The sequence below is a fragment of the Syngnathus floridae genome, chromosome 14 (genome assembly GCF_059516105.1).
Source record: "Syngnathus floridae isolate MCC-2025c chromosome 14, RoL_Sflo_1.0, whole genome shotgun sequence".
Lineage (NCBI taxonomy): Eukaryota > Metazoa > Chordata > Actinopteri > Syngnathiformes > Syngnathidae > Syngnathus > Syngnathus floridae.
Window position 1 is genome coordinate 11,280,329 of NC_142426.1, and position 208,523 is coordinate 11,488,851.

Below are 208,523 nucleotides of genomic sequence, written 5' to 3' on the forward strand. Positions count from 1 at the left end.
AGTGGCCAAAAATTGTATTCAAGTCAGAATACTGTTAGTCAATATAAAGGAAAAGTAGACCCCAACAAATTATTTCAGTAAGAGTTAATTGAGTTGGTCAACTAGCATAATATTAAAAAATACTCAAGTATCAGATAGATAGATAGATAGATAGATAGATAGATAGATAGATAGATAGATAGATAGATGGATAGATGGATAGATGGATAGATGGATAGATAGATAGATGGATAGATGGATAGATGGATAGATGGATAGATGGATAGATGGATAGATGGATAGATGGATAGATGGATAGATAGATAGATAGATAGATAGATAGATAGATAGATAGATAGATAGATAGATAGATAGATAGATAGATAGATAGATAGATAGATAGATAGATAGATAGATAGATAGATAGATAGATAGATAGATAGATAGATAGATAGATAGATAGATAGATAGATAGATAGATAGATAGATAGATAGACAAATTTATTCACACCCATATGACCTATAACTTAGAGCTCCAACTCTGAATTAAAAAAATAGAGAGTAAAAAAGTAGACAAAAGAAGTCTGTCTCCCCTTAGTGGCGATATTCGGTAAATACACCAGCCACAAGGACCTCAAATGTTCAACACTTTTCCCTTTAGAATTACTACACACACACACACACACACAAACGTGGCAATTTTGTAACAATACGATGAATACACAAAAACGAATTCCTAGCACAAATAGTTCTGAAAAGTAGTCTTGGGGTGAGTATTCATTTATGTTGACACTGTGTCCAATAACAACAACAAAGCTTTTCTTTTCACAATCATCTTTATTATCTTTCGTTTTAGTAACAAAAAACAAACAAACAAACAAAAACAGTGATTGGGCTACCCCCTCTTCCCCCCAAAAAAAATCTTTAGCACCCTGTCCACAAATACAGGTAATACCGTTCAATTGCATACATGGAAATGAAACAGAATTTCAAATAAAATATGAAAAATCACATGTCCAGTTTGTGTATGTCACATTTTGGTAACTGACCTTCATAGTATCATACTACAACGGAGGAAAAGACAAACTCTATTAGTGTTGTTGATGAACACATGAATGTTTAAAAAAAAAAAAAGGTTTTTTTTGTTTTTGTTAACTTTGCAACTGTTAACCCTAACACATGTCACCAGAGAGAAAATTCAAAATAATTCCAAGTAACAATGAAGGGCTTTGCTCGCCTCTGTAACAATACTGCAGTAAATGTTGAATAGTACTCACGGGAAATCATGCATAAATAAGTTTGGTTCCTTGCATTTCTGTTTTCAAGGGAAATGGGCAAAATCTATGAGGTGAAGAAAAGCTTGCTTTTTTTTTTCTTTTTTCTTTGCATGATGCCGTGCCTACTTTGTTTTTACCTATGGGAGAATATGGTCTGGTTAATTAAGGATAATCATTTTGAAGAACGGTTTTCACATCCCTAGAACGTCTTAAATTAATTTAAAGAAATTCCACAACTTTTTCAACATTCACAATGTATATAACACTTTCGAACAAGCGTATTGCTCAGACTCCAACATAAGTATGTAAACAACACAAATGATGACATCGTTCCAGCATTACTGAGAAAGACATGACTTCAATGAAAACAAAATCGGCTGAAAATGTGACTGAAAGTAATTGCCCTGCAGCATGAAGTATTAATGCGTAGCGTTAAAAAAAAGAAATCAGTCAAACACAATTGATGTCAATTGCACAACATTGGGAGGGGAGAAGTTGCAACAACTCGTACGCAGACAAAAAAAAAAACCGATATGCATATACAGTATTCTTGTTATACACACACACACACACAAACGGGGTATGAATCACAACTATAGAGAAGTCAATACTGTACAATATATTTGCTATAAGAGCAGTAGCGCAAAATACTTTTTTTTTTTTTAATATACATTTTTGTCTTCTTTTACAATGTACACAACTCAAATGTCCACACAATAAAATGCAAAGCACAAGCCTTAAAAAGGCCACAAAAGTGCATGTTATGGGCTCGGCTGGAAGCCAAAGGAAGGAAGAAGTGATGCGGCAGAGGACATGGCACCTGTGCATTTTGCACAGAGGCTCTTCCACACTGTCTTGCGAAATTAAAAGTTAGTGTCAGGGTGGGAAATCTTTTAGTCGTTATTTATTACACATGCAGATTCTACACTGCGGATGCCTGTGGTAAACACATGACATCGACACAATTGGGGTTCTGATGGGAGAAAGTATTTTCTCATTTGATTTTGGGTGACAGGTCATTTTGGTACTTCTTGAAAATCACTCAAAAAAGAATTCAACTTGGCCTTGAACTCAGATCTTAATGTCACGACAAAGCGCTGGATCCCAAAGCCAAACGAAAAGGAAAGTTTGAATCCCCCCCCCATCCTTTTCGAGGTGATTGGCCATTTCAAGTAGTATTTGTATTTCCGCGGGATCCAGTGCTTCAAGGGGAATATTTGAAGTCATCGTTTATGTGGAAAGATAAGGGAGTAGGGATAAATGCAATATACTCCTTCAAAAAGAAACCATTCCGCTGACATTGAACCTTGGACAAACATTCATCGACTCTTACGACTCTCTTAAACTGGACTACATGTGCATATAGTGCTAATTTTTTTTTGTTTTGTTTTTTTTCTTCTTCGAAATACAACAGTGAACCCTGCTATCGAAGGAAATGACACCCCATTAGGGGGATATATTGTGCTGTAATTGCCTGAAGACAACACGAGACGGGAGCAAATTCGCTACTTTTGTCTAAATTAAGCTCCTTAACTTGATGATGGTTTGGAGATTGCGGTGTCTTGAGTTTTTCGAGAGGGAGGCTATCGTTTGGTGGATTTTATTGCTGTGACAAAAATTTGAAGTTGAAGTCGTTCATTGTGTCATTTTAAATTGGTCCGCATTTGTTGTAGACTAAAAAAAGTTTTCAGTACGGAGGCTTTAAATCAATTTAAAAACAATGCAGTCTAATAATAATCGGGATATTTTTTATGCCCTCTTTCTCAAGACACCACTGTACATGGGAACAAAAAGAGCAAATGGGTTCCGAAAATTACGAAATAAAATTCAAAAACTCAAAAATCTTTGAATAAGAGAATTTGCGAATCCCAAACCGTGTATATGTTGTTGTCACCCTTCCTGCAAACTCCGAAATGTTCTCGACAGGAATGAAAAGCGGCAATTGGGCCATCATTCGTAGAATCAACACTTAAGGCCACTGAATTGTGCTCTGTTCTCCTTTTGTTCAGGCGACACATCTCTTATCCAAGGCAACATTCAGCAATCTCTCTCTTCAGACAACCTAAGGACAGGAACGAGCAGTCTAGAAGGTTGAAATGATACCAAGGGGTTGTTTCATAAATAACTTGGCTGTACGTTCTGCTCCATTTCAACTTCTTCGCCGCTTCTCCTTTGGTCTTCATTTACTTCTCAGCAAAAGGCTTGGGTTTTTTGAGTCTGTTTTTTGAGGAGCAGAGCCGCGGGAGCTAACGGCCAAGCAGGTAGACAACCACTTCATAGGTGCACATCATGATGGCCGTGTTGGGAATCTGTCTGACAAGGTGCGTGGTGAGGCCGCGGTATAGCGCCCGGTAACCTTCCTCTTTGGGTACGGTCAGCAGAGTTTGGAAGAAGGAACGGTACTTGGTGCCCTCTTCTCGTAGCCTTGTGCGGATGACCTCTGCGGTTGGGGAGTAGGATCAAGACGCTTTCGTGAGTATTCAAAGCGGTGTAAATGTATAAAGTGAGAAAGAGCCTTGATTCATTACCGTGGGGATATGCGATGGTGGTGGCACAGGTCTTGGAAGTGGCGGCAGCGAGCATCATGCCAACAAAGTCTGAGGCGTCTTTGACAGACTCCTCCTCGCCTTCCATGCTGGTTTGAGCCCTTGACTGTAGCAGCTTACGTTTGATGCTTTCATAGATGACAAAATGGATAACCGTCTCAGAGATGCCTGCGTATGACGCCGACATGCCCTTGTAAAAACCTCGCAAGCCGTCCATCTGGTATACCCTCCGAACGCAGTCGAACGCGTTCATGCGGCGTTCGCCTCGGTTCCTGCAGAACGGAGAGGAACTCGTTAGGACAAAACAATATCCACTGCTGCTTTTTATGCTGGTTAAAGCTCCTCACCTGGAGTCCAGTTGCATGCGGGTCTTTATCAGCCAAATGGGGTTGGTGGCTGTGATGGCTGTGAACCCTAAAAAAGAGCCATGAAGATTAGACAGACGTAGAGTCCGTTGGAAATACCGCATGATATTATCCCCCAACACAGTTTATATATACTACACTACCAGAAGCACTGGATTTGCTTTCGTAATACTAATTGTCTTAAAAATGGAGTTGCACAGATTGTATATCTTTGCTACACGTGCAGAAAATATACCCCCCCCCAAAAGAACTCAACACCACATCTTAGTGATGTCATTGGCTCGTCTTCTCTCGCTGGTACATTTAGTAGTTAGTTGGTTAAGATGTATGCCAAGTCACTTGTGACAAGTAACAAGTTCAGCCAACAGAACCTGCTACAGCAGAACACAGTACACAGAAAGAAAATTAGGTTTGGAGGAGATACCCCCATTGTTCAACAGGACTAAAGTTGAGAGTAGGGGCTGAACGACTTCAGATTTTTTTTTTTTTTAAGTCGATATGTGATAAAAGTCGAGTCAAATAAGTACAGCTGTCCTTACAGGTTTTTTTTCCCGCACCGCAGTTAAGACATATTTTGATGTAAAGTAATAAATAAATAAAAGTAAATTTGTAGAAATACAACTCAGCATTATGCTAATCATTGTGGTAATTAACGGTGGTGTTAGCCTAGCATGTTTTAATCTTCAACAAGCATGTTGCCCCCTCCAATAAACCACCCAATAATCTAGTATTTATTTTCGTTTTGATTTCATTTGTGCTTTCACTATGGGTCTAATTTTTGATCAAATATTTCCACATCTATCATCCATATTAAGACCATCCAGATGACGATTAAAGTTCTCAATCAGTTGTTGTCCATGCAATATTAGACTTGGCAATTAAGTACCAAGCATGAATATTCACTTGGTGGCAATGCCCTCATTCCTCACCGCCAGTGCCAAGATACCGCAGACGTGAATCATTTAAGATTAATGGCGATCGGAATAGCCCAAAGTGGCAAGGCAAACCCCGATGCTCTTTCACAACCATCTTATTTTTGTGTAGTCCGGTGACGTTAGCAGAGGGATGAGTTGAAACTCACCCTCTGTAATCATCCAAACATGTTATTAGCGCTAGTCGACTTCAAGCGTCGATTCTGACGTATTGCTTCAACCCCTAGTGGACTTTTATTTCCTAAATATAAAAGCATCATCTGCCTTTCTTTCCAGGTCTGCTATCATAAAAACCATGTCCATAATGAAGTTGAAAATGCATCATTGTGTGTACTATTTGGAAGTGCGGAACAGTTGATGCCAGTCATCGAAGAGCTAAGAGCAGAGCAAGCTCAGTAGCAGATAACATCTCGGTACAACAGCCCTAGGATGACGCAGGTTGGTTGAAGAGAAGAACATAAAGAAGAGGAGGAGGAGGAGGAGGAGGAAACAGAAGACAAAAAGAGGGAAGAAGTAGAAGGTAGCGTCTATGGCGTGTACTCACGGGGGAGGGGCAAAGCTCCTCCAGCTCCTCCCCGCTGCAGCTAGTAGCCTGCAGATATGGGGGGCTCAGATGGCGGGGATGTCCCACCCAATCACGCAGGGGTGAAAGCTTTACAGTAAAGCCCTAAAATAGACACAGGCTTTTCTGTACCACAGTCACACACAAGCAGCAGTCACATCCACCCACCCGACCCAAAACCCTTTTTGTTTTTTAGAAATGGACGGTTCCATCTTTCCCCAACTCCAAACCCCTTCCCATTTGATTTTACACTTACAGTATTATATTTCCACTTTGTGACCAATTCATCCCTCCCTTTTATTCTTTGTTATTAAATGGACAATGGATACGGAAAAGAGGAGAACCGGATCCAAACTCCAGTCTCGGGCTGAGAACAACAAATAAAAAAGTATTCTTAAGCTTTCTGCGTAATATACTGTGCTAAAAAACACAGGAAGCAAAGGCTACATCAAATTCCTGGGCTAAAAGTGGAAATGCTAACCTTGTCTGTTTGCCAAGTACAAAGAAAAGACAACTTTTGAGATACGAGATGGTGACGGTTAAATCCAACTCTGACTTACTCCACTGACTAGGCCACGCCCCTTAAAGCTCCACATGAACAAATAAATTAAAAAATTAATTAAAAAGGTTTTCAGGTTTGTAGTCCTGCTATTACACAGATTCTTATGTTAATTACTGTATTTTCTTTTGCCTCCCATTTATTTTGGGTGTAATGCCAATGTCGGCCGGTAGATGGCAGCACACTAGTGACTTTTGCGCTGTGTAAAATTGAATGACGACAATCAAAAACAAAAAGTATTTCAGCATAGACTAGTTTTTGTTGAAGATTACTAAATGCTAAAAGCTCAATGCTCATAACTGAACTGTGCAACATAGGTTTTAATAATGTATTAATTACTTTAGTAATACATTTCCAATTACACATGAAGCTGCAGCTTATGCAACATGGATCTTTCTAGAGGCGCATGACAGCCTTCACTGTGGTTTGACCTACTTTTCGAAAGAGCCAATGTGGTTATAATTGAAAACAGGAAGGGATATATATATATGTCTGTGTGTAAAACTTGGAAGTCTTCATGCATGCTTTGCGAAATTACTTTACAGAACTACTCATTTAAATGGAGCCTCCTAAATGTGATTTAAGTGAAACAGATAATTGTAATGTACATCTGTTGTAGCTTATGACTTCGAATCAAGTTGTGCGTCAGACTTTAAACATGGGCGCAAACATGCCAAGATTTTTTGGAGGAATTTGATAAGGGGAAGTTTGGGCAGATGAATGTTGCCAACTTCCTATAAACACACTCACATGATGCTTTCCAGTGTGCATTTGTGTATTCAAAATAAAACAATTGCAGTGTTGCAAATATTTAAAGCTCTGTATCAGTGACAAGGTTAGCATTTCTTTTGTGCGTAACAAAAAAAAAAAATATATATATATAGTATATTCAGAGTTGTCTTTACTTAATCATTACCGTAGCGGTAATAGAATGCTAAAGGGAAAGCAACAGAGGAAAATACAAACCAGAAGCTAACATTGCCAGAAGCAATGCTATAAAATCATGACATTAAAAAGCCACAGCTTACCAATACTAATTGAAATCACCGTCATACCAGTGTAATGAAATGAGGTGCTACCTGACGTGTCCGCCCGAGTGCCAGGGGCCCCTGTTGACCACTGGGGGCCGTGCTCTCTCCTCTATACAGACAGAGCAAAGAAGGGGGCCCAGACCACATTGTATAAGCAACAACTGGGATGTCAAAACCATTTAGAGCCCTCTCAAGAGGCCTCAAAGTAAAATAAATAAATGAACAATAAATAAACAATAATAATAGTAGTAATGAAATAAAAAAAACGGGGGTGATGGTTCAAAGAAGTAGGAAATGATGTGATTTTTTTTTAAAAGAATTTCTAAAAAGCACAACCTAAACTTCGAGGACCTTGTGGTGTTTTTTTTTTTTTTTTGTTTAGCAGCACCAAACACAGACTGCATATTAGTGTAGCTGTTAGTACTAGCGCAATGCAGCGTTGCACTAAATGTAATGAAGCCAGCAAAGCCATCACATACTGATTTACTGTTGTACCATCTGGGTGAAAAAATAAAGATATACAGATTCCAGTAACAATAACTAGTGTTGGCACAGTGGAACCTCAAATGTCAAACATTTGGACATTTTTGGGAGGAAAATAGGCCTTAGAAACTGACCATGTTGATGGTAAATATATCGGAAAATCCAGTGTGACATCATTTCAGTGCCAATATCGAAAGCAATTTGAATCACGATACTAGTACTGCTAGAACTCCCAGTAGTGGTTGGTGAAGAATCACAAACTGTGCATAATGTTACAGAGGCTTAATTTTGTTTTTAATCCAATTAAGTATAATTAGCAAGCACAGTTTGTTGTCTTTAACATTTTAGTACACTAACGTTACATTTAACCTTTTCAAAATAGACATTGCTAACTTAACTGTGGGTTGTTAAAACATAGTGTCGCATGGTCGGACATATTTCCAGAAATAACATGTGATTGGAAGTAATACTGCATGTCGAATGTATGGAGAAAAGCCAGGAGATGTCAGTGCAACCCACCAAGTGTGCTCATGTCATTAAATGACACATTGACACGTGAAGTGGACAAAGAGGATCAGAAACTTGGCCAACCTGCTCGCGTTGGCTAACTAACTATTGTATAAAAGTTTGATCTTTAAGGTTCCACTATACTTGATTTTTTTTTTACATGCTTTTTCAGATTTGCCTTTAGATACAAAATAGAGTAACGATATATAGATATTTTTTTATTTCAAAATACCAGACTTTTGAATGATCCTGAGAGTCTTAAATTGTGCTTTCTGGTACACCTCTTCTATATTTATATAAGTAAAAACCAATAAATATTAACTTTAGCATTCTTTAAATATTAATGAAGGTGTACATTTGTGATGAATGTATGTTTATGATTGAGGGGTGAAGGGGGGGGGGTGAATGATTTAGCATGAGGAGAAATAATTAATCTGGTGAATATTGAGGGAGTAATTCTATCATACTCTGTCTATTAACCGAGAGATACTTCTCAGGCAGGCTGACTGACAGGAAGCCAGCTATCCAGACAGACAGACGTAAGGAAGAGGGGGGGGGCCCTTGGTTACCTGCCATCCCAGCAGACACCATGTGCACCTGGGTGGAGTCTGCCTCCAGCACGCCATTCAGCTTCTCCTTGGCTGTTGAATAGGCAGCAAAGTAGATCGCCCTATGGTAAGTATATAAGAGTGTGCGGTTTAATGGAGGCAGGTTGTTGACACACATAGATTTACGTGTTTAGATATATATTTTTTTTTTTAATGAGTATACTTATATTGCAATACATAATCTGAAACACATAATCAGCTTTAGAAGCATTTTAACTCTAGATAGAAGCTGCACGTGGGGGGAAAAAAATTATCTCAACATTTCTGCTGGGTGGACTCAAACCCAGCGACCTCTCTTTTATTGTCCTTGTTTTGGAAACGTGAGGACAAATGCTGACATCCTTGATAACGCTGACCTGAATGCGTATGTCTCTAATGTTAATAAGTAATGTATAATGCGAGCTGTTTTCCGCTGTAGGCAAAAGAATTTGTAACCTGACTACTGCCTCAAACCCCACCAAAACTCCGTTCGTGTAGGCGTAATCGGCTTCTCTGTGTGCTGTGCAACAAATAAATGTGCAGCACAGTACAGTAATATCCGAGCAATCCATTAAAACTATAACTAACTAGTTTCCTTTTGACATTGTTAGATGAGTAGCTGACTATCTGGTGTTATTTTGGCCTTGACACAAATCTGCACAATCATCCCACTGTCAACAGTTTCAATGACTTTTCCGCAAAACTGCTATTTGGAGAAAATTACAATTCTTATAGGTAATGCCTTCTGACATTGTTCCTCTAAGTGAAAGAAAAATTGACAGTGTCCAATGTAGTTTCTTTTTATATTTAAAATATATCAAACAATGGGGAATGGCAACTTAAGACAGGAAGCAGTAACTGAATGGGTCAGGGGTCAGATGCAAAAACAACTGCCCCATTACAGGAACTGGCCAGTGTGATAAAACCACCGTCACATGACGGCCATGCTGCAGCTGGCCAGCACCTTCTGTTGCTGTTTTTCGACAGACTCTAATAGGCTACTGTCAAGACTGTTATGCAAGCACGATTAGCAAGGCTGAGAGAGAAGAAATATTTCCGTTTTTACAATTTCTAAGCAGGACATTTTAATCACAGAGTGAACTTTGCTGCATTCCAACCGATTAGCCAGCCTCTCATATTGGCTGCCAACATCGTGTTTAGGAGCCAGAAGCTTGGAAAAGGATATGCCAAAGGGTTCGAGTGACTTGCGCAAAAACATTGAGCAATAGCAGTGACTCAGAAATGCACTCTTGAGCCAAAATATCTGCACCTTTTGTCAGTTCACTCTTCACAAACGCACTTATTTTGCTTCAAGATGACGTCAGACTTATCATACAACAGAGCTAAATGGTGCTAACTCGTGATCATACCTTGAAGGTGCCACGCCCACAAGGTTAGGTCCCAGTCCTCTAAAGAGTGATCGCAGTCCCTCTCTCTCGAAAATCAACCTGCAGACAGATAAGAATTGACCTTATACACATGCCATGGTTTCCTTACATGGATATGAAGAGCATACCATAATACCAAACATTCAACCAGAGAAGATAACATGTGTTCATTTTTGTTTAAATATCAAATACATAATTAGTATTGATAAACAATTGAGCTAAAGCCCTATTGCATTTAGCGCCGCAGTTGATGACAGATCAACCACTAAATTATCACTCGTAGGGCAAACTGCCCGTGACCTTTCACATCGTGTAAAAGCGGATATTTACAAAGCCACGATCAACATGCTGAGACTCCCAAAATAAATAAAGTAGCAGGTGCCGTTGCCCTGATGATCTTTAGAGTTGAATAAAGAATGATGACTCCCTCGAGTCATTCGGTACCGTCACCAGAGTTCAAAGACTGAAGTAAAAAAAATTAGGACCAATTTGCCGATTTTTACATTGCACCTTAAACGTGATTTTCATTTTTACAGTACACGAGTCAGGTTAGAAAAAGTGTTTCGAGTCCCCCGTTTTGATATAAAACCATTTCCCGATGAGAGAGTTGGAGAATAAAATCGCTCCCCACGGTTACACAACCAAAATCATAAAATAACAAGGCTTCCTCTCACGGTGCTGCATGTTGACCTACTTCAACACAAGTTTTTTTTCCCCCTACCCCCGTCACTACACTCGTCTGTCCTCAGCTATGCAAGCTCTACAAGAGTGGTTGTGAGACTTGTGGTTGCTGCACAAGTGACAGATTTGTGGCTCTAATAAAACAAAGCTCAACTGCAAAGCAATTACCTTGCACTGCAAATTTCTGAAATTCCAAACATTTTTTTTATCACTTCTCAATGAGGGTCACAAGTGAGCTGACGTTGGGCAAGTGTTGTCATTTAGATTCTCCAGGTAACCTAAAATGGTCTGCCTGTTGCTACTAAAGAAAGGAAAAAGCGTTTTGTCAAGGAAGCCTTTGTTTCACATAGCCGGTTAAATTGTGGTGTTGAGAAGCAAACATCTATGACCAAAAAAAAAAGAAAGAAAGAAATTCATCAGTTAGGAAATAATTAATCTGGATGATGAAACCTTGTATACACATCATTACCTATTACATAATTTGTTAAACATGACCGCAGTGGAAAGTGGTGACCGGAGAATATAATTACAGTTAATGATTACTAAATAAGTTAATGAATGTCAAAGTTTTTGCACTCTCCATAATGGCCATGTGGTAACATAAGCCACTTAAAAGTCTTAATTAAACAGCAACATGTGATTTTTCATGTTTAACACTACGACTACTGAACTCACGAGTCATAACCTTAACTTGTATTTATATTTAAGCATTGTTTGTTTAGAGATTTTTTCCCCTCTAAATTCAATTGCGACGTAGAAGTCTGCAAAATATTATAGTGGCTTATAATATGAATAAATATGCTTTGTAGGAAACAATCTGCCCCGTCTTAGTCCATTTACTGTAATTGTCAATTTCATATTTGCAATCATGCTTTTCGGCACATTCCATTTATTTTGTGACATTTGCCATCATCCTCCTTACTTGAGACAGTGAAGAGGTCCCGGTGGAGCGACACGGGCGACGCTGGCTCCGTTTACGGTGCTGAGCTGGACTTCGGAGATATAAAGTGTAACTGAGGAGGACTGCAGTCTGGTCTTCACCACTTCCAGAGGACACGTCAAAATAGCCCCCACTGTACCTCCACATCTGGAAAGAAACCAGACAGAAAACTTTGTAAAGATAAAGCAGGACAATGGGGACGAAAAACATAAATATTGTGTACTCAACTACAACTGACAAATGAAAGATCCACAAGTTTTAATTGCTTAAGCATGTTAGTACGTAATAAGCAAGGCGCACTTCTAAAGTAAACTTCCATGTGCTGGATTTTATAATACAGTTTAATGTGAAGACACCACAGCTGAATAAAAACAAATTCTAATGGGACAAAATTAGCTCATATGATGATTTGGACTGTTATTTATGTGCATCGATGTCAGACACAAAATGAGTAACATAAACTAGTGATCGAGTTACTCTGACCTGAACTGAACCCATAAGTAAAGAAGCAAACATCATCCTGCATCAAAAACATGAAACAGATCTCAATGACTTATTTACATTCTAACTTCATATTAACCGGAGAAATTCTTACTCATTCACTCGGCTTTCACCAAATAACTTTAAATGTGTTTTCTTACACACGCAAAAACGACAGTAGGAACCGAATCGGAAACTGGTAGTGTTATTTAAATGAGGTCACATGAATAAAAAAAAACTGTTTCAAGTGCTAACTTAAATGCAGTTGGCAGAAAAAGTGCACGCTCTTCATAGTAGCACCAGCTATATTTACCTTTCACTGGGCCGACCCACATTCATGCAGAGGCAGCGGTGACCCTTAGCCTAGTTTTCAGAGCAACGTTAACTGCTGCATGTGCAGCGAGCGTGAGCTCACTGGGTACAAGGGGGGGGGAAAAAACATTTTGCTCTTACCTCAAGCTACATTTCCATGTGAGGAGTCTCCCCCAAGTTGCTTTGTCATAAAATTATCTTTAAATTCCAATGGATTTGCATGAGCCAAGGAAAACAATAGCCACTTTTGTCACTGATCAAGGCCTGAATGTTGAAATGTTTCGCCACGTTCATTCAAGGTCAGAAAAGGTCGCAAAGAAGATTTCCAGACATTTGCCAACAGTTTGTCAACAGTTTTTATAACAAATCTTTGCTACTTAGTGAGATACAGGTTTTAAATGGTTGTCAGACCTGTCTGTCTGCAAAACGGCTCATTGAAGGTAATAACATTGACTTTACATCACAATAAAATAGATAGATAGATAGATAGATAGATAGATAGATAGATAGATAGATAGATAGATAGATAGATAGATAGATAGATAGATAGACTAATTTACTCACCTCTAAATGACCTATAACGTAGAGCTACAACTCTGAATTTAGTAGTCCTGTTAGTATTTCACAAAAAATTAGCTTAACTCCCATTCAAGCTAATTGCAAGAGATTTTTCAGAGTAAAAGCTTTATACGTTTTATTTTGTTTACGCCGGAAGCGCGGCCATTTAAAGAAACAAAACTGTTATCTTACTGTAAATTTTCAATCAGAACGAGTGAACTAAGCGCATCACTGCAAAAGCAGTAGCGTGATAACTGTAAATAATCCAAAGTAGTCTTATTAATCAATGAATACTTGTGTTACGACATGACTTATCACGGATATGATGAAATGTTATGGAACTCACCCCCCGGCGAACAAATGAACCAATGTGTCCCTTTGGCTCATTATTTAGCATACTCTGCAGGGCAGCAAACCTCCGGGCTGCGGCAGAGGAGGAAAAAAACTGCCGATTGCCGTCCCGTGCTCGTTGATATTTGTTTGCCGTCGTGAGGATGCACACGTCGATTGGACACAACGACGATGGTTGTTGATGATGAGCCAGCGGTGAGGCGACTCGAACGCCGATCGGGCCCTCTCTGCTTCGTTGTGTCTTTTCTCGGCGCTAGCAGCTAGTTTTGTTTTCCGAATTGCAGCACAGAAGATGATGCAAGCCAACGCAGTGTCTTCGTTTGAGAGCAAGTGTCCGCTCCAGCACACGTTTATATGGGGCATCCACTGCTTCGTCCGGATTGTGTCCTTTGCCTCGGTTGCTGCGGCAAGAGGGCAGAGCTCATAGTATTAACTGTACTTCGATAGGCTGGGAAACACGGTCGGCGATTGGTCTATTGCTCACTGACGTCACTCATGCTACGCCCTGATCACGCACTGTTCACATGCTCAACAATTCAATTATTAAACCAATGGCTAATCTTTTGTTTACATCTTTGAAGAACAGATGCATTTATAATTGAGGCAAAAATAATATAAAATAATCTAGACACCATTTCATAAGAAAAACAATTCACTCTGAAGTGGCAACACTTTCATTGCATGGCTCTGCATTGTGAACTCGACCACTGATTTAGGAGATGCACAAGCTGTGGCTTGAGGGTCCACAAAATGATTCTTCGGAATGTCTCCTAAAATGTACGAGCTTATTGTATTGTTTGTTTTATCATGCACTTTCATTTACTCCCATCTTGCTTTTTATCCTGAAGCACATTGAGTTTATGCTTGCCGCGTGAAATGTGCTATACAGAGAAAATTGACATTGACCTTTCCTTAATTCATTGTAGATAAACTCAATGAGTTCGGCTCCACATTTCCTAAACATTGTCATCATGCGACAGGGAGGATGGATGGATGGATGGATGGATGGATGGATGGATGGATGGATGGATGGATGGATGGATGGATGGATGGATGGATGGATGGATGGATTGGATGGATGGATGGATGGATGGATGGATGGATGGATGGATGGATGGATGGATGGATGGATGGACGGACGGACGGACGGACGGACGGACGGACGGACGGACGGACGGACGGATGGATGGATGGATGGATGGATGGATGGATGGATGGATGGATGGATGGATGGACGAGCAGACGGATGTTGCATCGCTAGTAAAAAAGCGCATATTGACATCTAGACACTGGTGTGCTAATAAACAAACATAATATTAGTATATGCTACCATATGCTAATGTGTGCTAATAATAACATAACTTGTTACATGTGTTTTAACTGAACTGACCGTGAATAGCAACATAAATTCACGTGTTACGTTAACCTTTCACATCAGCTGATAGACTCACGCTCAGAATGGTTAGTTGCTGATTCAATAATGCCCATGAATGGATCCTCACAATTTTGTAATTGACAGCGGAGTATCGCAAGTTGGAGTCATGTGCACGTTTTCAGCATTCGCATTCTATCGTGTCATGTCTTTAATTACAAAGTTAATGTTAGTCTCATGATCAAAAACTCTTGATTGAATGACAAAGGAGCCATTGTATGTGCATAAGTGCAGATTCACTGTAGGAATTCTTGACATGCAAATGTATTGTAAATGCAAATCACTACCACTTCCTTTGGTTGATTGATTAATCACTTTTACAACGCTGACTGCAACTATCATTCATTCTAATCATTATTGTTGTAATGTAAGGTAAGACAGTGAATGAAATGATTATAGTCTGTTCTTATCATTCCAGTTATTTAAAGGTAAATTTAGCAATAACTATAATTCTTTATCATATATTTTGATAACACATAATAACAATGTTGTAATATAATCATGTTAATTATTATGGTCAAGCCTTGTTTCATTTACTGTACTGTATATATATATGAGCAGATCGCTTGTATTTAATTATAATGAGGTTGCCTTCATTTTTATTTTCATTTATTCCTGTTTTAATTTTTGTTTACAATTTAATAAAGAAAATATAAGGTCTGCACCAGTGTGTTTTTAATTGCTGTATGTTTTAATTTTCATTAAAACATGCCTTGATTCAGTGTTCATTGAAAAGTGAAGCAGAAGCAGCTGCAGAGAGAGATTGGCAGCAGCCATGTCAGAGCATCCAAAGGGTTTTTACTATCTTACTTTGCTTCTCATGGGAACTCTTTTAACGATCACAAGATTAAACTGCAGCAAGTCAATTACACAATTACTGAAAACACAACGTTGTGAATAACTTATTCAATCAGACCATCTGCCTTTTTTTTTTTTACAAATGTCCAAAGCCGTAACTGGCTCGTGATCTTCTTTCTTATGTTTCCAATAAATTAGTTATCAAATATAAGGTGCCTGACAAAATTGTGATATGAACGTGTAACAGAATCATCAGGTTTATATAATGGCACTTCAAAATTGTAAAAAATCAATCTGTTGTGTTTGCTCTTAAATGCCGTTTCAGCTGAATTTGTCGAAACTGTCAATAAATCAATCAAACACCGTTTTTTAAGACATGGAAAAATAAATACTACTTTATCTGTCATTTTTTTTTAATCTTTCCATAAGTCTTTGAATAACGAAAATACATCAACTTAGAGTCTCCGGTGGCTGAAATATGTTGACTTTTCCACATGACAACGAGGCGTTCTAAAGGGGCCACACCACCAGACTATCTGAAGGCAAGATGTATTTTTGTCAGCAGTACATAAAAATACTAAATGCTAAAAATAGGTAGATTTTTTTTCTCAAGCAATATGCTTTTGGTTGGATCATGTTTAATATAGCTGCTGCATCACAAAAACTGCACTAATTGGGGTGTACATTAAATAGCTGTTCTAAATACTTCACATGAAAATCCTCGCGTGTACATGTGCCCTTCGGTCCACGTTAAAGTCCACTAACAGAGGTCTCATGATATTCTCCAGAGAGAGGTGGTATCTCATGATTACTGTTGAACTTTGACCAAACAGAGGAGTGGGGCGGCAAACACGCATGCATGCTTGCATGTACGAGTGTGTGTCAATGTGCATGCAGCATGTACACTATTGTGCACCGTGAGAGTGTACTTTTATCAGTGTTTGGGTACAAAGGGAATAAGGGGTCAGGCAAGGCATACAATGAGGTCAAGGCAGATGTGACTAAAATAGATACTGTTCAACTGAGTTCATTTTTAGACGTTTTACAGTAAAAAATACTTGGCCCTCCATGTACCACTGTAATAATTCACGTGAAAATACAGTGGGATAAAAGGCCTCATCAAAACTGAGGCAGTGGTTGTATTCTTGACCTGTATATTTAATACAGTAATCCCTCGTTTATCGCGGATAATTGGTTCCAAAAACCAACCGCTATAAGTGAAATCCGCGAAGTATGGTCACCAACAAGAAGTACTGGGCAGTAGTGTTGGCTCGTGAGTGAACGATTCGTTCAAAAAGAACAAATCTTTTCACTGAACATTGTTATGCATCTTATTGCATACCACTAGAGGGAGCGTTTATACTAACAATGGTATCATTGAGAACTACTGCTTTAAATCATGCTTAGTTTCAGTAGTTTTGGCACGGGTGACCCGGTCCTAAAAAAAAAAAAAAAATAGCTGGTGGGTTCAATCCTCAAACCTGGTGATCATGTCCAAGAGTCCTTGAGCTGATGTTTGTTTTTCTTCCCGATATGGCCTGGCAGCACTGTTCTTATCAGCATCAATTTACTTTTTGTGTTTACTCGAGGTGTTTTTAGAAAACAATAAGTATCCCCTCCAATTTTGATTTCTAGCCATCGGTGTTTCCTAGCAACTTTTGACTTATAGAGTGATATATGTACTGAACAACAGATATTTGCAATGGCTTCTGATTTCCAATTATTTTTTTGTTAACAATATTACACGTGATCTGTGACAGAAGTGAGTTTGTAAAATATATACCCTTGTAACTTGACTTTATTCAAACGTCATAAAAAATGACAAAACAAGACCTAAACTATGACACATGTGGTCATTTTTTTCTTGCCTTGGCATTTACATAAACTTACATCATTAGTGATTTTTCTTCATCATTAAGACGTGCTCGATGACATAACCTTTTTATCGGTTTCTCTCATAGCGCGTGTTACTGATTTAAAAAGCAGAAAAAGGCAACCGCAAACACGGCCTTGAGCGCGACCAGTGACCTATGAAATGTCCCACCTTTGCGACGACTACAAAGGCAACACACGTCACGTGACGCGCTTCCACAGCTGAGGATGCTCAGGCTTGCCCGATGCTAGCCCGTTAGCTTGGCTAGCGTTGTCTGGTAATGCAGGGAGAGACCTCCGCTTTTATTGACACCTTTTAAACGATACCCTTCTTGGGGAAAACATTCAACAAACAATGGCGGTGTCACAGTGTGTGTGCTCGGCTTTCACATTCTCTATCGGTAACCGCTTTTGGTTCGATGTCAATGTCATATTTTGCAGCTAGAGCTGACCAGTTAGCTTTCCGTCGTCTGCTGTTTTGCTTCACCACAGAAGCCAAGGCCGAACGACAAAGGGGAAGGCTCGAAGGTGAGTAAATATCTCATCGCACTCGTTAATTGGTAATAATAAATGCTCGCTTTTTTTAAATTTTATTTTTTATTTCTCGATATAGTTTTTACGGAGTGAAATGGCGTTAGTCTTTGTCGCCACTTAATGATTGACACTGACGGTCGTGTTCTGTCAAATGTTTTGGTTGTAACCCAGCGTCCCTTGCGAAACTTGAGTTTGACAGTTCAATTCAATGTTATCCTCTGATGTAATTAAGAGTCATTTTCATGTGATTCCATTTATAACGTCAAAGGCACTTGCAAAAAGAGCTATAAAACATGTAAATGTTTAATTCTCAGTCCCTAAATGTATATATAGAATATGCAAAATATAAACGTTGCTGGTATCGCTAGGTGGACAAAGGAGTTTTTTTGTATGGCATAATTTTGACACAACTTTTGGGCCAATTAGGTGAAATTGGACCATTTCCTGCAGCCCATTTGATGTTCTCTCATGCGTGCTCATGTTTGGGAATCATTCATCTGTTGTATTTGAGTACTCTCCTCCATTATAATGTTTTTCATTGTAATTAAAAAAAAAATCATTTACTCAGTTTTAATGTTTGCTGGGTGGTTGATAAACTTGTAAAAAATGTGTGTTATCTAAATCAACTTCACCCAAAAACGTTTTCTTCTTTAGTTGTATTCTGGCGAGATATACTAAGTCCCGCCTGATTTGTGGAAGTCTCATGTGTAATTTTGATGTGAGTTTTTGGCCAAAATATACAGATTCAACTCTTGTACGTGCATATCTTGTCAATTAATTTGTTAATGTTCTCCATGTCGTTGATCTGTAGGTGGAGAACCGGGGTTTGGACCGTCTTGCTTGTGCTGTCTTGATACCGCCTGTCAATCCCAGTTCAGCCATGTCTTCATCAGGATGCTGCCACCTACCTGGCTCTCTATGTGATTACTCGGGGAATGCCGAATCCGACTCCTCCAAGGATTCTGAAGAATCGGATTCCACCGCACAGGCCCAGTACATTGCCAAGGTTACGGCTAAAGATGGCCGCCCACTCTCCACTATTGTTAAAGCTGTGAGCCTGCAAAGGTAAGAAAAGGAACATGACAGTTTAATGAATGTCATTATTTCTAACCACGGTTGCATTGGCAAATGGACCCACAGTGACGTAGGCATGTGCCGAATTTGCCATGAGGGTGGTGGAGGGGAGACCCTGCTCTCGCCGTGCGAATGCACCGGCACACTTGGGAAAGTGCACAAGAGCTGCTTGGAGAAGTGGCTGTCGTCCTCCAACACCAGCTACTGTGAATTGTGCCATACTGAGTTCACCATTGAGCGGAGGCCACAACCCCTCACACAGGTCAGAAAGATTTTAGCATAAGTACAATGCATTGTGCGTTCGAGTCATGTGTTGCACATCAAGGATCATCATTGCTATAAAAATCATCATCGTCTCACTGCATAACAGCTCATGAGATTTGCATGTTCTCCAGTGGCTGAAGGACCCAGGCCCCCGCAGTGAGAAGCGGACTCTCTTATGCGACATGGCCTGCTTTCTGCTCATAACACCGCTGGCAGCTATCTCGGGCTGGCTGTGTCTGAGGGGTGCCCAAGACCACCTGCAGCTCAAGAGCAGACTGGAGGCTATTGGCCTAATCGCACTCACCATCGCCCTCTTCACCATCTACATCCTCTGGACACTGGTAATATTCTTAGAGTCCATCCACACCGTTTTAAATGTATCCCAAAAGTTTATTATTTTTTTATTTCTTGTGCATGCTGTAACGTCACGCCACCAACACCAGAAATGGATCTCAGTCAAATGTTCATATGTATGTCCAGTCAAAAGTCAAATACTCGTGTAATGACAAAGTACATTAATGAAGTGTACTTGTTACACTGCTTTCCCTGATGATGTTCTTCCCTTCCATGACCTCATTTTCCCAGGTTTCATTTCGATACCATTGTCAGCTGTACTCGGAGTGGCGGAGGACCAATCAGAAAGTGCGTCTCCTTATGCCTGACATGAAAGGCGCACTCACCACCCAAAGTTCTATGACGACCAAGTCGACAAAGAAAATGACTGATGAGACCATCGTATGAGTGCGGCCCGGCGCCAAGGGGAATATTTAAAATGACGCCAGCCCAAGCACTCGGAAAAAAAAAAAATCCCACCCAAAATCAAGATAACGAACCTTTGCACTTCATCCGGACCATCCTGAAAGCGGGAGGGACTACTTTCTCCCACTTTTGTCTTTGTATCGAAGCACTTGATGTAAACTACAGTATTGGCGAGCCACAAATGTGGTTCGAGGATGGTGCCAGAGTCACCATGGACGTCTTGTCCGGACCGCCGGTGCTGAGATGTCGACGTCGGACATACAAAAATGAAGATGGACTTAACCAGCCTGGCCTTAAGTCTCGGACAAAGGTATCAAATACTAAGACACGAGCTCATGTAGCAGGATATAACAACAGCATGCTACGACAGTATATGAAACATAGTCACTACCTATAATTCCCCACATGCACCTTCACAATGTTGTATTTACCCGTTTTTGAAAGAGGGGCAACTTTTAGCTTGGCAATTCACGCTACCAACCTGACACTGCAGTTGGCATCATTCTTCACAGCGTGCTGAACTGTTACTCGATAGTATATGCCCTGTATTAGACGTTTGCGGAATGGGTGGGAGGGTCCGTCTCTCGAATTGTATTTTTACTCCCCAGTTGAACCCTAATGTGTTCCAGTATGTGTTGATTCTTGCTATGGGTTAAAAAAGAAAAAAAAAAACTTGGGACAGTTAAGCCTTTAGCACTTGGATGTCACCAATTCGTTGAAGAGGAAAAACATCCCGTTCTTGGAAGCAAGTTATACGAGGTGGAAAAGGGGCATATTCTCCCGAGCGCTTGAGTCCGAAAAAAGGTGCTCTTTTTGGGCTGCGCCGGGATTTCTCATACTTTTGTTGTAGAGTGCGGATTGCGAAGTAGGAATACATATAGAAATGCCGCAGGCAACGCTTTTTCAACCCATAAAACGGGAGCACAGTCCTCTCAATTAGTTTCCATTTGATTAAATACACAACGCAAATATCCACGTTCCTTCAAAGTAGCCCGGTAAATAAGCCGCGCTCACCTGAGGGACAATCCGTTTATCACTTACCCATCCATCCACAAGATGAGACAATCCCGAGCACCTAGAAAATGCGTCATTGCGGAATTAAGAGCGAGCGGAAGAATATGCCCCCGAGTGCGTCTTGAGACAAATAGCGCCACCTTTGGCATTGGGTGCAATCACCCTTTACTGCATTTTTTTTTTGCAAAGCCTCTCCAAACATGTACGTCAGGGGTCACCAACCTTTCTTAAACCGAAAGCTACTTCCTGGGTACTGAAGGTAAAGGGCTACCAGTTTGACACACACTTCTGAAATAGCCAATTTGCTCAATTTGGCTTTCACTGGGTTATTATTGTCATTTCCAGTTCACATGTAAGTGTGATTTTAACAAAAATAGCCAAAATACAGTCAAACCTTGGTTTTTGACCACAATCCGTTCCAGAAGGCGGTTGGAGAAGCGAATCTGTCGAATTCCGAATCTATTTTTCCCATTACAAATAATGGAATTTTTTTAAATCCGTTTCGTGACCCCTGATGTACGTGTTGTTTCGAAACATTTTGAGAATTGTCATTTGTGTGATAATCCCCACCCTTGCTGTTTTGTACCAAATTGTGATCACAATCACCTATCCCCCCCACCCCCATTTATGTTACTAATCTTATGACTTGTCATGAAGCTCCCATCACTACATTTATTTTGCACATTACAAATGTTAACTGCCAGACACAGTTGTCTGCAGAGCAAGCCAAGTTGAGATATAAAAGTGGTTGCGTTATATGGTTTCACATCTTGTGTCCCACTTCTTAGATTTGGGAGTCGAAATGAGTATTTGTGAATATTTCTGTCATCTCGGGCAACAGTCTTACCCCTACTAGTCAATCATAACATTAGATGATTGTCGAAGAATGCTTGTGGTTTTGCTTTGACTTGTAAAGCACTACCAATTGAGCTATTGACTAGTCGAAATGTCCCGTTTTTCAAAGATGATCCCGTTCTAAATAGAAGAAATACAAACTAATGTTTTGATGCTTGCAGGTCGTCTGTAAGGACGCCACGGTAATTGTCAAGTTTTTCAGCAGCAGTACTAAAATTTAGTATTTTGTGTCACCTTACTCTTTCTGCTGCATCCCAGGAAAGTTAAGTTCAATAAAACTTGAGGGACTCCAAAAAAACTGTCATTGTGAACCGAGTTCTTACCTCCAATGCTCTTTTGTTCTTATCAGTGTTGTCGCCACCTAGTGTTCGGGAATGCAGTGCACTTTTAATCACTTTCATTGCAGTACTCATTTTCGCCAACGTCTCCATCATCACTAGTTGAATGAGAAAAGCAACCCCCAGCCTCCTCAACCACGTAATATTGTAAAATTTATTTTCATGGCATTAATATGATGTATGTGAGCAAACACGCTATCAAAATGATAAACATAAAAACAATATATTTTACAGGAAGTAAGTAAGCATCAGCAGCATCACGACCACTTTTTGAGATGACCGGACCAAGAGAAGAGGAATGCAAAAATGGAGTGCTGCTACCACTCGAACATCTATGGTTAAGTCACAACTTGTGTGGTACCAGCAGTCCATTTTTTTGCATTAGAATGTACTGTAGCAGACTGAAACTGGGTCAAATTACACCTTAAAATCAATTCCTTCTGTGGGATCATGAACCGGTTCCCTGGATCTAAAAAATAGCAATTTCAGATTACATCACAGCCCAGGAAGGCGGTAGCATGCCAGCACTGGATCCCAATTCATAATCCACCCTTAAAGTGAGCAGGATATATTTTCCAGGGTTACAGATTCTGACAGCACTGAATCTTGCTCCCCCTCTGACCGTCCGTGGTCGGGGGCACGCTGATGTCGACCACGTTATTCCCTGGCGACTCGTCGTGGGCCGACCGCTCGGCGATCTGCTTCTGCGATACGATGCGGTAGATTTCTGTGCAAAAATGACAATGGGCTGGAAAGTGTCCACTTGAAATTGACGCAAAATACTCAGATTTAGGAGAGAAGACTCACTAAACAAATATAACTATTTTGTCCACAGCACGAGAGTGACAATTTTTTGAAAAGTTTGTCGTGACCGTTGGGATCTACAGTCATACCTGTAAGGATATTCTTGAAGGCCTCTTCAACATTTGTTGAGTCCAAGGCTGAAGTTTCGATGAATGACAAGTTGTTCTTCTCTGAGAAAACACAATGTACAGTAATAGTTAAGTTTTTGCAAAACTAAAAGTTCATTATCATTCATCCAGCTGTGTGTCAGCGACGTCTGATAGGCAGAGCAATTTAATGCCCTTGCACTAGATGGCAGAAGTGAGTCAATTGAGCCAAGATCATTATTTCAGTAAATATGGCGATGTATACTTTTTGTGACATTTTTGTGTGTTTATAATGTATATATGCCATAGCTCGATGAAGGTTAAAATAAATAGCCCTGGACAACTATGTTATCCCCTAAATTTCCAAAATGTGGCTTCTCTGCTGCTATTTGTGAATGACTTCTATTTCAGAGTTTGCTGCCAAATCCACAGCTCCATTTCTTGTCCACACAGCTAAAATGGATACTTGCTGAAATCGACAATGCCGAGCGGCTTAAATGTGCTGTCTCAGCGAGGTGCTGATCTCTCGCAGAGACGTGTGTTATCGTGTTACATCTTGACACAGATTAAGCTCCAGTTTCCAATAGAGGGTGAATCAAGTACTGATAATATTTGGTTGAGTTTGGTTGTACCTGCAAAGGCACGGGCCTCATCCGTTGGCACGGCCCTGAGGTGGCGTAAGTCGCTCTTGTTGCCCACCAGCATGATGACGATGTTGTTGTCGGCGTGGTCCCTCAGCTCCTTCAGCCAGCGCTCCACATTTTCGTAAGTCAGGTGCTTGGCTATGTCGTACACTAGGAGCGCCCCCACGGCCCCTCTGTAGTATCTGGGTCATGTCAAGGACAACGACAAAGGTGAGTATATGGAAGTATTTATTCTTTTTTTCTTTTTTATGCATGACAATGAAGAAACTATTGAGTTTTCTAGCTTGTCTTAACAGTAAATTTTCCTACTCAATACAGGTAGGGCTGTCATTATTGAATATTTTTAGAATGGATTATTCTGAAAAAAATTGATATAATTTTATTTGAATACAATTAATCAAATGTAATTTATGAAAGTGCAGATGTTTGCAAATGTCTTGATTAAACCCAAAAATAAATCAATCTGGTCATCTTTAGTAAAAAAAAAAAAAAACTTGATTATTAAAATATGAGGCAATTAATTTGATAATCATTTTGTTGCTGATGAATTGGTTAATTTTAACGGCTCTAAATATGACCGCTCATGACAAAGGTCTGCCAGACTGTAAAAGAACTCACGCTGAGGTGATGGCTCTGTAGCGCTCTTGTCCCGCCGTGTCCCATATCTGAGCCTTTATCGTCTTGCCATCCACCTGAATGCTGCGTGTTGCAAACTCCACACCGATGGTGCTTTTGCTCTCCAGGTTGAACTCATTTCGTGTAAATCGAGAGAGCAGGTTGCTCTTACCGACACCTGAGTCCCCAATTAACACAACTGGAGAAAAGAAAATACCAAACATTAGTATGGAATTGATCAGCTGATCTCTGTGTTGACAATGCACTAAATAGAATCTTGTCTATCTTGTGATGGTTGCTGCATGGCCTCCATATACACAGTCGAGCCTTAAGAGTTTTGTCTTAACAAAGTCCTGGGAGGATCAGAGCTGGAAGCTGAGTCAGGGGCCTGCGGGGTCGGGGAAGGGGGGGTTCCTACGTACAACAAAGCAGCAGAGGTGGAGCCAATGTGTTTTCTCCCCTCCGCAAAGGAAATAGAGCCGAACTTTGTCCCTGCAGACACCATTCTGGTCTGGGCTGCAGGAAACTGATAACAGGCTCCACCAAAACCTGAATCGACATTTTCGGGCTGCCTTACCCTTCCTGTTTCTACGGGGGCTTGGGACGATGGCTCGGCCAGACAGGGAGAGGGAGAGAGGGGAGGCTTGCCTCGCCTCCGGCAGATGCACTATTCATGCCACAGAGGAGACTTTGTTACATCTAAATAGCCTTTTGGCTCCTGCGCTCGCCAGGATGTTAATGTGCCACAGGAGCTGCTGATATGACCATCAAAGAGGCATTTTGGATCCAGCTGAGCTCGGTTAAGATAAACAGCGGATCCATCAGCATGCAGAATGCATTCAATCATGAAGCTATTTGTGTCACTAACATGGCTAAGGTACAGTATATTGGCTAGAACAGGATGCCAACACAAGGCATAAGCGAACTCTTTAAGGCCCCGTGCCCACTAGGGGGAGCAATTAACGGTCAACAGAGTTTACGGCTTAAGAAGTAACAAATAGCGAAAACCCTAAGAAAACTTTCATTTTATATCGGACAAAGATTTAGTGTGAGTACAAAACAATGAATCACAAACATGCGAAGGACGATATTTGTACTCTGTTTTCGTACATTTCTAGTTATGTTTACATACCTGAGTCAGGGGTCACCAATATTTCTTTAAGCATTGAGCAACAATTTGGCAATGAATGAGCAAAGGCAATCACTTTGATATACACTTCTAAAATAAACGTAAATATTATCTTTGTGTTAGAATTAATGATTGATCGTCATTAATGTGAAGACACAGATCATGTTAATGATTTTTCGCAATCAATATTCCAACCGGGTAGGAAACGGGTAACTATTGATATGCAACACTTCTCAACAAGTACTTACATTTTCAATATTCCTAGGAAATCACAGTGTCCCATCTCCAGTGAGCTATTTTTGGAACAGTCCCACCTTTACTCACGTGACACTTGTTGGCTACCTGATCTACAGTATTTGATTGTATTTACTTTACTTCTTTGGTTAGTTATTGCTCTTGCAGTTTTTTGGGATAGATGAAATTCTGTTTCCCACTTGTGACTGTAAATCAAGCCCAGTACACTCAAGTAGAGTACTTTTGTTTAATAGTTGGCAGAAATAGATGCCCCCCCAAATCAAATTTTCCTTAGGGCCCCGTGGAGGCTTGAGTCGAGTCTGGTCAATGGTTTTCGTGTAACACTCTTTATGGGAATAACACAATAGTTCAATAGGCCTACTAACAGATGGGGTCCTGCACCCTACCTATAAGCATAGCTGCAGGCGTTGGGACGTAATGACAGCGTTTTTAAGATCATCATTCTGTCCTTGCATAAACACAGGCCCAGACACTTCGGATTTAACGACGCAACAACAGGCGAAAACGCTTTTCAAGGCGATTCTGGATGAGCCGGTGTAAAAGAGAAACGCGATCATTTTTCTCCCCCCCCTTTCCTTTACCTTTGAACAAGAAATCGTATTCATCGTCTCGGTTCCCCATTCTAGACGAGGCCGCTACGACGCTTGTCCCCCGGAGGATGATATGTGAAGTATGGCAGGGAAAGATGGGTTAAAAAGAAGCTAAAAAAATATGGCAAAGGTTAGTGGTGGGACAAAAATGCGCCAATGCTTGCTGTCAGGGCTGCGGGGAGGCACAGCAGCTCCCGAGTCTGCAGAGGGAGGAGTCCCTGCACTTTGAATATTTTCCTCTAGGTGGCGCGCCTCTCGTTAAAGCGCCGATGCTGCTTCAGAGCATCAGAATCTGTCTGCAGACCGCAGACAATGCAGGACCGAGCGTACAACTTTGGTTAGGTTAAGTCTCTTTACTGGATATTGTTCATTGTTATTGTCTTCGGGACAATGATTAGTGTTGTTGTTTTTATTGTGATACTTGACATTTCATCAACAAAATGCATAATGTAGTAATACAAGTCTCGTTATACTAAAACACAATGTTGCTGTTTTAAAATAATGTTCTAGACGAGAGACTTAGTTCAAAAAAATCTCAATCATTATTTGGCAATGCCTTTTTGTTTTGAGTTTTTTCTTTTTGTTTGTTTAATAGTGTGTCTTGATAAATACAATGTAATGTTGATTTTAATAATAACAACAGGATAGTGGTAATTTTAATAATAACTGGGAGATATTATTATTATTATTATTATTATTATTATTATTATTATTATTATTATTATTATTATTATTATTATTGTTGAAACCGTTCCGCTTTAAAAATCATGTGACATCTGACTCCGCCCCTGAAACGTCATGTCTTTTTCCTATTGGCTGAGCCTACGGTCAGCTGCTACCCTAAGGTTGCACGTGCATTTTGACGCTCGCTGAAATCAAGATGGCAACCTCCTTGTTTCGGGGTTACCGGGTAGGCTCATATCTATCGCACGTCCTTTATTATTTCTTTTTACGTTCAGCGAATATTAAGTATGACAAACAAACACAAGCTTTAGTTTGTCTTTGTCGGTCCCCTTCGCGGCGGACTGCATCGCGACTGTAATTAACGTGACAGACGATGTCTGAATTGAAGTAGGCTGTCTGTGCCAATTGGCCAGGTTCTTATTTTATACTGCACAAGGAAATAAAATAACACTAAACAGTTGAAGTTTAATGTGTACCCAATCAATAGGTTGTGGCTCCAAGCAACCAGACAGTCATTCCATACCAGTAGTTCAAATTTGTCTTCTCTGGAGGACATTTTTAAACCTAAATAGCGCCCACCCACTGCTTACTATATGAACTAATTTTGTGTTCTGTAAAAGATGATGATAGACAGTCATGTTTGTTGTTGAACTCTCGGGTTGACCTCTTGAGTTAATTCAATTGAACGTTTGGAGTAAAGACGGTTCTCTTCATTGTAGCTGGTCGGTAAACATCGCTTTGCCTTCTGCTCCCGTCCGCTGGGTTCCATAAGTTGGAGAGATGCTGACCGGTTACACAAGAGTCAAACAGCAACGCTGCAGGTAAACTACAAGCGTCGATTCAAATTTCCAATGACTAACTCTAGTTTATAAATCAATGTAGTTCATCAAGAGCGAAAATGTCACCAAGGCTCTTATGTAGATACAGTGGTACCTTAAATTATACTGTAGTTTGTTTTTGAGCTTACATATGTATGAATGGAATGTTGAAGCATGACTTTACCATATACCTCTGCTTCATCAGGTGCGACATGCCTCGGGTCGCAAAGGTTTCCTGGGAGAATTCATAGATAACCTTCAGCAAGAGTTTGGGAAGAATCAGGAGATGAAGGAGAACATTAAAAAGTTCAGAGAGGAGGCCAAGAGGCTTGAGGAGTCTGATGCCCTCCAACAAGCGAGGAGAAAATATGTAAGAATGAAATACATATTCTTCACTGGATTTTTTTGAAATCTTATTGTCCTTGTGATTGTTTTCAATCATGTTTGTTTCTGCCTTTTTTTCTTCAGAACTCCATAGAGGCAGAGACGGTGAAGACATATGACATATTTAAAAAAACACTGGGCTCTTTATCGGAAACAGTGAAAGATGTAAGTAACAGAGCAAAGCCTGATTTTGATATTATTCTTATAGAGGTGTTAAACTGTGTTGAGCACAGAGTCTTGAAAAAGAGGTGAGTCGCACAGACATTGGGAAGAAAATCAAGGAAGGTGTGGAGGAAGCCGCCCGAAGCGCCATGCACTCTGCTGAAACCGTTTCCAAGGGAGGAGAACGATTGGGCAAGACCAGCGCCTTCCAGGCCATCTCACAGGTGAGGAGCGGGGGGTGGGTGGGGTGTAATGAATTTTGCAACCTTCCATCCATCTTGCTGGGTTATTGTTAGTACTCAGCTAACTGTGACAAGGGGAAAAGTAGGTCAATCATTTTCTGCTGCAATTAGGGCACGGACACAATTGACTGTCTCTTGCACCCAAATAGCACTTCATTCCAGAAGGTTGAGTGATACTTTCCTGTCGTCCATCCAGAGTGTCGAGTCCATGAAGAAGGAGATTGACGTTGGTGACGTTGGACCTTACAGAGCTCCCCCTCAGCTGAGGAAGAGGAGTGATTTTTCTTCAAAGGGAGCTGATAGTGACGCAAGATTATTTGAGGCCAATGAGTAAGTCATTATTGCTGCTACAGCTGTCAAACCTGAAATAATGATAGTTTTTTAAAATTTTGGGACACGGTCAATAAAATCTGTTGTTTTTCTAATGCAGGGAGGCTTTGGGAGTTGTTCTTCACAAGGACTCCAAATGGTACCAGCAGTGGAAGGACTTTAAAGACAATAACATGGTTTTCAACAGTACGTAGGTTATTTCTAGATGTTTTTCATCCATTTTCTGAACAGATTATCCTCACTAGGGTCTTCAGTAGACCCACTACTACACTCATCCCCAACCACTGGGCCATTTGTCTGAAGAGACACTGAACAAAAAATATTTTATTTGTCATCAGATTCTGAAACAAGTTTCTATTGTGCAGATGCAGACAATTCCATTTTTAAGCAGTAGATGGCAGTAGATACATTTGATTCATGGATGATCTGCCAAGTTCAAGTTTGATCATGTGTTCTTAGCCACGTTATTTCACTTTTTTGTTTTCTGCAGGATTTTTTGAGATGAAGATGAAATACGACGAAAGTGATAATGTCCTTGTTCGAGCATCCAGGGCTGTGACTGACCGAGTCACCACCGTCCTCGGTACTGACTTTCTCATTTTAACCGATTTGTCTTCATGGTGCAAAGATTTAGTTAAAGCTATGAGAAGAAAAAGTGTTGTGTTATTTCATAACATAATGCGAGTATTGTCGATATTGTTTGTTTTACCAGGTGGCCTTTTCTCTAAGACCGAGATGTCTGAGGTGCTGACTGAGATTGTGAAGGCAGACCCCAAATTTGACAAAGACTCTTTTCTCAAACAGTGTGAAAAAGACATCATCCCAAACATACTGGAGGTGACATAACTCGTCTGAAGTCAATTTGTCCGTCCGTGTCTTAAGTTTATTTATGAAATGCAGAAACGAGATCAAAACTTCACAGCGTTGGTGTTCTTTCCGTAGGCTATGATTCGTGGCGAGCTGGATGTTTTGAAAGACTGGTGCTATGAGGCGGTAAGTTCTACAGAAGCTTTTAATGCAATGTGACTCGGGTGATTTGAATAAATCTGTTGGTCATCTCAGCAAGGTAGATGCTCCACACAGGGTGCAAAGTATATTTTGGTTTCTTTCCCCAGACATACAGTCAGCTTGCCCATCCCATCCAACAAGCTCGAGCTTTGGGATTGCTGTTCCAGTCTAAAATCCTTGATATCGATAATATTGATGTAAGTCCCCACACGTCGAACTTTATACATGCATGCAGCTGCACTTTGCTTCTTTATGATGTCTCTGTCTTACTCTTGGTTCTAGTTGGCCATGGGAAAGATGATGGACCAGGGCCCGGTGCTTATCATCACCTTCCAGGCCCAAGTTGTCATGGTGCTAAGAAGCCCCAAAGGAGACATCGTGGAAGGAGATCCGGTCAGTCCATTTATAAGTACTGAACCATTGTAATGAGTCTAATGCAAGTTCATTGACAGTTGAAAGCTGAGCAGGTCAAAGAGCCGGCCGGGTGCCAGTTTTGTCAGTAGGTGGCGACAAAATCACATTTGTGACGAGCGTTTGTGCTCTCCTCCCCTTGACAGGAGAAGGTATTGAGGACAATGTATGTTTGGGCGCTGTGCCGCGACCAGGAGGAGCTGAACCCCAACGCAGCCTGGAGACTCCTCGATATCTCCGCCTCCAGCACTGAGCAGGTTCTCTAGGAGAAAAAGAAAGGGTGATATCAGTGAAAAGAAACAAACTGGAAGGAAGGGCAGAAGGAGTGAGGTGAAGGCTGGATTACCTGCATGGACTTTCTTAAAGAGGGACAAATCCAGGTGAAATTTTGTCCATCTCCTTTGACATCATTTCTCCTTTGCCATCACAATTAAGAAGCTTAATGTGCAGGTTCATGAAAACAGACGCACAACTTAGAAGAAGACTCCATGGAAACTTATTAAACAGCCTCTTAAACTAGCTACAGTTTAAGAAAGGATGGCAACAACTTGCATGGTCTCATCTCATGGCACAGTCCATCTACACCAGCCAGGTGGCCACAAATAAGGTATTTTTTTGAATCCCATGAGCAATACCTGTGGCAGTGCCTGAGAGCTCAGGTAACAACCAATCACGACTCGGCTGTTTTCTGGGTTTTGTCATGTGACGTTGGCAAGCTGAGCCCTCAGGCACTGTGATGTCATTTTCAGTTGCAAGCTACAAAGCAAAAACATGAATCATCCTGACCGCATTTTTTTATGTTCAGCTATTCATATTTGTTTTGTTTTGGCGCCACAAAAAATGGGTCACTTTGGCAAATCTAGTTTGCAAGGTGAGTTCTGATTTTGGCTGCACACATGAAACTCCTCATCCCCTCAATTGTTTTTTTTTTCTACCTTTTTTTTCCTATCTCTGACCACAACTGACTTGACAGCTCAATGCCAAGCAGCTACATTCAACTGTGATTTTTCATCTCAGAAAAAAAATTCTCATGAATATTATCTTGTTCAGGTTTGTCAAACCATGTTACATCGCTTCTCTGTATAATACAGTGGCAACAAGTCACCATGAATTCAAATCAGTACTAGGGGTCTTAGATTATACCTTTATAAATCGGTAAGTAAGTCCAAAGTATATTGTATGGTTTTAATAGGATGTGACAAAAGAGCTTGCAAAGGAAACAATTTGCATGCTTGTGTAGCTCTCATTCTATATTACATAATAGTTTGATGTAAATATGTGGGACCATATTCAAATATGATGATGGCATCGTCACTGACTAAGAATTATGTTGCACTTTCATGATTGGTGTTGATGCCATGTGTAAGTTGAATGACTGAGTTTAGTATTTGTTTTTAGTACTGAGTTTGTTAATTCAGCACATTTCACTGTGGACCAGATTATTTTGACCATTTCTGTATTTCTCGATCTGAAAATACGATGATGATAATCAAGTTCACAATAACAAGAATGCCAAAGTTGGCCTAAGTGAAGAGTTATCTTTTATAATTGATGTTGATTTAATCGGCAGTCTATCGGTGTTGTTTATTTACTGACTTATTTTTTTGCATCTAGCAGAGAACATTAAATTGCACGTCATGTGTCGATTTCTGGATTCTTCCATTAACCGAACCTTCACGAGGGTCACGGGCATGCAATCGGCGGGATACACCCTGACCTGGTCACCAGCCAATCAAAGTTCTACAGCCTTTATTTTTCCTCATTTCAGCACTGCCACGTTTTGATAGATGTCTATATAACCAGTCATTGACACATGCGCCGGTGAATTCACACATATATACGAGACCTCATTCCATAGCTGTCTCTTGTGATGAATGTCCGTGTACGTCCTTACAAAGTCTTATCGCTCGAACAAAGAAAGCTTTTCGAATCATGTAACGAGAGGGCTACAAGTACAATGAGAAAAATGTGCGCTTGAGGCTCAATTCTACAACCTTGAGATGGAAGTGCAACGAGTATTGTGACAGCCGAGTAAAAGCCGCGGGCAGTGCGTTCTTTACTTATTACAGCCTGTTCTTTGTGGTGCAGGACCATTTATACAGTATATAAAACCCAGCTTGTGCTACATACCACTTAAAGCAACTCTATAAAATAACGATATCACATGACGTAAGCAGATGTTGGAATCCCCTAAAGCCATCGTACTTGTCGTCTTTGCTCATTTTTACTTGCTGCTTTGCCTGAAAGAATTTGATCAAAACAAAGATACAGTAATGACGATTAAAACAGTATATTAATGGCTCTGGTTTTATGTGTTTCAGTTTGACCTCCTGACATAGTCCAATGAGAAGAACACAATTCAGACTTTCATAAGCACACCGTCGGGAGGTGTTGAAATATTTATACTCGCTGTGATTTGATCTGAATGTCCTTTATAATCACATGACAATTAATTAAACCTCGAGGGAGGCACCGGGTGGGCCGACATGTTGATGAGCACCCACGTACAATCTGTTGTATAGTTTTAATGTGCCAATTATTTCCATTTCACAGCGGAGGTCACATGTCTGGCTGTTCAATGTGTTTATGTTCCACATATCAACTATGTCATCTCTTGCAGCCAAGCTGGGTCAGAATCATATTATGCAACCTTGCCATAATGTACAGTATTGATAAACATTCATTGGAGTGTTTTTTGTAGGTCAGACAGCATAGTCTGGAAAAATATGTCACGAAACATTGGCTTTTGTTAAAAAATATGGACATTTCAACAGGGGTGTGTAGACTTTATAAACATTATACTAGTGCAGTAGGGCAGTTGTTAGTTCTCAGTTGTTTCTTCAAAATGCGTTTCTGTTTATTGTGTCCACAATTTTTTTGGGATTATTTCACTGTGCTGAACACTGATAAAGCCAAACTGGTCATATGAGTGATTTAGTCTTCATAACCCCTGAAGTTATCTTACATAAGGCAAAAGCTTCACTATATCACTGCATTTTACTCTTTGAGAGGAAAAAATAAGTAGCAAGCAATCCAAAGAGGGGAAACTCCTGAGGAGGAGGGGAATGGAAGAGACTGATGGAGGAGGTGGGGCGGATCCCTGAAAGTCAACGCACTTAAAGCCCCTGACACAGCCGAGGAGGTTCCTTGAGGAACATGAAAGGGAACGGTGAACCTGAGTTTCTTCATTGTGATTCTACTTCAGTTAATCCCCTCAATGGTGACACAAGTAAGTTTTTCTATCTTAATATTTTATTGTATATAATATGTATTGTCTATGACACATTATGTGAGATGTATGGTTTATCTTTATTTTTCTAGCAACAAAATATTCTTTATATCAGTTCAGGGAAAGTATGTAGTATATAATGTATATTATGTATATATATGTGTGTATATATATATATATATATACACATACATTATATTATGTATATTATGTATTATATTATGTTTATATATATATATATATATATATATAAACATATATATATACACATATACATTATATTATGTATATTATGTATACATATATATATACGATTATATTCTTACCAAGTAGCTATTGTGTTAAAGAATGCATTTTCTCATTCAAATTGTCAAGATATAACTTGTGATTTTATTCCTATTTATGATGAGTAAGTTTATCTTAAAATAAGAACTACCATTATACCATAGTATCGCTAAGTAAATAAAACGAGTCCTCAAAATAATGAAGCCAGGGTTTTTGCTCTCAGATTCTATTTGTGGAAAATGGATCTTTATTATGTCTACAATTATTAAAAAAAATATCAGCTTAAAGCCCGCTATAGCTTTTGATGACATGACAGTCCACATGGGCCTCTTGCGTAAACTTTTCACTACTTCTACATACTGACTCATGTGGCTGTCGTATTCATTTAGCTTTCTGTTGCTCTCACACATGCAGTGCACCTGCTCGAACTGATTTGATAATCAATCCTGAAGCAGGCCATTTATGTTCCCAAGACGTCTTCAATTTGTTTCACCAGGGCTGTTAGTCTCCCCATGTGGAGAGCTATCAATACGTCTTTGCCGGAATCACTGGGGTGTTGGCGATGGAGAGTGTGTGAGGCAGACAAGCCTCCTGGAATAGAATCTGCTGACTGTCAAGCATGCCCTGCATCCCAGGAAACGTCTTTTCACTCCATGGCCCATTAAAGAGGTTACGGGGAGTGTTTCTCCACTGCAACTCTCTGAGGGTCTCTGCGCATTTTTCTCCTCCGTCATCGCTGTGATTTATTTATCTTGAGCAGTTCAAGACAGGGACAGACTGTTTGAGTACATGTTCCAATGCAGTGTAGCGGAAGTGTGGAAGTTTGAGATTGAGCATCACTTGATTGACTTGACTCATTCATTATTCCTCAGAGTAATATATTTAGTCATATGTATAAATTAAGGATTAAAAAAAAAATCTCATGTGCTGGCCCAGACACAAAACCATCTCTTATTAAAATTTGCTATTAATCAGTTGTGAGACAAATTTTGAAGATTACTGTTTTTTATTAAATACAAAATACACATTTTGAGTAAGGGGAAAAAAACCTAATGCATGTTTGATATTTTGCTTTTTCTCAGATATTCGATGGAGGGACTACAAATGAAGACAGGCTGCCTGAGTTTAACATCGCAAAACACTTCGAAATAGCTGAAAACAGTGAGATTCATTATTATTGTCGATCGTGTATGAAAAAGGAAAGTTTTGCAAATTCTCTGAGCATGCCAGGACTTGCCGATAAGCACAGCGGAAGGCTCATGAGCTTGTGCTCCTAATTATTCCTCGTGGAACAGTTTGGAAACAGGCTGAGTTCAGTGGGCCGCTTTATTGGGTGACTTGGGAGACTTCTTAGCACTATTTCTGAATGCAAATCAAAGCGTAGTAGATACACCGAGCCACTTACCGTCCAAAATGAGCTTCACCAACTACTGGGTGGTGGACTACGACCTGTCCTCCCCGGCCCCGCCCAGCTTTGCCAGGGGTCCCGTGGTGCCGCAGCCGGCGGCGGGACACCCTGAGCAGGCCGCGGCCTTGTGTTTCGTGGGCCTCCTGGTGCTCCTGCTGCTCTTCTTGCTGATTCGCTGCGTGCGGATCCTGCTGGACCCCTACAGCAGCATGCCGGCGTCATCGTGGACGGACCACAAGGAGGGTCTGGACAGAGGACAGTTTGATTATGCGCTGGTGTGAAGACTAGTTTGTGCAGATTAGACGAGACCTGGGCCGATTACCAGTTTGACAGTTTACAGCAGTTTTAAAAAGTAAATCGGAAAAAAAGCCATGTTTTAACAAGTGAATTTTAAATTTTATTTTTGTTACATTATGTCTTTTATTCTGGGAAAAGAACACCTTTATTTTCTTCCAAAAAAGGACCACAGTAAAATATAGTTTAATTTTATGTGCAATACATTTAAATTTAATCATTATTCAGGTCAAGTTATTTTCCCAAGCACAGCTGAGCATGTTACAGTGATTTACAGTCATATGAAATATACTTTTTAGGGGTAAATGTTGAAAGATGATTTATATTAACATGAAAATGAAGTTTGTATTTGAAGTTTGTGCCGGAACTCAATGTATAATAAATAACCTGTAGCTGTGGTTTCAACGTGAACTTATCAGGTGGGTGCTCAGGTAGAATTCTTTTGACCAAAGACTGCACCATTAATGGGACGGAAGCTTTTCCATCCGTTGTTTCCCGAAGTGTTGATAATCGGTGACGGTTGTTTATGGTTTCGCTAGTCCCTTTAGGAGGCTTATGATGTCCAAAGTGAATGGAGAATCCTTTGAGATTCAATAATTCAGATTTTACAATGTATTGAATGGTATTAGATTGGGCAGATGTACGTAATGCAATGGCCATGTCAGATAGTGACAGCTTTAAATACATTTATTATGTCCTCCGATCCCTTTTGCCTTCTGTCCTCAGCCAAATATGTTCAACAGTGCCTGTGGAGAAAGATGTGTGACCAAATGTTGTCACTGTTATTTTGTACTACTTGTTTTGTAAAAACCCTCTGTGCCCTTTAGTTCTATGCAATGTCACCCTGACAAATGTTTTTAGGGATTTTTAGCAATGGAACATGTTTCCTTGATGATGAATAAAAAGTTTCGTTAAAAAAAAAAAGTGCTGCTGTTTTTGTTTTCTTTTATCCTGTTGACAAGCTTTACTCTGAAAAATTTAATTTAAATTTGCCGCGCAGACGAATTTGACTGCACCGAGCGGCCTCCTTCGAGACTGGGGAAGAAGCCGGAAGTGACGTATCAAGTTGTTCGCGTTTAGCTTCAGTGAATGGAAGCAAAAGTATGTCGAAGCGTGGAGGCAAAAGGTGTATCGCTATGGGATGCAGTAACACCAACGAAGCCGGCGTATCGCCATTTTTGTTTCCAAAAGACGAGGCTTTGAGGAAACAATGGACCTAACAGGTATAAAGGACGCGGAAAGACAGGGCGACAACGCCAGTCACAGACCAAGAGCGGACTCCATTTGGGAAGCCTTGAGGAAAAGGGTAAGTTTAATTTTAATTTAAGTCAGGCCATTGTACCAAGAATAATACTAGTAAATAAATAAATGTTTTGCAGACATCACTCATCAGGAAATAATTGATAAATGAATATTATGAATTTTTTAGACATCCTTCTCAGTTCCCAGAGTTGGGAATTTAGACTGGATATGGTCCTTGGAGACAGGATTTTAATAGACAGAAATTTCCAGAAATTGCTTCAAATTTTCTAATCCCCCCCCCCCTTTATAATAATGATAATTATAATAATAATACATCATTTGTAATGCACTTTTATCAGTGAAATCTTTCAAAGGCGCAGTGTTAAAGATATAATTTGAGAGCTTTGTCTTTGTTGAATTTGTTGCGATTTTGGTTTGTTTTAATTTATAATGGATAGCGGTAGCGGTTTGACATGCCTGCACAACCCACCTGCCTGCCTCCATCCCAATAGTCTACACACCCCTGGTGAAATGCCGTTTTTGTCATGAATAAACCAAAAATAAATAATTTCCATTCAAAACCTTTTTCACCAATAATGTGACCTATAATCTGTACTACTCGATTGAAAAAAAACCCATCTTGGAGAAAGTAAAAATAATGTGATTGCATAAGTGTTCACACCCTCTTATAACTGAGGGTATGGCTGGGTTAAAAATTAACATTCACATTCAAATCCACGTTAAATGGCCATCAGCAGACACCTGCATCTCCGTCCGTCCATCCATCCATCCATCCATCCATCCATCCATCCATCCATCCATCCATCCATCCATCCATCCATCCATCCATCCATCCATCCATCCATCCATCCATCCATCCATCCATCCATCCAAGGCATACAACTGTGCATATTCATACATATGTATATATAAATGTATTATTATTTTAATTTCATGTACATATGCAAAAGATACAAATAAGACAGTAGCTGTCACAAGAAAAAAAATACATTAGGTACACAAGCAAGAGTCGCCTTTTAATACATTTGGTCAGTGTAGCTCTTTGCGGCAGCAACACTTAGGTGTAATGTTTGAAATTGTGTACTCTGAAACAAAATAAAATATGTCACAATGTAGCTGCCATCAGATGAGGAATGGACCAACACAGCTGTCCTCAAAATGCACATAAAGACTAACCACAAGGGACATTTTCATTGTCCTTGAATTGTTTTGGGACTTTTAACATTGCATATCAAAGTGCATCTATGTGGAATGTGATTGAGACAGGCAGTAGTTACTTAAAAGTAATGTGAAAGTGAATTTACCAAACAAACAAGACAGTCACAGCCATTATCCTGCAAGAAAATCCTCTGCACATGCTTTTCTCAATAGGGAAATAAAGCCTGGATATATTTTCATCTGAGATTAAAAATCTTAGTTTACCTGAAGATTTATCAACTGTAATGCAAAGAAAACGGTTGAAAAAAGTCAAAATGAGTCCAAATACTAAATTGAGATTCCAGAGTGCAGTGAACCTCCTTTTATCAGGGGTTTTACTCTAAGTACTGATTCAAGTCCTTCAGAGTTGGCAAGACTTCTTAAACTCTGTATTTACGTAGGCTACTGATGCTTAATATCTACTGAGAGAATAAGTAAAAGTAGATGAAATTAGATGAGAAAAGAAATATAGGTCACATTAATGATGGAAAATGTTTTTACATAATTTGTCGTGATTTCATTTTTTATATCACAAGAATGGGATTTGAACAGGGGTGTGTAGACTTTATCAACTGTAGCTGAACAAGAATGGGTGCAGTCTGAGCACACACAAAAATGTTTTACCTACAAACATGTCTGTCTCGCCATAAATAATTATTGTCATTGCAGCATGTTCGTGCTTTGCCACCATATTACTACATAAAACACAAAGCAATACACAAAGCATGTCAGATTTACCATGACAATATCAAATAAGTAAGCACATATTGTACCATAGATAACAGTGTAACACAATGTACAAACAAAACAGCTCCAGAACTGACTTAAAAACGTAATAGTAAAACACACGACAAAACACAGTTAAAGCAACAAGTAGGAAATTAAAAAACAAGCCAGTCTTGCAATCACAAAATTATTACAATCGATAGAACTACAACTAATGCAAAAATACTGCTGATGAATTTTATGTGATATATCCGCAGGCCATTAGATATGCTTTTATTTTAATTTATTTATGAATTAATATAAAATGATCAGCTTCATTTACAATGCAGTCAAATTAATGTAAAAAATGCAGACACAAGAAAATATTGACGTCGCATCAAAATATCTTTCTGTGTATTTGAATTCACAATTATTTATTTTCTCTACAAGCCTGTTTTATCCAGGAGTCCAGTTTACGTAATGCTGTGGTGCCTTGAAATACGCAATCTGACGCAATTTAAGAACGATACGAATCGTTCTGACATTTCTGACTCACTTCACAACCAGCAGCAAATTGGCAGACAGTGAATAATTATTACATATAATGTATTTAAATAACTATATATTTAAATAACTATATATTTAATATAACTCTCTCTCTCTCTCTATATATATATATATATTTTTTATATATATATATATAGTGTATGCACATATTTACCGAGTCGCTTTTAATTTTGAAAGTCATATACTGTCACCCGATGGCCAAGTCGGGTACACCATAAGAGGCCACAATGAATAATCGTGATGCACAAACCGTTGGACGAGGAATGAATTAAACTCGCATTTGAAGAAATCACATGGATGTTTGGTATCAAAATTGCCTCTTAAAGTAGTCTTTTACATAAAAGCATAAAGTGCAATGCAACAACCATTGAAATACAAACCCAGACACCAAATGGACAATAAATGTGTCTAATTATTAGACAGGCATGATAAATACAGTATGATGAAGACATTGACTGTAATCGGTTTCACTGTAGTGTTTAGAAAACATAGATCTCTTTCTGCTCATGGAGAATCAAAATTATTAGTCCAAAAATTCAATTCTAAATACTCACGCATCCTTACCAGTGGAAAGCCATTTTGAGCATAGTTATATACATTTTCATTGCATCCACACAATGCTCTTTGACAACAGAGACTGTTTAAAATTAAAATTTCTACTACACTGAGGTCATCTTTGGGAGCAAGTGCAGTCTCTTGATTTTTTTTGTTTGTTTTTGGGCAAGTTTTAAAAATATTAACATATATACTGTATAAACATGGCAGCATCTTTGCGCGCTCTAAAAATTTAATATCAGTATCACTTTGCAGTCCAAAATCAATTCTGAGTTTTGCATAGGTCAACTTCCTTGGAGAATAAAAACGCCACGACAAACTCCAGATTTCAAATTTGCCTATTGCCAGCGTTTTTCTATCCTCTGATTGGTAAAAAAGTGTTCAGCCATCAAAAATAATTGTGTAGCAATCTGGCACAAAATACATTTAATGACCGTATTTTCCGCACTATAAGGCGCGCCTAAAAACTTCAAATTTTCTCAAAAATCGACAGTGCGCTTTATAATCCGGTGCGTTTTATATATTGACCAATATGGATTGGTGGATGAGGACTAATTTATTATAGTAAGCTTTACGTGTTTATTTTGTGTGTTGTGTGATATTAACGTTTGAGCAATGTTGATATATTGTTATTGTTTTCACTATTTCGAGTGTTACTATATTGTGATTCATTTATTCTATGCGCCTTATAATCCACTGCGCCTTATATATGGACAAAGTTTTAAAATGGGCCATTCATTGAAGGTGTGCCTTATAATCCGGTGCGCCTTATAGTGCGGAAAATACAGTAGTAGCTTTGTTAAGTATGGTGTTATTAAGAAGTCAGTTTGACCAGACTCCTACTCCTATAAAACAATTGATCACAATAAAGAGGCGTGTCATTGGCCGAACCACAAACAGAATTCATACCTTGAGTTTTAAGGATGTTGCCCTTTTTTCTAGTTCAGAAGAAGCGAAGCTGGCCTCTCACTTTCAAAAGCTTTCTTATAGAAGTCCATCGGGCAAGTAGTGATCCACTCAGAGGCGATCCAGTCGAAAGGCATCCTCCGTGGCCGGGTCAGTGAGCAACATGTCCGGGTCATTGAGCATGTGCAGGCCATCAAGTGTCAGTGGGTCGATTTTTAGGTCATCCAGTGGGAAATGGTCGTCGACGTCGAAGCTGACGTCGCTTGACAGGGAGTCACCCGGGTCATTAGGCAGGCTGGGAGGAGACTCGCCACTCACTGAACAGGAGCCAAACACACTGAATGAGGAAGGTGAACGGGCTCTTTAGTCTCTTTTTGCACAGAGATGCCACAAATAGACCAACCGGCATTCCTGACCCAAGTCAGTTTTACATGAAGTCAAAAAAATGGAGTGCTATTTTTCCAAATTTTGGCAAGAAGCTAAAACTGACTCTAAAATTGGGCCTACTGTATTTCTTAGTATGCAATATGACCAAGGAGCACCTGTGAGAATGATGTTGGGGATGTTGCCGTGACTACTGTAGCCAAGCTGCTGAGAGTCCGTGAGGTTACAGTGGCCACCAGACAAGCCCATCAAGGCCTGGGAGTGGTTGAGTGCGGAGGCCTGGTTGTTGAAACTCCCACAGCTGTTGGGTGTTTCCATCATGTTGAACTGCTCCAGCTGGCAAGCACAATGAAGAAGAAGCAATACAAAAGTGCAGAGGTTCTCTATAAATTCTTGAAAAATATTTTCAAGAACTCCCTATTATAATTGAGGTAGCATACCTGTTGAGAGAGAGCACTGGCCTGAATGGACAGAAGCTGCTGGTCATAAAAGTCTGCAAAGACACTGCCCAGGATGGAGTTATGCTGCTGCTGAAAAGAAAAAAAAAATCATAATGCAAATATAATAACCGTAATGCAATACTAACAAAAACAACTACAATAAGATTCCATCACAGAACAGCAAAGGCTGATTTGAAAGAAAAAAAAAAAAACTTTTTACTTTGCCTCTAAATATGTTCCTTTGTAAATTACCAGCTGTAGATTTAACGGTTCACACAAAGCGAGAATGGCCGTAAAATATTTAAAATGCATGTTCCTGAAATCTCTTCTACAAATAGAGAAGCAGATTATGATCAACAACCCTGAGCCGTGTTTACCTTGGGTGTGCTCCGTTTATCTAAATGCAACACCCAGCAAAGCTTGGCTCAATTTGTTAAAATCCATCCGTGAGAATGATTAACACAGCCCAAAAAAAAAAAAAAAAAACACTTCCATGGGGATTACCATTTCCTGTTGCAGTGCCGAAAATCCCCCCGAGCTTGTGTAAAATCATTTTCATTTTCTCGGGGGGTATTAGGGAGGGGATACAGAGGAGCGGCACAAAGCAACAGGAAGAGAAGCTTCGTCACGCACCATTGTATCAAAAAAGGACAGATCTGGGCAAAAAACAAACTCATTTAGCTTCCAAAATTAGTAAATCACATTGAAAACAAAAACAGATTTCTACATTTAGTTTAGGTTTCAAACTAAATGAATTAAATTCTGCCAGTTTAAGAAGCACTTCTTTCGCTAATATGCTGCATGGGCATATTTCTTTTGTCCAGATCTGCTGCAATCATCAACAAGGCAGCTGGGGGGCAGACACAGACTCCGACAAGACAACCACGACGCCAGGGATGGACGCTTGTCTCACAAAGAGCCCGCCTACACCTCGTTGATTCCCACGCCCTTACTTGAGGCGAAGTTCCAGGTGAGAAGCTATGGTTGGAGATGGGGGAGGTTGGAGATTGATTGGCAGAGGATCCCACCCTACTGCGGTATTGTTGAAGTGGGCAGGCCTGATACAAGAGGATATGATTTGAGTCATTCAAAAACTTCCCAGTCATCTATCGGTGAGGCCTGGATGGATTTTGGAGTTTTGCTAATCTTTTTCAGTGGTGCCTTCTTCGTCTAGCTAGCGCAAAGAAAAAAAACAACAACCACCAGGACCACAGAAATACTCAATGTTGAATTGCAAGTTACATTTCCAGCAGAGTTCCATTGGATGTTATCTGGAGAGTACCGTATTTATTCTAATTATCGCCCATATTCTAATAATCGCCCAGTGTGTGTTAGCCATTTCAGAGCCCCTTGGCGATCGGACAAAAAGTGTTCTCTGTTAATCGCCCACCCCACCATTGGACATAAACCATCTCTAATTATCGCCCTGGGCGATAAATAGAATAAATACAGTCATCAAAATGTTAGATTATACTCACAGGCTGGTTCTGGTGTGTTTGGGATGGCGGAGGCTGATTGAAGAAGGCATACTGGGATAACTGCTGCTCAAGGTTCATGGCATTGATTGCAACCTGTAAACAGCCAAATCAAATTTACTTCAAAGCTTAGTCACAAAACAAACTACCGTATTGGCCCGAATATAAGACGACTCCTACATTTTCAGTCTTATTTCAATGCAAAAAACACCGTCTTATATTCGGGCCAGTACGGTATTTGATGGAATTATCAAGAAACCAAGATTTACCTGAGAGAGTGGGAGCGGTACCGATGTTGGCGAGTGCTGCAAGTTCTGCTGCTGGTGAAGGTCTCTCGTGTTAAGAATAAGAGGATCCATGTTGTCCTGCCCAGACTGCGTCTCCATGGTTACTACGGGCTGAGAGGCGTTCAATCCTACCCAGCGTTTAAAAACAATGGCATGAAAATGTAGTTTTCAACAGCACTCACAGAATCAGACCCTCAAAAAGGTTTCTGTAGGTGTTCAATTATGAGCAGTGCTGGCTATTTTGCTACCTTGTATTTTATCCAGCATGTGCGCGCCGTTGCTGGAAGAACTCAATGAGACGGCCGACGCATCGTCTGAGTCCAGCGGGGTGGATAGCGGAGGAGGGAACTTCATGTTTGATAGGTCAGGCAGAGAACCGCCAGTGCTGTGAGCAACTGGTTTGAGATGCTGCTCCGGTGATGGAATGATGCTGCCGGAAAAAAAAAATGCAGATGCGCCATCAATTTAGAAATTGAAGGAATAACAATACGTTGATGCCTTGAAATTAGGGCTGAACCATTTAAAAAAAAATTATTACAATCAACACTGTAAAACTCACTGGATTCCAGGGACTTCATAAGATTTGGATCTAGAAACATCCTGAAAGGAGACAAGAGCATAAGCTTGACTAAATTCAGACTAATATAAACTACAAAATCTGTATGTGTCCACCTTTTTGCAGTCCCAGTTCTCTTTGGGCATTTCTTCTTCAACCTCCTGTTTGACAATTTGAAATCCTGGCAGTAAAGTAAAAAGGCACATACTAAGTCACACCGGTCGTCCAAAATGTTTGATAGTTGGAAGGATTCTCGGAAAATGTTCAATATTCTGTAGAGCGGGTGCCACCAATGTGGTTAGTTAGTCTGCCAGCCGTGTATTGTGACAGAGAGAACAATTACATTCTTTTCCACTAGATTGGCACTAAAATGACTCAAGTGTCAACTGAAAGCAACAAAATGGAAAAAATGACTAGCATTTATTATCGTCGTTCTTTTTTATCATTATTGTGTGTACCTTGCTTGGGCTGGAGCTCTTGGAACCCACCCATGAAGGAGGCTTGCTGACCGGGAGCTAATGTGCTCTGGTGAAGCGCCGAATCAGAGTTTGTCCTGCAACGCAAATCGACAAAACCAAATCAGAGACTGGATTAGTGTTCAATCCCAATTTGGTTAATATTTTAACATTTATTTAGGTATATTTCATAATTTCACTTTCACATACAATTTTTGGTATTTTCCTACGTTAAAGTGCAGTGTTAATGTTCAAACGGTGCATTTTTTTTTATAGTGTCTGTAATAAAAACGCTGAGGCGATATAAGGGATTTACTACGACGACTACAAAGGGTGCACAGGAGGATATAATCACGCAGAGAGCCATTTACCTCCTCCAGCTGATATCAGGTGGCGGCGACAAATATACCGAGCCGTACGGACAGCTGTCAATGTGATGCTGAAGCTTAAGAAAATACCATTGCATCAACTTTTTCAGACAGCAAATGAACTATCGTGAACCCACTATCATTGTGGGGGAGTTACGTTACAGGCCCATCTGGAAAATTTGTAATCTAAAAATAATGGAAGGAAAAAAAACACTTTAAAATAGTTTTCATCCTCACGTTCACACTAAACAGATTTAAACGTTACATTATAGGACACAAAAGGATATCTGGCGTCCATGTTTGTCGACAGTAAGAGGGTTCCGATGGGGTGATGTGATTCGGTTGCGGTAGACTCTGTCCACCAGCCCGTGGTGTCGCGATGAGCTGTTTGCATCCATCCCAGAATTCTGGTGACAGCAAATTTAGGGAAATATTCTTAAACCAAGTTGGTATTGTGAAGGTCTTCATTCACTTCGAGGCACAAATAATTTAAGGTGATTTAAAATGGACTTAAACCACAACATATTCTTTGGAGTCATATGTTCTGTGCACAACAAAATGTTCTGATTTATGTTTCATTTGCTGAATATGAATTTGACAGGCAAAACCTAATGAGCGGCCATTTTGCCACTTACTGTCGACTAAAAATGACATCACTCTTGTTCTTCAGGTCACAACCAATCACGGCTCATTGTTTTCTCAAGCTGAGCCATGATTGGTTTGTGACCTCAGACCTGGCAACCGTGATGTCATTTTCAGTCGACAGCAAGTGGCAAATTGGGCGCCTTGTGAGATGGATAAAAACTTTTTAATTTTGCAGTTTGAATCATAAACGCAATATGAATCAGATTGCTGTGTTCATACTAGTGGGATCACAAAAAGCATAAATAAAAGGAGCTGACCTGGAAAGAAAAATCAGCAGTGCTGCTTCCAATCTGGTTTACGTTCGGCAACGATCCACCATAGTACTGCCCATGGTTAGGTCCCAACTGCAAATACTGAGTCGTCTGCAACTTCAACTGGAAGCAGATAAAAAAAAATAGATATATATACCCACTTAACAATGAATACAGAAATTAAATTCATTACAACCACGAGTGACGACAGATGTGCTGAAACATGTAATACTAATTCTGAAGCTCAGTCCCAAAAGCCCTCAAAGGATACAGTATTTATTTCAAAATGGAATCCAATTCCTTTTCCCATCGGGGCGACCAAAACAGGTCAATTAAATTTTCTCATTCAAGCTCACTTTGGGAAGGGCAGAAAATCTAATAATAATGACTTTCCCTGCTCACGGTCCATTTAACTCCAGTTCCAATCTGAACATTTATGTCTCGGAATATGTTCACCCGCTGATCTGTTGATTACATATTAGAAGGTCTCTGGATTAGAGAGAGGCCAGTCCAAATCCTTTCAACCACAACACAACAACTGAGAGAAAGAAAATATAAATTATTTAAATGTTTAATATGATGTATTTGCCTTTGACAAGGGGACAAAATGAATCATAGGTCATATCAAAACAATATGAAATACTTTTGCAAAACCGTCCATTTTCTCTGCCACCACAGGTTCTAGCGTAAATAAGTATAAATAGAGCCCATAATGTGTAAACTCAACGACAGTCACGCCAACATTCAAGGGATTTATCTTGTAGGCCCATTTGCTTTGTGTGGTTTAAAATCCACATAATCTGCCAAGCTTCATCTTTGCTGTGTGGCTGTCAATCATGCACTGCATAACCACAGGATGGATCTGACAAGTTCACTCAAGTAGAGTAACATACGTTGCCATGCTCGACATTATAGATTCAAATAAGGCATCCAAATAAATTGCAATAAATTACGTTGAATTGTTCTAAAAAAATAAGTGCATACCTCAATATGGGAACTGTACGGTGCCAACTCTATAAATATTAAATAAAGCAGAGTTTTTCTTCATTTACCCCATAAATTGCTATTTGAAAATTTAATTCTACATTAGAACGTTAATTTGAAAGTGAGTAATTGTTAGGCCGTACTGTTCAGTGTTAATTTTATTCATTGGTGGTTTTGGGGCAGATGAAACGGATTAATGTCATCTCGGTTCATTTCAACATGTGAAATTGAGTCGATCAATCCGAGTCACGAGCCTGGACAAGGAACGAATTCACCTCGTAAGTCAAGTGTCGCACGCCCCTTTGCTCCCACTTGCGTGTTGCAAAAACCGAATCAACTTTAACTTCACCGTACTGTCATCTCTTTCCATCCACTTGATAATTGGAGATTTCAAAAATGGGGAAAACGCAAAATATCTCCTCCATGTGTTAGCTTTGAACGCTTGTTGTTGTTTACCTGCGTACTCCGCAAGTACGTTTCAGTGCTCGAGCAGAAGTGAGGAGGCGGGGAAAAGGCGTCCTTACCCTGGCAGCCCGATTAATGCTGAGGTCTTTCATCACTTCTTCGAACGCCGCCGTGTCTTGTGCCTGCTTCTGGTTATGCAAAGCAATCTTCTCGCTGAATTTCCGCGGATTGTTTTGAGTCGCCATGTTTTGATGCTCTTCTGCTCCGCTTTCTGTCAACGCTCAGTATCAATGGCAAGTCACACTGAGTCAGGGAAATCCACTTCCGGTTAGTGGACCATACCAAAATAAAATGTCCGTTTTACGGCATGTTTTAATTTAATTATTTGAACACAGAGTTCGGGTAAAAATGGTCCCATTCTGATAAATACCCCGAATGTATTCTTTTCACCCAGATATGTAATGATTTTTTTCAATTCTTTTTTGCTCTGGTTTATGTGAGTCGTGATCTACAGCAGCTCTTTGCAAGTGTTGTCGTATTTGTGAGTTCAACAGGCGGCTGAAAGTGCATCAATGCAAATCTCTTACATCACAGGACCTCTAAAAAATTTCCATTTTAAATTGAAAAACTTGGACCTTGGGGAACTCGAGTCAGCACATTCTTCCTTTTGCATTGAGTTATAATTTGTAAATAAATAATTCTCATTTTTTATGCCTTAGGAAGTCTTCCCTCTCTACATGCCTGTACTTGTCTTGTAAGTACACTAAGAGTTGCACTTTTGCATTGAAACAACTGCTCACATGACAACTTCTGAATTCAAACTCGAATTGTTTAAACAAAATTAACATAAAATCAATGACACGCAGGGGCATCAGTGTGTTTGCAATATTAGTACGATCTGATCATGTTTATATTATTTTCACAATAATGGTCCTTAGAGTAAAACCACAACTATGATATGGCCCGTGATGAAAATGAGTTTGAACGCTCTGCAAATACCTCAGTGACTCTTGTTCATACTAAAGTCAAATGACAAGCCATCAAAGAGAGTAAGATTTGATTTAAAGTAACCATGGCAACACTGAAAAGCTGTGATTCAAGGGCAAACCGTAGCAAAGAAAATCGTTGATGAGATTACTCTGGGAAGTTTACACTTGTATAATGGACATAAAGAAACACGCTGCTGATCCTGCTGGTCTGACAGTTTTCAAAAATGTTTTTGCCCCACTACTTGATGAGTATTTGTGGCCTTGCAGAGCTTGTCTTCAGGGTATCCCAGCTGATGGGCGCACCCAGGACAATTCCAACCCTTCAACATTCCAACCCATTCAAATTTATAACTCATTCACAGTAGCTACACGAATAACACTTTTGCAAGCATGAGGAGTCAAACAAAATAAAATAGAACAGTCTCAAAGTGTAGATGACTTACAACTTGTAGCGCGTTGGCTCCCTCTAGTGGTATGTTAAAGAATCACTTCATTGAACGTTTGCGTAGCATTAAGTACAATCATTAGCATGTTGACTTTTTGAAACGTTTGTTTTCAGACCGTTTATTAGGTACACTTTTTAAACGTACATTTGATTTGAATCATTATTGATGTACTTTTTTATTTTTCCCGTGTTTATTTTTTTTTTTTTTGATCGCTAAATCAGCTATATTGCCAGATATGAAACATGGTGCTACGTGCAAAAACAATGTCGACTGGTTTTTGGGCGCGTGAAAGTGTCAGCAGCGGAAGGTACATGATGAGTCCAAGGTTGCAGAATTCCCTTCTTGAGCAATCATCCCCTTCAATTTACTCACTTCATTTTTCTTTTTAAAAGGCTCACATCATATTTACACAATCATTTCCCCTTGAGGAGTTAGTATGAATATAATAATATCGAGTGACTCGTGTGAAACACACCAAACATGATGATACGCTTGAAGGGTAAGTCCGGACAAGTTGCATTAAATTGAATGATGGGGTATTTTGGTGAAAAGCTCTTACAGGAAATCTGATTATAGCTTCTTCATCATCCCCCACTTTCATGATAGAAGAAAAGAGGAAGTCTTCTGTTTCAAGTGTGAAAAAGGGTTGACAACAAACTGCTGCCGGACGTTTCTCTCAATTGTCGACTTTGGCGTCCTGAGCGGTAAGACGGCTGTTTATTTTGCTCTACTTGATGTCCTACTGAAATAGAAATTGCAGACTGTATTCATCTATTGTAAAATGAAATATAGATTCAAGACTTGATGACATGTATTTTTTAGTAACGTTGGCTTTTTTTGGGGGGGGGGGGAATTTTGAGATTTGTTGATTTTCACTATTATGTATACTCGGTCCATATTTGGCATGAATGTAATATTTGTACAAAAAGTAAAAACAAATATTTCTTTAAATTAGACCCCCATGGTTGCCTTCACCTCTCTTTTTTTTACGTCGTTGTCATCTGCAGTTAAAAAAAATACAAATATAAAAGCTTGGTACAGGCCCATCTATTTTAAAATGTACAGTGTAAAAACAACAAAAAAATCATCAGAAATTTTCAAGTAGTACAGCATTGGGCTGAAAAGAAACTTTTGGTGAATATGATTTATTTGATGTAGTGTTTGGACCAGAGGTCACAGAAAATTTGTGGTAAACTGAATTTGATTTTTAATTTTTTTTTTTTTTAATATATATTTTCAGGTCATGTTGCTCAATAAGACTTGCGTACCTGTAAATGGCACCGCATGTGCAGCGCCTACCTCCAATGTCGGTCTCGCCGTGGGCCTGACACTCTTCTTTCTGCTGCTGGTTGCAATTGCTGTTACGATCACGGTCAAATTCTGTAAGAACAAATGGAATCTGCCTCTATTGGGTCAAAAGAAGGAATGCATCGAGACGCCACAGCGGGACCATCAGTACGCCGGCATGATCAGAACACAATCGGCTGAGAATCCTCCCATCTATGAAAATGTGAAAGGCCAGAAAAGTGGCGCCAGGTCTCAGAGCAGGTGTGCCATTATCTTCTTACATAATAATGTTGATTTAGAAAGTGTGACATCGTATGAACGTATTGTCCGTAAAACTGAACAGAACGGAAACAGATGAAGAAACATTGCATGTGACGCGGTTTCCCCATTTCACTTAGTTTTGTTTGAGAGAAAATGCTCCGTTTCGACTTTGTGATCTTCTGAGTAGTGACAAAGCAGCTGATGACTCACCAATGATGCTTAAAATCCATTAAACTAACACCCCTAAGTACAAGTAGACATTGTACAAAAAGTAAAAAATATTTCTCTAAATTAGACCCCTCTTTTTTCATCATCTGCAGTTTAAAAAATAAAAAAGGCCTATCTATTTTGAAATGTGCAGTGTAAAAAAAAAATAATAATCATCAGAAATTTTTCAAGTAGTGCAGCACAAGTACAGATATCTAAAAGTAGTAGTACAGTAACAACGTTTTTGTACTTCCCACCACTCCAAGTAACATAATATTTGCACTAATGATTTTATTTATGCTTTTGAATTTGACATTGCTGGTGATTATTTCTCTACAGGTCATCTCATGTACCTGCTGAGAATTTTTACTTGCAGTGCGATTCCCCCGATGATGCAATCTACAGCAATGATCCTGCATGTAACCTCGCCTTTCTACCAGAATCTCGATACGACGACGTTTATATTGTCCCGGAATCATAAGAACTGACATCACAATCGCATTTTTTCTCAGCCCGGCTTCACACAACCTGTGGTGATTTTGTAACCACGAATGTCTCTTCAAAATTGATCTCATGTTTTTGGCTATTTAACACTTTGTCTACAGTATGGAATGTAGAACCAACCTTAATATTTTCATATTTAGCTCTAACAAATTCAACATGGACTGTATTTCCAGCATAAAAACGTGAACATCTCTATTTCCTTCATTATGTGGCTGGCACATGAGAGTCAGCATGCTAAATTGGCACAAACGTGACATCGCTACCCAGACGACAGGGCATAGATAAATCGTCATTCTATTTATTTCATTTATGTTCCATAATGCAGGTTGTTTGTTTTGTGCCTGTTGTTTGGATGAATGCCGTAGAACAAAATCTTGTTTGAATGTAACAGTGCTTAACATCTGGTGCCTTTTCCACTAAATTCAACCCGTGGAAAGTTTTCTTGGCAACATCTATGTCCCTCGCCTCGGTCAAGGCTACGTAGTGGTGTCAGGGTCATTGAAAGGAGATACTGTCCAAGTTATCAATAAGCTGATTTGCAGTGCAGTCTACACTGTGCAGACACACCTTGGCCTTCATAAACTAATTTGATGACAGCATGGCCATTGAGAGCTTTTTACTTCCTGTATGTTTATTATGAAATGTCCTTGTTGGTGATATAAATTCAAGTGCAACAGGTCTGTATAGATAAATAAAAACGGCAATGAAATAATCATGACAATACAAAATGTTTGTCATATAATACAGTACCTTCAACGTAAATGACAATTAAATTAAAAAGTATGTTATGGCAGTGATTCCCGAAACTACTGTGTCATGCAGTGCAAGGGATTCTTTTTATTACCAAAAAAAATTGGTAAATTATCTGTCTATGGCAATATAATGACAAAATGCTTTTTGACTAGATTGCAGATGGTACAATTAACCTGAGAATGTTACATGTGTATTGTAAACAACCACATTAGTTTACCTTAAAGTCAGCTAGCTTAATGCTAACACATAATAGGAAACACCATAGAAGCGTTACCAAATAGCATCCTTGTCGCACCTTTTAAGCCACAGATATTTGAACACAAACGGTGAAGGGATACATGTAGACAGACAATATAACAATAGTCATACTTTCTTTATCCTCTGCAAAGAATGAGCAATATTTCCGCTTAATCTTTATTGAGGAGCTAAGATGTTTCCATCTATATATGTCTGTACTATCCTATCTAAAGGTGGCCAAGGCAACACTATTTAATCAGCATTTTTGGTGAGTATGTTTTCGTGATTTTTCATAATTACGTAGTATGTTATTTGATAAATATTGCTCTCTCAACAGCTCTCTCTCTTCTAGACTCGCAGTTTGTGGTGGTATTGAAAAGTGGATAAAGTCAGGTAAGCCCCTACCAAAAGCCGAGGTATCAAATGTACCGTATTTTCCGCACTTAAAAACCTTAAATTTGCGCCTTATAATCAGGTGCGCCTTATATATGGACCAATATTGAGCCACTACAGCAGGTGTGTCCAAAGTCTGGCCCGTGGGCCAAATGTATTTATATCTTGTATATGGACAAAGTTTTAAAATGGGCCATTCATTGAAGGTGCGCCTTATAATCCGGTGCGCCTTATAGTGCGGAAAATGCGGTATGTCTTGCCACGTTTTTTTTTTTTTGTGAGTGTTTTTACACGTGCTAAATGCTAGGTTGTTTTCCTAAGCTGCTCATTGCTCTTTTACGCTTAAATTGAGGTTAACTACCTTGACCCGGTAGATGGGATTGAAGATTGTATTTGGGTGACTTATACTGATTTTATAACAAATCTCAGTGCTAGCTGGATAGCTCAGTGGCTAACACCACTACCGCAAGTCACTCAGTTTTGGGTTCAAGAAATCATTTGTTGTTAGATTTCACACATCTTTTTGGGTAGTTTTTATCCCTTGATGACTCAAAATATTTAGTGTAGTAGTGTGCCTTAGCTCAAACAATTGGGAATGGGGAAACACTGCTTTATAAAATGCTGTAACAATAGCAATTGATACATGAATGTAGTTAAGGAGTCGGACAATAAATAAAATTTTCAAATAAATAAAATATTTAAACATGAAAGTCCAGTCAGGAAAAAAAACATGACAATATGAGTTTGGGCTGCTTTAGGCACAATGACATTTAGTGACTATTAGGTCACTAAAAGGTGACAGTTTCAACTTCCCCCTACCGTCGTAGTACATGAGGACCATGGGCTCGTAGGAGGCCGGCACGCAGCATGGCCTAGGCGAGCCGCCCTTCATGATCTGGTTTAAGCGAGACTTCACCTGCGTGTGCATGCTGGCTGGCTTGTAGTTGTGTGGGCACGTGCCGTCGCACAAATGCATCGTGTACTCCGTTGGGGCCACGATCCAATCGGTCCAGCCGATGTCTCGGAATGACACGTTGACGGATTTGCGGCAGCACCATCCTTGTTCGTTGCACTCGTCCTCCTTGTTGGAGCGACGCAGCCTTCTTTTCCTTGCTGCTTTGGGGGGAATGAAGTCTAATTCCAAGGAGATGATTGGCTCGCTTTCACCCACAGCCATCCTTACATCCACAACCAATGCTGTATCATCATCATCTGCTTTGATCCACTTTGTCACCTCGGTGCCGATGTCCATTGTCACATTTAGCATCTTTGAGACATCAACACGAGGGGTCGTGTGTGTCCACCTGGTGGAGTTCACCATCTTCATGCGCTTGACTTTAATCTCCCTCCTAATGTTAGACTTTACTTGGGTTGGTTGAATCGGAGTCGCCATGGAAACCCGAAGTTGACATCGGGTTAAAATAGCCTCCGGATGGATGTTTGGGTTCTTATGGAAAACAGCTCTGTACATGTGTTGACCGGGTGGCAACTGCGACAGGTCTTTCCAATGAGGTGCTTTCACTGGGCCCACAATGGAGAGAAAGAGCAGAGAAAAGTGAGATAGAAAAAGTCTACACACCCCTGTTCAAATGCTGGCAAATAGCTGCAGGTTATGTCATAACAAGCACAGTGGAAAATTGCTGTTTATCTGATGTAGTTTCTTTGTTGAGCTTTGTACGGGTAAAGTCACATGAAAAGATTTCATGAATGAACTCTGCAAGCAACAAACATTCCGTTCTACTCCCACGTTCCTTTCACTCACGAGTGTTAGTCATGATGAAATTAAGCAAGCGTTTCATCACCCCGTTTACCTGGAGCTGGAAAAAGCACCGTCGACACAGTCGCTCCCGTCGACTGGCTAGAATTTCTCCTCATCTCCTTCAGTTTTTCCCAGTAGAGATGATACATCCTCCTCAATTCTCGCTCAGATGCTTTTTGGGTGATCTTGGGCTCTTTGTCCATCCCAAGTGAGCTCAGGATTCCCATCTTGACCGCCTCCACTAGCTGGACCCTCTGAATTTCCACATCAAGTGTTTGCTTCTGGGCCTGTTGAGGCTTACACTTCCCTGAGCTGGAGCCAAAGAGCAGGAGTAGCAAGGAGGAGAGGAGCGTGCATGATCTGAGCATGGCGGGTTTGTTCTAGGAGTGCTGCTCTTGTCTGGATGTGCTCTGTCTATGTTGTTAATGAAATTCTTGGCATGCTTTCATTTATAGGGTGTCTGTTGCCACGCCCCTTGCTCAGTCAGGTGAGCTTTGATGGTCTGAGTCAGGCTCACAAGGTATATTCAGGAACACTAATGTGTCTAATGAGCTCTTGTAAACTTTTAAAACAAACATTGTGGTGAAGTGCTTCAAAACCATTTCAGGCCAGTTACAAACTTTAAAAAAAAGTTACAAACAGATCCACCACTCATCTCCCAAGGTGTAAAGTTCACAAATACTGAACAAACATAAAAAAAAGGGTTTAATCACATTTAGTCAGTTGAATAAAAAAAGATAAGTGGAAAATTCCTCAGACCAGTATTGCCAAACACGTCATGGGAAAAATTTCCCTTCAATTAGTAACCAAGTTCAATGCATGATTAGAAAGTAATTTCTTACCAGTTACTATGTGACTTGTGGATTGTGTTCAAAACATTTTTTTTTTCCACTGAGGGTGAGATTATAGCATCTGCTGCTGGCTGTTTTTATGATAGAGAAATAAAAGATAATTGGGAATGCTGTTTGGTCTTGAATAACATCTAAAGCTCCGGATCACTTAGGCATCAAATACAATGACAGCCACTGTGTGCATGGAAACAAAAAATAAAATAAAGCACAAAAGTATGACTTGCCGAAATAGGTGATTTGTTTTGGAACCCATCCGCTGGTATTCTTAAAAAAAAATCCCCATTTTGCATTTTGCTGCATGCTCAAGTTCCATCTTGTGAATAAGTTGAATATAATTGGACATTCATTTAGACAAAAGTAGTGCCTTGCCACCCCATTGTGGCTTCAATAGGCAATTATAAACTTTGTTTGAAGGTGTTTATTGCAATTCAACAAAGAGATCTACATAAATCAGTTAGCTTAATGCTAACCAACAATGCAAAAAGTCATCGCCTAGCTAAATAAACTAGCATGAATGTTGAGGGAGTTGCAATCTTTCAAGCAACAGACATTTGAATGCAAACACAAATAGCAGCAGTTATCTCAGGGAATGTAAACAAAATGTAGCAACACATCCATTATGGATTTAAAGTGAGGCAACATGCTTGACGTTCTCAATGCTGGGAGCCAAGTTTCAGCATGTGCAGCAGATGTCTCAAACCAACCAAAACAGGACTCAAAGAAGCCTTGCAAATTGCAGTCGAAGTAAAGAAAGAATTAGCCATAGTTTCTTGACGTGTGTGTGTGTGTGTGTCTGTAGATTTTTGAGCTGTGAGTCATTGAGGTAATAAAGCAATCAGGTACCACAGCAGGCAATTCAACCTTGCAAGATAGAAGTGTGTGAAAGGCTTTGGTGAGTCACCAAGTATGCAATCGTGTCGTTTGTACTACAATAGTGAAATCTTATATATAAGCCATTTTTTTCCTGCAGGTTAGAGGAGAGAACGAGACATCATCCAAACATTCACTTTCTGTGGTGCTTGTACAGACAAGGTATGTTTTTTTTCTCCATTGTTAGTTGATTTAACTGTTTTGTTTAGTCAGTTCACAACATTAGCTAAGGAATGTCAATATTCTGATATTCTTAAACATATGTGTTTTTTTTTTCACTTCTACTTATTATGAGCAGTATGTAAAGTTTTGAAATAAGGAAACTATTTTGTGTGCTGACTTGTCACCTAGTTAGAAAAATGGCTGTTATATTTGATGTAATTGAAAGTAATCATTTGGCTTAACTTTTCATTTCAGAGTCTATACTTTTAATTATTACACAATTACAGGAGTCTAATCAAGACTAGTACTTTTTCCCGTCTATGTTTACACAAGCTAACGCTGGCATTCTGTGTGGTCTTGGTTTCACTCATGCTATCAGGCCCTTTGAGGACAACCTAGTAACTCATCCAGTCAGACAAATTACGCCATCTAGTGGCAGATATAGTGTACGTCCTGTGATCCAGCCATTTCTTTCAGTTGCGCATGCACAACTTCTCAAAATTTGGTCAAAGTTAGGTGGAAATTGTCTGTGCTGGACACGAACCGTGATAGTGACGTGACAAAACTGAAAAGACACACATGAATTGACAAAACTGAAAACCAATACAATTATTTAATGGGAGGCAATTAGACATTGTGTACTTAAAACAACGAAGCAATTAACTAATTCAATTAAAGTCTCAAGTTACCACAATATACTGGCAGGCAAAACAATGAAGTCCTCTTCCACTAGATGGCAGAAAGAACTAATTAACCTACGTTCCCATTTTGGTTTGGTAGTGTGCTTTTTAAATGCTCGTAAATATTTTAAATATCTTAAATAGTTTTTGAACTGTCAGAGACCCTAGTCAAGGAAAAAAACTGTGTAATAGTGTGTATTTACTTTTCTTACAGTAGCATTCCACTTATACACATGCTGCACAACCAAATTACGCTTTTGAGTGCTGCATTCCTTCAGTTTTTTTTACTCTTTAAATAGTTATTCTTTACAGCACAAAAAGCCTTAAATCAGGAAAATTAAAGTTTCATGTTTCCATCCCCAAGAATTAGTTATGAATAGGGAATTTCACAATGAAGAACAACAAGCGGCCCACTTGTATAGATACCACAGTAGAAGAAACAAGCCCATTGTTGTTATGAGGAAAAAACAAAACAATACAAAGTGACTCTCTGATACCGCTGGGTGACAAGAGAAGCAGATGCCTTCAAAGCACAATTGTTTTTCCCCACAATAATTATCAACAATAAAATAATAGGTTAATATAAGCACTTTGGCCATCTCTTGCAGTCCACACACCATCCACTTCCTCAGCGCATGATGAACCGGCAAGTGAGCACTTTTCAATGTGGGGGAAACCGGGGCGGAAGATGAACAGGCTGAATAGGAGGGGGGTGATGTGGTGGCGCAGCAGCGAGGAGGAGCAACTCTCTCCAGGGTACAGCAGATCGCCAAATGGCTTGACTGGGCAACCAAACGCGTTGTCCTGCCGATGTTTTTGATTTGCAATTCATAATGGATGAGCCGAATATCCTGAGACGACGCGGGCTACAGGTAAATAAATAATAAGACGCTGTCACGAAACGCCGCTTGTTTCCAGGCAAATTACAAAGAGCGTGAGCATGAGCCGAACGCTCAGAAGATACAGTAGACTATTTGATGCTTTGAATTGGGGTGGTGTCCATTTTACTTCCACCTCGATAGAAATAATCATACACACCATGTGTTGCATTTGTACGCGGGGTTGACAGGTTTATTTTGGAGCATCTCATTACAAAGCTTTGCTAAATGTGGTTGCCTTGGAGATAAGAGGAGCACACATGATCCAGACAGGAACACCTCCTTTATCTTCTCCTGAGTGCCATGTTTGTTTTTCTACGATGGGAATAATGAAGTGCACGCGTCACTGTATTCTTTGTGCCTCTGGTTTCTGTTGACAGGGTCAGAATTAAAATAAAGTCCTAATTTGGGGATTGAGGTGGTAAGAAGTCGTTTTCCAATCTAATTTTAAAATATACAGATCATTATTAATTGTTACTAGTGGCACAAGAGTGAAAAGGGAGAACATTATATGATCATGTAAAAAAAAATATTCATCCATCCTTGGTTCATTTTTTTGTTCAATTTAAATGCCTGATGCACCTTTAGGTGCTATTGATAAAAAAACAATGACATCAAGGTGGGGTCATGATTTTAACCTAACTGTTTTTTGTTGTCAAATGAGGACAGCACAAATGCCCAACAGATATTGCGCCAAAGCATATATTAAACATGAGAAAAATCTCACTCCGCACCCCCAAAGAAAAATGAAACACAAAAACAGCTCATTGAAATAATGCTGATCTTGTCTGCATTTACTCCCGAATGAAAAACTGGTTTCGTTAAACACCACGCTTGCATTCCGTTGTACGAATCACAAACACATTTCTTTGTTCTGCCTGTCACTATTATTACTGGTAAAAATACATGCAGACACAAATCTTTTTGTCCTAATATTTCTCGGACCAACATCAAAAATGTTGATTTATTTGGCTGCGTTCGAACAAAAGAAAAGACAGACTGGAGAATAGAAGAACCGAACCTTCTTATACCATCAGAACGAAAAAAAAAAAACAGCTGTCAGCAAATCTTGTTTCGCCTCAGTCCTGCCAATCACATGATCAGCATTGACCAGTTAAGACTTCCACTGTATTCTCTGTGACTCATAACCTATTAGTAATACATGAAAGTAGGCCACACTACAGCTAATGACATTTACATGCACCGAGAGGGTCATCAGGGGGGTTTCGATCGATAAAGCCAGCACAAGTACTTCTTATGCCGTAGCTTGTTCAACATATAATGATTGTTTAAGAGTATGTTCGCGAAAGACTCTCCAGTTAGGTCTTTTGGAATCAGAATAAGTATGGATAAAATGATGCAAATATTGTCACTGTCCAAGGAATACACAAAAGTGATGTTTCTGCTGCCATATTTGTAATGTGTTTCTTCATTTCTTTATTCCAGAAAGAGCTGAGTCTACCACGGAGAGGAAATGTGTAAGTGATACAAAGTCATTGTTTTTGCAACCGGCTCATCCAGGTGCTTGTCACCTGTCAGTTTATCACTTTATGTCAATACTCAGGTTATTTTATGGCTATATACATACATTCTCTTGGTAGCTGACAATTGAAGCTGTAAATCAGGACTGTCTGCTGTCAAAGTGGTCTCACCGCTCAGACTGGTTTTGTGTTAAGCGATAAAGCGATGTCAGTTGGGCACAATTTGAATATTTATGTTCTGTTTTTTTTTTTTTAACTTTAGACCATTTGAAAACCTAAGCTTTTAAAGCAGAAAGTGCCTGCCAGTAGTCTCTTGACAATCTTCAACCAGTTCTGCAGTATCTGCATTTTGTTTACATGAAAGATTAAGGTTTTAGTCACCTTGTGACTCAGTCGAAAATCAGATAACAGATAAGAGTCATTGAAATGTCGAACACATAACGTAATGCTTCACATTCAATTGCCCTGTGATTGATTGGCGATTGGTCCAGGATGAAGTTCAGTTCTTGTCAACAATAGCATAACCAATAGGAAACTAATCAAAGAAATTTGTGTACATATTGTCTTGTATGAATTGTATTGTACCCCATATATCTATATATCAGTGACAACTATTTGCCACCCCCTAGTTTTTAGTTTTAAATAAGAAATCCCTTTGCACTGGTAAAGGAATATACATTGTGTTGACTTCAGATAGCTCTTATATATGCACTGAGAAATGTATTATTAAAAATAAAAATATATTAAGAGCGCATATTCGTACAGAAGCATGTGCAGCATTTTGTCTATATTTGTTTTTGTTATACATCTTGTTAGGAACTGTATTGTGCCTTGGTAGCAATAATGCAAAATTGTGGCCCACCCCACAGGCCTTGGCGCCGTGACCTAATTTTTTTCTTCAGTTTGTCCGAGGGCACGTGAAGGCAACACCATTTCCTCCTCCCTCCAGCGCAGATCTTTGCGCGTGCGCTGTGCGTCGCTGCTGTGACTGGAAAGTTTTTTTTTCTATCACTCTTTATGTGTTTTTTGTCGCATTTATCAGTCGATAATGTCGCATTCTGGCGAGGACAGACTTTTCCTGAAGCGTATCGGATGACAAGAGGAGACCTAGAAGGACGGACATGGCCGTAGAAGCGGCTCGTTATTACCGAGCTGGCGATTTGCGGATCGGGGCTCAGTTTTTACCGAAGCTGGACGACCGTGTTGGTGCCTTCGGAGGTGGCCGACTAACCAGGTTAATCTAACTGGCTCCAGTGAACCTCCACTGGGGGAGACTCTTTGACATGAGGCTGTAGAGGACAGCTCCCCTCCCTGGATTACCTTTATCGGTCACCACCATCATCACCACCATGGCTGACCAAAACCATTACTGGACGGTGCTACCGAGCTACAAAACTAGTTTTGTTACCGGGGCCATGATGAAAAGAACCAAAGGGTAAAATAATAATCATCAAAATGCTATGCAATTAGCCGTCTGTATACCATCTCGTCGGGTCTTTGATGACAATTTTCTATATTATTCTTTCAATGTGTGGCCGTAGAATTTCTGAAAGTGAAGCGCGCGTGTGGACTGTCATTGTCTGCACCCATATGTAGCATAAATCCCCACAAAGTATCTGTCGATCGTTATTCCGATATAATTACGATGTTAGCTCTGGGAGATAGATTGGATTATCACATATGTACTGTACTGTACTGTACTGTACTGTACTGTACTGTACTGTACTGTACTGTACTGTATAAAACAAGCTTGTAACGTTCGTATCGAGCTTCTCACTTTATGACAGCCTTATCTCCCTTGACCAATATAAAGGCTCTCAGTAGATCATTGGTGGTACATGCATTTGTATTAAATCTGATAAGGATTATTCTAGAGGAGTGAGTTGTACCCCCACCGGGCATTTTATTGGGCACACCAGCAATAAATAATGGTATTTGAATTGTGAGAAACACTAATACAGTGTTACATTGTAAATGGATGGATGAATGTGCCGTGAGAGAAATGTTTAATTCATCTTTGGTTACCATCGTAATGCATTGGAATGAATGGCAGTGGGGTGTGCCCTGCCTATAACTCAAGTAGGATTAATTGCAGGGAATGAAGAATACAGCATTTGAGTATTGTTGTCTGTGTACAGGTGTTGCTGCACCGGTTATGGTCAAGTTTATTTATGTAGCCCTTTATCCATTTATTTGGAAAAACGTGTACGGCTTGTCACTTGTACCTCTTAGCACCATTGTGAACTCTCCATGTCATCTTATTCAAGCACCCCAAAAAAAAGATGTTGCATAATGTTAATAAGGATAAATAGCACCATAAAAGCAAAAATATCAAAAGAAATAGACCTATAAAATGTAATTACTGTATATAGTTAATTGTAATACAGTCGATTGAGACATACCATGTATAGTCAATTTCTGTGAATAATTGATGCTCCCCTGAAAGTGATTCTAATTGCCTATATAAATAGTTGTAACCATAAATATACCACCAATTATGCACTTAAACAGCACTTACAATGCTTACAACCGTCGTCCAATGTGTCCATACTTTTTAAAATACAGCACAAAAAACAAGGAATGTGTAACTGCATCGCCAAACGCAGGAGTTACTACATCGAAGGAGTTGATGGGAAGAAAGTTTGCTACTTTATCATCCGCTGGGCCAACATAGCGCCGAGTGTTTCAGTGTTTACTGACTGGTAACCGCTTGATCAGTGTAGTGTCAACACAACTGGCAGTTGGAGATAGCTTTAGTGATGTTCCACGGAGCTGTTGTTATGGATTCCATTTGTTTTCTAGTTTGGTGAAACTGTCATCCGTGTCTGCTTCTTGGGAGTGTTTGTATTTGAAAAATCATGACTTGGGGTCCAGTGAGGATTTTTCTACCATCTAATTTATTTTTTAAGTCGTCTCATAGATCAGTATTGCAAGCTATTTACCCATTATTGTGGTTTTCAACGGAGCTCAGGGATTGGACGCAACATAGGAGCAGACGTGGAACATTGAGCTGCCGTGCCACGACAAGCATCTGCTCACTGTTCACAGTGATGCTGTCATCTCTTTGTTCTGGTTTGATTTTTCTCAGAAGAATAAAATGGAACACATGCGAGAATGTTTGTGCGTTGAGCTGCAGATGTTTTTAAGTCAGTCCATTTTTAATCTTCTTCTTGTCTGTCATTGGACTGTCTTTGTCGATTTTTAGTTTTTCCTCATTTTGTGGTATAACATACAAGTGTGTTCAGGCACAGTGGAAGGATTTTTTTCATATGGGCCAATAAATGGGGGGGTAGCATTTTAGCGCTGCCCCCGAGTGTGTGAATGTGCCTCGTCGACAACCTAGAAATGTCAAGTTCTATCGGTTTTCACATCCACTTCATTATTTTAGGTCACAAGAAGGTGAGGAACGGCGATATCGATATTTTCGGAATGACCCTGAGTTAATGCGACAAGTGTTTTGGAAGGTGAAATAGCACATCTGTACAGCAACTGAAATATTTACGATCAAATAGGCATTAACGGTCCTTTTTTGTGTCATTTAGATGATTGAGATGCCAGAGGTGTGTCTGTAATAACACCCTCAATTAAGTATTTAACATGGTAATAATACTGTGATTAACCTTTCTTTACACTTTAATAGTCATTATGAAGTTTGATCTTAGTGACATTTTGTTTAAAAGTAAAGCTCAGAAGGCTTCGTAGACACTTTGACACAGGGAGCAACAGCCCAGTATAAGGTGAGTTTTTTTTTTAGGCATATTATAGAAGGACATAGATCTAAAATTGCAATAAATAATGAAATCACCCAGGAAGAATCCAAGCAACAAGATTAAGCCAAGACATTACAGATGAACTCAGGGTTGCACTGATATAATACAAATAAGAGAGTGTATACAGAGTTCAGTCAGCTTCTCCCTGATCATGGTAATATACAGAAATTAAATTCAACTTGGTGGTTCTGTTCAGCCGACACAATCCAGAGCTCATTCAGTACATTCATCTCGGAGTGGAGAAATGTTCTGCTCAGCTATGGTAATGGATCTGCAATGGTGCTATGGAAGAGAGTGGAGTTATGTCATGGCGGCCAATGGGTGCATCTGGCCTCCTTCTTTAACCGTTCAACAAGGCTTTATTTGTGTGATTAGTTGCTGTAGCTTCAACCCAGTCATGGGAACACTTCCAGCTGTGTTATCAAATCGAATCAGTGTTCCTTGGAGCTCATCTGCTCACCATGTTTGGAATATTTGGTTCCTATTTGTCAAAATGAATGCACTATGTGTTTGTAAGCTGTATAGATTGTTTTTGTGGAAGCTCATGGCACAAGTGACTTTTAATTTTTTTTTTTTTTTTATTGTGACAGTGCCCGTAACAACAAGAGGAGGAGTTTGGCGGTCGGGACCCCTTCGCCCACACTCTCACGGCCGCTTTCACCTCTCCCACTCACTACAGGTACTTGTGTGGTTTTTGTGTTTACACTTGTGTGCCATCTGAGATCTATTTGTAATTTGAGAGTCTCATTAGATGAACCGTGTGCATGATGAGCCAGGAGTGGTTCGCCCACAGAATTACCCCAAGAGCTCAGCGACGACTCGTACAGGAGTTCACAAAGGAACTCCCTTGCTGACTCAACAATGAGGAAGAAACTGGGCATGCATAAAGTTCTTTGGGAAAAAAACAGCTGCTTACCCCAAAAAACATAAAGGATTGTCTGAGAAAATCTGATTGTGGCTTAAAAGGCCTTTCATGATCATAAGTTGCCGTTGAGGGTGGCCCAACCACTTAATAGGTTTCGGGGGCAATCATTTTTTCACGCAGGGCTGTTTAGGGGTTTTCTTCTTTAATAACAAAAAGCTCCATTGAAAAGCTGCATTTGACTTGTTTACTTGTGTTGCCTTTGGCTGATAGTTAATTTTGTTTGACGATGGGAAACATTTAAGCGTGACAGACATGCAAAAAAATAAAGAAACCGAGAAGGATGCAAACACTTTGTCCACAAAACGGAATGTCACAAGATTGTCAGTATTAAGCCTCTAGTGTTGTTTTGTTTATTCCCTGCTAGTGGATATGATGGAACTGTTACATTAAGGAATCAAAGACGTCCTTGTGTCGAGCTCGGACAACATGACTTTTTTTGTCGTTCACGACCGCCGCAAAGTTAGATTAGCAGACAGTTTTTAAATTTGTTCCGTGTCTTGGACCACACTGCAAGTCTGACACTGACCTGACCCTGCCCCCCGTTACTGACTAATTTAATCAGCCGGTCAGTTTATCCCTCGGGTCCAGACACGATGAACTATTCTTAATTGTTAATAGTTTATGAATGGTAAGTTTGTAACAAACTGTGTTTCTTTAGCTGGCAGCAGTCCTTCAGAAAGCCCAAGAAATGTCTCCGCTAGCAACTCTGCCAACTTCCAGTTTGCCCGCAGGTAAGAGTTGCGTTTTGGAAAATCTTTACCCTGGCTGGAGTTTTCCAAAAGGGTCCCTAAAAACAGAACGTATGCAGTTAAGTGGATTGGGCTTTTTTAAAGATGCAGCGGCGGTCTCCTGGAATTCATTTCTGGGTTAATGTTGCACTGCAGTAGAGCATAATGCAGCACATGCTGGAAGATGGATTGTGCTACTTCACACGAAGCCGCATGACTCATCCACGTTAAGACTTCAGAGACTGCCAATGTGAAGACAATGTTTGGCTAGGTTCACTGGGTTCATTTGTTATTTACTTGAGTGTCCAATTATTTTGTCACTCAAACTTCTAACTGCAGTGACTTGTGATTTACAAGGCCTCAGGACAACTGCAAACCAAGCGACATGACCAAACACGACTGAACTGGACAGATCGTAAAAGTGGCAGCGACCTCGCTTATATGTGCCTCGTGGTCATAATAACCACAATAGAGTGACAATCCAGAAAAACGACATACGGCAACTCTCCCGCTTGTAAAACAGAAAATAATCCGCAGGTCACGGTCACTCGGGAAAATTCCGGTTGTCATTTCATATTTAGTAACATGTCCCTTAAAGCTTGTTTATGTCAGGAAGCCTTTGACCATTCTTGTCATCATGGATTGTCATCAGTGAATCAAACCATTCTGGACAGATTGGGGGGGGGGCATCATTGTCGTAGTGATTGCTTGTGCGAGTGTATGAAGTTGTGAATGTCATCGGTGCATTGCAACAGGAGTTCGGCTGCATACTAGAGCGTGATAGACAGACTGAAGCCGTGTTTATTTTGTTTCTTACTCTTGTCTTTCACTGTCTCCCTCGCTTCCTTCATCTCCTGCTCCATTTGCACCCGTGAAGCCATCTGGCCCGTACTGAGAGGTAAGAAACCATCACAAATGGAAATCTCCATGTCTTGCAGTTCTTTTTTTTTTAATACTGATTTTAACTGAATTGCAGAGGTTTTATCATTTATTTCCAGGATTTTACTGTTTTGTTTTGTTTTTCAGCAGAGGAGATGGCCGAAGATGGTCTGTGGCATCGGTTCCCTCCTCGGGATACTGCACCAATGCACCCAGTTCCTCAGTATCTGTAAGCCTCTACGTATCTTGGTATCTTGCTTCCAAGACCCCCGCAGTCACCTTTATGCCAATTCTTTAGCACAGCTGATACTTCACCCCCCCCTGCCCAAAATCAATTTTCAAAGTGTGAAACTCTCACCTGCTCGCTGGCTTGAAAACTGGCCTTGCAAACAGTGTGTATTTTGCTCCGCCGGGCAGTCTGGAACCAAAACGTTCATTCATCGCAAGTGTGTGTTCTTGGCAAGAGGACAAACGTCGCCGGCGTCTGCAGACCGTCGAGAGCGTCATTTCACGCTCGCGCGTCAGCAGTGTTGAATGTGACCTCAAAGTCCATCGACAAGTCGCAAGAGAGCCTTTAAAAGCTAACCAAATATTACAGTTTTTGTTGAATTATACACGGCCAAGTAAAGGGGGGGGGTTGTTTTCATGAGTTAGTCATGATAACAGGATGTGTCTGATGATAAATACTTGAATCACAGCTCTTTATCACGTTGCACAGAGGGAAGGAATGAATCACCCAAGAGTAATGTTGAGTGCTTTTTCCAATGCAATGCGATCTGTTTTTCTGACTTAATCCAAGAATTTTAATGGCAAAAAAGATCCGTAATGCCCAGGTGTTTATTGTCATGGAAAGCGAACTTAATCCCTCACAAGTGATTTTTTTTTTTTTTTTTTCTTCTGGCACAAACAATTAGCAAGGGCGGTACAGGATTTCCTCACTCAATTGATTCCGTTTGGGAAAAGTCACATTTTATTCAGCATTTGTGAGTTACACCCATTACGTTTTTGTGTCTGTTTTTTTTTTTTGTGGTGACTCTCTTCATACTTTATCTTAAAACTCGTCAGTTGGCCGGAAAACAATCGTTGGGTCTTGTGCCACGGCTGTAATTTTGCATGCTTGGCCACATGGCTCAGAGACAGTGAGGTCAGCTCTCCCCGCACAAAGCCCCTTTCAGGGATCCTCTCAGTCATTTCTTTATGTAGCTCCAGCCTGAAACATCTCTCGTTTCCTTCTCAGGCTTTCTCCTCCTCTTTCTATCACCTATTACGTTTCCCTTCTACAACTAAGACCTCTGCCCAAGAAAGTTTTCTTCAATTCCAAGGCACACATTTTGGTGTGGAGTGAGTCAAAGAACGCACACGTGGCCAAAATAACAGCCTGGAATTCTACTTTTGCAGGACAAATCACTTAAGCTCACGTAGTCCTGACTGAGATGACAAAATCATAATTTATGTTTGGTTTTAAGCACCCTCGCTGTTTATTATGTTGCCGTCATACACTTTTCCATATAAAGCAAAAGTAAATGCTCTGCAGCCACCGCCGCTGTCAGTTATTTCCATTTTCTTCAGGACAAATCCTGCTTATCTTCACTCCTCTTCTTTTCTTCCATAGTCATCCTCCTCCCAGGAGCTTTTGCACCAGCTGCCTCTCCAGCCGACACAAGATGATCTCCACTTCCTGTTTAAACATTTCCGGAGCACGGAAAGCGTGGCGGATGAGGAAGGACCACACACTTCACCCACTGTCAGGGTCCGCTCGCGCAGCCTCAGGTAGCATTAGTCTATATTTCTTATAGTGTGTGTACTTCAGATGACTCAAAGTCATATTTTAAATAAAAAATAATAACAAATAAATCCGTCACACCAGGTTCTTCACCGATCCGGAACTGAGAGATTGCAGTGAATAAATAGAAGTCAAAACTTAATTCATGGACTTTGAGTAACGTTTAGTCATAGTCCAAAAGTAAAGTGGGATAAAACATGACAACATCTCGGTGCTGGTAAGACACCTCAATTTAACTCCACGTCTTTCAAATTAAAATAGGTTACTGGCAAGTGTCATTGGTGGCTTTATAAATAGCTCCAGAGTGCCTGTAAAACATTTGTTGTCCCCAAGACGTTAACCAATGCGACCTTATTAAACCATTCAACCGAAATAGAAACGTTCTGTTACTTGCGTTACATGCTCTCGTTTCTGACTGCTCGGGTGTTTCTATTTTCAAGCAAGTGTGTTGATTTGTCTGGCGTGTTGCAAACATTCCTTCTTGGAATTGAACCTGTTCAAATACAACAGATGGATGCATTCGTGGCTTCTGGAGATGAGAAAGTTATCTGAAGCATTTTCAAATGAGCTGACCATGGGGTTTTTTTTCCCGTTCTGAAAAATACAATTTAATGATCGGATGTTTTTACCCTTTCAACGTTTGCCTGTTTCTCATCCAGCCCTGGACGAACCTGTGGAACGTTCGACAATGAGATCGTCATGATGAATCATGTCTATAAAGAACGATTTCCCAAGGTACCGTGGAACTTGGAACCCATCTTTATTTGTCCTCTATCCCTCTTAATCAATCTCCACTTTTGATTCTTTCAACACAATATTTATTCGTCTTCCATTGTTGTTCCTTTCCCAGGCAACAGCGCAGATGGAGGGTCAACTTCTGGACATTATTGAAGAATGCTCGCCTGGAACTGCTCTACCCCTGGGCGATGGTGTGCTTGGGTTCATCCAGCACCAGCTGGTGGAACTGGTCCGAGACTGCCTGGACAAGTCCCAGAAAGGCTTGGTCACCTCTTGCTACTTTGTGGAGCTGCAGGAGAAGCTGGAGAAGCTTTTGCATGAGGTAAATACTCCCGTGGTGTGAGCCACTTCTGGTTTCTTGCCATTGAAATGTTCCTTTCAGAAGAGCCAGTGAATTTCTGCCACAATCCCTTGAACAGACACTTGATTTGTTCTTTCTCCATCAGGCGTATGAACGTTCCGAGAGTGAGGAAGTGACCACCATTACAAAACTAGTGAAGAAAATTCTCATCATCATCTCCAGGCCTGCCAGGCTTCTGGAATGTCTGGTAAGGCCGGGTTGTAATAGTTTCCACCACTGCCTATTGTTAAAGGGATTTTGTTGTTTTTGCATGTTTGCTTGAAAAGAAAAGGCTCCTGGTCAAAATGGAATGAAACAACTTGAAGAAGAACACGTCTCTTGTCTTTTCCAGGAGTTTGATCCTGAGGAGTTCTACCAGCGTTTGGAGACTGCGGAAGGTCAAGCCAAGGTGAGCCAGGGGATCAAGACGGATATTCCCAGATATATCATCAGTCAGCTGGGACTCACCAGGGATCCTCTTGAAGGTGCTGAACTGTCAATTCCTACGATACATAAATGAGCTCGCAGGGAAAAAAGTGTGTTTTTAGCGACTGAGTTCTTTTATACATTCAAGTTCCTTAGGCGGAGTCTCACTTGCGACCTGCTGGTTTTATGGTTTTGACCATTACACATTCCATTACGTCACACATTTCATTACATTTCACCATTGTTAAACTTTGATTTAATATGCTGTTATTTTCTTATTCTAAGCTAAACATTTGCAATCATTTTTATTCATTTATCTTGTCTTTTTATTCATTTTTTTTTTTTTCCTAAAACAAATCTTCCAATATTTAAACATGATCTTAATGCTGTGAATTTTTGCATCTCCAGAGATGGTCCAACTGGAACAAACAAGCCCAGTTCACAGGTCTGCCAGCAGAGAATCCGATGAGTCTGGAGAGGCAACGCCAACCCAGGTAGAAAGTCATGCAGAACATCAATACAAAGATATAGAGCACAAACATGATCGCAATGCTTTTGTGATTTAGAGCCGGGCAGTTTGCACTCCCCCGCGTAGGAAACCGCTGGAGAGTGACTTTGAAACCATCAAGCTAATTAGCAATGGCGCCTATGGGTGAGAACATTTCTTTCTTTGCATTCATCAGACTGTCTTTTGTGATAATAAGCAGAAAAAAGACATCGGAAGATGTGTTCTCATTCAAAATGTTCTTACTTGTCATCTACTCTGGCCCACCATCTCTCCTATGCCCCGCCCCCCTTGGCCACTTGCAGAGCTGTATTTCTAGTCCGTCACAGGGAAATGCGACAGCGCTTTGCCATGAAGAAGATCAACCGGCAGAACCTGATTTTGAGAAATCAGATCCAGCAGGTCTTTGTGGAGCGAGACATCCTCACCTTTGCTGAAAACCCATTTGTGGTTTCCATGTTTTGTTCTTTTGAAACACGCCGGCATCTCTGCATGGTCATGGAATACGTAGAAGGTAAACAAGCAGTTTGATGGTTAGGCCACTCATCATTTATCTTTCTTATATTCATCACAATACATGTCCTACTGGCTTCCCATTATTCCAAGGTGGTGATTGTGCCAATCTTTTGAAGAACATCGGTCCTCTGCCTGTGGACATGGCACGCATGTATTTTGCAGAAACCGTCCTGGCTTTGGAGTACCTTCACAACTATGGCATCGTACATAGAGACCTCAAACCTGACAAGTGAGCCCCAACGTGTTCCTTCAGTCTCAATTTTGGGGGTCACATTTCATATAATTGTGTTTGTTTTCCTTCCTTTCTAGTTTGTTAATCACCTCCATGGGGCACATTAAGCTTACAGACTTTGGACTGTCAAAGATCGGCCTTATGAACATGACAACCAATTTGTACGAAGGTCACATTGAGAAGGACACGAGAGAGTTCATCGACAAGCAGGTATGTGGTCTTTTCTTACCGTTAAATAATATGGACTTCATGAAATCAGCTAAGATCCTTCCAGGTGTGTGGCACCCCCGAGTACATCGCTCCTGAGGTGATATTGCGGCAGGGCTATGGCAAGCCTGTCGATTGGTGGGCTATGGGCATAATCCTCTACGAGTTCCTTGTGGGATGCGTGCCTTTCTTTGGAGACACGCCAGAACAGCTTTTCGGTCAGGTGGTTAACGGTAAGGAAATTCTTGACTTGAATGTTTTTCTCGTGTCATCACGGGTAACATTTTCCATCACAAAAGTTTAATTCGTCACTAATTAGTAACTCACTGCAGTCGTCACTGTGTTAGAATGCTTTCAGTGAGTTTGTATGGTTGACGTTGTTTGCTCAGATGACATCATCTGGCCCGAGGGAGATGATGCTCTACCGGCTGATGCCCAAGACCTTATCACCAGACTACTTCGTCAGAGTCCGCTGGAGCGCCTGGGGACAGGTAGCGATTATTACCGGACTTGAAAATGAAGGATTTTGTTCAAAATGTGTATTTATGCTCCTTAGGTGGAACCACTGAGGTGAAGATGCACACGTTCTTCCTGGGACTTGACTGGAATGGCCTTCTGAGGCAAAAAGCGGAGTTCATACCACAGTTGGAGACTGACGAGGACACCAGTTATTTTGACAGTAGGTTGGATTTATAGAGGCATACTCTAGATGACGTAAGTAACATTTTATACCTGTTGTATGATCCCGTCATTTACAGCACGATCCGAGCGATACTCTCACCTCGGTTCCGACGATGATTATGAAACAAACGACGACGAGTCTTCTCTCGAACTGCGACAGTTCTCCTCCGTGGCCCATCGGTTCAGCAAGGTATGTTTTCTTTGACCGCTCGCAGTGTTTCTTTCAACTAAACATCTTTTTGTGATTCAAATATTGAAGGTGTACAGCAGCACGGAGCACCTGTCCACCTCCACACCGTCCAACCAGAGCTTGTCATCTTCAGAGCGGAGCCATAGCGAAGAAAAGGACGAGCGATGGGAAGGCAGAGGCGGCTTTTCCCCCGGTGACGGACACAAGCACCTGGCCGTCGGAGACAGAACAGATGGAGTCAGGGGGAGGTGAGATTTGTCACACAGATTTAAACATTTTAAAACATTTCCTGTTAAATAGATAGATAGAGAATCAACTTGCTCTGCGCATGACTCCGTAATGATTGGCAAGTCAATAGCAGAGTGGCAAGTCAGGAATTCACCCTCACGTCCAAATATGGCAACCTCCAGCTGCAAAAAAAAAAAACGAATGGCGACAAGCAAAATACCAAACTTTAGCCTTTAAAAAGGAGTCCACATACCAGCGGGTGATGTCTCGGCAGTTATGTCTTTTTTTTTCTAGATTTTAATGTGGTCAGTGAGAACAAACTGTTCAGAGTTCCGGAATAACTGACTCCACTTTCCCTAAAAGTTTAAGCCTTTCAGATCATTAAATGATGATTCACGACCACAGGGCCGGGTTTTGAAAACGAACGTTACCAAACGTAACCACGACCACGCACGAAAGCAGAGGCCATTCGCGTATGAAAATAAATTGCAAACTGCAAAAACTCTTTTGGGCTGCGTCCACCTGTTGTTGTTTTTGTGATCCTTAGTTACCACTATTCCTTCAATACATTCTTAACCCAGGTTAAAATAAATCCTGCGTGTGTTTCTCTCGCAGCTTGCGTCCTCGCGCTTCGTCCAGTTCGTCTCAGTCAGAGCGCAGTGCTAGCCCGCTCGTATTAAACAGCACTCAGAGCCTCGACTTGATGCCTCGCTTTGCCATCGCTGCCGAGGAGGAGGGTAAGCCTGGAGAAGCAATCGCGCCATTTTAGGTTCAACTCGTGAAAGACTCCGACGCCTTACTCTTCCGCTTTGCGTTTGTAGATGGTATGGTCTCCAATCTGCGGCGCATTCGTTTGCGCAGCAACAGCACAGGCACCAGGCCGTCATTCCGCAGAGGCGCGTCCAGACGCATCGCCCACCAACTGGACACCCCAGAAAAACCCAGACCTGCTGCTGGGAAAGTCCCCAAGTCTGCCTCGGTCTCTGGACTCTCCCTCATTATTACCCCAGGTGCAACCATAACAATGACCTTTTTACAATTTAAAGAATGCCTTATTTGTGAAACATGAAAAGAGGACCGTTTACACAATCTTACACAATATTGTTACAATGTACAGTACTGCAGTTGTGTAGCTGCTTTTATGGTTCATGTTTACAGTGCCCTCTACAGACTGTTGCCAGGCAATGTATACAACGCAAACGAAACGCATTTGTCCTATAGGGGGCGGTAATGTACACTTCCCTGATAAAGCCACAGCAATTCGTACCAGCATAATGACCACTATTAAGATGTTATGTAGCTGAGTTCACCCAAAACCAAGCAGAGGTTTTATCCCCTACAAAGTATTTAATATTGCTGTAAGTCACTCAGGAAGTGTTTGATCATGGCATAAATTTGGTAGTTTTGTAAGTCGTCCTGTGCAATAGTTACAAAACCTGCCTCAGAGTTTGTTTTGCTGTCTTCAAGGGTAATTAAATTGGATATGTATTAAGATTTAGGTCAGTTGTTTTGACCATTTGATATGCAACCACAATAGCCCCGTTGCATTTAACCACGTTGGGGACAGCAAGAATGACCTTTTCAAATATGCTCTCCGTCCAGATGACTCAGCGGGTCCCTCTTCCAGCCCCAAGTCATCTCTATCGCTCTCGTCCAACCCGTCGTCAAGAGACTCCTCCCCCAGCCGGGATCTTTCCATCAACATCAGCTGCCTCAGGCCTCCAGTGGTCATCCACAGCTCCGGGAAGAGGTTTGGCTTCGCTTTGCGAGCCATCAGAGTCTACATGGGGGACAGCGATGTCTACACAGTTCACCACATGGTCTGGGTATGTGTCTGCCTCACAGGCGCTGCGGTCGGAACGATAATTATACTGATGTCAAATTCGAGTTAACTATGTTTTTCTCTGTGTCCTTTTTGGGCATTTCTTGTTCAAATAAATGTCAACAACACTGTTGTATCATGGCAGCATAACTAAGATGGCTGATCTGTGTGTGTATGCGTGTTCAGTGTGTGGAGGACGGAAGCCCGGCGCACGAGGCTGGTTTGAGAGCTGGTGACCTCATCACTCATGTCAACGGCGAATCTGTACAAGGTCTTGTCCATACTGAGGTGGTCGAGCTTCTGCTTAAGGTTTGAGATGAAATGCAAATTGATTGTGGTTCCTCTATTAGCTTCATGTTAAAAGCTACGTTTTCAGCAGAGTGGCAACCGGGTGACCCTCCAGACCACCGCTTTGGAAAACACTTCCATCAAAGTGGGGCCTGCCAGAAAGACGAGCTACAAAGCCAAGATGGCTCGACGCAGTAAGAAAAGCAAAAGGAGAGATGGCCAAGACAGGTAGAGTGTCACTGCAAAGCATTTTGGAATTTGAGTTGATGTCTCCGGTTTGGCTAAATTATTATTGAATGTACATTGCTGTTGACCTTTACTTGTTTTGCTCCGCAGCCGACGGCGTAGCATCTTCAAGAAGCTGTCCAAACATACGCCCCCTGCACCGATGCAAAGCAGTCGTAGCTTCTCGTCCGGCTTCCACCAGTCATCTAGTGACAGCCTCTCTGGCTCCCCCACTCAGTCTCTCTCCCCCGGCCCGTCCACTCCCTGTCGCTCTCCCGCTCCTGACCACTCTGGAGGTGAGATGGAAAAGGTTTTCATGAGATGCACCTGCACAATACATCTATAGTATATGCTCATTTATATATTGAAAAGATGACCTGAGTTATCTCTTTCTCTCTTCACTCAGATTCAAGTTCCTCTCCCTGCTCCAGCTCCCCTAACTCACCGGTACCTCAGACTCGTCCCAGCTCCCTTCACGTGATGGGCCGCTACACCAAGGCTGGCCGCTGCAAGTCCACCAGCAGTATCCCACCATCCCCGCTAGCCTGCATCCCACCTCCCCAACCTGTGTCTCCGCAGTGCTCCCCCTCCTGCCTCCCTAGCCACCCAAAGTCATTACAGGGCTTTCACGGTAAAACGCTGTCCCCTCCCACGATCGCCCGTCATTCCGTGCGTCCCCGCAGCGCCGAGCCGCCGCGCTCGCCGCTTCTCAAAAGAGTCCAGTCAGCAGAGAAACTAACTGGTGACAAAGCAACAGGCGGCTATCATTGTGAGAGGAAAGCCTACAGCACGCGTCGCCATACCATGGAGGTGCCTCTGTCTGAGGGCGAGGACGCAGAGGAGGACTCCGCCACCAGCTTCGTCTGCGTGGGCGAACACGGCCGCCAAGGGCTGTACGTCGGGGGCCCGAGAGGCCACCAGGACGTCATCGGAGGAGGCAATGAGCACCACCGCTCTGCCGCCTCGCCGCAACACCGCGGCGGCAACCACCACTCGTCCGAGGTGGTGGTGATGAGAAAGCTGGCCCTGTCCGAGCGCCGGGACTCCTTCAAGAAGCAGGAGGCCGTGCAAGAAGTGAGTTTTGACGATTTGGACGAGAGGGAGCCCACGCTTCCTCACACTCAGCCCAAGACGTTCAAGGCTTCCTGGGTCAGCTCGGCCCAGTCAGACTCCAAGATGAAGGTGGGGGGGAAGGCAACACAGCAGAAAGCCAAGTCTAAAGATGAAGAACAGTTTTAGATGCAGTCACTTCACAAGAGATTGAAATTAACAACCAGTTTGTCCTGGGGGTGTCTATTAAAAAAAAAAAAAAGTTAGGTTTTTGGCCTTTTGGAGTCAATTTTCAGGATGGGCCTAAAAATACACTATTATCCATACAGTTGAACATAATTTGACCATTTCTGTGACAAGCTTAAATTAAATTTTTGTATGTTCATCTTGGGCCGATCGCATCGCCAGACAACTGTGCTCAAGTCCCATCACAAGCTTGAAAATGGATGTTTTGAAGTAAAATGCGCATCCTTCAATAGCGTTATCCTGAATATGTCTATATGTGTTCATTTCCCTGTCACTTGTTTTCTGTCTGTCACCGAATGACATTTTGTAAATATATTTGTATTTCAAATGAAGACTTGTATTTATATCTATGCTCATCTGTTCTTTGGGTTGCTAAAATGGCCTGGGATGCTTTCGTGATTGTTTGCTACTGTCAAATAGTGTAAATACACCGAGCGAGTGTTTTTTTTTTTTTTTCCTCTCAATTTCTTTAGGGGCTTTTTGTTGCACTTGGATGCAACCCAAAAAATCCATTTTGTGCTGCTTCTCAAGAGGAAGTCTCTGACATGATTGGGTCTCATCACTACTTGATATGAAGATCACACTTGAAAGACAAACATTGGTGCCAAAGCAAGGTTAGCCATAAAAACCACACACAAGTATAAAAAGAGATAGAACAACTCTATATCCTTAATATCCAGCTTGAGGTGTATGTACTCGTTCTCACTTGTTCGGTAATTTAGCATACTAGTAGAACAACTACGGCGCTTGATGTATAATAAGAATGAATTTTTGCTGCGATAATGTGGTATGGGTGTTTTTTTTTTTTTTTTTTTTTTTTAAAAAATGTAACCACATAGTTGAACAAGAAATCCTGAATGGAGGAAATAAAAAAAAGGGAGGTGTTTTTTCCCCACCCTATATACCCATAAGGAAGCATTGTTGTTGCAGTAGTACTAAACCACGCTGTTTGTGTTTTGTATAAACAACAGTGGACCTTAAAAACAGCTGTCGTGGTGTTTTTGAAAGTGACCTTGTAAGAATCGTTGGCCTGCAAAGTGAGTTGAGTGCAACTAAAGTGGCAGGTTCCTAATCGCCTCTTAAGATCAACCTCAAAGGATTGTGCATGCTTTACATTCCACCATATTATTCCCACCTTTACTTTTTATCGTGCCTGTTTGCAGGATTTTACTCAGCTCGTGGAAACTTCTCTGTTTAATACAGAAGCAAATGTGTCTAGGAGTTTCTCATGCAATTTGAAGCTCATTTGTTGGATACATTTTGGGATGCTTTCAGGATTTGTTTTTTTATTTCATACTTGTTGATATCTGTACCTTTAAGTATGTCTGTTTCAATTTCTTGTTTCAAATTGACATTTAGCAGGTTCGCCTTCACCCCCCCAAAAACTAGTCGTTGTATGTGCGTTGGTCTCCATGTGAGGTGTTGGACTCTTATTTGCTCTCAATTGCCATTTTTGTGTGTGTGTGTTTACTTCCCTTTGTCTCCATGTTAACTGGACCCTGTGAAGTTCCTACTATGTGGGGGATCTTGTTCAGACTGATGTGCCAATGTGTGCGTGTGTGTTTTTTTTTTTTAATTGTCTTAACAGTGCTTGAATAAAATATTCACCCAAAAGTCCAAACTTGGAATGTGTTGAATTTTCTCACCTGTAATGCAGGCGTGGAGTTGGGATGCTGCTGTACAGTATGATCATACACAGAGGTGGGTACAATAGCCAAAACTGCCCGACTGGGTCGGACTAACCTGAGACGACGAGGCACTCTAAAGCTCCTCCGTCTGCACTCACAACGATCGATCAGGCGCTCTAAAGCGGAAGAAGATTTTAAAACAATACAGTACATTGGGGTGGTTGTGTTTTGTGCTCACATTAGGCATAATAGTAGGAGAATAAAGTTGGAAATATGTGTGAAATTCACTTGTTAAATGTGATTTTAACAATGTGATTTTATTCCTTCAATAAACTTTGAATTCAACATACGTAGTATGAATATTATGATTTCTTTCTGGGAAAAATACATTACTCTCCTATGTTGAGATACGCTCCCAATTATATGGTTTCTATTATGTTTTGTCCAAATGTTGATTTATTGTATTTATTATTTTCTTGTTATAATGACAGAAAATGTTGTCAAACTCATTTCTTTCGGGATGGGTCTGACAAGTTCACAAGTAGAGTAACACGCGTTGCCATGGCTACTCTGCCAACATCCAGACATTACGTTTTTTCCCCTCTCTCATACAATATGACATTGCGACCTTTATTTTTTTTATTTTTTATTCTCTCGAAATGAATCAAAGATTTCAACCGAATATTTGCAACGTGAATGGTTTCAACTTTCACTTTTTTAGGCCGAGTCCACCCGGAGCCTGTGTTCGAACTTTTTCGTAACGCTTCGGCTCTTTCCGCCATCCTCCTGCCTCCTGGCTGTTCCCACGCGACGACCACCCCCCTCCCCTCCCCTCCCCTCCCTTGCCGTGCTGGAAAATGGCTGTGCAGGGGAGCAGGGAGTTCTGAACGGGAAAAGAAAAGAAGGCGAAGGGAAAAGAAAAGAGTAAGCTGCGTGCACCACTGGAAGCTGCCGTGAAACTTTCCCCACATTGACCAATTCCATCTGCCATTTTGCAGAATTTTGAACAAAGCGACTACATATTAAGAAGACTCAACAAACATCCACGGGTGAGTTTTCCTCTCCAACTTATTGCACATTTCCAGTACTGCGAGGCAGCCACTGTAACTTACTGGAAAATGGTGGAAGCCTCAAATCGCGCTTGGCGACACCAGCTTCGTTGCACCACTTTTTTTTTTTTTTCTGGACTTTTTAAAGCTAAAATTAAAGTTGTACATTCAAATATCACTTGTGCAGCAGATGTTGCTAGCCGCCTTAATTGCATTGTGAAGTGTTGCAAAGTTAGTTTGCTTTTTATTTCGCAAAAAGTTGCTTTCTTGGAGTCCTGTTATGTTGTTTTTGAACTGATTTAGTGGAGAATGGTTCACGAGACGTTGACTTTTTTTTTTAAAAAAAATACTTTTTAAAAGAAACTTGTCAAAACGCATGTGTGTTGACTATTATTGTCGCCACTGTAACGTTATGGACAGTTTGAAAATTAGCATTTGGTCTAAATATGGGGGGTCTTAATTCATAATTAACTTAAAATATCAAGATAGTACATATAAAGATTAAATAAAAATGTACCTCCATATATGTTTAGAAACAAATTGTTCTTAAAGATTAAATGCAAAAGTATTGAACTTAAATGTTAAATACAACTGAACTGTACTTTAGCGGGTGACTCTTGTACCACTAGTGCTATCTGCACCTCACTTTGAAAATAATTGCAATATGAAAGCCTAATATCTCAGACCGCTTGTGTGCACAGAGGTGGTAAAAGTATGCACACTGTGTACATAAATAGAAGTACAGGTATGTACTTTTGTTAAGAGACTCATAAAAACTGATTTAACTCCTGTATTTAAAGGGGAAGTCAAGTGAAATATTTTCTGTACAAAAAAAAAAAATCTATGTATCCCCCCTCTTGTGTAAACATTCCTACAAATATTGCTTTTGATAAATATGAATTAAGGACTTGGTTTTATCCATCTCAGGGGGTGGCCATTTTGCCTTCCACTGCCACTTGTCGGCACAGCTCACCTGTTTTCTCTGTTTGGTCATGTGATGTTGGCGCCCTCAGGCACTGTGACGTAATTGTCAGTCGACTCCTCCAATTCCGTTTACTCATCCCGATGGCGAGTATTTTTTATATTATTTTTTTTAAGGTAAATAAAATTCACTGTTAGAAATTTGATGGTAAAACAATCAATGTAAAATTAAAACTCGGATGGGACAAAATCAAAAGATATCACAATTATTTTTCAGCCAGCTAAAAATTAAGTTTAAAAATGATCTAAATGTAAAAAAACTAACCTGTTACTTCTCATTACATAATGATACCAGTGTTACTTGTGTACAACTGCTGTAAAAAGTTTAAAGGTTAAAACAATTGGCAAATATCAACCATTTGGATGTTTGAAGAGCCATAATTGGCTGATTTAATCAGCCTGGTCCTAATTATATTTTAAATACAGTGGCCAGGGGAATTTACTTCTTCTACAATCATGCCATGTTTGTGGTTCAGTGTGCCGCATCAAAACGTACTTTTTCTCGTTGCAGTAAGATAGTTTATATGTGCACAAGTCGTAATTTATTTTTTTTCTTTTAAATAAGATTCTCCCGTCGTGTTGCTCGGTGCACTTTGGGCCTATTTCCAAGAGTCTTCATTTTGAAAGTGGCTAAATCCTCTCTAAATGCTAAGCGTGACTTTCCAGAGGAGTTGGAATCAAACGTATGCTCCTTCACTTCACATTTCACCAGATGGAGTCCAGCTGGGGTTATTTTTGTTCGAAATCCTCCTGCAGGGGAGGCCCAGTTCAACTGAAATGGTGCAATTTGATCAAAAATAGTAACAGACAATATCTTTAGGCCCCACATTCTAAACACGTGAAGGCCTTTTGTTATGGCAAGGCTAAAAGGTTAAAGTGGAGAAACTAAACAATGAGCAGTGGATAATAAGTTGACAGAAAATGATGGCTGGAAGAACATTTGAAAAGGAAAGCATTTGATTGTAGCTAATTTTTGTTTGTTTGTGCTCCTAATAGAAACTGATTAAAAGTGAGTTTTGTGACCCACAACAGTCTCTCAATGCCAAAAATTATTAGCACCTCGCAAATGTTTGCATTAAACAACATCAGTGTCACGACTTGAACATTGCGCGATACCCAAGCCTCCATTTTAGGAGACGACGTCCTCCTGAAAGGTTGGCCTGTCTCTAGTCTCCACTGTGGCGCAGGAGACTTTTCACTTGCATGTGGCTCCATGGCCCGAGGCCAGGGCAGGCCAGGCCAGGCCAGGCCAGGCTGCATGCGTGCCGCCTCGGTCATCAGCTAGCCAGCAGCACAGCCAAAAAGTCTCAACGCAAACTTGACAGCATTAATTGTTTCCTTCCATTCAGTCATTCAACATTCTATGCAGATGTTTGTTCACCCAACTTGGTGTGTGTCGATGAACTCCTGCAAATGTTTGCAGTTGTCGACACTTGGTTCTTCTGAAAGCAAAATGTGTCAAATTTGGCTTCACTTAATTATACGGTGACACAATTAGACGCGACTCTCGATGGAATGGTGACGCTCTTACTTTTGAGTTTGTTTGCTAAATCAGACATCTGAGAAAAGATTGCGCAGGAACATGTTACGTAATCTCACCAGCAAGAGAGCAAACTGGATATTTGTCGGACCTTGTGGCTAAATATTGAACTCATTGTTTTTATATACAAATTTGCTTTCACTTCTAATTTTTATTCTTGGGATGCTAATTAGTGTAGTTCTAAAATACATGACTAAAATATAACTGTAAAGGAAGAGCCATAAAAGTAATTACAATTAAATACACCAATGTTAGACATGAATGACATGCTCTCGGGTTAAATTTTGCAATTATTTTATTTTTATTTGTACATATTTCATAACTCCGGTATAATGATACTAATATGCCGCTTCGTTGTCACTGATTATGAATATGCTGGAACGTTTGCCACAATTTCCACAAAATGATGATTTGTTTTTGTGTCTGTCATCAAATATGTGGCTTAAGTATCAGATAAAGGTCCTACGTGTGGTGGAACGGTGTATTTGTTTGGGTCAGATGTATGATGGCTGCCTAGAAACATTTTCTAATATTAGAACGTTTCCTTGATTTGCCCGGCTTCTCTGGTGACTGAGTAGCACATGGTGCGCGCGGCAGCCAATCGCATGGCGGGAAGAGCTTTCCCTCGCTCTAGCAACAGTGAGTTACTTGCTGCCTATTCATTAATTATTTTCCCGTGGTCTCCCTCAGCCGTTTGGAGTCCGCTGACAGCAAAGTGCTCCGTTTTTTCTCACCCGCTTTCTTTCTATGACCGAATAGAAAGTTGCAATAAAAAAAAAACAAAATGGATCTTGTGATGCCGAGCCGGCCAGCTGCTACCTCGCACGGGGGACTGCTTCTTCAACACTCTCTGAGCAGGACTTGGGCGACTCTTTTTTCACCACTCGTAGTCGAAAATGGATGAGCGTGCGAGGGCGCTCGCGATCACGTTTGCCTTTGACTTTTCTTCAACTTGTTCCCAGCCGGAGCCTTCGGACTGTAAACAAACCAGACAGCAACTGGATCAACCATTGGACTTTTTTGCTGAGTGAGGATGGGGAAGGGGGAAGGGGGGTGTCAGTCAGAGGCAGGACTGTTGGGGGGGGTAGAGCAGGTGGAGGGAGAAGGGAGGGGGTAGGACTAAGGGGGGGGGGTTATGGTGGTGTGAGGACTGCGGGCTGTGGTTGGGTATGCCAGTGCCACGTGTCTCGCCTGGCACCTCTCGCTTCTCGACTGGGAAGGATGTTGAACGGAGAGTCTGGCTGAGTCTGTCCGGCTTCTCTCTCAACCAAAAGTGGGGTGAGTGCTGTACTCGGCCGCATCGTCTCGACGCGATAACTCCTCGATCGCTTTTTTTTTTCCGTTTCCCAAAAAAAGGCAAAATGATATCGTACGTCTACACGTTTTAATAAGGAATTTATGTTCTCTCCAAATGCCGTGAGGGGACCACGGTGTCATGTGGTTCGAAAGCATTCCTTTTGGTATTCATAGCTAACCGGTACGATTATGCATTTGTTTTGTTTTTATTTCTTTTTTTGAAAGCGTGCGCTCACCTACTTTTATTTTCGTGCCTGCAATGCATCACTCTCAACAGTATCTATTCATCCAGCATTTTTGGTTGCACAACGTTGGGCCTTGCAAAGCAGGCGTAAGGTTATTTGGTTTTGAACGTTTTTTATTCGGTTCTATTTTGCCCAACGTCTCGAAATAGCTTGCGACTCTTGCCACTGAAAACCAAAACTTGCATCCAGGCCGTCCTGGCTCGTCTACCTTCACCCCCGATCACACAATCATCGTCCTTGGCCGGTCTAAAGACCGCAGATGTTGTCGGCACTTAATCGGCAAACCCTAATCTCTTCCCTTCTTCCTCGCTCGCCATCTCTTCCCTCGGTCCAGTTGCCATTTTCAAACGCAACTTTGTAACATTCGGGCCCGCTTATGTTTCAGATGGTGCGGGAAAAGGACGCTCGCATATATTTGGTCACATTTTCAAAAACATCTATAACAATTAATCGGATGAAATTTGTGGCCTTTGCACGCAGCCCTGACGTCGATTTGGTTTTATTTGGCGCTTTCACATTTTTTGCGTCGCCTGAACGCAGTGAGATTTCATGATGATATTTTATTACGTTTTTTACGTGATCGGCGTTGGCATGACTTGACGCTACGAATCTGTCATCGTGACACTGAATGATGTAGCTCTTTTGACAGAATGAAGCCAAAAACATTTTGCAGGCAACAGAGTTGCTTTCTTTTCTTTTCTGCAGAAAATAAATGACTACGAAGCCTTTTGCATGTTCCGCCCAATTCTAGTCGTCCCCCCCCCCCAAGCATAAACACAAGTCCTGTTTTCCTTTGCATGCTCCTTCAACGAAAATGTTTTTCTTGGGAATTGCACGGCACGATTTCACAGTCAAAGTTCATGTTCCTGAGCAAATTGTGTCGCATCGGTTCAAGCCGTGAGTGTGCGAATGCAGAGCGAAGGCAATGGAGGCTCCCGTCCAGGGACCAAGTCTGCTGTTGGTTATGACACAGCAGCATCATGCGCTCGGTGTCCTTTCCGAAGACTGCACAAATGCATGGCGCTGCCGTCGTTCGCCATTTTCATGCGGTTTGAAGCTTCGTTGCACATAAACACCGTAGGCATCGCTATATTTATGCTCGGCTCGATCGAATGACTTGCACTTGGTGTAAAGATGTTTTTCAAATTCACATTTTTCTCTCTTTTTCTGGGTTTGAATGTCCTGCAGGTTGCTCATAATCCCTGTCCAGAACATGTGGGAGCTTTACAGAACCGAAGAGGATTAAAAAGCGTCCCACTCCGCCACTGGTACACCAATTTAGCCCACTTCGTTCGACTGCAGGGAGCCAACGATACGCGGCCCTCCACTGGCCAATTTTTAACCCGACTGTTCCCGTAGCATCCAGCCGCCAGCAGGTGTTCGCCGCTATAAGGAGCATGTTGCCTACGCTCTCCCTGTGCTCCATCATCTGGCTCAACCGGGGTATCAAGTTGAGGAAAGTGCACCACTTCAACACCGGTCAGGTCTGAAATAAGCGTGCGGAGGTCAAGCGCTACCTTGCGGACTTGTAAAAATGCTTCTCAGCTTCGGGTGACTCCGTGGGTCCCGTCCACGCCCACTTAAAGCCACCCCGCAACATCCAACTTGTCGTTTGCTGCCTTCTCGTGGGGGATATCTGTCTAGCCGGACCCACTTTTTGCAGGGGGACTTGGCCCGCACCGTATCGTCCTCCACTGGGCAGCCATTTTGAATTGTGCTTCCCTGGCAAAATGGCAACCGAAGGTTTCCAGTACCGTGCCCTCTACGCGTTCATAAAGGACCAGGAAGAAGACTTAGATCTGCAACCAGGGGACCTCCTGATTGTTAGCAAGGCCTCGCTCCTGTCCGTAGAGAACTACCACGAGGGCTGCGCAGAGAAGCCCGAGTGCCTCGGCTGGCTCCTCGGTTACAACGAGCGCTCCAAGCAGAGGGGCGACTTCCCCGGAACGTATGTCGAATATGTGGGCCCTGTCAAGATGGCGCTCCCGTCCAGTCAACCCAGGTCTCAGCGACCCTTACCGGTTGCTCCAACACCAGACTCGTGCCAAGGTAAGGCCAATTGCATTGTTGATTGCAAATGAAGGTGATGTTTAGAATAAATAACTGAATAAATCCCATCTTCAATGATACAAAACAAAATGTATCATTAACAAATGCATTTGAATACAAATGTTAATTCCCTTAGTAAGCTGTTTTGTAATTTTGTACAATACCTTACGGAGATTGGCAATTTAGCACTGCTATTGTAATTGGTATTGTTCCATCCATAAATTTGATAGTAAGCCGTGAATCAGAAGTGAACTGCAATGTCAAATAACATCCCTTTTTCTTCAGTGGAGATGGTTTTTTTTTTTTCGCTTAACATTGTACGTTTTATTCGTATATTTGTCACTCTCAACATTCTACATTTTGTTCATACACAAACCATAAATTCCAAAAAAACACTCCACCCAATGTGTCAAATTCAAAGATAATACTTTGATAATACTTTCCCCCATTCATAATTACAAAATTGCTTTCAAAATCCTAAAACAAGCAGCAAGGAATGTTCAAAACAGAATCTGAAGAAAATATCAACCAAATTGGAACCAAATTGATGTTGTGTTGATAGTGTTAAATGTACCTTCATTCAAATGAGTAAGAATGCGCTTGCTGTAATTCTCATAAGTGTCTGTATTGCCCGATCAAACGTGATTAGCATTTCATTATAATACAAGCTAATGGATATTTCCTCTGGGACTATAAAGAGTTCATTTAATTGCAGAGAAGCTTTCCACCTTGGCAACACCCTCTGGATTTCAGCCGACAAAATCAAGTGTGGAGAGCCAGCATTGACTAAATCCCACATTGACAAGAAATCATTCAAATCTGAAATAGAGGTTGTCTTCAGACCATTAGCACAGTACTAAAGGTTCAGCAGAATTAAAGTCGCTGCATTAACCTGTACTCGGAAACCGTATTCGGTGTCATTCTCCCTGCTTTTTGGACAGATGGCAGAGGTTTGGCTCTGAGCACGTAGGCTGTGAACTCTGCATTACCTCAGCTCAAACCAATTGGGCATTCATTGCACACACAAGTACAGTGTCCCCCATTCGGCAGCTCAATTTTTCCAGGAAATTCCCTGTTCTTTTCAGAAAAGCGCTTATCACAAGAGACGCACTTGATGCAACGCAAATGTTTTCAGATCCCTTCTTGATTCCAGGAAAGTTAAGAGTGATAATTAGTGAGCAGCCACACCATTTTTATTTTATTTTTTTGATCAGTGAATAAATATCCTGGTGCGTTGACAGACACTGAGACAAACCAGTTGGGCAGTCGACATAAATTATTGGTGATTTTTGGTGAGACTTTAGCACCGTGTGATACCCTCGGCGTGAGGCCTGGCGAGAAAGGAGCGAGGAGGGGGGCCGAGCTTTGCGAATGAATGGCCGACACTGTGGTCAGACCCAAATTTGACAAATATCACTTTCATTTCTCTGTTGGAACTGACATTTTGGCCATTGTGTGAAAAGAGCTTTTGTCAGCGCAGCTACATTTGGCATGGAGGTCCAGCAATACAATGTAACCGTTTCATTTTCAGAGACCCCAGACAGCTTTTGCAGGGCACAGGGAACAAGCCCTACCACGAATAGTAAAAACACAATACTCACACTCCCAAAAAAAAAGCTTAACATTGCCTATATTCATTTTTTAAATCCATAACTACATTTGCCATACCTCAATTTGAATGATTAACAAAACATGAGCAAGCCATTAGCTAGCTAGCTCGTGAGCTAACGTGCTTTTGGTGCTCCCCCCGGTCGGCAGACGGGCAGTGGGCTTATGTGCGGCGTCGCCGTCTCACTTGGAAGTTTAAATAACAACATCTGTAAATTGTGGCATCCAAGGATGATGCATTTTTGGCATGTAAGCAAAGCTAGCTGCTGCCGAAAAAAAACGGACCTGAGTAGGTAAATTTGTTCAGAAGGAACTGCAAATATGTATTTAATATATTATCGCGTTTGCCCCACAAGCAAAAACTACAGCTATAGCCAGAATGATTCTTTTTTATTTTCCTTTGATATCACTCTTTCCTTGGCTTCACTGTAATTTCCTGCTGAGGTGAACCGTGATCTGGCATGTGTGCAAACTCCTCCCTTCTTCTTGTCCAGCTTCACTCTCTCGATTCACATACACGTCTGATACGGTCTCTGGGCACCCATAAACCATGTAAGCAGGGCCAGTTCTCAGAAAGGAGAGAACCCCCCCCCCCCCCCCCCCCCACACACACACACACACACACACACTACTTGGAAAAGCCTTTCAAAGAATCCATGAAGGAGGTGGGAGAGGATCCGAGACAGCAGAGAATAGGAAAAGATGTGGACGGCCTGAAAAGGGAGGGGGGGGGGGCAATGGTGAAAGCCAAGGCCCAACCATCCATCTGCAAGCATAGCAACCAGCTGGATTTGGTTCCTCAACTTGAGCAATTGCAACATGTTTCAGGTTGCAGTGCTTGAGTAAAGTAAACATTAAGAATGCACCGGTACTGCTTTATTAAACCAAGTTTGAGTATTCATTTTTGGTGTACTCACAGACACAAGTACCGATACTTGACGATGTCATTTTTTGTGGTGAAAATGTGTTTAAATGTATTTAAATTTTAAACACAAACTTTTCATAGACCAGTTTTGTTCTCCATTACCTACTCCACCTAAAGTGGTATCGGTGTCAAAGTATCGAAGCATTTTTTTTATTAGTCTTAGTAAGGGTACACATACAATAATGTACTATATCGGCACCACAACATTCTTAATTCAATTTTATAAAATTCTCTACATGATATATTAGAACCTTGTAGTTTTTTTCTTGTACAGGTTTTATTCAGTATCAGAAACCAGATTTAGAATTTTGTGCAAATCAGCTGCATTTGTCGTTTAGGCTTGAACTTGAACATGTGTGTCGTGAGAGAGGAATGGATGGTGATTGGCCGCTCTTGAAACATTGCGTGTCTGTTTAGTCGGGGTGCAGTGGAGACATGTCGCCATGTAACTTGAGCGGCAGCATTACATACTGCTACACGCCATTGGTGAGCCAGGCACCAACTGGTCTTGTCGCCACTCAACATAACAAACACATGTTTGGAATGACCAGCATTGTGTAATATTGGCCGCTCCTCTCTTTTTAAGGACTTGAGCTGTAAAGAAATAGAAACATCGAGATGGCTAAAATACAAATTAGAGATGTATGATACCACTTTTTGCCAGATTGATACCATTACGGGAATTCACTCTTTGATTACTCATAGGTACCGAGCACTGGTACCTCTAGTACAAAGTCATTTTGATATTTAGATTTCGTTGAACAAATGTGCAGAATAGTTCCATTTGCTGACAACTTACTTGATGTCAGATTTTGGTTTCAGTAGCCTTCACAAATGCATGTTGTTGATCCAATACCCCTATGGCTGGGATTGGTACTTGCCTGTCTCTAATAAAAAATTTTAAAAAATTGTTAGCGTAAATATAAAAAATGCAGCTCATACCATTTATGCAAATTTTTAGCAGCTTTGAAAAATATTTTTTACGAGCGTGGCATACCACAAAACGGGTATCCAGTGACCTAGTGTTCTTCCCCCCAACCACTAGTTGCATTCCATTTAGTGGTTAACTTTATTTTTGCACCGAGATGCGATTGATCAACCCTCAGTTCCGTAAGATTAGCTTGAATTGACGAGCTATAATAACATCGCCTTTAGTAAGAATTTGGAGACACATCCTCCCCTCAACCCTTCCATTTGCCCTCTTTATTGCGCACAGCCAGGCTCGACAAGTAATAATAAGCCCTGCAAGCCTGCATTTAGCCGAATCTGTATTTTAAACTCGAGTTTTCGACCCTTTTCGTTCCAGCCCAAGCGTCTGAGTTTTTACGCAAGACAAATGGCAGCATTGATCGGTTGTCCTCAAGTCAACCTTTGTTTGCTTGACATGGATCTTCAGCAGCTGTGCGAATTATAACACTCAGATGCCATGAGCAAAGTCAAAGGTTGACGTCAGACTCTTTAGGTTCTTTTCACAACCTTAACATTATAACAGTACTGCACAAACACGTGTTCCAATCTTAGTCTTGCCAAATACGCAGGTAGTAGGGATTCTAACAGGACCAGCACAACTTGGCTTGGGCCACCATCCTATAAGGGTTAATGTTGGACTCTGTCAGGAATGGTCCCTTGCAAGAACCAAACATCCAATCAGATGTCAGATCTGCTGCTCACGCGATGACCGGCGTTAGTCTTCAATTCATTTAGTTCCTTTTGGCTCAGTGACTCGATCTGTCAACATTCCCACACAATTTTAAGATCATCGCATTTTCTAATAGAGGCATCTTGTGGAGAATGCTAACGTGCAATGCTGCTTGGAACCAACTGTCAAGTCAGGACTGCACAAGTACATCCAAGTGAGTGCTACTGGGTTGAGAGAAGAGGGGGAAGGGGCCTGCCCGTCCAGATGGCCGACAGGGATAAAGAAGAAGTGGAGGTCTGTCTCTGTGTGCGCTGAAGACGCTGCCAGGCAAAGTTTTCATGTTTAACTGGCAGGCATGGAAACTGAGAGAGAAGGAAATGGAGGGGGGGGGGGGGTGGAGAGAAGTTGGATAAAAAGTTGAGAACAAAAGGCAGTGAAATGGAGAAAAAAAGTCCCGGTGAGAAGCGGGAGAAGGAATGTTGGAGCACAAGCTAGAAAGAGAGACATTCGGGGAAAGTGAGGACAAGAACCAGAGCAAGAATGGAATGTGCTGACACAGCGTTTCTTGTCTGAACTCCCCAAATTAATAATCAGCAGCAATTGAACAGGAACAGAAGCCTAGTGCCAAGCCCCGGTCAGGCCCGGCCCGGCTCAGTCCTGCTCGGGGTGTTACCCCCACCACTCTCAACCTCCCTCTCGTCCACCGCCCCAGCCAGCAAACGGCTCTGCTCCGGGACCGAATAGGAGGCGCTGCGTGCTTGTATGTCCTGGCCGAGCAGCGCCTGGCGAACTGCCATAGGGCTTTTGCTTGTTCAGGAGTTTTGATTAAATCCTTTATTGTGCTCCACTCACGCAAAGAGCTAAGGCGAAGCAGCGAGCGGCACAGAGTCGAGTGGAGGAAAGGAGAGAAAGCTCGACAGGAGAAAAGAAAAGGAGGGGGGAGGGAGGGAGGGAGGGAAATTTTTTTTCACCCTTTCACTCTCCTGTAATCTTTCACTTAAACCCAAGCCATGTTTGGTTTAGTATACAGACGGTTGCAAAGTACAAAAACAACTTGTGTTACTTGTAAGCTTTTTAAGTGCACTTTCTCATCAAATGGTAACTTTAAAATGGTAACTTCAAAATCATTCAGTGATTTCAAATTCTAAAGTGGATTCATAAATGATTTTTTCAGTCCCCCAATGAATTGGTCAAGCCTCCCATTCAGGAGCTGTGCCTGCTCACAATTGATGACAACACAACCTTACATTTTTTTCTATCCAGCAAACACAAATCATCACAAGTCCTGCGCTTGTTGATCTTTGTCCTTTTACACATTTTTGAGGTCACACATTTTGTAGAAACCAAATCTTTTCTGCCCCAACGACCATCAAAAAATGGTGAATTGCTATTATTACTATTAAAACTATAAAACTATTAACTTTTCTTGGAATAAAGATTTGTTTTTGATGAACCCCATGGCAATACTTGGAGAGCGAAGTATTTTTTTAGGTGGTGTCGAAAGTTCCAGAATCACAGGTTTCGGTGGACAGGTGTGCTTCTCGCCAAACAGGCTAAAATGACTTTTTATATGCTGACCTTTGCATAGTCATGTGTTCTTTAACATTGTATACTCTCGCCAAGTGATCCCCCGTTTACTGTGTAGCTGTCAATCCTTGCGGGGCTTTCTGGAGGCTCTGCGATTGACGTGTAACGGCGATTTGCGTTGTTGTTTCAGCTGCTTCGGTGCCCGACCTGAATGAGCAGTTCACACCACTAGAGACGGCTCCCGCCGCCCTCGTCAGCCTGATCCAAGCCATAGAGCAAAGAGGTAGATTCTATATTCGTGTCGGGCGGCCAAGTGAATCGCTGGTCCGCCTCGCTGTGTTTCCATCCATGTGCGACCGTGTCCCTCTCGCGCGCCATCTGCCTCTCGCCCTCACGCCAGCCTTAGCACAAGTGTCCATGTACAGACAAGTGGGTCCACTCGCGCGTTAAATCACTTGTGTCCAAGTGACATTACCTCCTTTGTTGTCTCGTTGCACGTATAAAGACTCAAACGCAGACCGTCGACATCTGTTTCATTTGACAACTGCAGCACGCTGAGCACATCGCGCCGTACTTCCTGCCGTACTTGTGCACAGTGTACTCTTTGTCGTAATTGGTCAATTTCAATTGAAGTACAGTACATGGTGCTTTGACTTGCGGATAGCTCACTTCATTTGTGTAACTAATCAATTTGCTCAGTTGAAATGACATGAATTCATTCCAGCCCACAAGAAAACATGTTGCGTGTTTTTAAATCAAGACAAACAGAACCTTAACGCATTGGTACATGATAAAATACAATGTAAGACGATTAAATCGGATTAAAGGATATACTGTATTTTCCGGACTATAAGGCGCACCTAAAAACCTAAAATTTTCTCAAAAGCCGACAGTGCTCCTTATAGTCCGGACCAAATTCCAATTCCATTCATTGAAGGTGCGCCTTATAGTCTGGAAAATACGGTAGTGTAATTGCTCAAGTCAACTCAATTTTATTTATTGAGCATTTTAGAAACGACATTATAGCGGACCCACACTGCAAGAAATGGTATAGCAAAACTGACGGCCATTTTAAATGGATGGGGGGGGCATTAATATTCAACAAATATTCAATTGCAACCAACAGTAATGGTTCAATTAAATTTAAGTGTTTCCTTAAAAGCTAGCTTGAATATCTATGCCATCGTTTATGCTAACAAATGTTAGCCTAATAGGATAATTGCTATTATGAGCGTTGTATAAAACATATAAAACTATAAAAGAAAACTATAAAACTACCCGAGAGACAGGGTTGTGTCGAGAAATGGCCCTCCTGACTCAAATGTTCGAGACCCAATGTTCCTGGAGGATTTTATGCATTGGAAATGAGTAATGTTGTTGCCCAGAGTTCACACCATGTTTCCAAAGTGGAAATAGCGGGGGGGGGGAAGTTGCTTGTATTGGCTTGTATTGTATGTGGAAAATCTTAAAATGTTTCTCTTGAGTTGGCCGTATGTGGAATTACCAGATGTTTTTTGTGGATGTAAAAAAGAACAAAAACATCCATGCATGACGTTGGATCTAGGTGTGTCCGCCCAAGTGTCATAAGTGTTGGTTACACTACTCTGCAGAGTCAAATTCATTTAAGAATTCATTCATCTCAGGAGGATGACATTTTATCCCGCATCGCCCCCTGCTGTCAACTAAAATTAACACCACAGTGCCCTCAGGCTTGTGAACGTCATGTGACCGAACCCAGACAACAAGTGAGCCGTGAAGTTCGAGTTCAGCTATAGTGTGTATAAAATCGAATGAGCAGTTGATTAAGATTTCACATGGCGCATTCCTTACCCTGATTTATTCTGTATGACTCTTATTCCATAAATAATATATTAATCAGAGTATCGTGGTTTCATTAGTGCTGGCACATATAATTCAGTTTTTTTTGTTTTGTTTTCCTTCTTTGTTTCCTAGGTCTGGACTCCCCAACTCTGTACAGGATGACTACTAGTTCCTCCATTTCAGAAAGTCCACTGCACAGTTTGATTCCAGGTAAGTTAGCCTTGCCAACTTGTAGTTGCCCAAATTATTAGCTCTAATTATTCCTTATACAGCGCTTGCTATGATATGTATCCAAGATTCGGATGTAGGAGAATAACACATTTTTTTGTGTGGCATGCATTTTTAACATACTGTACGATAGGTAACATTGTTGACTATCCTTTTATGCAGAGAGTGACATCACCCAGACAGATGTGGGCATTTTGTCCGAGTGTGTCTTGCACTACCTGAGAGACCTTCCCTCACCTGTCATCCCTGCCTGTACCTATGCTCAACTACAAACTGCCGTCACGCAGCAGCAGCAGGACCTACAGCAGTCAGCAGGTAGAAATCACTTTTGATTACCCCTATTCAAGAATGATCTTGCATGCTAATGACTGACATTGCTACGTGAATCGCTCCTCCAGGTGGTGCAGTAGCTGGCAGCCACGACAGAGAGGTAAGCCGGGTCCTCGAGAGCTCCGCCTCCGTCCCTCTCCATCACCGCCTCACCCTGCAGTACCTCCTGGCACACCTGGCAAAGGTGACCCAGGCGCAAGCCAGCAACGGTTTGGACACGCACACGTTGGGCAAAATCTTTGGACCGCTGATGATGAGGACAGGCCCCGCCACTCCATTGTAAGTTTGGCAACAGAACGTAGATATTCATTGTGGCTGCCTTGCAGAGCAATTATCAAATGGTTTGGCAGGTTGTCGTTGGATGAGGAGTTGCCTGCCCTTGTAGTGCAACGACTTCTGATTGAGAGAACTGCAGAACAAGACCTCACACCACCAGGTAGTCTATTCATTGTTCCCTATTTACCAACAGCAGGGGTGGAACCAGACATTTTTACTTGTCTGATTCCAGTTCTTCCAGCAAAGCCAACAAAGACAAAAGTCACACCCACAGCCATGACGGACACAAGCACACTTCTCAGTGATGCTGAATGGTACTGGGGAGAAATATCCAGGTAGGAATGACTGTTAAAACTCATTTATTTCATTGAATAATAAATGTGTTCATCTTAATACGCACATTAGTACCTTTTTTTTTTTTTTTTTTTTTTTTGCAAGGCCAGTGACTTTGGAATGTATTAGATTTTGGAGCTGATCAGTTGCAGTGGAAAATGTTGATTATTTTTTGCTCGTTCGCAGGGAGGAGGTAAATGAGAAATTACGAGACACTCCGGATGGTACTTTTCTTGTACGAGATGCCTCGAGCAAACTAGAGGGCGAGTACACCCTCACCCTCAGGTGAAGAGACACTATTGGAATTGTGCAAGATCTCAGAAAATTATAAATTGAATTAAAAATAAGTTCATCTTTTTTTTTTTCTGCCCATTATAGGAGAGGGGGAAACAACAAACTTATAAAGATCTACCACAGGGATGGCCTCTATGGCTTCTCAGAGCCTCTCACTTTCCTGTCCGTAGTTGAGCTGATCAACCATTACCGGCACGAGTCCTTGGCCCAGTACAACGCCAAGCTAGACACCAAACTTCTCTACCCTGTTTCCAAATACCAACAGGTTGGTGCAATTGGCCACAAAGTCAACAACCTTCATGAACGTTAACATTCACAAGGTTGACTTTCAAGTCCATTCTTGGATTTTGCGTCCGAGTTGAAAATAGCACCTTAAAAGCAAACCAATGAGATGTAGAACATTAAAATGCAATCCTCTTCAATCTCAGTTTGTAGTGTCTTTCTCAATACTTAAAACTTTTGTGTTTGCATGGTTCAGCTGGTGAAGGAGAACAGCATCGAGGAGGTTGGTGAGCAGCTGAAGATCTATCATGAGCAATACCAAGAGAAGAGTCGCGAGTACGACACCCTGTACGAGGAGTACACGCGCACTTCACAGGTACGACTTCGATTAAGAATGTTTTGTTGTAGGTTATATGTATGAAAAAAAATGCTTATTCAGTTCAGCTCATAATTGTACCTGAAATATGTGGCAAACTAGATTAGGATTTTAAAGAGATAAATAAAACCAAGGAGAAAAAAAAAACCTTCATGGTCATTGGCCAATCACAATCCTATGACAGGAACTGCAGATGAAGCGCACAGCCATCGAGGCCTTCAACGAGACCATCAAAATATTTGAGGAGCAATGTGAGACACAGGAACGCTACAGCAAAGAGTCCCTGGAGCGCTTCCAGCGCGAGGGCAATGAAAAGGAGATTCAGAAGTGAGCCGGAGTTTTGCTTCATGGGCTTATTCACAATGTGCCTGTTGTGCGACACGTTTTGACTCTGCCATTGTTTCCATTTTTCCGTCCAATCAGAATCCAGAGCAACTCGGAGCGTTTGAAGTCTCGCGTGAAAGAGATCCACGACAGCAAGCGAAAGCTGGAGCAGGACTTGCGAGAGCAGGTCTCCGATAACAGAGAAATCGATAAGAAGATGAACAGCCTCAAGCCGGATCTCATGCAGCTACGCAAAATTCGAGACCAATACTTGATGTAAGGCGACGCACGTACACGACACGAATTTGGTCAAATAAGACTTCCTGGCTGTGGGTTTGGACTGAATGCGTGTCGGTCTTGTTTCCAGATGGCTGACACAGAAGGGTACAAGGCAGAAAAAGATTAACGAATGGCTGGGTATAAAGAACGACGCTGACGAGTAAGTGTGTGCGTTGACACTCGGCTCGGGAATGAGTGACGAATACTGCAGCACGTGCGTTCATTTCGCCCAAAAAACAAATCAGCATCGTCTCGTAATTACGCCGCCCGCTTTTCCAGCTCGTACTCGCTGGAGGAAGACGAGGGCTCGCCCCATCATGACGAGTGCACCTGGTACGTGGGAGACATCAAGCGCACCCAGGCCGAGGAATTGCTGAGGGGCAAATGTGACGGAACCTTCCTCATCCGGGAGAGCCAATCACAGAAGGGCTCGTACGCCTGTTCTGTTGTGTAAGTCTACATTTCCATTTGGTCGCAGGTTCGTTCTTTGGATACGTGAGCTTATCGGGTATTGAGTAGCTTCTTCCCCCTCGTTGCAGTGTGGACGGAGACACGAAACACTGCGTCATCAACAAGACGGCCACAGGTTACGGATTCGCTGAGCCATACAATCTCTACTCCTCCCTCAAAGATCTGGTGCTTCATTACAAAAACGTCTCCTTGATCCAACACAATGACCAGCTGAATGTAAATCTAGCATACCCAGTCCTGGCCCGCTCTCAGAATCACAGCCAGCACCCCAGATGAATTCACCACCAGCAGACAAGGGGCACAACCAGGGAGGGGGGATTTTCACTCTCATACATTGGCGAGGGGAACGGGAGGGGGGCGGGGCTCTGTTGTGTTTAAGTGGCGAGTTAAATCATCTTAGCAAGCATGACTCTCTGGCGAGAGGCCGGGGTGCGTATTCCACCTGATCCCAGAGCGGCTACGAGCACGTCTTGCTAGCAGCATGGCTTCACAACCCGCATAGCGACTTGTCACTTCAGCACTGTTACACTTGGCCCGTCTTTAGCCAGCTACGGCTGTACAGCAGTGGTTCTTAACCTGGGTTCCATCGAACCTTAGGGGTTCGGCAGAGCCTCCACTGCGGAGGTCCGAACACACCTGATTTATCGTGTAAATTCGTGATAGCGTATATCTGAACTGGTTTCGCAAAGGCACACTGATTTGCAGGGATGTCATTTGTTGAGTTCATGCATTGTTGGTTTTGTTCTTTGAACAAGGTGATGTGCATGCACGGCTCATTTTGCGCACCAGTAAAAAAAAAATCTGTCTTGAATTTAGAAAAATTTATATATTTTTACTAAAGAGGGGTTCGGTGAAGGCGCATATGAAACTGGTGGGGTTCAGCACCTCCAACAAGGTTAAGAACCACTGCGATACAGTGTAAGTTGCACCAACTCAGTGTGAAAATGTACAATACATGCTAAGCACACAAAATTGCTTATTTAGAGGGGGGTGATTTTTTTGATTTTTTTAAATCTTAACAGGAGGCACTTTTTTTTTTTTTTTTTGCCTTAAACACATGATTGCTGTTTATAGACAAAGGCCCGAACTGTTATCCCCAGACTGCCTGCAAACTCTCCATAGACAAAAGCCTGAGCTGTCATCCTGTGAAAAGGACTGGTTTGGCTCAACCAGGCTGCTCGCTTCACACCTTAAGTCGGCTAAGAAAGCTTTGGACCGGTGTGGTGTTGTCACTGGAGCCTGGGGAAGGGAGAAAGGTTGGACATTTTGTGGAGTGGATAGTTTTAGAGGCTTGTACTAATTGAATTTGACGCTTGTGTAAGTACCATAGTGATAGCTTTGAATGACCACAAGCCTGTGTCACTAGTAGAGAGCGAGTCGGGAGAGAAAGGCTGTCAAAGTAAACAAAGCTGCAGCTTTAAAATATACCTTTTTTTTGTAAGGGGCGGGGGGGGCTTTATTTCCAAGCGCTTTGGCTTGTTGCTCTATCTCAGCAGGCCTCCTTTTAAATTGACGAGGGATAACGCAATTAAAAAGAAAAATGAATGCACGGTACATCTCGTGAAATGTTTGTCACAATACACTAGATGGGCAGGTACACTGATGAATGCAGTTCCTCAGGATGACTGAAAATAGTGGAAAATGCATCCAACTTATTTTTGTTTCCTTCCTTCTCTTTGGGTCCTTTTCAAGACTGTAGCAGCTGTAGCCATCGACTTAACTGTTAGTGCTTATCGTACGTGTCTGCTTCCTATATGCTAAAGAAGGCACTCGCAGAGCATCAATTGATGTGATTATTGTATCTTCGGTACTGTATTTGCTTTTGTTCCTAGTTGGACTGTTTCTCTGCGGTCCTTGCAGATGTTTTTTGAAATAATATTCATTCACGGTACTTCCCCTTCCTTGCGCTCGACTGTTGGTTTTATCACAAGCTTGACTCACAGAGCTGTAGATTTAATGTCTAGAAAAGAAAAAAAAAAGAAAAAGCAGTAATATAAACGTATATTTCAGCCATACATGCAGTCGCTGTATGCGAGCTCGTGTTTTCTTGTTTTCAGAGCGGCGCTTCGATTCCATTTCCAGCATCCAGCTAATGTGAGCCAAATGAAGGATGTCTTTTCCATGTAGCAAGAATGAGAAAGCATTTTTTTTTTTTTTTTTTTTTTGGCAGTCAGAGAGATTATCGGAGTCCTTCGTGTTTGCTTTTCTACTTGTCGTATATGAACAGTGCTTTACAAATTTACGAGAGCAGTGGTTCTCAAACATTTTATCTTTAAAAAAGTATAGTTAACATTACTGTGAGCTACTGTAACAGTAAGCACAGTTCGAACATGAACACTTTGCTTAAATTTAGGAAAATTAAAAACCAATATTTAATATTATAATATTTAACCTAATATAAAAGTAATAACTAATTTAAAAATATACTCCAAAAATGTATTCCATCAAAATGTATTGCACATCAAAGTTGCATTAAAATTCGACCTAAATAAATGTTTGATTTAAAAAATCTGTCCCCATGTAAATCTTGCTGCTCTTTTGAGTGAAGAGCACTTTGGTGTTTCCCGCTTCCGCCGTGAAATGGACGAAAACGTAACTGCTGCCCTATGTGACTTGGCTCGCCAGATGACTGAAAAGCGTCATGTTGAAAACGCAGGTACCGTCAGAGGGCAACAGTTACGTTTTCATAGTGCCCGTCCATTTCACACCATCGTGCTCTGGCCCGAATCTCCCTCCTCATCCCCACCACCTTCGCCGTCATCACTTTTCTGTCCATTCTGAAAGAGAAAGTGACAAACGATAAAGATTAGGAATTTTTGGATCTTTTTTTTTTTTTTTTTTTAATTTCCATGTCTTTCCAAGTCTGTGAAAAGAACCGCTAAAGTGGGGATTGGGGGCTTGGAATGATTTTAATCTGTAAAGCTCTTTGAGTTACAATTTTTTTTTATATGATAAGCGCTCTATTGATAAATTTATTGCTAGAGGAAATTCCACAATATGAAAATCATTGCTCGAATAAATTTGCTCAGCACTGTACATTGAAGCATGATGCGTGCTTATACGATGCACAACACGCTCGTACGCGGAGATTTGCTTTCCCATTTCCACACCTCCAGTATTTGTTTGAATTCAGGTCTCGTTTTCAAAGCACAGTACTCGCTTACACAATTTCCATTAGCAATCTCACCGCTTGCCAAATAAGAAAGAAACTGTATTTTTTCTAGAAGGGTTGTGCAGAAGAGACAGGTCAGTATTTTTGGATTTTAAAACAATGGCCAAACTCAGCTGTAGAACATAAGTGTGTGATGAAGGGCTATAAAATCTATATTTTCCTTTTATCACAAAGATACAATTAACAAAGTCCGCTTTCAGTTACAAGTCAATTGCTCACTTTTACTGACAACCTTCTTTCGCAACACATGCACGACCGTGATCTCGTTTGGGCTTTACCGCTGTTTACTAACATTTCAATTTTTTACTCGGAGAGGCCCAAATGTTTTTATTTAGTATATAAATGAGAGCGACTTTCCAAATATTCATTTCTGCCATCTTATCCAGGTCTCTTCAGTTGTACTGTACTTTGCACACACTTCTTTGGCAGAGTGGATCATAGAGGTGAGGTCAGGGCTTCTGCTCAGAGGGCTTAAAAAAAAAAAAAAAAAGCAAGTGAAAGATTAGAAGTGCCTTGCGTTAATAATGATGAGCGCATCATCTCTGTCTTGTTGTTGGAGCCGCATTCGACGCCCGCCATGATTTTTATCTTTCTCAGCAAGAAATATGTGTGTTTGTGTTTTACATGTCAGTTTGGCTTTAGTTGTGCCTTGTTGTTTAGATGTATTTTTGAATTATTACAATGCTCCAATGTGGTGTACTCTCACTTTGCACACAAGCTCTTTTTTTTTTTTTTTCCCCAGTTTGGATTTGTCTTGTTTATGTTTCAATAAGATTCAGATGACAGTATGAACATCCGTGGCCAAGTGTAGCCGCTTGGAGAGTTACTTGCATGCAGAATTGATGAAAAACTTGTTCCGTGTAAATTACTAGGTCAAATTATCTGCCGTTGCTAACATCCATCATCTTGTTTGTTGGACCAACACTTATTTTGAACAGCACTTTTTTTTTTCTTTTTGTCTGTTCCACACAGAAAGTCACTACTTGGGGATTTTAGGCTTGCGGGTGAAATTTTGGGAAGAATCTAAAATGCACTGGAGAGAGGAACCTCGTTTGACTTTTGAAGTGTTTGCCATTGTTTTGCAACAAGGAGATGAATGGCAATATTCACATTTCACTTTTCTTTCTTTCTGTGACTCTTCCAGTCCCAAGGCTTCAGTCAGCATATTTTGTCGTTACTCTCCTGGCTCGAGAACAGTAAATTGAAATGCATTTTAGGCACTTCTTCCAAATTTTGCCCGGAAGTTTAATATCTCCAACTTTTGACAATACTGGAAGTAGTCTATTAAACTGTACCCAAAATGTGTGTCGAAGCACAGTCGGTCGGCGCTGCTAAATTGCATCGAGACCACAATTTCTTACACGGGCCAGTTTAGCATTATAATAGAAACGTTATTGTCATTGTCACCGGTCTGTGTCGAGAGTTACGGATCGGAGTTGGAGTGCTTTGAGCCGTTCATGAATCTTAGCCAGTGAACATAAAGGCGTCGCGTTCATTGAAATCGTGCGATTGTCAGTTGTTTCAGGGATGTTCAGGTGACTTTGGATCTGCTTCCTTTTAGGCTCTCGGCTTTTTGTAGTCCACGTAGCTCAGTGAGGTGAACGCTTACAGCTGCCATATTTTGTGAGAGCTAAAGCAATTTTGGTAGCAGATAGACACGACGCAGGCATGCGTCCAGGACTCTGCACGCTTCGCTTTTCTTCCTGCTCGTGTATTAGATATGCATTTTGTGTCCGTGTATCTTGAAACACGTTTTTCTATACGGCAAATAATCATTTAAAGAATAAGATATTTTTTCATCAGCTTTGGTACACTGTATATGATCTTTCTTGAAAAGGCCTCACACGCCCCAAGCACATTTTTCACTGACGACGAGGAACATGCAAATTGGTGTCTGTACAAGTTTGAAATGTGAGAGACGTAATACAGAATAACTATTTTGAAGTATATACTTAGATATCTATATTTTTGGATGATGTAATTATCATTTGGATTGTGCTTGAAACAAATCGGAACGAGGCGTTGGGGGTTATCTTCGCGCTCTGCGGCTTGGAAATCAGGGCGCGAGCAGTTTGTAAAACGCACGCAATTTTACTAATCAGCTGCCGTAAGCTTCAGCGTACTTCTCGTCAACTACAGTATATTCAACTTGATAATCGGGTGCATTCAGATGATGAAGCAAGCTCATGTACATGTGTTGATATTTTACAGAGCCAAGGCTATACAGTATGTTCAGTGCATCTTGGCTGCTTTGCATTTTTTTTTTTTTTTTTTAAATATTCAATGTTTTATTTTTTATCTTGAACTCAGAATCTGTCATTGTGATTTGGAAGATTTGAGACTTGTTCTGTGACCACGGAAAAAAAAAAAAAACGCCAAATGTGGGCGAGTGGTTATTGTCAAAAATCCACCACAGACAAAAAGTGGAGTGACTCTGGAGGAGCCTGAATTTAAATATAAAAATCGGTCGACTTGACTGAGGGTGTCGGCTACAATTGGAAAAACACGTATGCTGTTTTCCAGCTCACGTTCACTCTTTCCTGCAGATCTTCACAAAATGAAACAATGATGACATTAGAAGTGTTCTTTTATGGTGCCTGACTATATTGTTTTTGTTTGTTTTTTTATTTAGCTTTTTTTTTGGGGGGGGGTCTGTTAGAATTGTTCGTCTGTGTATTGAATTTTGTTTCTTTGATTTATGATAACCTTACAGAGCCTATACAGAAAAAGATAAGCTAGCGTGAATTTTGTTTTTTGCTCAATACAGAAAGAAATACAAATGTTTACAATATGTAATTAACCAAATAGTAAATACCCATTTAAGAATCAATCTATCCCTCAAAGTGGCCATGGTTGATTTGCATTTCTTTTTTTTCCTGTTGTTATAAACTTGAATATATTGCTTGTTATTTTTTTCCAGTTAACGTTCCTTGATTTTGTTTGACTCGTCAGAACAGTGCTCCCTCTATTTACCACATTTGTTTTGAACCTAACCTGCTTCAGAAAACACTGAGCCTTGTGTGTTGCATCTTTTCATTGTTTGTATTATAGTACGTTCATGACCCTCAGATATTTCATGGGGTAGCAATTTCATTGTAAATAACGAAACATAACAGTAAAATATTAAATTACATCAACACTATACATGACAATTCAAGAAATCATGCTTTTTTTTTTTGCACTATTTGAAGAAAAGGGCATGGTGAGTAAATTTCTTCATTTGTCTAAAAGCTTGTTTGATTGCTTATTTCATTTCCTAAATTTGGCTCTATAGCGATAAAGTCCACACAAATGCCAGATTTTGCGGTATTAGAAATGAGACCAAGATAAATCGTAAAATTCTTTTTTTTTACCATTATTCTAACCCATATGCTCTACAATTCAGTTGAAACAAAAAACAGATACGTACTGTAGTTGCACAAGTGTACACACCCTCTTAAATGATGAATCTTAGTCCCAATTTTAATATCACAAAATCGTGTATACCCACTCAATATCCAGTTGTCTCACAATTGAATATTAACATTCAAGCGTTGAAGAAATGATTGGTTGTCATGCTACAAAAGGCTCAACTAAATACAAATGGCTAAATAATACCGTGATAATATATAATCTGCAAGTCTATGCTATTGAACAGTGGAATTGAATGAAGCAATCACACAAAGCCACACCAAAGTACAATTGAACTGAGAGGGAGCACTGTTGTTTCAGCCTCTTGGTTGCTTTGTGTGTAACCAATGTTTCCCAACCTTTGAGCCAAGGTACATATTTCATATTGGAAAAGTCTCACAGCACACCACTTAACACAAATTTCACAAAAAGGTGCTTCATTCTTCTGTCATCTTGTGGAAAGACCTTTAATTGGTCTGCCTCTTACGATACATTGTTGGCATAAATAAAATAATACAAATGTTTTTGAAGTAAATAAAATATTTGTCACTCAATTGCCACAGCACACTGGTTGGGAATCACTGCTATGTAACTCCTGTGCACAAAAAAAAAAACAATCCTTGTGTTCACCCTCAGTCTGTTGGTCTGACATACTTTACATACAACCTATTTCCATTCTCATGTACAGTCTGTAGTTTTATTCATTCACACAGGTACTCTTTCATCTATATGGTTCTCTCTAGCCTGATGCAATGATTTTAAGACAATAAAATATACAGTATATAAAATATGGTCTGGTGCTGTCTGGTGAAAATTGTAATGCAACATCAATCCTGTTATACAAGACGCTGCAAATGGTGCTCTTTGCATTTGATCAAGATGACGTGATCAAGACTTTATATGACGTTCAAAACGTCACCAGGCCGCCAGCCAATCAGAGATGACGCGGGACTATATCCAGGAAGCGCGGGACGAAAACTTCCGTACGTTTTCACGGCGTGCTAACAGATTGAGCTTCGAACATTATATAAAGTTTATTGTGGGATAATGAAGGTGGTTTTGCTGCTTATATTGACTTTTATCGTAAACTTTAAGTCTAAATGTAGTTCTCTGTCTTTGCCATGTCCTTACACTCCGTCACAGTGGTGTTCATCTCAAGAGTCAGCCGTCCAGTGCGGGGTGAGATTGCTAATGAGATATTTTTAACCGTATAAACCTTATATTGGGTCTGGTTATTCTTACGTAAAACATTGTATTAAACCTTTGCGTTGTGTGTAACGATAAAAACGTTATATTCTGTCTGGTTCTACACAGGTAAAACGTCGTTTGTGTTGTGTGTAAAAAAGACATGATTCCAAGACTTTTTTTCAACCAAGTTTCCACCCTAAAAGTCATTATATGAAATTAAATACTATTAATACTCGGTCTAGTAAAAAAAAAGAAAAAAGTAAAAGTAGAACTGCTGGTAGAACTCTTGTACTTAAAAACAAAAGTACAACTTTGTAGTTTGAAATGTACAGAGGTTCTAGTCAAAGTCAGCTTTATTGTCAATTTCTACCAGGTAGAATCTTCTAGAATCTACCATGTCTTCACCCATCATAGAAGCTAGCATACGTTAATGCACCCCAGAAGAGATTTCTGTGATCTTCTGCGATCCTCCGCATACATTTTTTAGAATCACTACACACACACGTCAATGTTCCCCAAAATATGATAGAAAACTGTTGCTCTTCTTCATGCAGGTTTTGAAACAGTGTCTCCACGCCAACTTGACCAAGGCACGCCAGGCAGGGGAACCTGTCCAGTTGGATGTCTACTATGAGAGTCTGTGTCCCGACTGCATACTGTATCTCACGCGGGTGCTGTACCCGACATGGGTGTTGCTACAGGACATCCTTTCTGTCCACCTGGTCCCCTTTGGCAATGCACGGGTACGTATATGTGGCTGTGATCTAGTTTTATTTCCACTATAGTGTTGTCATGGGAGGATTATCACAGCCCTGAAAGGGAACTTGTATAGGAAGCCTGTTGATTATGGAACAGCAGCTTCATTTCATATACAGCCAACCCACCTCAAAGGTTGAGCACAGTATGTTCCGCAACTTGATAACAGTCAAACCTTAAAATTTATAAAGCACTCTTTAAAGACGCTGCGTTCATAGACAGTTTGAATGCCAATTTTTTTGTGACAACAAATCTTTTGAAGATGTTTTCCATTAAAGTGACCGGTAATATTCAATTGAAACGAAACTGACATTTTTTTTGACAGGGGAAATAAAAATAAACCGAGATAATGTTTGTATATGTGTGCACATGGGAATGTGGATGTATTTTCGAATTAAAGAACTGTTTAAATAGTTAATGGGTTAATAATCAATAGACAAAGTTTGTGAAATTGTTGATTTTGTGTTCGACTTTGGATGTTTTTGGCCTATAGGAATCATCCAGTGGTAGCAAGTATGTATTTAAGTGCCAACATGGAGAACAGGAGTGCCTTGGCAATATGATTCAGGTAAAGTTTCACATCACTCAACTGACCAGATTTGTAACAGAAAATGTTTACATTTTCTAGGTCTCGTCTGTGCAGTTTTATAAAGTATATTGGGTTTTTTTCAGACATGTTTGTTGAACATGAGCGACAATGCCTTCCTCATTATCTTCTGCATGGAGGCCTCCACTGACGTCGTCGCATCTGCTAAGAGTGTAAGAAACGTTTGATTTCTTCCATCTTTTCACCTCTATTGTGTCATCTAAATATCATATTTGTGTCTAGTGCGTTAATCTTTACAGTCCTCAACTGAGCTGGGATCACCTCATGAGCTGTGTGGATGGAGACGTCGGAAACCAGCTGATGCATCAGAACGCCTTGAGGACCAATGCTTTGGATCCTCCGCATATGTTTGTACCCTGGGTGACTATTAATGGGGTGAGCTTTGCTGCTGCTTGTTACATCACTTTATTGAAATTCAGTATAGCTCGACTTTCAGTATACCTTTAATATCATATAATCTTAAAATAACTGCAATCAAAATAATAAAAGAAATACTGGCTGTTCTTTATGTGTCCTCCCTTAGCCTCTTGGGGGCAGTGTGGTGCCTTGTATGCGTGGAGTCAAAGCCTTAACATTGAAAGTAGTGAAAGTTGTGATTATGCTTTTTTTTTTAAATAATATAATTAATTCATACAGTGTTTGTGGGTGAACACTAATTATTTGATGGAATATTTCACCTTATCACTGGCAATGTTTCAAAATTGAAACTAGAATTAAATTTCAAAGAACAGCCCAACCTGTTTAGCCATGCTGTTTTTTTTTGCAAACCCTTTTTAATTTGGCAACAACAAACTTCCAGGTGCACACAGATGACCTGCAGAAGAAAGCCACAACTTCTCTCCTCACGTTTATCTGCAGCATGTACAAGGTAGACACTTTTTCCCTCTTTATATCCGCAGCACTGACAGTTCTTGACTCAAGGTTTTGCCCTTTGACCTCTTAACTATGTGTTTGCAGGGCATCAAGCCCGTGGTCTGTGGAGACACAGAAGCATCTACCCTCTAAGATGGGGCCCTTATTCATTCATACAGTTTTAGCGCCTGAAAGGAGCCAAGCGCTACAAACATTTACCCCTTCTAAATTTATAGTGTGAATATTAATGGCAGAGATGGCCCAAGTTGGTAGTGCCTTTGTATTTTCCCACATGTATATTGAATAAGCAACAGCAAAAACAAACCACACAGAAATATTGCATTGCTCAAATAGAAAAATATTAGTGAACTTTATTGCAATCATTTAGGTTATGCATCAGCGTGCTTGCATTCCATTATGGTAACATTCCTAGGACATAGTTGACCAGCATTGCCAGTCCCAGCATTGCTGCCCAGTATGCATTCAAATCTCTGAAACAGAGTTATAGAATATTTACCAAGGGCTGTCAGAATATACAATATTTGAAAAACATTAAAACACACAGTCCTGTAGAATTTTCACGTCATTTTAGGGAATATGTTCTGTTCAAGAAAAACATGTGGAAGAACTCAAATGCACTTTTAGATTAACTTTGAGATTGTACCAATCAAATCCAAGTATGTAAGTATTCTATTGGAATAAAAATGTTATATGAAGCTTTGTTGATCTACCATGGAAGATTTTAGGCAGCACATTGTGGCCCAACCAGAACTTCTGCATACATGACGTCCCCTGATTGTCCAACCAGATAAAGACACACGATTAGCACTATGCTGATACGCACGCTAATTTTTCACCAGATCTCAGCTCTGCTTTATGGATTACTTTTTTTTATGTTTTTGCCATTTTACTTTTTCCATACTGATTCATTCCCCCCCCTGTTTAGAAAAGAAAAGTAATTTATGTGACACTGGACTTTCTACAAGCGGAGGACTGTGAGAAGGTAAAGGAATAATTGCCTGAGGAGGTGACAGCCAATGATATTCTCATTATCTTAAATGTAATAACTCAAGTTTTCCATCACCTTTCCAGTTGTCTCGCTACCCTGATACAGTATGAAGAGAAATAACTCATCAAAATGTTTTAATGTCACTGAGGTAAGAAAAATAGATTAAACGTAATAAAAATATATTTTTAGAATTTGTGTCATTGTGAATATATGATGCTTTATACACTGTTTTTGTAAAGATAATTTTGAAAATGGCAAATATCATGACATGCTGTGTAGCTTGGGGGTGATTGTGTTGTCACGAGATGCTTGTGAAAAGAATCTCTTTTTGTGTTGGTTTTAAAATACTGTCGCAGCAGGTCCAATGAGCCTTCCAGCCAAATTCATCGTGAGAACCAACTTGTTAGATGTCTTTCCGTCTATCTCCTATCGCAGGAGTATTTGGGCGGCATGGGCAGTATACCCTGAATTGGTCGCCAGCCAATCATACACAATCATTCTTACAAGCATACCTACAGTTTGGAGTGGTCAGTTGACCTTCCAAAGGGTCTGTGCATAAAATGAATGACCTTATTAAAATGAACATTTGAGTCCTTTTACTTTCATCGCCTTCTGGTCTTAACACGATGGTCTGTGCCTTTTCAGAGAGAGTGGGGGTCTTCGCACCAGACCCCTTGTACCGAGCCCCTCCAAAGTTCTTACGTCAAATATGCAGTCAAGAGACTCTTCTCTGGCACCCTGCATCTACCCAGGCTGTCATGCAGACCCGCTGTGCTGGACAGACTTGAGGATGCCCTGTCGGATTCCGGTTCTGGATCTCCTGGGACCCTTTGGTTACTGACGAGTCGTATCTCCAAAGCCTTGTGAGTCTGCAATTCTCTTTTCACAATATATTGTTCCATGCAAATGACTTGCTGTGGTGACCGCTGACAGTGAAAAGTGAAAATATTGGTCATAAATTAAGATTACGTTTAACTACAGCTATACTGACAACCTGGTCATTTTTTTCTTCGTCGCTGTAACTCATCAGTATGGGTCGTGTTAAGGTCTTGTACCATCCAAATATTGACCCACCAATTTAAAGAGTTTGAGCAGGACAAACAAATATAAAATGGCCTGGAGACTCATGAGGCCACGCCCCTTCAAGGCATGCCTGCAACATTCAGTGTGTAAATTATAATTACTTTCCAAAATAACCCCATTTTAGTCAATGCTTGGACTGAGCCACTACTTGGGTCAATGTGACCCAATTTCTGAGTTGTTTTGTGCAAAACAAGTCCTGTCTAAGCCCACCAAGATATTTAGACATTGAGAAACTCAACATCAACATATTGCTGTGAGTCTTTGCCTCTATATTTGGTCACTTGCTTTGTTCTAAATATACAAATCCCACCATGGTCGTAACCCACTGTATCCTCCTTTGGGGAATTTTGGCAGCCTAGATAATGCCTTCAGGTCTTCCAGATGTTTTGCATCAAGTGACACGTAAACTAAGAACTGTGAATCTCAGTTTACTAAGCAACAGAAGAAATTTGTGCACTTGGCAAAAAAGTGACTAGCATAAAAAGTACAAAAGCAAGAACATAACTTCTTGTTTTATTTGATGACTCCTATCCCAAAACATTTGAAATCGTTTCATAGCAACTGTTATGATTGATGATAGCGCATGGGTCAGATGACATTTTACAAGTTTGTTGTGTAACAATGAGAAACCAAATCAAAACCTTTGCTCTGCCTGCTGCTCCTTGGTGTCGGTCTTGCTTCTGCTCACTGCTGAATTTTCCTGCTATGTTATGGTGGCTAAAAGCAAAGATCTGATGACCTTTTCTTTGCTTTGTGAATTTCTTAGATGCCAATCTTGATTGTGTTGCGGTAGGTAGTAAAAAGTGCGGTCGTGATCGGGAAAGGTGACGAATGACAAACGGCATGTTAACAAAGCCGCTAACGTTCCCTGATGTGTGCCATGGGATTTGTTGTTTTGTAAAATATGTAATAAATAAATTCTCAAATAGTGGGTGCTGAGGCATTTGAAATTGTGCTACTGGTGCAATGTGCTAATGGTGCAATGTGCTAATGGTGTAATGTGCTAATAGTGTAATGTGCTAATGGTGTAATGTGCTAATGGTTAGGGTTATGGTTAGAGCGAGGGTTTCCAAGGAGTCTTGCTATCGCTAATTAAGGTTTCAAACTAGGGTCAGGGTGTCCGACTAGGCTTTCAAACCAAGGTCAGGGTTCTGAACTAGGTTTTAAAGCTAGGGTTAGGCTTTCCAACGAGAGTTTCCAACTACTTTTAGGGTTTCTTAGATTAGAGTTTGTAACTAGGCTTTCAAAGCTAGAGTTAGGGTTAGGGTTAGGGTTTCCAAGGAGTCTTGCTATCGCTAATTAAGGTTTCAAACTAGGGTCAGGGTGTCCGACTAGGCTTTCAAACCAAGGTCAGGGTTCTGAACTAGGTTTTAAAGCTAGGGTTAGGCTTTCCAACGAGAGTTTTCAACTACTTTTAGGGTTTCTTAGATTAGAGTTTGTAACTAGGCTTTCAAAGCTAGAGTTAGGGTTAGGGTTAGGGTTTCCAAAGCTAGAGTTAGGGTTAGGGTTAGGGTTTCCAAGGAGTCTTGCTATCGCTAATTAAGGTTTCAAACTAGGGTCAGGGTGTCCGACTAGGCTTTCAAACCAAGGTCAGGGTTCTGAACTAGGTTTTAAAGCTAGGGTTAGGCCTTCCAACGAGAGTTTCCAACTACTTTTAGGGTTTCTTAGATTAGAGTTTGTAACTAGGCTTTCAAAGCTAGAGTTAGGGTTAGGGTTTCCAAGGAGTCTTGCTATCGCTAATTAAGGTTTCAAACTAGGGTCAGGGTGTCCGACTAGGCTTTCAAACCAAGGTCAGGGTTCTGAACTAGGTTTTAAAGCTAGGGTTAGGCTTTCCAACGAGAGTTTCCAACTACTTTTAGGGTTTCTTAGATTAGAGTTTGTAACTAGGCTTTCAAAGCTAGAGTTAGGGTTAGGGTTTCCAAAGCTAGAGTTAGGGTTAGGGTTAGGGTTTCCAAGGAGTCTTGCTATCGCTAATTAAGGTTTCAAACTAGGGTCAGGGTGTCCGACTAGGCTTTCAAACCAAGGTCAGGGTTCTGAACTAGGTTTTAAAGCTAGGGTTAGGCTTTCCAACGAGAGTTTCCAACTACTTTTAGGGTTTCTTAGATTAGAGTTTGTAACTAGGCTTTCAAAGCTAGAGTTAGGGTTAGGGTTAGGGTTTCCAAAGCTAGAGTTAGGGTTAGGGTTAGGGTTTCCAAGGAGTCTTGCTATCGCTAATTAAGGTTTCAAACTAGGGTCAGGGTGTCCGACTAGGCTTTCAAACCAAGGTCAGGGTTCTGAACTAGGTTTTAAAGCTAGGGTTAGGCTTTCCAACGAGAGTTTCCAACTACTTTTAGGGTTTCTTAGATTAGAGTTTGTAACTAGGCTTTCAAAGCTAGAGTTAGGGTTAGGGTTAGGGTTTCCAAAGCTAGAGTTAGGGTTAGGGTTAGGGTTTCCAAGGAGTCTTGCTATCGCTAATTAAGGTTTCAAACTAGGGTCAGGGTGTCCGACTAGGCTTTCAAACCAAGGTCAGGGTTCTGAACTAGGTTTTAAAGCTAGGGTTAGGCTTTCCAACGAGAGTTTCCAACTACTTTTAGGGTTTCTTAGATTAGAGTTTGTAACTAGGCTTTCAAAGCTAGAGTTAGGGTTAGGGTTAGGGTTTCCAAGGAGTCTTGCTATCGCTAATTAAGGTTTCAAACTAGGGTCAGGGTGTCCGACTAGGCTTTCAAACCAAGGTCAGGGTTCTGAACTAGGTTTTAAAGCTAGGGTTAGGCCTTCCAACGAGAGTTTCCAACTACTTTTAGGGTTTCTTAGATTAGAGTTTGTAACTAGGCTTTCAAAGCTAGAGTTAGGGTTAGGGTTAGGGTTTCCAAGGAGTCTTGCTATCGCTAATTAAGGTTTCAAACTAGGGTCAGGGTGTCCGACTAGGCTTTCAAACCAAGGTCAGGGTTCTGAACTAGGTTTTAAAGCTAGGGTTAGGCTTTCCAACGAGAGTTTCCAACTACTTTTAGGGTTTCTTAGATTAGAGTTTGTAACTAGGCTTTCAAAGCTAGAGTTAGGGTTAGGGTTAGGGTTTCCAAAGCTAGAGTTAGGGTTAGGGTTAGGGTTTCCAAGGAGTCTTGCTATCGCTAATTAAGGTTTCAAACTAGGGTCAGGGTGTCCGACTAGGCTTTCAAACCAAGGTCAGGGTTCTGAACTAGGTTTTAAAGCTAGGGTTAGGCTTTCCAACGAGAGTTTTCAACTACTTTTAGGGTTTCTTAGATTAGAGTTTGTAACTAGGCTTTCAAAGCTAGAGTTAGGGTTAGGGTTAGGGTTTCCAAGGAGTCTTGCTATCGCTAATTAAGGTTTCAAACTAGGGTCAGGGTGTCCGACTAGGCTTTCAAACCAAGGTCAGGGTTCTGAACTAGGTTTTAAAGCTAGGGTTAGGCTTTCCAACGAGAGTTTCCAACTACTTTTAGGGTTTCTTAGATTAGAGTTTGTAACTAGGCTTTCAAAGCTAGAGTTAGGGTTAGGGTTTCCAAGGAGTCTTGCTATCGCTAATTAAGGTTTCAAACTAGGGTCAGGGTGTCCGACTAGGCTTTCAAACCAAGGTCAGGGTTCTGAACTAGGTTTTAAAGCTAGGGTTAGGCCTTCCAACGAGAGTTTCCAACTACTTTTAGGGTTTCTTAGATTAGAGTTTGTAACTAGGCTTTCAAAGCTAGAGTTAGGGTTAGGGTTAGGGTTTCCAAGGAGTCTTGCTATCGCTAATTAAGGTTTCAAACTAGGGTCAGGGTGTCCGACTAGGCTTTCAAACCAAGGTCAGGGTTCTGAACTAGGTTTTAAAGCTAGGGTTAGGCTTTCCAACGAGAGTTTCCAACTACTTTTAGGGTTTCTTAGATTAGAGTTTGTAACTAGGCTTTCAAAGCTAGAGTTAGGGTTAGGGTTAGGGTTTCCAAAGCTAGAGTTAGGGTTAGGGTTAGGGTTTCCAAGGAGTCTTGCTATCGCTAATTAAGGTTTCAAACTAGGGTCAGGGTGTCCGACTAGGCTTTCAAACCAAGGTCAGGGTTCTGAACTAGGTTTTAAAGCTAGGGTTAGGCTTTCCAACGAGAGTTTCCAACTACTTTTAGGGTTTCTTAGATTAGAGTTTGTAACTAGGCTTTCAAAGCTAGAGTTAGGGTTAGGGTTAGGGTTTCCAAAGCTAGAGTTAGGGTTAGGGTTAGGGTTTCCAAGGAGTCTTGCTATCGCTAATTAAGGTTTCAAACTAGGGTCAGGGTGTCCGACTAGGCTTTCAAACCAAGGTCAGGGTTCTGAACTAGGTTTTAAAGCTAGGGTTAGGCTTTCCAACGAGAGTTTCCAACTACTTTTAGGGTTTCTTAGATTAGAGTTTGTAACTAGGCTTTCAAAGCTAGAGTTAGGGTTAGGGTTAGGGTTTCCAAAGCTAGAGTTAGGGTTAGGGTTAGGGTTTCCAAGGAGTCTTGCTATCGCTAATTAAGGTTTCAAACTAGGGTCAGGGTGTCCGACTAGGCTTTCAAACCAAGGTCAGGGTTCTGAACTAGGTTTTAAAGCTAGGGTTAGGCTTTCCAACGAGAGTTTCCAACTACTTTTAGGGTTTCTTAGATTAGAGTTTGTAACTAGGCTTTCAAAGCTAGAGTTAGGGTTAGGGTTAGGGTTTCCAAAGCTAGAGTTAGGGTTAGGGTTAGGGTTTCCAAGGAGTCTTGCTATCGCTAATTAAGGTTTCAAACTAGGGTCAGGGTGTCCGACTAGGCTTTCAAACCAAGGTCAGGGTTCTGAACTAGGTTTTAAAGCTAGGGTTAGGCTTTCCAACGAGAGTTTCCAACTACTTTTAGGGTTTCTTAGATTAGAGTTTGTAACTAGGCTTTCAAAGCTAGAGTTAGGGTTAGGGTTAGGGTTTCCAAGGAGTCTTGCTATCGCTAATTAAGGTTTCAAACTAGGGTCAGGGTGTCCGACTAGGCTTTCAAACCAAGGTCAGGGTTCTGAACTAGGTTTTAAAGCTAGGGTTAGGCTTTCCAACGAGAGTTTCCAACTACTTTTAGGGTTTCTTAGATTAGAGTTTGTAACTAGGCTTTCAAAGCTAGAGTTAGGGTTAGGGTTAGGGTTTCCAAAGCTAGAGTTAGGGTTAGGGTTAGGGTTTCCAAGGAGTCTTGCTATCGCTAATTAAGGTTTCAAACTAGGGTCAGGGTGTCCGACTAGGCTTTCAAACCAAGGTCAGGGTTCTGAACTAGGTTTTAAAGCTAGGGTTAGGCTTTCCAACGAGAGTTTCCAACTACTTTTAGGGTTTCTTAGATTAGAGTTTGTAACTAGGCTTTCAAAGCTAGAGTTAGGGTTAGGGTTAGGGTTTCCAAGGAGTCTTGCTATCGCTAATTAAGGTTTCAAACTAGGGTCAGGGTGTCCGACTAGGCTTTCAAACCAAGGTCAGGGTTCTGAACTAGGTTTTAAAGCTAGGGTTAGGCTTTCCAACGAGAGTTTTCAACTACTTTTAGGGTTTCTTAGATTAGAGTTTGTAACTAGGCTTTCAAAGCTAGAGTTAGGGTTAGGGTTAGGGTTTCCAAGGAGTCTTGCTATCGCTAATTAAGGTTTCAAACTAGGGTCAGGGTGTCCGACTAGGCTTTCAAACCAAGGTCAGGGTTCTGAACTAGGTTTTAAAGCTAGGGTTAGGCTTTCCAACGAGAGTTTCCAACTACTTTTAGGGTTTCTTAGATTAGAGTTTGTAACTAGGCTTTCAAAGCTAGAGTTAGGGTTAGGGTTAGGGTTTCCAAAGCTAGAGTTAGGGTTAGGGTTAGGGTTTCCAAGGAGTCTTGCTATCGCTAATTAAGGTTTCAAACTAGGGTCAGGGTGTCCGACTAGGCTTTCAAACCAAGGTCAGGGTTCTGAACTAGGTTTTAAAGCTAGGGTTAGGCTTTCCAACGAGAGTTTCCAACTACTTTTAGGGTTTCTTAGATTAGAGTTTGTAACTAGGCTTTCAAAGCTAGAGTTAGGGTTAGGGTTAGGGTTTCCAAAGCTAGAGTTAGGGTTAGGGTTAGGGTTTCCAAGGAGTCTTGCTATCGCTAATTAAGGTTTCAAACTAGGGTCAGGGTGTCCGACTAGGCTTTCAAACCAAGGTCAGGGTTCTGAACTAGGTTTTAAAGCTAGGGTTAGGCTTTCCAACGAGAGTTTCCAACTACTTTTAGGGTTTCTTAGATTAGAGTTTGTAACTAGGCTTTCAAAGCTAGAGTTAGGGTTAGGGTTTCCAAGGAGTCTTGCTATCGCTAATTAAGGTTTCAAACTGGGGTCAGGGTGTCCGACTAGGCTTTCAAACCAAGGTCAGGGTTCTGAACTAGGTTTTAAAGCTAGGGTTAGGCTTTCCAACGAGAGTTTTCAACTACTTTTAGGGTTTCTTAGATTAGAGTTTGTAACTAGGCTTTCAAAGCTAGAGTTAGGGTTAGGGTTAGGGTTTCCAAAGCTAGAGTTAGGGTTAGGGTTAGGGTTTCCAAGGAGTCTTGCTATCGCTAATTAAGGTTTCAAACTAGGGTCAGGGTGTCCGACTAGGCTTTCAAACCAAGGTCAGGGTTCTGAACTAGGTTTTAAAGCTAGGGTTAGGCCTTCCAACGAGAGTTTCCAACTACTTTTAGGGTTTCTTAGATTAGAGTTTGTAACTAGGCTTTCAAAGCTAGAGTTAGGGTTAGGGTTAGGGTTTCCAAGGAGTCTTGCTATCGCTAATTAAGGTTTCAAACTAGGGTCAGGGTGTCCGACTAGGCTTTCAAACCAAGGTCAGGGTTCTGAACTAGGTTTTAAAGCTAGGGTTAGGCTTTCCAACGAGAGTTTCCAACTACTTTTAGGGTTTCTTAGATTAGAGTTTGTAACTAGGCTTTCAAAGCTAGAGTTAGGGTTAGGGTTAGGGTTTCCAAGGAGTCTTGCTATCGCTAATTAAGGTTTCAAACTAGGGTCAGGGTGTCCGACTAGGCTTTCAAACCAAGGTCAGGGTTCTGAACTAGGTTTTAAAGCTAGGGTTAGGCTTTCCAACGAGAGTTTCCAACTACTTTTAGGGTTTCTTAGATTAGAGTTTGTAACTAGGCTTTCAAAGCTAGAGTTAGGGTTAGGGTTTCCAAGGAGTCTTGCTATCGCTAATTAAGGTTTCAAACTGGGGTCAGGGTGTCCGACTAGGCTTTCAAACCAAGGTCAGGGTTCTGAACTAGGTTTTAAAGCTAGGGTTAGGCTTTCCAACGAGAGTTTCCAACTACTTTTAGGGTTTCTTAGATAGAGTTTGTAACTAGGCTTTCAAAGCTAGAGTTAGGGTTAGGGTTAGGGTTTCCAAGGAGTCTTGCTATCGCTAATTAAGGTTTCAAACTAGGGTCAGGGTTTCCGACTAGGCTTTCAAACCAAGGTCAGGGTTCTGAACTAGGTTTTAAAGCTAGGGTTAGGCTTTCCAACGAGAGTTTCCAACTACTTTTAGGGTTTCTTAGATTAGAGTTTGTAACTAGGCTTTCAAAGCTAGAGTTAGGGTTAGGGTTAGGGTTAGAGCTAGAGTTAGGGTTAGAGCTAGAGCTAGGGTTAGGGTTTCCAAGGAGTTTTGCTATCGCTAATTAAGGTTTCAAACTAGGGTCAGGGTTTTCGACTAGGCTTTTAAACCAAGGTCAGGGCTCTGAACTAGGTTTTAAAGCTAGGGATAGGGTTTTCAACGAGAGTTTCCAACTGCTTTTAGGGTTTCTTAGATTAGGGTTTCTAACTAGGCTTTCAAAGCTAGAGTTAGGGTTAGGATTAGAGCCAGGGTTAGAGTAGAGCTAGGGTTTCCAAGGAGTCTTGCCATCGCTAATTAAGGTTTCAAACTAGGGTTAGGGTTTCCGACTAGGGTTTTAAACCAAGGTTAGGGTCCTGGACTAGGTTTTAAAGCTAGGGTTCTGAACTAGGTTTTAAAGTTAGGGTTCTGAAGTAGGTTTTAAAGCTAGGGTTAGGGTTAGCTTCCACCTAATAGTTGCTTTTTTTGACCTAGGACTGCCTCTGTTTCAAACATTACTTAAGAATACAAAATGTACAGGAGCAAGAAAGTGTCAAAGCCTGAAACCTTTTTTTTTATTTTTGTTACCATTCTCCCAACTGTTGCCCATCAGTTGAGCCTCGTGTCAGATGCCTCAGCTCCTTAGGTTATTTCACTGTTTATACACAGAAACTGGATTTATCTGCGAGTCTTTAATCACGAGGTTCCCTTGCTTACTCCCCAGCAATAAACTACTGGGTTGGGTCGGGGATGGCGGCTGGAGAAGATGTTGCCTCTGGTCACAGATAGAGAGCGCCGTTATGACAGCACCCATGCTGTCTTGCTGATTTAGTCAGAGGAGCTTCATGTGACTTGTCTTGGTAATCTCGGAGCATGTGAAAGGCAAAGAGGCTGTCTGCATGGAAATAGGCAATTCCTCCAACAAATTGTACCACCAAGAAAATCCTGAGTATGCAAAATCACTTGACATGACTACGAAGCGAGCTGGAGAGTCAAGGCAAGCAACAGCTGAATGTTTGGACTTAAAGGGGTAGTCATTTTGTAGCGCAGTTATCAAGTTGAAGAGCTGGATTCTATTTTAGGGTTGAATGAAAGTCGGTTGAGGGACAAAACCTGGAGGGGATCTGTCATGATTCTGCTGCCCTGTAAATCAGACGTCCATATTTAGTTGGAGCAAGGGGACGGCTTAGCTGTAATGTAAACAAAGCCTCAGAGTAGGAGGGAGGGGAGTACATCAACTCTATGTTGATGTACCCGTGCTCCTTCTGCAAGGGACGAGAAAGAAACGTATCTCTTTTTGGATTCCATCTAAAAAGATTTTAAATGACCAGAGGCATTGGCTCTACCAGAATTTGGACTGGCAAAATTTTGCTATGTGGCTATGTCACCACACATTCTGTTGAAGTAAACCATAGAGGAATTTGAGAAGAGTGCCTCATACTATCACAGAGCAGGCAGTCTAATTAACCATGAGTGATTTTTGCTCAGAGAGTTCTGAAGAAGAGCAGGTTGAAGTTCAGGGACAAAGAAGAAGGCACAGGCTGCCGATTATTCAGCTCCTACCGAGGACAAAGACAGGATCACCTGGTGGATCTCCAAAGAACTCGCCTAGGGACTCCCCACGTGGGTCTCCTCGAAATTCCCCCATGTTCTTCAGAAAGATGATGATGGCCAGGAGCATCAACCTCCAGAGGCGCCGCTTCACTTTGGCACACACGCCCAGGTAGAGTCTGTTTCTCAAAGGCTCCTGTGTCAAGGTTTTTGTATGGATACAAAAGATACTTGGCGATGAGTACTTTACAACTTAGCCAGAAATATACCACTAGCCAGTTTTTGCTCTTCCAAGTCCATATTTACAAATGTCCTGAACTAACAGTTCCCCTCATAAATAATCGCACAATTGTGTTTTCACCTTCTGCTGATTGTTGCAAGGCTGGATTGTGTTGGTGTAACTAGTGGGAGTCCCTCTTCTCAGCTGCTCTTGTTCGTTTATTTTTGGCTCCCGGATTATCAAGTCCTGCGGTGTCATGGAATTTACACTTTGGTTTTGCTTTAACATTACGCACTGTCCAAGGATGGTGAAATTAGTCTGCGGCTTTGACATTTTTTTTGCGTATTTGAATCTGGATTTACTTCTTTGACATTTGACTTGATTGTACTGTATGTTTGCCGCAGCTGTCAGTTTTAGTGTTTAATTTCCTCAAGGTGTAAGTGTTTTTCCAAAGCTTTGTCCACTCGACCGGAGCCACCTTAGTCAACATACGACATCCCTGCTTGTCGCCGGATCAGATGAGTTTGTTGTTCCGCTTTGTTGGGCAAATACTTCAGACAGATAGCGTCCACGTGGCCGGTAAATAAAACCTCCATTACGGAGTCAGATATTGTCTTTGTTTTCATTACAGGTAGAAGTCTTTTCTCCAATAATAATCCCGCCACTGGTTTTTATATTATCTTATCTTGGGTGTTATTTGGTACGGACACCCCGAGAACACAGCTGGGTTGGCTGTCGGCAAACTCCCAAGCGTTTGTGCCTGTGAACTTAACTTCATATGAGCTCCTATTGAGGATTTGAATGCAGATCAAACATTTACTGGGTGAACCCAAGACTCGTGATCACTCGATGCCTAATCGAGAGTACTCAGTTGATGTTCAGTCACAAAGAAACACTGTTATGTATAGTATGGCGGGAAAACTGGTGTGCCCTCACACCAAAAGGCGCCGCCTTCCTCTTCGTCAATGATTACCCTTCTCCAATATGTACAGCAAAGCCAATCTGCTTAAAAAAACAAACGTCTTCCTAGATTTTAGTGTCTGCAGAAAATTGAGATTAGACTCGGGTAGGGTTTATTGGAACAAAATTTCAAGGTTCACTCAGGAAAAGCTATGTCAAACTGTGGCGTTTTAATGGACCTGTTCTGCAAAGTAGTCATCTGCAAGGATATGTGGAGTGTCTTCTAATGTCACGGCTGAATTGAGGAAGAAAATTTATTGCCGGATGGCTCGCAAGGAGGATAAATTAAACAAAGAGAGGATCCAGTGGAAAATGAATGTCGCAGGGAGCACAATGTTAAAGTGTAACATTATTTTCACTCAATGTCCAAGTTGATGAAGAACCCTTTTTCCACTGGCTCTTGAGTCAGGGTGAAGAAGTCTGCTCATACATGGGCACAGTTCCAATGAAAATAAAATGGCTCATGTCTGCTTAGCGCAATGACAAGTTGCATTATAAAACAAAACAAATGACTGATTTAGCAACAGACAACACTCCTGACTTTGACGATTATTGGAACCATCATCATCTTTTGTTTAATCTCTCATTTGGTTACCTCCTGGCTTTCCTTGATGTAAAATCATCTCGGATGTCCTTGTTTGGTATTTGCTCCTCCTCAACTTGACACTCATGGGGCTAAGGCCAGTAAAGTTTTACTGGCCCATTGGAGCGTTCAAGTGGGGTTTTATTAACTTGTAGCTCTCGTTACACAATGAAAAACCATTTCACACATATTTTGTTTATTCTTTAGTTGTTGTTCTGGGGGTCGCCCTTTGCGGCCACACATGGTGTACATGCCAGGACCGCCACTGCACTGGTCGAAGTACTGTGGGAATGTGCGTTCAGAGTTATGTAATATTCGTGATTAGATTACGTATTGGAAGTGCTGTAGCAACTCCCTCAGAAATCCAAATTCACACTGCGGTATGAGAAATTATTTATTTATTGCCAGACAAATACAAGATGATAGCAATTGGTTATTTTTATATAGTGCGACGATTGTGAAATTCTGCATGGTCCGGGTTGGACTCAGTTGAAAATAGTTTACTCGTGAAAGGCACAATGTTCCCTAGTTTGTGTATTTTAGCTCACATTATTTTATTTGACTCCAGCCAGCTTCACTTAAGTCCCGTGCTTCCCTCTCCTACACAAAACATGTATTGTATGTTCATTTATTTGTTTGACCGAAGGCGGTAATACGCTAACCGGTCCGAGTATATGATCGCATGAGAGCAGAGTTCAATATTAAAGAGGAAAACGGAATCAACTATGAAAAAAAAAAAAAAAAAGTCCACACAGATGCAATATTGAAGTATTGATTAACCAGTGAACTGTTATTACCGCTGGCTTGGAGGCAGGTTGCTCACACGAAAAGGGAAAGCGTAGTGGAACGCACGCTCGTGTTTTTTTGTATTTCCAGAACCGTTTTACCGTAATTTTGCAGTACCGCGCAAATTTCCAGCGATGCCTGTGCAAGTCTCTGCCTTCTCTGTCCCGTGTCTCTCATTGGGACTTTCTCGCACTGCCTCTCTGGGATGATGTGCTGCACCCCACCCCTCCTCATCCACTGCAGCGTCTCTCTCGGTCTCTCATACTCGGGGGAGATAGTGTTGTTTGTTTGTTACAAGCCCAAGTTCAATCCCACCACTCTCAAGAGAGAACAGAAGAGGGAGCAGACGTCCTTCTGACAAGGACTACGTGGGACGGTCCTCTCCAGGGAGCATCCGATGGGAGTATAAATCCAGCTCGGTTTTTTTCCCCCCCTCACTAAGGTTAATTCGAAGCAGCTTCTTGGTGAACACTTTTGATCACCTCTGGTTATTGGAGAGCAGAACATGCTCTGGGAGCTTTTATCCATTTTATTGCTTCTCTGTTGATTTGGATGATCTCAGTCTCGGAGTCTCAGAAGAACAGCAATCAGACCTAAATGAGATGAGTGATTTTCTAACCAAATCGTGTCAACTGAAGAATTAGTTGAGTCAACTCGAATACTGACGACTGACAGTTTCCTCGGTTACTCACTTGGCTTGTTTCGACCTCCTGAACTTTTCTCCGAGATGAGACGCTAAAGCTCTGTGATGCGAGGGCTCTACCAGCCAACGCTCTTTGCCTTTTTAGGCATGTGCTGAGCATGTCTGCTTCCGTCCTTTCCATACAAACAAGCGGACTTAAACATAATGCCGGACTCAGGAGCTGGATCATAAATTGAATTTCCACCTTGTTGCACTGTTGAGCCGTTGATTCTGCATGGAGATGGAAGCGAAGCGCTTCCAGCGAACCTAGGAAATACCAAGAGGGACTCAACAAGGCCTGACTTGATGTAGCAATCAGCTCAGAAAATCCTGACGGACTTTACCAGTGGGCTTCGCGCTTTTGTTCTCCCTCCAAACTCGACAAATGGCAAAGTGAACCTTTTTTAACAACTTTTCCCCGCGTGGTATGGTTTCTCCCAGCACAGACTTGATTTCTCCTTCACATTTGACCATTTCTATTTCAAATCGCTGTTTTTCAACCTCGGAACAAGATGATGAACAAAGACTCTCGCTTCCAACGGAAGATGCATGGCGGCTTTTCAACCCGCAGACACTCGTGCATTGGGTATGTATCCATATCTTGGTTGTTACTTTTTCCGATACGGTGATGCTTGTTGCGATATACTTATGTTGACAAAGATATTTTGCGGCGTAGGTGTTATAGGTTCGGTATCCGGATCTTAGGGCGTTTGTAATTCTCAGGGACTTGAGTGACCTTGACGTTCCACCAATATCTTGAACTATTGCAGACCTCTCATGCCATGTCTGCCAACAATCGGTCGGTACTTTGGGTATGCTGTTTGCCGTGGTGGCAACGAGGGCCGGGAAGGGGGGGGCAATGTGGATCAATGTCTTTGTCCATTGATGTTCCTCCTTCGGGTAATTGGACAAGAGCCAAGCTGTTGTGTCTGTTGGGCACAGTATGATCATTGTGTGGTCAAGGACAGTTTGGATCTCATTAGAGGACTAACCAAATATTACGCTTGTTGAATCGATGATTCTGCGTTTTGGACATAGTTAATATTTTTAATGTAAATCTAAAACTTCTGTAAATTCAAAGTATAAAATGATCAGTCTATATGATTTCTACAAATTTCACCCTGTTGTTAGTCTAGGGAATGTTCAAAAATTTAAGTATAGTAACACCCGGCCGGGATCAGACATCATGAAAGATGAGCTGCATTGCAAGTGTTCAACAAACCTTTCTGCACTCTGGGCATAAGACATGTGCTCGAGAGTGTCATCAAATCTCCTGAAGCCTGTTTGAATCATATGAGAAGATCAAAGCATGAGATTGGAAGCCACAGTACAGAAGTGAGCAGAACAAACCGTTTATTCTCTTAGGTGATACAAAGTAAGAAGATTTGGTCTATTAGGAACATTTCCTGATTGCAACAAAAATATCCTTAACTGGAATTGCAGGACACGAGCCCACACAATGGGAGAACTAATTATGAATATCCGGGAAGAATATTTGTTTACAAAAAAAATTCATGGTTCATTAGTAGTTACAGAATTGTGGAAGAAATATAATAGTACGTTGGTGTGGGTTTTTTTTTTTTGTTTGTTTCCCTCCTCAGCCCTCTTAGAAACTGTTCTTTATCTCCCTTCACATATTTTCTACTGGCTTGAGGTCTGTAGACTAATTCATGATCAAGTCTTCAGTGGTTTTTAACAGGAAAGCAGATTCTTACCCAATGTAGGGAAGTCGCTCTGTGCGGACAGTTTTCCGTTTTCATGCTTGACTATCGGATTCTTTGGGGCACGTGCATATTTTTTTCATCTTCCAAACATGGCAGGTCAAGTTGGAGTCAAATAACTCCTCTTTGGTTTCATTCTACCATAGCACTTTCTCCCAAGTCTTCACTGAGTCATTTACGTGTTGGCAAAGTTTGGACATTAAGATTACCGATGATCGTTATTTTGTGTGACTTCCGATTTTGAATAACGATATCTGTAGTTTCCTTATGTTGACGGTTTTGTTAGCCATTCCAGTCTCGTGCGGGTCCGTTTCATACACCCGAGTTAAGATCAGGATTGCACAGCTGATCTAGTCTAGTCTGTGGGAGCTAGGATTTTTCAGGAATTTCATGGACAACTTGTATTTTGAATATTTGTATCCAGTCAACGATGTAGATTATTTAACTGGTGTCCCCTAAATTAGTTGTGAAAATTTATGTACTACATCACAAAGAAGTGTGTTGTGCGCCACATTACAACAGATGGCTTTATTCTGAAGTGTACCAAGAGTACCAGGACACTATTCAGTTCTGCTTTCTCTTTCTGTCTTTCTGTCTCTGTTGTGCCCCCGTCTCTCTCTCTCGACTCCCCCCCCACACACACACCAAACCTTCTTGCTGTGGTTTGAACGAGAGCTCCAAATCAGCGAGATCATTTCGACAAAGAGGTTAAATGCACAGACGAGGTTTTTATTTTTGCAGATGTTGGAATGTAAAATGAGGAGGGTGCCATAAGGGTCAAAGGGGAAAAAAAGTACATTTGTGAATTGAACAAAGAGAGGCCAGGGTCAGATATTATTTCAGATCCAAAGAATTTTGAGCAAAACAAACATGTCAAGTGAGGCCGTGCAACTAAAGGGCGATAGTGTCAATGTCAGAGGTCTGCTGACGCTACACCCCCTTACCCAAACGCACACACATATTTGTCAATATGGCCTGTGTGACTACTCTGTGCGTCACTGCTGTACTCTATAGTTTCAGCATGACTGATTTCCCCAATCGCCTCGAGAGCTTCATCGATCCCCGAGGGGAGCAGCAGCCCGTGACAACTCCAACATAGCCCCAAATCACCCACCAGCAACACCTCTCCTGCGGGCGGGACATCTTGTTCATACAACAGCTGCTACCTTTGTAGTATCTAATGATGGGAGGGGCAAGGGGGAGACAAACGTGTATTTCAGAAAAGAACATTTTATCTCAGTAGCCTCTGCTCTGATGCAACAGTGTCAGATGACTGTTGGATGTAGCCACTAGAGGGGGGAGCTGACTGTTATGCCTTGGGCTGATTTACAGCAACAATGGTTTCTCTTACCTTTTTCTTACCCCCCCTTTCCAGATTTTATCATCATTCTCAAATAGAACAGGTTTTAAATCTCTACTAGGTAACATATGGGCTTTTTTTGTTCTTGTTTAAATTTGTAACTGTTGTAGTATGACTTTTTCTACATTGTAATACTCCAGTCATATATATTCGGAACTCTCTTATTGAGCGAATATAAAAAATGACTATAGATGTGGCTTTATGCTGTGTCTTATGCTTTTTAAAATATAAATACTAAAAGTAATGTGAGCCCAATGCTGACACCTGCTGTGGCTGCTTTTGTTTGCTTTGAGGAAGATGCACCCTTGCAAAGTTTGCTGCATTTTAATTATAAATTGGCGGAGTCTAACAAGGCAGTTTGAGTTAGTGCTTCTGAGCATCACTAGTATTACTTTGTGCCGTTTGTCTGAGTGGTTTTTGAACAGCTCAATTTGTTCGGATGCCTCAACAGTTCTCAATTGTGACCACTAGATGTCGTTATTCTGCAACATTGTAATTTCTACAGTTCAGTATTCCAACTATATGTGACAGGTGTTAACATACATAGCTGGAACAGTTAAATGTCTTTTCAACTCATTTGAATGGGGGGGGGTGCTAAATTGATTTACAATCTTGACTTGGAATGAATTAAACTCGTAAGTTAAGGTAGCAATGTATTGGGTTATTTTCTTTTTGCAGGAAAAGGCTTAGACAATTGAGGATAATTAGTTGTTGGTGGAGGCCTTTGCTGTGAAAAGTGCCAACATTCTGTTTGCGTCCTTTCCATTTAGCAATTGTGGTTTTGTTGCACAATTTAACAGAGCTTAGCAAACAGACATGATGACGTTTGACAGGCAGCAGCTTCGGCAGTGCTTTTTACACACTTGAAAAGAGCTCGCTTGTTATCCAGGAATGCCAGCCATGCCTATGTGTAGCCAACATATGATGTCATGAGGCCCCTTTTGTAATTAATAATGGACACCATGGCTTTGATAACCTCGCATTAGGGGCAACGGATGGTGCACCCTTCAGTGGTTGCCTCCCCTCATCTCAGCCTCCATTTCAAGTGTTTGACGAGATGATACTATGCAGAAGCAAACGCTTGGCGTCTGTCTTGCTTCAAATGTCCATTTTCTTCCACCCTGGTGACGCACGCAGCACATGAAAAACTGGGAAATCATCTGGTTAGTTGCTGGCTCGTATATGTGCCAACAGTTGTCAAAGGCTTGTAAGACTGTTGACTATTTATTTTTTTTGGTAGTCATTTTACATAAAAAATCTTGTACATTTAAAATAGTGCTGAAATCACAGGACACAACCTAACAACATAAATGTCATAAAAAAATATATATATTTATTTACTGTACCTGTACAGTGGTGCCTTGATATACAAACTCAATTTGTTCAAAACACTTAAGTTGTCAAATTGTGTTCTTGAAATATTAAAAGTAAAACTCTATAATATTGTACATTATAAAAATAAATAGTACCGTTATTTCCAGACCGCAAGACACACCTGATTAAAAATGGCAACAGCTAAATTTAGCCCTAATTTTTTTTTTTTTTAACTCATGTTGGCAACTTTGCTTTTCCCGGCCTCCATGTCCATTTGTGTGAAAAGAAAGCTACAGTAGAGGAGGCAGCAGGGACTATCCATTCTTTAAATCTTCCCCCTTTCAATCCCTAAAATAGCAAATATTTCTCTCCTGGCAGCCCGATTCATTAAAACAGATGATTCTTTAAAACCTAATCCTAATAAAACTAATAACTGTGGGAACATAGCCCGTCGGTTCTCGGCTCCTCATCTTCCTGGTCTTATGTCCAAATATTTCCTGTTTAAGTTTTCAGCAGGAGCGCACGGAAGGTCGACCAGCTACAGTTTCATATTTACTTTACGTGTTTCTGGTCTTCAAAAATACATTGCCCCTGGCCATGGTTGACCTTATGTGCTCATGGACGTGAACATATTGTTTTTAATGTGTGTGTGTATGCCTGTCTGCTTTACCTAACATAGTCAAAGCATAATAGTGTCCAAAGGGAGATCCCCGTCCTGTGATTGTATCAGGATTCAATGTGTAGGCGAAAGAAAAGCAAGGAGTTAAAATGGCTCAAACATTTGGGGAAGGCTGAACCCATGCTGGCGAAGATCCCGCCCCCTTTCTTAACTCTGACCTCACTCTCAAACGTGTTCCTCTTGTGTGTGATACACATACACACTTGCTGGGTCACATGCCCACACACACATTACTCACATGGACATTCTGCAGGGGCACTTGGACCAACAGACCCAAAAAAGACAAAGACATGAGCAGAAGGCTGGTGTGAGTGGCTGAAGTTGGTGGAGGGAAGAGGAAGGACTTGTTTTTGTTTGCTGTACGATTAAAAGGTGCAGTAGCCCAAATGGGAGCGGAGGAAGCGCAGAGTGAAACAGAAGAAGAGCAGGCGAGAGAGTAGTCACATCCGAAGGCAACAGAGGGGGGTTAGGGGGGGGCGCCGCATTTAGACCTGAAGCTAAGATCCACGTTGGGGATCCATTAAATGCAGCTCTACTGAGAGGGGGAGACGTCCTTTTGTCCTTAGGACAAAAACAAGAGGACCAATTGAGGTGCTCGGGAAGACAGTCATTCCAATCTCCTCACCTCATCCAAAGAGGGAATCCAACTCATTCACAAGAATACACTTAAGGATGGATTGCATCACCTCATCCAGTCTGCCAGCTGACCACTGCTCCTAGAGCCGGCATCCACCACTCACGCCGTGGGGCATGACAACTCCCGGGAGAGCCGGACGGTCCGACAGAGAGAGGCAAACCAGAAAGCGGGTCGCAGTGTCCAGGGATGAGAGTCGACCCGAGTTGAGGAGAAGCAAGCTGTCCGGAAGAGGCGGCCGACGACGGGTCAGCAAGAGGGATCATGAGTGTGCCGAGCAGCTGCGGGTTCTGTTTTTCCATGGAGCGGACGGTCACGGTGCGCGGTGGGAACAAATGGGGATCGCCCTGTGCTGTCAACAGGCCCATTGACATCATTCAGAAACGCAGGCGGTAATTAAGAGCCTTCTCATTTCTCTTAAATTCTCTTTTCATGTGTCTGAAACACGTCTCATGTTCCTTGTGTCAAATTTGAAATCCAGCACATCTAAAAGTGATCATTCTCCCCACTTAGCCCTCACCACTAATAATTATTTTAATATAATTTGTAAGCAAATGTTACTTACACTGAACCTGCACATATTTCACACATTCACCTAGTCAGAGATTTTTGGCCACTTGACCTTTGTTCTTCTCTGAAAGACTGTCTTGCTTTGGTGCCATTTGGTGTGATCCACAAAAAATACATTTTAGGTAAGTTGAGGGAGCTTTGTTATGTAAAAGTAGTCTTTTGGCCGTATCTTGTGACATCTGTAGGCAATTAAAAGCCTCTTTAGATGGGCGTGGATGGATATTCACTTTTTTTTTTGAATGAGTTTGTACGGTATATTTCCTAACTTGAATGCCCTTGCATGTGAGAAAGGAGAGCCGCAGTCACTGATGCTTTTTCTGATGGTTATCGAACCGCAAAACGCAACTTAGGCAAGACCTGCTGTTGGCCACAGCTCACATTCACACGTTGTCTTATTGACCTCACACGTCACCCGATCAAGCCCCGCCACATCCCAACACACAGGCACCTGTACATTTTATGCTTATTTAATTACGCGTTTAAAAATTCAGCTTTTAATCATTTCAAACGTGTGTTTAGAGAGTTATAAAAATATAATTAAAAAAAACAACTTAATATTAGTGTCAGCTTTTCGTTGCGGTTACCTAGCTCTGTGATATTTTCAAAAACACTCCTCAGGTCTTATTGGCTCTATTCGGTTGCTATTTGTTTTTAACTCACATAAAGGAAGCAGTGTTTTTAGTCATAAGATTCCAAAATGATCATAAAGATCCCAGAGTAGCACCACCAAGTAATTATCTTTTACTACATCTTGCTGTGAGCATTACTTTGCCTGTAAGTTAGCAGGAGAGCATCATGGAACTACATTTACTACATTTAAGTGGTTTGAGAGCATGTTAGGGAAAAAAACCCATACAAAGACGCTGAGAGAAAATCCTGTTTACATTATGATATTCTGTGGTGTGTCATGTGCGAGGTGCACATGGAATACACGTGTAACATTTGGGAGTATTTTACATTTATCATGTCTGAGTCAGTATCACAAAGCTTTCCCAAAATTGTTTCGATTTTCCAATGAACTTCATATTTATTCCATCACACAGATGTTGTTATGAATCCAATTTGGTCAAGCACGCACCTTTTTTTTTAAAAAATAGATTAATTGCATGCAGACAATGTAGCCTACATGCAAACAGCAAAATAAGAACGTCACTTAGCAACATTGGCTTGATAGCATTTATCATTGATTCACTTACCAACCTGTCTGTGTACTGGTTAATGTATATTTCAAATTTCTTAAAAGCTTATTGTTTTGTTGGCGTGTGGACACATTTTAAGACACTCTTTTGGACACTAACTAGAAATTTTACACATGAGCTTGAGAACAGCAGAGCCCAAACAGTCTCCTTGCTTCATATGTCAAATGGTCTGGAGCTTGTATTGTTGAGCCATGATTTTGACCTTTGCAAGTGCATCCACTGATGGGGGGGGAACGAGCGAATGCTGATGAGCAAAGGTCTCCATTATTCTCCCGAGGAATTGCATGGAGAAGTGACATGTGAGATAAACAGCCATGTCAAACCCCATGTTTAATTCACTCATTACACAACCAATAGTGATTGATGTCTAAACTGACCTTTTACACACTGCATCTTTTTCACATAATAAATATGTCTTCTTTTAAAATGTAATACCCACCATTAGGGCCAAATATTCTTTACCTAAAAATGCTAAAATTCAGCTGTACAAACTCTGACCTGAAATTAAGAAAACTAAATATTGCGAGTCACATGTAGCAATACCTGTTTTGATAAGTTGACACAGCAAACAAAAGAAAATTATGCACACGAAATAGTTTCCCACATTAACTTGAATAATCCTTTCACTAAACTGCAATTTACAACTCATGGTAAAATCTGTATCACATAATCACCTTTTAGGTCAAATTTAAAAAGAAAACGTGAAAATATCTGTAAAAGCTGATGTGCTGGAAAAAAGAAAAAAAAAGTAGACGGATTAGATTTTTGAAATCACCATCAGTACATTTAGGGACGCACGATTCCAAATCCGATTAGAATGCTGTTCACCAGTGTCATTTTTTTCATGATGGATTCTCATCCAGAAGCATACAGTGCCATTTTGAATGAATTGATCGATCCAGTTCCCATCAACAGTATCTGATATGAGCCAAGTTTCAAACAAAGTAGCGATGAAATAGCGCATCAACACAGCCGGGAGCCGGATGGAAAAACCCCGGAGACTTTAGGAGGTATTCGGACTGAACCGCACTGACAACAAACAATGTTGGAGGGAGCCAGTGTGATTTATGCAAGCAGAAAGTGAATATGAACTAAGAGCTCTGAAAAGATGGCAGATCTGGCACATCGCATGTGAATGAGGTAACCGAGGTTACGAGCTCTGGGTGTATTTCACTGAAATTCAACCCTCCTCTGTCAGTTCATCAGAGAATCCGGACAAAGAGGAGAAAGATAAATCACCCTCTTGATTTATCAGACTCTCCCTAAAGTGCGAAAGTTGGATGTGATCTAATAACTCCGATGCCAAAGTGCTTAAAGGCGTCATTTACTTGCATGAACGCGTAGCTACGAGGAAGAAATTGGGAAAAATTGCTAGCTCCGCTTTCCAGGTCAACGTGGCCAGGATGGCTCCATCAGGCGTTCCGCACCACATGAATCTTTTTGTTTGTAGCAACGATGAAGTCATCGCATGCCTTCAGCTGACCATGGCATCAAAGCCAAAGTACATTTTGTCATCATAAATATGTCTTTGGATGTTAGTTTCTTGAATTATCGGTGCTTAATGGGAGATAGCCCAACAGGGAGCATGTCGGGTCGCCCATAGATCTGCCTCATAGATAGGGCGGGACGCATGACTCATCCCAATGTTCTTGTCTTGTCTTTGCACCGATCAAACAATTTGCTCTTGTAAATAAACATTGAGTAGACTTTAATGGTCATCCAATATGTTATGAACATTGCATACTGAATTTTCCTCACCACATTGTGATCTAGCAACTACGCAATATTAGAAAAGAGCTTTTTTTGAAAAAATATCAGTTGTATGAACATTTTAAGATTACTATACACTCAAACATGTAGATCAGGGGTGTCAAGCTAATTTTTTTCGCGGGCCGCATTGTAGTCATAGCTTCTTTCGGAGGGCCATTATGACTGTCAACCCAAATAAATGTATGAGCACCTCATATTTTATACAGTAAAAGCTACAAAACAAACTGACAAATAACTCGTTTTCAAATCAGATGAGTAAAAACTGGTCAAAAAAGATATTAAAAGTGAAGACAATTTACAATTCTAGTAATGACACACGAATTTGATGCACAATTTGTCTTCGCGGGCCACATAAAATGATGTGGTGGGCCGTATCTGGCCCCCGGGCCTTGAGTTTGACACCTGTAATGAAGATGATGATGATGATGATGTCATCTCAACACATTTCCGAATCTGTTTAGTTGACACAAAACCATTCTTTTTGTCTCTCGACGTTGCTGGCATTGATAAATGAGCAAAGATTATTAGTGTAATTTCTCACACCACAATATGTCAGCTTTACTGAGCAAATGTTGAACTTTTCTCAACCTCATCTCATTTGTCCTGGTCTCACTTCCTCTCCTTACGTCTCACCTCACCTCCAAACCTTCCAAGTCTTCTCCTCTCACTTGTCTCATTTTGTTCTCTGCGGTGCCAGACCATTCCACAGGACAGCAGTCTGCCTGTGCGTGTTGGACGTCGAGGGTGATGACTCAGAAAAGACGTTTTTGAGCCATGATGATGTCATTTGGAACCGATTCGCTCGCAGAAACCAACCACCTGCATTTGGCACATTTGTATCTTTTTTAACATCTTTGAATCTGCATCCCTACCATTTAATATATTCTGTGGACATTGCCCATCTACATATACATTTTGTGGAAACTAGTGGGTGATTTTACGTGTGATTCCGTCTGCTCTACAAGAAGCTAAACAGCAATGACCGGCCTTGGAAATACAATTTGAGTACTGGAATTTTACAGCGAGTTCAACATACTTTTTGCCAAGATAAAAAGCATGAACTTCTTTTGTCAAAAATAATCAGACCAAAGATCTAACCTGCATATGGACTGGATAATATTCCACCCTCTAAATCCTTCAGCATGCTTATATAGTAGAGTGTATCAGAGGTCACGGCGCGCTCCATGTGCAGGAGGGCAGGCGTCATAGCAGCATGGTGTTGTTTTCCCAAGGAAAGATCTGAGGCTGGCCTCTGACGTTGATTACAGCCGTCCGCATACAATAATAATTGTACATACACACACCCGAGTGACTTGACGTGGTTTGGGGCGCCACTTTAATCACAGTGCACCGATCACGCAAACACGCTTGCGGCATTTACAGATCAGCTGCTCATTTGATGTGTGTGCGTCACAATTTGATTACCTGTTGGCAAAACATTTTATACTGAAGCTATTTGTTGACTTTTCTTTTTCGATCATATGACTTACCTAAAATTGGTACATTTGTTGAACACAGATTAAAAAAGTTCAATGCATTCTTTTTACGGCGGGGTACGTTTCAGACCCGCTTAAAAATATGTCATATAGAAAGACTAAATAAAATATTTTAAATCATTTAATTTACCCCTGCTACATGTTTATAAAAAATTTAACAAAGCAAAACATGGCTAAACATATTAAAACACAATTTTCCGTTCTCACTCTTGCTTTTTTTTTCCTTTTAGAAGCCTGCCGGTTTCTTTTTTAACCTACTCTGACTGCGATTTCTAACTCTTCAAAATTCCCTGCTACACTAAAGGCACAAAACTTTATTTCAGAATTACCTGCGTATTGTAAAAATAGTTTTTTTTTTTTTATAAATGCCTAAACGGTGGAGTGAACAATGAATCACAGTACAGCGGAGGAACACAGTACTGGTCTTATTCACACACACATCAGCAGCGATCACAAGAAGGTCAGTGAGGTGGCCGTCTAACGCTAACACCGGTTGATATTTTTTTCAAACTAAAGTCGACACCCTCTTTCTGAACAATGAATATACAGTCGCAGTTGCATAAGGTGTGACTGTGCGCAGCGGTCATTTAAACCCTGCCTCTGGTTTTGTAGCAGGGTGAAACCTCCCTTTTGGTTTCTGTTCTGTTTTATTTAACAAGGCGGATTAGTCAGTAAGGGAGAAAAGGGCAGATGAACACAAAGTCCCTTTGCTAAATGTTCTTTTGCAATCTGGCTGAATAATTATTGTTAGAATAAGCAATGCGTTAGCCACGCCACAACTATAACAGACATGCAGTCAGAAAAAGACCAATGGGGCTTACCTGATTCAAAATCTTAATTGTCAATGCAAACGTGTGTTGTTTTATACTATTTAAAAAAAAAAAAAATCAAAATAATAATTTAAAACATTCAATTAGAGTACTTGAGCAAGCTCACACAGTCACAATGGGAAAACATACGAACTTTACACACGAAGGCCGGAGCCGAGATTCGAACACCGAACCTTAGACCTTGGCCAGACGTGCTAACCGCTTGAACTACATAAATCTGAATCAAAAAATACTTTTACATTCCAGTCAAGAAGCCGTTTGATGTATTCAAGTGTCAAGTTCTTCCACACAGTGAACAATTGTCAGAGCTGGGTGTCAGGAGCAAAAGGCCCCGGAATAATGAATGAAGGTTCAGGTGACAGCTCGCCCCGCTTAAGCGACCTATCCCCTCACCCCCTCGCTTGGTCTCTCTTGTACTTTTAGCTCCCCCCCAGATGGGACTGGCATTGACGTGACAGGCGGTGACGCAGGCGGGGTGTCCAATATCAGGGCCGCTGACAGGATGCCATCAATCTCATTTTTTACCAGTCAGCCTTTTATGTAACAAAATGGCCACAAAGTTGCTATTAGGTGCACACTAAAAAGTTAGTTTGTGAGGCTACTATTATGAGCATGAATAAATTAGAACACCTACGTACGCAAATGGAGCAGACCTTCTCTCGAAACAGCAGATGATGGTTCGTTAACTCTCCCCGAACTTTCATAGGTTTTCTTCAGCTAGTCTGGCTCCCTTCCATATTCCAAAAACATCCGTGGTCGCTTCACTGAAGCCTCTAAATTGTTCGTAGAAGCACGATATTTTTTTTTTAAATACGCTTTTTTCATAGATTGTATTCTTTCTGACCTTTCTCTGCCTAGTATTTACATCTCAGTCCGATGTGACCTCTCTTGCAGTGTCCCATATGCCCAGTAGAGGGACCCTATCCTCATTGACAATTTTCAAGGCTGCAGCAGCAGCTACTTAAACTGAGAATCACCTCACAGAAAATTCAACAAGCCTCACACCCAACAGGGTTATTTTTGAAGTAATTAAACATAGTTCTTTGCATTTTTAGCACCGTGCCTGAGAAAGTGAGGGAAAGGAGAGAAGAAGTGGGTGGGTGAGACCAGTGGGCGTTTGGAAAACACAAAAACAATGGAGTCAAATTTGGGACACATTGTATCTATGGGAACTGCTTGTTCAGACAATATAATGAATGTGCACTGATGTTTTCACCTTTTAGACACATGAAATCATCACCCAGCTATCTTGACAAAATGTGTAACTGTAAATTTATTAATGTGACTCCCTGTATTGGATCTCACTGTGGTACTATGCTATTTAACGCATTTTTCATCATTTTGCCATAATCAATGGCCTAAAAACAAAGTGAAACAACATTCAGTTTTCATCATTTTGAAATCATCCTCCCATACTGGGCCCTTATAGAAACGTTCTGAGTTTTGTGTTTAGTCCAATGTTGTGCCAAGCCTTGGTCCCCTCGCCTGTGCTCAACTCAAATAAGCACGAGCAAAATAACTGGAAGCGAGGCAGTGAGGAAAAGTCGTGGGCGATGTTTTCATCTGCGGGCTAATTTTATCTCAGCTTGGGTTTCAAATAGAAACCCCATCATAAATATGCATGAATGGGTGGGGGGGGGGGCACTCTGTGGTGCAGCAGGAGAGCAGAGCAGATAGAGGAAAGGAGGGGGGGGGTACTCTGTGTACTCTACCTGAAATCCTATTTTTAGCTCCAACGATTCCGCTCTCGGTCTATTCCCCCATGTGAGGAGATGCTAAATTTAGCTGCTTGGAGACAGAAGCGTGATGAGAGGACAAAAATAGAAGCAAGTTTATGGTCAGCACGCAGGAACAGCGAGGGGTGTCGCATCATTTGTAAGGACGGAATGCGACAGATGGAGAAAAATAGGAAAGATGGAGAGTCAGAGATAATGCCTACAGATCACAATGCACTGACTTTTGAGTTGAATTCCTACCGTGACCAAGCTAAACTCAATTTACTGTACTAAATGAATGCGATTTTTAAATGTAGGGGGGGGGGGGATTTGGGTCAAGCGGTTGACTTTATTTTTTGATATATACAATGTATACAAAACATAATGAACATTTAAAAGTCTGCAAGCCTAAGTAGTAAGTTAGCCAGTCTCACTGAAAATGATTAATAAACTGTTTATTAAAAAAATATACGAGAAGAGGACCTTAAAAAGAAATAATTGGGTACGAAATGGCAATATTGAGGAATAAAATTGTTAAGCACAGCATGGTATTGTCTCAAAACGAACTGTGCAATGCAGAAAAATAATCTGATTTTCTAAAATGTAATTACTCTATGTTCTGTAGTATCCGTGTTCTGGTTGTGTGTCCCATGGGCAATGGTCCTGACTATGTAATTAATCCTTCACAAACTTTTGGACATTTTGGTGTGAATGCACCTTGAAAACTCAGCAAAATCGACTTTACTTAGTCTCTCCTCTGCCCCCCCCTCCCCACACTGTCCTCCCTCTGACTCCTCTGCTACATATATTGCAGTCAGTGTAGCTGAAGCTGTCACATGAATGGAGCAGCAAAGGCTGTTGTTATGTAATATCCAGTAACACACCAGCGTCTTGTCCTCATGCAGCACCCTCATTGGGTAGCAGAGCCAGAAGAGGGAGGATGGGAAGAGAGGAAGATTTTTTTTTTTTGCATACTGCAGTTGCTATAGCTCTTCATTAAAATGCAATGATAGAAAATGTATCTTTATGGATACCGTAGGTTTCTAAACTACCTCAACACACATTTATGGTTGTAGATGACATGCATTTGAATTTTCATGTTTCATCAATGGCTTAGACAGTCAGAAATAAACATAGGCACTCATATATAAGTATAAACAAAATGTTCAACCAATCCATAATAACATAATCAAATCAAAGCCTGCTTGCAGTAATTATACGTATACCTTAAAAATGCAATTTTAACACACAGGGAACAACAAAATACAACTAAGATTTGTATATTTAACAACAAGATGTTCAAGAAAACTTAATTTTATTTTATGTTTACTAGCTAAATTTGAAGACGCTAAACACAATAGCGTAGCTGTTGGGGTAATTCCAAACGTAAAAAAACAATGGAGCAGCAACACAGCACATTTGTGATTGTTTGGTCAAGAATTGCGTTGCCCTTCAAAGTGGATCAATGTGGACCAATGCAAGCAACGTGGCCAGCCTGTGAAGAAAGGCCTCGTCGTGTGCGATCAGAAGGAAGTCCCCCTCGCCTGAACACCTACCTATTTTTAGACTCTCACTCTCGTATGAACTCAGTTTGTGCACGCAGACCTAATAATCTTCAGATATTTTTATACTTCCCCTTTTGCTTGATGTTTCACGAATTCGAGTATTCCCCCGTTATATTGCTGTTGACCTTTTGTGCCCCCGGTATCCAGAACCGAGCAAACGCTCTGCGGATGCGCTCGTATAATGAACTTGATGTGAAGTCACGCAACTCATATTTTTCTCACTCTCTGTCTGTCTACAGTTTTGATGTGGAAAATGGATTGTCAGTGGGGCGTAGTCCCCTGGACGCTCAGACCAGCCCGAGCTCCGGTGGTCTGGTCCTACAGGCCAACTTTCCTCACAGCCAGCGGCGGGAATCTTTTCTCTACCGCTCCGACTCCGACTTTGACCTGTCACCCAAAGGTCCTTTGAAAAATGCCTCCGCTGCCAGCGACTTGTAAGTTCATTTGTTCACTTCATCTGATTACAAGCTAAACATTTATTAAATTTGTTTCCCCAATTTGGATTGTCCAGCTAAAATTGCCGCCTTTCATTCTACTTGTACCTGAATATCAGAATAAACGTGCTGTGTATCCATTTCACATTCACAATCAGGGAAAAAAAAAAGGTGGATTGTGCCTCCCCCTAAAACAGTGACAGATCAAATCAAAACACTTGAAACAATGGCAAGCCCCCTCTCCACCTCATGGCTGTTTGTTTTTAAAGGGAAGAAAGCTTGAAGCACTGGGAGGTCAACTGGTTGTCATCTCGGTGAGACCAACATGATAATCATCCAATTAAATCGCTGATTTGCGTCCCTCAAACCCTCCTAGTGTCTTCCCTGTTAGCTTCACGGCCGTCCCACTCCCACTTTCCTCCCACCAAAAGTGACTGAAACATTAACTGAATAAAATTTAATTCACCTTCGATCCCTTTGGTTCCCTAAACACCATGTTTTTTTTTCTATGTGTGTGCATGGCATTTTTTTGTTTGTGAAAAAAGAACCACATTTTGTTTCTCTTATTAGTATTCCATCCTCGTGTTGCATCCACCCTGTTTTTTCCCCTCACTAAACTTTACCAGTGCATGTACATTGTTCTTGATACACAAAAAATATTCCCACCATTACTCAGTAATGTTTTTAATGAGATTGAATGAGTTTATTTTGCCTACTGTTATTTTTGGTTACTGTTTTTTTTTTTTAACATACTAATAATATGGAATAATTCTGAACAGATTTTTACCCTTACCAGACACTACATTAGATACATGTGTAAAAAAAAAAAAAAAAAAAAAGATTAAATATTGCGGTAACTGTTTACGACCGCATTCCATCCCACTTTCCAACCTTGCTTAGTTTTGTACATTGTGTGAGTTATATACTGTTCATCATCAAACAGTATATATAGAATAAATGTCGCTTCTTTTACAAAGCACTGTGTTATGTTTTGTAGTCATCCATTTCCTGTTTGTGTTTTCCTCTCATGCAGACACACAGAAGACATGATTGTCACACCGTTTGCACAGGTAAGTCCACTCCATCCTGACGATTCAAGACATTTAAGACGAGAGACAAAATGCATAATGGGCTCTGAGTACACAGCAAAATTATAGATGAGTGTTCCTTGAATAAAGTGAAAAACAAATGTTGAGATAGTTTAACGACTTTTTTTTCTTTCATTTTGCAGGTCCTCGCCAGCCTGAGGACAGTCCGGAGCAATTTTGCTGTTATAACTGGCCAGCAAGATCGGCCAGCCAGCAAGTAGGTGACGTCATTATACAATCTCATTGTCATGAAATAAATGGATGATCTGTGTCTGCAGAACTCGATCTTCTGGCAGCAACCCGCCATCCATGTGCAACACCAGTCTGGCAGGTCAGTGCTTGTATTCGATTGATTAGTGGCAGTATCGAGTTGCATCCTTGTTTGAAACGCAAGACAGAGATGGCCGCATTGAAGTTGATGCTCATGCATATATATATTTTTTTTTTCATAATGACTGCCTATGTGCACCATATGATAGCATGGTATTTCATTAATACAGTAATCCCACACTGTTGTGACAAACAGTATATAGAATATTTTGGGGATTTGAGTCTATCCCATAATAACCCTGCTATGTTGTCCTGAAACAGAGGAGCCTCACCAGCAGCTCGCCATCGAAACTCTGGATGAGCTGGACTGGTGTCTGGAACAACTGGAGACCCTGAAAACCCGACACTCTGTCAGCGAAATGGCCTCTAACAAGGTAATTGTACGAGCGACGCATCTCGTCATTTGGAGCGGAGTCATTTCCAGTATTGGAATGGCCATTCATTTGTTTTCGCCATTCACTTTTCAAGTGAGCAAAAGTATTGGAACACCTGCCTTTTAGATTGATGGCTTAAATATTAGATGCTGGTTGTTTTGGGCTTTGGGAAGCATTGTTGTGGCATCTGAAAGTGAGCACTCCCCTTAGGCAATAAATTGTTTTCAACGTTTGGCCTTTACATATTTCTATGTAACGGCAAAATTCCCGTGATTCAGACTCCAGGAAAGTCATGTGATGTTCACTGTTGCCTAAACACAACCATAAGAGCATCCATCCGTGTCCTATGAAAATAGACTCATTGAGAAGTGGTTTCCTCCATGAATGAGCGTGAGGGTTTTTCGTGCATGCCAACCAAGACAAGACACGCCCTTCCCCCCACTCGTGCAGAAAAATGTGAATGAGGATGAAACGGCATCCCCATCCATCCTTTCCCCAACCCCCTTGCATCCATCCCTCTCCTCCACTTCCCCCACCTCTCCATCCACATCTTCTTTTTTCCACGCCGAAGCCCAACGTTCGCGTGATTCCACGATTAGACCGCCCACTCAGCATACACGTGCTTCATAGTATCACGCACAGGGAAGCACGGAAACATAATACATTGTCGCATACTTCGATTGTCTGCCCGGATACATAAGGCAGCCTGGGTTTCTCTCTTGGTCAATGAACAGCATCAGTCAATGGAGGAGATGATAACATCAAGATCAAGGGTGCGAACATGGTCGGCTAAATGACAGTTGTTTCTGCATCACTGACAACTTTGTCAAACAATTTCTATATAGAAAATGAATGTGGATACATTGCAAGTGACCCCTGAAATTGCACTTTGGAGAACTCAATTCATGTGAGGATTGGTCCCCCCCGCCCTTGTGTGCTGTGAAATTTTTCAAATGTAAGTTTGAAAATGTAGTTTTAAAAAATAACAAATATTTAATTATTGTTTATATATATCCTCCCTTTCCTGTAGATGATGCTCATGATGGTCAGTGTCCTCACATTATTCTGGTACATGATGTACTATTTTTATTTTTGGCTTCATGAATGAACCAGCCCCCCCTGTCCCTTTCCCGTACTCCTCCCTTTCAACAATTTTCTTCATATCATCTTCAAACTTGGTGCACATGGCGCATCTCACAACCTCCAGCTCCGACACGCTCAGCCCCTCCCAGTTTGTGTCGCTTTCGACCAATGAGAGCCTGCGGCTCCCCCGACCTCCACTGCAGCACTCGCCGTATTGGCTGCTATTCTCAGATATTTTTTGGAGGGAGGCGTGGATTAGAGTAACTCGTTCTCCGACTGTTTACACACACAGCAAGCAGTAACAGAGTGAATGAGGGAGAGTCGGGAAGGAAGATCTAGTCTCATAGATCCCATCTCTTGGACCTCCGCTTGTATTGATCAAGGCATTCCCAGGGTTTACCAACCGGTGGATTTCCCGCTTGCAGTAGCTTCTGCTCAGAGAAGCAGTGAAGAAGGACAGGGCAGTGGCAGACGATGACCACAAAACTAGGATCGCTCACGTTTTAATTCTTGCTTCCATGCTTGATTTTGCGCTGAAATGCCAGAAGTGGATCCTTTCATCTCGGAGTCGTGGATGTTCATTCAGGTAAGAGAGCTTAACTGATGAAGATGCTTTGAGGATGGTAAGGGAGGGGGGGCTGATTGAGGCTCACATGTTGCTGGCTTTGTGAATAAAGAACTACTGAAGTTGAGGAATGTGAGGGATACTTTTGATTCCACATGTGATTGAATGAAAACAAGCTCGTTGTTTCAGTACGGATTTTTAGGGGATTTTTTGTTTTGTGGCAATGGCTTAAATTGGAAGACAACGCGTTACTGTTTGCCGTCTTCGAAACAAGCTGACGGTCTGCTTTGCTGTGTCCAGTTCAAGAGGATGTTGAACCGAGAACTCACCCAGCTGTCAGAGACCAGCCGCTCAGGGAACCAGGTCTCTGAGTTCATCTCAAGTACCTTCCTAGGTAATTTACTTGGCATTTTCATTGCATTGCATGTTTGCTTATTCATCATGATCCCTTTATTTTGCCTGTGGCCATCTGACAGAGAAGCAACATGACATGGACATCATGGCTCCGCCCACCAAGGAGGAGAAGAAGAAGCGACCCATGTCCCAGATCAGTGGCGTGAAGAAGCCCACTCACAGCCCCAGTCTGGCACCCTCCACCATCCCTCGCTTTGGGGTCAACGCCGCCCAGGAAGGACTTCTGGCCAAGGTACAAGGACAGCTTTAGGGATGCTTTGAGAAGTTTCTATGCATTGTTTTGACAATTGTGTATGCTTGTGTGCAGGAATTAGAGGATGTCAATAGATGGGGAATTGACATCTTTAAGGTCTCCGAGCATTCTGGGAATCGTCCACTCACGGTCACCATGTATACCATTTTCCAGGTAACGTGTGGCAAACATCTGAATAATGAATCCAATTAAAATCGCAACACCATTTTCATCTTAATTTTGATCTGGTGGTCAAACTGCCATGTTTTTATCAATTTCTTTTTCACTTTAATGTCTGGTCAAACATGATTTTTTTTTTATGGCTGTATATTTATTTTTTACATATTAATTCAGTTCTCAAGAAATTCAACTTGGCCCTTTTGTCTCAGGAACGCGACTTGCTCAAGTCTTTCAAGATTCCAGTAGACACTTTCATCACCTTCATGATGACTTTGGAGGATCACTACCACGCAGACGTAGCGTATCACAACAACATCCACGCCGCAGATGTCGTCCAATCCACCCACGTGCTACTTTCCACACCTGCGCTCGAGGTAGATGAGCATTGCCAAGCCCCAAAATGTATTATGGAGAAACGTCACTATTGATGGTTTTCAATCAATTATATTCTCTGTGTGTGTTGGTGAAGGCTGTGTTTACCGATCTGGAGATCCTCGCCGCTCTCTTTGCCAGCGCCATCCATGATGTGGACCATCCTGGTGTTTCCAATCAGTTTCTCATCAACACAAGTGAGTTTGCCACTGTACATTTGTGTATGAAGCACCACTTTAAATTCATGAAACTCTATCCCTCTCAGATTCGGAGCTCGCCTTGATGTACAACGACTCATCGGTGTTAGAGAATCACCACCTGGCTGTCGGCTTTAAGCTTCTGCAAGAGGACAACTGTGACATCTTTCAAAACCTCAGCACGAAACAGAGACACTCACTACGCAAATTAGTCATTGACATGGTGAGTTACCTTCACCCAGTGGCATCTAAATTGTCTTCTCGCGAGAATTCCTGATGCGATTGTTGTGATCACAGGTGCTAGCCACTGATATGTCCAAACACATGAACCTGCTGGCAGACCTAAAAACCATGGTGGAGACCAAGAAAGTTACAAGTTTAGGTGTTCTCCTTCTGGACAATTACTCAGACCGCATACAGGTGAGAACTTTTTGTGATTTTTATCTTATAAGATTTTTTTTTTTCCTGGGCAAAATACTTGTTAATAATACTAAGTATTATTATTATTAAGAAGCTTGTTCTTGACAAAGATTTTGTTTTTATTATTCTAATACAAAGTCTGAATTCATCCTGTTTCTTGAAATGAGCGTGTTTATTTTCTTGGTATGAAATTCAATCCCAATCCTAAAGTTTGATTGCTTTAAGGATTGTCTGAAGATCCATTTCTCTCCCCTTGGACTCAAAATATTTGCTAACCCCTGCTTATATTCAACACCTTAATAATGCCAATAAAATCACTGCAGGTTCTTCAGAACATGGTGCACTGTGCAGACCTGAGCAACCCCACCAAGCCACTCGAGTTATACCGGCAGTGGACTGATCGGATCATGGTGGAGTTTTTCACCCAAGGGGACAGGGAGCGAGACAAGGGCATGGAGATCAGCCCCATGTGTGACAAACACAACGCCTCCATTGAGAAGACGCAGGTAAAGTGTGTCCGCATCGTCAATAGTGACACGGCTGCAGTAGACCCATTCACCTGACTTGCCAGCCATCCAATGGCGAGGAATCCCTTTCATGTAGCGTTTTCATTTCAGGTGGGCTTCATCGATTACATCGTCCATCCTCTTTGGGAAACGTGGGCCGACCTCGTTCACCCCGATGCACAAGAGATCCTAGACACCTTGGAGGATAACAGAGAGTGGTACCAGAGCATGATCCCCCGAAGTCCTTCACCCAATCCCGAAGGCCCAGAAGAAAGGGGCATCACTGGAGAAGCTTCGGGGTTACGTGTGGGCATGGCGTCCACCGACAAGTTCCAGTTCGAGCTGACCTTGGAGGAGGAGGAAGGAGAATCTGATACGGGGAGCCTGCCTGATGAAGAGGAAGGTAATAGAGGCAATGAAGCATCCAGAACTGATTCTGGCAGAGGATTAGATGCCATATCTGCTCACCTACCCCCTAAAACCATCACTGCTGATGCAACAAGGACGTTGTCTGCACAGTCCGATAAAGACATGGGAGCAGAAAGTGGGACAGACACGGGATCAGACATCCGACTCGATACATAGCGCCCATCCCAACTTTATTTTTTTTGAAAGGGGGGTGGGGGTATTTTTCATCTTGATTTCAGTGCCTCATCACGCCGCTTCCCCGAGTCCACACAAGCTTCCCCTTGGTTTCCGTGGGCATGGTGACGGCGAGCCTCGGGATGAGGAGCACTTGGGTGCAGCTGTGAAGGAGGCCTGCAAGTTGAAGCAGGCCCTTGCACTAATGACTGAAGTGAAACTAAGTCCAGTCATGGACATGAATCCGGGTTTCTGTTGCGACAGTCAGACACACTGTGGATATTCTGCAGAGACTATGTGATAAGAAATAGTAGCCAGCTTCGGTTCCACCACTCGCAAATTGTCTTCCTCTTTTTCAAGTTGATATGTAAAGATGGAGAGAAAGTGCTGAATGGCATGAAAAACGTGATTAGTGATTCAACTTAAACTTGGCTGAGGATACTTGAAGAGGTTTTGCCTCTCATTTAAACGTGTTTCTTTTGGTTGTGACAACGACAGTCAAGTCTAGCTTGCGAGACATTTTGCCAAACTAGCAATTTAACTGTTGTTTGACCTGCCTTTGAAATCCTTGCTTTCTAATGTTGTCTTTTAATTGAGGTCACTGTCAAATCCGTGCAAGCCTGTCGGAGCCTGAAATGTTATCGAGATTTTAGTGATTTTAGTTTTAACGTTGCCCGCTGCCTACAGCTTCTTACCTCTATTTGTGTAGCCTTTTTTAGCAGGTTATGCATTTGGTACCTGGGCCTTCCGTGACCTAAACCACCTTTTAATACCACCACCATCACATCACAATTGCAGCCATCTTTTATATAGTGCAAAACCACAATAACTGTCACGTACATCATCTGAAGCAGTTTAGATTGGTTATTGATTGGTTTAAAAAAAACAATTGTATTGCTAATATAATTTAAGTGACGTAGGCCAGCACTTGATTCCAAAGGCGCTGGGCAGATTAGACTGTTATAGCAACGCAAAGAGGTGAAAATCTGATCAGACAAAAATTAAATAAATACATCGTACACACCCTAGAAGCAGTGCAGCAAAGAGAAATGGGCACAACAAACTTTAGGTTGTAAATGTTAGCCAGAACATTCACAGGTATCCTTGTAAGCCGTAATGTCAGAAATCAAGTGTGTCTAATAACAGCAAATATGCTCTGTGTACATGACGCCCTCTAGTGTTGAAAAGTAGTCTCTGGTATTTGCATGGCCTGCATGGGAAGTTCATTCAAAATACTTTCCACTGTTGCCCCCTCCCCTCCAAAAATATCAGACAAGTTTCTGCTTTGTTACTATTTAAACTGTCTTTTGTTTTTATTTGAAGTCACTTGTCTGCATCATTGATAGGACGCCACCCGTTTAATTAGCCTTCAAGTTGAGCACTTTGGATTTTTTTCTTTTTTTAATTCCTAACTAGTAGCCCTCATTGTGATTTGAAAGGGCTTCGATTCAAACCACAAGCACATGGAGGCTTTTGACTGAAATGCTACCTGCACATAGTAAAAGGCGACATTCCGTCAGCCACTGTTATTGCAACGGTGCATCTAAATTGTGTTTATTAAAGTAAGCACGATGCATCTTTGTAACTGTAAAATCCAAACAAGTGAGGCTCCCCCCCCCTACTGTTAATCAATATTTTGCTCTTCATCACGTAAGTCAATGACAAAACAAGTGCCAGGCAAGCGTGACACAACTCGTACTGTAGTTTCCATTTTGCCACAGGCTACTTTCCACCAGCGCCAAACTGATGAAGTTGGTTGATTGTAGCACCTCGTGTGCCAATCTGACCCGTGTGTCTCCTCCAATTTCTTTTCAAACTGTAACTGATGTTGTCTTAAAGCGGTGATGTATTTTTCTATGTGAGAGTGAATGACCGGGTGGACTTTTTAAAGGAGAAAAAAAAAAAAAAAAGACGTATTTGCCAATAAAAACCAAAGCACTTTGTATAGTACAATTTACAATTGTGTACCTCCATGATGTGTATAATGTGACTATTTGGTGGGTTGCTGATAGTTGAGTGGAATTCCCGGGCTACACCACTACAGCTGTCAAAGATTGGACTTTGGGACGGAAGACTTTCTTTTTTTTTTTTCTTTCTGTATTTGATGCACATTTTTGACAACAAGCTATGAACAGTACAAAGACCACTATAGAATTGTTTCAGCACAAATCACTCCCATCCAATGTGTCATGGTTCTTTTCTCTTGTTTCATAAGCCTTTTTTTTTTTCCTCATCTGGGATTTTCTTTTCATTTTTTCTGGCCGTAATACCGACATGCCGGAGGAAAACATGTGCAATGCTTTCTGTGTCACCCCTAACAGCACCGCAAAGACCAACACTACAGGATGCCTTGAAAACTAAGGTCTATCGAACAGCTTTGTAACCAGCACAACATGCACAAGGGGTCAGTGTGTTTTATCTTGTACATTTTTCTCACATTGCTCCATGTACAGTTTATTTATTATTTCAATATTGGGTATGAGACACAATGGAAAAATAAGACTTTGTTAGTCCAAGGTTGACTTCTCATTTGTAGTACGATGTGACTTACGGGACCGGTTTCAAATGTTACTCTGTTTTATCTCCTCCATTATTTTGTGTCTGCAAATAACATAAACATGCATCATTACTTATTTTCATGTTTTGTTGGTATGAAAATAGTCAAGTTTTCTGAAACCTTTCCTTTCTATTGTCTTCCTCTGTTGTCAGTGCACTCTAACAGTCACAAAGGACCGAAATTCTTCATCCACAGTGAAGATTATGGTTCAAAATGGTCATTTTAGATGAGAATCTCTTCTGCTTGATGATTTATGGATTAGGAATGATTACCACTGCTTTGACAATCTCTCTGTTGTTTAACTGCGGGTTTTTGTGCCCTCCCTCCAACTAGAACTGTATGCCTTGTCAATAAAAGAAAAACATTTCATTCAGTATGTATTCACTGCTTGTTCCTTTATCTAATGCAATGAATCAAAATTCACAGTACTAATATGAACAATAGGGAATTTAGTACTATAAATAGGGAAAATAATTTAGCCTGCTAATAAAGTTTACTTTCCATCTGCTGTTTTGCTTAGCCATGCTCAACTTTTTAATTCCTGATTTCTGATTGGTGCACGCCCTTGTCAGTCATTCTTATATGTGTTTGGCCACACCTACTTGGGCCCGGCCTGTCAATCAAGACGCGCACGCACTACTGCAGGTGCAAAGCTGGGCAGGCTCCGGGGCTAACTAACTACTGCAGCGAAGCCGATAATAAAACAAGCATTTCGAGGTAAATCACGTAACTATATGTTACCCCGTTTGTATTAAAAGTAGTACTGATAGTTTGTCGAATGCCGGTGTGTCTGTTTAGACGATTTTCGTAGCCGTAAATAAGGGACAGTAACCTTCATTTGACATAGCTAAGGATGCTTTGCTAGTGCCTCCTGTCACTGATAACTAGCAGCAATGAAGCTGTGTCACGTACATTATATATTACTAATATAGCAAAGTATTATATATAAATAGTCTCGTTCACATTTTTTTGCGTTGTGTGTGCCGTTAGAAAAGACACATCCATGGTAATTGGACACGGCGACGTTTTACTAGCCTGCTAACATTTTAAACTCCGATGTAAAAAGTCTCTAACAAGTATTCGAAATGTGTTAGGTCAGTTTTCTAGAGGTTTGTATTTTTTCCAACCCCCATTATTTGGGGCTGTGTCTAAGTGGGATAAGGGGGTCTTGTGAACCATATGGTTGTCCATGTTTGGCTAGCCCAGCCTCCCTAGGAGCTTGCTTGTATCCAGTCAGCCAGTTTATCTGATGCTTAGCCTGACTAAGCCCCGCTACTTCCGTTTTGTCGTCTTGCAATTTGGCCATGATGTACGAATGTTGGGATGCATTCAAGGGCACACACTTTACATCGTTTTTTTTAAGTTGCATAGTCGTGCAGTGCGGTACATCTGCATGTCTTTAGCTGTGTAACAGGAGTGTGTGATGGAGTGACAGTGTCCCCGCCCCCTCCTTCATTGTGGGAACCCATCTGTGACTATTCGCTGAAAAGCTAACCCAGTCTCAGCCTTTCTGCTTTTCCTGTAAAACCCAAAAGTAATTTCTCTTAACTTGCATCAGTGATTAATTTGAATGAGATTGTTTTCCCAAGCCAACTCCCTCCCGGCTCACTGATCAGTTTTGTTCTGTTTTCCCGCTGGCTAGATGGCGTCTGCAAATGCCACGTATGGACAAAAGGAGTCCTCGGACCAGAACTTTGACTACATGTTTAAAATCCTCATCATCGGTAACAGCAGCGTAGGCAAGACGTCCTTCCTCTTCCGCTATGCAGATGACTCGTTCACGCCAGCCTTTGTCAGCACGGTGGGCATCGACTTCAAGGTCAAGACCATCTACAGGAACGACAAGAGGATAAAGCTGCAGATCTGGGTGAGGGGCTTTTTTTTAGGGGAGTAATCAATGGTATAATGTGCCAAATATTATATTAAAAACATTTCAATAGCTGCAAATCTTAGCTTAAGGTTTCAGTTTTCCGAATGTCGGAGTTGCATGCCTCCATATTTGATGTTTGATCACGTATGTTGATGCAGGACACGGCCGGCCAGGAGCGCTACAGGACCATCACCACAGCCTATTACAGAGGTGCCATGGGCTTCATCCTCATGTATGACATCACCAATGAGGAGTCCTTTAATGCCGTGCAAGACTGGTGAGGGGACACATTTGTTATTTTTCACTGTTGTCGCAAAGCACCTCTTTCCAATGTTTACTTTGCTTATCTAATACTAGGCTGCTCGTGACAAGACCGGTAAAGCGCTATGCAAAAACTGTACAAAGCTAATCATGGAACCAGTGATTTGAATAGATTGGACTGCTTTTATATTAACAGTCAGCCAAATAAGTTTAAATATTTGTTTAAAACCTGTCTGCTTGCCTTGATGAAACGTCACTTACGCTGCATACTGAGGACGTTTTGAAACCAACCCCTCATTTATTTCAGTGTTAGGTGCAATATTGCGGCTATTTTTAAACACTTTGAGACTCATTTTCAAAAATGTGGGGGTTTTTTCCTCTCCAAGATGACACCATTTTATGCTGTAATATAAAAAAGGTAATTGTTGAATGTATACTTGCCTAAAACTGAAGCCATCCTGAGCCTTTAATGCATCTGTAATGATTTAGTGCATGCACAGTTTAGTAAATGTTTGTGCTTCCACAGGTCCACTCAGATCAAGACCTACTCGTGGGACAATGCTCAGGTGCTCCTGGTGGGGAACAAGGTTGATATGGAAGATGAACGGGTGGTGGCCACAGAGAGGGGCCGCCAACTGTCAGAACAGCTTGGTAAGTGGTTGCGGCTATTTTTACTTTTCACAAATGAATTAAGGTCGAATTGAATCATTCATTCTCTATGAAGTCCTGGTTGAAGGTACATTTGATTTTGACTTCTTCCTATTAGCCAGGGAATTGGTGACATATTTTAGCATCTTGTAGCATTACAGTCAGCACACACAAAAAAGTTATTGAATTCATAAATATGGAACTGCCTTAAGCAGATCTTTTGTTGTCAAATTGTGTCTGTGAAGATTTTCTTTTCTTAAATATATTATGAATAAATTTACGAAGAAATTTACCTTTTGTGGCAGCATTTCAGTTCAAATACATCTTAAGCAAGGTTGACAAGATGCCATGATGATGATGATGATGATGATGATGATGATGAGCATCACTGACGTCTCTCTGCTGCCCTCTTTCGACCGACAGGTTTCGAGCACTTTGAAGCGAGCGCCAAAGACAACATCAACGTGAAGCAAACCTTTGAGAGGCTGGTGGACATCATCTGCGAGAGGATGTCCGAGACTCTGGACAACAACGACCCCACTGTCACCGGAGCCAAACAGGGGCCACAGCTCACCGAGCAGCCGCAAAGGTCCCATCAGGACTGTGCTTGCTAAATGCTTCTCTTACACACACACACACACTCATGCACTACATCCGCTGTCGGGGAACCCATATATGGTACGGTACATGTTTTGATTTCTCATATCAGTTGATGTCACGTAAGCATGCACAGAATGAGAGAGAGAGACGCACACACACATACATACACACATCTGCACACATACACAAGAGCTGACTGATTATCAATCCTTGTCATAAACAGTCAATTCCCAAAGATTTGCTTTTTACCAATCTATATCATTCTCACAGAATAGTGCTATTTGAGTCACGGGCCCTTCGACATGCAAACATTTCCATGCCCCCCCCCCCCGACCCCCTCAATACATGTAGATCACGAGTGTGCGCACATACAATACAAGAGTCGGTCGGTCCTCACCGTCGTTTAAATTGGTCACGTCCGGACTCGAAATTTACATTTTCACCTCAAGTACAAATGAATGCAAAGTGTTCAACTTGTTGGCATTATCCTGTTGAGTATAGTTTTATTACCAAGTCATTGGTCCAAGTGTTTCTAGAATTATGAAACTCTATGATGGAAACTTGTATTTAATGGAAGAAACATTGAATCATGGCTAGTCAAATGTCATTTCACATTTGTGTTGCAAGCTTTTTAACTGAACAAGGGGGGAAAAAAACACTACTTGTGATGTGACGTGCACAGCAGCGTTAGTTTGTTTTCAGTGCTGCAGCCCCTTCGTGCTGACCTGTTTAGCGTCATTGAATTTTTCCAGAGTTTTAACATGGTACCAGGCATGGGCCGATAACAGATTATGATGGTGAGATAACATAAAACTGCAGGATCACAGTATTGCAGGTCCTGCCTTGTAATTTATTGTTTTGAAATATTTAGGTAAATATATTGTACATGCTTCGTGAAAAAAAAAACAACATTTTTTTACGAAATGAAATTAAAGTATAATGCAAAGATACTTATTTCTCGTGACAGTGGGACACGGAAGTGTCGAGTCACTTTGCCTGTGGTATAACTCAGAAAAAATATATAAGTAAATGATTAATATCGGTGATGGACAGTTTTATTGGTTCTGAAATAATGATTTTTCGAACCACGGTATACTTTGACCTCTGTACCGGCCCATGCTTACGTGGTAAAGGATATCCTCCTCACACCAAACGAAGGAAATTGGCCTTTCAAATCCTTTCTGTGACTCTTCCCGTCTTTCAGCCTGCTATTATGGCCACTTTTGCTTTGTGTCATCGACGGGTTACCACAGGAAAATTCACAGAAAGGTGTTGAAATCTCCCAATATCCCTAACTTTTTGTGAGTAGTTTATAAAATGAGTATGTCGATCTTTTGAAAGTAAACATCGCTGCGCTTTTCAAGGGGCATATAAACACGGAAGTAAGATCCAAAAGATTTCTAATGGCTTCTGTCGCACACCGTGCTTTAAGGTGCATGTTGTTGGTGTTGCTGGTTGACCGAATCGTTCTTGGTTTTGACATCTGACCCACGTGTCAGTTGTTCGTGCGTTGATCATTTTCATCTTTCACTATGAACATTCCAGCACCATCAGATTCCACTAAATGTTTATTTGGGGAAGTGATATGGGTTTTTTTTTTCCCCAGCATGTTCACTGTTGAAACTTGAATGCCCTTTGTGTGTTTACTATACATGCGTTCATTGATGTGCTGAGGTATATAAGACTATGGTGACACTTTTATTCTACTTTTGTATTATTTATAACTATTTATTTTTACTGTGTTCTAATCTGCATCTCCTTTCTCACCCTCCTAGCTTCTTCCGTTTGAAACATGTCGGTGTTTACAACCTCATAAGGAGAGTAAAACATTCCAGTCGTTTGGTGGGCAGCCTATTTGTCTTCTCCATATCAGTTATGTAACTTTTAAAGACATGCCAGTGTAACAGCAGACTGTTCTCACAGAGCAATAAGAGGTCCTGTTTTATCTCGCCGACACCCAAATATCAGCAACACGAGTCTGCTGATGGGTTTCACACGTGCCCTAAAATACGAGGGTGTAAGCAGCGTGCCGAGCTCTAAAGAATCCAAATAAAACGAGTTTGTTTTGCAGTGGCAGTCCTTTCCAAAAGTCAGTCAACTGAATACATTGAATCTGAAATCATATTCACCTCCCTCTCCGAATGATTCTTTTGCCATGGCTGTAAACGTGCATATGACTCAAGAACAACTTGTAAATAGCTGTTTTCTGCCCGTCTGGTATTAGTTGTGTGAATTGTGCTGTAATATTGTGATGCCGGATTTGCGCAAATGAAAGATCAATAAATAAATGCTAGCAGCTGAATGTTGTTGGAATGCTACAATTACTCCCAAATGTTAGTACTGTACAGTAATTTCATCAATGTGTGCTTGTGACGTGGACTGCTTGTTCAGCTAATGGCCAACAGAGGGCGTCATCATGCTATTGTGTCGTAATTTCCAACCTTTTTTACAGGGTGGAGATCTTTTTCCTACCAGGCCCATTTTATTCTATAAAGGGCCTTATTGAATTCATGAACATTCTGAGCACACGTGTTTTATTGTTACAAGCGTTGTGCTTTTTATAACTATTTTTTTGTTTTTAGAATTTCAGGCTATCCTTGATGAATTGTACTCCCGAAAAGAATATGGCCAGGAGGCCATAGGTTCCCCGCCCGTCATTGTCCACACAAGGGACAATCAAGACAAGATCACAAATGGTAAGAAAAGCAATTCTTTTTAATTTACAATATGGGCGAAAACACTTTTGCTGTAGTCATGTAGTGAATATAATGTAAGAGAGATGAGAGTCCATTCCAATACATGAACGTACATTCAAACAAGTTTGGTGCCTAAAGTCTTCTAAGCAGCCACCATGAAGACAAACACAATGGAATACGCTGGTTTACAGACACGACGGCTACAAAACATGCGGTGTGCCTTTTTGAGAAAAAAAAAAAAAAGTAAAGAAATGCTTCGGTAAATAAAAAATAGATATTTGTCATAGCTAAGTGCTTGTAAACAAGTAAGGCAGTATATGTACAATTGGATGACAGCACTTGGTGACTGACACCCTTACATTTGGCTGTTGATTTTCCATCCATACTATCATGTACACCACAGGTGTCAAACTCAAGGCCCTTGGACCAAATACAGCCTGCCACAATTTTTTATGTGGCCAAATAAATCAAATCTTGGTAAAAAAAAATAAAATTGTAGTCTTTTTAACCTTTTTTAAAATGATTATTATTACAGTGGCTCCTTCACTTATGAGCAGTTCAATTCACAAGTTTTGTTCGGTGTTATGGGCAGCCAGGTGATAGATTTATTTACTGCTTGAATCAAATAAAAGCAACTTCAAATGGTAAAACAAATGAAGAGGGCAGAATGATTAAGGGCTACATAAATAAATTTGACTTCACCAAACCCAGAAAACAGATGAACTGTGATGTTCACAAATCAAGTGAAAGTACCACTGTAAATTGAACAAAAAAATTTTTAAAAAAAAAAAAAAAAAAAGCGTCAATCTCTAGCTTATATGTAATAAATAACACGATGAGGTGATTATACATTTTACTACGAATGGTTTGACGGCCATAAGGGCCTTGTCAGGGAAAACTAATAACGACAAAAATGAGTTTGACACCCTTGAGTGTACACTCGTCTCACGGTGCTGCATGGCACTTTGCTACATGGCTGTTTACCAACAATCCGCAACGGGTTTGCGGTTCCCACCCTCTTGTCAATGAACTTTTCAGTTCACCTGCACGCTGCATTTTCAAAACATGCCTCCAAAGTCATTTGGCATTGGTGAAATTAGTAAGCTTGGACCTGGTTTGGTAAAAGTTGGCATCCGCTGCTGACGTGGTTCATCACCTTCTCCTTGAGCTGGGCCACCTGCTCCCGTAGCACGCTGGCCGTGGACGCCAGCTCGCTGTTCTGCGTCTTCAGGCTCTTCACCTTGTCTTCCAGCCGAGAGATCCTCTCCAGTTTCCGTTTGCGGCACTTGGACGCAGCTATCCGGTTGCGCAGCTTTTTCCTCTCCGCCTTAATGCGCTCCTGGTTGTCCATGTCAATCGGGGAGAGAGGTGGGCTGTCCCCGAGGCTCTGCATGTCCGGGACCGTCTGCGGTTCGTCCTTCACGGCCCCGCCGGCGGACTGCAGCCGGGACAGAGCCGCCGCGGTGGTCCCCTGCTGCTGCTGTTGCTGTTGCTGCTGCTGCTGCTGCTGCTGCGGGCTGAGGTGGGAAGGAGGCGGTGGGAAAGGGATGGTGTCAGTGGAGTAGTTGATAGTAGTGCCGCCCAGCGGGCTGGCTGCATAGCCGTTCAGCGTGGTGTAGACGGGCAGATCCGACGTCTGGATCCCCGTCGAGCCCACCGCGTTGGCGGCTCCGAGGAGCTCCAGCCTATCCATCGAGACGCAACCGGCCTCGCTCAGCTGGTTCTGCTTGTGCAGATCCTCCAGAGCCTTGACGAAGCCTTCTGCGAACTCCTGCTCGTCACTGGCCGATTTGGGGTAGAGGAACTGGGACGCCGGGTTGGCGGCGCCCACCAGCCCGTTGGACTGGATGATGAGACGCTCCAGGTCGGGGGAGGCCAGTTTGAGAAGACCCAGGTCTGGCGAGTTGAGTAGCACGTCGGCGTCGCGCAGCGGATTGGCCTTGAGCTCGGAGGTCTGCGTGTCCAGGTTGAGATTAATGTCCTTCTTCATCATGGTGCTGTGGCAGGAGGTAGTGTTGATGCGGTTCCCCTCGGAGAGTTGAGCGCGGTGCCAGGGTAGAGGCTCCTTGATTCTACGCCCTCACATGAGGGCGCGCACTCGCGGATTCTAGTGTCCAAAACATGGAGGGAACCGGCGGATATTTCCCGTAAACCACCACCCTCTTTCCTTGAAGGGCTTCAGACGTGGGGGCGCTCCTGTTGTCGTTGTCTCTTCCTTGTGGCACGTCTGCTATGCACTGCTCGCTTTCTAGCCCTAAAAATTCCATTATGTCACCCCAGAGCTCGCAGATTGGCCCAAAATGACGTGCATTTCCGGTTACATTTGAATAAGGGGCCGGGCCGGCCTTTGTTGCCATGGAGACTCTAGGTAAACTCCAAACAGTGCAATGCATTGTGGTTTGATGTCATAGCATAAAAAAGCTCAGGGACGCCAAAAGAGAGCAGAGCGAGGGAGAGAGACTGCATGGGCGGGGAAGGTGTGAGAGACGAGGGCTGGAGGAACCGCAAGCAACCATTAGAAAACGGCCTAATTTAAAGCACATTTAGAGTGAACGATTTGCGCAGTATTGCACGGTGGAATGTGTATCGTTTTAAACTCTCAAACTGACTTTTTTTTTCTGTAAATGCTTATGCTGATACATTGCTACTTTTCACAAAAGAATTTCTCTGTCTTGCATAATGAAGAGTGAAGGGGGGGAAAATCACGAGATGCTATAACTGCTAATGTTGTGAACTACCTATAAAAAAAAAGGTTAACAAGAACAACAGAAAAAAATACTTTAGCTGTACTGTGTATTTTTGCAGATTAGACGGATAATTTTTGATTGCCGGAAGGTTGTGGCTTTTAGGTTTGCACAAGACCCAAGGCATTCGCCACAAATCCTTCTCGGATTTGACGACAGCAAGCGATTCTCTTAAATAAGCACATTTTTTTAGAGGCTGGCACGTGACACAATAAAATTGCCACAATTCATTCTTGAAGCAGAGAACGATGAAACTATTCTCAGAATCCGTTGCATTGTTGTCGTGGTTTACGTTCTGCCCATTAATTCTGCCAGATCACAATCAATCAAAAGCTCCATTGCAATTAACTTCACCTCTCTCTGTTTGTCTATTTTTGTCATTTGAAAAAAGTAACATGCCTATTTTGACCAAATAAGGATTAGAATTGAACAGGGATCAAAAGTAAAAAATACTGAAAATTAGACAGACCTGAAAAATCACTTAAAGAACAGCAACAAGGTATTTTGAAATCGTCTTTTCCGCCCACTGGGACAGTGTGAGAGGTGAAGGCTGGAACAACCACATGGAACCGTTTGGTACAGCGTAATATAAAGCAGATTTAATGTTTGCTTTTCCCCAGCAAAGAATGCTACACAGCGGAATCTGTGCCTATTTAAGTATCAAAAGTAACATTTGCATAACAGAGTGAAATATAGATATGGAAAGGAGACAGCAGAGATGAATCTTTATGTTTTACTGAATGTCATTTCAAAAATTTCCCAGGATTAAGAAAGTAGAGTAAAATTCATAGAAAAACGTGCGAAATAAAAGCAGAATAAATTCAATGAGAACTGTACAGACTAGCACAAGGACCATGAGGTGGAACCTGCGGTTTTGCATTTTGTTATTCTGCCCATACACGGCCGACGACGTCAGCAGACTGTCTGCATCGGCACCACCAGTGAGCAGAAAGGGCATCATTAGTTTCCACGGCAACACTGACATAGCGAGTGACGCAGAGGAGCCGGAGAAAGGTGAATGGGTTCTGCATTGCAGCTAGTGTAGGCGGGATGGGATGGGATGGTGTTTTTGCGTATGAGTGGGAGGCCTATCATTCATAAGTATGAATCAGTGTTGTCATTAATAACATTAAAGAAGCCGCAATTTGAATAGAGCCGTGTTCAACGTGTATATTCATAAGAAGAAAAAAAACACTCCTCCATGCTATATGAAGCATATTATCTCCATAATGCCCTTCCACAGGCTCAGTGTCCAGAGTGACTCATTTCGCAACCAAATGGGTGTGGATTGTACTGAAAGTGGAGAGGGAGGGGAAAAACTGCCTTTCCTGTAAAAAAAACAACTGAGATTAGCTCTGCCATTATGACAACAAACTGAGCAGATTTGTCCTGTAAATGGTACAGTGGTGAATGTCACTTTGTGTACCACAAAGTCTCCCCTCCCACTACCTTTAAGGTGGCCTTTGACTTCTATACACTCCCTTGGGAGTGTAACAAGCCATGCGTGTTGTCACCAACGCCCTGTGTCACACTAGAACATGTTCTTAGCTGAGTTGCGCCACTACAACCAATGGTGGGCGGTCACACGCACACTCAAAACACTTTTCATTGAGAAAGAGATGGCTTGGTTTTTCTCCCTTTAGAGTTGGTTGGGAAGTGGCCTCTCAAGTGGGCTACACACCTACAGTTTTAACAGATCCTGTAAATTAATTGCAAAAATAAGTTTATAAATACATTGTACATGTTTGAAGATTATTGCTGAAAACGTGCAAAGGATGAGATAAAAATCTACGAGGGATTTCAAATCATCTGTAAATGAAGGGGTATAACCAAGTGCATTCAGTGCTTTAAAATGTTTTTATGTGTGTGTGTGTGTGTGTCTCGTTCTCTTTCCATATCTCTCGCTCCATCTCATCCCCCTTTCTCTCGCTCAATCTCTCCCTTTCGCTCTCGCCCTCTGTTAGTTGTAGTACACTTCCGGTACAGTAGGTGGCAGTATAGGCAAAGCCACGTACTTTTGCCTAAAGTGCGTCATTTCCTGGCCACTGCCCGTTTTGATCAGGTGTTTAGTTGACGCTTGACAGCTCCCTTGGGGCGGGCACTCTTTTCCTAATGCACTCAAGATGAGCGACAATCAATAACAAGAATGGGCAACAAGAAGAAAGTTATAGTAACGGGTGAGATAATTTCGCCGAATGAACGACTCGGCTGTTAATGTAATTTGTTGTTATTGTGATAGTTTTATCGAGGCTAGTTACTAGTACGAGTGGCAATTTAAACGATCGGTTAAATCCAAATTATTTTCTCTTTACATTGATGAGCATTGTTATTTTCTTTTACCTTTTTATTTAAAGCGTGGTCAGCCAATAAAATTAGAGATGGGAATTATTCTTTACTCTTCAGGTTTTGAGCCTTTTGGAGAACATGCTGTGAACTCCAGCTGGGTGGCAGTACAGGTAGGGCCTTACTTGCGAGTTCCTATTAACACGTTGAAGTGTCTTTACACTGTGTTTAGCAAGGGCTGTGCCACTTAATTCAAAAATGTGGTTGGATTAATTATTTGAGGACTGTTTTTCTCCCTGATAGGAACTGGAGTGTTTGGGGCTCGGTGAGGCGATAGATCTTTATGTGTGTGAGGTGCCTGTAGAATATCAGGCAGTGCAGAGTCTACTGCCATCTTTGTGGGAAAAGCACCGACCACAGGTACATTGGGAATCACTGCATTACGCAACTCTGTGTGTATTATAAAATGCTGCTGATTTCATAAATCAACTCTTTTGTGTTTTTTGGGGGGGTCCGACATGCAGTTAGTGGTCCATGTTGGTGTGTCAGGTTTAGCAACCACAGTGACTCTGGAGCAGTGTGGCCACAACAAGGGCTATAAACGCTTGGACAACAGCCGCTTCTGCCCAGCTTCCCAATGTTGCATGGAAGATGGGCCCGATTGCATCAGTTCTCTAGTAGACATGGACACAGTCTGCAAAAGGGTTAATGACGCCGATGTAGGTGTAACTGTGTCAGTGTCCAAAGATGCTGGAAGGTGTGTGATGAAATTCTCTCACATTGCAATTTACACTACACTGCGATTTACACAAAAATTGCATTCTCTAGTTTGAACACAAACTTGTTGTGGAGCAACTCATGCAACATTCATGGGCATATATTCTTTCTCCATACAGTTTTGTTTTGTAAAGCTGTGCAATTAAATGCATGGTAAATCTCTTCAAAACGTCCCTAACTTTGACAGTAACTATTTTCAATAATGCTTTGACAGATACCTGTGCGACTACACCTACTATTCGTCTCTGGTCCTCGGCCACGGCCGCTCTGCTTTCATCCATGTGCCTCCGCTGGGAAAACCCTACAGCAGCCAGCAGCTGGGTCGAGGCCTTCAGGCTGTCGTGCGGGAGATGCTGACACTACTGGAGGTGGCCAACACTGAAGAGCAGCATGGCAAACATGCACATCAACATCAGCATGACCTCCTCTGACTCGCTGGTATCATTCCTCACATACATACATAACCATGCTTTATGAAATGTACATCGGTTGTAAAAGAACTTGAAATTGGTACTTGGAGTTGCTTTTCTCCAATGCCAGTATGCCCCCACATAATAGTCTTGCATAATGTGTACCAACAGTGGAAATTGTCAAAGTGACCAAGACAGCTACTGAACATTTTCACTCTGTGTTATGGTTAATATTTAGATTTCTGCTTGGTAACTAAATAAAAAAATCGGAATTGTATTGTTGAAACTGTCCAACCCCTTCAAGTTATTAAGCATATACAGGACATTTTTTAGAACTATTTTACGCCTTCCCAAACGTCCCATTTTGTAATTATTCCAATTTTTTTATGAATAGTTCCCCAAATAAAAGGAGACACTTTACATGCAGTATTTACCTCTTTCCTCATTTGAATGACACAATTCCATCTTTTTTAGCTCTCATTCCGGACACAAATGAAACTTTTTTTCCCCCGCAATAACACGACCAGATGAAAAAAATGTTTTACATTTTATCTACACCTTTAACATTTTTTGATTGATTCCTCAATATTGGCAGTAAAATTCCCAGATGATATTTTACATATTTACCTTTTTCCGCATTTCTATATGCCGAGTATAATCTGCTGCGCACACAGTGGCCACTAGAGGGCAGTATAATACTACCTCCTTAGTAAGCAGAGGATAAGGCATACATAGCTTTGAGTATTGTAATATTATCTGTCTACATATGTTGCTGTATCATTTGTTTTCAAATAAGGTTTAAGGTTCATAAAACAGGAACATTGATGCTAGCTCCCTTTAGCCTGTATACAAAGTTTTGTGAACTACTGTTATAGGCAATTATAATTATATTTTGTTTGGTGGCCCTTTTTCTCCAATAATGGACAGCGGTATTTATATTGGCCACTCACTAAGTAGTAGTAATGGTAGGTGTGAAGTGTGGTAAAAAAATAATACATGAGAAAGGCGACATAGTAATGGTATAGCCTGTATGGTACAAGTTTGTTAGTATTCTTTGCTTTTATTTCCCATCACAACAGCTGTGAAACAGCCACCATTACTTTCCGCAACAACCCTTAAAAGTTTCCACAGTAAGGCTTGAAAGTACATGATAAAAATAAGCTTGTGAAAAATACATTGTATTTCCACTGTTGAGCAGGCAAATGTCATTTTGTCCACAGATGGAGGTAACATGGAGAAAGGCCTGAAGTGTACCAAATGTCCTTGAATGCATCACAGCAGAGGTCCATTCAGATGTGGCATTATCACAAGCACTGTAAGTTTATCGTTATTCATAAACACAAAGTTTTTAGGAATAAAAAGTTTAAAGTATGGCTGCACTATATGGCATTGCAGATTGCATCATTTACGTCTATATTTGATACTTTCTATGAATGCGTACTTCATTTCTCTAATTGTGAGTCAGCACAGAAGAGCAAGCTGCTATCATTCCTTAACAGCAATGTTGAAAAAACATTGATCTTTGGTGTCTTTATTCATCTGTGCCTCACCAAATACAATATTAAATGATATAGCGGACTTCTTTTTCTCTTACCCGACCTTGAAGAATATGACCTAATTCACTCAGTCGTTTTACTGCTGCTATGTAGTGCATAGCGAGTTGCTCATCTGCATTATGTTTCGTGGCTGTTAATGTAGTATTAAATGGTTCTTGTTTTGTTTGCAGAATCTTTAACAAGGCAGTTTATGTACAGTAAAACAAGGCCTCTTATCAGTCATAATATGCCATTTCAATTCCAATGGTCATACTCAATGAAAAACCGAGCACCGATTGTCCTTAATAAACATCTTGCACGCTGCACTCATAAGCAGTTACCTTGAAGTTATTGCATTGTTTCCCTGCTAAGCAACATGAAGCGCTACATTAGCAGACAAGTAAAACCATGTTAAATGCCGACAGACAAGATGCTTCTTGTGCTCCAGACGCAACTGTGGGCGGGCTCCATCGTCCAACGTGGAACTTTATTTATTTACTTCCGCATTCTCACGTTTTATTTGTCCATGAGTTTAACCAGGCTCTGCCGGAGGTCATTGAGGTCAAAGATCTTGATGTCTAGAATTTCAATGGCCCTCTGAAGCTCAGTGTCAATGCGGTCTCGGTCCTCCAGAGAGATGCTCAAGTTCTGCTCCGTGTTCTGGATGCGGCGCTCTAGCTCGGAATTGCGCATCTCCACTTCCTGTTGAGGAGATTCAAACATTTTAAAACGACTGCTTTGTTGCTGTGTGGAAAAGATAGACACTCACCGGTCACTTCATTAGGTACACCTCCACCATGTCATGATATCAATGCGAGCTGTATGATTGTGGAGTACCGTATAAACGTCTATTCTTAAATTTAGCCTTACCCGTAATCTGTGTATAGCCTGATCTCTGTCCCGCTCTATCTCATGATAGTCTGTTTTCTTGCTTTGCAAAATGTGGATTTCCTGCCAAAAAAAATCAACAAAGCATGTACTTAAACGGAACCATTATTTTGAAGGTATACGTATGCAGACCTCATCTTTGGCCTTCAACAGAGCCTCCAGTTCCTCTAGAGACTGAGTCAACTCGTCCTTCAACAGGTCACTGGGGCCGTGACCCCCGTGGGCCTCCAGGTCAGCCACCTCAACGCACACAATACACACACACACAGAAAATCTTTTGCTATTCATGATATCTTCAATTTTCATGTCCTCACATTCAATTGTGGAACCGATAGCAAGTTCCTGAATCTGAACAATGTAGCATGCATTTTGCAGTAGAGGACTGAAAAAGAGTTAACAGGTTCCTAAAATCCACCGCTTAAGAGAAGCTGCAGAAGCGAGCAAGAGAAAGAAATGAGCAGATGCCATCTCCCTCTGGTGATCGCTGTCTTTTTTTGTCCTAAGTGGGCCAATGAAAGTAGGATATGGCTGTCCTACAAACTCTTCCTCCTTTCACACCACCACCACTGAGACATGAGCCATTTTACTTTCAGCCAATTGGCCCTGTCATCCTGAGAAGGAGCAAAAAAAACCTCGCAAAAATCTGAATGCAGCCTGAATTGACTAATATGTGCTGGAAATGAACGTTTAGGAGATTTAATAGAAAGCTCAAACTCTGTGTAGATGTTATTGACGAGTCTGCTCTCTTTGGATTGGAACATGATTATGTAATTGATTTTTGAAGGCCTCTCAGGGACTCTGCAAATGAATTGTAGGATACGATGTGAATTTGCTGCTCTGCTCACTTGTTCTCTGAGCCTTTCGGTTTCCTCTTGATAAGCAACCAGCTGCTTCTTCCACTGCGCCACGTTAGTATTAGCCTCGTGCAACGCCGCCACTAATTTAGAGTTACTGTCTTGTAGCGTGAAGAACTCCGCCTCCAGGTTCAACTCGCAAATAGACCTGTCGCAAAACAAATGACTATTCATGAAAACCAACATTTCTTATAAACATTCAGTTTTTTTTTGTGTTTACTGTCTTTTGTGTGCAGAGGACTTTGGTTACCCCTCAGAGAGCATCTTCTTGATGCGCTCCTTTTCAGAGGACAGCGTGATGTCTGCGCTTTGACTGCGATACAGCTTGTCCTCAGGCCCGTTGACGCACATGACTGGAGGGGACTGGAGGTCATCGGAGAGGTCCTGAAGAACAAATCGGTAAATGCACTCTCCGCACAACTCCATGTTTCTTTTTTTTCCCAATTATTTCAAATGACCAGATAGAGAGTTAAAAGTAAGACTACTTACTTGTGAGAACTACAGATGAAATCCATCACAATGTTGAAAAAAAAGACAACAAATAGAATCATATTAACAGAAAAATAGCTAACCATGCAACTCTTAACAGTAATGTTAGCACTGGGGCTGGTGCTTAACATATATCCACTGGTGTTTTTATTTTTATTCTTTGCTTTTAATGTGAGCAAAAGAGATGGAGCAGCAGCTCAGTAGATAATCACAGCTACATAAAAAAAAAAAAAGCAAACAAAGTGAATTTCACATTTTGTTGTATATTTGCCTCAGTAAAGTTTGTTTAGCGCAATGCTAGCAATGCAAAATCCAAAAGACGGGATAACAAACAGCACAGTGTTGGTGTGGGTCACACGAAAATGAGTCGAAGGGACTGATTGTTAATTATTCCTAATTGATCTGGTAGGTCTGAGGTGACGCCGTGAGGGCCGAAGAGGAAGCTGTTGGGATAATTTTACCATCGTCCAACATTCTTCACTGTCGCTCCCCTCTGAGATAAGTGACCCACTTCATCTTTTTTTCCCTTTACTTCCTCTTGCTTCATTTCTTCCTCCTTCCATTCTGTCACAGCGGTCCCATCTAATAACTGGCCACACACACACGTGTGTGTGCAACTATTCTTGGTACATCTTATGAACTCAACTGGATTTATTTTTATTGTGCTTCCACAACAGCCACAGCCTTACTAAATCGCTGTACAGAAAGGATCAAATAATCATGATTGTACAGTCTCAGCAAACAAAATTGTCTCCATTCAAAATAGCGACCTTCAAAATGGCACTTTGCATATAGAATTCATTTATGATGAACGACGGTATATTTCATCTTTAACGACTTTGCGCTCACCTGCGGTGCAGCGATGTTGAGGGCTGTATTTGCCAGTTCTTTATCTTGGGACTTTTCACGAGCCAAACGAGCTGCATCTTTCACTTCTTTGAACTTCTCTGCGAACTTGTCAAACAGAAGCAAAATATTGGTATGGTAATGAAATCAACATGGGGAAATTAGTCACCGCTGTTATTTCAAAAGGACTCGTGCGTTCGTTACCTGCTGCAGCTGTTGCTCTGTCGCAAAGCCCAAACCGTAGACCGTGTTGGCCCTGCTGTCAGCCCACTGACCAAACTTCTGCGATGTCTTTGTAAATGTCATGCTGGGTGTAACAATGCAGTTGATAATTGCCTACCAACAAACAGATTACAGGAGGATTCAAATGAAATACTATTTTTTTTTTCTCTGAATTAAACCGATTTGATGCATATCTCTGTGTGATACAATTCAAGGACGGTTTGTTTTAAAGTGGAACAATTTGATTTGGATGGATAAAGTTTCCTTCAAAGAGATTCAGGTCGTTTTTTGTTTCTCCCTTAATTTTTTATCATGTCACACCAAGATCTATTGATTTATACCTTGACTGGAGAGTTTAATTTATTGCATGAGCAAGCTTGTAACTAAATTTACTTGTTGAACAAATCAATGGAATGCTATGAATCTGTTCCAGCTCCCCCGGCAAAAAAAAAAAAAAAAAAAAGATGTTATATGCTTACAAACCTTCACCAGTCTCAGTGCATAAAACCAATTCATGAAAAGACATGAGCTCAAAACTATTTATAAAGCTTGTGACGTCATCTCCGTGTGTTATAATAATGGCACCGAATGAAAATCCTGGAACTGTGCACCAGGGCGGGGGCTTTAAAAGAAGCTGTTTGCCTTTGTGTCCTTATTTTCCTGCCAAAAAAAAAAAAAAAGATTACACGGGCTGACGTCTGACTGTCGTCTGTCTTCTCCTTTGCCATGGATGACATAACGTGTTGGATGCAATGACACACGGTTGATATGCTAGATGCAGGCGACAGTGAAGATTACACTTCAAGGCAAAAACATGTGCCTGGGCAAGATTGGTCCGTTGACCGCACAACTGCCACTACGCACGGACCGGACGGACGGCTTTCTGGCAGGCAGGAATGTGGGTCAGACTCGAGGTGCAAGCAGATCAGATAAAGCCCCCCCACCCCCTCAGTACTTGATGTGTCGTCCGTAATCTAAATCCAGAGAGCAGCCACAGAAATGCTCTGCAGTATTGTTGCTTTATTGACCATTTCTTACTTTTGAAAAGGTTCAAATATGACTATTTGGCTAAGGACTTTTAACAATTAAGGATGAATCTGAACATTTGTTTTTATTTCAAAGATGTCCAATCAAAGTGGAATTGTTCCATTTGAAATGTACCGTCCTTGAATCATCAACATTAGGCCATCATTTATTTCACCTTGGTGCCGCCCACGCTGATGATGCGGTAGACATTGCGATTAGAGTCAAAGAAGAAAGACACGCTGACCGCATGCTTGCTTGCCGGGATCCAATTCCTCTTAGTGGCCGGGTCGATCTGGAAGACGTGAGCCCGCGTGCTGAAGATCGGCTGCTCTCTAGAGGAAAACAACAAAAAATGAAGACTCAAAACATTTTAAATGGCGGCAGACGTGTGCTGACTCCTTTTTAACGAGTTTTATCGTGATTTGTTTATTCTGAACACTGCCACATCAAGGGTGTGTGCACTTGTGCAACTACATTTTTACAGTTGTGGCACTTGAAGATACTGCTCTGGTGTAATCTCCCCATTTCTGTTCATCATCAACATGACCATGTTGCTGGAAAGAGGGGCAAGTATGACCACCATGATAAAAATCAGGCCACGTCTTCTTTTTACACAGTGAATCGCTGTGCCAGTCCCGGTAGAAGTGTTGTTTTTTTTCTGGCCAGTCATAATAGTACATTTATATCTGACCCCGTTAGTGACACACAAATCCAATTGTGTAGTTCTTTTTGTGGGGAGCTCACAATATTTCTTCCTTGCAGGCGCTCCTGCACATAAAGTGCACTCATGTGACTGTTGGGCTTTTAACAGCTGACTCTCTCCAATCAGATGAGACATGTTATAATTCTCCTTTTCATCCCACGCTAATCCGTCCTCATATTTTAAATGGTGGGTTGGTTGGAATAAGGAACGGTGCCCACAAGCCATACCTCCTGTGTTATACCTGAATGATTGTTTTCATTGCTTACTGTGTGTCATTGATTGCTAAGATGCAGATAGTCTGCAAACTCAATCAAGGAGTTTGATGATTAACATTGTTGGAGCTAACTGGCTGTACAATTCTTGACCCATTAGTACGGAGGTGGGCAAGTCCAGTCCTAGATCCGCAAAAAACGGACAGGACTGGGGATCCCTATAGGACCGGACTTGCCTAACCCTAATCCCCAGATGTGGGGATTTCACAAGATTCAAAGATTCAAGAGATTCAAAGCGTTCATTCAGAAAAATTGGATCATTGGATCATACCGAATCTTAAATATATAAATAAGGGCAGTCGGATTCAATGTAAAAACACAAAATATAAAAACACTATACACAATATATACAACGACTAAGTTGAGGGATGTGCAATTTTGGCGTGTGCAAAAATGGCATTGTGCAACAGTGGTGGTCTCAAAGCAGAACTAAGCCACATAGTGAAGGTTGAGGGGTCCAGGCTGCACCTCAGGAATTAATGAGGTCATTTGAGCGACAGCACTGGAATCGCAATCTGCTCTCTCCTGTCACCCTCACAGCTCAGCTTTCTTAAGCTGCAGCTTTAGGAGCACTGACTGATTAACATATGCAAAAATTACTCCCTGATCTTCTATTGTGTTGGTCCCTCTAGCATTCATGTCCATATATTTTCATGGTTATCAATTGACCACTGTTTACTGGAAAGCAAGATCTTACCTTTCTCTATGATGAGGAAACATCTTACAAAGTGTTGGACGTTTCTTTTCTAGAGAGAGATTAGGGAGCAAAATAAGTTTTGTAGCCTCATTAAATGTATTTATTTTGTATTTATTCAAAATCAATGAATGCAAAACTCACCCCATGTCGTTATTGTAACTGATGAGTCTGTCTCTCAGTCTCGACTTTCTATCCAGGACTAAAGGTGCTTTCTTCCTGCTGTCCTTCGAGAATTCAAGAGGTCGCTGCTGTGGCACTGTGATATGACACCTCTGCAGTGTCAAAGCCGTCAGTGTCAAGTGGTGAACATTTTTTACAAAAGAAGCTTCATCTCTTTCGCTTCCCCACAAGCTCCGTCCTGAGCCTCAGTGCTGGCTGGGTGATCTGCTCAACTTGACAGCCTCTCACTGCTCTCCCTTTACTCGTCGGGCTTCACACGCTGATGAGCGACATCTACGGCAAGCAGCAGGAACTGCAGCTTTATGACGACGATAGAAAGCGGAATTCATATTGTCGGGAGACCCCATTAGAGTACAAAAATCAAAATGGACCCACACAGGATCTGTATCTCATTTGGTCATTGGATACTACAGTTTGAGGCCGTTATTAAAAGTAGAAAAACGCCTCGTTTAAATTTAATTTTGATATAGAAATACCAAAATTGAAACACCGTTTAATATTCTTATTTGTTGTCTGGAAAGACTTAGTAAAAGACCAATAGCAATGTTTTTCATTCTGAACAAATTCATTTTCAAGCATGTGAACTTAGGTTTTGAACTAATTCGTGGAGAAAGTGAACTTTCCCAACACTGCTTACTATCCATGGTCTTTTTTTTTTTAAACAAAACTACATATGGTATTTTTTCCACCAAGAAAACAGTGACGAGACAGGGAGGCACGCTTCAGAAAAATAAGAAAAATACACAAAAACTGCGTCCCTGGGTGGGCTCGAACCACCAACCTTTCGGTTAACAGCCGAACGCGCTAACCGATTGCGCCACAGAGACGGTTATGCACATCGGGTTCAAAATATATTACTTAAAGACTTTACACTTATTGTCGATCGAAAAATGATGTGGGCCGCGCAGGAGGTCACGGTGGACGTGAATAGTTCAGCTAAAACTGCCCTAAACCGATACCCATAACCATTCGCTAAAATAACTACTGATGCGATATTTTTTTGGCCACTGTGTCCGGATGTAGCGCTGCAGGCACGTTTTGAACAGGAAGTTGTCAATACGAGGAGGCGGCCCATTTAAAAAAATAATCTCCGTCGCCAGTCCGCGATGCCACTTTTTGCTCTTTTGGGAGTTTTCTACCTAAATATCTCTTGTCAACGCGATTTGATGGTAAGTTTTGTCTTAAATGACGATTTTTTAAAAAAATGTTTTATTGTTGTTACTCCGTCCGTGAGCTATTTTAACACCGTAACCCCAATACATATAGGCAGTACTACGAGGTGAATTGAATGTGAGATGACTTCTTAAAATTTCAGGCATCCATCTTCTATGGCACAGAGCGGCTGCAATGAATGGAGTGCCCTATATGGTGCGTGCAATTTGTTTTCGTACCCTTTGTAAAATAAGGTTCTATGTTAAGACTTCTTGGGCGGTGGCACTATTGGGCCATCATGTGCAATGTTGTGGTGGCCCTGCTAGAGCTGGCACTTGCCCTGTATATTCATGATATTATATTACAAAAAGTATATCACAATGAGTAGTCCCAGGAAGACACAGAAAAAGTAAACTGATGGCTAGGGCTCACCGTTTTAAAATGGGAGGCGAGGTACTTATTCTAACAAGGAGGGGTGAACATATTAAAATTTGCTACACTTGGTGAAAACATGCCCAACACACACATACACAAAGAACCAACACATAACTGTACGTACTGTACGACATAAGGCATGAAAGAGATGCGTAAATACACATTTATTTCTCCAAGCAGATACAGTCTTGCGTTAAGTGGTCATCAATCATCAATCATCAATCACTTGAAAGTCATGTGCAACGATTCTGACGCCATAAAAAACTGTCCTGTTTAATAGATGCGACCATAATTCTGTTTTTATGCACTGAGAAAATGTAGAATGGAATGTTATGTGTGTTTTTGCGAACGTTCGTTAGTTTATTTTAACTGCTACGTCTTTGTCGCCCTCTGCTGGAAAATAATATAAAACTATTCCTATTCATTACAATGAATAATGAATACAGTCAACAAAAGGATACTACAGTATTGGCAATTTGAAGCCAATTTACTACATTGACACTTACATAGCTCTTTATATAAGGTGCTCAAAGTGTTTTACAATGCTCCACATTCACCCATTGGAACCGTGTGTTTGTCATATATACATTTTATAGACTGGATAAAAACGTGGAGGCTGTGACAAAGAAGGCTGTCCAGTTAATTCTTTTGATTACAGTAATTTAACTAGGCTTCAATTTTTGTTTAATATGCTCAAAAGCTTGTAAAAAGAAAAGGTTTTCAAATCAGTCCTGTTTAATTGGCCAATGAACTTTTATATAGTTTCGTTCTTGTTGTGCCAAGTTTAGGAGAGGTACTTAAACCACCTTATTTCTACGTCCTATGAGCCTTTGAGCAAAATGTGGGAGGGACGTCCATTATAGCAAAACCAGCAGTTTATTGCAATGGGAACCATTAGGTGCTACTCCATTTTCTAATGTAACAGGCTAGGAGCCTGACTTATTTTGTGATTTTAAAACTGCTAGCAAGAGCTGTATGTAACCTCATTGCACTCGTCCTCATTCCTCGTCTGACCAAAGTCATACCGCTCATTGACGTGCATGAGTGTGATTCTCTTCTTGTGATCGTCACAGAAAACAGTGTACATGAGCAATACTACATACAATACATTCAAGGCAGTTTTTATGAAAACATGTCTTTCGCCACCTCTGAAGGACCTGAACCTCTACTTCTACATTTACTAGTGTGTCTGTTTGTTTTGCACAATTATCTATTACTATTCAAGACAAGGACAGAATGTGAATACTTTAACCACCTCATAAGAGGTCAAATCCCTACTTCTCCTTTGTCTCTCATTTTTTTATCTGTACTTCTACTTAAGTACAGAGGCCACGGCCAGGCCATGATTGGCATGGTGAATCAGTAGTTCTCCTTTTTTATACAGGCATCTTATTCTTAAGTACATAGTGTGAAAACTTTTTTGCAACCTCTTATGGAATCGAATGAGTACTTCTCATTTTACCAGTTGTTTTTTTATTTCCACAAATATATGTGCTTTTACTTAAGTAGAGATTGAATACTTTTGCCACCTCTGACTTCATTTATAACTACTTAAATATATAGTGTGTACTTAAGCCACATGGGGGTGGGGGGGGGAAGCAACAGGTACCGTGGCGTACAAAGGAGGCAGGCCGGGTAGTGAGAGTGCACGCGCAGTGGATGTTTACTCGGCGTCGGCGGCGCGGACGTCAGAGCTAGCGAGCGAGCGAGCGAGCGCCCAGCATGCACCGCGAGGCCGTTGAGAGCTCCAGCAGCTGCTAGTGAGTCTCGCCAGTCGCCCCAGCGCCGAGCAAGGCAGGCAGCATTTCTTCTATGCTCCACACAACACAGTACATACATTATCCCACTCGGGAGGGGGGCTCCATGTGAGCAAGGGGAAAAGGCTGACTTGTCTACCTTCCAGGCGACGGAGAAAAATGCTGTGCGGACGCCAGTCGAGTCACCGCGGCGGCGTTTGAGTCACGATTGTCTGTCGGTTTCCATTTTGGAGGATTCCTCCCTCCATCCTCCGGGCAATGACAACGGTCTCGGCAACCCCGCAGCAGATGAGGGACCGGCTGCTGCAGGCCATCGACAGTCAGAGCAATGTGAGTAAAGCTAAAGTGGCTATCACGGGGCTGGGGGCTGCTAACGCCAGCCTGTTTACATGCAAGTCCGGCAAACTCCCAACTTAAGGCGCCCGAGTCTCGTGTATGCATTTAGTGGCCATTTCTTTGAAAATCTGTGGCCCGTGCTCGTCGGTTGTCACTGACAATGGTGAATGTGTCACAAAAAAGGGAGGAGAGGCTCCCTGGGGGTAACAAGAGTTGACAGCTTGGAAGCTAATTTAGCAACAGTGGCTGTTTCTCTTTCCCCCCTTGCCTGCTTGAACCCTCGTAGTCCGTTAGCCCTCTCAGTTAGCGTGCTAGCACCTAACACCAAAGCAGGGAAGTCGCATTTTTAACTTTACACCGGAATAACACGAATAAACGCGCGCTCGGTTAACCGAAACGTCTTGGAAACGTCGTCCACGTACATCTAATGGGCGAGAGGTTGGCTGCCGACCGCAAAACGCTCACATGTCCCCGTTAAACAAGTGTCGGATGCGGCTAGCCAACTCGTAGCTTGGGGAAGCTAGCTGGAAACGAGCGACTCAACTCGGTAGCATTAGCATTCTCGGCTAACGTTAACGCAGGTAAATGTTCACACACACAGACTTTGGCTTACTAAAACTGTCTTGTTTCTTTTACATAAACGACGTATTGACTGTTGTTTTAAACGCCCCAGTGACGCAAGTTCGCCTTTATGTTTGCCTCAGTCAAGTTTTTCTCCGAGTTGACACATTGCTGAGTACTTTTCAACGATTCTCTTTGCTTTGAAGCTAATGTCCGTAGCTCGTTGCTAACTTGCCCCGTTACACTCCTGCTAGTTTGCACCGCGACAATGTATCTGTCTGTCTATCTTTAGTATTAGTTGTGTCATGCAAAGCTTACATCTGGGGAATCTTTGTTTTGTATCCCATCAACTGGATAGGGGAAATTTCTCTCACAGATATCTGTCTATCCGGAAAATAAATGGCATTCGATTCACCATCAACCCTGGCCCCACTCGTGATCATTACACGTCTCACACAAGGCAAATGATCTTTCTGTTGCAGATATGCAATATGGTGGTTGTACTTGAGGTGATTACCTGTCTTGAGAAGTATCCTATCACCAAAGAAGCACTTGAGGTGAGAGAATTTGACTCTATTTGGATGTCGAATTTTGCCCCTTTTCCACTGCACAGTACCCAATCCCCTTGGCATGTCTGTTCCACACCGGTGGCTCGTAGTTGTGCATTGCGCCTCCAGATTTGAGGATACCGTCCTCGAAATTCAGCTTCCATTATTGAAATACAGTGCGGAATTGACATCCTCCTCAAAGTTGTATGTATTCCTATATTCTCTGCCATACAGTGCCGTGAAAAAGTTTGTGAACCCTTAGGATTTTACAATATATTTGCACTTTTTTTAAAGAAATGACGGTGACAAGTTTACAAAAGTGTTACAGGATATTGACACAAGGCTAGTTAGCATTGACACAAATCTGCAAAACCCTGTTTTAACAGGAAGCATAAGAAAATAGCAAAAAAATCAAAACACAGGTGTGAATAAGTTTGTGAACCTTTCCACCTATAGAAGTTAAAACTGACTGTGTGACATGTCTTTCAATACTAGATGACTTCAGGTAATTTCATGTGACTTGACAGACCTTAAAGCCACACTTGTTGTATACTCACCTGAATGTACTTGTCATTTAGTAGAGCTATACCTGCGTGGACACAAACATTACAAATCTAGCAATGGGAAGATCTAAAGAGCTGTCTCCAGACCACAGAGGAGCAATAATTGCAGCTCACAAATCTGGAAAAGGTTACAAAACCATAGCCAAAGATCTGCAGCTACATGTTTCAACTGTAAGACAAGTGATTTACAAGTACCAAGAACATGGAGTAACTACTTCACTTCGAAGATCTGGTCGTCCAAGGAAGATAACAGGCAGAGCAGAAAGAAAGATGGTGAGAGAAGTCACTGATAACCCCAGACTTACCTCTAGAGACCTTCAGAAATCTCTCTCAAGCAAAGGAATTGAAGTTCATGACAGCACCATCAGAAAAAGACTGGCTCAGAATAACCTTCATGGAAGGGTAGCAAGGAAGAAGCCATTACTATCAAAAAAGAATATTGCAGCTCGGTTAAAATTTGCTCAAGAGCACATAGGAAAGCCTCAAGAATTTTGGAACAACATTTTATGGACTGATGAATCTAAAATAGAACTTTTTGGCCAAAATCAAAACAGATTTGTTTGGAGACGACCAAGCACAGCTTATCAACAAAAGCACCTCATCCCAACTGTAAAACATGGAGGAGGACGAGTACTCGTATGGGGCTGCTTTGCAGCAGCAGGACCAGGGCAACTTACCATCATAGAAGGAATCATGAATTCCGAGGTTTACCAAAATATTCTGGAAGAAAACGTTAAACCGTCTGTAAAGAAGCTCAAGTTAAGAAGAAACTGGATGCTGCAACAGGACAATGATCCAAAGCATGCAAGTAAATCAACATCGGAATGGCTCAAAAAGAAAAAATTCAATGTTCTGGAGTGGCCCAGTCAAAGTCCAGACTTAAATCCGATAGAAATGTTGTGGTCGGACCTGAAAAAAGCAGTGCACCAAAGAAAACCATCAAACCTTGGACAACTGAAGCAGTTCTGCAGGGAGGAGTGGCCCAAAATCTCCCCAGCTCGATGTGAGAGACTCGTCAGTACTTACAAGAAAAGATTGCAAGAAGTCATTGCTGCTAAAGGAGGTGCAACAAGCTATTAACTCTGACTGTTGGCAAGGGTTCACAAACTTATTCACAACTGCGTTTTCATTATTTTGTTATTCTTGTGTGTTTATAGTTAAAATATAGTCCTATTAATTTGTATTCAGCCATAATGGCAATGTGTCACCATTCTGTAACACTATTGTGAACTTGTCTCCGTTATTTCTTTAAAAAAATGCAAATATATTGTAAAATCCTAAGGGTTCACAAACTTTTTCACGGCACTGTATGTCCAGAAGCCCCAATATTGCCAGCCAGTTTTAGAGCCCTTTATCTCATTTTTCAAGACCTGCCGGATGTTTTTTTTTTTTTTTTGTCTGTGTAACTACCAAATATTCATTGTTAAAGCTCTTCGATTACTTTGAAGCTAGAAAAGCACCACACAAATGAAAGCTAATTTAAAAGAAATAAAACATTTCTAAACTCAAAACGTGTGCTAATACCCAATCCAAATGCACTGCATTGACACCATCTTCAGGGATTTGTTTGTCATTACAATTAACAAGCTTCTTCTGCCAGACCCTCCTCCAGCCTCCCTTTTGGAAAAACTCGCCTTATGTCTATAAACATGAGGGCTCCATCTTATAGCACCTTTGGCGTTTTAGAAAAGCTTAAAAATGCATTGGATTAAAAAAAAAAGTTGCCAATTAAGTCTTTTTCACCTTACATTGTTGTTAGCATGCCTTTTTCCAGCTGATGCAATACTATCTTGCTCTAAACTGAAATGAGGAGAGATGAGGCCGTGCAGTGGAAAAGTGGCATTCTTGCGTTTAAGCTCTCCCTAACACACGTTTGCATTAGGAAACCCGACTCGGAAAGCTGATCAACGATGTACGGAAGAAGACCAAGGATGAAGACCTCGCCAAGCGGGCCAAGAAGCTCTTGCGGAACTGGCAAAAGCTAATTGAACCTGGACCAGCGGTCCCAGCGAGCGCTCCCGGTTCCACCAATGGCAGCTCACATCCCTGCAGGACGGAAGCCTCGCCACCTGACATCTCTTTGCCGGCGAAGGGAGTCCCCGAAGTCAAAGTCCGAAATGACGTTCACAACACGTATTCGCCAAAGGCTGAAAAATCAAGCAGCCGCAAGCGCCGGGCGGAACACAGAGACAGTGGAGTACACTTACCGGAAAAAATGTCCAAGTTATCTCCTTACGATAACTCTGTTTCGCCACCGCCCACCAATGGGATCGCGGCCAGTCCGGACACCCTGCTCGACCAGGAGGTCGTCCCGTCCCCCGACCGATCTCGGATAGAGCACCTTGACAACGACAAAATCAACAGAATTCCTGTCAATGCCGTCAAGCCTCGGCCCAGCTCCCCCGGTGTGGCCAAACTCCCGAGCACTTCGTCTTTAATCAAGGTTGCTGTAATGCAGCAGCAGGCAAGAATGGATGATGGCGGCGGCGGTGGTGGCGGTGGGCATTATCAAGCCAGAAGTCCCCGTGGCCTTTCCACCAGTCCAAGGAGCACAAAACAAGACGCCACGACCAAGCGCTCTGCAGTATATGCACAAATGCTACCATCTGTCCCCAGCCCTTCGCCCAGGGATTCACCCTTGCCTTTACCCCAACCTGCATCCCCCTTGGCTCAAAGCGCTCACTCTTCTCATAGGTCTTCAACTCCGTGGACAACCCCACCAGAGGCCCCCTCCCATTGGCCCCTACAAGACTTATCCATGACACTGGAATCCCCCTTGGTTTCCCCCACGCCCCCTCGCCCGCAAAACAATTCAGAACTCCATCAGCCCGCGCCCGAAGCGGCCCCGGCCGTCTGGGACGACACGGACGGCTCGCTGACTTCGGCCTCGGAGTGTAAGAGGAGGAAGTACCGCTCTAGAGACTATTCTGTCAACTTAGATGGCCAGAAAATAGAGGACACCACTAAGCCAGTACGGTTAAAAGAACGCAGGCTAACGTTTGACCCTGTCACTCGTCAGATTAAGCCCCTCATCCATAAAGAGCCTTCTCAGTCCGAGGAAGCCCCCACTCCCGAGCCCGTCGAGCCCAAGCAGAGAACTGAAATTGGTGTCCCGCAGGCCACGGTGTCGGGGCCCAACCCCGTTGCCAAACCCAATCCTTTTCACCAGACAAACTGGAAGGAGCTGTCCAGAAACGAAATCATCCAGTCCTACTTGAACCTTCAGAGCAACGTGCTCACCTCGTCCGGGGTGCAGGCCCCGAGCGCACACTTTTTCATGTCCCAGTATCTGAAAAGGGAAGAACAGGAAGTGAAAGAGTCGAGGCAAATGCACGTTTTGCAGGTTGATAGCCCGGCATTGGATTTACCGGGCGTGAGTCGGGACGTCAACGACGAGGACCTGGACAGGATACACAACCAGCACTGGCCCGGCGTCAATGGGTGTTTGGACACCAAGGACGCCTGGTATGACTGGACAGAGTGCATATCGTTGGACCCTCACGGGGATGAAAGCAAGCTGAATATCCTGCCGTACGTTTGCCTCGACTGAGGGCTCGTTTTTTCCCCCCACTCCTGTTTTTTTGTTGTTTTTTTGTTTTTCTGTCTCCCCACACAGATAAGATCATATAGGATTTTGTTTGTTGCAAAATCCAGGCCTGCTAAACTCCCTCATCCCTCCCGTGCCTCCTCCTCCTCTATCTGTGATTGAGATTTTGGTATTAAAAAAAAAAAGATGAGAAATTAAAAAGAATATTTGAGTTTGTGATACCAAGGGCTGATTTTGTGTTCATTTTTCAAGCTGAAAGTCGCAGGAAGGATGGAGGTCCCACGTTGCAGAGCGCAGCTACTAGCAGTCACAAGAGGGCAGAATGAGTTCTGCTAGCAGAAAAGGTCACCAATATTTTAGGCTCACAGGGTTGATACTACTTTTCTTTCTTTTTTTTACCTTTTTGAATCCTGTAATACATGGCTCAATATGAGGGTGGGCTGGTGTTTAGCTGTCCTGTTCAGGCCGTCATACTGGTGTTACTGGTGTTCATCTGCCATGTTCAAATATGAGTCTGAAATACTGGCGGTTACCAGAAGCTTTATGTGAATTATAAAAGAGTAAATTATAGAGTTCTTGTCATGTACACATCTATTTATTTTGGCTAGTACATTTTACAGGACTTTGATTTAAGTTTTTTTTCTTCCATAACATTTTTTGTTGTCACTGTTGTCAGTCTCACCTTTATGTTTCACGAAGAGCCCCCCCCTCCCCCTGCCCTGTTCCATAAATTCATTTGGATTTAACATTCCATAGACCTTCACCGTAATGCACTGTCTCCAACACCCAGAAATAAAAAGTGTGCTCAAGAAGATGATTTCAAACAACCAAAACTCCCAACGGTGTAAAAGGAAGTCTAATTGGAATAATATTCCTGTATTACACAAAAGTTAGTGCTGTATTTTGCAGTTATTGTAATGTATCCTAATTTAGGTACATTGGTGCCTTGAGACGAGTGTTCCCAATTTACGAGTAGATTAAGGTACGAGCAATTGTTCAGCCATTTCTTTTAAAATTTGGTAATTTTATTGGGGAGGTGTTCGGACAGAAGTCCAAGTATAACATGACTTCCAGGCTAACACCAGAAGGAGCAGCATGATTGACAAAACCAAATTCCATACATTTTATTTCAAGATGCTTTTATAAAGTACAATATTGCAAAAAATGTCTCACGTAGGTGTCGGTGGCTCAAACTGCCATTTCCGGTAATTTCAAACAGGGAAGACAGAATCTCAAAGCACCAGTGTATTGGTTCATACAGAGCCCATTCCATTTATTTTTTGAACCTCCAGAGGTACGTTAATCAACACATGCCCAAGCAGTTATTGATTGTTCAGTTTTCGAGATTCCAACTGTTCAGTTTTCGAGATTCCAACTTCAACTAGTATTTTTCAATTGTCAAGCCAAACAAAATGGAGACACAGAGAAGAGAGCCCAGTGTCAGTCACATCATTTTTGTGTGAGCATGCATTTTTGATTTTGCGTTTCCTTTCCGCTCACCCGTCACCATCATCCCACTAGATGTCAGATTGGATAGTGCACTTGCTCATTCTTCCCTACCAATGTGCCTTTGGTAAATTGTAAATCTGCATTTGCTTCCACGCGTGAGGCCCTGTCGTCGTGGCCGGCCGGGTAGTTTGTCAAGAAAGCTCCAAATCCTGTGATCAGTATGAAGCTGGTATATGCATTGTTTTCTGTCTTTTTTTTTTTCTTTTTTGTACACAGAATTTTTGTGAGGGTGCAAGTGCGGAAGGCAGAAGAAGTGCACACCACAGCTGGCAATAAGTGCTACAACTGGTTGATAAGAATGTTTTCAGGAGTTTTGACTGGGTTATCTTTGTTCAGTGTTTAACATCTCTCAATTGTTTGACAAATAAAATGATCTAATTCTTAATCTCGGCTTTTTTATTTGATTCATTCTGTGAATTAGGTGCATTATTCTCCTGAAAAGTGTCGTTATAAACTCGTCCAGAAGGGGGTGCGCTTGGCCCGTTTGAACATTTATTGGTAGCCTTGAGGTCCCAGCATCAGGTCTCTTTATTAGAACTTTGATCTTTGACCTCGCTAGTACCACGATTGCACTAGCTGAAAGGTTTTTCATTACTAGTGCTGCTTTTGACCTATTATGACCTGAAGCTGGATAAATACCAAGAATGTCAAATGACCCATAACACTTTTTTTTTTTGTCCCTCTTAAAATCCATGTACTTGTACACCTTTTGTGCTCACTCATCAGATTTAGTGCAGTAATAGAACTGCTGTCTCTTACAAGTATTACTACTAGTATTACTACTAGTATTACTACTAGTATTACTACTAGTGCCTTATCGTTACCTATTGGGTACTTTTAGATGAGTACTTAAAGAGTGAAAGGTTGTAAGATGCGATTGTGAGTGAGTAGGCCAAAAGTGGCATTAGTAGTGATTTATTTATTCATTTTACAAGGCAGTTGTTCCACTAGTGCTCAGAATTTTCTAGAGCGGATGAGACTGGTCTAGTATTTGGGCCTCACGGTTTCACAACTTCAGAGTTGACCTCTGTAGGCTTCTTTCACCATCTCCAAAATGTCAGCAGTCAGAATGTAAAGTTGCTTGTTTGTCACTCCCAGCTATTAGTCAATTAGTCAATGACGTCACCGTCTCACAGACACTCAGCAGGATGAGTCGTGATTTTCCCCTCAGGTGTTTACTCTGAATCAGGTCTGTGCACACCTGGATGATGTCACCAGCAGCTGTGTGTGCACATAAACATTTCATCAGGCCGTTTTTAGTGAAGCTCGACTCATGCGAAACCATTGATGTGATGATGTGTAATTGTGCAACATGATATAAAAAAATAAAAACCAGATCCTGTTGAATCATCAGAGGTTAAGGTTTGGTAAACAAACCACAATAGCACAAAGGTTGATGAACAGGTTAATGAAGTTCTTTCTGGCATTTCGTGAGAGAGTGTTTGATCTCTGCTTGACACTCTATGTAGCTGACAAAGACAGATGAAAAGAGATACGTTCAGTATGCAATGCAATGTTAGTATTTTATACCCAGGGTGAGCACAAGTGTAAGAACCACCTTAAAAATAAATATTGATGGATGGCGTGCCCGGGGAAAAACCTTGCTTAGCAAAACTTTGTTTTTTAATTATTGACCTTTTCCGGCTTTCTGAATAGGTTGTGCATATGTGCCTCTGGCCACTCAGGAAATCATTTTCACCCGAGCCATCACCTTGATGTTTTTTTTTTGGGCTGCACCTCTGGCCTGGATACATATTTGTTGTAAATAAATAGTCAAAATAATGAAGGGAATTTAGGTAACAATTGGTACGTTTTCCACCCAGTTTGCAAAGTTATCATCAGTTATCATTCAAAGTACTTCAATTTTTACAAGTCTTGTTTCTTTTTTCAGTATGTGTATTTACTTCCATATAAGTCAAATGTAAGACTGTAAGTACTTTGTTACTTTTACTCGGACAGTCATGTCATTTTGTAGCATAATGTACTTTGGTAGTGTGGGATGCGGGGGCCGACATTACGTCACCTCAGTAGCTCGGCGCGCTTGCTTTTTTTTACAACAGTGAGTCAAGAACGTGCGACAAAAAAGGGTCGATTAAGGTATACTGCTTTCTGGTATGCAGGGAAGGACCCCTGGAGCACTCCTACCCTTCAGGAATTCGGAAAGTTTCCTTCCATATATGGACTTTTTTCATATCAATCGGCACCTAACGAATGGAAAAGGGGCGGGGTGTAGGAGGAGTTTGGGATCGATTGTCAAAGACAATGTGATAAGATAAGATAGTTACGTGTACTGCACGTGTATCGGTTTTGAGGTTTAACTGTATTGCGGTTACTAGATTAAATATTGTATCGTGGCGTTTTGCAAAGACCCCAACACACACACACACACGGACGGTTAGCGCAAAGATCGACACTAGCACTTCCAGTAACTTCATTTTACAGTGACAATACCAGTATTTTGCAACTACCGGAGAAGATATAAGGAGCTGGATGGCTCAAATTATATGATGATGATGATGATGATGATAATGATGATGATGATGATAAATTGGCTATATTTCTTGTAAACAAGATGATTAGTTATTTCTTAGTTATTTATTTATTTTTTTAAAAGAAAGTTGGTCCCGAAATTATCCTCCCAAAATACCACAAAGTCTAAGCATAATGGGGAATTCTCTTGTCAGTCCGTCTTACTCTTTGGACGAAACCATGAGCGCTTTCTAATTGGCGGCCGTCAAAAAGAAAGGAAGTATTTAGTCCAACCTCCTGCCACGGCCAAGTTATTTTCCTCACGTTAAAAATCGAGAACGGCTTGTTTTTGACTCGTTTGGACAAATAAACCCTCACAATGAGCTTCAACAAAGGTCCTGCTTACGGCTTAACCGCGGAAGTCAGAAACAAGGTGCGTAGAGTTGTTGCTTTTCATTTTATTTTGCTGTAAGAATGAAACCAGTGTGAGTTGCATGAAAGTTTTTGCGCATCTTCTTTCTTTTTGCGCTTTTCTCGGTACGCACGTCTGCTGAGCCTCCATTTTGATGCGTGTCTTTAGTTGAGGTAGATGAGAAACTAAAGTCTACACGCCATTAAAAAGTATTCCCTTAAAAACGTAACTTACTAGAAATGTGCGATTATGTTGGGAAAATGCATTCAGTTTGATAACGCATCTATTATTAAAATAGTACCCTTAAACTAATAATAATAAAAAAATCAGTTGCGCAGAAGTGTGTTCAAAGCAGCATTTGGGCGTTGTCTCTGGCAAAAGTGTCGCTGTGGCAGATTTAAAGTCACTTTTGAGCATTTTTGATCCCCTGTGCATATTGCACGTCCGCATTGTGACTCCTATCACCGCAATGCGCAATTCAGCCGTTAGACCTGACCAATTTATTTATTCGTTAAATAAATATGGAATAATCATGAACAATTCTACCACATCATATTCAGAGTTCTTGCTCTTTACTTTTCTCGGTGAGCCCCGTCCTTTTCGACTACTTGTTTTTTTCCTTCAGCTCAAGGAAGGCCCGGTGTGGAATGTGTCTCCCAAGTGACCTTCCTTGTTGGAAACTTCTGGAGTGAAATAGTGCGTTTGTGTGGAGAAAGTGTGCTAAAGTTCCCCCCTGACCATCCGGATCCACTTAAAATACCAAAGCTGATGCCGGAGATAATATTTCTTTACCACCATATGTTTTTACTGCATAATACCAATCATATACTGTTGGCATTTTAGATGGCTCTAATTATATAGTTGCTAAGAGATCAATACAGTACCTTGGATAGATTTAGTATACGAGATACAGTTGATGGATCAATACTATAGATGACAAAGATCAATTGACCATTTAGTAGATAAGTTGGATCAATTTACTTGCCACAATCATTAGCAACTAACAAAATATCTCCCCCAAAATTTGGGAGGGTGTGCAATTTTAAATAATTTCAATTATACTCCTTGAAGTTATGATGAAATGCATATAGTTAAATACTTAATTCATCCAAAACGGAAATCCAATTTTACTCCCCATGTGCATCATGCTGAAGAAACTAAATCTTGCGTCCTCACCAAACGTGGACAGACTCAAAGACCTTTAAACGGCATGCAACGTTGAAGGGAGGAGGCCTATAGCCGCCGACTTTGGTATTTCCTGCCATCAATGACGTAGCAGTTACGCTGTAAAGTGTCAGGAATTCACCCCCTCCATACTCCCTTTCTGCTTTTTTTTTTTTTTTTGTCTTAAAGCCACTCCTGACAAGTTTCCAACAGCATCAAAATGCTATTAAGACCCCATGTTGATTGCATTCTTGGCATTCAACATGTCTTTGGAAATCACGTCTATAGGGCTTTTTGAGTGTAATTGAAATAACCAATGTTTGTTTTCTTGTTAGGGGGTTAGTAAATTGTAATTTAGGCAGTAAAATGTGTGCTTGTGTGGTTATTTTCTAGCTCATGCTTTCATTTACTTTGGTTCTCTGAGGGAGATTGACCATTTGTTTTATCCTTCACTATAGCGGTGGGTGTGGAAAGCAGAAAAGCATACCTGTTCTATGTTTATAATGCTTCCCTTGAATTGCTCCCTTATGTATACACAACACGATTCGGTTTTAACTTGCAATAAAAACAAAACCTTGTGTACCATGAAGCCATTCGTACACACCCTCTCTACTTTTACTCTCAGGTGAGTTTAGCAGTTTAGTAAACAGGATATCTTTCTTGTCTTTGTGTGAGTGTGTGTGTGGAAGGGGGTGAGGGGGGTTAACAGTTATTTTATTCTTTAAAAATGTTCAGCTCTTGAAAAAAATGACAAATCTATGTTTAGGCATAGTGTTACGGAGGCTAAGGGGAATAGAGGCGATGACCGTGAAGCACGATATCCAGTCATAATAAACTTTTATTGCATCAAATACGTCTTTATGACCGTCCTGACATAGGGAACCAACTCGGTGACAAGAAACAATTATAAATGAGGGAGAGGGGGGAAAAAATCACTTCCCAAGGAATTCTAATGGCCTCTTGACCCGTCTTCCTGGACAGATTGCACTGAAATACGACCTCCAGAAGGAGGAGGAGCTGAGGATCTGGATCGAGGATCTGACCGGGGCCAAGATTGGCCCTGACTTCCATAATGGCCTCAAAAATGGAGTCATTCTGTGCCAGTAAGCAGAGATAACAAAACCTCCCTTGTTGTCGCCGCCTTTTGAGACGCTTCAACTACTTTTTTATTCTCTCACAGGCTTATTAACAAACTCCGGCCTGGTTCTGTGAAGAATATCAACAACTCGTCGCACAATTGGCACCAGGTGAGTGGGTGGATGATGCATTTTTATATTAATTTAGTGCGGTGATGTCAATTACATAATTGCATCTTGTGACCTGGGACTATGTAGAGCACCATTGTACTTTGTACAAGGTACTCCCGTTTTTTTTAAAGGAGGACAAAAAGATCCCAAGCATATTCATAGTCATAGGACCAACATTTTGGCAGTGACTCAAATTTTGTTACACCAATTTTGCATGAGTATATTTTAATGAATACTTTACTTTTGTACTATGTGGAAATACACTTCTGTAGCTTGTTTTGAAAGGATGTATTATATATTAAAAAATGAACCAAATTTCTTAAATTTTAGGGGGGCTGGGATTCAATTTGGGGTGCTTGAGCACCCCCCAAAAATGGGTTAGAAACGCCCATGGATCTAAAGGGTGCCAAATGGCAGAAACATTTTCCACACTAGACACTAATCTTCATTCTTTGATTTTGGTTTATTTTATTTTTTGTTTAGCTTGAGAACTTGACCAACTTCATCACGGCGATCAAAGCGTACGGCCTTAAGCCGCATGACACCTTTGAGGCCAACGATGTGTTTGAGAACGGCAACAAGACGCAGTTACAGACCACCCTGCTGGCGCTGGCAAGTATGGTAAGTGTTGCCGTTCTGACATTGCAACAACATTCCAGACTGGCAAACAATTCCCAACACAACTGAAGCAATAACCTGCCGAATGATGCACCGTGACCTTGTTTTCTTTGGACAGGCCAAGACCAACGGCGCCCAGTCCCGGGTCGATATTGGCGTGAAATATGCAGCCAAGCAGAAGAGGACATTTGATGAGGAGAAGATGAAGGCTGGACAGTGTGTTATTGGCCTCCAGGTAGAAATCATTTAATAACCTTGTTTTTTTCTTTTTAAAATACTAACAACTGATGTAGTATTCCTTCAACAACAACAACGCTGCGTTAAAGCTACAAAATGTTCCCCGTATGTGTGAAACTGTTGTGAAAGCACAGATCGTCATGATCTCATGTCACTGCATACTTGTCTGTCAGAGCTCCTCATTGTATTGCTTCTTAAGGCTTTCTTTGTTATCATTGCTTTAGGCGCTAAGAAGCATGTAAGAGGGCTCTCCGGACTTGACGTGCTGTGACACCTGACCGACATTTTTACAGAGGAAAACAAAAAAATTTTTTTTTTTAGTTTAGGTGATGTGTATACACTGCGGAAATATGTTCCCAACTTTTTCTGAGCCAAGCCGCATATTGAACTTAACTTTAGAAAACCCTTCATGGTAAACTTATATGTCTATTTTTGTTTGTCCTTTTTAGATGGGGACCAACAAGTGTGCCAGCCAGGCAGGTATGAATGCATATGGCACCAGGAGGCATTTGTATGATCCCAAAAGTCAAATGCTGCCCCCTATGGACAACACTACAATCAGTCTGCAAATGGGAACCAACAAAGGGGCAAGCCAGGTATGCGAAGATGCAGTAGGTGGGGACTTCCCCAAGTTAATCTATCATTAAAGAAACCATCGATGCTTTGCAAAAATACAATATAAACTGTGTCACATCTGTAGCAGAATAAATTTTTAGCTAATAACCTGAGCACAAAAACATGTAAATAAAATACGTCATGATTCTGATTTATTTAATGTAATAATGTTTGTAGATTGCTACGGATGTGTTTTGCTAGTTGAAGATGGATGGAACAAGTTTTGTCCCCCAATGGGCGTCAGTTATACGTGTAATTTTTTTTCTTTTCTATTTACGGGCCAGCCTGGTCCTACCCTGGTCCACGGAATTAGAAGTTAGTTTGTAAATGTAGGTCAGTGCTTCTGTTTGTGACTGACTGGGAAAGAAGACGCAGCATTCACAGCAGGTCATAAAATGAGAATTGTGAGACTGCAATTGGAAAATGCTCTGAGGCGGTCATTCCTCTGCCATGAGCTGCAGATGTCATGTTGGGTCTTGAATAAAGGGATGTGCTTTTTTTGGGGCGGTGGGAGAAGCGCACACTTGTCATCAGTGAACAACACAATCCAGGAAATGGAAAAAATGACGTTGGTGTTCTTGAGAAGCTTACTGATGCGTTTGTTTCTAGGCCGGGATGACCGCGCCGGGAACAAGACGCGCCATTTATGACCACAAAATGGCCACGGATAAGTGCGACAACAGCACCATGTCCCTCCAGATGGGCTACAGCCAGGGAGCCAATCAGAGCGGCCAGAACTTTGGCCTGGGCCGGCAGATTTATGACGCCAAGTACTGTACCAAGGGCGGCGAAGTCACAGATGAAACTAATGGAGCAAGCGGAGCATACATTCCAGATTACCAAGATGAGGGTTACCAGGGTTACCATGAGGAGGAGCAGGTGTACAGGGATGACGGGACGGATTACTAAAAGGGGTTGGGAAAGAAGGAAGTTTGCTAAAAGAGGGGGAGAGAGATGGTGTAAATCGAGGCATGCCCTGCAAAAAAAAAAAGAAAAAAAGGAAAAATACTTAAGGCAGATGTTTTTAGTTTTATATCCCAAGGATGGTGGTCATATCCTTATAGTATTTGAGTTTCTCTTACCCCCTGGTTGTTACTACACATATCAAAAAGAACTGTATTTGTGATTTTAGTTGTATCTGGAAAGTGACTACAAAAGCCAATTTGGCTCTTTGTATTTAGTTTTGTATCCCAGGGAGTTTTTTTTGTGTGCCAAATTTCCTGTTCACCAGTGTTTTACCACATCTTAGTTGTGCGTAGGGACATTTTAAAGGCACCATATTTTTCTTGGATATCTGTACTTTAGATTAAAACACCTGCACATAAAAAAAAAATAATTCTAGGGATGTTACAGGTGTCATGTCAGACAATAATCAGTTCTCCAAGAGAGAAATTGTCTTTTGTTCACACGGTTTTCATTTTCTTATATTACAGTACAGTATACATTTTCATTGGCTGTATAACCAGTTCAACCTGTTTGACAGAAGAAGGGGGTGGTGATTAAATATGAATCAATACATTTTTTGAACATTCCAAGTATGAATACTGGATATTTTGTATAGCAAGTGAAACATTCCTTTTACATTGAAGTGTAAACCAAGTGGTCAGTTCTGCTATTTATACACAATCGTGAATTGAATCTGGCTTGTTTTTCTACAACGTGTACTGAATAACATTTGAAGTATAAAATGGTTGTTTTGTTTTACGAGTTATTGTTACCGGTGGAAAAACTAATTGACCTAAAAACATACCTGCTAATTTATAAAGTACACCTAGAACAAAAAAACCCCTACAAGAACTCTTAATTGGCTTTTAATGCTTTAGTAAATCTGAGAGAATATGCATTGTAATTCCTGTTAATTGAATTACCTGTATTATGATGCTTTTTAGTTTTATCTAAGTGTACAGAATAAATTAGCAAGTGTAGTTGTTTTGTTGATACAATTTAATAAATATGTATTCATTATTCAGTGTGGTTTAGTGTACTATTTATCACTATTGGAATGGTCTTCAGTCATGACTCATGAAACTGGCGGGTTTCCATACTCATCAGAGGTGACTCGCACGTCATTTTTGTTGTCGTTGCATCCTACGTTACAGTTGTACTGGAAAACAGCAAAATGTGTTCTCACTTTGACAAAATTCAAATTAATTTTTTTAGTCATCACCACTTAAGTGATTGAAATGTCCAGCATGTGTCAGATGTCTTCTGTAAGAACTTGAGCTCTTAAACTGCTGTCAATTTTATACTACACGTCTTATTTGATAGATATATAAATTATTCATCTAATGTGGAAATACACTTGTAATCATGCAGAATTGACAAGGTACAAACAAACAGCATCCTTCAGGTACAATTAAAGACGTTAAACAATGGAAAAATCAGATCATGACATGCTTAATGGCTTATGGCAAAATTTTATTCTACTAATGCCACAGCAACATTTTGATAATAAATGCCGAGTTGAAAGTACAATATTATCAACAGTAAAAATAACAACTGCAATACAGTGCAGCCATTAGTGTATGAAACTGTCACTATGTAAAATGTGTATCCATTAAAGTTCTATTGCATCTATTGATAGAGACATATATTCTCGATAAAGAAGGGGAAAAAATAAATAAATTGCACATTCGTTGCCATGCCAACTGTGTTTATAGAGCTTTGCTGCCACCTGCTGGTCTCGCCACCATAAAAAAAAGGGCCGGATGTGACTGACATCGCGCGATATGAGGACGAACGAGATTTCACGCCTCCCTTTCCCCCGGAACTCTTGGCAAGATGGTAGGTGCTAACTCACCGCTAAGTTTCTAAAATCCATCTGAATGCATCTGGCCTCTTCTGACAATGTTGTGGGCAAACGAATGTAGCGTTCGATTGTTTGATACTGTTGACAACCCCCCAGTCCTAAATGTTGATCATTCATATTGGTCAAATGTGTTCACTGGCTCTTTGGTTACGTGACGGGCCGTGCTAGGCTAAATGCTAGCTGCGATCATTTGTAACTGTAATGTATCCGCATTAGGTTTACGTTTCATTTCCGCCTTACTTTAACCTATAAATGAAACGGCTACTTGTATTATTTTCTTGTATGTCTAAATTTTTAATCCATCCGTTTGCCTTTCCAGGCGGATGCAGAGATCAAGAAGAAGCGTACCTTCAGGAAATTCACCTACAGGGGTGTTGATCTGGATCAGCTTCTGGACATGTCCTAGTAAGTTGGACACTGCAAAGACTTTTTTCTTTATTTATTTTGCACTTGTTTTGATTTGTGTCACGGCTGCCACTTTGGCCTTTGCACCAACTGTCCGCATAATTTCCTCCTTGGAAAGAAAAAAGAGATAAACTTCCATGAAATGTGAGGCTTCCCTCGCTGGATTTTAATTGCATTGAGATTTGGAAAAAACAAATAGCACTAGACAATGTCAGCAAGTTGCTTACGTCATGACAAGGAACAATTTGACAGATCAACAAAAGAGGCTAATTTCTTGCAGCAAGCTGTTTTTTAAGGCTATTCTCAGTTGAAGTTTTGTAACTAACGAAGTACACAAGTCTAGTGGCCTCATGCAGTGTAAACAACACAGTGTAAATCATAGCATTGGTTTTGCATTATGGTTGTCAATACTAGGGCCTGGTCGGTAGTAGCTGTTTAAAATTCGACCTTGTTTTTTGCTAACATGCCAAAAAACAAAGATAATGACTGCTGATTTTTGTCGCTTTTTCTCTTCTGTTGACATTTGACAACATAAACACTACAGGACATAGTCTTGACAAGTAGTACAATGTTTTGCCAGTGACTTGTAGCACAAATGGTAAAAGTCACAATTTCTTTGCCTGTGTAGTGAGCAGCTGATGCAGCTGTACTGCGCCCGCCAGCGGAGGAGGCTGAACCGCGGCTTGCGCCGTAAGCAGCAGTCCCTCCTGAAGCGTCTGCGCAAGGCCAAGAAGGAAGCTCCACCCATGGAGAAGCCAGAGGTGGTGAAGACCCACCTGAGAGACATGGTCATCCTGCCCGAGATGGTCGGCTCCATGGTTGGTGTCTACAACGGAAAGACCTTCAACCAGGTTGAAATCAAGGTGAGTTTTTGGCAACCAGCAGTGGGCAAATGCGTGGAACTGGTTGCGTGGTCTTTGTTTAGTTTTATGACATTGTATTGTGCAAACATTCATTCATATGACATTTGCCACATTACTAAATAAAGCTTTCTGTGCCCATAGCCTGAGATGTGTGGCCACTACTTGGGTGAGTTCTCCATCACCTACAAACCAGTCAAGCACGGTCGTCCCGGTATTGGAGCCACACACTCTTCCCGTTTTATCCCTCTGAAGTAAAATGGCTATACACTTTGTATAAATAAAAACAAAAATGGGTGCTCCATAAAAGTTGTCTGCTTGACTTTTTAATCCATGTTTGACACCTTCATTGATTTCCTCTCTTTTTGATGAGAATTCTTCCTAAATCTGTCTTGAGAAATATCCTTAAAAAGATGCTTGGGAACAAACAAGATGTTTTGCTTACTGTCTGACGTGCACAAATTGAAGCACTTTTTTTCTATGGTGTCATTCAGCTGCATACTATGTCACATTTTGAATATTCAATTGATCGGACTGAGTGGGAAGCTGCTCCAACTAACGACACATTTTGCTGTTACACCCAACGCCTTTTTTAAATGCCGCTGAACATTTATTCAACTGACGTCCTAAACGGTGTTGCGCCACGGCGAAGCTACAGAATGAAGAGTCACGAGTGGGATTAGTAACGCCGACAATGATGACCCATCGGGAGTGGCGAAGTGCCTTCCTGAAAACGTCCCGGGTGTGTACAGTGCCATTCCCACCCATGGTTCCGCCCCATTTCCACTCTGAAAGCAAGCTACAATTTTGTGTGGCCACTTTGGGCAATGGCCACAACCTTTAGCTGGTTTAAAATATTGACAACAAGCTAGTAAAGCCTCCTACTCGGCATAACAAACAGTAGGTGGTTTGGTAAGTAATTTCATTTTATGGTTTGTTTCATAACAGACGGTGTACGTTTTTTTTAAATGCAAACCCGAACCCGCTAGCATTAGCAATCGGCCATCTAGCTTGGGGCTAAAGCAATCGTTAGCAAGATAGCTTCGTAGCCTAAATAACAGAAGAGAACGGTGCTGTCAAATGAAAAGAAACAGAGATTCACTCTCTACTCCGTTTTGAAACCAAGTTGCGGTTTTACCACCCGCTGCCAGATTAAATCTGATTGTTTCCAGTGCCCAATGTTCAACACCGGGATCTGAATTGACCGGTGTTCTCCCGATGTGTCAGTAAATAAAACCAGAGAACAAAGATCTTTGCTCGACAGCCTCTTCAAATTAGCAATATTGCTGCAATTTAGTGCCGCCAGTAGTGGTTTGACACTTTGACCACAAATATTTCGTTCTATGTAAAGAAAAGAAAATCGGACGTTTATAATCATGATGATTGCCGTTTCTTGTTCACGTTTATTTTCATTCATATTAACCATAATATTCTCTGTCACATCGTAAGAAAGTGATTCGATCAGAAGTTGTGAAGTAATAGTGCAGGTGTACATTGTACAAAGGCGAAGGTTGTACATTCATTCGTTTGGTCCTTTTTATAGACATCGGGTGACAGCGCAAACTCAGTCAACATTCACCGGTTTTATTAAAGAATTTGAGTAATTTGATGTTGGGTATAGCACATATTGAAATTACCCCATCACAATTGAACGGACTGTCATATCCCAGCACAGTGATTTTTAACATTCTTCATAATATCCAATAGGTAAACAACGATCTCGACTGTTGTAACCCTGTGACCTTTATTTTCCCACCCACCTTTAAAGACGTTGAGAACAATTTTGTTATGAAACAGCCCCTGAATGTGAAATTAGTTTGACATAGCCCCAAAAGCATATTCTCAGCCATGATTTTTGTTAGACAGAGGCTGAGCTGCACTGTTTTGGTTTACAGCATTAACTAGTGGCTACAGGACACCGCAATTGCACTTTCTGTCACATATTTCGTCCTGGGTTAAACAATTATGTAATTATTTTTTATTTTATTATGTACAGTTTGCACATTTCGTCGAGTAATTCTTTTGTGTATCACACTTTGAGAACCACCTTGCTAGCACTTGCTAATGCACTTCTCCTCCCGAGTATTCAGTACATGTTTTCTTCAGTTTTTCTCTCACTAATTCCTTTGCCAACTCAGATTATGAAGAAAGGAATGCAGAGAATTGCCTGGACAGTGTACTTTGCTTCTAGCAGAGTTGAAGACAAATATTGTAGCCTCACCCAAAGATAACCATATTTGAAAATGACTTTTAGTCACAATATTTACTGCTTCCGATCCACTGTGATGCAGAACATCTTGGTGAAGGCTTTACTTTGTGCTTTTCATTTTTGTTCGGGGCATGTTCTTTGAATTGATGCAGCAGAAAGAAACAGGGGGAAAAACACGCTATTTTTAAAAGCTTGACTTATCTGCTTGAAGAAAAAAAAAAAGCAGACAATTGTGTGATTGTGAATACTATTTGAGGAATTTCACAGCTGTACCTGCTGCTCACATTTTGTAGGCTTCGGGAGGCGCGTTGACCGGTGAATGCATAGAGTCAAGAAGGTCAAGATTTGCGAGACTAAAGAGGGTATCTGGAAAAGGTATAGTTTCTCATTTTTACTCATGCTATTTAACATAGTTGGTCTAATCGATGTAGTTACAGTGGCACCTCCAAAGACAAGCACTCCAATGTTTTGGTGTTTAACAATGTAGATCATTTAGAAAAGCACTTTGTTATCCATGTATGACATTTACTTTTGAATAGTAGTAAAGCCGCAAGGGTGCGCCAGTGACTAGCATTAGTGACTGCTATCGGCTGCTTTTGCGAGTACTCAATACCTTGAAATCAGGCCGCTGTTGGCCTGATACTAACACTTGTTATCTGTACTCGTCCATCTCTAGTGAATATTTCTCAGGAGTCAAATGTAAATTGTAAACAATAAATAGATTTTATTATGTATGAAAAGGGTCTGGCTGCTCAATATGCAAGTAATTAAATATCTATTGCATAGACTACTCAATATGCTAAGAATAATGACGAGAGATTTCACGGTGGTGATAGTTTCACCCTGGACCAAACTATGGAGGAGATAGATTACAAAGAGCAAGTGAGTTCAAATTAGTTTGGGCCTCACTAATCCTGAATGCGTCATTTTGAACGTTCAGCTGTGTTACAGTTAAGATGACGGCTGTGGACGACCTATCGGACAGCACAGAGGTGGTGGAGATGGAGGACGTGCCCTCTCAGTTCTTTGTGGAGAAACACTCGTGGGAAGGACTCCGTGACATCATCCATTGTAGCAGGAAGTACTCGGGCATGATCGCCAACAAGGCTCCACATGACTTCCAGTTCGTGCAGAAGAAGGATGACAACGCTCCCCATTCCCACCGGTTATATTACCTCGGTTGGTTTCATGACGTTTTTAAGTTGTGCTTTCCTTCAATTGCTCCCTTATGCTGTTTTTCTTTTTAACGTATTGACCCCAAGTCATGTTCTCTCTCCCGGTGCAGCACAAATATAAACTCATGACATGAAAACAATCGCATCATTAAAATTCCCCTCGTCCCTGTTTGGAGTTGAAAGGGCCTTAGTGTCTTTTTCTGTGTATTTTGTCAGGAATGCCTTACGGAAGCAGAGAGAACTCTTTGCTCTACTCAGAAATCCCAAAGAAGATCCGCAAAGAGGCGCTCTTAGTTTTGTCATGGAAGCAAATGCTTGATCATTTCCAGGTGAATTTCTACTAAACTTGGTTTGTGTAGCATTGGTAGCAATTCTGATATGATAATTATGAGTATAATTCGTTCTATGGCCACTCACAGACTCTTAAGTCGGCTCACTTGTATCTCAAGGCACCACTATAACCTGCATAATGTTTGTATCTACTTGCGTGTCAGTGTTGAAATGTAAATGTATGTTTATAAGTTTACGACAGTCCCTGAATGCTTTTGTGCTACAGTTGAATGAAACATTTTATCCACTTAATCGATTCTATCGATTAATCGATAGAATACTGTAATCGATTGTGAAAAAAAAATCCAATGGTGGCAACCCCAGTCGTCTCAATTATATTAATCACAAAAAAAAAAACTGGCATTTGAACATGAGCATTTTATATCAACTTGGAATCTGTCTTTGTGTTGATACTAATTGAGCATATGCTGTTGCTTGAAGGCGACGCCACACCAAGGAGCCTACTCACGAGAGGAAGAACTGCTGAGGGAGCGTAAACGCCTCGGCGCATTTGGAATCACCTCGTATGACTACCACACACAGACGGGCCTGTTCCTCTTCCAGGCTAGCAATAGTCTGTTTTACTGTCGCGACGGAGGCAACAATGGCCTCATTGTGAGTAGATGTTATTCTGTTTGACATCTTCCTTAATTCATTTATCCTGTAAGATATTCAGAAATGGTGTTCCGATCAGGCTCAACTCATTTTTGTCTTTCCTTTATCTCCACATTCAAATATCCCACTTCTTTTCCTGTCTTCTGGTTTTAGCAGTCCGCACCTGTAAAGCCTGTTGAGATCAAGACCCAGTGCTCAGGCACCCGGATGGATCCAAAGATCTGCCCGGGAAACCCCGACTTCATAGCGTTCATTAACAATAATGACCTGTGGATAGCTAACATTAAGACTGGAGAGGAAAAGAGACTCACCTACTGTCACAAAGGTGGACAATTACATTTATTTTTGTTCACAGCATGACTCTATTTGCGAGCGCACGGGTTTTGACACTTCAGCATTTTCGGCATGGTTACCGGAACACATTTTCACACGCGTTTGAGAGAATTTCTTATGATCCGGTGAAACCAAGGTCTTGGGTGTTTACTTTTATTTCCACTCTTGATTCAAATTTAACTCACTTAAATCTAGTCTTAAATCTTAGTTTGGACACGCAAGTCTTGGTCAGTTCTCTTCTGATCAGCTTGTGTTTATGTTTAGGTGTCAATCATCCTAATCTTAATTTCCCCTTTTCCTAACTCCAGGTGTGGATAACGTCAAAGAAGACCCCAAGTCAGCAGGTGTAGCAACATTTGTCATCCAAGAAGAGTTTGATCGTTTTACTGGCTACTGGTGGAATCCCTCAGCAGAGGAAGGTCAGCACATTCAAGTTCAGACAGCAACATTTGTCCTTTGTTGCTAATCTTTTGTATTTTTTGTGTTATCTTTAAAAGTTGCACATGTCCAACGTGTTGTTTTTTTTCCTGCTAGATTCGAGTGGAGTGAAAACAGTGTATCTACTTTATGAGGAGGTAGATGAGACGGAGGTAGAAATTATTCATGTGCCATCTCCAGCACTGGAAGAGCGCAAAGCAGATGCATACAGATACCCCCGCACAGGTTCTTGCAGTCATATACACAACTTTGGAGTCCACCACCAAACTGTATATAGTGCTCCTTAATTGAACTTTTTACTTTGGGATTTTTAGGTAGCAAAAATCCCCAGGCCACACTCAAACTTGCAGAGATCAAGACAGACCGTCAAGGCAGAGTGAGTCAGTTGTTCTCTTCTCTTCAATGTCATCATCACCACACACTTCTAATAATGTGTATCTGTTTGTATCTGCAGATTGTGAGCATGCAAGATAAAGAGCTGGTCGTCCCCTTCACCTCCTTATTTCCAGGGACAGAATACATCGCCAGGGTAGGATGGACAAGTGACGGCAAATAGTAGGTGTTGATTTTGTTCTATCAAGAGATTCAGTGTGGTACGCTGGCTTCCTCTAGTGGTATGTGAAAGAATCACTACCTAAGTACAGCTCAGTTGTTTTAACTTTTAAATGAAATACATTCAAGCTTCGGAACTGTAAATTGCAAAAAATGATTTACGAAAGTACTAACGGTATATCCTCCTTCATCCTAGTGGCTGGGCAGTTTTGCTGGACCGCAGTCAGAGAAAACTGCAGCTCGTTCTGCTCCCTCCATCTCTCTTCATCCCGGTTTCAGATGATCCTGCTCAGAGGCAGGCCAGTCTGGAAGGAGTCCCTGCTAACGCACAACCATATATAGTCTATGAAGAGACCACCGACATCTGGATTAATGTACGTCCTTTATGTATTTATATTTACCTTCTGTGCGTGAAGGTTTTTTTTTTTTTTTTAGACACAGAACAAAAGTAGCACAAGTAAAGAGATGAATATTTTTAGAATCAATTATCTATCAGTTATCCCACCAATTAGTCAAGTAATTGGCATTGAATTTTTACCATGTCTGTAAATGAACCATTTGTGTATCTTTTTTTCAGGTCCATGATACATTTTATTCATTTATTCAAACGTCAGATGAAGAGTTTAGTTTCATTTGGATTAATGAGACTAAAACGGGTTACAGTCATCTGTATAAAATCACATCCCTGTTACAACCTAGTTGCTCCAAATGGACAGAGGATTACCAGCACATAGAAGGTGAGGATGAGTGATAACATGCTTCTGTGTTTGCTCATTGTTTAGCCGGGAACTTTTATTGAATTTTTTTTTTTTTCCTAATGAATAGGACAATTTAAATGTACGATCAAGGAGGAAGTTGCGTTGACCAGCGGAGAATGGGAAGTGCTTGCCAGGCATGGGTCAAAGGTAAGATCATCTACATACATCTTGGTTTGATAGATACAAATTCAATTTCACATGTTTGATTGACTGAACCCAGACAACGTTCTCTTAAAAAGAATCCACTATGGCTGCAATTTTTGTTCCATTTTAATTTGGAGTCTGATTCGAGTTTACCACGTTTTCCCTCTTTATTAGATCTGGGTAAATGAGATTACAAAGTTGGTGTATTTCCAAGGCACCAGAGACACTCCACTGGAGCATCACCTGTATGTGGTCAGCTATGACTCACCAGGGGATGTGGTCAGACTAACCAAGCCTGGTTTTTCTCATAGCTGCTCCGTTAGTCAAGTGAGATATTATAGTTATTATTAACCGAGTTCTTTGTTGCTACCTAACTGACTTCCTCCGCTGTATCTCCTCTCTCGCTTGGCAGAACTTTGACTTTTTTGTCAGCCACTACAGTAATGTGAGTACGCCTCCTTGTGTTCACGTCTACAAATTGACCAGCTCAGAAGGTGACTCCTTTCACACCGCACCCGAAGTCTGGGCCAGCATGATGGAGTCGCCAGGTAAATAGCTTCTATCAACTTAGTCACCCTGTTTCAGAAACTTGAACTTCTCCACTTATTTTATGATTTAATATCAAATAGATGTGTAAATATTTCATGCTTGCAGTTTGTTGGTGTGCTCAGTAGGCAGACTTATATATTCACACATGTTCTTCAGTAGCTGTCTGGTTAAGTGTGAAGGTCGCCTACTCGTTCGTCACTTACATTTCAAAGCAACTGGGGCAAAGTGTAGTTGATTATATCAAGGACTATGAAAAGCTATTTTTAGTCTGATAAGGGCCCACCAAACTATTTTGACATGATTGAGTGCTTTGCGTCAAAGTTGATGTTTGTGTAATTCAGTGGCGCAAAAACAGACGTTTGACGGTGCATTTGTGTGTCTGTCAGGTTGCCCAGGAGATTACAACCCGCCTGAGATTTTTGACTTTCCCAGCAAGTCTGGCTTCCGGCTTTACGGCATGGTTTACAAGCCTCACAACCTGCAGCCCGGCAGGAAGCATCCGACTGTGCTCTTTGTGTATGGAGGCCCGCAGGTTTGTGTCTCGAAGCATTCTTTGTTGGGCCATGCCGTCACGCACTCACTTGTGTCCTTACTGTAAATCTGCTGTCTTGTCTTTGTTTTCTCAGATGCAGTTGGTCAACAACTCCTTCAAGGGGATGAAGTACCTCCGCCTGAACACGCTGGCCTCATTGGGCTATGCTGTAGTTGTCATTGATGGGAGGGGGTCTTGTCAGAGGGGCCTTGAATTTGAAGGCGCTCTTAAAAACAAAATGGTAACCTGAATTTAAAGTTTTTAATAACTTTTTAGCACTGTCAATGTAAGCTTAGTGGCCATTAATGCCAATTTAATGGATTGTTTTCCTCAGGGACAAGTGGAAATCGAAGACCAGGTGGAGGGCCTGCAGTATGTGGCCGAGAAGTTTAACTTTGTAGACCTCAGCCGTGTAGCGATCCACGGTTGGTCTTACGGCGGCTTCCTGTCTCTCATGGGCCTCATCCAGCGACCGAACGTATTCAAGGTTAGAAGGCCTAAATATTTTGTGCTGATGCTGTTTTGTCTAGACAAAACAAAACATCAACAAAGCAAAAAACGTAATACAGACCACAGCTTGTCTGCATGTTGGGTGTCAAGTAGAGTAGTATGAGAGTTACACAAAAACAAGATTAAAGTTGTGACTTTGACGAGAAGGATACCTCTAAAAGGTCTCTTTTCGAGAGATTTTTCAAAAAGTCATATACTTTTAAAAGTCACATAGATGTGGATGTCCAAACCCCTGTTATCAATTTTGCCATTCAGCTTTTAATAGTGAAGTTGTGCAAAACATTCTGAAACATTGAACAGTTGAAGATGTGCTTTCAAAAGTTTGAAACAGGTCAAATTAACTCTAAAGATTATCGTAAATATTAGGTGCATTCTGAACTTTCACCCAATCTATCCTGTTTTTTGATGAGTGAATGTTAGAATAGGTGTAGTTTCCATTTCTGTCCACATGGTGTCAGTGTTTGACAAGGCATCGAAACAGGAGTTTGTGAAGCTGAGCACCAGCATGAGTACAATCATGCTGTCCCATACCATTATGCCATATAAGAAAGTCATTTTGCTTTATTTTAAGTACTTCATTATCGTATCAATTTGATTGTATTTATTGTACCTCTGTCAGTTGGCCATTGCAGGTGCCCCAGTGACCGTATGGATGGCGTATGACACGGGCTACACGGAACGCTACATGGACGTGCCTGAAAACAACCAGCAGGGCTACGAGGAAGGCTCTGTGGCTCTGCACGTGGACAAGCTGCCCAGCGAGTCCGTTTAATTGTTTCTGTAGCGCTTCATGTCTGTCCTTTTTCAAATCAGCATGTCAAAGATTGACGTGACTGTAAATCTTACGGACAAATTGAGCATTATTGATTGTTACTGTCATTCCAGGCCCAACCGTTTGCTGATTCTACACGGATTTCTAGATGAAAATGTGCACTTTTTCCACACCAATTTCTTGGTGTCACAGATAATTCGTGCTGGGAAGCCCTATCAACTTCAGGTGACTATTCTACACACAGAGACATTGACAATAGAACAATCGTGAATGATATAATATTTGTAACTGTCTGCATTGCAGGTCTACCCAAATGAGCGACACAGTATCCGCTGCCCAGAGTCTGGAGAACACTATGAGATAATGCTGTTGCACTTTCTACAACAATACCTCTGAAATGATACAAAATGTCCTCCTCTCTCCAGCTCAGTGCCCGACTGGACACTTGCTGTCCGCCTTCTCCGATCACAAACTTAAATCCCGTGACCCCTCATTTGTCTGTTGCTGTTTCACCATTTTTCTCTCTTTCGTGTGCAGTGTGTGCTGTCGTTCACCAACGCAGCGATTTGGTGGTGCAGACTGTCACACAGAGTGATCATATTCACTCTCTTCTCCTTCTTCCTCCTCATCCTCGCCACCCTGCCCGCTTTAAAATGGTGTCTTTTACCCACTTGTGTCAGTAGTAGGAAAGAGCAGTTCACGGATATTAAAATGGAAATCTACATACATAATTGCACACATTATACAGTACATAATATATGTGTTAAATACAGTTTATTGCAGACGAGCAGAAATCTCCACACCTAATGTGAGTCGGTGTATGTAACATGAATTGGAAGAAAGTCTCTTCCCATGTCCACTTGTTTTAAGCGCTTTTAAAATGAAATATTTTTATGAATTTTTATTATTATTTTAAATGAAATCTGACAGAGGCCAAGTCATTGCTGTTTTCTGTCCCCTTACATTACATCGTTCAAGATATCTGCTTGCCTTCTCAACACATAATTTATATTGGCCAAAGTTCCTCTTGACTTTGATCATCCGGTATTTGCATTTTTTTTTTCCATTTTTTTGTTTTGTTTGTTTTTTACTGCAATACAGCCGGCAGAAGGTTGAGCACTGGAGGCTTACAAACAGCTTTGTACCACCAGAATACAATTTGTACATGACAATAAATAAATGGATGAATCAGTCACAAGCTTCAATCACAATCTGTTGTGTCTAAAAACAATGATCCACTTTTATGATCAAAGTGGGTTTGTGTTAGGCTTGCTCTCGCTTTTGCTGTGCTTAGGGTTAGGCTTGCTTATGCAACCAAATCACCTCAGTTGTTTATCACTTCCTCTGATATTTTTGAACTTACCGTAATTTTCGGACTGTAAGTATAAGTGAGCAGCAGGGGGGGGGGGCCCCATTTCAACCCCTTCCACTGAGTGCCAAGCAAGGAAGAAATGGGTACCATTGTTATAGTCACTGGTATGACTCGGCAGGGGTTTGAACCCACAACCTCCCAGTTTCAGGGCGGACACTCTCCTCTTAGGCCACTGAGCTGGTAAACACTTGTGTCGTAGGATAACACTTATAGTCGTTTTTAAATAACGTGTATACCTATATACGCCTAAATATTGTTATCCAATATGTCTACTGCAATTTCACATTAGATTGCTGGTTTGAAATTTGCTTTTGATATTATTATTTTTAATAAACATTTATGTTAAAACGTGTCTGGCGTCTTATTCCTTGTTTTTATATTCGCCAATTAAAACATAAAAATCAGACATTTGATATGACAATATGTGTAGGTACACTACACGAGGTTAAAAAAAAAAGAGAGAATAAATAAATAAAGGGTCAATTGCACAACAAAAGCACGTTTACAAATATACAATACAAATATACTCGATACAAATATTTTCATTTGATTGAAGGCAATGGCGTTAACCACTCGACCAGAGCCTGCTCGGAAACCAAAGGAGATTTGGTCATATTGATAGGGTATCCTCCATCCAAACATGTTCGGTGTTGAAAGTTTCAACGGATAGTCCGAAGCAAGCCTTTCCACAGTAGTCACCATGACAGGCGACCACCTGGTGGCGTCAGTGTGCCGAGCGCCGTTGGACGATCAGGAGAAGAAGATTTGAATCGACGGATGTGACGTCAGGGCTTTAGGTCAATTGAAGACAGGTGTGCTCGCTCAAGGGGAGTTATCATATGCAGGTGTCACCGAGCGCGGGCCGGCGGCGGCGGCGGCGGCGGCGGCGGACGGTTTCTCAGGTAAGCGAGCATGCTAGCAAATGTTTGTCGTCTCCTGCCGTTTCTCACGACGGCACGCTTTGTTGCTTTTTCTCACAAGCCTTTTTTTTCAATTTATTTTGTTTGTCGCAGGATTGTCGTACTCTCGTGACTCGGCAACGTCACGTCCACCGCGACGGTGGGCCTGGAGGTAAATTGTAGACCGCAGGCCATTTAGCCCGTGAGCAAATGTTTGCAGTTTCTTACGATGCCATTTATTATTTCTTGCAGGATTTTCGCTGTCTAGGGAGTGCTTGAGGTTTCGACACGGCACGACACGGCACGCCACAATCCACTTTGCGTCGCGTCGCGTCGTTGCGCGTTTTGGTGGTGTTTTAAATGTCTTTCACGGTTGTTTTTTTTCATGCTGGCCAGCATTTTTTTTCATTCGTCTGTCTGTAGACGGTTCGCAAATGACGCCGCCGATAAGCGCGTGTTTGTCTGACTATAGGAAATGTTAGTTTGACTCTAGTCAACTTAACCATTTTTTAAATTATTTTATATGATGCGTGTGCCATTTCCATGTCATGCAAACTGGTGAATGCAAACTGGTGAATGCAACGTATATGTTACGTCATGTCCAAATCGGACCAAATCCATTCAAAGATGGCGCCCGCCCGCAACAAACATTTGCCCGGGTTATTTTCTCCCGTCTTGGACGCCGCCAACCTGGATCATCTGTCCAATGTGAGGGGAGTTGATGAATGATGAAATTAAAATATGAATTATAATCCTGAATAATTATCATAATTTACTACAATGTGATGATTATATTTTTTTTCAAATGTAAAACTCTACTTAGAATGTATCAAATTCAAATATGAACTATAATTTTGATCAATTATCATAACTTACTACAATATAATATTTTTTTTCAAATGTAAAACTCCTAGTATGTATAATTGTTGGTAAAAAATCATGCCATTGGCACTCGACTCAATGTCTATTTTTGTTGCAATCATTTGCTTGTCTTTTGTAGCACTAAAAACTGCCGCCCAGCCAGCATCCTTCTATACAAAGCAAGCAGGAGGCTCTTGAAGGAGCCCTTTCAGTGATGTTGAGGACACTGAGGAAGAGTAGTCCTAAATCAGGTGAAAACCTGTTTTTGTCAAGTTTCAACTTCCCAACACACAATGGTTGTCGAGTTTTAGCTTCCCAGCACACAATTAATGGCGGTCTGTGTTTTTGTAGGCTGCAAGAGGAGCCGAATGGGACAATTCTATATGAAAATGCACAATGGCCTATCCAAAGGAGCCATGGCCTATCCAAAGGAGCCATGGCCTATCCAAAGGAGCCATGGCCATATGCAAAGGAGCAAAGGAGCAATGGCCATATGCAAAGGAGCAAAGGAGCAATGGCCATATGCAAAGGAGCAAAGGAGCAATGGCCATATGCAAAGGAGCAAAGGAGCAATGGCCATATGCAAAGGAGCAAAGGAGCAATGGCCATATGCAAAGGAGCAATGGCCATATGCAAAGGAGCAAAGGAGCAATGGCCATATGCAAAGGAGCAATGGCCATATGCAAAGGAGCAATGGCCATATGCAAAGGAGCAATGGCCATATGCAAAGGAGCAAAGGAGCAATGGCCATATGCAAAGGAGCAATGGCCATATGCAAAGGAGCAATGGCCATATCAAGTCAAGAATCAAGCATCGCGCTGCAAAAGTCGACGTGTGCGGATCATGTGCCCAGGAGGGGGCAGTGTGGTTGCCTTTGGTTATGGGTGCACGACGGAAAGGTTGCAGGTGTGGACAGTGTTTAGGGCTCTGATGGTTGGTCTTGCTTTCGAGGTGCGCTGTGGTTGTGGCTGGTCTGGATCCAGCGTTGTCTTGTGCTTGGTTGCCATTGACGGCCCACTTGGGGGAGGACGTGGTTCCGTGGATGGACACAAAACTGAACTTTGACGTGGAGCTGAATGTCCAATTTTGCCATACGACTTGTACCATTGTGTATCTTTTTCTAACCTGCCACTGTCGTAGTTGCTGTCTTCTTTGTTCTTTCCCCTCGGTGTAGGGTGGCGTCGGAGCGAGCCGATCCCGAATGTCCAATTTTGCAATTTGACTTGTGACATTTTCTTTTTCTAACCTACCACTGTTGCACTTCCTCTAACCCTAACCTACCACTGTGGTACTTGTGTTCTTTGTTCTCCCCTAGGTGTTGAAGCGAGACAGTCACATTGTGTCTTTTTCTAACCTAGCACTGTCGTGCTTGATCGAAGCCTAACGTACCACTGTGCGTCCTTTGTTCTGTAGGTGTAGGGGGCGGTGTTGGGGCGAGCCGGTCCACGGTGAAGACTTAATGATGTGAGCAGCGCCCAACTCATTGCATGTTCTACCTTTTGCAGGCCGGACGCAAAAGGGGGGTGCATGGCCCGATTCGACCCGGTGACCGTCACCAAGAGTACCTAACCGCTGTGATCAAGTAAGCAAGTGACCTACAACTTGGGGTGCTCTTTGAGTTTCTAACATTTGTTTCTGTTTGTGCAGATGGCGACCGGGACGCGACACGATCTGCTCAGAGGTGGACGGACCGCTGTGGCATCGCTCTGAAGTAGCAGAGTTCTGAGGGAGACCCGCTTCCCTGGAGGCGTCGACCTGCGCAGCTTGTGCATGTGAAATGGATTTTTTTCTTTTCTTTTTAGTTCACACCGGCGGTGTCCAAATGTCTGTTTGAGGGCTGCGTACTGAATCAAATTGAGAATTCTTTGACACAAATTCATTCAATCAATCACAAAATGTTGCCATTCATATTTTGTGCTACAAAGCAGTGTTGCGTTCATTCGTGTGGTGTGTTGATCAAGTTGGCCCGAGGCTACCATTTGGACACCAATGGTGGGTGACGTGTGTGTAGGGCTGCACCTGGATTGGAAAACCGTCATATGGTGGTATAGGTCGTTGACATGCACTTTAGGAAAACAAAGATATTTTTCTATTCATGTGGCAAATGAAACATGTTTTCTGGCCTCCTAACTATTTGTAATGAGTTTAGAAGATAAGTCATTGATGCAAGTTAAAGTTAACTGGTCTAAGTGATGTCATTGCGATCAAATAGTTCCTCTCCATCCTAAAATTTTGCACAACTTTGCTCAATGCTGTGGTCTGGCCCAATACTGCCATATCGTTGGTATTCCAAAATGTTGTGCAGCCCTCATTGAGTGCCAAACGCGCAGCGACGGCAAGCGCAAGCGACGGCAAGCGCAAGCGACGGCAAGCGCAAGCGACTGCAAGCGCAAGCGACCGCGCAGCGACGGCAAGCGCAAGCGACCGCGCAGCGACGGCAAGCGACCGCGCAAGCGACGGCAAGCGCAAGCGACCGCGCAAGCGACGGCAAGCGCAAGCGACCGCGCAAGCGACGGCAAGCGCAAGCGACGGCAAGCGCAAGCGACCGCGCAAGCGACGGCAAGCGCAAGCGACGGCAAGCGCAAGCGACGGCAAGCGCAAGCGACGGCAAGCGCAAGCGACGGCGCAGCGAGACTTTTGTGCTTGTCTTGCAAGGTGGAAGAGACGATGTATGAAACAAAGAGCCGGTGGACGGAGGCCACCAGACCCGCGATTGGTGAGCGGGGTGCAAAGGAAGGAATCACCCAAAGAAAGCAGTCGCCAAGTGTTGACGAGGAGCCTGATGCATGACTGGCCAAGGCTGGCCAGAGGTGGTGACATGGCAATCCAATATGCAACGCACTTGTTAGTTTTAATTTGATTTCCTTATTTGTCTGCCGTTCAGGGTTGCCAGGGCGGCGGATGGGACGAGCGCCAGCCTGCACCCGGAGGGACTGGGCTGCACCCACAAGACCAGGGAGAGGGCAGGTCATGAGTACGTTGACAGATGTGAGCCGCATGCAACTGAGAGCCGTTTGTCTTTTTGCACTTGTGCGAGGCGGAAGACGAGTCCAACACCGGCCGGAGTAGACCCGGACCTTGGCCCGTGACCAGCGGCTCACACGAGACTGATGGGTGCAGATGCAGCCAGCGTTTTGGGGGGAGTATGACTTTGTTTTTTCTTTTGTGCTTTCCCTACCCCTGTCGGTTTGAATAGGGTAACTAGTAGCACGCACGGGCATTTGGGTTGCTGTGACCCTCTAGATACGAATCGGCAAAGTAGACACCCCCTGCCCCCCTCCCTCCCCCTCTTCCTCCCTCTCTCGCTCTCTTTCTCCAACGTGCCCGGCAGTACCTGCATGGCCTGGTGCACTCAGGGTGGAACGTGGCTATACCTTGCCCTTTGTGGAATACCAGGGTATAATGTCTGCCAGACTGGGTCCCAGTGTCGTCGACGGTGTCGAGGACAAGGAGATTCTCCGTGACGCTCTTCGTGACGTCACGTTTTCCTCTTTTTTTCTCATCTCCTCTCGCTCCCTCCCTCCCTCCCTTTTTGTAAGGGGTTAAACATTTCATAACCCGGACCGCTCCAATGCGGGAGGGCCGTATGAGACATGCGCCAGCCCGTGCGTGCCGCTAGTTACCTGATTCAAACCTACCTCAGTCAAGGTTGGGGGGGGGTGGGGGATGGGGTGCTAGTGGAATTTTTCCCCTTGCCAAAACCACCACAATATGTCTGCCTTTCAGGATTGCTGGGGCAGTGGATCGGACGAGTGCCTGCGCAGAGAGGGACTGGAGAGGACCGTGAGACCAGAGGGTAGTAATAAAAAAACTTTATTTGTAGAGCACCTTTCATACAAGAAATGCAGCTCAAAGCACTTTACAACAATGAAAGAAATTATAAGCATTGAATTCTTCATATAGGAACAGACATAAAAAGAAAACAAAAACATTCATGTGTACATACGCTATTAATAAAGGGAGCTTAAAATAGGAGCACGCTTTAATAGACAGGTAATGAGTACGTCCACAGAAGTGAACCGCGTGCAACAGACTGCCGTTTTTCTTTTTGCAGTGGCACGAGGCGGAGGATGAGTCCAAACGTCGAATACCGGCCGGGGGGGGGAGCCAACCTTCGCCCGTGATGAGCGGCCGACACGAGACGGACGGGTGCGGATGCGGCGAGGGCAAAGCGCCCAGCCAGCATTTAAGGAGAGTATGACTTTGTTTTTTTCTTTTGTCCTTTCTTTCCTAAATCCCTCCCTCCCTCCACTTTTTTACTGGGTGTGCACACTGGCTATCTGCATGATGCCTCTTTCTTTCTCTCTCAGCGCCGCGTCATTTTGCCATATTGTTGTTTTACTGTTGTTTTTTTAATCATGAAATGAACTGTTTGTACTGTAATTGTGTGTGTGTACCACTGAACTGCAATTAAACTGTGAACTGAATTCAAGTGGTCCATTTTAAGCATTGGCAGTCTATCGTGCATACAAACTGGAATCATTTGAGACATTCTCAATGACAAGACAATTGTAAAGTTAGGCTGAAACAAAATTGACTTGTTAAATATGCAGTGTCAGATTTTTTATTTTTAACTACACAAAGAAAAGCTGGATGCATTCTAAATTGTTGACAAAAGCCAAGTAGCCAGACACCCATAGATGCAAACGACAAGTGTACAAACTGTCTCTGTTGCGATCAGTAAGTCCTCTTTGGCAACCCTGCTTTAAAATGGCCACCGAACTCAGAATCTTGCAGAATGTTGGTACATTGTTCTGTACGAGTAAAAGCTGTTTTAATGTGGTCAGAGCCATTTTTTGGTTTGTTTTGAATCGTCATGCATCATGTGGGCATTCTTGTGAATAAAATCAACAGAGGTGTGTTTGCTTCCTGTTGGTGGTCTTGTAAATAAAGTCAACTTTGGTGTCATCATTCGCGATGTGCCTCAACCGATGGTGCATCTCTTGAATGTGAAACTTCTTGCATGTTTTGTTGCAGGGCTTGGCATCCCCATTGGCTGTCTGACTACAAAGAAGGCTGCTGCTGTCCAGTCCAGGTTGCTGCTGTAGTCAATTGAATGTATAAACATAGCGTGTAACTTCCAGGACCTTAGCTTTCAATTTAAACGGATGTCTTCCTTTAGTCCAGCTCGTTCCAGCGGCATTGGTCTTGTGTATGTATGATTTTATGTGTGTTTTTAAATAACGTTTTCATACTTTATTTTATTGTATGTAAATAGCTGCTAGTCACGTGACCCAATGTGGAGGTACTTGTGGGCGGGGCCTGCTAAAAGACCCACTACGGAAGCTCCCCAAGTACTGATGTGCATTCCAGTTCTTTTAGGTGAACTGAATCTTTAGAATCTCTTTGAACGAATCGTTCACTCACGAGCCAACACTATTTGGGTTTTCAGTCGTGAGGTGAGCGTTGGTTGCCCTTCTGTCACTGTCATGGACACGAGTCTTTGGTCAAGTGGTAAACGTCATTGCCTCTAACACGATGGAACCATGGTTCGGGACCCGACCTTACCCGCGAGCTGTACTTTGTCGATTTTCACTCACTTCTGCATAAAGTTTGTGACTTTTTTTTTTTTTTTTTGAAGGCAGGTTTCAGTCTTGCCTGTCGGAGAGGTGGGCGTGGTCAAGCCAATTTCAGTTGCGCTGTGATTGGTCAGACTGAATTTGGGCAGAGGTAGGAGGCGGGCAAAGTGGCACTTAGGTTTTTGAAGGCAGTTTTCAGTCTCGAGGTGAGCGACAGGTGCAACCGCCCGCGTGTGAAGTGGCCTGTCACGTGGTACGCTAGTGTGCAAAGCACCATTGGACGAGCAGGCGAGGAAGATTTGAATTGACGGATGTGACGTCATGTCTTCGGGTGAATTGGGGAAGTTGTCAAATACCGGTGCAATCACCCGCGCAGCGGGCGGTTTCTCAGGTAAGCTAACATGCTAGGAAATGTTTGTCGTTCATTGGCGTTTCTCACGACGGACGCCTTGTTTGTTTGTTGCAGGATTCAAGGCGAGTTATCAAATGCAGGCGCCACCGACCGTGTGGCGGTTTCTCGGGTAAGCTATCAAATGTTTGTCGTTCATTGCCGTTTCTCACGACGGACGCCTTGTTTGTTTGATGCGAACAAATATCTTGAAAATCTTTTCACACTCGTCCCGGCCACCGCGGCTGTCGTTTTGCCGCTACAGTATTTCAAATCTCTTTGGCGTTGTGTTTCGTCAAATTAACAATGTTGCATTACATATAGTGTGCTATTTCCGTGTTATGCAAACTGATGAATGTGACAAATTTGTTACGTCATGTTCAAATCTATTCCAAGATGGCGCCCGCCCGCCCGCCTTCCGTTATGCAACAAACATTTGCGAGCGTGATTTTCTCCCGTTTAGTCGACTGCTCGATTCATGCCGACATTTTTGAGTGAGTTGATGGATGATAAAATTAAATTATTATAATTCGGATACTTTTGTAATTATTATAACTCATTACAATATACTGATAATTGTATACATATTTTAAATATAAAACTGGAGTTGGTATGTGTAATTGTTGCAAAAATATCATGCCATTGCCACTCTACTCAATGTCTATAATTGTAACTCCCAGATGCAGAGCATATAGTATGGTATGATATTGTATGGTATTGTATTGTATGTATTGTATTGTATGCATTGTGTGTATGGTAGCGTATGGCAGGGTATTCTGTGTTCTATGTCAATCCATCCATCCACCCATCTGTCCGTCCGTCCGCCCGTCCGTCCATCTGTCCATCCACCCACCCGTCCATCCAACCCATCCACCCAACCCACCCATCCAACCCATCCAACCCATCCAACCCATCCACCCATCCATCCGTCCATCCAACCCATCCACCCACCCATCCATCCATCCATCCACCCATCCATCCGTCCACCCAACCCATCCCAACCCACCCAACCGATCCACCCAAGCCACCCATCCATCCAGCCACCCAGCCATCCACCGCTTAGCCGGACGTCGGATTGCGGCGGCAGCAGCTTTAGGAGGGACTCCCAGACTTTCCTCTCTCCAGCCACTTCATCCAGCTCAACCCAGGAAATCCCAAGATTTGTATGTATTGTTTGTTTTGTTGTGTTTTTTGTTTTTTGTTTTGTTGTTTTTTGTTTTGTTTTTTTTGTTTTGTTTTTTGTTTTGTATGTATTGTATTATATGTATTGTATGTATTGTATGTATTGTTTTTTTTTGGTTTTTGTTTTTTTTGTTTTGTATGTATTGTATTGTATGTATTGTATTGTATGTATTGTATTGTATGTATTTTTTTATTTTTTTTGTATTGTATGTATGTATTGTTTTGTTTTGTTTGTTGTTTTTTGTTTTGTTTTTTGTTTTGTATGTATTGTATTGTATGTATTGTATTGTATCGTATTGTATTGTATCGTATTGTATTGTATCGTATTGTATTGTATTGTATGTATTGTATGTATTATTTTTTTTTGTTTTGTTTTTTGTTTAGTTTTTTGTTTTGTATGTACTGTATGTATTGTATTGTGTGTATTGTATTGTATGCATTGTTTTTTTTTTTTTTTTTTTTTTCTTTGTATTGTATGTATGTATTGTATTGTATGTATGTATTGTATTGTATGTATTGTATGTATTGTATTGTATGTATTGTATTATATGTATTGTATGTATTGTATGTATTGTTTTTTTGTTGGTTTTTTTGGTTGTGTTTTTGTTTTTTTTGTTTTGTATGTATTGTATTGTATGTATTGTATGTATTTTTTTGTTTTTTTTTTGGGTTTTGTTTTTTGTTTTTTTGTATTGTATGTATTGTATTGTATGTATTGTTTTTTTTGTTTTGTTTTGTATGTATTGTATGTATTGTATTGTGTGTATTGTATGTATTTTTTTTTGTTTTTTTTGTTTTTTTTGCATTGTATGTATTGTATGTATTGTATTGTATTGTATGTATTGTATTGTATGTATTGTATGTATTGTATTGTATGTATTGTATTGTATGTATTGTTTTTTTTTGTTTTTTTTGGTTTTGTATGTATTGTATGTATTGTATTGTATTGTATGTATTGTATGTATGTATTGTATTGTATTGTATGTATGTATTGTGTGTATCGTATTGTATGTATTGTATGTATCGTATTGTATGTATTGTATGTATTGTATGTATTGTATTGTATGTATTTTTTTGTTTTTTTTTTGTTTTGTTTTTTGTTTTTTTTGTATTGTATGTATTGTATTGTATGTATTGTTTTTTTTTGTTTTTTTGTTTTTGTTTTTTGTTTTGTATGTATTGTATTGTGTGTATTGTATTGTATTGTATGTATTGTTTTTTTTTGCATTGTATGTATTGTATTGTATTGTATGTATTGTATTGTATGTATTGTATTGTATTGTATGTATTGTATTATATGTATTGTATGTATTGTTTTTTTGTTGTTTTTTTTGGTTGTGTTTTTGTTTTTTTTGTTTTGAATGTATTGTATTGTTTGTATTGTATTGTATGTATTGTATTGTATGTATTGTTTTTTGTTTTTGTTTTGTTTTGTATGTATTGTATGTATTGTGTGTATTGTATTGTATGTATTGTTTTTTTTTTTTTTTTCTGTTTTGTTTTTATGTATTGTATGTATTGTATTGTTTGTATTGTATTGTTTGTATTGTATTTGTATTGTATTGTTTGTATGTATTGTATGTATGTATTGTATTGTATGTATTGTATTGTATGTATTGTATTGTATTGTATTGTTTGTATTGTATTGTTTGTATTGTATTGTTTGTATTGTATTGTTTGTTTTGTTTTTTTGTGTTTTGTTTTGTTTTTTGTTCACCCATCCATCCACCCACCCATCCAGCCACCCACCCACCCATCCAGCCAGCCACCCATCCATCCGTCCATCTAACCCAATCCACCCAACCCATCAACCCACCCACCCAGCCACCCATCCATCCAGCCACCCATCCATCCAGCCACCCAGCCATCCACGTCGGATTGCGGGACTCCCAGACTTTCCTCTCTCCAGCCACTTCATCCAGCCAGCTCAACCCAGGAAATCCCAAGATTTGTATGTATTGTTTGTTTTGTTGTGTTTTTTGTTTTGTTGTTTTTTGTTTTGTTTTTTTGTTTTGTATGTATTGTATGTATGTATTGTATTGTATGTATTGTATTATATGTATTGTATGTATGTATTGTTTTTTGTTTTTTTTTTGTTTTTTTGTTTTGTATGTATTGTATGTATTGTATGTATTGTATGTATTTTTTGTTTTGTTTTGTTTTTTGTTTTTTTGTATTGTATGTATGTATTGTTTTGTATTGTTTGTTTTGTTTGTTGTTTTTTGTTTAGTTTTGTTTTTGGGTTTTTGTTTTGTATGTATTGTATGTATGTATTGTATGTATGTATTGTATGTATCGTATTGTATGTATTGTATTGTATGTATTGTATTGTATTGTATGTATTGTATTGTATTGTATGTATTGTATTGTATGCATTGTATTGTATTGTATGTATTTTTTTTTTTGTTTTTTTTTTGTTTTTTGTTTTGTATGTACTGTATGTATTGTATTGTGTGTATTGTTTTTTTTGTTTTTCTTCTTTTTTTTTGTTTTTTGTATTGTATGTATTGTATGTATGTATTGTATTGTATGTATTGTATTGTATTGTATTGTATTGTATGTATTGTATGTATTGTATTGTATGTATTGTATGTATTGTATTGTATGTATTGTATGTATTGTATGTATTGTATTGTTTGTATTTTTTTATTTTATTTTTGTATGTATTGTGTATTGTATGTATTGTTTTGTTTTTTGTTTTGTTTTTTTTGTTTTGTTTTCTTTTTTGTTTTGTTTTTTTGTATTGTATGTATTGTATTGTATGTATGTATTGTATTGTATGTATTGTATTGTTTGTATTGTATTTGTATTGTATTTGTATTGCATTGTTTGTATTGTATTGTTTGTATGTATTGTATTGTTTGTATGTATTGTTTGTATTGTATGGTTTGTATGTATTGTTTGTATTGTATTGTATGTATTGTATGTATTGTATTGTATGTATTGTATTGTATGTATTGTATTGTATGTATTGTAATGTATGTATTGTATTGTTTGTATTGTATTGTATTGTATGTATTGTATTGTATGCATTGTATTGGATGTATTATTTTTTTTTGTTTTTTGTTTTTGTTTTGTTTTTTGTTTTGTATGTACTGTATGTATTGTATTGTGTGTATTGTTTTTTTTGTTTTGTTTTCTTCTTTTTTTTTGTTTTTTGTTTTTTTTATTGTATGTATTGTATGTATTGTATTGTATGTATTGTATTGTATGTACTGTATGTATGTATTGTATGTATTGTATGTATTGTATTGTATGTATTGTATTGTATTGTATTGTTTGTATTGTTTGTATTTTTTTTATTTTTTTATTTTATTTTTTTTATTTTTGTATGTATTGTGTGTATTGTATTGTATGTATTGTTTTGTTTTTTGTTTTGTTTTTTTTGTTTTGTTTTCTTTTTTGTTTTGTTTTTTTGTATTGTATGTATTGTATTGTATGTATGTATGTATTGTATTGTATGTATTGTTTGTTTTTCTTTTTTTTTTTATGTTTTGTTTTGCGTCATTTTGCAATATTGCAGAATGTTGGTACATTTTTCTGTACGAGTAAAAGCTGTTTTAATGTGGTCAGAGCCATTTTTTGGTTTGTTTTGAATAGTCATGCATCATGTGGGCATTCTTGTGAATAAAATCAACAGTGGCGTGTTTGCTTGCTGTTGGTGGTCTTGTAAATAAAGTCAACTTTGGTGTCAGTTATCATTCGCGATGTGCCTCAATCGATGGTCCATCTCTTGAATGTGAAACTTCTTGCATGTTTTGTTGCAGGGCTTGGCGTCCCCATTGGCTGTCTGACTACAAAGAAGGCTGCTGCTGTCCAGTCCAGGTTGCTGCTATAGTCAATTGAATGTATAAACATAGCGTGTAACTTCCAGGACCTTAGCTTTCAATTCAAAGCAGTTGCGTAACAACACGGCCAGCCTCGGTACATGTACTGGGTGGTACTACCCAGTTCAGAGTGAAATAAAGGCCAGAGTGTTCTTATTCATACCAGCATCCTTATGAAATTGACCATATCAGAAAGGCTAGATGAATTCCAAATGCTGCCACCGAGTAGCAGCGTATTTGCCTCAACCTGTCTGATGCTGGGTCAATGCGATGCACATTTTGTTGTTTTGCCCAAAACAACCTAAGAAATAAAGAAGTACTGCCGTTATCTCGCCAGTGTGCATGTGTGTTAAAAGTACGAAACAAACTCATTTGCATGATAGACGTCTAAACCACATGCTAGATATTTGCCTCAACCTGTCTGATGCTCTATTTAACTGTATGTGACAATTTTTAACAATTTTAATCATTTAAATTTTTAAGTACATTACAAATGATAGTACAATTAGACAGCTGGGTCAATGTGACCCGTCTTTTGCGGTTTATTCTGCCCAAAGCAACCTAACAAATACACATAAGTACTGCCGCTATCTCGTCAATGTGTGTGTCTCTAAAATGTACAAAGCAACATTTGCATAATAAACTTGCAAACCACATGCCCAAAAAATATTAATAGTAAATTACAAAAGGTATAAAAAACTTAAAAAAAACTTGTAAAGTCTTAAAAAGTTGTTAATTTACTTACTAGTACAGGTAAAGGCCTGTCTATTTATAGACATCGCTATGTAGCGAATGTCGCAGCGCAGCGTATGCAGGCGGCAGGGACCGCGGGCGGCATGGGCGGCGCAGGCAGCGCAGGCGGCGCAGGCAGTATTTGGCGCAAGCAGCAGCAAGGGTGGGGAATCGAACCCTGGGTCTCAGGTGTTCAAGCGCAGCGACGGAGCCACTCGCCAAGCGTGGCGAGCTCGGCAGTGACCCCGCTTTCACTTCGAGTCATTCTTAGACGTTCAGTATTGCGCTCCGCGCGTGCTGGGTAAGTACAAAAGAGAGCTGGCGGCCGCCAGCTGTCACGTCACACTGGCCGAGCGGTTCGTGACACGGCCTCATGCCCCGTACATCCCTGGTTCGATCCCAGTGGTGGGAACTTTCTCCGGCCCACTTTTGTGTCTGAATACATGCATATAGGTTGCATGTCGACGCATTTATTTATGTATAAACGCCCAGTGTGGCCCCGCCCGCAAGTGGGCGGGGCGATGCAGCTGGCCCCGCCCCCATCGAAATGGCCCGGGCCCCACCCACAAGTGGGCGGGGCGATGCAGCTGGCCCCGCCCCCATCGAGATGGCCCCGCCCCCTGGCTCCGCCCCTTGCCCTACAAAAAGACAGCAGGGCAGGGGGCGGGGCCTGCCCTACAAAAAGACAGTAGGGTAGGGGGCGGGGCGAAGCCCCGCCCCCTACCCTACTGTCTTTATATACTGTATATATACTATATACAGTATATATACTATATATATATATACAGTATATATATATACTGTATATATATATATATATACTGTATATAT

The 208,523-nt window shown here is 41.3% G+C and overlaps 20 protein-coding genes, 2 long non-coding RNA genes and 1 other non-coding gene across 64 annotated transcripts; 15 read left to right on the forward strand and 8 right to left on the reverse strand.

Moving 5' to 3' along the window:
* Positions 1-796: 796 nt before the first annotated feature.
* LOC148387744 (solute carrier family 25 member 36-A-like) lies at positions 797-17,516 on the reverse strand. Of its 2 annotated transcripts, none has more exons than XM_088396332.1 (7): positions 17,250-17,516; positions 11,820-11,984; positions 10,199-10,276; positions 8,811-8,911; positions 4,150-4,216; positions 3,785-4,074; positions 797-3,696 (listed from the first exon to the last, which is right to left on the reverse strand). In XM_088396332.1, the coding sequence occupies exons 1-7, from the start codon at positions 17,258-17,260 to the stop codon at positions 3,503-3,505; spliced, it is 906 nt and encodes a 301-aa protein (XP_088252458.1). In that variant the 5' UTR covers positions 17,261-17,516; the 3' UTR covers positions 797-3,502. The 2 variants fall into 2 exon arrangements, with proteins under 2 accessions (XP_088252458.1, XP_088252457.1); XM_088396331.1 differs by lacking the exon at positions 17,250-17,516 and adding an exon at positions 13,534-13,963.
* A 224-nt stretch (positions 17,517-17,740) lies between these two features.
* On the forward strand, positions 17,741-22,441 carry LOC148387745 (E3 ubiquitin-protein ligase MARCHF2-like). Of its 2 annotated transcripts, XM_088397039.1 has the most exons (7): positions 17,741-17,918; positions 18,082-18,168; positions 18,829-18,892; positions 18,986-19,239; positions 19,315-19,510; positions 19,644-19,853; positions 20,098-22,441. In XM_088397039.1, exons 3-7 carry the CDS (start codon positions 18,878-18,880, stop codon positions 20,251-20,253), a joined length of 831 nt encoding a protein of 276 aa, XP_088253165.1. In that variant the 5' UTR covers positions 17,741-17,918; positions 18,082-18,168; positions 18,829-18,877; the 3' UTR covers positions 20,254-22,441. The 2 variants fall into 2 exon arrangements, with proteins under 2 accessions (XP_088253165.1, XP_088253166.1); XM_088397040.1 differs by lacking the exon at positions 18,829-18,892 and having other exon boundaries at positions 17,745-17,918.
* Positions 22,442-22,611: 170 nt separating this feature from the next.
* On the reverse strand, positions 22,612-26,831 carry LOC148387746 (ras-related protein Rab-11B). Its single transcript, XM_088397041.1, has 5 exons — positions 26,593-26,831; positions 24,631-24,826; positions 24,001-24,194; positions 23,372-23,452; positions 22,612-23,205 (listed from the first exon to the last, which is right to left on the reverse strand). The coding sequence occupies exons 1-5, from the start codon at positions 26,630-26,632 to the stop codon at positions 23,060-23,062; spliced, it is 657 nt and encodes a 218-aa protein (XP_088253167.1). The 5' UTR covers positions 26,633-26,831; the 3' UTR covers positions 22,612-23,059.
* A 568-nt stretch (positions 26,832-27,399) lies between these two features.
* On the forward strand, positions 27,400-32,286 carry LOC148387747 (mitochondrial import inner membrane translocase subunit TIM44-like). Of its 3 annotated transcripts, none has more exons than XR_015862741.1 (14): positions 27,400-27,511; positions 28,005-28,106; positions 28,309-28,473; positions 28,572-28,652; positions 28,721-28,873; positions 29,088-29,221; positions 29,322-29,407; positions 29,712-29,804; positions 29,934-30,058; positions 30,164-30,214; positions 30,337-30,426; positions 30,512-30,622; positions 30,787-31,247; positions 32,255-32,286. XR_015862741.1 is itself a non-coding variant. In XM_088397037.1 (13 exons), the coding sequence occupies exons 1-13, from the start codon at positions 27,482-27,484 to the stop codon at positions 30,904-30,906; spliced, it is 1,341 nt and encodes a 446-aa protein (XP_088253163.1). In that variant the 5' UTR covers positions 27,400-27,481; the 3' UTR covers positions 30,907-32,286. The 3 variants fall into 3 exon arrangements, 1 of the variants encoding a protein (XP_088253163.1); XR_015862740.1 differs by having other exon boundaries at positions 30,787-31,020; positions 31,091-32,286; XM_088397037.1 differs by having other exon boundaries at positions 30,787-32,286.
* Positions 31,124-36,732, forward strand: LOC148387748 (cortexin-1-like). The gene is made up of 3 exons (XM_088397045.1): positions 31,124-31,247; positions 33,650-33,869; positions 35,237-36,732. The coding sequence occupies exon 3, from the start codon at positions 35,568-35,570 to the stop codon at positions 35,841-35,843; it is 276 nt and encodes a 91-aa protein (XP_088253171.1). The 5' UTR covers positions 31,124-31,247; positions 33,650-33,869; positions 35,237-35,567; the 3' UTR covers positions 35,844-36,732.
* Positions 35,325-47,638, reverse strand: LOC148387749 (CREB-regulated transcription coactivator 1-like). 6 transcript variants are annotated; one of them, XR_015862739.1, is made up of 15 exons: positions 47,419-47,624; positions 45,917-46,033; positions 45,300-45,421; positions 45,018-45,077; positions 44,650-44,744; positions 44,308-44,372; positions 44,195-44,235; positions 43,884-44,065; positions 43,618-43,763; positions 43,352-43,444; positions 42,827-42,931; positions 41,874-41,963; positions 41,592-41,769; positions 41,053-41,366; positions 35,325-35,807 (listed from the first exon to the last, which is right to left on the reverse strand). XR_015862739.1 is itself a non-coding variant. In XM_088397033.1 (14 exons), exons 1-14 carry the CDS (start codon positions 47,542-47,544, stop codon positions 41,161-41,163), a joined length of 1,623 nt encoding a protein of 540 aa, XP_088253159.1. In that variant the 5' UTR covers positions 47,545-47,624; the 3' UTR covers positions 38,029-41,160. The 6 variants fall into 6 exon arrangements, 5 of the variants coding, with proteins under 5 accessions (XP_088253159.1, XP_088253158.1, XP_088253161.1 ...); XM_088397033.1 differs by lacking the exon at positions 35,325-35,807 and having other exon boundaries at positions 38,029-41,366; positions 41,874-41,960; XM_088397032.1 differs by lacking the exon at positions 35,325-35,807 and having other exon boundaries at positions 38,029-41,366; positions 47,419-47,623.
* A 1,366-nt stretch (positions 47,639-49,004) lies between these two features.
* Positions 49,005-51,705, forward strand: LOC148387750 (uncharacterized). Of its 3 annotated transcripts, none has more exons than XM_088397043.1 (4): positions 49,005-49,233; positions 49,311-49,438; positions 49,975-50,282; positions 50,829-51,705. In XM_088397043.1, the coding sequence occupies exons 3-4, from the start codon at positions 49,978-49,980 to the stop codon at positions 50,968-50,970; spliced, it is 447 nt and encodes a 148-aa protein (XP_088253169.1). In that variant the 5' UTR covers positions 49,005-49,233; positions 49,311-49,438; positions 49,975-49,977; the 3' UTR covers positions 50,971-51,705. The 3 variants fall into 3 exon arrangements, with proteins under 3 accessions (XP_088253169.1, XP_088253170.1, XP_088253168.1); XM_088397044.1 differs by having other exon boundaries at positions 49,341-49,438; XM_088397042.1 differs by having other exon boundaries at positions 49,005-49,438.
* Positions 51,276-54,545, reverse strand: gdf15 (Growth differentiation factor-15). The gene is made up of 2 exons (XM_088397038.1): positions 54,188-54,545; positions 51,276-53,897 (listed from the first exon to the last, which is right to left on the reverse strand). Exons 1-2 carry the CDS (start codon positions 54,501-54,503, stop codon positions 53,131-53,133), a joined length of 1,083 nt encoding a protein of 360 aa, XP_088253164.1. The 5' UTR covers positions 54,504-54,545; the 3' UTR covers positions 51,276-53,130.
* Positions 52,325-75,651, forward strand: mast3a (microtubule associated serine/threonine kinase 3a). 5 transcript variants are annotated; one of them, XM_088397031.1, is made up of 31 exons: positions 52,325-52,376; positions 55,786-55,878; positions 55,957-56,018; positions 57,307-57,570; positions 59,023-59,054; positions 63,418-63,506; positions 64,411-64,483; positions 65,358-65,378; positions 65,507-65,588; positions 66,972-67,129; positions 67,802-67,877; positions 67,993-68,202; positions 68,327-68,428; positions 68,573-68,705; positions 69,055-69,140; positions 69,213-69,298; positions 69,457-69,665; positions 69,758-69,896; positions 69,977-70,109; positions 70,174-70,339; positions 70,496-70,597; positions 70,663-70,785; positions 70,865-70,977; positions 71,047-71,225; positions 71,821-71,942; positions 72,027-72,215; positions 72,808-73,031; positions 73,214-73,336; positions 73,404-73,543; positions 73,652-73,836; positions 73,947-75,651. In XM_088397031.1, exons 4-31 carry the CDS (start codon positions 57,532-57,534, stop codon positions 74,777-74,779), a joined length of 4,167 nt encoding a protein of 1,388 aa, XP_088253157.1. In that variant the 5' UTR covers positions 52,325-52,376; positions 55,786-55,878; positions 55,957-56,018; positions 57,307-57,531; the 3' UTR covers positions 74,780-75,651. The 5 variants fall into 5 exon arrangements, with proteins under 5 accessions (XP_088253157.1, XP_088253153.1, XP_088253155.1 ...); XM_088397027.1 differs by lacking the exons at positions 52,325-52,376; positions 55,786-55,878; positions 55,957-56,018; positions 57,307-57,570; positions 59,023-59,054 and adding an exon at positions 59,998-60,492; XM_088397029.1 differs by lacking the exons at positions 52,325-52,376; positions 55,786-55,878; positions 55,957-56,018; positions 57,307-57,570; positions 59,023-59,054 and adding an exon at positions 59,998-60,492 and having other exon boundaries at positions 65,510-65,588.
* A 1,645-nt stretch (positions 75,652-77,296) lies between these two features.
* pik3r2 (phosphoinositide-3-kinase, regulatory subunit 2 (beta)) lies at positions 77,297-101,629 on the forward strand. Of its 5 annotated transcripts, none has more exons than XM_088395847.1 (17): positions 77,297-77,388; positions 77,463-77,513; positions 82,764-83,624; positions 89,514-89,606; positions 91,277-91,354; positions 91,535-91,687; positions 91,771-91,981; positions 92,053-92,138; positions 92,211-92,313; positions 92,498-92,596; positions 92,690-92,870; positions 93,084-93,203; positions 93,388-93,530; positions 93,627-93,803; positions 93,895-93,966; positions 94,086-94,256; positions 94,346-101,629. In XM_088395847.1, exons 3-17 carry the CDS (start codon positions 83,306-83,308, stop codon positions 94,551-94,553), a joined length of 2,214 nt encoding a protein of 737 aa, XP_088251973.1. In that variant the 5' UTR covers positions 77,297-77,388; positions 77,463-77,513; positions 82,764-83,305; the 3' UTR covers positions 94,554-101,629. The 5 variants fall into 5 exon arrangements, with proteins under 5 accessions (XP_088251973.1, XP_088251976.1, XP_088251972.1 ...); XM_088395850.1 differs by having other exon boundaries at positions 77,315-77,513; positions 82,764-82,843; positions 82,935-83,624; XM_088395851.1 differs by lacking the exons at positions 77,297-77,388; positions 77,463-77,513 and adding an exon at positions 81,176-81,312 and having other exon boundaries at positions 82,764-82,843; positions 82,935-83,624.
* A 164-nt stretch (positions 101,630-101,793) lies between these two features.
* On the forward strand, positions 101,794-104,958 carry ifi30a (IFI30 lysosomal thiol reductase a). 2 transcript variants are annotated; one of them, XM_088395860.1, is made up of 8 exons: positions 101,794-101,892; positions 101,983-102,018; positions 102,582-102,770; positions 103,277-103,351; positions 103,456-103,542; positions 103,613-103,765; positions 104,190-104,258; positions 104,348-104,958. In XM_088395860.1, exons 1-8 carry the CDS (start codon positions 101,887-101,889, stop codon positions 104,393-104,395), a joined length of 663 nt encoding a protein of 220 aa, XP_088251986.1. In that variant the 5' UTR covers positions 101,794-101,886; the 3' UTR covers positions 104,396-104,958. The 2 variants fall into 2 exon arrangements, with proteins under 2 accessions (XP_088251986.1, XP_088251985.1); XM_088395859.1 differs by having other exon boundaries at positions 101,829-102,018.
* A 137-nt stretch (positions 104,959-105,095) lies between these two features.
* Positions 105,096-143,123, forward strand: pde4ca (phosphodiesterase 4C, cAMP-specific a). Of its 4 annotated transcripts, XM_088395842.1 has the most exons (18): positions 105,096-105,245; positions 105,335-105,399; positions 105,897-106,114; positions 133,656-133,850; positions 134,120-134,164; positions 134,884-134,920; positions 135,082-135,155; positions 135,217-135,269; positions 135,530-135,642; positions 137,591-137,684; positions 137,767-137,936; positions 138,012-138,110; positions 138,326-138,490; positions 138,586-138,685; positions 138,754-138,908; positions 138,983-139,105; positions 139,429-139,611; positions 139,723-143,123. In XM_088395842.1, the coding sequence occupies exons 2-18, from the start codon at positions 105,358-105,360 to the stop codon at positions 140,194-140,196; spliced, it is 2,340 nt and encodes a 779-aa protein (XP_088251968.1). In that variant the 5' UTR covers positions 105,096-105,245; positions 105,335-105,357; the 3' UTR covers positions 140,197-143,123. The 4 variants fall into 4 exon arrangements, with proteins under 4 accessions (XP_088251968.1, XP_088251969.1, XP_088251970.1 ...); XM_088395843.1 differs by lacking the exon at positions 134,120-134,164; XM_088395844.1 differs by lacking the exons at positions 105,096-105,245; positions 105,335-105,399; positions 105,897-106,114 and adding an exon at positions 124,188-124,663.
* On the reverse strand, positions 114,485-115,779 carry LOC148387756 (uncharacterized). Its single transcript, XR_015862506.1, has 3 exons — positions 115,694-115,779; positions 115,366-115,528; positions 114,485-114,924 (listed from the first exon to the last, which is right to left on the reverse strand). It is a non-coding gene; the product is annotated as an uncharacterized LOC148387756 (long non-coding RNA).
* A 217-nt stretch (positions 143,124-143,340) lies between the features above and the next one.
* On the forward strand, positions 143,341-148,431 carry LOC148387757 (ras-related protein Rab-3A-like). Its single transcript, XM_088395861.1, has 5 exons — positions 143,341-143,467; positions 144,393-144,617; positions 144,779-144,897; positions 145,408-145,532; positions 145,953-148,431. Exons 2-5 carry the CDS (start codon positions 144,393-144,395, stop codon positions 146,141-146,143), a joined length of 660 nt encoding a protein of 219 aa, XP_088251987.1. The 5' UTR covers positions 143,341-143,467; the 3' UTR covers positions 146,144-148,431.
* A 395-nt stretch (positions 148,432-148,826) lies between these two features.
* Positions 148,827-151,095, reverse strand: LOC148387758 (transcription factor JunD-like). The gene has a single exon (XM_088395858.1). The coding sequence runs from the start codon at positions 150,816-150,818 to the stop codon at positions 149,922-149,924; it is 897 nt and encodes a 298-aa protein (XP_088251984.1). The 5' UTR covers positions 150,819-151,095; the 3' UTR covers positions 148,827-149,921.
* A 2,502-nt stretch (positions 151,096-153,597) lies between these two features.
* Positions 153,598-163,396, forward strand: LOC148387759 (pyroglutamyl-peptidase 1-like). Of its 3 annotated transcripts, XR_015862505.1 has the most exons (9): positions 153,598-153,746; positions 153,973-154,025; positions 154,156-154,272; positions 154,377-154,609; positions 154,844-155,067; positions 156,260-156,354; positions 157,579-157,693; positions 158,553-158,715; positions 159,215-163,396. XR_015862505.1 is itself a non-coding variant. In XM_088395864.1 (6 exons), exons 1-5 carry the CDS (start codon positions 153,716-153,718, stop codon positions 155,058-155,060), a joined length of 651 nt encoding a protein of 216 aa, XP_088251990.1. In that variant the 5' UTR covers positions 153,598-153,715; the 3' UTR covers positions 155,061-155,067; positions 156,260-156,421. The 3 variants fall into 3 exon arrangements, 2 of the variants coding, with proteins under 2 accessions (XP_088251990.1, XP_088251989.1); XM_088395864.1 differs by lacking the exons at positions 157,579-157,693; positions 158,553-158,715; positions 159,215-163,396 and having other exon boundaries at positions 156,260-156,421; XM_088395863.1 differs by lacking the exons at positions 156,260-156,354; positions 157,579-157,693; positions 158,553-158,715; positions 159,215-163,396 and having other exon boundaries at positions 154,844-155,459.
* Positions 156,555-163,081, reverse strand: LOC148387760 (homer protein homolog 3-like). 2 transcript variants are annotated; one of them, XM_088395856.1, is made up of 10 exons: positions 162,713-163,076; positions 162,572-162,620; positions 161,075-161,231; positions 159,856-159,987; positions 159,655-159,759; positions 158,567-158,700; positions 158,308-158,464; positions 157,595-157,702; positions 157,445-157,525; positions 156,555-157,276 (listed from the first exon to the last, which is right to left on the reverse strand). In XM_088395856.1, the coding sequence occupies exons 2-10, from the start codon at positions 162,592-162,594 to the stop codon at positions 157,091-157,093; spliced, it is 1,083 nt and encodes a 360-aa protein (XP_088251982.1). In that variant the 5' UTR covers positions 162,595-162,620; positions 162,713-163,076; the 3' UTR covers positions 156,555-157,090. The 2 variants fall into 2 exon arrangements, with proteins under 2 accessions (XP_088251982.1, XP_088251983.1); XM_088395857.1 differs by having other exon boundaries at positions 157,041-157,276; positions 157,344-157,525; positions 162,713-163,081.
* A 108-nt stretch (positions 163,397-163,504) lies between the features above and the next one.
* trnan-guu (transfer RNA asparagine (anticodon GUU)) lies at positions 163,505-163,578 on the reverse strand. The gene has a single exon. It is a non-coding gene; the product is annotated as a tRNA-Asn (tRNA).
* Positions 163,579-163,801: 223 nt separating this feature from the next.
* Positions 163,802-173,544, forward strand: crsp7 (cofactor required for Sp1 transcriptional activation, subunit 7). 4 transcript variants are annotated; one of them, XM_088395853.1, is made up of 5 exons: positions 163,802-163,920; positions 164,067-164,119; positions 166,242-166,425; positions 167,475-167,549; positions 169,986-173,544. In XM_088395853.1, exons 3-5 carry the CDS (start codon positions 166,354-166,356, stop codon positions 171,651-171,653), a joined length of 1,815 nt encoding a protein of 604 aa, XP_088251979.1. In that variant the 5' UTR covers positions 163,802-163,920; positions 164,067-164,119; positions 166,242-166,353; the 3' UTR covers positions 171,654-173,544. The 4 variants fall into 4 exon arrangements, with proteins under 4 accessions (XP_088251979.1, XP_088251981.1, XP_088251980.1 ...); XM_088395855.1 differs by lacking the exons at positions 163,802-163,920; positions 164,067-164,119 and adding an exon at positions 165,950-166,098; XM_088395854.1 differs by lacking the exons at positions 163,802-163,920; positions 164,067-164,119 and adding an exon at positions 165,962-166,167.
* Positions 173,545-175,893: 2,349 nt separating this feature from the next.
* On the forward strand, positions 175,894-181,886 carry cnn2 (calponin 2). The gene is made up of 7 exons (XM_088396233.1): positions 175,894-176,061; positions 178,186-178,307; positions 178,385-178,451; positions 178,935-179,072; positions 179,188-179,304; positions 179,756-179,902; positions 180,531-181,886. The coding sequence occupies exons 1-7, from the start codon at positions 176,008-176,010 to the stop codon at positions 180,828-180,830; spliced, it is 945 nt and encodes a 314-aa protein (XP_088252359.1). The 5' UTR covers positions 175,894-176,007; the 3' UTR covers positions 180,831-181,886.
* Positions 181,887-182,633: 747 nt separating this feature from the next.
* Positions 182,634-184,304, forward strand: rps15 (ribosomal protein S15). The gene is made up of 4 exons (XM_088396234.1): positions 182,634-182,705; positions 183,050-183,135; positions 183,764-183,998; positions 184,140-184,304. Exons 1-4 carry the CDS (start codon positions 182,703-182,705, stop codon positions 184,251-184,253), a joined length of 438 nt encoding a protein of 145 aa, XP_088252360.1. The 5' UTR covers positions 182,634-182,702; the 3' UTR covers positions 184,254-184,304.
* A 354-nt stretch (positions 184,305-184,658) lies between these two features.
* LOC148387765 (dipeptidyl peptidase 9-like) lies at positions 184,659-194,103 on the forward strand. 3 transcript variants are annotated; one of them, XM_088396231.1, is made up of 21 exons: positions 184,659-184,907; positions 186,498-186,579; positions 187,145-187,383; positions 187,596-187,708; positions 188,151-188,324; positions 188,481-188,649; positions 188,966-189,076; positions 189,192-189,320; positions 189,410-189,471; positions 189,550-189,650; positions 189,844-190,021; positions 190,225-190,384; positions 190,473-190,552; positions 190,724-190,876; positions 190,962-191,097; positions 191,485-191,630; positions 191,725-191,871; positions 191,965-192,117; positions 192,760-192,902; positions 193,026-193,137; positions 193,216-194,103. In XM_088396231.1, the coding sequence occupies exons 2-21, from the start codon at positions 186,524-186,526 to the stop codon at positions 193,306-193,308; spliced, it is 2,655 nt and encodes an 884-aa protein (XP_088252357.1). In that variant the 5' UTR covers positions 184,659-184,907; positions 186,498-186,523; the 3' UTR covers positions 193,309-194,103. The 3 variants fall into 3 exon arrangements, with proteins under 3 accessions (XP_088252357.1, XP_088252358.1, XP_088252356.1); XM_088396232.1 differs by having other exon boundaries at positions 184,687-184,907; positions 187,156-187,383; positions 188,478-188,649; XM_088396230.1 differs by having other exon boundaries at positions 184,692-184,907; positions 188,478-188,649.
* A 684-nt stretch (positions 194,104-194,787) lies between these two features.
* On the forward strand, positions 194,788-207,288 carry LOC148387766 (uncharacterized). 11 transcript variants are annotated; one of them, XR_015862673.1, is made up of 12 exons: positions 194,815-195,186; positions 195,298-195,355; positions 195,436-196,295; positions 196,396-197,626; positions 197,692-198,854; positions 198,929-199,840; positions 200,099-201,533; positions 201,626-201,954; positions 202,030-202,084; positions 202,976-203,114; positions 204,875-205,084; positions 206,901-207,288. It is a non-coding gene; the product is annotated as an uncharacterized LOC148387766 (long non-coding RNA). The 11 variants fall into 11 exon arrangements; XR_015862671.1 differs by lacking the exons at positions 202,976-203,114; positions 204,875-205,084 and having other exon boundaries at positions 194,788-195,186; positions 195,436-195,463; positions 196,184-196,295; XR_015862669.1 differs by lacking the exons at positions 202,976-203,114; positions 204,875-205,084 and having other exon boundaries at positions 194,794-195,186; positions 195,436-195,534; positions 196,184-196,295.
* Positions 207,289-208,523: the final 1,235 nt, after the last annotated feature.

Coding starts and splice junctions, on each gene's coding strand:
- LOC148387747 (XM_088397037.1), top strand. CDS start 27,482: ATGGCAACCTCCTTGTTTCGGGGTTACCGG. Junction 30,059..30,163: donor TCATCCCAAACATACTGGAG/GTGACATAACTC, acceptor TTCTTTCCGTAG/GCTATGATTCGTGGCGAGCT. Junction 30,215..30,336: donor AAGACTGGTGCTATGAGGCG/GTAAGTTCTACA, acceptor TTCTTTCCCCAG/ACATACAGTCAGCTTGCCCA.
- LOC148387750 (XM_088397042.1), top strand. CDS start 49,978: ATGTTGCTCAATAAGACTTGCGTACCTGTAAATGGCACCGCATGTGCA. Junction 50,283..50,828: donor GGCGCCAGGTCTCAGAGCAG/GTGTGCCATTAT, acceptor ATTTCTCTACAG/GTCATCTCATGTACCTGCTG.
- cnn2 (XM_088396233.1), top strand. CDS start 176,008: ATGAGCTTCAACAAAGGTCCTGCTTACGGCTTAACCGCGGAAGTCAGA. Junction 178,308..178,384: donor AATGGAGTCATTCTGTGCCA/GTAAGCAGAGAT, acceptor ATTCTCTCACAG/GCTTATTAACAAACTCCGGC. Junction 178,452..178,934: donor CGTCGCACAATTGGCACCAG/GTGAGTGGGTGG, acceptor TTTTTTGTTTAG/CTTGAGAACTTGACCAACTT.
- mast3a (XM_088397027.1), top strand. CDS start 60,407: ATGGCTGACCAAAACCATTACTGGACGGTGCTACCGAGCTACAAAACT. Junction 68,706..69,054: donor CACCAGGGATCCTCTTGAAG/GTGCTGAACTGT, acceptor TTGCATCTCCAG/AGATGGTCCAACTGGAACAA. Junction 73,544..73,651: donor AGGAGAGATGGCCAAGACAG/GTAGAGTGTCAC, acceptor TTTGCTCCGCAG/CCGACGGCGTAGCATCTTCA.
- gdf15 (XM_088397038.1), bottom strand. CDS start 54,503: ATGCTCAGATCATGCACGCTCCTCTCCTCCTTGCTACTCCTGCTCTTT. Junction 53,898..54,187: donor GGTGCTTTTTCCAGCTCCAG/GTAAACGGGGTG, acceptor TTGTGGGCCCAG/TGAAAGCACCTCATTGGAAA.
- crsp7 (XM_088395853.1), top strand. CDS start 166,354: ATGACAACGGTCTCGGCAACCCCGCAGCAGATGAGGGACCGGCTGCTG. Junction 166,426..167,474: donor CCATCGACAGTCAGAGCAAT/GTGAGTAAAGCT, acceptor TTTCTGTTGCAG/ATATGCAATATGGTGGTTGT. Junction 167,550..169,985: donor TCACCAAAGAAGCACTTGAG/GTGAGAGAATTT, acceptor CGTTTGCATTAG/GAAACCCGACTCGGAAAGCT.
- LOC148387746 (XM_088397041.1), bottom strand. CDS start 26,632: ATGGGGAACCGAGACGATGAATACGATTTCTTGTTCAAAG. Junction 24,827..26,592: donor ATACGATTTCTTGTTCAAAG/GTAAAGGAAAGG, acceptor TCTTTTCTCCAG/TTGTGTTAATTGGGGACTCA. Junction 23,453..24,000: donor TGAGGCCCGTGCCTTTGCAG/GTACAACCAAAC, acceptor GTGTTTTCTCAG/AGAAGAACAACTTGTCATTC.
- LOC148387745 (XM_088397039.1), top strand. Junction 19,240..19,314: donor AAAGCTGTGAGCCTGCAAAG/GTAAGAAAAGGA, acceptor ATGGACCCACAG/TGACGTAGGCATGTGCCGAA. Junction 19,854..20,097: donor TCTACATCCTCTGGACACTG/GTAATATTCTTA, acceptor TCATTTTCCCAG/GTTTCATTTCGATACCATTG.
- ifi30a (XM_088395859.1), top strand. CDS start 101,887: ATGAAGGTGGTTTTGCTGCTTATATTGACTTTTATCGTAAACTTTAAG. Junction 102,771..103,276: donor TCCCCTTTGGCAATGCACGG/GTACGTATATGT, acceptor TTTGGCCTATAG/GAATCATCCAGTGGTAGCAA. Junction 103,543..103,612: donor TCGTCGCATCTGCTAAGAGT/GTAAGAAACGTT, acceptor ATTTGTGTCTAG/TGCGTTAATCTTTACAGTCC.
- LOC148387757 (XM_088395861.1), top strand. CDS start 144,393: ATGGCGTCTGCAAATGCCACGTATGGACAAAAGGAGTCCTCGGACCAG. Junction 144,898..145,407: donor TTTAATGCCGTGCAAGACTG/GTGAGGGGACAC, acceptor GTGCTTCCACAG/GTCCACTCAGATCAAGACCT. Junction 145,533..145,952: donor CCAACTGTCAGAACAGCTTG/GTAAGTGGTTGC, acceptor TTCGACCGACAG/GTTTCGAGCACTTTGAAGCG.
- LOC148387760 (XM_088395856.1), bottom strand. CDS start 162,594: ATGTTTCCTCATCATAGAGAAAG. Junction 159,988..161,074: donor TCAGCGTGGGCGGCACCAAG/GTGAAATAAATG, acceptor GTTTGTTGGTAG/GCAATTATCAACTGCATTGT. Junction 158,465..158,566: donor AAGAAGATGCTCTCTGAGGG/GTAACCAAAGTC, acceptor GTTTTGCGACAG/GTCTATTTGCGAGTTGAACC.
- pik3r2 (XM_088395847.1), top strand. CDS start 83,306: ATGGCAACCGAAGGTTTCCAGTACCGTGCCCTCTACGCGTTCATAAAG. Junction 92,597..92,689: donor GAGTACACCCTCACCCTCAG/GTGAAGAGACAC, acceptor TGCCCATTATAG/GAGAGGGGGAAACAACAAAC. Junction 92,871..93,083: donor CTGTTTCCAAATACCAACAG/GTTGGTGCAATT, acceptor TGCATGGTTCAG/CTGGTGAAGGAGAACAGCAT.
- LOC148387765 (XM_088396230.1), top strand. CDS start 186,524: ATGCATAGAGTCAAGAAGGTCAAGATTTGCGAGACTAAAGAGGGTATC. Junction 190,877..190,961: donor ATAGCTGCTCCGTTAGTCAA/GTGAGATATTAT, acceptor CTCGCTTGGCAG/AACTTTGACTTTTTTGTCAG. Junction 191,098..191,484: donor CAGCATGATGGAGTCGCCAG/GTAAATAGCTTC, acceptor TGTGTCTGTCAG/GTTGCCCAGGAGATTACAAC.
- LOC148387744 (XM_088396331.1), bottom strand. CDS start 13,574: ATGAGCCAAAGGGACACATTGGTTCATTTGTTCGCCGGGGG. Junction 10,277..11,819: donor GGACCTCTTCACTGTCTCAA/GTAAGGAGGATG, acceptor ATCTGTCTGCAG/GTTGATTTTCGAGAGAGAGG. Junction 4,075..4,149: donor CGCATGCAACTGGACTCCAG/GTGAGGAGCTTT, acceptor TCCGTTCTGCAG/GAACCGAGGCGAACGCCGCA.
- LOC148387748 (XM_088397045.1), top strand. CDS start 35,568: ATGAGCTTCACCAACTACTGGGTGGTGGACTACGACCTGTCCTCCCCG.
- LOC148387758 (XM_088395858.1), bottom strand. CDS start 150,818: ATGATGAAGAAGGACATTAATCTCAACCTGGACACGCAGACCTCCGAG.
- rps15 (XM_088396234.1), top strand. Junction 183,136..183,763: donor CAGCTTCTGGACATGTCCTA/GTAAGTTGGACA, acceptor TTGCCTGTGTAG/TGAGCAGCTGATGCAGCTGT. Junction 183,999..184,139: donor TCAACCAGGTTGAAATCAAG/GTGAGTTTTTGG, acceptor CTGTGCCCATAG/CCTGAGATGTGTGGCCACTA.
- LOC148387749 (XM_088397032.1), bottom strand. CDS start 47,544: ATGGCGACTCAAAACAATCCGCGGAAATTCAGCGAGAAGATTGCTTTG. Junction 44,745..45,017: donor CCTGATATCAGCTGGAGGAG/GTAAATGGCTCT, acceptor TTTGCGTTGCAG/GACAAACTCTGATTCGGCGC. Junction 44,066..44,194: donor TATGAAGTCCCTGGAATCCA/GTGAGTTTTACA, acceptor TTTTTCCGGCAG/CATCATTCCATCACCGGAGC.
- pde4ca (XM_088395842.1), top strand. CDS start 105,358: ATGAAGAGAAATAACTCATCAAAATGTTTTAATGTCACTGAG. Junction 137,937..138,011: donor AGGAAGGACTTCTGGCCAAG/GTACAAGGACAG, acceptor GCTTGTGTGCAG/GAATTAGAGGATGTCAATAG. Junction 138,111..138,325: donor CCATGTATACCATTTTCCAG/GTAACGTGTGGC, acceptor CTTTTGTCTCAG/GAACGCGACTTGCTCAAGTC.
- LOC148387759 (XM_088395864.1), top strand. CDS start 153,716: ATGGGCAACAAGAAGAAAGTTATAGTAACGG. Junction 154,273..154,376: donor GGGAAAAGCACCGACCACAG/GTACATTGGGAA, acceptor TCCGACATGCAG/TTAGTGGTCCATGTTGGTGT. Junction 154,610..154,843: donor GTGTCCAAAGATGCTGGAAG/GTGTGTGATGAA, acceptor ATGCTTTGACAG/ATACCTGTGCGACTACACCT.